The sequence below is a fragment of the Carcharodon carcharias genome, chromosome 16 (assembly GCF_017639515.1).
Source record: "Carcharodon carcharias isolate sCarCar2 chromosome 16, sCarCar2.pri, whole genome shotgun sequence".
In the NCBI taxonomy this organism is placed as follows: Eukaryota; Metazoa; Chordata; class Chondrichthyes; order Lamniformes; family Lamnidae; genus Carcharodon; species Carcharodon carcharias.
In genome coordinates, this window is record NC_054482.1 from 118576115 (window position 1) to 118864472 (window position 288358).

Here is a 288358-nt window from a genome sequence, read left to right on the forward strand (position 1 = left end):
TATCTCCATCTCTCTCTGTATCTCGATCTCTCTCTGTATCTCCATCTCTCTCTGTATCTCCATCATTCTCTATCTGTATCTCCATCTCTCTCTGTATCTCCATCTCTCTCTTTATCTCCATCTCTCTCTTTATCTCCATCTCTCTCTCTCTCTGTATCTCCATCTCTCTCTCTCTGTATCTCCATCTCTCTCTGTATCTCCATCTCTCTCTGTATCTCCATCTTTCTCTATCTGTATCTCCATCTCTCTCTATCTCCATCTCTCTCTGTATCTCCATCTCTCTCTCTGTATCTCAATCTATCTCTGTATCTCCATCTCTCTCTCTCTGTATCTCCATCATTCTCTATCTGTATCTCCATCTCTCTCTGTATCTCCATCTCTCTCTTTATCTCCATCTCTCTCTTTATCTCCATCTCTCTCTCTCTCTGTATCTCCATCTCTCTCTCTCTGTATCTCCATCTCTCTCTGTATCTCCATCTCTCTCTGTATCTCCATCTTTCTCTATCTGTATCTCCATCTCTCTCTATCTCCATCTCTCTCTGTATCTCCATCTCTCTCTCTGTATCTCAATCTATCTCTGTATCTCCATCTCTCTCTCTCTGTATCTCCATCTCTCTCTCTCTGTATCTCCATCTCTCTCTCTCAGTATCTCCATCTTTCTCTATCTGTATCTCCATCTCTCTCTGTATCTCCATCTCTCTCTGTATCTCCATCTCTCTCTCTGTATCTCAATCTATCTCTGTATCTCCATCTCTCTCTCTGTATCTCCAACTCTCTCTGTATCGCCATCTCTCTCTATCTGTATCTCCATCTCTCTCTCTCTGTATCTCCATCTCTCTCTGTATCTCCATCTCGCTCTCTCTGTATCTCCATCTCTCTCTGTTTCTCCATCTCTCTATCTGTATTTCCATCTCTCTCTGTATCTCCATATCTCTCTGTCTCTATCTCCATCTCTCTGTATCTCCATCTCTCTCTGTATCTCCATCTCTCTATCTCTCTGTATCTCCATCTCTCTCTCTGTATCTCCATATCTCTCTGTATCTCCATCTCTCTCTCTCTCTCTGTATCTCCATCTCTCTCTCTCTCTGTATCTCCATGTCTCTCTCTGTATCTCCATCTCTCTCTGTATCTCTATCTCTCTCTCTCTTTGTATCTCCATCTCTCTCTCTCTCTGTATCTCCATCTCTCTCTCTCTCTCTGTATCTCCATCTCTCTCTCTCTCTGTATCTCCATCTCTCTCTCTATATTTCCATCTCTCTCTCTCTTTATCTCCATCTGTCTCTGTATCTCCTTCTCTCTCTCTCTTTGTATCTCCATCTCCCTCTCTCTGTATCTCCATCTCTCTCTCTCTATATCTCCATCTCTCTCTCTCTATATCTCCATCTCTCTCTGTATCTCCATCTCTCTCTATCTGTATCTCCATCTCGCTCTCTCTGTATCTCCATCTCTCTGTATCTCCATCTCTCTCTGTATCTCCATCTCTTTCTCTCTGTATCTCAATCTCTCTCTCTATCTCTGTATCTCCATCTCTCTCTCTCTCTGTATCTCCAACTCTCTCTGTATCGCCATCTCTCTCTATCTGTATCTCCATCTCTCTCTCTCTGTATCTCCATCTCTCTCTCTCTGTATCTCCATCTCTCTCTGTATCTCCATATCTCACTCTCTCTGTATCTCAATCACTCCCTCTGTATCTCCATCTCTCTCTATCTGTATCTCCATCTCTCTCTCTCTGTATTTCCATCTATCTCTGTATCTCCATCTCTCTCTATCTGTATCTCCATCTCTCTCTGTATCTCCATCTCTCTCTATCTGTATCTCCATCTCTCTCTCTCTGTATCTCCATCTCTCTCTGTATATTGATCTCTCTCTTTCTGTATCTCCATCTCTCTCTGTATCTCCATCTCTCTCTATCTGTATCTCCATCTCTGTCCCTATATATATCTCCATCTCTCTCCCTGTATCTCCATCTCTCTCTCTCTCTGTATCTCCATCTCTCTCTCTTTGTATCTCCATCTCTCTCTCTTTCTACCTCCATCTCTCTCTCTCTGTATCTCCATCTCTCTCTCTGTATCTCCATCTCTCTCTGTATCTCCATATCTCTCTCTTTCTGTATCTCCATCACTCTCTCTGTATCTCCATCACTCTCTCTGTATCTCCATCCCTCTGTATCTCCATCTCTCTCTCTCTGTATCTCAATCTCTCTCTCTCTCTCTCTGTATCTCCATCTCTCTCTCTCTCTCTCTCTGTATCTCCGTCTCTCTCTGTATCTCCATCTCTCTCTATCTGTATCTACATCTCTCTCTCTCTGTATCTCCATCTCTCTCTGTATCTCCATCTCTCTCTATCTGTATCTCCATCTCTCTTTCTCTGTATCTCCATCTCTCTCTGTATCTTGATCTCTCGCTTTCTGTATCTCCATCTCTCTCTGTATCTCCATCTCTTTCTACCTGTATTTCCATCTCTCTCCCTATATATATCTCCATCTCTCTCTGTATCTCCATCTCTCTCTCTCTGTATCTCCATCGATCGCTCTCTGTATCTCCATCTCTCTCTGTATATCCATCTTTCTATATCTGTATCTCCATCTCTCTCTCTCTATATATCTCCATCTCTCTCTGTATCTCCATCTCTCTCAGTATCTCCATCTCTCTCTCTCTGTATCTCCATCTCTCTATCTGTATTTACATCTCTCTCTGTATCTCCATCACTCTCTCTCTCTGTATCTCCATCTCTCTCTGTATTTCCATCTCTCTCTCTCTGTATCTCCATCTCTCTCTCTCTTTATCTCTTTCTCTCTCCCTCTAACTCCGTCTCTCTCTCTGTATCACCCTTCTCTGTCTCTCTCTGTATCTCCCTGTCTCTCTCTCTGTATCTCCATCTCTCTCTCTCTGTATCTCCATCTCTCTCGGTATCTCCATCTCTCTCTATCTGTATCTCCATTTCTCTCTCTCTGTATCTCCATCTTTCTCTATCTGTATCTCCATCTCTCTACCTATATATATCTCCATCTCTCTCTGTATCTCCATCTCTCTATCTGTATTTCCATCTCTCTCTGTATCTCCATCTCTCTCTCTCTCTATCTCCATCTCTCTCTCTGTATCTCCATCTCTCTCTGTATCTCCATCTCTCTCTCTCTCTGTATCTCCATCTCTCTCTCTGTATCTCCATCTCTCTCTCTGTATCTCCATATCTCTCTGTATCTCGATCTCTGTCTTTATCTCCATCTCACTCTTTATCTCCATCTCTCTCTCTCTCTGTATCTCCATCTCTCTCTCTCTCTGTATCTCCATGTCTCTCTCTGTATCTCCATCTCTCTCTGTATCTCTATCTCTCTCTCTCTTTGTATCTGCATCTCTCTCTCTCTGTATCTCCATCTCTCTCTCTCTATATCTCCATCTCTCTCTCTCTGTATCTCCATCTGTCTCTGTATCTCCATCTCTCTCTCTCTTTGTATCTCCAACTCCCTCTCTCTGTATCTCCATCTCTCTCTCTCTATATCTCCATCTCTCTCTCTATATATATCTCCATCTCTCTCTGTATCTCCATCTTTCTCTCTCTGTATCTCTATCTCTCTCTGTATCTCCATCGCTCTCTATCTGTATCTCCATCTCTCTCTCTCTCTGTATCTCCATCTCTCTCTGTATCTCCATCTCTCTCTGTATCTCCATCTCTCTCTCTCTGTATCTCAAACTCTCTCTCTCTCTCTGTATCTCCATCTCTCTCTCTGTATCTCCAACTCTCTCTGTATCGCCATCTCTCTCTATCTGTATCTCCATCTCTCTCTCTCTGTATCTCCATCTCTCTCTCTCTGTATCTCCATCTCTCTCTGTATCTCCATCTCGCTCTCTCTGTATCTCCATCTCTCTCTGTTTCTCCATCTCTCTATCTGCATTTCCATCTCTCTCTGTATCTCCATATCTCTCTGTCTCTATCTCCATCTCTCTATCTCTCTGTATCTCCATCTCTCTCTCTGTATCTCCATATCTCTCTGTATCTCCATCTCTCTCTCTCTCTCTGTATCTCCATCTCTCTCGCTCTCTGTATCTCCATGTCTCTCTCTGTATCTCCATCTCTCTCTGTATCTCTATCTCTCTCTCTCTTTGTATCTCCATCTCTCTCTCTCTCTGTATCTCCATCTCTCTCTCTCTCTGTAACTCCATCTCTCTCTCTCTGTATCTCCATCTCTCTCTCTATATCTCCATCTCTCTCTCTCTTTATCTCCATCTGTCTCTGTATCTCCTTCTCTCTCTCTCTTTGTATCTCCATCTCCCTCTCTCTGTATCTCCATCTCTCTCTCTATATATCTCCATCTCTCTCTCTCTATATCTCCATCTCTCTCTGTATCTCCATCTCTCTCTATCTGTATCTCCATCTCTCTCTCTCTGTATCTCCATCTCTCTCTCTCTCTCTCTCTGTATCTCCGTCTCTCTCTGTATCTCCATCTCTCTCTATCTGTATCTACATCTCTCTCTCTCTGTATCTCCATCTCTCTCTGTATCTCCATCTCTCTCTATCTGTATCTCCATCTCTCTTTCTCTGTATCTCCATCTCTCTCTGTATCTTGATCTCTCGCTTTCTGTATCTCCATCTCTCTCTGTATCTCCATCTCTTTCTACCTGTATTTCCATCTCTCTCCCTATATATATCTCCATCTCTCTCTGTATCTCCATCTCTCTCTCTCTGTATCTCCATCGATCGCTCTCTGTATCTCCATCTCTCTCTGTATATCCATCTTTCTATATCTGTATCTCCATCTCTCTCTCTCTCTATATCTCCATCTCTCTCTGTATCTCCATCTCTCTCAGTATCTCCATCTCTCTCTCTCTGTATCTCCATCTCTCTATCTGTATTTACATCTCTCTCTGTATCTCCATCACTCTCTCTCTCTGTATCTCCATCTCTCTCTGTATTTCCATCTCTCTCTCTCTGTATCTCCATCTCTCTCTCTCTTTATCTCTTTCTCTCTCCCTCTAACTCCGTCTCTCTCTCTGTATCACCCTTCTCTGTCTCTCTCTGTATCTCCCTGTCTCTCTCTCTGTATCTCCATCTCTCTCTCTCTGTATCTCCATCTCTCTCGGTATCTCCATCTCTCTCTATCTGTATCTCCATTTCTCTCTCTCTGTATCTCCATCTTTCTCTATCTGTATCTCCATCTCTCTACCTATATATATCTCCATCTCTCTCTGTATCTCCATCTCTCTATCTGTATTTCCATCTCTCTCTGTATCTCCATCTCTCTCTCTCTCTATCTCCATCTCTCTCTCTGTATCTCCATCTCTCTCTGTATCTCCATCTCTCTCTCTCTCTGTATCTCCATCTCTCTCTCTGTATCTCCATCTCTCTCTCTGTATCTCCATATCTCTCTGTATCTCGATCTCTGTCTTTATCTCCATCTCACTCTTTATCTCCATCTCTCTCTCTCTCTGTATCTCCATCTCTCTCTCTCTCTGTATCTCCATGTCTCTCTCTGTATCTCCATCTCTCTCTGTATCTCTATCTCTCTCTCTCTTTGTATCTGCATCTCTCTCTCTCTGTATCTCCATCTCTCTCTCTCTATATCTCCATCTCTCTCTCTCTGTATCTCCATCTGTCTCTGTATCTCCATCTCTCTCTCTCTTTGTATCTCCAACTCCCTCTCTCTGTATCTCCATCTCTCTCTCTCTATATCTCCATCTCTCTCTCTCTATATATCTCCATCTCTCTCTGTATCTCCATCTTTCTCTCTCTGTATCTCTATCTCTCTCTGTATCTCCATCGCTCTCTATCTGTATCTCCATCTCTCTCTCTCTCTGTATCTCCATCTCTCTCTGTATCTCCATCTCTCTCTGTATCTCCATCTCTCTCTCTCTGTATCTCAAACTCTCTCTCTCTCTCTGTATCTCCATCTCTCTCTCTGTATCTCCAACTCTCTCTGTATCGCCATCTCTCTCTATCTGTATCTCCATCTCTCTCTCTCTGTATCTCCATCTCTCTCTCTCTGTATCTCCATCTCTCTCTGTATCTCCATCTCGCTCTCTCTGTATCTCCATCTCTCTCTGTTTCTCCATCTCTCTATCTGCATTTCCATCTCTCTCTGTATCTCCATATCTCTCTGTCTCTATCTCCATCTCTCTATCTCTCTGTATCTCCATCTCTCTCTCTGTATCTCCATATCTCTCTGTATCTCCATCTCTCTCTCTCTCTCTGTATCTCCATCTCTCTCTCTCTGTATCTCCATCTCTCTCTGTATCTCCATCTCGCTCTCTCTGTATCTCCATCTCTCTCTGTTTCTCCATCTCTCTATCTGCATTTCCATCTCTCTCTGTATCTCCATATCTCTCTGTCTCTATCTCCATCTCTCTATCTCTCTGTATCTCCATCTCTCTCTCTGTATCTCCATATCTCTCTGTATCTCCATCTCTCTCTCTCTCTCTGTATCTCCATCTCTCTCGCTCTCTGTATCTCCATGTCTCTCTCTGTATCTCCATCCCTCTCTGTATCTCTATCTCTCTCTCTCTTTGTATCTCCATCTCTCTCTCTCTCTGTATCTCCATCTCTCTCTCTCTCTGTAACTCCATCTCTCTCTCTCTCTGTATCTCCATCTCTCTCTCTATATCTCCATCTCTCTCTCTCTTTATCTCCATCTGTCTCTGTATCTCCTTCTCTCTCTCTCTTTGTATCTCCATCTCCCTCTCTCTGTATCTCCATCTCTCTCTCTATATATCTCCATCTCTCTCTCTCTATATCTCCATCTCTCTCTGTATCTCCATCTCTCTCTATCTGTATCTCCATCTCTCTCTCTCTGTATCTCCATCTCTCTGTATCTCCATCTCTCTCTGTATCTCCATATCTGTCTGTATCTCCATCTCTCTCTCTGTATCTCCATCTCTCTCTGTATCTCCATCTCTCTCTGTATCTCCATCTCTCTCTCTCTGTATCTCCATCTCTCTCTCTCTTTATCTCTTTCTCTCTCTCTCTAACTCCGTCTCTCTCTCTCTCTGTATCTCCCTATCTCTGTCTCTCTCTGTATCTCCCTGTCTCTCTCTCTGTATCTCCACCTCTCTCTCTCTGTATCTCCATCTCTCTCTCTCTGTATCTCAATCTCTCTCACTGTATCTCCCTCTCTCTCTCTCTGTATCTCCATCTCTCTCTCTTTGTATCTCCACCTCTCTCTCTGTATCGCCAGCTCACAGTCTCTCTGTATCTCCATCTCTCTCTCTGTATCTCCATCTCTCTCTGTATCTCCATCTCTCTCTATCTGTATCTCCATCACTCTCTCTGTATCTCCATCACTCTCTCTGTATCTCCATCACTCTCTGTATCTCCATCTCTCTCTGTATCTCCATCTCTCTCTCTCTCTCTCTGTATCTCCATCTCTCTCTATCTGTATCTCCATCTCTCTCTCTCTGTATCTCCATCTCTCTGTATCTCCATCTCTCTCTGTATCTCCATCTCTCTCTCTCTGTATCTCAATCTCTCTCTCTATCTCTGTATCTCCATCTCTCTCTCTCTCTCTGTATCTCCAAATCTCTCTGTATCGCCATCTCTCTCTATCTGTATCTCCATCTCTCTCTCTCTGTATCTCCATCTGTCTCTGTATCTCCATCTCTCTCTATATGTATCTCCATCTATCTCTCTCTGTATCTCCATCTTTCTCTTTATCTCCATCTCTCTCTTTCTGTATCTCCATCTCATTCTGTATCTCCATCTCTCTCTATCTGTATGTCCATCTCTATCTCTATATATATCTCCCTCTCTCTCTGTATCTCCATATCTGTCTGTATCTCCATCTCTCTCTCTGTATCTCCATCTCTCTGTATCTGTATCTCCATCTCTCCCTGTATCTCCATCTCTCTCTCTCTCTCTCTCTGTATCTCCGTCTCTCTCTGTATCTCCATCTCTCTCTATCTGTATCTCCATCTCTCTCTCTCTGTATCTCCATCTCTCTCTGTATCTCCATCTCTCTCTATCTGTATCTCCATCTCTCTTTCTCTGTATCTCCATCTCTCTCTGTATCTTGATCTCTCGCTTTCTGTATCTCCATCTCTCTCTGTATCTCCATCTCTTTCTACCTGTATTTCCATCTCTCTCCCTATATATATCTCCATCTCTCTCTGTATCTCCATCTCTCTCTCTCTGTATCTCCATTGATCGCTCTCTGTATCTCCATCTCTCTCTGTATATCCATCTTTCTATATCTGTATCTCCATCTCTCTCTCTCTCTATATCTCCATCTCTCTCTGTATCTCCATCTCTCTCGGTATCTCCATCTCTCTCTCTCTCTGTATCTCCATCTCTCTATCTGTATTTCCATCTCTCTATCTGTATTTCCATCTCTCTCTGTATCTCCATCCCTCTCTCTCTCTGTATCTCCATCTCCCTCTGTATGTCCATCTCTCTCTGTATCTCCATCTCTCTCTCTCTGTATCTCCATCTCTCTCTCTCTTTATCTCTTTCTCTCTCTCTCTAACTCCGTCTCTCTCTCTCTCTGTATCTCCCTATCTCTGTCTCTCTCTGTATCTCCCTGTCTCTCTCTCTGTATCTCCACCTCTCTCTCTCTGTATCTCCATCTCTCTCTCTCTGTATCTCCATCTCTCTCCCTGTATCTCCATCTCTCTCCCTGTATCTCCATCTCTCTCTCTCTGTATCTCCATCTCTCTCTCTTTGTATCTCCACCTCTCTCTCTCTGTATCTCCAGCTCACAGTCTCTCTGTATCTCCATCTCTCTCTCTGTATCTCCATCTCTCTCTGTATCTCCATCTCTCTCTATCTGTATCTCCATCACTCTCTCTGTATCTCCATCACTCTCTCTGTATCTCCATCACTCTCTGTATCTCCATCTCTCTCTGTATCTCCATCTCTCTCTCTCTGTTTCTCAATCTCTCTCACTCTCTCTGTATCTCCATCTCTCTCTCTCTCTCTCTCTCTGTATCTCCGTCTCTCTCTGTATCTCCATCTCTCTCTATCTGTATCTCCATCTCTCTCTCTCTGTATCTCCATCTCTCTCTGTATCTCCATCTCTCTCTATCTGTATCTCCATCTCTCTCTCTGTATCTCCATCTCTCTCTGTATCTTGATCTCTCTCTTTCTGTATCTCCATCTCTCTCTGTATCTCCATTTTCTCTCTATCTGGATCTCCATCTCTCTCTATATATATATCTCCATCTCTCTCTGTATCTCCATCTCTCTCTCTCTGTATCTCCAACCCTCTCTGTATCGCCATCTCGCTATATCTGTATCTCCATCTCTCTCTATCTCTATATCTCCATCTCTCTCTGTATCCACATCTCTCTCTGTATCTCCATCTCTCTCTGTATCTCCATCTCTCTATCTGTATTTCCATCTCTCTCTGTATCTCCATCTCTCTCTCTCTCTATCTCCATCTCTCTCTCTGTATCTCCATCTCTCTCTGTATCTCCATCTCTCTCTCTCTCTGTATCTCCATCTCTCTCTCTGTATCTCCATATCTCTCTGTATCTCGATATCTCTCTTTATCTCCATCTCTCTCTTTATCTCCATCTCTCTCTCTCTCTTTATCTCCATCTCTCTCTCTCTCTGTTTCTCCATGTCTCTCTCTGTACCTCCATCTCTCTCTGTATCTCTATCTCTCTCTCTCTTTGTATCTGCATCTCTCTCTCTCTCTTTATCTCCATCTCTCTCTCTCTATATCTCCATCTCTCTCTCTCTGTATCTCCATCTGTCTCTGTATCTCCTTCTCTCTCTCTCTTTGTATCTCCATCTCCCTCTCTCTGTATCTCCATCTCTCTCTCTATATATCTCCATCTCTCTCTCTCTATATATCTCCATCTCTCTCTGTATCTCCATCTTTCTCTATCTGTATCTCCATCTCTCTCTCTCTCTGTATCTCCATCTCTCTCTGTATCTCCATCTCTCTCTGTATCTCCATCTCTCTCTCTCTGTATCTCAAACTCTCTCTCTCTCTCTGTATCGCCATCTCTCTCTCTCTCTCTGTATCTCCAACTCTCTCTGTATTGCCATCTCTCTCTATCTGTATCTCCATCTCTCTCTGTCTGTATCTCCATCTCTCTCTGTATCTCCATCTCACTCTCTCTGTATCTCCATCTCTCTCTGTATCTCCATCTCTCTGTCTGTATTTCCATCTCTCTCTGTATCTCCATATCTCTCTGTCTCTATCTCCATCTCTCTGTATCTCCATCTCTCTCTGTATCTCCATCTCTCTATCTCTCTGTATCTACATCTCTCTCTCTGTATCTCCATCTCTCTCTCTGTATCTCCATATCTCTCTGTATCTCCATCTCTCTCTTTATCTCCATCTCTCTCTTTATCTCCATCTCTCTCTTTATCTCCATCTCTCTCTCTCTCTCTCTGTATCTCCATCTCTCTCTCTCTGTATCTCCATGTCTCTCTCTGTATCTCCATCTCTCTCTGTATCTCTATCTCTCTCTCTCTTTGTATCTCCATCTCTCTCTCTCTGTATCTCCATCTCTCTCTCTCTGTATCTCCATCTCTCTCTCTCTGTATCTCCATCTCTCTCTCTATATCTCCATCTCTCTCTCTCTGTATCTCCATCTGTCTCTGTATCTCCTTCTCTCTCTCTCTTTGTATCTCCATCTCCCTCTCTCTGTATCTCCATCTCTCTCTCTCTATATCTCCATCTCTCTCTCTCTATATCTCCATCTCTCTCTGTATCTCCATCTTTCTCTCTCTGTATTTCTATCTCTCTCTGTATCTCCATCTCTCTCTATCTGTATCTCCATCTCTCTCTCTCTGTATCTCCATCTCTCTGTATCTCCATCTCTCTCTGTATCTCCATCTCTCTCTCTCTGTATCTCAATCTCTCTCTCTATCTCTGTATCTCCATCTCTCTCTCTCTCTCTGTATCTCCAACTCTCTCTGTATCGCCATCTCTCTCTATCTGTATCTCCATCTCTCTCTCTCTGTATCTCCATCTCTCTCTGTATCTCCATCTCTCTCTATATGTATCTCCATCTCTCTCTCTCTGTATCTCCATCTTTCTCTTTATCTCCATCTCTCTCTTTCTGTATCTCCATCTCTCTCTGCATCTCCATCTCTCTCTATCTGTATCTCCATCTCTATCTCTATATATATCTCCATCTCTCTCTGTATCTCCATATCTCTCTGTATCTCTATCTCTCTCTCTCTGTATCTCCATCTCTCTCTCTGTATCTCCATCTCTATCTCTATATATATCTCCATCTCTCTCTCTATCTCCATCTCTCTCTGTATCTCCATCTCTCTCTCTCTGTATCTCCATCTCTCTCTGTAACTCCATCTCTCTCTATCTGTATCTCCATCTCTCTCTCTCTATATCTCCATCTCTCTCTCTCTGTATCTCCAGCTCTCTCTGTATCTCCATCTCTCTCTGTATCTCCATCTCTCTCTCTCTGTATCTCCATCTCTCTCTCTCTGTATCTCCATCTCTCTCTATCTGTAGCTCCATCTCTCTCTTTATCTCGATCTCTCTCTCTCTGTATGTCCATCTCTCTCTGTATCTCCATCTCTCTCTCTCTGTATCTCCATCTCACTCTCTGTATCTCCATCTCTCTCTCTGTATCTCCATCTCTCTCTGTATCTCCATCTTTCTCTATCTGTATCTCCATCTCTCTCTGTGTCTCCATCTCTCTCTTTATCTCCATCTCTCTCTCTGTATCTCCATCTCTCTCTCTCTGTATCTCCATCTCTCTCTGTATCTCCATCTTTCTCTATCTGTATCGCCATCTCTCTCTGTATCTCCATCTCTCTTTATCTCCATCTCTCTCTCTCTGTATCTCCATCTCTCTCTGTATCTCCATCTCTCTCTCTCTCTGTATCTCCATCTCTCTCTCTGTATCTCCATCTCTCTCTGTATCTCCATCTCTCTCTTTATCTCCATCTCTCTCTCTCTCTGTATCTCCATCTCTCTCTCACTGTATCTCCATCTCTCTCTGTATCTCCATCTCTCTCTGTATCTCCATCTTTCTCTATCTGTATCTCCATCTCTCTCTGTATCTCCATCTCTCTCTGTATCTCCATCTCTCTCTGTATCTCCATCATTCTCTATCTGTATCTCCATCTCTCTCTGTATCTCCATCTCTCTCTTTATCTCCATCTCTCTCTTTATCTCCATCTCTCTCTCTCTCTGTATCTCCATCTCTCTCTCTCTGTATCTCCATCTCTCTCTGTATCTCCATCTCTCTCTGTATCTCCATCTTTCTCTATCTGTATCTCCATCTCTCTCTATCTCCATCTCTCTCTGTATCTCCATCTCTCTCTCTGTATCTCAATCTATCTCTGTATCTCCATCTCTCTCTCTCTGTATCTCCATCTCTCTCTCTCTGTATCTCCATCTCTCTCTCTCAGTATCTCCATCTTTCTCTATCTGTATCTCCATCTCTCTCTGTATCTCCATCTCTCTCTGTATCTCCATCTCTCTCTCTGTATCTCAATCTATCTCTGTATCTCCATCTCTCTCTCTCTGTATCTCCATCTCTCTCTCTCTGTATCTCCATCTCTCTCTCTCTGTATCTCCATCTTTCTCTCTCTGTATCTCCATCTCTCTCTGTATCTCCATCTCTCTCTGTATCTCCATCTTTCTCTCTCTGTATCTCCATCTCTCTCTGTATCTCCATCTTTCTCTCTCTGTATCTCCACCTCTCTCTGTATCTCCATCTCTCTCTGTATCTCCCTCTCTCTCTTTATCTCCATCTCTCTTTCTGTATCTCCATCTCTCTCTGTATCTCCATCTCTCTCTGTATCTCCACTTTCTCTCTCTGTATCTCCATCTCTCTCTGTATCTCCATCTTTCTCTCTCTGTATCTCCATCTCTCTCTTTATCTCCATCTGTCTCTTTATCTCCATCTCTCTCTCTCTCTGTATCTCCATCTCTCTCTCTCTGTATCTCCATCTCTCTCTGTATCTCCATCTCTCTCTGTATCTCCATCTTTCTCTATCTGTATCTCCATCTTTCTCTGTATCTCCATCTCTCTCTGTATCTCCATCTCTCTCTCTGTATCTCAATCTATCTCTGTATCTCCATCTCTCTCTCTCTGTATCTCCATCTCTCTCTCTGTATCTCCATCTCTCTCTCTCTGTATCTCCATCTTTCTCTATCTGTATCTCCATCTCTCTCTCTATCTCCATCTCTCTCTGTATCTCCATCTCTCTCTCTGTATCTCAATCTATCTCTGTATCTCCATCTCTCTCTGTATCTCCCTCTCTCTCTCTCTTTATCTCCATCTCTCTCTGTATCTCCATCTCTCTCTCTCTTTATCTCCATCTCTCTCTGTATCTCCATCTCTCTCTGTATCTCCATCTCTCTCTGTATCTCCATCTCTTTCTCTGTATCTCCATCTCTCTCTCTCTGTATCTCCATCTCTCTCTGTATCTCCATCTTTCTCTGTATCTCCCTCTCTCTCTCTCTGTATCTCCATCTCTCTCTGTATCTCCATCTCTCTCTGTATCTCCATCTCTCTCTCTCTTTATCTCCATCTCTCTCTGTATCTCCATCTCTCTCTGTATCTCCATCTCTCTCTGTATCTCCATCTCTTTCTCTGTATCTCCATCTCTCTCTCTCTGTATCTCCATCTCTCTCTGTATCTCCATCTCTTTCTCTGTATCTCCCTCTCTCTCTCTCTTTATCTCCATCTCTCTCTGTATCTCCCTCTCTCTCTCTCTGTATATCCATCTCTCTCTCTGTATCTCCCTCTCTCTCTCTCTGTATATCCATCTCTCTCTGTAACTCCATCTCTCTCTCTCTGTATCTCCATCTCTCTCTGTATCTCCCTCTCTCTCTCTCTGTATCTCCATCTCTCTCTGTATCTCCACTTTCTCTCTCTGTATCTCCATCTCTCTCTGTATCTCCATCTGTCTCTTTATCTCCATCTCTCTCTCTCTCTGTATCTCCATCTCTCTCTCTCTGTATCTCCATCTCTCTCTGTATCACCATCTCTCTCTGTATCTCCATCTTTCTCTATCTGTATCTCCATCTTTCTCTGTATCTCCATCTCTCTCTGTATCTCCATCTCTCTCTCTGTATCTCAATCTATCTCTGTATCTCCATCTCTCTCTCTCTGTATCTCCATCTCTCTCTCTGTATCTCCATCTCTCTCTCTCTGTATCTCCATCTTTCTCTATCTGTATCTCCATCTCTCTCTCTATCTCCATCTCTCTCTGTATCTCCATCTCTCTCTTGGTATCTCAATCTATCTCTGTATCTCCATCTCTCTCTGTATCTCCCTCTCTCTCTCTCTTTATCTCCATCTCTCTCTGTATCTCCATCTCTCTCTCTCTTTATCTCCATCTCTCTCTGTATCTCCATCTCTCTCTGTATCTCCATCTCTCTCTGTATCTCCATCTGTTTCTCTGTATCTCCATCTCTCTCTCTCTGTATCTCCATCTCTCTCTGTATCTCCATCTTTCTCTGTATCTCCCTCTCTCTCTCTCTGTATCTCCATCTCTCTCTGTATCTCCATCTCTCTCTCTGTATCTCAATCTATCTCTGTATCTCCATCTCTCTCTCTCTGTATCTCCATCTCTCTCTCTCTGTATCTCCATCTCTCTCTCTCTGTATCTCCATCTTTCTCTCTCTGTATCTCCATCTCTCTCTGTATCTCCATCTCTCTCTGTATCTCCATCTTTCTCTCTCTGTATCTCCATCTCTCTCTGTATCTCCATCTTTCTCTCTCTGTATCTCCACCTCTCTCTGTATCTCCATCTCTCTCTGTATCTCCCTCTCTCTCTTTATCTCCATCTCTCTCTCTGTATCTCCATCTCTCTCTGTATCTCCATCTCTCTCTGTATCTCCACTTTCTCTCTCTGTATCTCCATCTCTCTCTGTATCTCCATCTTTCTCTCTCTGTATCTCCATCTCTCTCTGTATCTCCATCTGTCTCTTTATCTCCATCTCTCTCTCTCTCTGTATCTCCATCTCTCTCTCTCTGTATCTCCATCTCTCTCTGTATCTCCATCTCTCTCTGTATCTCCATCTTTCTCTATCTGTATCTCCATCTTTCTCTGTATCTCCATCTCTCTCTGTATCTCCATCTCTCTCTCTGTATCTCAATCTATCTCTGTATCTCCATCTCTCTCTCTCTGTATCTCCATCTCTCTCTCTGTATCTCCATCTCTCTCTCTCTGTATCTCCATCTTTCTCTATCTGTATCTCCATCTCTCTCTCTATCTCCATCTCTCTCTGTATCTCCATCTCTCTCTCTGTATCTCAATCTATCTCTGTATCTCCATCTCTCTCTGTATCTCCCTCTCTCTCTCTCTTTATCTCCATCTCTCTCTGTATCTCCATCTCTCTCTCTCTTTATCTCCATCTCTCTCTGTATCTCCATCTCTCTCTGTATCTCCATCTCTCTCTGTATCTCCATCTCTTTCTCTGTATCTCCATCTCTCTCTCTCTGTATCTCCATCTCTCTCTGTATCTCCATCTTTCTCTGTATCTCCCTGTCTCTCTCTCTGTATCTCCATCTCTCTCTGTATCTCCATCTCTCTCTGTATCTCCATCTCTCTCTCTCTTTATCTCCATCTCTCTCTGTATCTCCATCTCTCTCTCTCTGTATGTCCATCTCTCTCTGTATCTCCATCTCTCTCTTTATCTCCATCTCTCTCTGTATCTCCATCTCTCTCTCTCTTTATCTCCATCTCTCTCTGTATCTCCATCTCTCTCTCTCTGTATGTCCATCTCTCTCTGTATCTCCATCTCTCCCTGTATCTCCATCTCTCTCTGTATCTCCATCTCTCTCTGTATCTCCATCTCTCTCTGTATCTCCATCTCTCTCTGTATCTCCATCTCTCTCTGTATCTCCATCTCTCTCCCTCTGTATGTCCATCTCTCTCTGTATCTCCATCTCTCTCTGTATCTCCATCTCTCTCTGTATCTCCATCTCTCTCTGTATCTCCATCTCTCTCTCTGTATCTCAATCTATCTCTGTATCTCCATCTCTCTCTCTCTGTATCTCCATCTCTCTCTCTGTATCTCCATCTCTCTCTCTCTGTATCTCCATCTTTCTCTATCTGTATCTCCATCTCTCTCTCTATCTCCATCTCTCTCTGTATCTCCATCTCTCTCTCTGTATCTCAATCTATCTCTGTATCTCCATCTCTCTCTGTATCTCCCTCTCTCTCTCTCTTTATCTCCATCTCTCTCTGTATCTCCATCTCTCTCTCTCTTTATCTCCATCTCTCTCTGTATCTCCATCTCTCTCTGTATCTCCATCTCTCTCTGTATCTCCATCTCTTTCTCTGTATCTCCATCTCTCTCTCTCTGTATCTCCATCTCTCTCTGTATCTCCATCTTTCTCTGTATCTCCCTCTCTCTCTCTCTGTATCTCCATCTCTCTCTGTATCTCCATCTCTCTCTCTGTATCTCAATCTATCTCTGTATCTCCATCTCTCTCTCTCTGTATCTCCATCTCTCTCTCTCTGTATCTCCATCTCTCTCTCTCTGTATCTCCATCTTTCTCTCTCTGTATCTCCATCTCTCTCTGTATCTCCATCTCTCTCTGTATCTCCATCTTTCTCTCTCTGTATCTCCATCTCTCTCTGTATCTCCAACTTTCTCTCTCTGTATCTCCACCTCTCTCTGTATCTCCATCTCTCTCTGTATCTCCCTCTCTCTCTTTATCTCCATCTCTCTCTCTGTATCTCCATCTCTCTCTGTATCTCCATCTCTCTCTGTATCTCCACTTTCTCTCTCTGTATCTCCATCTCTCTCTGTATCTCCATCTTTCTCTCTCTGTATCTCCATCTCTCTCTGTATCTCCATCTGTCTCTTTATCTCCATCTCTCTCTCTCTCTGTATCTCCATCTCTCTCTCTCTGTATCTCCATCTCTCTCTGTATCTCCATCTCTCTCTGTATCTCCATCTTTCTCTATCTGTATCTCCATCTTTCTCTGTATCTCCATCTCTCTCTGTATCTCCATCTCTCTCTCTGTATCTCAATCTATCTCTGTATCTCCATCTCTCTCTCTCTGTATCTCCATCTCTCTCTCTGTATCTCCATCTCTCTCTCTCTGTATCTCCATCTTTCTCTATCTGTATCTCCATCTCTCTCTCTATCTCCATCTCTCTCTGTATCTCCATCTCTCTCTCTGTATCTCAATCTATCTCTGTATCTCCATCTCTCTCTGTATCTCCCTCTCTCTCTCTCTTTATCTCCATCTCTCTCTGTATCTCCATCTCTCTCTCTCTTTATCTCCATCTCTCTCTGTATCTCCATCTCTCTCTGTATCTCCATCTCTCTCTGTATCTCCATCTCTTTCTCTGTATCTCCATCTCTCTCTCTCTGTATCTCCATCTCTCTCTGTATCTCCATCTTTCTCTGTATCTCCCTCTCTCTCTCTCTGTATCTCCATCTCTCTCTGTATCTCCATCTCTCTCTGTATCTCAATCTATCTCTGTATCTCCATCTCTCTCTCTCTGTATCTCCATCTCTCTCTCTCTGTATCTCCATCTCTCTCTCTCTGTATCTCCATCTTTCTCTCTCTGTATCTCCATCTCTCTCTGTATCTCCATCTCTCTCTGTATCTCCATCTTTCTCTCTCTGTATCTCCATCTCTCTCTGTATCTCCATCTTTCTCTCTCTGTATCTCCACCTCTCTCTGTATCTCCATCTCTCTCTGTATCTCCCTCTCTCTCTTTATCTCCATCTCTCTCTCTGTATCTCCATCTCTCTCTGTATCTCCATCTCTCTCTGTATCTCCACTTTCTCTCTCTGTATCTCCATCTCTCTCTGTATCTCCATCTTTCTCTCTCTGTATCTCCATCTCTCTCTGTATCTCCATCTGTCTCTTTATCTCCATCTCTCTCTCTCTCTGTATCTCCATCTCTCTCTCTCTGTATCTCCATCTCTCTCTGTATCTCCATCTCTCTCTGTATCTCCATCTTTCTCTATCTGTATCTCCATCTTTCTCTGTATCTCCATCTCTCTCTGTATCTCCATCTCTCTCTCTGTATCTCAATCTATCTCTGTATCTCCATCTCTCTCTCTCTGTATCTCCATCTCTCTCTCTGTATCTCCATCTCTCTCTCTCTGTATCTCCATCTTTCTCTATCTGTATCTCCATCTCTCTCTCTATCTCCATCTCTCTCTGTATCTCCATCTCTCTCTCTGTATCTCAATCTATCTCTGTATCTCCATCTCTCTCTGTATCTCCCTCTCTCTCTCTCTTTATCTCCATCTCTCTCTGTATCTCCATCTCTCTCTCTCTTTATCTCCATCTCTCTCTGTATCTCCATCTCTCTCTGTATCTCCATCTCTCTCTGTATCTCCATCTCTTTCTCTGTATCTCCATCTCTCTCTCTCTGTATCTCCATCTCTCTCTGTATCTCCATCTTTCTCTGTATCTCCCTCTCTCTCTCTCTGTATCTCCATCTCTCTCTGTATCTCCATCTCTCTCTGTATCTCCATCTCTCTCTCTCTTTATCTCCATCTCTCTCTGTATCTCCATCTCTCTCTCTCTGTATGTCCATCTCTCTCTGTATCTCCATCTCTCTCTTTATCTCCATCTCTCTCTGTATCTCCATCTCTCTCTCTCTTTATCTCCATCTCTCTCTGTATCTCCATCTCTCTCTCTCTGTATGTCCATCTCTCTCTGTATCTCCATCTCTCTCTGTATCTCCATCTCTCTCTGTATCTCCATCTCTCTCTGTATCTCCATCTCTCTCTGTATCTCCATCTCTCTCTGTATCTCCATCTCTCTCTCTCTGTATGTCCATCTCTCTCTGTATCTCCATCTCTCTCTGTATCTCCATCTCTCTCTGTATCTCCATCTCTCTCTCTGTATCTCAATCTATCTCTGTATCTCCATCTCTCTCTCTCTGTATCTCCATCTCTCTCTCTGTATCTCCATCTCTCTCTCTCTGTATCTCCATCTTTCTCTATCTGTATCTCCATCTCTCTCTCTATCTCCATCTCTCTCTGTATCTCCATCTCTCTCTCTGTATCTCAATCTATCTCTGTATCTCCATCTCTCTCTGTATCTCCCTCTCTCTCTCTCTTTATCTCCATCTCTCTCTGTATCTCCATCTCTCTCTCTCTTTATCTCCATCTCTCTCTGTATCTCCATCTCTCTCTGTATCTCCATCTCTCTCTGTATCTCCATCTCTTTCTCTGTATCTCCATCTCTCTCTCTCTGTATCTCCATCTCTCTCTGTATCTCCATCTTTCTCTGTATCTCCCTCTCTCTCTCTCTGTATCTCCATCTCTCTCTGTATCTCCATCTCTCTCTCTGTATCTCAATCTATCTCTGTATCTCCATCTCTCTCTCTCTGTATCTCCATCTCTCTCTCTCTGTATCTCCATCTCTCTCTCTCTGTATCTCCATCTTTCTCTCTCTGTATCTCCATCTCTCTCTGTATCTCCATCTCTCTCTGTATCTCCATCTTTCTCTCTCTGTATCTCCATCTCTCTCTGTATCTCCATCTTTCTCTCTCTGTATCTCCACCTCTCTCTGTATCTCCATCTCTCTCTGTATCTCCCTCTCTCTCTTTATCTCCATCTCTCTCTCTGTATCTCCATCTCTCTCTGTATCTCCATCTCTCTCTGTATCTCCACTTTCTCTCTCTGTATCTCCATCTCTCTCTGTATCTCCATCTTTCTCTCTCTGTATCTCCATCTCTCTCTGTATCTCCATCTGTCTCTTTATCTCCATCTCTCTCTCTCTGTATCTCCATCTCTCTCTCTCTGTATCTCCATCTCTCTCTGTATCTCCATCTCTCTCTGTATCTCCATCTTTCTCTATCTGTATCTCCATCTTTCTCTGTATCTCCATCTCTCTCTGTATCTCCATCTCTCTCTCTGTATCTCAATCTATCTCTGTATCTCCATCTCTCTCTCTCTGTATCTCCATCTCTCTCTCTGTATCTCCATCTCTCTCTCTCTGTATCTCCAACTTTCTCTATCTGTATCTCCATCTCTCTCTCTATCTCCATCTCTCTCTGTATCTCCATCTCTCTCTCTGTATCTCAATCTATCTCTGTATCTCCATCTCTCTCTGTATCTCCCTCTCTCTCTCTTTATCTCCATCTCTCTCTGTATCTCCATCTCTCTCTCTCTTTATCTCCATCTCTCTCTGTATCTCCATCTCTCTCTGTATCTCCATCTCTCTCTGTATCTCCATCTCTTTCTCTGTATCTCCATCTCTCTCTCTCTGTATCTCCATCTCTCTCTGTATCTCCATCTTTCTCTGTATCTCCCTCTCTCTCTCTCTGTATCTCCATCTCTCTCTGTATCTCCATCTCTCTCTGTATCTCCATCTCTCTCTCTCTGTATCTCCATCTCTCTCTTTATCTCCATCTCTCTCTGTATCTCCATCTCTCTCTCTCTTTATCTCCATCTCTCTCTGTATCTCCATCTCTCTCTGTATCTCCATCTCTCTCTGTATCTCCATCTCTCTCTGTATCTCCATCTCTCTCTCTCTGTATCTCCATCTCTCTCTGTATCTCCATCTCTCTCTGTATCTCCATCTCTCTCTGTATCTCCATCTCTCTCTGTATCTCCATCTCTCTCTGTATCTCCATCTCTCTCTTTATCTCCATCTCTCTCTGTATCTCCATCTCTCTCTCTCTTTATCTCCATCTCTCTCTGTATCTCCATCTCTCTCTGTATCTCCATCTCTCTCTGTATCTCCATCTCTCTCTGTATCTCCATCTCTCTCTCTCTGTATCTCCATCTCTCTCTGTATCTCCATCTCTCTCTGTATCTCCATCTCTCTCTCTCTGTATGTCCATCTCTCTCTGTATCTCCATCTCTCTCTGTATGTCCATCTCTCTCTGTATCTCCATCTCTCTCTGTATCTCCATCTCTCTCTCTCTGTATCTCCATCTCTCTCTGTATCTCCATCTCTCTCTCTCTGTATCTCCATCTCTCTCTGTATCTCCATCTTTCTCTGTATGTCCATCTCTCTCTCTGTATCTCCATCTCTCTCTATCTGAATGTCCATCTGTCTCTCTCTTACCCGGGGTGTCTCTGGCTCATTCTCTGATCCTCCGCGGCGGCCGCGCTGCAGACTCCGCTCTGGCTTCACTTCCCCCGATCCGCTTCGGGAGTCTTTGGGACTCGGAGTCCGAGCTCCGGCTTCCGGGACTGAGCGACGCGTTGCTAAGGGAAGGGCGGAGCTAATATCGGTTGCTAGGGGGCGTTTTTAATGGCGATTACTGGGGCGTTGCGCAAGAGGGTAACTCGGGGCGGAGCTAATGGTGGTTACTAAGGGCGGGGGTAGTTCTGGTGTCTAGGGGCGGAGCTAATCGTGGTGACTAGGGGCGGAGCTAATCGTGGTGACTAGGGGCGGAGCTAATCGTGGTGACTAGGGGCGGAGCTAATTGTGGTGACTAGGGGCGGAGCTAATCGTGGTGACTAGGGGCGGAGCTAATTGTGGTGACTAGGGGCGGAGCTAATCGTGGTGACTAGGGGCGGAGCTAATTGTGGTGACTAGGGGCGGAGCTAATTGTGGTGACTAGGGGCGGAGCTAATCGTAAACAAAAACAGAATTACCTGGAAAAACTCAGCAGGTCTGGCAGTATCGGCGGAGAAGAAAAGACTAGGGCGGAGCTAATTGTGGTGACTAGGGGCGGAGCTAATTGTGGTGACTAGGGGCGGAGCTAATCGTGGTGACTAGGGGCGGAGCTAATTGTGGTGACTAGGGGCGGAGCTAATCGTGGTGACTAGGGGCGGAGCTAATTGTGGTGACTAGGGGCGGAGCTAATCGTGGTGACTAGGGGCGGAGCTAATTGTGGTGACTAGGGGCGGAGCTAATTGTGGTGACTAGGGGCGGAGCTCATTGTGGTGACTAGGGGCGGAGCTCATTGTGGTGAGTAGAGGCGGAGCTCATTGTGGTGACTAGGGGCGGAGCTCATTGTGGTGACTAGGGGCGGAGCTCATTGTGGTGACTAGGGGCGGTGTTTTCGGTAGCTGCTAAGGGGCGGGGCTGATGGCGGTTACGAGGGGAGGGGCTTTGCCTAAATGACGGGGCTAGGCCCGTGCCTTTCGGTTCCAGCCAATCACAATGAAGCTGACGTCCCGCCTTTCTGCAAGAAGAGGGGAAAATTCTGGCAGTTTGTGGCGGGCGGGCGGGCGGACGGACGGACGGCGCGTGGGTGTGGGTGTGGGTGTGGGTGTGGAGGCAAGAGCTGAGGTAATGTTCCCCGTCTCCCGCTCCTGGAGCAGGGTCAGATTGAACTCTGACCTGATGAGCGCTTCCAGAATGTTCTCTATGTTATTTCAGACGGTTAGTCCCCAATATAAACACCCCATCGAATCATCGTCAACCCTGAGAATCTGGATAAATCCGAATAAATTCCCCCCCCAATCTTAATAAATTCCCCCAAAACCCCATAAACCCCCCCCCCCTCACCTCACCCACCCCCACAAAACTAAACTCCATTAAATACACGACAACTCCCCAGTGAGCCCAGCCCACCAGCCCCCCCACCCCGGGGGTAATTAGGGATGGGCAATAAGTGCTGTCCGAGCCGGCGATGCCCACGCCGCTCAAAATAATTTTTTTTTAAAAAAAAAAACCCCCTCAAAAACCCCATCAACCCCACACTGGGGCCCCACAAGACACCAGCTTCAAAACGCGCCTCCCCCCGCCACCGCCCCCCCCCCCACCCTCAACCCAGCCACCCCACCGTTAGCTGCTCTGTTATTATTTGGAGGAGGGGGCAAGGGGGTTTGGTTGTCCGCATCACACACCACCGAGTCCCACCAACTCACTGTAAAAACGTCCTGGGTCACCCCCGCCCCCCCCCCCCCCCCCCCCCCCCCGCCCCCGCCCCCCAGCTCCCAACATCACATAAAGGGCTTAGGGGCAGGATTAGGCCGTTCAGCCCCCTCGAGACGGCCCCGCCATTCAGCACATGATCGATACCGATCACGGCTGTCCGCTCGGTTACACTTTCCCGCCTCTCCCCGGTGATGCTTGACATCTTGTCCGTCAGAAGTCTACTGTCGTGAAGCCATTAACGTAGGTGAGATTTTGGAAAGTAGTTTTCTTTTCAAAACAGGTTTACTTAGTGGGTTTGTCCTAACTGGATGAAAGCCAGCTAGCCTGGGTGCTTTGGCGGGCACTGGTTTTGATACGGAAGAGAGATAGCTGCGTTTGCATTTCTTGAATGGGGCATTCAACAACGCGGGGTGAAAACTGACGCCTTTCTCACAGATACTAAGCCATACATTCATATTACAAATGAAACTGGCACTATGAAAGAGGCCTCATTGTTAAAAGGTCAAGTTCAAAGAGGTTGTTGATACAGTGAGAATTAACGTTCAATGGGGCTGGTAGGTATAGCTTCAGTAGTGTGCGGGTGTGCAGGCCAGAGGCAATGTGAGTTCAAAAGGCAGCTGCAAGCCTCCAACTGGCTTCACAGTGAAAAGAACCTCATTGTGAATTTGTAAGGTGAAAATGCTTTGCCGGGTGTCTGGTTCAGTCTATGGGTTGCTGTTGCCGTAATGGAGATTATTTTGGGAATTTGTTAAAAGGTATGAGAGTAGTAATTTGTAGCCATGTGTATATATTTAACTTGTGTAAATTAAATAAAATGTTTCATTTAGCTCAGTGTAAAACCTTGAGAACTAGTGGTCTGATTCCTGAGTTTAGAGTGGCATCTCAAACATAACACTGAAAATTATTGGTTAGGACAGATGTTTAGAGTTTCCCTCTGGGATTTTAAAAAATAATTCCACTTTACCAACTGCATTGGTCATAACATCCATCTAACTCAGCCTGAAAAATTCAAGGATGTGACCCAGCCTTCACTGCTTTTTCCTGAAGAGAATTCCACAGACTAACGACCTGCTAAGAGAAAAAAAACCCCTCATCTTTGTCATAAAAGGAAGACTTCTTATTTTTAACCTGTGTCCCCTAGTTCTAGTCTTCCCCTAAGAGGAAACATCTGTCCATTACCCACCCTTTCAAGTGCCCTTAAGATCTTACGTTTCAATAAGATCGCCTCTCGTTCTTTTAAACTCCAATGAGTTTCAGCCCAACCTGCTCAACCTTTCTTCAAAAGATAAGCTCTTCACCCCAGGAATGAGTTGGGTGAACCTTCCCTGAACTGCTTCTAAAGCAATAATATTGCTTTTCAAATAAGGAGACCAAAACTGTACACAGTACTCAGCAGGTCTGATAGCATCTGTGGAGGGAGAAACAAAGTTAATATTTCGAGTCCGTATGACCCTTCTTTAGAGCTAAAGAGAAGTAGAAATGTGATGAAATTTATACTGTTTACAGGGGGTGGAGCAGGTGAAGCTGAATAGAAGGTCAGCAATAGGTGGGGTCTAAGGAAAGATTGACAGATATCACGGACACAAGACAAAGGGAGTGTTAATGGTAGTGATAAAGACTAAAGAAGGTGCTGATAGTGGCATAAAGGTAAGAAAGCAGAATGTAAGTGGCAGAACAAGGGTCAGCACTCTGTGAAAGAACAACATAGAACAAGTGACAGATGGCCCTTTTGGGGGTGGGGCAGGTTCAGGGGGCGCTGGTTGGGGGAAAAGGTTAGAAAAAGGGATAAAAAATGGGTTGTGGGATCGCTCAGCTCTGTTATGCTGTTTAGCATGCAAGTAGTCTTGTGCTATAGCTTCACCAGGTTGACACCTCATTTTTAGGTATGTCTGGTGCTGCTCCTGGCATGTCCTTCTGCATTCTTCATTGAAATAGGTTGATCCCTGGCTTGATGGTAATGGTAGAGTGGGGGATATGCTGGGCCATGAGGTTACACATTCTGTTTGAGTACAATTCTGCTGCTGCTGATGGCCCACAGCACCTCATGGTTGCCCAGTCTTGAGTTGCTAGATCTATCCCATATAGCACGGTGGTAGTGCCACACAACACGATGGAGGGTATCCTCAATGTGAAGGTGGGACTTCGTCTCCACAACGACTGTATGGTGGCCACTGCTACCGACACTGTCATGGGCAGATACATCTGTGGCAGGCAGGTTGTTGAGGAAGAGGCCAAGTATGTTTTTCCCTCTTGTTGGTTCCCTCACCACCTCCCACAGACCCAGTCTAGCAACTGTGTCCTTTAGGACTCGGCCAGCAGTGATGCTACTGAGCCATTCTTGGTGATGGACATTGAAGTCCCCCACCCAGAGTACATCCTGTGCCCTTGCCACCTTCAGTGCTTCCTCCAAGTGGTGATCAACATGGAGGAACACTGATTCATCAGCTGAGGGAGGGTGGTGCTTGGTAATCAGGACACTTCACGGTGTCTGGAGTTGATGTTGAGGACTCCCAGGGCAATTCCTTCCTGACTGTTTACCATTGTGATGGTGGTGCCTGGGACATTATCAAAATATATTCAATGAGGATGACCATGTCAGGCTGTTGCTTGACTAGTCTGTGAGACAGCTGTCCCAATTTTGGTACTAGCCCCCAGATGTTAGTAAGGAGGACTTTACAGGGTTGACAGGGCTGAGTCTGCCAATGTCATTTCTGGTGCCTAGGCCGATGCTGGTTGGCCTGTCTGGTTTCATTCCTTTTTCAAGGCTTTCTCGTGGCTTCGTACATCTGAGTGGCTTACTAGGCCATTTCAGAGGGGCAGTTAAGAGTTAACCACATTGGTGTGTGCAATAGCAATTGGGTCTGGAGTCACATGTAGGCCAGACCATTAATGAACCAGAGGGTTTTTACAAAAATAATTTCTTGATCACCATTAGACTTTTAATTCCACCATCTGCTGTGGCAGGTTTTGAACCCAGGTCCCAAGAGCATTATGCTGGGTTTTCAGCAACAATACCACCAAGCCATTGCCTCCCCTTCTAGTCTTCTACTTCTCTTTAGCTCTGAAGAAGAGTCATACGGATTTGAAATGTTAACTCTGTTTCTCTCTCTACTGATGCTGTCAGACCTGCTGAGTTTTTGCAGCACTTTATGTTTCTATTTCAGATTTCCAGCATCCGCAGTATTTTGCTTTTATTATAAAAGTAAGAATGTTATGCTTCCATTATACAGGGCATTGGTGAGACTGCATTTTGAATACTCTGCAGTTTTGGTCTCCTTAATGTAAATGCGTTGGAGGCAGTTCAGAGGAGGTTTACTAGATTGATACCTGGAATGAGCAAGCTGTCTTATGAAGATTGGTTGGACAGGCTGGGTTTGTTTCCACTGGAGTTTAGATGAGTAAGTGAGGGTGATTTTATTGAAGTATATAAGATCCTGAACGGCCTTAACAAGATGGTTGTGGAAAGGATGTTTCCTCTTGTGGGTGAATCCAGGACTAGGGAGCACTGTTTTAAAATTAGGGGTCGCCCTTTTAGGACAGAGATGAGGAGAAATTTTTTCTCTCAGAGGGTTGTGCGACTTTGGAACTCTCTGCCTCAGAAGGTGGTGGAGGCGAGGTCATTGAACATTTTAAAGGCTGAAGTACATAGATTCTTGTTAGGCAAGGGAATCAGGTTATCAGGGTAGATGGGAATGTGGAATTTGAAACGCAAACAAATCAGCCACTATGTTATTGAATGGGGGAGCAGGCTTGAGGGGCCAAATGGCATACTTCTGCTCCTACTTCATATGGTTGTATGTATTTTCCCACTTTATACTGCATCTTCCAAAATTTTGGCTGTTCACTTAACCTATCTATATTCCTTTGCAGACTCCTTATGTCCTCTTCACAACTGACCCTCCTACCTATCTTTTTGTCATCAGCAAATTTAGCAAGCACACTTTCAATCCCTCCGTCCAAGTCATTGATATAGATTGTAAATAGTTGAGGCTCCAGCACTGATCCTTGTGGCACTCCACTAGTTACAGCTTGCGAACATGGAAAGGACACATTTAACCCTACTCCCTGCTTCCTGTTAGCTAACCAATCCTTTATTCATGCTAATATGTTACCCCTACACCAGGAGCTATTATTTTGTGTAGTAACCTTTGATGTGGCGCCTTATCAAAAGCCTTTTGGAGATCCAAGTACACCACATCTACAGGTCTCCCTATATCCATCTTGCTTGTTACTTCCTCAAGGGACTCTAATAAATTAGTTAAACAGGATTTCCCTGTCACAAAGTGCTGGAAAATGGGATTAGAATAGTTAGGTACTTGTTTGACCGACGCAGGCTCAATGGGCCTTTTTCTGTGCTGTAGACCTCTATGACTCTATCCCATTATGATTTTCTAAGTATCCTGCTATAACTTCCTTAATAATGGATTATAGCAATTTCCCTATGACAGATGGTAGACTAATTGGCCTATAGTGTCCTGCTTTCTGCCTCTCTGCTTTCTTGAATACAGGTGTTACTTTTGCCATTTTCCAATCCACTGGGACCCTTCTATAGACTAAGGAATTTTGGAAGATTATAACCAATGCAGCCACTTCTTTTAACACCCTAGGATCCAGGCCATCTAGTCCTGGAGACTTGTCAGTTGTTAGGTCTGATAGTTTTCCCAGCACCTTCTCCCTGCTGATGGTGATTGTTTTAAGTTCATCTCTCCCTATCACCTCTTGATTTTCAAGTATCTTTGGGAAGTTTTCTAAGTCTTCTACAGTGAAGACAGGTACAAAATGCTTATTCAATTTTTCTGCCATTTCCTTGTTTTCTATTATTAACTCCTCAGACTCTCTCTCTAGAGGACCAACAAGAGCTTTAGTTACTCTTTTCCTATTTAAATCCTTGTAGGAACTCTTACTATCTGTTTTTATATTACTAGCCAGCTTTCTCTCATTAGCGAATTTCTCTCTTTTTTGTCATTCTTTGCTGGTTCTTAAAATCTGTGCAATCTTCTGACCAGCCTAATCTTTGCAGATTTGCACAGTGTTTCTTTCAATCTGATACAATCCTTAACTTCCTTATTTAGCCATAAATGGTGTATCCTTTCCCATTGAATGTTTTTAAGGCAGAAGCCACAGATTCTTGGTAAGGAAGGGAGTGATAGGTTATTGGGGGTAGGTGAGATGTAAATTTCAGGTTACTTTCGGAGGAGGTGATGGCATAGTGAAATTGTCAGTGGACTGTTAATCCAGAGACCCAGGGCAATGCTCTGGGGACCCGAGGTTGGAATCCCACTGCAGCAAATTCAGTAAAATTCCGGAATTAAGTAAATTAAACTTAACTAAACTTAAATTAACATGGTCTTATGATGACCATGAAACCATTGTCAATTGTTGTAAAAACCCATCTGGTTTATTAAAGGGAAGGAAATCTGCTGTCCTTACCTGGTCTGGCCTACATGTGACTCCAGACCCACAGCAATGTGGTTGACTCTTAAATACTCTGAACAAGGGCAATAATGTTGGCCCAGCCAGTGACACCCATATCCCATAAATGAATTTTAAAAAAGCAGTTCAGCCATGATCTTATTAAATGGCGGAGCAGGCTTGAAGAGTTGAATGGCCTACACCTGCTCCTTGTTAGTATGTTCTGGGATAAATATTTGCTGAGAATTATTTAATATCAATGACCTTCCTTCCATCATAAGGTCAGAAGTGGGGATGTTCATTGATGATTGCACAATGTTCAGCACCATTTGCGACTCCTCAGATACTGAAGCAGTCCATGTTGTCATGAAGGTATAATAATTTTCATAATATTATTGTGATTTATTGTAAAGTAGGTTTATGGGGGTTGGGTTTTTCTGTGCGTGTGAGATTTGCTTACATTTTATAGTCAAGCAGATTGCAAGTTGAAGTTATCAAAAGAAGTAAGGTGTAGAAGTGTCTTTGAAATGCCAAGCAGGTAAAAAGGTTGGGGTCTTAACATATAAGGTGTGGAGGGAATTTGTATTTTTAGATAGATGAAGGGGGATTTGAATTTTAAAGAAGTTAATGAGAATATTGGCAACTTGAAATGATTTAAGTTATAAAAAGGGTAAAGTTCCAAAGACATATGGAAACAATGGAATTTACATATTAAAAAGGGAGAACCATATATAAAGGAGAATGATACTATGTGTCAGGGAAGGCATTGGAAGATCTAACAGAAGCATGTGAAGTAGCCTTCATGAAGGCAACAGCATTTGTGCATAGACCTGCTGTGTACAGAAATCGAAGCTGGAGAGAATCGTTTTGAATTCGACTGTCCAGGGTATTGTGTTAATTTGCTGGATCTGTTTAAAATCTAAAAGATCTATTTTTGGACCGTTGTCTTGAAGAGGGTGTAACTGGGAATCAGGTTTATTAGGGATTTCAGGAGTTATTATAACGATTATATTATAGTTATTATATCTCTAAAGTCTTGGTGGACTTATTATTTCTGTATTCAGTGCATGCATCTCAAAATAAATACAAATTGCAAAACAGTTGTGATAGCGTGATCAGGTTTCCCGCGTGGATTTGATCTGTCTGGCACACATCACCTGCCACATCATAACAATATCCAGATGCAGCAAGAACTGGACAATATCCAGGTTTGGGCTGACAAGTAATATATGCACCACACAAGGCAATGACCATCTTCAACAAGAGAGAATCTAACCATTGTCCCTTGACATTCACTGGCATTACCATTGCTGAATCCCCCAAAATCAACATCCTAGGGTTACCATTGACCAGAAACTGAACTGGGCTAGCCATATGAATACTGTGGCTACAAGAGCAGGTCAGAGGCTAGGGATCCTGTGGCAAGTAACTCACCTCTTGATTTCCAAAGCCTGTCCACCACCTACAAGGCACAAGGCAGGATTGTGATGGAATAATCTCCACTTGCCTGGATGAGTGCAGTTTCCGACAACACTCAAGAAGCTCGACACTATGCAGGACAAAGCCTGCTTGATTGGCACTCCATCCACAAACATTCACTGCCTCCACCACCAATGCACAGTGGCAGCGGTGTGTACCATCTACAGCAGCAAATCACCAAGCCTCCTTAGACAGCAGCTTTCAAACCCTCGACCATTGCCATCTAGAAGGACATGGGCAGCAGATAGATGGGAACACCACCACCTGCAAGTTCCCCTCCAAGCCACTCACCATCCTGACTTGGAAATATATTGCTGTTCCTCACTGTCACTGGGTCAAAATCCTGGAACTCCCCCCCCCCCCCCCCCCCCCCCCCCACCGCCACCCCCACCACCCCCGACAGCACTGTGGGTGTACCTATCTACTCCACGTTTCTGTTCAGGGGCCTATAAATGACTCCTATAAGTGACTTCTTACCTTTACTATTTCTTTTCACTATACAAGCAGTCACAATCCCAGCTGCTGTTAACATTGGACAAGTCAGACCCCAGAGTAAAACCTGGCTTGATTGATCCTAACTTTTTTTAGAAACCATGGAGAAAAGTTACTGAGCATATTCACAGGGGTCTGCTGATGAACTTTTAACACAAAGAATCAATTATTTATTAAACAAGAAAATGAACAAAATAACACCCGGCAGAAAGTTTGTAAGATCTCAACACAAACACAAGAAGACGCTTCATCTTACCACTATTCCTTTAACCCAGCAATATCATTACAGACACACACACCATCCTGACTTGGAAATATATCGTCATACCTTCATTGTTGCTGGGTCAAAATCCTGGAACTCCCTCCCTAACAGCACTGTGGGTCTACCTACACCACAGGGACTGCAGTGATTCAAGAAGGCAGCTCACAACCACCTTCTCAAGGGCAATTAGGGATGGACAATAAATCCTGGCCTAGCCAGCAAAGCCCACACTCCTGAATGAATAAAAAGGTTTCCACTAGCTCGATACACAAAAGGCTTGGGACTGGCACAGTTGCAAATGGTTTTCTTCTGGTGACTTCCTGGCATTCACTCGACGCTTTTCACCCAACTCCTCTCTCTCTCCCTGAAACCCACCCAAAATCTGCATTCTCAACTTGGTCTTCCAGTAGCATCTCTGCTAAACTTATCACATTACTGAGTTCTATAACTGACTATTCAGTCAATTACTGTCCCAATAGCCTTGTAATGTTTTCTTCTCAGAGAACTGAAAATCCCTGTCTTCACTCTCTGACACACACTGGACTCTCTTTTCTCTGTGGATGTGTCCCTGGACCACTGTCATTCGGCAACAGTAAAGTTTTTTATACTTTCTCACAATCCTCCCCACAACCACTAGACTTTTAACCCATCTCTTTACCTTCAGGAATTATAAAATCTCATTAAAATGTATATATACAAACAAACCCAAATGAACTGACTTTCCATCCAGACCTCCCAGCACCAAGGTTCACAAACAAAACCTAAATGAAACTGGAACCCTTTTTACCACACTTAAACACAAATACATATATTCAACTTAAAAATTATATATTGTTCACAATGAAACTGATTCTACATCTTGCTCTTTCGAGCTAAGGTCATCTCTCATGACTGTACCAATGTCATCCTTAAGCAACTGAGCTACTACATATCCTTTCCCCAGCTTCTTGTCTATCTAAAATGTCAAATTCCTTTCAATATTCAGGTCCCAGTCTTGGCCACCTTGCAACCAAGTCTCTGTAATGGCTATCAGATCATACATATTTATTTCTATCTGTGCCATCAACATAAAAGCAAAATACTACGGATGCTATCAATGTGCTAGCAACTCATCTATTTTGTTACAAATCCTGCACGCATTCAGATACAGAGATTTTAACTCTGTCTTTATACCACTTTTGCAACCTCTGGCCTTATCTGCTAGTGCACTGTGAAGTTTGTTGTCTGTCCCTTCCTGTCATTCTCTGGCTATTGTTACCTAAATTGCTACTCTGCTCTATTACCTTGTTGTTTCCCTTTTATTTATCACATCTCCTCTCTTGTGATCCTTTGCTCCCACTATTTAGTTTAAAGTTCTCTCTAACTCTATACAACTCACCAGAACACTGGCCCCAGCACAATTCAGGTGAAGACCATCCCAATGGTACAGCTCCCACTTTCCCCAGTATTGGTACCAGTGCCCCATGAATCAAAACCCATTTCTCCCACAACAATCTTTCAGCCACACATTCAACTCCTTTGTGTTATTTACACTACGCCAATGTGCTCGTGGCTCAGGTAAAAATTCAGTGATTATTAACTTTGAGGTTCTACTTATTAATTTAGCTCCTAGTTGCTCATACTCTCTATGGAGAACCTCTTGCTTAATCCTATCTATGTTGTTACCTACATGGATCACAACCACTGCAAGTTCTGCTCCAGCCCAGAACAGATATCCAAACCACTGGAAGCAGGCAGGGCAACCCCTCTCCTTCATGACCCCCTCTGTAACGCCCATCCATAACCCCGTCCCCATAATGTCACTTATCAGCCCAAGCCTCGATATTGTCCAGGTCTTGTTGCATTTGGACATGGACTGCTTCAGTATCTGAGGAGTATCGAGTGGTGCTGAACATTGTGCAATCATCAGCGAGCATCCCCTTATGATTGAAGGAAGATCATTGATGAAGTGGCTGAAGAGGGTTGGGTCAAGGACACTACACTGAGGAACTCCTGCAGTGTTATCCCGGGACTGAGATTGTTTACTTCTAACAACCACAGCCATCTTCCTTTGTGCTGGGTATGACTCCGACCAGTGGAGTTTTCCCCATGATTCCCATTGACTCCAGTTTTGCTAGGGCTCCTTGATGCCACACTTGGTTAAATGCTGGCTTGATGTCAAGGGGAGTCACACTCACCTCACCTCTGGAGTTCAGCTCTTTTGTCCATATTTTGACAAAAGCTGTAATGGAGCTGAGTAACCCTGGCAGAACCCAGACTAAGCATCAGTGAGGATCTTAATGCTGAGTAAGTGCCGCTTCATAGCACTGTCGCTGGCCCCTTCCATCACTTTGCTGATGATCGAGAATAGACTGATTGGGTGGTAATTGGCCTGGTTGGATTTGTTCTGCTTTGAGTGGTTAAACTGAAGGAGGAGATGATGGCATAATGATAATGTCACTGGACTAGTGATCTGGAGGGCCAGGCTAATTCTCTGGGGACACTGGTTCAAATCGCACCACGGCAGCTGGCGGAATTTATATTCAATGAATTAGTAAAAATCTGGAATTGAAAGCTAGTGACAAACTCTCATTGATTGTCATAAAAATCCATTTGGTTCAGGAATGTCCTTTAGGGAAGGAAATCTGCCATCTTTACCTGGCCTACATGTGACTCCAGACCCACAGCAATGTTGTCGACTATCAACTGCCCTCTGAAATGGCTCAGGAAGCCATTCAGTTCACCGGCATTTCAGGATGGACAACAAATGCTGTCCTTGCCTGTGATGCCCACATCCCATGAAAAGAATAATTAAATAAAAATGTCTTGGTGGGCAATTTCACACATTGTCAGGTAGATGCCAGTGTTGTAGCTGTACTGGAACAAGTTGGCTACGGGTGCAAATTTGCAGTATCCTGTTCCTTCAGCCATATCTTGATATAATGTGCAGTGAACTGAATTGGCTGAAGACTGGCACCTGTGATGCTGGGGATCTCAGGAGGAGGCAGAGTTGGATCATTCAACTGACACTTCTGGCTGAAAATGGTTGTAAATGCTTCAGCCTTCTCTTTTGCACTGATGTACTGGGCTCCCCAATCATTGGGGATATTTGTGGAACCTGCTCCTCCAGTGAGTTGTTTAATTGTCCACCACCGTTCACGACTGGGTGTGGCAGGACTGCAGGGCTTAGATCTGTTCCGTTGGCTGTGGGATCGCTTACTGATGTCTATTGCTTGCTGCTTATGCTGTTTGGCATGCAATAGTCCTGTGTTGAAACTTCACCAGGTTGATGTCTCATTTTTAGATACGCCTGGTGCTGCTCTTGGCATGTCCTGCAATCTTCATTGAATCAGGGTTGATCCCTGGCCTTGATGATAATGGTAGAGTGGGGAATATGCTGGACCATAAGTATACAGATTGCATTCAAATACAATTCTGCTGCTGCTGATGGCCCACAGCTCTTCATGGATGCCCAGTCTTGAGTTGCTAAATTTGTTCGAAATCTATCCCATTTAGCACAGTGGTAGTTCCACACAACACGATGGAGGGTATCCTCAATGTGAAGATGGGACTTAGTCTCCACAGTGACTGTGCGGTGGTCACTCCTACTGATACTGTCATGGACAGATGCATCTGTGACAGGTAGATTGGTAAGGGTGTGTCAAGTCAATTTTTCCCTCTCGTTGGTTCCCTCACCACCTGTAGCTAAGTCATTTGGGACTCGGCCAGCTTGGTCAGTAGTGGTGCTACCAAGCCACTCTTGGTGATGGACAATGAAGTCCCCACCCAGAGTACATTCTGCGCCCTTGCCACCCTCTGTGCTTCCTCCAAGTGCAGTTCAACGTAGAGGAGCACTGATTCATCAGCTGAGGAGGAGTGGGGTACGTGGTAATCAGCAGGAGGTATCCTTGCCCATGTTTGACCTGATGCTGAGAGATTTCATGGGGTCCGGAGTCAATTTTGAGGACTCCCAGGGCAACTCCCACCCAACTGTATACCATTGTGCCGCCACCTCTGCTGGATCTGTCCTGCTGGTGGGACAGGTCATACCCAGGGATGGTGATGGAGGAGGCTGTGGCATTGGCTGTAAGGTATGACTTAGTGAGTATGACTGTGTCAGGTTGTTGCTTGACTAATCTGTGGGACAAATCTCCCAAGTTTGGCGCAAATTTTCAGATGTTAATGAAGAGGATTTTGCTGGGTAGACAGGGCTGAGTTTGCCATTGTCGCTTCTAGTGTCCATATGGTTTTATTCCTCATTGATTTTTCTGTAGCAGTCTAATGCATTTGAGTGGCTTGCTAGGCCATTTCACAGGGCAGTTAGGAGTCAACCACATTGCTGTGGATCTGGAGTCACATGTAGGCCAGACCAGGCAGGAATGGCAGATTTCCTTCCCTAAAGGACATTAGTGAACCAGAAGGGTTTTTACAATAGTCAACAATGGCAATCTTTCCTGAGACCAGCTTTATATTCCAAATTTATTAATTGAATTTAAATTCCACCAGCTGCCATGGTGGGATTAAATCCATGCATGATTGTCAATGTCACTAGATTAGCAATCTAATAATATAATCACCAGGCTACCATTCCCCTTGGGCCTAATAACTCCTTTAGTGGCTTGGGGGGGTCACAATTTTCTGATTAATGCTTCTGTAGGCAGAGTTTTACTGGTTGGGTGGACTGCCCTCCTGTGTGGTGGAAATGTGAGTTGCCGACATGCAAATGGGTGAATGCTGGACCTCCCATCTGAATTTTACAAATGGCAGCTAATTAAATGTCGTCTTATCCAGGATGGCTGCCAGCCAATCAGAGGGCTGTCAGCTCAGCCACCGCATCAACATCACCAGGAGGCATGGTCACTCTGAGGCAGGCAGGGGCCCTGCAGCCTATAGCAGGTAGGATGAAATATATTTTAAAAACTTGATTTACTCGGTGTGAAGCCCCCTCTGAGGATATCTCTGGGGTTGTGAGTTCTGCTTTCCCTGCCCACAGCCTCTTTTTTGACTTAAAAATTCTGCCTTCCAGGCTGATTCTGGGAAGCTGCCTTCCCGTGCAGGGCGGCGTTGGTGGGGGGTTTAATTCACCACCAGCAAAGTCAAAGGCCTGATAAGATGGCGATTAATGAGGCCTTTACATATTTAAATTGGAAGCTAGTCTCCTTGGGGCAGGCTGCCTGATCCTGTTCACGCCATTAATAAAATTCCCCAATGGCGAGACGTGGTCAGTGAGATAAGCCGGCACAACCTCTTGCAGTTTAGTGGCCCCAACCCCACCTCCATTCCCGCCTTTCGGGGTTGGTAAAATTCTGCCAGCAAGCAGCTTGTTTTATTACGCTGAAGGTGCTATATAAATGCAAGTTGGTGCTGCAGCAATTATTCAGTTAAAAGCAAAATACAGTGGATGCTGGAAAGCTGAAACAAAAACAAAAATAGCTGGAAAAACTCAGCAAGTCTGACAGCATCTGCAGAGAGGAATACAATTAATGTTTCAAGTCCGTATCTTCATCAGAACAGTTATGATGAAGAGTCGTTCGGACTCGAAACATTAACTGTGTTCCTCTCCGCAGATGCTGTCAGAGCTGCTGAGTTTTTCCAGCTATTTTTGCAATTATTCAGCTGTGCACTGACCCTCATTGGGAGCATGGATCAGCAAAGAGATGACACAGATTTTCTACCACCGTCCTTTTAATCGGAGCTGGCAATTACAGTTTAGCGTCAACATGAATAGCCAGCATGGGATCCTCAGCAGTATTACTGATCTGGAGCGACACTCTGCCGTCTGGACCAACATTGACTTGCGAACCCGTGCAGTGATCACCCTCCTTCTGTCCTGAGATCACGTCACAGTATGTCCCAGCAGGGAGACCCGTCTGTAAAGTAACACCCATATTCCTGGATTGGAAGAGAAACAAGATGATAGACCACTTGCAGAGTCTCCACATCCATGGACTACAAAATAGAGAAGAGATAGGAAGATGGGACTGAGGAGCAGGAGGTCAGACCCTCGAACCTGCTCCACCATTCAATAAGATCATGGTTGATCTGGTTGTGTCTCAACTCCACTTTCTTGTAATTCCCACCACCCACCACCCCCCCCCCCCATAACCTTTGACTCCCTTGTTTATCAAAAATCTGTCTAACTCAGCTTTGAACAAATTCAATGACCCAGCCTCCACTGCTTTCTGGAGAAGAGAATTCCACCGACGACCCTCTGAGAAAAAAATTCTTCTCATCTTTGTCTTAAAAGGGAAACCTCTTATTCTTAAACTGTGTCCCCTGGTTCTAGTCTCTCCCACAAGGAGAAACATCTGCCCAGTATCCACCCTATCAAGTCTCCTCAGGATCTTAAATGTTTCAATAAGATCATTTTTCATTCTTCTAAACTCCATTGATATAGGTCCAACCTTTTCAATCTTTCCTCATAAGATAACCCCTTCATCCCAGAAATGATTTGAGTGAACCTTCTTTGAACTGCATGCAATAAAGGAGCATCTGTAATTATGGGTGACATTAATCTGCATACGATTGGGCAAATCAAATTAGTAACAATACTATAGAGCAGGAATTCCTGGAGTGTATACAGGATGGTTTTCTGGACCAATACGTTGAGGAACCGACTAGAGAACAGGCCATCCTAGACTGGGTATTGTGTAATGAGAAAGGAATAATTGGCAATCTAGTTGTGCAAGGCCCCTTGGGGGTGAGTGACCATACAATGTTAGAAAATTCTTCATCAAGATGGAGAATGACATAGTTGATTCTGAGACTAGGGTCCTGGATCTTGATAAAGGAAACTATGATGGTATGGGGCGCGAGTTGGCTATGATGGATTGGAAAACGTTACTGAAAGGGATGATGGTGGATAGGCAATGGCAAACATTCAAAGAGCACGTGGGTGAATTGCAACAATTGTTTATTCCTGTCTGACGCAAAAGTAAAACAGGAAAGGTGGCCAAACCATGGCTTCCAAGGGAAATTAGAGATAGTGTTAGATCCAAGGAAGAAGCATAAAAATTGGCCAGAAAAAACAACATCTGAGGATTGGGAGCAGTTTAGAATTCAGCAAAGGAGGACCAAGAGATTGATTAAGAAGGGGAAAATAGAGTACAAGAGTAAGCTTGCGAGGAATATAAAAACTGACTGTAAAAGTTTCTATAGGTATGTGAAGAGAAAAAGATTGGTAAAGACAAATATAGGTCCCTTACAGTCAGAAACAGGGGAATTTATAATGGGGAACAAAGAAATGGCTATCCAACTAAATACATACTTTGGTTCTGTCTTCACAAAGGAGGACACAAATAACATATCAGAAATGTTGGGGAACACAGGGTTTAGTGAGATGGAGGAACTGAAAGAAATCTTATTAGTAGGGAAATGGTGTGGGGAAATTGATGGGATTGAAGGCCAATAAATCCCCAGGGCCTGATAATCTACATCCCAGAGTACTTAAGGAAGTGGCCCTAGAAATAGTGGATGCATTGGTGGTCATCTTCCGAGATTCTATAGACTCTGGAACAGTTCCTACAGATTGGAGGGCAGCTAATGTAACCCCACTATTTAAAAAGGGAGGTAGAGAGAAAACAGGGAATTATAGACCAGTCAGCCTGACGTCGGTAGTGGGGAAAATTCTAGAGTCCATTATAAAAGATTTAATAGCTGAGCATGTGGAAAACAGTGGCAGAATCGGACAGAGTCAGCATGGATCTATGAAAGAGAAATCATGCTTAACAAATCTACTGGAATCTTTCGAGGATGTAACTAGTAGAGTTGATGAGGAGGAGCCAGTGGATGTGGTTTATTTCGACTTTCAGAAGGCTTTCGACCAATTCCCACATAAGAGATTAGCGTGTCAAATTAAAGCGCGTGGGATTGGGGGTAGTGTATTGAGATGGATAGAAAACTGGTTGGTAGACAGGAATCGAAGAGTAGGAATAAATGGGTCTTTTTCCGAATGGCAGGTAGTGACTAGTGGGGTACTGCAGGGATGGGTGCTGGGACCCCAGCTATTCACAATATATATTAATGATTTAGATGAGGGAACTAAATGTAAGATCTCCAAATTTGCAGATGATACAAAGCTGGGTGGGAGGGTGAGCTGTGAGGAGGATGCAGAGATGCTTCAGTGTGATTTGGACAAGCTGAGTGAGTGGGTAAATGCATGGCAGATGCAGTATAATGTGGATAAATGTGAGGTTATCCACTTTGGTAGCAAAAACAGGAAGGCAGATTATTATCTGAATGGCTATAAATTGAGAGAGGGGAATGTGCAACGAGACCTGGGTGTCCTTGTAAACCAGTCGCTGAAGGTAACCATGCAGGAGCAGCAGGCGGTAAAGAAGGCAAATGGTATGTTGGCCTTCACAGCCAAAGGATTTGAGTACTGGAGCAGGGATGTCTTGCTGCAATTATACAGGGCCTTGGTGAGACCACACGTGGAATATTGTGTGCAGTTTTGGTCTCCTTATCTGAGGAAGGATGTGCTTGCTATAGAGGGAGTGCATCGAAAATTTACCAGACTGATTTCTGGGATGGTGGGCTGACATTTGAGGAGAGATTGAGTTGGTTAGGATTATATTCGCTGGAGTTCAGAAGAGGGGGGATCTCATAGAAACCTATAAAATTCAAACAGGATAGACAGGGTACATGCAGGAAGGATGTTCCCGATGGTGGGGGAGTCCAGAACCAGGGGTCACAGTCTGAGGATATGGGGTGGACCACTTAGGATTGAGATGAGGAGAAATTTCTTCACTCAGAGTGTGGTGAGCCTGTGGAATTTGCTACCACAGAAAGTAGTTGAGACCAAAACATTGTATGTTTTCAAGAAGGAGTTAGCTATAGCTCTTGGAGCGAAAGGGATCAAAGGGTACGGGGAGAAAGCGGGAGCAGGCTATTGAGTTAGATGATCAGCCATGATCATAATGAATGGCGGAGCAGTCTCAAAGGACTGAGTGGCTGACTCCTGCTCCTAGTTTCTATGTCTCTATCCAGAAATGAGTCAAGTGAACTTTCTTCGAACAACTTCTAATGCAATTATATAGTTTTTCAAATAAAAGACCAAAACTACACAGGAGTCCAGAGGAAAAGATTCCCCACTGTCGGGGGGAAAGTGCAGGCGTGGGCGAGTGCACTGCCATTTTCATGGGGGGCCAATTAAGGCCCGTCCAGTGTGTGTCTGTCAGAAAGTGCCACGCGCGCCCTGTGCGGCGGGGTGTGGATTCCCTCAGCTGGGAATGTGATCTTCCGTGCATGTGCGTGAAAGAGCACACTGATCTCCCCGAGGCTAAGTGCTGCCTCAGGGAGATCGGCTCAGAATTAAAACTTTTAACATAAATGTTTAAAAAATTTCCGACATGTCCCCTCATGTGACACTGTCACGTGAGTTGGGACATGTCCATCACTTAAACTCAAACCTTTACTAAAAATTTTAAAACCCTCATGAAACCTCGTTTCGCCCATGGATGAGGTTTCATATTTTTTCTGAAGCCTGCCAAGGCTCCCGGCCTGCCCGCCAATCGTAATGCTGGACGGGAAGGTCCATTAATTAGGTTAATGACTTTTTAAATGGTCTCAATAGGCCATTGACAGGTCGGTGAGCACAATGCTAATTTGGCTGCGCCCCCTGTCCACCTGAAAATGGAAATAACGCAGGGTGACATTGGGAGTTCCGCCCGATGTCATTTTACGTGTCAGTGAGCGGACCCCGCTCCCCGCCCTAAAGATCCTGCCCCAGATGCGGTCTCACCAAGACCCCATACAGCTGCAGTAAAATTTGCAATACTGCAATTCCCCTCGTAATAAACAGCAACATTCCATTTGCCTTCCTAATCACTGGCTGTACCTGCATGCTAACTTTTTGAGATTCATGTACCAGACACTCTGTAGCACTGAGTTCTGCAATCTCTCTCCATTTTTAAAGTTTATTCTTTCATGGGACCTAGGTGCCACTGCCAAGGCCAGCATTTGCTACCTAATTGCCCTTGAACTGAGTGGCTTGCTAGGTCATTTCAGAGGGCACTTAATCAACCACATTGGGTGTGGAATCACATGTAGGCCAGACCATTTAAGGACAGCAGATTTCCTTCCCTAAAGGACATTAGTGAACCAGATGGGGTTTTACGGCAATTGATGATAGTTTTTTGGTCACCTTTACTGGGACTAGCTTTCAATTCCAGATTTATTAATTGAATTTGAATTCCACCAGCTGCCCGTGTCCCCAGAGCATTAGCCTGGGCCTCTGGATTACTAGTTCAGTGATATTACCACTATGCCACCATCTCACACTAGGTGCACTGGCGAGGAACATTAAATAGTGTACTGCTTTTAAATTCTTCCTGCCAAAATGGACAAGTTCACATTTTCCTACATTATACTCCATCTGCCAAATTTTTGCCACTCACTTAACCTGTCTCTAACCTTGTGCAAACTCTTTACCGCCTCTTGATAGCTTACTTTCCTGCCTATCTTGGTGTCATTGGCAAATTTAGCTACCATACATTCAGTCCCTTATTTCAAGTCATTGATACAGATTGTAAATAGTTGAGGTCCCAGCTCTTTGTTGAGAGTTGTTAAATAACACCTTAAAAATCTGCCACTGCATCTCTACTCTCCTACCTTTTAACCTTGTTTCCCAGTTCACTTTAGCCAGTTCTGCCTTCATAACCTCATAGTTACTCTATCCAGGGTTAAAACACTAGTCTTAGATCCACACTTCTCCCCTTCAAACTGAATGTGAAATTCTATCCTGTTATGATTGCTGTCACCTAGAGGCTCCTTTACTATGAGTTAATCCTGTCTCATTGCACATTACCAGGTCCAGAATAGCCTGCTCCCTGGTTGTCCCTAATGCACTCTATAAACTAATTTTCCAGGCTACCTTTGCTAATCTGATTCCCCCAATCTACATGTAGATTGGGATGGGCAATAAATGCTGGCCCAGCCAGCGAAGCGCACATCCCATGAATGAATAAAAAAAATGTCACCCATGATTATTGCAGTACCTTATTTCTTCCTGTGAACTCTGTCTGTACTCATGAACTGTATCTGTCTATACTCTCTGGAGTTTAGAAGAATGAGAAGTGATCTCATTGAAACAAATAAGATTCTGAAGAGATTTCACAGGGTAGACACTGAGAAGTTGTTTCCACTGGTTGGGGAATCTAAAACACCAGGGCACAGTCTCAGGATAAGGGGACAATCATTTAGGACTGAGATGAGGGGAAATTACTTCACTTAAAGGGTTGTGAATTTTTGGAATTATCTGCCCAGAGGGTTATGGATGGATGCTCCATTGTTGAAGACATTTAAGGCTCGGATAGACAGATTTTTGGTCTCTCAGGGAATCGAGGGATATGGGGAGCGGGCGGGAAAGTGATGTTGAAGCCCAAGATCAACCATGATCATACTGAATGATGGAGCAGGCTCGATGGGTTGTGTGGTCTACTCCTGCTCCCATTTCTTGTGTTCTTAAGCATCTCCAATTTACCAGTGGGCTAGTGTTTGCTACTGTTGCATTACTGAATCGCTGCCGCATCGCTGTGTTGCTGCTGCATTACTGTGTCACTGCATTGCTGCTGCAACACTGTGTCATAGTATATTTCTGCTACACATACTATTACTGTTCTGTGACTGAGTACTAAGTCCCTATTATGTTGCTGTGCTCCCTGTACAACATTGCTCACCAGTTGTCATTGTTGATTGCAATGAAGCCTCTATTTCCACGTCCGAATGCAATCTGATTGCTTCCATTGTCCCACCAATTTGCAAAAGGCTGCCCATCCACCACATTGCGAAAGATGACCATGTTCCTGCAAATATGGCACAATTACCAGGTTTTTTAAAATCACACTGCTTTAGAAGGGATCTTAGCTTGTTAGAGTGGACTGGCGAATGGACTAACCTGATCTGACGCCACCGATGCTCACAGACCCAGCCATTCCCACATGTGGTGTCAGCATTGAAGGTCACATGCTTGGTGGATCCGTTTCTATTGCTCGGCGGTCCCATCCAATCGTTCACATCCTTTGGGAAAGAGAAAGTGTGACAATCTTTTCATTTTTCCCCCCCCAACCCACTGTTCTTTCCCTATAGTCCTGCAACTGTTTCCTTTTCAAGTATTTATCAAATTCCCTTTTCAAAGTTATTATTGAATATGCTTCTGCCATCCTTTCAGGCAGGGCCTTCCAGGTCACAACAACTTGCTGTGTAAAAGAGATTCTCTTCATCTTCTCCTCTGGTTCCTTTACCTGTTCTCTTTAATCTGTGTCCCTCTGGTTACCAACCCTCCCGTACTGGAAACAGTTTCTTCTGATTTACTCTAACAAATTCTTCATGAAATAAAATTCTCCTTATCTCTCCTCTAAATATAAACCTTTTGAAGACATCGTGGAATCAAAAAGTCATATTCTATGATGAAACATAAAATCTATCAGGCATTGAATTCAAAAACAAGAAGTTGCTTTCAATTTAAAGAAAGGCTGTGCATTTCTATAGCACCTTTCACAACCTCAGGGTATTCCAAAATGCTTTGCAGTTAATGAAGTACTTTCTGAAGTTTAGTTACCATCGTGACGTCAGAAATGTGGTAAAATTGCACACAGCAAGATCCCACACGTCTGAAATAAATGACGAGATCAGGTGTTTTATTTTACAATGTTGATTGTGCATGAACGTTGGCCAGGACACTGCGGAGGGAAGGGAACCCCTGCCATTCTTGTAAAGAGTTGCCATGGGATCTTATACACTTACTTGTGAGGACAGACTTTTTTTTGTTCACTCATTGTATGCGGCCATCGCTGCCTAGGTCAGCATTTATTGCCCATCCCTAATTGCCCTTGAGAAAGTGGTGGTGAGTTGCCTTCTTGAACCGCTGCAGTCCATGTGGTGTAGGTATACCCACAGTGCTTTTAGGGAGGGAGTTCCAGGATTTTGACCCAGCGACTGTGAAGGAACGGCAATATATTTCCAAGTCAGGATGGTGTGGCTTGGAGGGGAACTTCCAGGTGGTGGTGTTTGCATGCATGTGCTGCCTTCGTCCTTCTAGGTGGTAGATGTCGGGGGTTTGGAAGGTGCTGTCGAAGGACCTTGGTGAGTTGCTTCAGTGCACCTTGTCGATGGTACACACCATTGCCACTGTGCAGCGGTGGTGGAGGAAGTGAATGTTTAAGGTGGTGGATGGGGTGTCAGTCAAACTGCATGTAAGTGAGGAGTATTCCATCACACTCCTGACTTGTGCCTTATAGATGGTGGACAGTCTTTGGGGAGTCAGGAGGTGAGCTACTCGCTGCAGGATTCCTAACCTCTGACCTGGTCTTGTAGCCACAGTATTTATATGGCTAGTCCAGTTCCGTTTCTGGTCAATGGATAACTCCCAGGACGTTGATGGTTGGGAATTCAGTGATGGTAATGCCATTTAATGTCAAGGGGTAATGGTTGGATTCTGTCTTGTTGGAGATCATCATTGCCTGGCACTTATGTGGTGCGAATGTTACTTACTACTTGTCAGCCAAGCTTTGATATGCTTGCTGCATTTGGACATGGACTGCTTCAGTGTCTGAGGAATCACGAATGGTGCTGAACATTGTGCAATCATCAGCGAACATCCCCACTTCTGACCTTATGATGGAAGGAAGGAAACAGCAAAGATGTTTCGGCCTAGGACACTACCCTGAGGAACTCCTGCAGTGATGGAGCTGAGATGTTTGACCTCCAACAACCACAGCCATCTTCTTTCGAGCTAGGTATGACTCCAACCAGTGGAGAATCTTCCCCCTGATTCCAATGACTCCAGTTTTTCTAGGGTTCTTTGATGGCACACTTCGTCAAATGCAGCCTTGATGTAAAAGTCAGTCATTATCACTGGACCTCGGGAGTTCAGTTCTTTTGTACATGTTTGAACCAAGGCTGTAATGAGGTCATGAGCTGAGTGGCCCTGGTGGAACCCAAACTGAGCATCAGTGAGCAGGTTATTATGAAGCAAGTGCCACTTGATCGCATTGTTGATGACCCCTTCCATCACCTTATTGATGATCAAGGTAATTGGCTGCGTTGGATTTGTCCTACATTTTGTGTACAGGACACACCTGGGCAGTTTTCTACATAGCCGGGTAGATGCCAGTGTTGTAGCTGTACTGGAACAGCTTGGCTAGGGGCACGGCAAGTTCTGGAGCACAAGTCGTCAGTACTGTTGCCAGGATATTGTCAGGGCTCATAGCCTTTGCAGTATTCAGTGCCTTCAGCCGTTTCTTAATATCACGTGGAGAGAATCGGATTGGCTGAAGACTGGCATTTGTGATGCTGGAGACCTCCGGAGGAGGCCAAGATGGATCATCCATTCGGCTTTTCTGGCTGAAGATTGCTTGCTTCAGCCTTATCTTTTCCATTAATGTGCTGGCCTCCATTCCAGAGAGCCATGAAACATAGAAACATAAGTATAGAAAACAGGAGCAGGAATAGGCCATTCGGCCCTTTGAGCCTGCTCCACCATTCATTATGATCATGGCTGCTCATCCAACTCAATAGCCTGCTCCTGCTTTCTCCCCATACCCTTTGATCCCTTTCGCCCCAAGAGCTGTATCTAACTCCTTCTTGAAAACATACAATGTTTTGGCCTCAACTACTTTCTGTGGTAGCGAATTCCACAGGCTCACCACTCTCTGGGTGAAGAAATTTCTCCTCATTTCAGTCCTAAATGGTCTACCCCATATCCTCAGACTGTGATCCCTGGTTCTGGACTCCCCCACCATCAGGAACATCCTTCCTGCATCTACCCTGTCTAGTCCAGTTAGAATTTTATAGGTTTCTATGAGATCCCCCCTCATTCTTCTGAACTCCAGCGAATATAACCCTAACCGACTCAACCTCTCCTCATATGTCAGTCTCGCCATCCCAGGAATCAGTCAGGTAAACCTTCGCTGCACTCCCTCTATAGCAAGAAGATCCTTGCTCAGATAAGGAGACCAAAACTGCACACAATATTCCACGTGTGGTCTCATCAAGGCCCTGTATAACTGCAGCAAGACATCTGTGCTCCTGTACTCAAATCCTCTTGCTGTGAAGGCCAACATACCATTTGCCTTCTTTACCGCCTGCTGCTCCTGCATGCTTACCTTCAGTGACTGGTGTATGAGGACACCCAGGTCTTGTTGCACATTCCCCTCTCTCAATTTATAGCCATTCAGATAATAATCTGCATTCCTGTTTTTGCTACCAAAGTGGATAACCTCACATTTATCCACATCATACTGCATCTGCCATGCATCTGCCCACTCACTCAGCTTGTCCAAATCACACTGAAGCATCTCTGCATCCTCCTCACAGCTCACCCTCCCACCCAGCTTTGTGTCATCTAGAAGGAAGCCAAATCTTTACAGATTTATAAACTTTAATTTATAGGGATATACATTAAACTATGCTTCCCTGCAGCTGCACTTTCAGTCTTTTCCTATACAGGAACACACAATGAATCCTCTGTTAATGCCCAGCACATCAACAGAAGGCACCCCTTCAGTACTGACCCTCAGACAGTGCAGCACTCCCCCCGTACTGACCCTCTGACAGTGCAGCACTCCCGCCGTACTGACCCTCTGACAGTGCAGCACTCCCTCAGTACTGACCCTCTGACAGTGCAGCACTCCCTCAGTACTGACTATCTGCTAGTGCAGTATATTATTTTCTGAGCGACCGCCCTAATTTCCATCTGAATGAATCAATACTAACAGCTTCCACTCTCTCCATAGGGAGCCTGTTTGATAGATCAATCACTCACTCACTGAAGTATGGCTTGCCTGGATTGGGTTTAAATTCTCCTCCCCTGTCAAGCTCAGGCCGTCTCTCTGGATCGACTGTTCAGGACACAGTGAGACAGCTGCTCATGGCCGACATTGTCCAATCCCTTTAGAATCTAACAACAGCAATCACGATGAGAAATGGAATGGGAGGAGGCTCATGTGTGAAAAAACACCAGCACTAACCAGTTGAGCTGTTTTTGTACTGTAAAACAATGTAATTTTATGCTGAACATGTTGATTTTAATTAAGCGTTGTTTATTGATTCCGTGCTGCTAAACATTAGCTCATTTTTGAGAGTGTGGTGTAAAATCATTGGAAAGTCAGATTTACCTTTCCATTAACGAAATAGCGATCCCAGCGGTAGCTAGACATCACGCGTGTCTGGCCATAAGGGTGAGCAAGCATGAATGCGACAGCCACTTTGTAGAGCCTGCAGAGTTGCAATGAGACCACAGCTGAGAGATTAAATTAATCAGAAAAGGCTGAACAGGGCTGTGGCTTTATTCTCTAGAACACAAGAAATAGGAGCTGGAGTAGGTCATCTGGCCCTTTGAACACACTCCGCCATTCAGTAAGATTATGGTCAATCTTCTATCTCAACTCCACCTTCTAATGCTGTCCCCTATATCCCTTAATTCCCTTAGTACCCAACAATCTATCATCCTCTGCCTGGAATCCTGAAAACCGAAGATCTTTCAACCTTCACTTTTCCGGTGAGAAGTCTTGTTCCCAGGTCTCACCTTTTAAAAATATCCGCTTTTCTATTTTTCTTACCAAAGTGGATAACTTCACACTTTCTACATTATACTCCATCTGCCATGTTTCTACCGAATTGCTCACAGGCAGCCAACCTGAAAATGTCCTATTTATTCCTTCTCCGTGTTTTATGGCCATGAACCAATCCGCAATCCATGCTAATATGTTACCCCCAATCCCAGGAGTCCTAATTTTGTGAAATAATTTACTGTGTGGAACCTTATCAAATGCTTCTTGAAAATCCAAATATACCATTGGTTCCTCTTTATTTAACTGCTGGTTACAAACTCAAGAAACTAATAGATTTCTCGAACACAATTTCCCTTTCATATTTTTCTTACCAAAGTGGATAACTTCACACTTTCCACATTATACTCCAGTTCTGATGAAGAGTCATATGGACTCAAAATGTTAACTGTATTTCTCTCCATAGATGCTGTCAGACCTGCTGAGTTTTTCCAGCTACTTTTGTTTTTGTTCCCTTTCATCCATCTGTGTTGACTCTGCTTAATTATATGAGTTTCTAAGTGTCCTGTTAACACATTACTAATAATGGATTCTAGCATTTCATCTGCTACTGATGTCAGGCTAACTAGTTTATAGTCCCCTATTTTCTTTCTCCCTCCTTTCTTAAATAGCAACATCATGTTTGTTCCATTCCAATTCAAGAGAATGTTCTAGAGTCTAAAGAATTGCTGAAGATCAAAACCATTGCATCCATCAACTATGCAACTACTCCTTTTAAAAGGCTGGAACATAGGCCATCAGGTCCAGGGGATTTGTTACCTCTTAATCTCGTTTATTTCTCCAGTACTATTATTATTAATTTGTCACTTGTTAGTACGGAACTTGAATTTTGCTGAAAAGAGAGTCAGGTTGCAGAAGTTTTTCGTCTTGCACTCATCAGGACAAATGCAAGAATGCCAAATTTCAAACAATCACAGCAATTTACACTACAGCAGAAAAGGGTGCTGATTGGCTGGCAAGTCAACGCTGATTGGCCATGGCATTGCCATGGAGAAAGCAATGGGAACCATAGGCTCCCCAAGCTTCTGAGTAATTCAAAAAAGGCTCAAAAATTGAACATATTTACAGGGAATGGGTCCCTGCTTGTGAATGTATGTCACTTCGAGCAAGTGTAAATGAGTTAAATTACAAGCTCAACTGATTATCTTAAATTGGTTATGAGTCTAGCTATTAGCGCACTCAGGATCGTTCGGCATATGCTTCCCAATTGCGGAATCACATCTAACAGTAGACATTTTGTTTTGAGTTTTACAAGCACAATATTAATTTCTTTAAAAGGGTTCACTGCAGGGTAATCCGATTGAGCTCTTCATGAAGGAGTTCTCTCTGGTCAGTTAGTCAGGCTGAATGGCCTGTTTCTGTACAGTAAATGTTATGTAGTTTGGATTGTAAGTAAAATGGGTTCAAACACACTAGTGTCCTTCCCTCTGAACCTCACGGGGGCAGAACGTTGGCACGTGACCCATACCTGGGGTCCCAGAAGGTGAGAATGGAAGCGCCACCAGGTCCATGCCCTCGCTGGTTATCATGGTTATCGACAAAGACCAATGCCCGGTCAGTGGGCATGAAGGCCCATCCTTCTCCCCAATTCCTGCACACAGAAAGTTTACAATGGTTAGCAGACAAGTAGAGACAGGAATAGCTCCTTGAATTGGTAGGAAAAAGAAGATTGTGCATTTATACTGACTCTTTCATGATTTCAGGCTGTGCCAAAGAGTTTCATAGTCAATCACATACTTTTTAAAGCATAGTCCCTGTCATAATTTGGGAAATGTGGCAGCCAATTTATGCACAACAAGATCCCAAACAAAAACATGATGATGACCAGATAATCTGTTTTTCAGAGATGTTGGTTGAGGGATGAATGTTGGCCAGAACCCCACAGAGAACTCTCCCTCTCTTTTCTTCAAACAGTGCCCTTGGGATCATTTACTTTCAAGTGAGAGGGTAAAAGGTGCCTGGATTCAACTGGTACACTTGAAGAATTTACAATTGACAAGGAGGAGGTGTTAGAAGGGCTATTTTTACTTAAAATAGATAAAGTACCAGGACTGGATGAGATGCATCCAAGGATACTGAGGGAAGTGAGAGTGGAAATTGCAGAGGTACTAGTAATAATCTTTCAGTCTTTCTTAGACACAGGGGTGGTGTCAGAGGACTGGAGAACTGTGAATGTTACACCCTTGTTCAAAAAGGGGTGCAAGGATAAAGCCGGCAACTACAGACCAGTCAGTTTGACTTCAGCGGTAGGGAGACTTCTGGAAATGACAGTCGGGGCAAAATAAATAGTCACTTAGACAAGTGCAGGATAATTAAGGAAAGCCAGCTTGGATTCATTAAGAGAAAATCATGTTTAACTCACTTGCTGGAGTTTTTTGAGGAGGTAACAGAGAAGGTTGATGTGGCATATATGAATTTTCAAAAGGCATTTGATACAGTGCCACACAATAGATTTATAAGCAAAATTCTAGCTCATGGAATAAAAGGAAAAGGAGGCAAGTGGATAAGAAATTGGCTGAGTGACAGGAAACAGTAGTGATAAATGGTTGTTTTTCAGATTGGTGGAAGGTTTGTAGTGGAGTTCCTCAGGGGTCAGTATTGGGACCCTTGCTCTTCCTGATATATATTAATGACCTAGACTGTGGTGTTCAGGGTATGATTTCAAAATTTGCAGATGATATGAAGATTGGAAATGTTGTTAACTGTGATGGGGATAGTCTTGAACTTCAAAAGGACATAGACATGTTGGTGAATTGGGCAAACATGTGGCAGATGAAGTTCAATGCAGAGAAGTGTGAGGTGATTCATTTTGTCAGGAAGAATATGGAGAGACAGTATAAAATAAAGGGAGAAACTCTAAAGAAGGTGCGGGATCAGAGGGACCTCGATGTATATGTACATAATTCATTGAAGATGGCAGGGAATGTATAAGAAAGCACTTAATAAAGCATATAATATCTTAGGCTTTATTAATAGGGGCATTGAGTACAAAAGTAAGGAGGTCATGTTGAACTTGTATAAGACACTAGTTAAGCCTGATCTGGAGGACTGCGACCTGTTCTGGGCGCCATACTTGCGGAAGGATGTGAAGGCATTGGAGAAAGTACAGAGGAGATTCACAAGAACATATGAACAAGGAATAGGAGTAGGCAATTCGGCCTCCCAAGCCTGCTCTGCCATTTAATAAGATCATGGCTGATCTGGTAGTAACCTCAAATCTGCACTCCGCCTATCCCCAATAACCTATCACCCCTTGCTTACCAAGAATCTATCCACTTCTGCCTTACAAATATTCAAAGACTGCATCCACCGACATTTCAGGAAGAGTTCTAAAGACTCACAGCCCTCTGAGAGAAAAGATTTCGCCTTAACTCCGTTTTAAATAGGCGACCCCTTATTTTTAAACAGTGATCCCTAGTTCTAGATTCTCCCTCAAGAGGAAACATCCTCTCCACATCCACCCCTTCAAGTACCCAAAGATTCTTATGTTTCAATCAAGTCGCCTTTTACTCTTCTAAACTCCAGTAGATATAAGCCTAGCCTGTCCAACCTTTCCTCATAAGACAACCCACCCATTAGTCTGGTAAATCTTCTCTGAACTGGTTCCAAAGCATTTACATCCTTCTTTAAATAAGGTGACCAATACTGTACACAGTACTCCAGATGTGGTCTCACTAGTGCTCTGTATAACTGAAGCATAACCTCCCTAATTTTATATTCAATTTCCCTCGCAATAAATGATAACATTCTATTAGCTTTCATAATTACTTGATGTACCTGCATACTAGCCTTTTGTGATTCATGCACAAAGACAACCAGATCCTTCTGAATCTCAGATTCTGCAATCTCTCACCATTTAGATAATATGCTTCTCTTTTATCCTACCTGCCAAATTGGACAATTTCACATTTTCCCATATTATACTCCATTTGCCAGATCTTTGTTCACTCACTTAACCTAGCTATATCTTTTTGTAGCCTCCTTATGTCCTCTTCACATTTTACTTTCCTACCTATCTTTGTGTCATCAGCAAATTTGGAAACCATCCCATCCATCCCTTCATCCAAGTCATTTACACAAATTGTAAACAGTTGAGGTCCCAACACTGATCCCTGTGTCACACCACTCATTACATCTTGCCAGCCTGAAAAAGACCCATTTATGCCTATTCTCTGCTTCCTGTTAGCTAGCCAATCTTCTATCAATGCCAATATGTTACCCCCTATGCCATGAGCTTTTATTTTCCGCAATAACCTTTGATGTGACACTTTTTCCAAATGCCTTCTGGAAATCTCAGTACATCCACTAGTTCCCCTTTAGCCACAGCACATGTTACTTCCTCAAAGAACTCCAATAAGTTGGTTAAACATGATTTCCCTTTCACAAAACCATGTTGATTCTGCCTGGTTACCTTGAACTTAGCCAAATGCCCTGCTTTAGTTTCTTTAATCATGGTTTCTTACATATTCCATATGAGAGATGTTAAGCTAACTGGCCATGGTTTCCTGCTTTTTGTCTCCCTCCCTTTTTGAATAATGGAGTTACATTTGCTATCTTCTAATCTAATGGGACCTTCTGCGAATCTAGGGAGTTTCAGAAAATTAAAACCAATGCATCAACTATCTCCCTAGACACTTCTTTTAAGACCCTAGGGTGAAGTCCAACAGGACTCGGGCACTTGTCAGCCTGCAGCTCCAACAATTTACTCAGTACCACTTTCTCTGGTGACTGTAATTTTCCTGAGTTCCTCCATCTCTTCCATTTCCTGATTTATAGCTGCTTCAGGGATGTTACTTGTATCATCTATAGTGAATATACTGTTGCAAAATACCTGTTCAATTCATCTGCCAGCTCCTTATGTACCTACACCATGTCGATTGCAGCAGTTGAAGAGGGCAGCTCACTACCGCCTTAAGGGCAATAAATGCTGACCTAGCCAGCGATGCCCACATCCCATAAATGACTTTTTAAAAACCCTCAGTACTGATCCTCCGACAATGCAGCACTCCTTCACTACAGTGATCTCTCCCTAGGAATGCCAGCCTAGGTTTTTTTCGTTCAGGTATGTAGATGGGACTTGAACCCAAAACCTTCTGATCATGGGATGACCAACTCAGCAGAAAGGCCATCACAGATTAAATAAAAAGATAACAGGAACACCCAGAAATATAGAGCAGGCTCTGAGTGAAGACAGATTCAAGCTTCAAATTGAGTCAGAAGATTATGGGTTTTGGCTCACTCCAAAGACTTGAACATAAATATCAGGCTGACACTCCCAGTGCAGTACTGAAGGAGTGCTGCAGTGTCAGAGGGTCAGTATTGAGGGAGTGCTGCACTGTCGGAGGGTCAGTACTGTGAGAGTGCTGTACTCTGAGGTCCTTGTTTTTGGATGAGATGCCAAACTGAGGCCCTGTCTCCCCATCAGCTGGATATTAAATTCCCATGGGACCACTTCAAAGAAGTGCAGGTGAGATTTTCCCAGGGTCCTCGGGCTGTTATTTATCCCTCAAACGACATCACTGAAAACAGGTTATCTGATTGTTATCATATTGCTGTGTATGGGAGCTTGCTGTGCACAAATTGGCTGCTGTGTTTTCTCCATTACAACAGTGAGTACCCTTCAAACAATTGAATTTCATTGACTGTAAAGTGCCTTGCGATGTCCTCAGGTTGTGAAAGGTGCAACACATGCCTTTTAATTTACATTTGTTTTCATGAACAAACTTTCCAGGGTTTTGACTAAGCAGCAACAAAAATTAAAGGTAAGATTCAGCACCTACCTTAAATAAGCCATCTTCTCACCATTCCACCTGCGAACCACTGTACCTAGCTTGGCGCTGTACTTGAATTCAGTCACTCGCCCCAGCCCAAAATACTGGGAGGATTTGACAGGCTCACCTCCCAAATCAATCACCTGGTGGATAAGAGATGAATACAAAAGTCCTGAGTGATGAGGATATTTAGGGAAGAATATGAGCAGAAACAGACTGACTCACCTCTTGATAGATGAAAGGCTTGGAGCCACTGCTGAACCAGCGAGTGTTGAGGTTGTTTAACTGGCTGAAGATAGCTTCCATGTCGCCAGGCCACATGTGTTTGGATGCATCCACTCGGAAGCCAGCCACCCCCAGGTCAATAAGATGGTTCAGGTACTCCGCAACCTTGTCCCTCACATAATTCATCTGCAATGCGAGGTCCAGAAGGCTCACAAGCCTGCAGTCCCTGACCTGTCAGAGCACATGCTCAGTTCAGTTTGCAAAGCCATTCAAAGAAAACAACTTGCATTTCTGTAATGCCTTTAAGAAAGGAAGAGCTCCCAAGGTGCTTCACAGGAATGTTTGCAGACAATATATAACACAAGTCAAAGAAGGACAGATATTAGACAGTTGACCAAAAGGTTCTAGGGAGTGTTTTCAAGAAGAGAGAGATGGAAAGGTTTAGGGAGGGATTCCAGAGCTTAGCTCCCAGGCAGCTGATGACATGGCAGCCAATGGTGGAGTGATGGAAATTTGGGAGGATCAAGCGGCTGGGATTAAAGGAGCACAGAGATCACAAAGGGTTGTGGGGCTGGAGTAGATTACAGAGATAGGGAGGGGCGAGGACATGGAGGGATTTGAAAACAAAGATGAGAATTTTATAATTGAGGTCTAGCTGGACTGTAATCCAATGTAGGTCAGCTAGCTCCAAGGGCAATCAGTGAATGGGACTTGGTGTGAATTAGGTAATGGACAGTAGAGTTTTGCATGAGCTGACATTTGTAACTCTTTCGAGTACAAACACGTTTCCATCTGTTCCTAGTCAGATGAAGTTACGTTGTTTCATAGTTTGCCATTGTGAGATTTGAACTCTTGATCTTGGGGTTACAAGCCCAGTACCATAACCACTTGGCTATTTAGGCCAAGCAGCTGACATTTGTAGGTGGTGGAAGGGGAACAGTGGATTAATTGACTGTAGAGGCTGATGGTGTCACTGCCCAAGTATGCCTGACATATTCCAGTGAATGTCCTGCACTCTTGTATCACCTCCACTATCCCACTGCTCGCTCCCTCTCTTCACCATTGACCATAAGGTTTCCAACCATCTGGAACTTGACAAACCCCTCAGTACTGACCCTCTGACAGTGCAGCACTCCCTCAGTACTGACCCTCTGACAGTGCAGCACTCCCTCAGCGCTGACCCTCTGACAGTGCAGCACTCGCTCAGTACTGACCCCCTGACAGTGCAGCACTCCCTCAGTACTGACTCTCTCTCAGTACTGATCTCTCTACATTGCTCCTTCCCTCCCTTTCTTCAGAAACTTCCTCATAAGCCTTACCATGCCCTTTTATCTTGCCTTCACATTGCTAACCCCTGATCACACTTCCGCCACCCAGCACTAGATATATATATATATTTTTTGCAATGCTGTAATATTTTGGGGTGTTAGGTAATGTTTATGGTGCTCGAGCAGAGCAAGCTACTGTTCTGAATATTTTTTCTCCATCACCCCAGTTGAAGGGTTGCAGTGAAGTGAAGGATACAGGTGAGAATGCAACTGCACTGGGCGATGCAACTTGAAAGTGGATGTGCCTAACAGTGAAACAAACCAAGAGATGGGGTTAACTGTAGAGATGCTCCTTACTTGGTGGATGTCATTATAATTTTCGATGTTGCCACTCAGAGTTCTGCATTTGCCATCGTTAAAATCCGTGGAAGAGTACGGAACAGCTGGAAAGCTTTCAGATCTGGCATCAAAGTACGAACCACAGGATGAATGATTCCCAGACCCACCTGATGTTCCACACATGTGATTAATCACAGCGTCTGCATAGATACGCACCTGAAAGGGTTAAAAAAGGTGAAAGAAAGGCCTTGCATTTCTATAGCACTGTTCACAACCTCAGGATGTGCCAAAGTGCTTCACAGTTAATGAATTACACTTTTTAAAATGTACTCACTGTTGGAATGTAGGAAACGCAGTATCAACTTTGCACACAGCAAGCTCCCACCAACAACGTGATAATGTCCAAATCGTCTATTTTAGTGATGTTGGTGGGGGAAATAAATATTAGCCAGGACATGGGGGAGAACTGCTCCTGCTCTTAATGATATCCCATATATCAATTTCAAATGACAGATGAGGCCTCAATTTAATGTCTCACCTCAAAGATGCATCATCAACAGTGCAGTTTCCTTCAGTACTGACCCTCTGACAGTGCTGCACTCCCTCAGCACTGACCCTTTGACAGTGCAGTGCTTTCTTAGTACTGACCCACCGACAGTGTAGGACTCCCTCAGTATTGACCCTCTCACAGTGCAGCACTCCCTCAGTACTGACTCAATAACATTGCAGAACTCCTTCAGTACTGACCCTCTGACAGTGCAGCACTCCCTCAGTACTGACCTTCTGACAGTGCTGCGCTCCCTCAGCACTGACCCTTGACAGTGCAGTACTCTCTCAGTACTGACTCTCTGACAGTGCAGCACTCCCTCAGTACTGACTCCCTGACAGTGCAGCAATCTCTTAGTACTGACCATCTGATATGCAACTCCCTATATGGAGTTAAATTACAGATCAGCCTTGATCTCTTTGAATGATAGAATAGTCCTGAGAGGGTAAAATGGCTCCTCCTGTTCCTATTTGCCAATATAGACAAATATGACATTTTATACTTTAATAAGAAAAAAAAGGAGGTCACTTATTACCTACAATATGAGAATCTATATGGGATGGAGGAGGAGGGGGATCTGGGAGTAAAAATCTGCTAAAAATAGCAAGGCAGGCTAATGAGACTCCACAAAAATGCAGAAAAAAACTGGTGGGTTCATTTCCAGAGGCATGGAGTTGAAAAACGGAGAAGTTCATCTAAATCCGTTTTGAACCTTGGTTGGCCACACTTGGAGCAATATGTACAGCTCATTTTGCATTTCACAAAAAGGGGAGACTGAGGGGTGACCAGATAGAAGTCTTTCAAACATAAAAGGCTTTGAAAGTGCGAACAAGGAACAGATGTTTCCACTCATGGGCCACACCAAAACTAGTGGGCATAGATATAAGGTCGTCACCATTAAATCCACCAAGGAATTAAGGAGAAACTCCTTTACCCAGAGAGCGGCGAGAATGTCGAACTTGTTTCCACAGGGAGTGGTTGAGATGAATAGTATAGATATGTTTAAAGGGAAGCTGGATAAACACGAGGGAGAAAGGATTAGAAAGATATGGTGATCGGGTGAGATAAAGGGAGGGTGGGGGGAAGCTCATATATGCTGGAGTATAAAAACCAGCGTGCATCAGTTGGGTCGAATGGACTGTTTCTGTGCTGTAGATTCTAATTAAAACAGGTGGGTGGCTAGAACACTGGCAATAGTCTCCTTCCTAAATGGAATTGCTGTAAAAGAGCTGTAAACGAGGCAGTAAGGCCCATTCTGAGGCTACCAATTCTGTTAACCCAAGTTAATGACAATGGAAGTCAATCTCCTTCTCCAAAAGTTTGAGATCCTGGGGTAGAGTCATAGTTTACAGTGACTGGAAAAAGAAGGGTTCATTGACCAACTTACACCAACATTGTTGCATCTTGTCACCATGTCCCTGAATTCCACTTCGTTGCCTGATCTAGAACAAAGCCTGTAACTGATTGGCTGGTACCTCTCCCACCAAGGTCTCCAAGGATCATTGAGGACAATGTGTTCATTGGGTGGAGAGATCTGTCACAGAAACACATGCAGAGCCAGTTGTAATGGAACCAATCATTACTGTAGTTTTAATTATCATCACCACAGAGCCCGTCCTGACTGAACATCAAGAAGTTGCTGCACATTAATGAAGATTGTTTTCATATTCCTCCATGGCCTCATCCTGATATGTGTAACCACGTCCAGCCCTACAAACCTCCAAATCCCTGTAATAGCCTAAAATCCTACACTTTCACTATCTCTGTAACCTCCTTCAGCCTCTACACCCCTCCCTATCTCTGTAACCTCCTCCAGCCCCTACACCCCTCCCTATCTCTGTAAGCTTCTCTAGCCCCTACACCCCTCTGTATCTCTGTAACCTCCTCCAGCTCCTACACCCCTCCCTATCTCTGTAAGCTTCTCTAGCCCTGCACTCTTTTGAAATCTCTGCACTCCTCTAATTCTGACCTCTTATGCACCCCTTATCATTTCAGCACTGGTGGCTGTGCCTTGAGCTGTCTGTGTGCCAAGCTCTGTAATTCCCTCCTTAAACATCTCCATCTCTTTACCTCTTTCTCCTCCTTTATGATGCACCTTAAAACCTACCTCTTTGACCAAGCTTTTGCTCACCTGTCCTGACATTTCCTCACATTATTCAGTCTCAATTTTTGTTTCATAATGCTTCTGTGAAAACCTTTTACTATGTTGTGAGGTGCTATATCAAAACATATGTCCAGGGTGAATTTTCATGTCCAGGGGTGGTTCAATTTGGTTAAAGACTAATATAAGTCTAGTTCTGAATTTGACCCCTGGATTTTCTGGTCAGGTAAATCTATCCATTTCTGTCTTGAACATGCTCAATGATTGAGTTTCCACAACCCTCTGGGGCAGAGAATTCGAAAGATTCAGCACCCTCTGAGTGAAGAAATTCCTCCTTATCTCTGACAAGAGAGAATCCAACCATCACCCCTTGATACTCAATGGTATTACCATCATTGAATGTCCCACTATCAACATCCTGGGGGTTACCATTGACCAGAAACTGAACTGGACTTGTGATATAAATACTGTGGCTACAAGAGCAGGTCAGAGGCTAGGAATCCTGCGATGAGTAATTCACCTCCTAACTCCCCAAAGCCTGAGCACCATCTTGAAGGCACAAGTCAGAAATGTGATGGATGAGTGCAGCTCCCACAACATTCAAGAAGCTTGACACCATCCAGGGCAAAGCATCCCGCTTGATTGGCATCATATCCACAAACATTTACACCCTCCACCATCAACGCACAGTAACAGCAGTGTGTACCATATACAAGATGCACTGCAGGAATTCACCAAGGCTCCTTCAACTGCACCTTCCAAACCCATGACCATTACCATCTAGAAGGACAACGGCAGCTGATGGATGGGAACACCATCACCTGAAAGTTCCCTTCCAAGTCACTCACCATCCTGACTTGGAAATATATCGCCGTTCCTTCACTGTCACTGGGTCAAAATCCTGGAACTTCCTCCCTAACAGCACTGTGGGTGTACCTACACCTCATGGACGGTTCAAGAAGACAGCTTACCACCACCTTCTCAAGGGCAATTAGGGATGGGCAATAAATGCTGGACCAGCTAGCGAAGCCCACATCCCGTGAATGAATAAAAAAATTCCGAAATGCCTGTCCCTTATTCTGAGACTGTGTCCCCTGGTTCTAGGTTCACCAGCCAAGGGAAACATCCTATCCGCATCTACCCTCTACACCCTGTAAGAATTCTGTAAATTTCGAAAGATCACCTCTCATTCTTCGAAACTGTAGAAAATACAAGCCCAGTTTCCACAATCTCTCCTTATAGTACAATCCCACCATCCCAGCGATTAGTCTGGTGAACCTCCGTTACACTTCCTCTACATCCTTTCCTAATTAGGAGACCAAAACTGTACACAATACTCCAGGTGAGGTCTTACCAAGGCTCTATACAGCTGCAGCAAGACATCTTTACTCCTGTACTCAAATCCTCTTGCAATGAATTTGCCTTCCTAATGATTTGCTGCACCTGCATGCTGGCTTTTAGTGACTAATGAACAAGGAAACCCAGGTGCCTTTGGGCGTCAACATTTCCTAACTCTCACCATTTAAGAAATACTCTGCCTTTCTGTTTTTTCTACCAAAGTGGATAACTTCATGCTTATTCGCATTACATTCCATCTACCATGTTCCTGCCCACTCACTTAGCCTGTCGAAGTCCCCTTGGAGCCTCCTTGCATCTTCCTCACAACTCACATTCCCACCTAACTTTGTGTCACTAAGTATGTTACTCCCAATCCCACGTGCTTTAGTTTTGTTTACTAACCTGTGTGGGACCTTATCGAAAGCCTTCTGAAAATCCAAATTCACCACATCCACTGGTTCTCCTTTATCAATGCTACAAGTAACGTCCTCAAGGAACTCCAACAGCTTTGTCAAACATGATTTCCCTTTCATAAATCCATGTTGACTCTGCCCAATCATATCATGATTTTCTAACTGCCCAGTTATCACATCCTTTACAACAGATTCTAACATTTTCTGTAATACTGACGTCAAACTAACAGGGCTGTAGTTCTCCATTTTCTCCCTCCCTCCCTCCTTAAATAACAGTGTTACATTTGCTATTTTCCAGACTGCAGGAACCTTTCCAGAATCTATAGAATTTTGAAAGATAACCAGCAATGCATCCACTGTCTCTATAGCCACCTCCTTCAACACTCTGGGATGTAGCTCATATGCTCCAGGGGATTTATCAACCTTCAATCCAATTAATTTTTTGAGTGCTACCTCTTTATTAACACTAATTTTTTTCAGTTTCTCATTTTCACAAGCCCCTTGGTTCCCTCGTATAACTGGGAGATTTTCTGTATCTTCCTCCATGAAGACAGACACAAAGTAATTGTTTCATTTCTCCTCCATTTCCCTATTCTCCATTATAAACTCTCCTAGCTCTGCTTGTAATGGACTCACATTTGTACTTGCTAATCTTTTCTTTTTCACATACCTCAAGAAACTTTTACAGTCCACCTTAATGTTACTCATTAGCTTGCATTCATATTCTCTTTTCCCTTTATCAGTTTCTTGGTCCTCCTTTTCTGGATTGTAAATTGCTCCCAATCCTCGGCTTACCACTTTTTCTGGCAACCTTATAAACCACTTCCTTTGATCTAATATAATCTTTAACTTCTTTTGTTAGCCACAATTGATTCACCTTTCCTGTTGGATTTTTGTGTCTCAGAGAAATGTATTTTGTTGTAGACCATGTAATACTTCTTTAATACTAGCCATTGCCTGTCTACTGTCAAATTCTTCTTAGTAAATTTTCCCAACCCACCATAGTCAACTTGCCCCTCATACCTTCATAGTTTCCTTTGTTCAGATTTAAGACCCTAGTTTCAGAATGAGCTGGAGCACTTTTAAACATAATGTGAAATTCTATCATATTATGACCACTATTTCCTAAAGGTTCCTTTACAGCAAGGTTATTAACTAGCGCTTTCCGATTACATAATATTAAATCTAAAATTGCCCGATTCCTAGTTGGTTCTTCAATTTACTGCTCCAGAAACTCATCCTCCACAGCATTAGTGGTGATTTGGTTTTATCAGTCTGTGTAAATTGAATATTACTCATGTTACATGCAGCTCTAATTTTGTGATTGATACCGTGCCCAACATTATCACATTTTGGTGGCTTACAAACAACTTCCACCAATGTTTGCTGTCCCTTGCTATTTCCTAGCTCCACCCAAACTGATTCTACATCTTCACCCTTCGATCTAAGATCCTCACTCACAAATGTACTGATCTTGTCCCTTATTAACAGTGCTATCCCACCTCCTCTTCCTTTTTGCCTATCCTTCCTAAGTGATAAATATCCTTGAATATTCAGTTCCCAGTCTTGATCACTCTATAGCCTTGTCTCCATAATGGCAATTAGAACAGACACATTTACCTCAATTTGTGCCTTCAAAATCATCTACTTTGTTGCGAATGCTGCAGGCATTCAGATAGAGCGCTCCTAATTCTGTCGTTTTAACATTATTCTACATTCTGATCCTATTTGATACTTGCCTACACTTCATCTGCCTTCTAATTTTGCTATTTTTCTACTTGCTGTTACCAGTTTTGCTTCCCTCCAATCTGAGTTCCCATTCTCCTGACAAACTAGTTTAAACATTCCCTAATAGCACTAGTAAATCTCCTTGTGAGGATGTTAGTCCCAGTCCTGTTAAGGTGTAACCTGTCCATCGTGTACAGGTCCCACCTGACCCAGAACCAGTCCCAATGCCTCAGAAATCTGATGCCTTCCCCCCAAACTAATTCTCCAGCCACATGTTCAATCGCTCAATCCTCCCTTTCTTATGTTCACCAGCATGTAACACTGGGCGTAATCCTGAGATTACTGCTCTTGATTTTTAATCATGCTTTTTAATTTCCTTCCTAACTCCCTAAAATTTGCTTTCAGGACCTTATCTCTCTTCCTTCCTATGTCATTGGTACAAAGATGGACATGACCTCTGGCTGTTCACTCTCTCCCAGAAGGATGTTCTGCCGCTGCTCTGTGACATCTTTGACCCTGGCACCAGGGAGGCAACACAGCATCCTGGAATCATGTCTAGGGCTGGAGAAACACTTGTCTGCTCCCCTAACTTACAAACCCCCTATCACTATTGTCCTTCCACTTTTCTTTCTCCCTCTTGTCCAGCCGAGTCACCCGTGGTACAATGTGGGTCTTACTGCACTCCTGCGAGGAACCATTGCCCTCACCACTACCCAAAATGGAAAACTGGTTAGCAAGCGAGATCAACACAGTGGCTCCTGTACTACCTGCAAAGTTCCATTAGACACCCATTCCCTCTCTGCCCGATTGAACAAAGAAAAGTACAGAGATAAAAACAAAAAACTGCAGATGCTGGAAATCCAAAACAAAAACAGAAACAGAAATATCTGGAAAAACTCAGCAGGTATGGCAGCATCGGCAGAGAAGAGTACAGTTGACATTTCAAGTCCTCATGACCCTTCAACAGAACTAAGTCAAATTAGGAAAGGGGTGAAATATAAGCTGGTTTAAGGGGGGAGGGAGTTTGTTGGGACAAACAGCCAGTGATAGGAGGAGATAACCAAAAGCTGTCACAGACAAAAGAACAAAGAGGTGTTGAAGGTGGTGATATTATCTAAAGGAATGTGCTAATTAAGTGTCTAAGATAGGACAGATAAGGTACAGATAGCTCCCCCACAAGAGCTATCTGTTTTTGTTTTTGTGTGGGGGGTAGGATTAGTAAGTTAGTGGATGACACAAAGATTGGCCGGGTGGTTAACAGTGAGGTTGAGTGTCTTGGGCTACAAGAAGATATAGACGGGATGGTCAAATGGGTAGATAAGTGGCAGATGGAATTTAACCCTGAAAAGTGTGAGGTGATACACTTTGACAAGGAAGTATTCAATGAACGGCATGACCCTAGGAAGTTCTGAGGAACAAAGGGACCTTGGCGTGTGTGTCCATAGATCTCTGAAGGCAGAGGGGCATGTAGTGGGGTGGTGAAAAAGACATATGGGACACTTGCCTTTATCAATCGAGGCATAGAGTACAAAAGTAGGGAGGTCATGTTGGAGTTGTATAGAATCTTGGTGAGGCCACAGCTGGAGTACTGTATACAGTTCTGGTCACTACAATATAGGAAGGATGTGATTGCACTGGAGGGGGTGCAGAGGAGATTCACCAGGATGTTGCCTGGGATGAAACATTTAAGTTGTGAAGAGAGGTTGGATAAACTTGGGTTGTTTTCTTGGCAGAGAAGACTGAGGGGCGACCTGATCTAACAGGTATACTGTTTTGGATACTATTGGGGGGGATGGCCTATCAGGGGAACCCAACAGCAGTAGCACCACGGCTGGCTCTGTTGTTCAGCAGGGGGCGGTCAAAGCACAGAAGAAAAATTGTCATTGGGGACTCTATAGTCAGGGGCTTAGATAGGCACTTCTGTGGTCATGAAAGAGACACCAGGATGGTATGTTGCCTTCCTGGTGCCAGGATGTCTCTGATCGGGTACAGGACATTCTGAAGGGAGGGAGAACAGCCAGAGGTCGTGGTACACATTGGTACTAACGACATAGGCAGGAAGAGTGACGAGGTCCTGCAGCGGGAGTTCAGGGAGTTAGGTAGAAAGTTACAAAATAGGATCTCTAGGGTTGTAATCTCAGGATTATTCCCTGTGCCACGTGCCAGTGAGGCTAGAAATAGAAAGATAGTGCAGCTAAACACGTGGCTGAACAGATGGTGTAGGAGGGAGGGTTTCCGATATCTGGATCAGTGGGATCTCTTCTGGGGCAGGTGGGACCTGTACAAGAAGGACGGGTTGCATCTAAACTGGAGGGGCACCAATATCCTGAGCTCCTATCTGAGCCCCTGACTATAGAGTCCCCTATGACAATTGCTCTTCTGTGCTTTGACCCCCCCCTGCTGAACAAACAGAGACAGCCATGGTGCCACTGCTCTGGCTATTGCTGTTGTTTTCCCCTGATAGGCCATCCCCCCCAACAGTATCCAAAATGATATACCTGTTAGAGAGGGGGACAGCCACAGGGGATTTCTGCACTGACTGCCTGCCCTTTCTAGCGGTCACCTAGCTATCTGCCTGTACCTGGGTGTGACCACATCTTCAAAACTCCTGTCAATGATGCTTTCCGCGACCTGAATGCTCCTAAGTGCATCCAACTGCTGCTCCAACCGATCCATGCGGTCTGTGAGGAGCTGCAATTGGGTACACTTCCTGCAGATGTAGTTGTCCGGGACACTTGAAGCATCACAGATTTCCCACATCCCACAGGTGAAGCACTTCACCCCCGCAACTGCCATTTCTAGAACTATTTAATAAATTAATTTAAATCTAATAACTGCTTTTTGACTCTTTATTAACTATACGTTCCCTAGGGCTAGATTTCTACTACAGATGCTAAATTCTAATAACAGTAATCCCCTGATTCTGCTCTAGATACCCTCTACTTATTAATTAAGTGATTGATTTATTTGGTTTAATTAGCTTAATAATGTTTTAGTTTCAAATTCAGTGTAGATTCTCTACAAGCCAATCAGGTCACAGATTTACCGTGACACACTTTAAAATTTTGTTTTAAAGACCCGAGGTCCACGAATCCCCGAGGTAAGGTTTTTATTCTCACCTCTCTGGAACTCCACCCTCCAACTCTGCTCCCTGGAACTCTCCTCGCGCTCTTTTATCCTGTGTCTCCGCCGCTCTCCTTGCGCTCTTTTATCTTGAGTCTCCGCCGCTCTCCTCGCGCTTTTATCCTGTCCCTCACGCTCTTTTATCCTAACCTGCAGTGTGACCTCCTCCCTAAACGTGATATCCGCAAAGCCCTCAACCACAGTGGCTCCATCCCTTGCTTGAGTTCCGAAACTCAGAGCTCAAGCTTCTTCAGCTGGTGACATGTCCTGCAAATGTGTTTGTCTAGGACACATGGTGTGTTTGTGACTTCCCACATGCAACATGATGCACATTCCACTGAGCCAAGCTACCCTACCATACCTTAACTTCACAAACTCTTCATCATAGGTAGAATAAGGAGGATAACTTACCAGTTACTCACTAATCAACTTCTTCCCTTATACCGAAATGAGAACCAAATACTGGAGGCTGAAAGGGGTAGAAAAAGGAGAACCCACTCACCAAACTCCCAGCAGTTCACTCTGTGAGGTTACACTTGGCCCTGGAGTAACCAACTCCCACTGTCTAAGTGCTCCACATTGCTGCATTGCTCCTAACCCTTGAGAATGTTCTGTCTAAGAGGCAACCTGGTTTTATTCTTATACCATAAAACAACTTTGGCCCATGCCTCAGTAACACATAGGTACATAAATACATAGATTGCACATTTAGCTGAGGCCACATTTTTAGGTGTTTAACCAGCTCATAAGGTTTTCAGCCTTTGTCTCCATGCCACAAGGGTAAATGCTTGAGCAAACTGTTCACCTTGTTTCCTAGACATGGATGTCTTTGTTCTAAATCCATACATTTCTAAACTGTCTCTTGTTTATAATGTGAGGCAGGGTTAAGGATTCCATTTCTCTCACATTTGCTCTACCAGTAAAACTGCTTAAAAGAAAGGAATGCTGGAATAGCTTGACTTTTTAAATCTCCTGAAAACATTTGAACACCCTCTAATCCCTTCTAAAAACTTTCTTTGCTCACCTTATTTTCTTTTTCATTTCTCTATTTCCTTTACCGATTCTCTTCAATCTGTTTCCCTCTGGTTACCGACCCTCCTGCCACTAGAAACAGTTTTTCCTTATTTACTCTATCAAAACTGTTCATGACTTTGAAAGCTTCTATTAAATCTCCCCTTAACCTTCTCTGCTCTAAGGAGAACAATCCCAGCCTCTCCAGTCTCTCTATGTAATTAAAGTCCCTCATCCCCCGCAGCATCCTGGTTAATCTCCCCTTTAACCTTCTCTGTTTTATGGGGAATGACCCCCAGGTTCCTTGGTCACTCTGATTAACAATGAGAAGGGTGATGGGAAGAATTGAAACAATAGATACTAATGGCTACCTGAACACCCCCAAATCCACTGGGGGCCAAGTAACGCTCACACTCATCTGCGATATCCGTCCAGCGCCACTCAAATAAATGGACAATGGATGTTCGGCCGGGCACCATGTGTGGGTTGTACTGTGCGAAACACCCTCCAAGAAATGCCAGCAGAACCAGAACCTTCATCTTCATTGCAGAGTTGGCTGGATGAGCTCAGAAGCTCATAATTTATACTTCTTGTGATATTTGAACAAATAATTAATAATGGTAATCAGAATTTTCCATGTAACAGAAAAACGAACACTTATAAACAAAATGGCATTGATAAAGGGTGAGTACAGCTGGACAATGACAAAGACTGTCCCACTCTGGTTTACCTTGAATCCCAGCCCAATCGCTGAGCATTAATGATTAATCAACAAAGTAGAATTTTAGATCAACAAATCGCACTTAACTAAGCTGCACTTTGGTTTGCAAAGAAATACACAGAATGTAAGGCACAGAAACAAGCCATTCAACCCAAATGATCCATGCTGGTATTTATGGTCCACACGAGCCCCTTCCCAGTCCTCCTTCATCTTATCCCATCAGCATATATTTCTGTTCCTTTCTTCCTCATGTGTTTATCCAGTTTCCCATTCTATATTATTCACCTCAATCATTTGTGAGTTCCACATTCTCACCATTGTCTGAATAAAGAAGTTTCTCCTGAATTCCCTTTTGGATTTATTAGTGACTATCTTGTATTCATGAACCCTAGTTCTGGTCCTGCCCACAGGTGGAAACAACACCCTTATTTGTTTTTTTATATTCATTTACAGGATATGGGCATTGCTGGCTGGGGTTAGCATTTAATGCCCAAACAATTCCCCTTGAGAAGGTGGTGGTGAGCTGCCTCCCTAAACCACTGTAGTCCACGTGGTGTAGGTACACCCACAGTGCTGTTCGGGAGGGAGTTCCAGGATTTTGGCACAGCGACAGTGAAGGAACAGAGATATATTTCCAAGTCAGGATGGTGAGTGACTTGGAGGGGAACTTCCAGGTGGTGGTATTCCCATTTATCTGCTGCCCTTGTCCTTCTAAATGGTAGCAGTCGTGGGATTGGAAGGTGCTGCCAAAGGAGCCTTGGTGAGTTCTTGCAGTGCATCTTGTAGATGGTACACACTGCTGCCATTATTTGTTTGTGGTGGAGGGAGTGAATGTATGTTTGTGGATGGGGTACCAATCAAGTAGGCTGCTTTCCCCTGGATGTTGCCCAGCTTCTTGAGTGTTGTTGGAGCTGCACTCATTCCATCACACTCCTGACTTGTGCCTTATAGATAGTGGACAGGTTTTGGGGAGTTAGGAGATGAGTTACTCACCTCAGGATTCCTAGACTCTGACCTCTTGTAGCCACATTATTTATATGGCTAGTCCAGTTCAGTTTTTGGTCAATGGTACCCCCAGGGTGTTGATAGTGGGGGATTCAATGATGGTAATGCCATTGAATGTCAAGGGTGATGGGTAGATTCTCTCTTCTTGGAGATGGTCATTGCCTGGCACTTGTGTTGCGCAAATGTTATTTGCCATTTGTCAGCCCAAGCCTGGATATTGTCCAGGTCTTGCTGCATTTGGACATGGACTGCTTCAGTATCTGAGGAGTCGCGAATGGTGTTGAATATTGTGCAATCAGCAGTGAACATGCCCACTTCTGACCTTATAATGGAAGGAAGGAAGGTCATTGCTAAAGCAGCTGAAGATGGTTGGGCCTTGGACACTACCCTGAGGAACTCCTGCATTGATGTCCTGGAACTGAGATGATTGACCTCCAACAACCACAACCATCTTCCTTTGTGCTAGGTATGACTCCAACCAACAGAGTTTCCCCTCTGATTCCCATTGACTCTAGTTTTGCTAGGGCTCCTTGGTGCCACATTTGGTCAAATACTGCCTTGATGTCAAGGGCAGTCACTCTCACCTCACCTCTGGAGTTCAGCTCTTTTGTCCATGTTGACCAAGGCAGTCATCAGGTCAAGAGTTGACTGACCCTAGTCGAACTCAAACTGAGCAACAATGAGCAGGTTATTGCTAAGCAAGTGCCGCTTGATAGCGCTGTTGATGACCCCTTCCATCACTTTACTGATGATCAAAGGTAGACTGATGGGGCGGTAGTTGGCCAGGTTGGATCTGTTATGCTTTTTGTGTACAGGACATACCTGGGCAATTTTCCACATTGCTGGGTTGATGCCAGTGTTGTATCTGTACTGGAAGTTTGGCTTGAGGGGCAGCAAATTCTGGAGCACAAGTCTTCAGTGGTATTGCTGGAATATTATCAGGGTCCATAGTCCTTGCAGTATCCAGTGCCTTCAGCTGTTTCTTGATATCATGTGGAGTAAATCGAATTGGCTGAAGACTGGCATCTTGTGATGCTGAGGACCTCTGGAGGAGGCCGAGGTGGATCATCCACTCGGCACTTCTGGCTGTAGATTGTTGCGAGTGCTTCAGCCTTATCTTTTGCATGATGTGCTGGGTTCCCCCATCATTGAGGGTGCAGATATTTGTGGAGCCTCCTCCTCAGTGAGTTGTTTAATTGTCCATCACCATTCACGACTGGACGTGACAGGACCGCAGAGCTTAGATCTGATCCATTGGCTGTGGAATCGCTTAGCTCTGTATCAATTGCTGTTTATGTTATTTGGCATGCAAGTAGTCCTTTGTTGTACCTTCACCAGGCTGACACCTCATTTTTAGGTATGCCTGGTGCTGCTCTTGGCATGTCCTCCTGTACTCTTCATTGAACCAGGGTTGATTCCCCAACTTGCTGGTAATGGTAGAGTGGGGGATATGCTGGGCCATGAGGTTACAGATTGCGGTTGAGTACAATTCTGCTGCTGCTGATGGCGCACAGCTCCTCATGGATGCCCAGTCTTGAGTTGCTAGATCTGTTCAAAATCTATCCCATTTAGCAAGGTGGTAGTGCCACACAACACGATGGAGGGTATCCTCAATGTGAAGACTGGATTTTGGCTCCACAATGACTGTGCGGTGGTCATTCTTACCGATACTGTCATGGATAGATACATATGCGGCAGGCAGGTTGGTGAGAATGAGGTCAAGTGTTTTTCCCTCTTGTTGGTTCCCTCGCCACCTGCCATAGAGCCAGTCTAGCAGCTGTGCCCATTAGGACTCAGCCAGCTTGGTCTGTGGTGGTGCTACTGAGCCACTCTTGGTGATGGACATTGAAGACCCCACCCAGAGTACATTCTGCGTCCTTGCCACCTCCAAATGGTGGTCAACATGGAGGAGCACTGATTCATCAGCTGAGGAGGAGTGGATGGTGCAGTAAGTGGTAATCAGTTTTGACTCGATACCATGAGACTTCAAGGGGGCCAGAGTCGATGTTGAGCACTCCCAGGGCAACTCTTTCCCGACTCTGTCGCCACCTCTGCTGGGTCTGTCATGCCCATGGGACAGGACATACCCGGAGATGGGGGTGTCTGGGACATTATCAAGATAGGATTCCATGAGTATGAGTACGTCAGCCTTTTGATTGACTATTCTATGAGACAGCTCTCCAGATTTTGACACAAGCCCCCAGATGTTAGTAAGGAGGATTTAACCTTTCATAATTTTAAAGATCTTTCATTGGTTATCCCTCAGCCTTCTCTTTCCCAAAGAATCTCACAGCCCATTCATCTTCTCTCAAAACTTATAACCGCTCAGTACTGGTATCTTTGGACATCATATTCGCACCTTCTCTAGGACCTCTTTACCCTCTGTCTGGTCCAACCAAAGTCTGATACAAGTTTAACATAATTTTTCTTTTTAAATTCTATCCTTCTAGAAATTAACCCCATTAAAAAAATGATTTTATTAACTTGTGTTGCTAATTTTAGTGAATTGTATCTCTGGGTCCCTTTTTAGCTGACAGAATAAAACCACCATGCAAATAACTTGGTCAGTATGACCTGTGACATTTCACCTCTCAGACGGAATCAAAAATTATTTTCATTGGAACAATGGATCATCCACCTCACTGGAACTCGCCTCCACCATGGGAGTGCAGCAGTGTCTGGGCCATTTAAAAAATTTCAATCGAGTTTCCTGTTCGACTCTCTCCTGTTAAGACTCTTTCCCAGATACATAACTGTATTGACTCCAATCCAGGATTTATGGAAAGACGAATATGGGACAGAGAACTGGAGAGCAGCTAATGTTAAAACACCAAACCCATGACCACTACCACCTATAATGATAAGGGCAGCAGATAAATGGGAACACCGCCACCTGGAAGTTCCCCTCCAAGTCACTCACCATCCTGACTTGGAAATATATCGCCGTTCCTTCACTGTTGCTAGGTCAAAATCCTGGAACTCCCTCCCTAACAGCACGGTGGGTGTACCTACACCACATGGACTGCAGTGGTTCAAGAAGGCAGCTCACCACCACCTTCTCAAGGGCAGTTAGGGATGGGCAATAAATGCTGGCCTAGTCAGCGAAGCCCACATCCTGTGAATGAGTAAAAAGAAACATTTTTATGAATTGAAGCAGAGTTAGTGACATAACAAGGAGTAGGCCATTGGGCCCCTTGAGCCGTCTCTGCCATTTAATAAGATGTCTGATCTGATCATGGCATCAACTCCACTTTCCTGTCTGTTCCTTATAATGCTTGACTCCCCTATGCAGTTATCTTAACATCTAAGCTGGGGAAAACATTAGTCATCAAGTAAGACTGAAATAGCCCTGTATCTGGATAAAGAAAAGTGTTAACCGGCAGAGATTTCAAAAGCTATAAATGTGTTTGATAAACATATGGAATTCTTTGAAGAGGTAACAGAGATGTTGGATGGAAGAAGTCTGTACATGGACTTTAGCAAAGTATTTGACAAAGTACCACACGGCAGATTACTGGAGAATATTAAAGAATGTAGTGTTAGATAAGATAGAACACTTGCTTAAACGTTAGTTAGATTGGAAGAGAGAGATTAGCAGTTAAGGGTAGATGTTCAGACTGATTAAAATTTGGTAGTGATGTGTCAATGATTTGAGTTATAGATCCTGAGGGAGCAGTGTCAAAGTTTAGAAGGCCAAAGGAAGAGGCGAAGGGAATAAATGAGCAAATGGGGGAAATGGGTGTTGTGCGTTGATATTTATGCTTCACATGAGCAGTGGTGTTAATCCTATGTGCCTGCTGGAGCTGAACTGGGCTCGTTCAGAAAGGAGCGCTGTGAGGACAGGGATGGGCCACAGAGAGATGAGGAGGAGCAAAGAACAGTTGACCATTATAAAAGGCTGAGAGTGGACAAGAAGGGATAGCTTGCTATAGCACCATTTTGGAATAGGAGGCGGCCATTCAATCCCATTTTGCTATTCAATTAGATCATGGCTGATCTGCATTTTAAATCCATCTACCTTAGCCTGGTTATAACAGTCAAAAAGAAAATTCACTGGTTGTAGAGCACTTTGATACATCCTCAGTTGTGAAAGGTGTTATTAAAATGCAAATTCTTTCTTTCATAAGAGAGACTGTCTTGAGGGACAGATGTTTATAGAACCAGAAACTTCCTGATAAAGACTGATACATCCGAGATCAGGTGGAAATAGTGTAGGTAGAAAGGTATCGGAATGGTGAAACCGTAATCAAAGGTGGGAGAGAGATCTGCGATGTTTTGAGCTGAATGGACTGTAAACTTGCTGTGAATGAATCCAGGTGTTAGCTGTAATTTGGCTTCAAATGTTTTAAACTCATTATCAATAAAAGCATACGGCAGTAGTCATTGTCTCAATAAGATTACAAAATGCTCATTCCCAGCAGCACACAGAGCTCTAAACAAGATCAGAGAACATTCTGTCTTTCTGTTCATGCTAACGAGGATGATTCTAGGACTGAGATAGTTAAAGAAAGAAACCAGTTTATAAGCTAGGCTTGTATGCCCTCGTTTATAGATGACCAAGGAATTATATAATTGAGGAGTTTACGATGATTAAAGGATGTAATACAGTCAATGTAGAAAAACTATTTCCTTGGGGCTAGGTGGGAGGCGGAGTCCAGGTCACTGGGGCAGAATCAGGCCTTTCAGGGGTGATGTCAAGAAGCACCTAGAACACTGTCCCCAAAACGCTGTTGAGACTGAGGTCAAGTGAAGATTTCAAAATTGAGCTGAGTGGAATTTGGCTGGGTAAGAGTATCAATGGTTCTAGAACCAAGACAAGCAGATGGACTTACAGATCAGCCATGATCCAACTGAGTGGCAGAGTGGAAGGGTTCAATGACCTCCTCTTGATCTGAGGGAACCACAAAGTTTTCTCCTACTGGGTTAAGAGGTTGGCACAGTGGGACTGGAAGCAGGTGGGCAAATGAGGATAGTGAGGCCAAGTGATAGAACTGTGAGGAGGCAGACGCCTCATGTCATGCTGAGTCTAGGAAATAACTATAGGTGGTGTGGAACAATGTGTGTACAGGTTGAGCTGAGAAATCAGGTGTAATCGATTAGGATGGACTGCTGCTTGGCTGAGAGATTGAACAGGGAGAGCAGGCAGAAGACTTTGCTGAAGACATTACCTTGGGAATTAGGAGGATGGTAGGTGGAAGACTTCAGGAGAATGGGAGCAGAGGAGAAGTGAGGGTTATCTAAATGAGAAGCAGGGAAGATAGGCTGAGTCTAGGCCAGGAGATGGGGAGCCATGGTTTGGGAGGTACTGGGAGACAGGTGACTCTGGAAATCGAATTCTCTAATCAAAAAGATCAGATAAGACATGGATGCAAAGCAAAAACAAAATCAAGGTGAATAAAAATAACCCAACTCTGTAACAGCAACTTTTATTTTTATTGTACACATTCATTGAGGGCAAGCAGTGAGAAATCAGTGATTGACTGTAGTCATTGACATTTCAAAAGTACAAAACAAAACAGTATCCCAAATACAATGCCCTTTAAAAACAGAACGAGGATTTCCATGCAGCGCCTGTAGTCGTCTCATGGCTGAGACTGTTCCAAGTTAACCATAATCAGACACTCCACCAGAGCTCAAACTGCACCACTGGAGGCACCGACAAACACCATACACATCATTCACCCTCATTGTGGATCTCATTCAGCCCTCAAGCTTGAACATCCCTGAACAGGATGGCGGTGGACGCCAGAAACACAAGTCAAATACTGAGACATTCTTGGGAGAAGAGAGTTTTCCATTCAGCCTGTACACAAATTCACAAGGATAGTGCCAGAACAGAAAATTTATCAGGAAAGGCTGGACAACTGTTCTCTAGGAAACAGAAGGCTCGGTGGGACCTGTTAGATGACTTTAAGATTCTGAAAGAGCATGATACAGGAGTTGTGGAGAAGATATTTTCACTTGTGGGGGAGGCCAGAACACAGGGCCAAAAATATAAGATAGTCATTAATAAATCCAATGGGGAATTCAGAATATGGTGATAGATTGAGATGAAGAGGGGTGGGAGGAGGCTTATGTGGAGCAGAAACACCGGCGAGGTCAGGCACGAATAAGTGAGGGAGAGCTCAATGTCCCACCCCCGTTCTGCTGTTACAGCAAATTGAGATTTTAATGCCTGTACCTGATATTTGCTGGCAGGTGGATTCTCCAAGCCCAAGCTGATTGGCTGGCGCATGGTTATGTTTGTCCTTAATTCTGGGGAAGTAGGACAGAGTAAAGGAAGGATAGTCACGGTACGATCGCTGGTCTCTTGTCCCCTCAGTGCGGCCTCCTGGCGTAGTCTCATTAGTTCAAAGGGGTTGGAGAGAAACTCCAACCAAACCCCACCCCGCCAACCCCTGCATGATTAGTTGGGATTTAACCTGGTTTTCTACCTCTCCCAGGAGAGGATATGGTGGGTGGGGAGTATCTGAAATGTGAGGCATTGGACATTAGGACTGGACGACCAGGGTCAATTCTTGATTGACATTTCTGCAAGATCTGATTGCGCCAGTCAACACTTATGTTCCTCTGAATTGTAAAAAGAAAATTCCAAAGGCAATTGGACTTGCCACTGTGTTTTTGATCCAAAAGGAATTTAATTATCTTTGAAAATTATTTCCTATTTTTTCTTGAATTATCACTGGGAGAAACGATTTGCTGTTTGATCTGTACGATTTTTGGCATCATTGCAGCTTTCACGGGTTCCTGATGCAAAAGGTTGCACATCATGCTCCAAGCAGGAAGAATTGAGGCTACGTATTTTTAGTGCATGTGCGATGTCTTGATGCGGTGAATTGCTTACAAGGCACAGCAGCAAAATAATTTTTAAAAAGCTATCATTACTCAGCTGAAGATCAGAACTGAGTTATTATTCTTTCACTAAAAAAAAATCGAAAACCCCAATTGCACCTCATTTCCCAACCCATTCTGTGACTGAACGCAGGAACACCAATGCTGCCTTTTACATTGCATAACAGTACTTTGTTTATATATAAAGGATACATTATAAAGGATACACTGAATTATCATTCCCCCAAACTGATGAGCTGGGCTTTTACTGTGCACAGTGTGAACTGTAACCAAGAGAAAAACACATAAACTAGCCTCAGAAGCTTGCTCTATGAGTCACACCAGCGTGAAACGCTACGTTAATGAGCACAGCAAGAAACCCACCATATGACCCTCCGGTCCTCATTTTCCTCGGCCTCTCTTGTTCTCTGCTGAATCTTGCTTCGGCCGTGCAGAGCGGGCAAATTGCTGTAAAGTCGCTAAGGACCAACATTAGGTAAAATTGGAGAGATATCAATGATAACAACTTGTATTTAAGAACATAAGAAATGGGAGTAAGAGTAGACCATTCAGCCCATCGAGTCTGCTCTGCCATTCAATGCGATCATGACTGGTCTTCTACCTCAACTCCACTTTCTTGCCTGCTCCCTATATCCCTTGACCCCCCAATAGACAAAAAAATCTCTCTATCCCAGCCTTAAAAATATTCAATGATGGCGCAGAGAGTTCGAAAGATTCATAACCCTTTGAGTGAAGAAATTTCTCATCTCAATCCTAAACGATCAGCCCCTTATCCTGAGACTGAGCCCCCATGTTCTAGATTCCCCAGCTAGAGGAAAAATTCCTCCCGGTGTCTACCTTGTCAAGTCCCTTCAGAATCTCATTTGTTTCAATGAGATCGCCTTCTGAACTCCAGAAAATATAGACCTGATTTACTCAGCCCCACGTCCCAGGAACCAATCTAGTGAACTTTCGCTGTACTGCCTCCAATGCAAATATATCCTTCCTTAAATATGGAGACCAAAACTGCACATATTATTTCAGGTGTTATCGCACCAAAGTCCTGTCCAATTATTGCAAGACTTCCTTATCTTTGTACTCCAATCCACTTTGCAATGAAGTCCAACATGCCATTTGCCTTCCTCATTGCTTGTTGTACTTGCATGCTAACGTCCTGTGTTCCTTGTACAAATACACATAAATTCATCTGAATAAGTTTCACGCCTTTTAAAAAATATTCTGCTTTTCTATTCTTGCTACCTTTAACATAGGCACTATACAGGAGCATAAGTCAGACAAAAATCTGACACTGAGCTACATGAGGCGATATTAGAACAGGTGGCCAAAAGATTGGTTAAAGAAGGAGGTTTTAAGGAGCATCTTAAAGGAGGAGAGAGACGTACAGAGAGGGAGAGGTTTAGGGAAGGAGTTCAAGAACTTAGGGCCTAGGCAGCTGAAGACATGATCACCAATGGTGGAGTGATTAAAATGTGTGAATGCACATGAGACCAGATTCAGAGGAGCGCAGTTATCTTAGAGAGTTGTGGAGCTGAAGGAAATTAGAGATAGGGAGGGGAGAGGTTATGGAAGGATCTGAAAACAAGGATGAGAACTTTGAAAGTATAGAGAAAGCCTCTACATAGAATCTAAAGCAATTTACTCAAAGAAAGGTACTTGTTAAACATGCTGCTCTTAAAGTTTAAACCGGATATGAGCCATGCACAAGTTATTCTTTGGAAAGATTACTTTTGACCACCAGATATATATCCCAGAATATCTTGCTTCCAGGCTGCTGCTGGTATTTACAAGGTGTTAGCTAGCAGTAATGGAAACAGCTATAAAAATTTCACCCTGGAAGAGGAATGTGTGTGAATAGGCCAAAATGCCCAAGTTCAGAGATCCAATTCAGCAGCTGAAATGACCAGTTATTCAACTGAGATCGCCAATAGCTAAATTTCCCTAGGTCATAGAAGTCTGCAGAAATAACTAACATTTGGTTAATATCAGAAATATGGAATCCCACTTTAGACAGCACGATGAAAAATAGATTGAGTGATTGCACAGGTGAAGATCTTCATACAGTCTAGAAGCATCGCTCTGTGCTATCAGTCACTTGCCATTTTAATTCTCAGTCTCACTCCTGCTCTGTCCTCAGTCTCCTACACTGTTGCAATGAAGCTCAACACAAGCTCGAAGAGCAGCACCTCATCTTTTAATTAGACACTTTAAACAATTAGAATCCCCCACTATCAGCATCCTAGGTGGGGGGTTAGCATTGACCAGAAACTGAACTGGACTATCCATATAAATACTGTGGCTACAAGAGCAGGTCAGAGCTCGGAATCCTGCGCCAGGTAACTCACCTTCTGACTCTCCAAAGCCTGTCTGCTATCTACAAGGCAGAAGTCAGGAGTGTGATGGAATACTCCGCACTTGCCTGAATGAGTGCAGCTCCAACAACACTCAAGAAGCTTGACACCATCCAAGACAAAGCAGTCCCGCTTCATTGGCACCCCATCCACAAGCATTCACTCCCTCTACCACCGACGCATAGTAGCAGCAGTGTGTACCATCTGCAAGATGCACTGCAGGAACTCACCAAGGCACCTTCCAAACCCATGACTACTACCATCTAGAGGACAAGGGCAGCAGATACATGGGAACACCACCACCTGGAAGTTCCCCTCTAAGTCACTCACCATTCTGACTTGGAAATATATCACTGTTCCTTCACTGTCACTGGATCAAAATCCTGGAACTCCCTCCCGAACAGCACTGTGTGTGTACCTACACCACATGGACTGCAGTGGTTCAAGAAGGAAGCTCATCAAGGGCATCCAGGGATGGGCAGTAAATGCTGGCCCAGCCAATGAAGCCTACATCCCGTGAATGAATTTGAAAAAAGCCATCCGCTCTCAACAATTTGAGATCATAATCCTCTGCCCTCATTTCTTCAGGTAGGAGCTGTTTCCATTTACACCTCCTCTAGACCCATCTTTTGTTTCTCTGCTTGCCCCATTACTATCTCCTTTTGCCTTGCACCATCATCCCTTTTGTCAATTAATCTCTTCAGCCCTCCAACCTATCACAGACCTCCACTTTTTTGATCCCACTCCCTTTTTCTTTTACTTTCTTAAAACCTATTAAATCTGTAACTTTTCCCAGCTCTGATAAAACGCCATTGAGCTGAAACTCTAACTCTGTTTCTTTCTCCAGATACAGTCAGATCTGCTGAGAATTACCAGCATTTTCAGTTTTAATTTCAGATTTTCAGCATCTGCAAGTATTCTGATTATGCAGAAGAAAAATATTTGCTATACTTGTCAGCATGATTACATCACCAAATCTACACTGGTAAAATATTAACTCAGGAATTGAAAATATTTACATGAATTAAAACCCACAGGGAAATTAAACCATCAAAAACTCCCCACAATGTATTATGTGGAGACACTGGGGAAACTGAGATTGTTCTCCTGTGAGCAGAGAAGGTGAAAGGGAGATTTAGTACAGGTGTTTGAAATTATGAAGGGCTTTGAAAGAATAAATAAGGAAAAACTGTTTCCATTGACAGGAGGGCCAGCAACCAGAGATTGAAGACAAATGAAGAGGATACTCAGTGGAGTGCATACCGCCACCACACTATATTAACTCAATCTTATTACACTTACATAGCTCTTCCTTGAGGCTTTTCCCTGACTTGTGGCTCTATAGCTACAAAGCTGAAAAATTAAATCTTTTAAGAGATTCCATCTCACTGAGAAGGCTTTAGGCCAATCCACGTTCAACAACCTGCTCAGAAAACCTTGCTCACATTTTGACAACTCTGACAAGTTGCACTACAGCAGCTGAGACAATCCACAGCATTCCAAAACAATCAACAACATTCTAAATAAAAGATTAAAAAATGTCAATTTGCCCTATCTTCCAACGTTAACAGATCTTTGAAAAAAATTTTAGGATCCGCATCGATATCTTTGCCAAAACCTTATCAGTTCTTTCTTGGACAATAACCTATCTATGGCCCAAGTTTTATTGAAATCCGTCAATTAGTTTTTGAGATATATTGTTTACAGATGTTCTCAGGATAGTGTCCTAAGCCTAACCACCTTCAGCTGCTTCATCAATGACCTGAAAAGAAGAAATTTTGCAGAGCTATGGGGAAATAGCAGGGGAACGGGACTAATTAGATAGCTCTTACAAAGTGCCGGCACAGACATGATGGGCCGAACAGCCTCCTTCAGTGCTGCATCATTCTATAATCTGCAATTGTCCTGCAATCTTCTCCTCCTCAACTATTTATTCAAGTCCTTTTGAAAGTTATTATTGAATCTGCTTCCACTGCCCTTTCAGGCAGTGCGTTCCAGATCACAACTCATTGTGTGTAAAAAAAAATTCTCATCTCCCCCTTCTGGTTCTTTTACCAATTATCTTAAATCTGTGTCCCGCTGATTACTGACCCTCTTGCCCCTGGAAACTGTTGTTATTTTTACTTTACTCAAACAGGAAAATAATTGTGATCTTGATTAATTACTGATAAGAAGTCCCATTTCCTAATGGTGCTTCTAATTCCTGTTGTTCTATGAAAGGATACCACCACCATTGGTTTCTCTTTGAGCTCAAACCCATTTACTTCCTTCAACGCTTTGGCTGCTGCCTTCTCATTGGGAAGCCCAACGAAAGCTTGTCCCTTCATCCGTCCTTCTTTCATCAATCGGATATCAAACCTGTAAAGGCAAAACAACAGCTTTTAAAATAACCCATCGTTCAAATTCAAAACTAACAGAAAAAGACAGGCAGGATTTTCTAGCACTGCCTGCTGCCGGGATCATCCGGTCCCACCAAAAGTCAATGGATTTTTGGCTGGGCCGCCTGATCTCCTGTAGCGGGTCCCACCACAACAGGGCTGGAAAATCCCTGCTGAAATCTCTTTTTTGATCAGACAGCCACTCAACATCCCTCTCTAAAGCGCTGAACTATATACGAGCTCGCTGATCTATACTGGCTGTCATAAAACCATAGACAAGTTATGCTGCAGAGAGAGGCCATTCAGCCCATTGTGTCTGTACCAGACTGCCAGTCCAGTAACACCTTGATTTGAAAGTTCTCCTTCTCACATTCAAATCCCTCAATGGCTTTGAACTCTCCCCCTCTCTGTAACCTCCTTCAGCCTCTACACCATCCTCTACCTCCCCCCTTCACCAATTTTGGCTACTTGAGCATCCCCAATTTCAATTGCTCTGTGGTATTTTGCTTTTATTTAATTGTTCCACCACTGGCTTCTTTAAGCTGCCTAGGATCTAAGCTGTGGAATTCTCTCCCCAAACCTCTTCTCCTTTTTACCTCTCTTTCCGTCTTTAAGGAACTCCTTAACACCTACCTCTTTGATCAAGCTTTTGGTCATCTGTTCTAACATTTCCTTACATGGATTGTGTTCTTCCTAGTCAATTATTTTGCCTGATTATGCTACTGTGAAGCATCTCAGGACATTTCTTACTTTAAAAGGTGTCAGATAAAGTTGTAAACAGGAAAATAAATACAATCTGACATAGAGGTTCTATAACATAATTGTAAATGAAGTACTTCTGAAGCATAGTCGTGTAGTAATCTAGGAAACATGGCAGCCAATGTGCATGCAGCAAAATTCCAGAATAAGCAATGTGAAAATGACCAGATAATCTGTTTTTGTGAACTGCTTTTCTTTGAAATAAGCACCGTGGCATCTTTTACATCCACTCGAGAAGGCAGATGGGCCCCTCTATTTAATTTCTCATCCAAAGGTGACACCTCCAACACAGCAGCACTCCCCTCAGTACTGCACTGGGAGTGACAACCTACTCTAGGTGCTTAAGTGCATGGAGTGGAAATTGAACCCAAGACTTTCAGTATTTCAACTGATATTGAAATATCAACAAAGAACAAAGAAAGAGAAAGTACAGCAAAGGAACAGGCCCTTTGGCCCTCCAAACCTGTGCCAATCATATTGCCTGTCAAACTAAAACTTTGCACTTCTGGGGTCCGTATCCCTCTATTCCCATCCTAATCATGTATTTGTCAAGCTGCCTCTTAAACAGCACTATCGTACCTGCTTCCATCACCTCCTCTGGCAGCGAATTCCAGACACTCACTACCCTCTGCGTAAAAAACTTGCCCCGCACATCTCCTCTAAAGTTTTCTCCTCTCACCTTAAATCTACGTCCCCTAGTAATTGACTCTTCCACCCTGGGAAAAAGCTTCTGACTATCTACTCTGTCCATGCCACTCATAATTTTGTACACTCTAAAGTCTCTCAATACTGCATCAGTGAAACAGAACTCAGATCTCTTACATGTTCCTTTCGGCTTGCGATGAAAAATCAACATATCTGCCAAAGATGAACTTCAAGTCCTGGAATGAGATCAAAGGGTGAAAACAACAAATGCACCAACTTCACAACTGAGTATCTTACTAAAGCTCCACTGAAAAGAGAAAGCAGCTAGCAACGAAAGGAGCTGAGAGAGAGAGGAGATTACCTTCTCTTCGACTTGCTTGGACAGATTCTTTACATACAGTCGACAGGTCGGTTCACCTGGACTGTAATTCTTAAACATCGACATGCTCTCCATTTCTGTTAGAAATCAAACACAAACTGCGTATCAATAGCAACACAGGAACAGGAAGCCACTATTCAGCCCCTCGATGCTGTAACACCATTCAATTAAATCATGCTAATCTGTTTCTTAACTCCAATAAAAATATATCAATGCCAGTTTTTACATCTCAGCATCCACAGCCTTTTGAGGAAGAGAGTTCCAGATTTCCACGACACTTTGTTTCAAGAAGTGCTTTCTGACATCACCCTTGAAAAGCCTGGCTCCCCATGTTCTGGACTCTCCCGCAAGAGAAGCTACTTCAAGCTTTAAGGTTTTATTCTCAATACTGGCTAATGAAGTTAAAAAAGACAGTTCTATTCTAGCAAACACATATTTATTAAACAGTTTCAAAGATCAACGTTTTGGAATTCTACTATTGTTATAAAATGGCAATAAGGTATTTTTGGATTTCAAAACAAGACTGCTTCAAGTAAACTAAACACAACTTAGCACCAGACCATCCACTTCCAGCCCTGGCAAACACACCCTTGCACCACAGCATCCCGCCAGCAAGCCCACAATAACCACCACCACCCCACCCAGAAACTCCACATCCCCTTCCTCGCCTCATCCCTCCAACCCCACAGCAAACCCCAACTGACCACCACTCCCCCTGGCAACCCTCAACAAACATGAAAACACACCCCACTGCCCCCTCCCCGCACCCAGGCAATCCGAACCCTCCAGTCCATCGGGCACCACACAAACCCCCTCTTCCACAACCCTGACAAACACGCATGCCAAACCCCTCCTGCCCGACACCGGGCAATCCCAATCTCTCAACCCGCCCCATCAACCCCACACCCACCCACCTCCACTCCCAAAATCCTGGCGCTCTCACACTGCAGCTGCAACATTTCACCACACCTGGCACTCTGTCTCTTGCACTGGCACTCTCTCTGCCCATCACCACGAGATCCTGGCACTTACTACACCTTAACACTGCAGCCCGAGGCCTCATTCCCCTCACACACAGAGGCCGTGACATTTCACCACCCTGACACACATACTCTGGCATTCATTCTGCCCTCACGCAGATACCCTGACACACACACACACACACACACACACACACACACTGCTCCTCACACTTACCGTCTCTGGTGATTCTACCCTTTGCCAACTGTTTCCTGGAAATGAACTCAGAGGGAATCTCTTCCTCTTCCTCTTCCTCACTTTCACTTTTAGAACAGACAGGAACAGGCTGGATTTTTCCAAATCCGGAGTTTTGAGGTTCAGAATTCTCCTGTGGCTCTGTAGATGTGATATCAGGTGAACAATGTTCAACAACCATACACAAATCACTGTCAATGGCGTCATGTTGAAGCCACTACTTTGTTTACAGTATCTTCCATCTAGAATATGACTGGACTCGTAGCTAACAGCGTAACAACTTGCATTTCCTTAAAAGTAGTAAAACACTCCAAGATGCTTCACAAGACTGTAAATCAGACACAGCCACACAAGGAGGTAATAGGACAGTTGACCAAAATCTTGGTTAACAAATGGCATTTTAAGGAGCATCTTAAAAGAGTAGAGAGCTAGAGAGATTTAGGGAGAGAGTTCCAGAACTTAGGGCCCAGGCAACTGAAGGCACAGCCACCAATGGTGAACGATTAAAATCGAGGATGAGCAAGAGGCCAGAATTGGAGGAATGCAAAGATCTGGAAGGGTTGCAGTGCTGGAGTGGATTACAGAGATAGGGAGGGGTTGAGATCATGGAAGAATGTAAAAGTGAAGATAAAAAATTTTAAATAGAGATGTTGCTGGATTGGGAGCCAATGTATCATTCCTGTTATCATTCACATATTAAAGGAGCAATTATATTTAATCAACTCTATTAATTGCATAACAAATAGGTGATAATTGGTGGTGGGTACTAATTGTATTCAAATGGTGGGCATTATTTGGAGATTCACTTGTGCTGATATATACATATGTAAGCAATACATGTGTACACATATGAAAGAGGGGTTGTTGGTTCAAGATGTATGACATGCAATCTGTGTCTCTGAAAATAAAAGTTTATTACAGTATGTAGTCTAGACTCTAGTGTTCTATTCTTCACTGCCTGACTCTGAGTTGTAACACACAACACTCCACAAATCTTTTGATGAGAATTTATGCTTCCAGTCAGTCGTTTCACCGAAGGAATTATTAGATGTGACAAAGTTATGAATGAGGGATTCACCTGCAGATGGTCTATGGCAGGGACACCTGATGCTGTGGAGATAGAAGGTGATCTTCTTTGTTGGGAGAATCTTTCTTTACACTTATATCATGTCTCAAAAGGCGGTACACGCCAGCTACACATCAGCAGTTAATTAATTTGCTGCAAAGGGCTTTCACAAAAGCATAATAAAAATCATTTTTTTGTTTTTATAACTGGGAAAGGACTTAAACAGCTGACACAGGAATGCACACTGAAACCACAACAACCTACCTGGTCGACGCTCCCCTCCCTCCAACAAACTGCTAACGTCGGCAGAGATGTGGAACTCGATTTTCTTTTGACCGTGAGGCTGTGGCTGGTCAAAGACTTCGGATGGTGGCACCGCGGGATGTGAGCTGAGAAGGCACAGGAAGATGCAAATTAGCCCTAAACAGAAACCACTGACTGCGAGTCTCTGTACACCAAAAGACCATGAGGTTGTTTACACTCAGTGGTTGGTACAGTCTCATTTTCTCAGTTTAGAGGAATGAGAAGTGACCTGATTGAAACATGTAAGATTCTGAGGCGGCATGACTGCATTATTTGTAACTGCTGAGAGAATGTTTTCCCTCATAGGAGAATCTATAACTAGGGAGCACAGTTTCAAAATAAGGGGTTGCCCATTTAAGATGGAGATGAGGAATTTCTTCTCTCAGAGGGTCGTTTTGGAATTCTTTTCCACAGAGAGCTGCATAGGCTGGGTCATTAAATATATTCAAAGCTGAGTCAAAGGTTGCATGAAGCGGGCAGGAAAATAGAGTTAAGGCCACAATCAGATCAGCCATAATCATATTGAATGGCAGAGCAGACTCAAAGGACTGAATGGCCTACTCCTGCTCCTATTTCTTATAATGTTATGGTCCTCACTGGTTACAACAGGTACATTGGTGTCAACTCCATTAACCTGGCATAGACAGGATGAGCACTGCAGCCAAGAAATGAAAAGATTTCCTGATTAAGCTGCACAGTATGCACAGAGTGCAAGAAAGGGTTAAAACACACTGTTCACTGACATTCTATTGTGCCTTTTGTTCCAACAACCAGTTCCAAATGATCTGAGCACACTGTGTTCATAGAGTATGGTTGCTTCTTCCCAACCAACATAAAGAGGCATTGAGTACAAAGGCAGGGAAATTATGCTGAACCATTATTAAGGTCTTGTTAGGTCACAACTAGAACATTATCTCCATTTCTGGTCACCATACTTTGGGAAGGATGTGAGTGCCCTTGAGAGGATGCAGAGAAGATTTAGCAGAATGTAGAGTGGGGCGGACTGGACTGCTCTAGAGAGAGCTGGCATGGACTCAATGGACCAAATGAGCTCCTTTTGTGCAGTCAATGAGTCTCAGACATAACAACCGCGCTGCCCCCCCCCCAACCCCTTCCACGTTTTGCTCCAGAGTCAGGGTTGGGTCATATGTTGGATCAATCTCCTTCCTTCTAAAGCATACCAACACACTTCAAGAAGGATGAGACACCTGGTGGAAAGAGCATACATAACAGAATTTATTCATATTCAGCTGATTCATAATCAAGGGTAGATGGTGTCGTAGGTGTAATGTCACTTGACGAGTAATCCAGAGAACCAGATTAATGCTCTGGGGACATGGGTTCAAATCCCACCACGGCAGCTGATGGAATGTGAAGTCAGTTAATAAATCTGGAATATAAAGCTAGTCTCGGTTATGGTAACCAAGGAACTATCGATTGTTGTAAAAACCCATCTGGCTCACTGATGCCCTTTAGGGAAGGAAATCTGCCGTTCTTATCTGGTCTGGCCTACATGTGCCTCCACACTCAAGCAATGTGGTTGACTCTTAACTGCCCTCTGAAATGACCTAGCAAGCCACTCAGTTCAAGGGCAATTAGAGATGGGCAATATATGCTGGCATTGACAGTGGCGACCACATCCCATGAAAGAATAAAACATAAAAAAAACATATGATTGGTCTATGCCACATAGAATGCATCTTTATAGTTTCACTGTCTTTGGAGTTCTCCGGCTCCAGACCACATGAAGTCTCATGGCATCAGGTCAAACATGGGCAAGGAAACTTCCTACTGATTACCACCTACTGCCCCCCTCCTCAGCACTGAGGGTGGCAAGGGCGCAGAATGCATCCTGTGTGGGAGACTTCAATGTCCATCAACAAGAGTGGCTCAGTAGCACCACTACAGACTGAACTCGCCGAGTCCTAAAGGACATAGCTGCTAGACTGGGTCTGCGGCAGGTGGTGAGGGAACCAACAAGAGGGAAAAACTGACTTGAACACATCCTCACAACCTGCCTGCCACAGATGCATTTGTTGATGACAGTGGTGGTAGGAGTGCTTGTGGAGATGAAGTCCCGTCTTCATGTTGAGGATACCCTCCATCGTGCTGTGTGGCACTACCACCATGCTAAGTGGGATTGATTTTGAACAGATCTAGCAACTCAAGACTGGGCATCCACAAGGCGCTGTGGGCCCATCAGCAGCAGAAGAATTGTAATCAACCATAATCTATAACCGCATGGCCCCGCATATCCCGCAATCCATCAAGCCAGGGGATCAACCCCGGTTCAATGAAGAGTGCAGGAGGACATGCCAGGAGCAGCACCAGACATACCTAAAAATGAGGTGTCAACCTGGTGAAGCTATAACACGGGACTACTTGTGTGTCAATCGGCATAAGCAACATGCAATAGACAGGGCTAAGTGACCCCGCAACCAACGGATCAGGTCAAAGTTCGGCAGTCCTGCCACATGCGGTCATGAATGGTGGTGGACAATTAAACAACTCACTGGAGGAGGCGGCTCCACAAATATCCACATCCTCAATGATGGGGGAACCAACACATCAGTGAATAAGATAATGCCCAAGCATTCGTAACAACCTTCAGCCAAAAGTGTCAAGTGGATGATCCATCTCGGCCTCCTCCAAAGGTCCCCAGCAGGTGCCAGTCTTCAGCTAATTTGATTCATTCCAAGTGATATCAAGAAATGGCTGAAGGCACTGGATACTGCAAAGGCTATGGGCCCTGACAACATTCTGGCAACAGTACTGAAGACTTATGCTCCAGAACTTGCTGCACACCTGGCCAAGCTGTTCCAGTACAGCTACAACACTGGCATCTACCCAGCTATGTGGAAAATTGCCCACGTTATGCCCTGTACACAAAAAGCAGGACAAATCCAACCCAGCCAATTACAGCCCCATCAGCCTAGTCTCAATCGTCAGTAAAGTGATGTAGGGAATAATCAACAGTGCTGTCAAGCACTTAGAAATAACCTGCTCATTGACGCTCAGTTTGGTTTCCGCTAGGATCACTCAGCTCCTGGCCTCATTACAGCCTTGGTTTAAACATAGACATAAAAGCTGAACCCCAGAGCCGAGGTGAGAGTGACTGCCCTTCACATCAAGACAGTATTTGACTAAGTGTGGCATCAAGGAGCCCTAGCTCATAGCAATGGAGTCAATGGGAATCGAGGGGGGAAAACCTCTCCACTGGTTGGAATCTTACCTAGCACAAAGGAAGATGGTTGTGGTTGTTGGAGGTCAGTCACCTCAGTGCGAGGATCTCATTGCAGGAGTTCCTCAGGGTAGTACCTCGGCTTAACCATCTTCAGCTGCTTCATCAATGACCTTCCTTCCATCATAAGGGCAGAAGTGGGGATGTTCGCTGATGATTGTACAATGTTCAGCACCATTCGCCACTCCTCAGATACTGAAGCAGACCATGTTCAAATGCAGCAAAACCTGGACAGTATCCAGGCTTGGGCTGACAAGTGGCAAGTAACATGTGCACTACACAAGTGCCAGGCAACGACCATTCCAACAAGAGAGCATCTAACCATTGCCCCCCGACATTTAACGCATTACCATCACTGAATCCTCCACTATCAACATCCTGGGGATTACCATTGACCAGAAACTGAACTGGACAAGCCATATAAATACTGTGGCTACAAGAGCAGGGTAGAAGCTAGGAATCCTGCAGCAAATAACTCACCTCAGGATTCCCCAAAGCCAGTCCACAATCTACAAGGCACAAGAGTGTGATGAAATACTCTCTATTACCTGGATCAGTGCAGCTCCCACAACACTCAAGAAGCTTGACACCATCCAGGACAAAGCAGCCTGCTTGATTGGCACCCCAGCCACAAACATTCACTCCCTCCATTACCAACGCACAGTAGCAGCAGTATGTACCATCTACAAGATGCACTGCAGGAACTCACCAAGGCTCCTTAGACAGCATCTTCCAAACCCAGGACCACTACCACCTAGAAGGGCAAGGGTAGCAGATAAATGCAAACACGGCCACCTGGAAATTCCCCTCCAAGCCACTCGCCATCCTGACTTGAAAATACATCGCTGTTCCTTCACTGTCACTGGGTCAAAATCCTGGAACTCCCTCCCTAACAGCACTGAGGGTGTACCTACGCTGGACTGCAGCGGTTCAAGAAGGCAGCTCACCACCACCTTCTCAAGGATAATTAAGGATGGGCAATAAATGCTGGCCTAGCCAGTGACTCCCACATCCAGTGAATAAAAAAACTAACTCTTGAAGACCATTCTCCTTTAAAACTGCTTAGCACAGGTATGTATTCCTGAATCCTGAGAACCTTCTATTTACATAAGTCTTAATTGTTTACTTCAAAGATACTTCCCTTAACCAAGATTTCCTGACACGTTTGATCATGAATCATTTGAAAAGTTGCTTTATTAATAGCTCATCTTTTTAAATAACCCATCTGTACCACAGTTCATGACCCCTCCCCCCTCTGCCTTTGTGATAGTTACACTAGCCATTAAAGCTATACTGTAATCATTCATGGTAATGTCCTGTGTTATTTTCCTCCTCGGGCACATGGCTGTTTTCCTATTCTAGGAAGTTTTTTTGGCAAATACCAGACAGCTCGTTCATTAATTCATCAGATTAAACAGCCAAGATTCTGGAGCTCGGCTTCATGAGGATAGTACAGGTTGTCCTGATTACAGTCAATGGGTTAGTCCAACATAAAACTGAGATGTTTAAACCTCATTATGAAACAGAGCCTGGTGCTTGTGAGCAGGGATACACACAAACATACAAATCGGGAGCAGGAGTTCTAAAAGGCCCCTCGAGACTGCTCTGCCATTCAGTAACATCATGGCTGATCAGAATACAACCTCAACCCCACATTCGTGCCTACCCTCGATAACATTTTCACCCCCTTGTTAATCAAGAATCCATCCAGCTCTGCCTTAAAAATATTCAAAGATTCTGCTTCCACTGCCTTTTCAGGAAGAGTTCCAAAGACTCACTACCCTCTGGGAGAAAAAAATTCTCATCTCTGCCTTAAATGAGCGACCCCTTATTTTTAAACAGTGACCCCAGGTTCCAGGTTTTGCCACAAGTGACCCCAGGTCTAGTATAGCCTGCTCTCTGGTTCGCTGCGGAATGAGTTCGAAGATAATATCCTGAAAACATTCTATGAGCTCCTCATCCATGTCATGTGGATGGCAGCACAGCTTCTGCAATCAGCTGCTCCAAGAAACCGATATAGTCAGCCCACTTCACATGGATTAAGTGTTTCATGGGGTCATCGTAAATGGCATTTTTCACGATTTGGGCAGCTGTGTGGCATCAGTAGAAATGATGTGAGTAGTGCTGACTGTACATCCAGTTTACTGCTCCTTGTCGGATCTAACTGTGCTGAATGGTCACTGAGCTTCACTACATAACTGAAGAATCGTGAGACCAAGAACACCCATGACCAACCCAGTTCACATTCTGCCATCTGGAAATCCTAAGAACCAGGATAATGGAGTTGTTGACTAAATATAACAATCAGGAATGGGGAGGGGGTATAAAAATCAATTAACTGAGCATTCTGACTGCTCCTGCGCTGCACGCGTTCCGGCCGCTCCTGACTGCTCCTGCACTGCGCGCGTTCTGACTGCTCCTGCGCTGCGCGCGTTCTGACTGCTCCTGCGCTGCGCGCGTTCTGACTGCTCCTGCGCTGCGCGCGTTCTGACTGCTCCTGCGCCGCGCGCGTTCTGGCCGCTCCTGCGCTGCGCGCGTTCTGGCCGCTCCTGACTGCTCCTGCGCTGCACACGTTCTGACTGCTCCTGTGTCGCGCACGTTCTGACTGCTCCTGCGCTGCACATGTTCTGTAAACGCAATGATGTATCTGAGCTTCACAATCTATAATATGGAATTTGTTCACTGGGAAGATTAAATCAAAATTACAGGTTAAAATGTGTTTCAAGGTGAGCTAATGTTAGGGATGTGGCAATTTTCAAACACCACCATTTTATAATTTGCAAGATTGTATTCACCTGCTTTCTAATTTTACAATTTAATTCAATTGGCGAGGGTGGTAGGGGGTGGTTAGAAATGGATTCTGTGCTGCATGATGTCTTTTTCAGATCATACATTTTAACTTCATGCAGCTTACAAGGTCATGCTGATAGGGTGAGATGAAGAGTGGTGGGAGGAGGTTCATGTAGAGAATGAACACCTGCATGGACCAGTTGGGGCAAGTGGCCTGTTTCTGCTCTGCACATCCTGTGTAATCTATCAATTAATCTACAACAGAAAAGAGGCAAGGAAAACACTCGTTTATTTTAGAAAACAATTTTATATCTTCTGTCAAAAGATTGAGATGACAACTCTCTATGTTTACATTTCTATTCACTTTCTTCTGATGTGGGGGCTGCTGACAAGACCAGAATTTACTGCCCATCCTTGTTATGCCTAAAATGGTCTTGACACACCGAGCGGCTTGTGAAGACACCTCAGAGGAGCGTCAGGAGTTAATCACAGCCAGACCCGGTGAGGGGTGCACTGATAAGGGTTATCACAGTGTGCACTTGGACAACGTTGGGGTGTGCTGGTAAAAGATGCCCTAGTGTGTGCACTGGAGAACTGTGAATAGATGGCCCACTGTAAGCCAACAAGTGCAGACTGGGGCTCAGGTGTGAGACTCTGCTGGAAATAGGAGCCTGTTAGCTAAAATGCTCTTGAATCTGTGACAGGCTTGGTATTACATTTGTTAAAGACACCACATAGGAGCCAAACACTAAATTCTGTATTCATTACACAAGTTGGGGAGATGACAATTTTTTTATACAGCGAGTTGTTGTGATCTGGAATGTGCTGCCTGAAACGGTAGAAGCAGATTCAATAATACATTTCAAAAGGGAATTGGAGAAATACTTAAAAGGAAGAAATTTTGTAGGGCTATGGGGAAAGAGCAGAGGGAGTGGGACTAATTGGAAAGCTCTTTCAAAGAGTCAGAACAGACATGATGGGTCAAATGGCCTCCTTCTATGCTCTATCATTGTGTGATTGCAAGTTCCAAGCCGAGACTTATTTTCTTCTTACCTTTGGGTAGGTGCTTTTGGCACATTAATCAGGTCCTTCAATCTGGGTCGTTTTCGGACTGAAACTCGTTTTCTCTTTTGTGTCTGTTTTGGTGGAAGTGAGGTTAATCCCATTAATCGTGTCATTCTGCAGAGAGAAAGGAAATGATTTAGGTATTAAACAGATTCCCAGGAACGAAGCATTACAGTTACTTGGAGAGAATGGAGAAGCTGGGACTGTTCTCCTTAGAGCTGAGAAGATTAAGGAGCGATTTCACAGAGGTATTCAAAATCACAAGGGGTTATTATAGAGTAAATAAGGAGAAACTGTTTCCACTGACAGGAGGGACCTCGGTGTATATGTACATAAGTCACTGAAGATGGCAGGGCATGTTGAGAGAGCAGTTAATGAAGCAAATAGTATCTTAAGCTTTATTAATAGGAGCGCTGAGTACAAGAGTAAGGAGGTCATGTTGAACTTGTATAAGACACGAGTTGGGCCTCATTGGGAAAACTGTGTCCAGTTCTGGGCACCATACTTGAGGGAGAATGTGAAGGCATTGGCGAGAGTACAGAGGAGATTCACAAGGGTGATTCCCGGGATGAAGAACTGTAGCTATGAGAATACATTTGAGGGGTTAGGACTGTTTCCCTTGGAGAAAAGAAGGTTAAGAGAAGACTTGACAGAGGTATTCAAGATCCTGAGAGGTATGGACAGGGTAAATAGTGAGAAACTCTTCCCACTCAAGAGAACATCAAGAACTAGAGAGCACAGACTCAAAAGGAGTAAACGTGATGTGAGGAAAAATTTTTTCACCTAGGAGGTGGCTGGAGCCTGGAATGAACTTCCTGAAAGGGTGGTGGAGGCAGGTTCGATCAAGCTATTCAAAAGAGAATTGGATTGCTACCTGAAAAGAGAGAATGTGCAAGTTTATGGGGATAAGGCAGGGGGAGTGGGATTAGGCAGGATGTTCTTGCAGTGCAGATTCAATGGACTGAATGGCCTCCTTCTGCACTGTAAAGATTCTGAGATTCTGTGAGGGTCAATAAACAGAAAACACAGATCGGAGGTAATTGACAAAAGAACCAGAGAGGGAGATGGAGAATTTTATTTCAATTTTCAGAAGGAAACTGGATAAATATTTGAAGTAAAAAATTTGCAGGGATATGGGGAAAGAGCAGGGGAGCGGAATTGTTCTTTGAAAGAGCCAGTACAGACTTGTTGGGCTGAATGGCCTCACTCACTCTGTGTTGCTTGACTCAATAAATTAGCTTCCTATCCCGTCGGGTGTCAGCAGTGGTTCAGTGGGCAGCATTCTCCTCCAAGTCAGAAGGATTTGGGCCCAAGTCTCGAGACCTTGAGCACATAATTCAGGCTGACCCTCGGATGCGGTACTGAGGGCGTCTCTTCCTTGGGATCGAGGATGACTTGCTTCCACTCCAATTCAATGGGTTCTGAAATGGCTGATAAGTCACATGTGGGGCAGATGGTGCTTGAAGGGTTGGGTGGATGAGTTGTTGGGAAATTTTGTGAACTCCCTCTGACATCTCGACTTGGCCTCTGCATGTTCCGATGAAGTCTCTCGATGTGTTCGGTGCCTTCTCCATTTTGGTCGGTCACAAGCCAGGGACACCCAGGAGTCTGTGGGGATGTTTGATCTCTTTAGGGATGTTTTGAGGGTATCCCTAAAGCATTTCCACTGTCCGCCTGGGAGTTTCCTGCTGTGAGTGAGTTCCAAGTAGAGTAGTTGCTTCGGGAGTCTGGTGTCAAGCACATGAACAGCATGAGGGAGAGTTGCACTGTCAGGAGGTGCCATCTTTCAGAGGAGAAATTAAACTGAGGCCCCCTCTCCCCTCTCAGATAGATGCAAAAGATCCTAGTTTCCTACATTGCGACAGTACTTCAGAAGTATTTCATTGGCTGTAATGCGCTTTGGGACATCCTGAGGTCACAAAGGCACTATATTAATGAAGTAACTTTCGCTCCTGTACCATTTGAAGCAACTGTGTGGTTCTACAAACACATGTTGAACACTAATCAAAGGGTTCTTGAACCTTCAAAGTGAGAAATTGCTGAGGTGATCATGTTGAGAAAAGGGACAAATGGCGGATGCACAATCAGAATGTTCCAGCACTGAAACCAGGCCCTGGGGCGCACGAGTGCTTCCCCATCCCGCCATGCGGCACCTACCCAAATCCCACTCCTGCTTCGAAGCAGACCACACAGGAGGCTAGTGTCCACTGCGCCTCTTTGAAACAGCTGGCTCATTAGTTACACTTGTTCGAGCTCAGATAGCCAGTCAGTGAAGGATAGAACACCGAGGGCAAGTTTTGATACGCTTACGAATTTGAATTGTAGAGATATACATTAAATATCGTGCATCTCCACAGCATCATTAAATGTTTCAGCTGTCCCTATATATGAACACAAGGTGAGTCCCCACCACCTGAATACTATTAATGCCCAATTAATTATACAATTAAAACCACTTCCCCTATTCTTTTCCCCATTGCCCTGCAATTACTTTCCCCCTCAGATATTTATCCAAATCTCTTAAAATTATTATTGAATCTACTTCCACCACGCAGGTCACAATAACTTGGTGTAAAAACAATCTCATCTCCCCTTCTGGTTCGTTTCTCTTCAATCTGTGTCCCTCTGGTTACCGACCCTCCTGCCACTGCAAACAGTTTCTCCTTATTTACTTTATCCAAACTCTTCACGATTGTGAACACCTCGATTAAATCCCCTCTTAACCTTCTCTGCTCGAAGGAGAACAATCCCAGCTTCTCCAGTCTCCCCACATTAACTGAAGTCCCACATCCCTGGTCCCACTGGAGTAAATCTCCTCCGCACCCTCTCCAAGGCCTCAACATCCTTCCTAAAGTGTGGAGCCCAGGATTAACTCAATACTCCACCTGAGGCCTAACCAGTGATTTATAATGGTTTCACATAACTTACTTACAGTAAGTCCTCGCATAGTGTTGTGGTTGCATTCCTGAAAACTTGTAGGTTCCCATAGGGATCAATGGTAAAGCCAGAAGAGTCTGGGTCTTTGAATTTCTCTCCCAGAAAAACCATAGTACAAATTGGAATACCATACCATGCATTGCAGCACTGTGCATCCTTGCTGAGGTAACTTGCAAAATAAAGTACATCACTAAACATACAAATTCAATATACGACACACCAATTAAATTCTTTTTAAAAAATTACCGTACCCACCTTAGAATAGTTACTTTTCAATTGACCAGTTTCCATCTAGTAGCAGAAGTTGGCTGGTGCAACTGAAGTCCCAGGACTACCTGCACAAGCCAACTTCTGTCACAAGCAGCAGCCAAGGACTTCAACGCACGTTTAGAACGGGAGCCAGAAGTTGGGAGCCGCTGAAGAACAGACCCCAAGGACTGAGACAAGGGCAAGGGCCGGAGACAGCAAGGGTGGGAGGAGGAGGGACTGACAGCGAGGGTGGAAGCACTGTCTGAAAAGTCATGTAAACACACAGGCGACAGAAGTTTCCTGTGATAAACGACGTTAAAGCAAAACTGGCAATGTTAAATGGATATATCAACAGTGCTTTATTTGTGATGTTAAAGTGAAACAATGTTAAATGGATATATTGACAGTGCTTTATTCGTTAAAGTGAAACGATGTTAAATGAGTCGGCGCTAAGCGGGAACTAACTGTACATTGTTTAATCCCCATATCCTTGAATATTCATCCTTTTTAAGAAACTATCCAATTCTCTCAAAACAATTCAATAATTCTTTATCAACAACTAATTGTGCCATGAAAGCTCTACATTCTCGCTGCAATGCATAAAGAATTTTGCTCCAATCAACTCATTGTGATTATCTTAAATTTGTACTCTATTATTCCAGCTTACTAGCAATGGAAGCAATCCATTGTCATTCACATCGCCATATCCTAATGTATAACAAGTTCTGTTCACTCACCACCCCTATGCTCACTGACCCACACTGACAGGAAATATCTCAATTTTAAAATTCTTGTTTTCAAATCCCAACATGACCTTCCCCCCTCCCTATCTCTGTAACCTCCTCCAGCCCCCATACCCCTCCCTATCTCTGTAAACTCCTCCAGCCTCTACACCCCTCCCTATCTCCGTAACCTCCTCCAGCCTCCATACCCCTTCCTATCTCTGTAACCTCCTCCAGCCCACACACCCCTCCCTATCACTGTAACCTCCACCAGCCCCCATACCGCTATCACTGTAACCTCCTCCAACCCCCATACCGCTCCCTATCTCTGTAACCTCCTCCAGCCCGTACACCACTCCCTATCTCTGTAACCTTCTCCAACCCCTACACCCTTCCCTATCTCTGTAAGCTCCTCCAGCCCCCACACCCCTCCCTATTTCTGTAACCTCCTCCAGCCCCTATACCCCTCTCTATCTCCGTAACCTCCTCCAGCCCCCATACCCTTCCATATTTCTGTAACCTTCTCCAACCCCTACACTCTTCCCTATCTCTGTAACCTCCTCCAGCCCCTACACCCCTCCCTATCTCTGTAACCTCCTCCAGCCCCTACACCCTTCCCTATCTCTGTAACCTCCTCCAGCCCCTACAACCCTCCCTATCTCTGTAACCTCCTCCAGCCCCTACACCCCTCCCTATCTCTGTAACCTCCTCCAGCCCCCACATCACTCCCTATCTCTGTAACCTCCTCCAGCCCCCACGCCCTTCTATCTCTGTAACCTCTCCCAGCCCCTACACCTCACTCTATATCTGTAACCTCTCCAAACCTCTACAAGATCTCTACTCTCTTGCAATTCTAGCCTCTTGTAAACTCTTGATTTCCATCATTCCACCATTGGTGGCTGTGCCTTGAGCTGCGTGGGCCCCAATCTCTAGAATTCCTTCCCTGAACTTTTCCTCCCCTCTCTCCTTCTTTAAGAGGCTCCATAAAACATAATTGAGCAAGCTTTTGGTTGCCTGTCCTAATATCTCCTTTTGTGGCTCAATGTTAAATTCAGGTCATTAGGGCTCCTGTGAAAAACCTGGGGGTGGAGAGAATCTCTTTCCCCTAGTGCAGAGTCCAGAACAAGGGGTTGTAACCTTAAAACCAGGGATGATGTCAGGAAGCATTTCTTCACACAGGGTAGTGGAAATCTGGAATTCACTCCCCCAAAAAACTTTTGGGGCTGGCAGGGGGTGGCAGAGGCGCGGTGGGGGGGGTGTAATTGGAAATTTCAAAATTGGGAACAATGCAACAATGTTTTTTTGTTTGTTGTGGTTTGCAGAACCCATGGGTGGAGTTAAGACACAGATCAGCCATGATCTGATTGAATGGCAGAACAGTTGAGTGGCTGAATGGTCTCCTTCTGCTCCTTTGCATTGCTATATTAAAAATGCGGGATACGTCTGAGTTACTATTGTTGTTTTACTCACCTTTCTTTATCCTCTTCACTCCCACTTTCATACTCTGATTCTTCCTCACTGGAAACATCCATCTCTTCCTCTGGCAGAGGTGGTTCCTCAGGGGGTAGTGGAGGCATCGGAGGAGGAGCAGGAAAGTATTCATCATACTAGCAGAAATAGTTTTAAAAAAAAACTCAATTACCCAGGGAACGGAGATAGCTCAAATTATTAATAATAACAACTTTGTGACCTTAAACACAGCTCCAAATCCTTCCATAAGAACATAAGAGATAGGAGGAGTAGGCCATTCGGCCCCTCAAGCCTGCCCTGCCATTCAATAAGATCATGGCTGATCTGCCCCAGGCCTCAACTCCTCTTTTGTACCAGCTCCTCATAGCCTCAGCTCCAAGATCTTTCAAAGTCTATCTACCTCCTCTTTAAATAAGTGATCTAGCCTCCACAACTCACTGAGGTAGAGAATTCCAAACATTCACGACCCTTAGAGAAGAAATTCCTTCGCATCTCAGTTTTAAATGACTGTCCCCTTATTCTGTAACTATATCCCCTAGTTTGAAATTCCCACAATAGTGGAAACATCTTCTCAACATCTACCTTGTCAAGCCCCCTTAGAATCTTGTATGTTTCACAGCATCACACAGTGCAGAAGAGGCATTTTGGCCCATCGAGTCTGCACTAACACATGAGAAACACCTGACCTACCTACCTAATCCCATTACCAGCACTTGGCCCATAGCCTTGAATGTTATGAAGTGCCAAGTGCTCATCCAGGTGCTTTTTAAAGGATGTGAGGCAACCTGCCTCCACCACCCTCCCAAGCAGCGCATTCCAGACTGTCATCACCTTCTGGGTAAAAAGGTTTTTCCTCACATCCCCCCTAAACCTCCTGCCCCTCACCTTGAACTTATGTCCCCTTGTGACTGACCCTTCAACTAAGGGGAACTGCTGCTCCCTATCCACCCTATCTATGCCCCATATAATTTTGTACACCTTAATCAGGTCGCCCTTCAGTCTTCTCTGCTCCAATTAAAACAATCCAGTCTATCCAACCTCTCTTCATAACTTAAATGTTTCATCCCAGGCAACAACCTGGTGAATCTCCTCTGCACCCACTCCAGTGCAATCACATCATTTCTATAATGTTACATCCAGAACTGCACACAGTACTCCAGCTGTGGCCTCACCAAGGTTTTATACAACTCCAACATGACCTCCCTACTTTTGTAATCTATGTCTCGATTGATAAAGGCAAGTGTTCCATATGCCTTTTTCACCACCCCACTAACATGCCCCTCCGCCTTCAGAGATCTATGGACACACAAGCCAAGGTCCCTTTGTTCCTCAGAACTTCCTCGTGTCATTCCATTCATTGAATACTTACTTGTCAAATTACTCCTTCCAAAGTGTATCACCTCACACTTTTCAGGGTTAAATTCCATCTGCCATTTATCTGCCCATTTGACCATCCCGTCTATATCTTCCTGTAGCCCAAGACACTCAACCTCATTGTTAACCACCCGGCCAATCTTTGTGTCGTCCGCAAACTTACTAATCCTATCCCCTACATAGTCATCTATGTCGTTTATATAAATGATGAAGAATAGGGGACCCAGCACAGATCCCTGTGGTACGCCACTGGACACTGACTTCCAGTCACTAAAGCAGCCTTCTGTCATCACCCTCTGTCTCCTACAACTAAGTCAATTTTGAACCCAACTTATCAAATTACCCTGTATCCCATGTGCCTTTGCCTTCTTTATAAGTCTCCCATGTAGGACCTTGCCAAAGGCTTTGCTGAAATCCATATAAACTACGTCAACTGCACTACCCTCATCTACACACCTGGTCATCTCCTCAAAAAATTCAATCAAATTTGTTAGGCATGACATCCCTCTGACAAAGCCATGCTGACTATCCCTGATCAAACCTTGCCTCTCCAAGTGGAGATAGATTCTATCCTTCAGAATTTTCTCCAATAGTTTCCCTACCACTGACGTGAGACTCACTGGCCTGTAGTTCCCTGGCTTATCTCTACAACCCTTCTTAAATAGCGGAACCGCATTAGCTGTTCTCCAGCCCTCTGGCACTTCACCCGTGGCCAGGGGGATTAAAAATTTGGGTCAGAGCCCCTGCGATCTCCTCCTTTGCCTCCCTCAGCAGTCTGGGGCACAAATCATCTAGACCTGGAGATATGTCCACTTTTAAACCTGCCAACGCCTCCAATACCATGTCACTCCCTATATCAATTTGCTCAAGAACCTCGCAGGCTCTCTCCCCAAGTTCGATACCTTCATCCTCATTCTCTTGAATGAAGACAGATGTGAAGTATTCATTCAACACTCTACTGATGTCCTCTGGCTCCACCCGTAGATTGCCCCATTGGTCCTTTATGGGCCCTACTCTTTCCCTGGTTATCCTCTTCCCATTGATATACTTATGGAACATCTTGGGATTTTCCCTACTTTTACCAGCCAGAGCTTTCTCATATCCCCTCTTTGCTCTCCTAATTGCTTTCTTAAGCTGCACCTTGCACTGTCTGTACTCCACTAATGCCTCTGCTGATTTGCTTCCCTTGTACCTGCTAAAAGCCTCTCTTTTCCTTTTCATTGTAACATGAATATCTCTGGTCATCCATGGTTCTCTGGGCTTGTTACTCCTTCCTATCACCCTAGAGGGAACATGTTGAGCCTATTGGGCCCCTCATTCTTCTAAACTCTAATGAATAAAGGCCTAACCTGTTTAGCCATTCGTGATAAGTCAACGCCTTCATCCCAGGAATCAGCCCAGTGAATCTCTTATGAACTGCCTCCAATGCCAGTATATCCTTTCTTAAATACAGGGACCTAAACTGTACACAGTACTTCAGATGCGGCCTCACCAACACCCTGAACAGGAACAGGAGGAAGCCATTCATCCATCCCAACATTCAACAAGCTAGTAGCTGATCTGCATTCAAACTCCATTTACCAATCTTAATTCCTTCATTAGCTAAAATCCATCAATTCAGATTTAAAACGGTTATCTGAATTAGCATATAGCGCTATTTGTGGAAGAGAGTCCAATACTTGCATTTCTTTAGCACCTTCCACCATCTCAGGAGCTCCCAAAACACTTTAGTCAATGTGAAGTGAAGTCACTGGTGCAATGTAGGAAAGATGGCAGCAAATTTACACACAGCAAGATCCCACAAACAACAATTTGATAAATGACCAGATAATCAGTTATGGTGATGTTGAGTGAGGCTTACATATTAGCCAGGACACTAGAAATAACTTTCCTGTTCTTCATTCAAATAGCGCCATGGAATCTTTTACTTACACCTTCGGGGGCAGACGAGGCCTTGGTTTAATGTCTCATCTGAATGTCAGCAGCAAAACAGTCAACACTCCCTCAGTACTGACCCTCCAATAGTGCAGCACTTCCTCAGTACTGACCCTCTGACAGTGCAGCACTTCCCCGGTACTGACTCTCTGACAGTGCAGCACTCCCTCAGTACTGACCCTCTGACAGTGCAGCACTTCCCCGGTACTGACTCTCTGACAGTGCAGCACTCCCTCAGTACTGACCCTCTGACAGTGCAGCACTTCCCCGGTACTGACTCTCTGACAGTGCAGCACTCCCTCAGTACTGACCCTCTGACAGTACAGCACTCCCTCAGTACTGACCCTCCAATAGTGCAGCACTCCCTCAGTACTGACCCTCCAATAGTGCAGCACTTCCTCAGTACTGACCCTCTGACAGTGCAGCACTCCCTCAGTACTGTCCCTCTGACAGTGCAGCACTCCCTCAGTACTGTCCCTCTGACAGTGCAGCACTTCCTCAGTACTGTCCCTCTGACAGTGCAGCACTCCCTCAATACTGACCCTCCAATAGTGCAGCACTCCCTCAGTACTGACTCTCTGACAGTGCAGCGCTCCCTCAGTACTGAGCTTCTGACAGTGCACCACTCCCTCAACACTAACCCTCTGACAGTGCAGCACTACCTCAGTACAGCCTCTCTGACAGTGCGGCACTCCCTCAGTACTGACCCTCTGACAGTGCAGCACTCCCTCAGTACTGACCCTCTGACAGTGCGACACTCCCTCAGTACTGACCCTCTGACAGTGCAGCACTCCCTCAGTACTGACCCTCTGACAGTGCGACACTCCCTCAGTACTGACCCTCTGACAGTGCAGCACTCCCTCAGTACTGACCCTCTGACAGTGCGACACTCCCTCAGTACTGACCCTCTGACAGTGCAGCACTCCCTCAGTACTGACCCTCTGACAGTGCGACACTCCCTCAGTACTGACCCTCTGACAGTGCGGCACTCCCTCAGTACTGACCCTCCAACAGTGTGGCACTCCCTCAGTACTGACCCTTTGACAGTGAAGCATTCTCTCAGTGGATTTTATGCTCAAATCACTGGAGAGGAACTCAAGCTCAACCTTCTGACTCTCAGAGGTGAGAGAACTACATCTGACCACCCTTTAAAGAGGCAGCCCTGGCAAAGCAATGGCCAATTATTTTTGTGGTTCCCGGAGAAGCTGGAGTGACCCACTAATCTAATCAGGGTACCACGGGGTCCCCCTCCCTTTGCAATCTCAACAGTCCTTCCTCTCTTAATTTCGATAATCCTGGGGTGGGTTTGAAGTGGAGTGTCTTCCCCCAGGAACGTCCAAGTCCCCAGATCAGCCCTGAAAACCAAACCCGACAATCATTTTACACCTCATTCTTTATCTTTTCCTGTGACCATTTGGGCCCCTTGCTCCCACCAAACCAAGCATCCTCCCCACTCTTTATCCCTCCTCTCCATTCTAACACCATGTAACATCTCCAATTTCTGAGGAAGTAGTATCAAGTAGAAACATTCACCAACCTCTGACCGCCTCTGTCTCCCTGATGGATGTTGCCTGACCTGCTGAGTGTTTCCAATATACTCTGCTTTTATTTCTAAAATATTTTCTATCGCTTTTGCATCAAAAATGAAATTAAATTACCCTCAACCCAAATGTGGGGCTGAGCTCCCCAGTCTTGCTGTAATCAACACAGGAGGCCATTCTGCCGATCAGGTCTGTGCTGACTCTTTGAAAGAGCTATCCAATTAATTAGCTCCCTAAACCCCTGTTTTTTCCCCCAGAATTCTGAAAAAAATTCCCCTTCAAGTATTTCTCCAATTCCCTTTTGTAAGTTATTATTGAATCTGCTTTCACCGCCCTTTCAGGCAGCACATTCCAGATCACAACAACTCACTGTGTAAAAATAATTGGCTTCATCTACCCCTCTGGTTCTTTTGTCAATTGCCTTAAATCTGTGCCCCTCTGGTCAACAACCCTCCTGTCAGTGGAAGCAGTTTCTCTTTACTCTGTCAAAACTCATGATTTTGAACATCTCTGTTAAATCTTCCCTTAATCTTCTGTGCTCTAAGGAGAATAATCCCAGCTTCTCCAGTCTCTTCACATTAACTGAAGTCCCTCATCCCTGCTCACATTCTAGTAAATCTCCTCTACATTGTCTCCAAGGCCTTCCTCAAAGCCTCTCACAATTGGGATAGGTTTAGATACTCCTTGTATTACTTTTACAGTTTTCAGCTCTCAGATTACCATTGGAGGGCGAGTCGTGATGGGTCCGAAGGGAGCAGGCAAATTCATTTTGTTCATCAGATGCAGAACCTGCAAGCACAAGTGCAAGATATTCATTACCTGTGTGAACGCGAGATATTCAGTACCTGTGTGAACGCGAGATATTCAGTACCTGTGTGAACGCGAGATATTCAGTACCTGTGTGAACGCGAGATATTCAGTACCTGTGTGAACGCGAGATATTCAGTACCTGTGTGAACGCGAGATATTCAGTACCTGTGTGAACGCGAGATATTCAGTACCTGTGTGTGAACACAACCTGCTGTCTCTACAGCAGGGTGGGGAACCTATGGCCCGTGGGCCGGATCTGACCTGTTGCTCAATTACATCCGGCCTACAGCAAGATTTCTAAAAATATAGACGTATGACAGTGGGGCCTTCAAAATAGCATTTATCATCATTGTTACGAATGTGCTTTGGATAACAGCATCAGCTAAATCAGTATAATAATATTTAACAATACAATATTCAAATTCAGCCATCGCAATAAAACAGCGGGTGAGTTGAATGTTTCTGTATTCTCTCTAAAAAAGGAAACCTAAATGAAGTTGATTTTTATGTGTGTGTGTGGCTCGCAGCTGATTTTGTCTATGTGTGAATGGACTGTGTTAAGAAAAAGGTTCCTTACCCCTGCTCTACAGAACGGCTTGCATTCCATCATCTCAAATGTCCCAAAGAATTTTACAACAAATGAGGTACTTTTTAAATGTAGTACCTATTGTAAAATAAGAAAGGCAGCATTCTGTTGTGCACATTGTGAAGATTGGACAGAATATAAAGAACAGCAACGAGTGACTAAAAGATTAATAAGGAGGGAGAAATTACAGTATGACAAAGCTAGTTAGAAATGTAAAGAGTTTCTTCAGATATTTAAAAAGGCGAAGAGTAAAGTGAGCATTGGTCCTCTGGAGAGTGAGAATGGGAAATTAATAATGGAAAATAAGGAAATGGCGGATTAATTGAACAGATGTTTTGCATTTGTCTTCCCTGTAGAGGATAGAAACAACATCCCAAAAATAATTATGAATCAGGAGGTGAAAGGGAGGGAGAAACTTAAAACAATTACATTCACCAGGGAAAGGGGACTGAGAAAATTAATAGAACTAAAAGATGACAAGTCCCCAGGTCCTGTTGGACTTCATCCAGGGTCTTAAAAGAAGTGGATGCCGAGATAGTAGATGCACTGGTTTTAATTTTCCAAAATTCCCTAGATTCTGGAAAAGTTTCATCAGATTGCTCCTCTATTCAAGGAAGGAGACAGAAAGCAGGAAGCTACAGGCCAGTTAGCTTAACATCTGTCATAGGGATGTTGCTGGAATCTATTATTAAGGAGATTATAGCAGGGCACTTAGAAAATCTCAATGCAATCAAGCAGAGTCAACATGGTTTTGGCTAAGGGAAATCATGTTTGACTAATTTAGGTTCTATGAGGACACAACATGGATAAAGGGGAACATGTGGGTGAGCTGTACTTTTCCAGAAGGCATTCGACAAGGTGCCACATTAAAGGTTGCTATGCAAAATAAGAGCTCATAGTGTACGGGTTAACATATTAGCATGGATAGAGGTAAAAACAAAAAACTGCAGATGCTGGAAATCCAAAACAAAAACAGAATTACCTGGAAAAACTCAGCAGATCTGGCAGCATCGGCGGAGAAGAAAAGAGTTGACGTTTCGAGTCCTCATGACCCTTCAGCAGAACTACGTGAATCCAAGGAAGGGGTGAAATATACGCTGGTTTAAGGTGTGTGGGGGGGTGTGTGTGTGTGTGTGTGTGGGGGGGGGGTGGGTGGGGGGAGAGAACTGGAGGGGGGGTGTGGTTGTAGGGACAAGCAAGCAGTAATAGAAGCAGTTAATCAAAAGATGTCACAGACAACAGAACAAAAGAACACATAGGTGTTGAAGTCGGTGATATATATCTAAACGAATGTGCTAATTAAGAATGGATGGTTGGGGAATTAAGGTATAGCTCTAGTGGGGGTGGGGAGAGCATAAAAGATTTAAAAATATTTAAAAATAACGGAAATAGGTGGGAAAAGAAAAATCTATATAATTTAATGGAAAAAAACAAAAGGAAGGGGGAAGAAACAGAAAGTGGGTGGGGATGGAAGAGGGAGTTCAGGACCTAAAGTTGTTGAATTCAGTATTCAGTCCGGAAGGCTGTAAAGTGCCTAGTCGGAAGATGAAGTGCTGTTCCTCCAGTTTGCGTTGGGCTTCACTGGAACAATGCAGCAAGCCAAGGACAGACATGTGGGTAAGAGAGCAGGGTGGAGTGTTAAAATGGCAAGCGACAGGGAGGTTTGGGTCATTCTTGCAGACAGACCCCAGGTGTTCTGCAAAGCGGTCGCCCAGTTTACGTTTGGTCTCTCCAATGTAGAGGAGATCACATTGGGAGCAACGAATACAGTAGACTAAGTTGGGGGAAATGCAAGTGAAATGCTGCTTCACTTGAAAGGAGTGTTTGGGCCCTTGGATGGTGAGAAGAAAGGAAGTGAAGGGACAGGTGTTACATCTTTTGTGTGGGCCTGGGGTGGTGCCATAGGTGAGGGTTGAGGAGTAGGGGGTGATGGAGGAGTGGACCAGGGTGTCCCGGAGGGAACGATCCCTACGGAATGCCAATGGGAGGGTGAAGGGAAGATGTGTTTGGTGGTGGCATCATGCTGAAGTTGGCGGAAATGGCAGAGGATGATCCTTTGAATGCGGAGGCTGGTGGGGTGATAAGTGAGGACAAGGGGGACCCTATCATGTTTCTGGGAGGGAGGAGAAGGCGTGAGGGCGGATGCGCGGGAGATGGGCCAGACACGGTTGAGGGCCCTGTCAACGACCATGGGTGGAAAACCTCGGTTAAGGAAGGAGGACATGTCAGAGGAACTGTTTTTGAAGGTAGCATCATCGGAACAGACGCGACGGAGGCGAAGGAACTGAGAGAATGGGATGGAGTCCTTACAGGAAGCGGGGTGTGAGGAGCTGTAGTTAAGGTAGCTATGGGAGTCAGTAGGCTTGTAATGGATATTGGTGGACAGTCTATCACCAGAGATTGAGACAGAGAGGTCAAGGAAGGGAAGGGATGTGTCAGAGATGGACCACGTGAAAATGATGGAGGGGTGGAGATTGGAAGCAAAATTAATAAATTTTTCCAAGTCCCAACTAGAGCATGAAGCAGCACCGAAGTAATCATTGATGTACCGGAGAAAGAGTTGTGGAAGGGGGCCGGAGTAGGACTGGAACAAGGAATGTTCCACATACCCCATAAAGAGACAGGCATAGCTGGGGCCCATGCAGGTACCCATAGCCACACCTTTTATTTGGAGGAAGTGAGAGGAGTTGAAGGAGAAATTGTTCAGTGTGAGAACAAGATCAGCCAGACGGAGGAGAGTAGTGGTGGATGGGGATTGTTCGGGCCTCTGTTCGAGGAAGAAGCTAAGGGCCCTCAGACCATCCTGGTGGGGGATGGAGGTGTAGAGGGATTGGACGTCCATGGTGTAGAGGCAGTGGTTGGGGCCAGGGAACTGGAAATTGTTGATGTGACGTAAGGTGTCAGAGGAATCACAGATGTAAGTGGGAAGGGACTGGACATGGGGAGAGAGAAGGGAGTCAAGATAATGAGAAATGAGTTCTGTGGGGCAGGAGCAAGCTGACACGATCAGTCTACCGGGACAGTTCTGTTTGTGGATTTTGGGTAGGAGGTAGAAGCGGGCCGTCCGAGGTTGGGCGACTATCAGGTTGGAAGCTGTGGGAGGAAGATCCCCAGAGGAGATAAGGTCAGTGACAGTCCTGGAAACAATGGCTTGATGTTCAGTGGTGGGGTCATGGTCCAGGGAGAGGTAGGAGGAAGGGTCTGCGAGTTGATGCTCAGCCTCTGCGAGGTAGAGGTCAGTGCGCCAGACAATAACAGCACCACCCTTGTCAGCGGGTTTGATGACAATATCAGGGTTGGACCTGAGAGAATGCAGTAAGTTCAGAGAGAGACAGGTTAGAATGGGTGAGAGGAGCAGAGAAATTGAGACGATTAATGTCGCGCCGACAGTTCTCAATGAAAAGATCAAGAGAAGATAAGAATCCAGAGGGAGGGGTCCAGTTGGAGGGAGAATATTGAAGGTGGGTGAAAGGATCTGTTGAACGGGGAGAGGACTCCTGCCCAAAGAAGTGAGCCCGAAGACAAAGACAGCGGAAGAAGAGTTCAACATCGTGCCGAGCCCGAAATTCATTGAGGTGAGGGCCTAGGGGTATGAAACTAAGTCCTTTGCTGAGCACTGAACATTCAGCCTCGGAGAGGGGAAGGTCAGGGGGTATAGTGAATACACGGCTGGGGCTGGGATTGGAAGATGGGGTGGGGACGGAGGGACAGGCAGGGGTGGAGGGTCCTAGATGGGTGTTGGTGTCGATGAGTTGTTGGAGCTTGCGTTCCTTAGCACTTGAGAGAAAGAGAAAAAGTTTCTTGTTGAGGCGTCGGATGAGCCGAAGAATAAAATGAAACTGGGGGCACGCGCAGCTTTGAAAAAGGGTACGGCGGTGCTGCTGGAGGGAGAGGTCGAGTGTGTTCATATGGCGGCGCTTGGCACTGAGTGTGGATCTCAGAATGTGACGGGAACAGCAGTCCGAGAAACATTTTATGTCCCGGAGATACCTGTAATCCTGGGTGGGCTCGAAACATGAGGGGTGGAATTTCAGTTGAAATCCACGTGGGGTAAGTCGGAGACGGAGACAGTCACTGAGAAAGGAGATATGGCTGTGAAAGCGGGTTTCAGTAAACACCTTGTCAAACACCAGGAGAGAAATGGAAAGCAATGAAGGTGAGCAAGGCAAAAGAGAGATACGGAAATCTTGTCGCAGAGGATAGAGGATTGGTTAGCCAACAGGAATAGGGATAAATGGGTATTTTTCGGGTTGGCAAGATGTGTCAAGTGAAGTGTGTCACTTACCTGGGGATAGTGCGCTGTAATATCAGCCTCACTGGGGATAGTGCACTGTAATATCAGCCTCACTGGGGACAGTGCGCTGTAATATCAGCCTCACTGGGGACAGTGCGCTGTAATATCAGCCTCACTGGGGATAGTGCGCTGTAATATCAGCCTCATTGGGGATAGTGCGCTGTAATATCAGCCTCACTGGGGATAGTGCGCTGTAATATCAGCCTCACTGGGGATAGTGCGCTGTAATATCAGCCTCACTGGGGACAGTGCGCTGTAATATCAGCCTCACTGGGGATAGTGCGCTGTAATATCAGCCTCACTGGGGATAGTGCGCTGTAATATCAGCCTCACTGGGGATAGTGCGCTGTAATATTAGCCTCACTGGGGATAGTGCGCTGTAATATCACCACTCACTGGGGACAGTGCGCTGTAATATCAGCCTCACTGGGGATAGTGCGCTGTAATATCAGCCTCACTGGGGATAGTGCGTTGTAATATCAGCCCCACTGGGGATAGTGCGCTGTAATATCAGACTCACTGGGGATAGTGCGCTGTAATATCAGCCTCACTGGGGATAGTGCGCTGTAATATCAGCCTCACTGGGGATAGTGCGCTGTAATATCAGCCTCACTGGGGATAGGGCACTGTAATATCAGCCTCACTGGGGATAGTGCGCTGTAATATCAGCCTCACTGGGGATAGTGCGCTGTAATATCAGCCTCACTGGGGATAGGGCGCTGTAATATCAGCCTCACTGGGGATACTGCGCTGTAATATCAGCCTCACTGGGGACAGTGCGCTGTAATATCAGCCTCACTGGGGATAGTGCGCTGTAATATCAGCCTCACTGGGGATAGTGCGCTGTAATATCAGCCTCACTGGGGACAGTGTGCTGTAATATCAGCCTCACTGGGGATAGTGCGCTGTAATATCAGCCTCACTGGGGATAGTGCGCTGTAATATCAGCCTCACTGGGATAGTGCGCTGTAATATCAGCCTCACTGGGGATAGTGCGCTGTAATATCAGCCTCACTGGGGATAGTGCGCTGTAATATCAGCCTCACTGGGGATAGTGCGCTGTAATATCAGCCTCACTGGGGATAGTGCGCTGTAATATCAGCCTCACTGGGGATAGTGCGCTGTAATATCAGCCTCACTGGGGATAGTGCGCTGTAATATCAGCCTCACTGGGGATAGTGCGCTGTAATATCAGCCTCACTGGGGATAGTGCGCTGTAATATCAGCCTCACTGGGGATAGTGCGCTGTAATATCAGCCTCACTGGGGATAGTGCGCTGTAATATCAGCCTCACCGGGGATAGTGCGCTGTAATATCAGCCTCACTGGGGCTAGTGCGCTGTAATATCAGCCTCACTGGGGATAGTGCGCTGCAATATCAGCCTCACTGGGGACAGTGCGCTGTAATATCAGCCTCACTGGGGATAGTGCGCTGTAATATCAGCCTCACTGGGGATAGTATGCTGTAATATCAGCCTCACTGGGGACAGTGCGCTGTAATATCAGCCTCACTGGGGATAGTGCGCTGTAATATCAGCCTCACTGGGGATAGTGCGCTGTAATATCAGCCTCACTGGGGATAGTGTGCTGTAATATCAGCCTCACTGGGGACAGTGCGCTGTAATATCAGCCTCACTGGGGATAGTGCGCTGTAATATCAGCCTCACTGGGGATAGTGTGCTGTAATATCAGCCTCACTGGGGACAGTGCGCTGTAATATCAGCCTCACTGGGGACAGTGCGCTGTAATATCAGCCTCACTGGGGATAGTGCGCTGTAATATCAGCCTCACTGGGGATAGTGCGCTGTAGTATCAGCCTCACTGGGGATAGTGCGCTGTAATATCAGCCTCACTGGGGACAGTGCGCTGTAATATCAGCCTCGCTGGGGATAGTGCGCTGTAATATCAGCCCCACTGGAGACAGTGCGCTGTAATATCAGCCTCACTGGGGATAGTGCGCTGTAATATCAGCCTCACTGGGGATAGTGCGCTGTAATATCAGCCTCACTGGGGATAGTGCACTGTAATATCAGCCTCCCTTGGGATAGTGCGCTGTAATATCAGCCTCACTGGGGACAGTGCACTGTAATATCAGCCTCACTGGGGACGGTGCGCTGTAATATCAACCTCACTGGGGACAGTGCGCTGTAATATCAGCCTTACTGGGGATTGTGCGCTGTAATATCATCCACACTGGGGATAGAGCGATGTAATATCAGCCTCACTGGGGATAGTGCGCTGTAATATCAGCCTCACTGGGGATAGTGCGCTGTAATATCAGCCTCACTGGGGATAGTACGCTGTAATATCAGCCTCACTGGGGATAGTGCGCTGTAATATCATCCTCACTGGGGACAGTGCGCTGTAATATCAGCCTCACTGGGGACAGTGCGCTGTAATATCAGCCTCACTGGGGACAGTGCGCTGTAATATCAGCCTCACTGGGGATAGTGCGCTGTAATATCAGCCTCACTGGGGATAGTGCGCTGTAATATCAGCCTCACTGGGGATAGTGCGCTGTAATATCAGCCTCACTGGGGATAGTGCGCTGTAATATCAGCCTCACTGGGGATAGTGCGCTGTAATATCAGCCTCGCTGGGGACAGTGCGCTGTAATATCAGCCTCACTGGGGATAGTGCCCTGTAATATCAGCCTCACTGGGTATCGTGCGCTGTAATATCAACCTAACTGGGGACAGTGCGCTGTAATATCAGCCTCACTGGGGATAGTGCGCTGTAATATCAGCCTCACTGGGGATAGTGCGCTGTAATATCAGCCTCACTGGGGACAGTGCGCTGTAATATCAGCCTCACTGGGGATAGTGCGCTGTAATATCAGCCTCACTGGGGATAGTGCGCTGTAATATCAGCCTCACTGGGGACAGTGTGCTGTAATATCAGCCTCACTGGGGATAGTGCGCTGTAATATCAGCCTCACTGGGGATAGTGCGCTGTAATATCAGCCTCACTGGGATAGTGTGCTGTAATATCAGCCTCACTGGGGATAGTGCGCTGTAATATCAGCCTCACTGGGGATAGTGCGCTGTAATATCAGCCTCACTGGGGATAGTGCGCTGTAATATCAGCCTCGCTGGGGACAGTGCGCTGTAATATCAGCCTCACTGGGGATGGTGCAATGTAATATCAGCCTCACTGGGTATGGTGCGCTGTAATATCAGCCTCACTGGGGACAGTGCGTTGTAATATCAGCCTCACTGGGGATAGTGCGCTGTAATATCAGCCTCACTGGGGATAGTGCGCTGTAATATCAGCCTCACTGGGGACAGTGCGCTGTAATATCAGCCTCACTGGGGATAGTGCGCTGTAATATCAGCCTCACTGGGGATAGTGCGCTGTAATATCAGCCTCACTGGGGACAGTGTGCTGTAATATCAGCCTCACTGGGGATAGTGCGCTGTAATATCAGCCTCACTGGGGATAGTGCGCTGTAATATCAGCCTCACTGGGATAGTGTGCTGTAATATCAGCCTCACTGGGGATAGTGCGCTGTAATATCAGCCTCACTGGGGATAGTGCGCTGTAATATCAGCCTCACTGGGGATAGTGTGCTGTAATATCAGCCTCACTGGGGATAGTGCGCTGTAATATCAGCCTCACTGGGGATAGTGCGCTGTAATATCAGCCTCACTGGGGATAGTGCGCTGTAATATCAGCCTCACTGGGGATAGTGCGCTGTAATATCAGCCTCACTGGGGATAGTGCGCTGTAATAACAGCCTCACCGGGGATAGTGCGCTGTAATATCAGCCTCACTGGGGATAGTGCGCTGTAATATCAGCCTCACTGGGGATAGTGCGCTGTAATATCAGCCTCACTGGGGACAGTGCGCTGTAATATCAGCCTCACTGGGGATAGTGCGCTGTAATATCAGCCTCACTGGGGATAGTGTGCTGTAATATCAGCCTCACTGGGGACAGTGCGCTGTAATATCAGCCTCACTGGGGATAGTGCGCTGTAATATCAGCCTCACTGGGGATAGTGCGCTGTAATATCAGCCTCACTGGGGATAGTGTGCTGTAATATCAGCCTCACTGGGGACAGTGCGCTGTAATATCAGCCTCACTGGGGATAGTGCGCTGTAATATCAGCCTCACTGGGGATAGTGTGCTGTAATATCAGCCTCACTGGGGACAGTGCGCTGTAATATCAGCCTCACTGGGGACAGTGCGCTGTAATATCAGCCTCACTGGGGATAGTGCGCTGTAATATCAGCCTCACTGGGGATAGTGCGCTGTAATATCAGCCTCACTGGGGATAGTGCGCTGTAATGTCAGCCTCACTGGGGACAGTGCGCTGTAATATCAGCCTCACTGGGGATAGTGCGCTGTAATATCAGCCTCACTGGAGACAGTGCGCTGTAATATCAGCCTCCCTTGGGATAGTGCGCTGTAATATCAGCCTCACTGGGGACAGTGCACTGTAATATCAGCCTCACTGGGGACAGTGCGCTGTAATATCAGCCTCACTGGGGACAGTGCGCTGTAATATCAGCCTCACTGGGGATAGTGCGCTGTAATATCAGCCCCACTGGGGATAGTGCGCTGTAATATCAGCCTCACTGGGGACAGTGCGCTGTAATATCAGCCCCACTGGGGATAGTGCGCTGTAATATCAGCCTCACTGGGGACAGTGCGCTGTAATATCAGCCTCACTGGGGATAGTGCGCTGTAATATCATCCTCACTGGGGACAGTGCGCTGTAATATCAGCCTCACTGGGGACAGTGCGCTGTAATATCAGCCTCACTGGGGACAGTGCGCTGTAATATCAGCCTCACTGGGGATAGTGCGCTGTAATATCAGCCTCACTGGGGATAGTGCGCTGTAATATCAGCCTCACTGGGGATAGTGCGCTGTAATATCAGCCTCGCTGGGGATAGTGCGCTGTAATATCAGCCTCGCTGGGGACAGTGCGCTGTAATATCAGCCTCACTGGGGATAGTGCCCTGTGATATCAGCCTCACTGGGTATCGTGCGCTGTAATATCAACCTCACTGGGGACAGTGCGCTGTAATATCAGCCTCACTGGGGATAGTGCGCTGTAATATCAGCTTCACTGGGGATAGTGCACTGTAATATCAGCCTCACTGGGGACAGTGCGCTGTAATATCAGCCTCACTGGGGATAGTGCGCTGTAATATCAGCCTCACTGGGGATAGTGCACTGTAATATCAGCCTCACTGGGGACAGTGCGCTGTAATATCAGCCTCACTGGGGATAGTGCACTGTAATATCAGCCTCACCGGGGATAGTGCGCTGTAATATCAGCCTCACCGGGGATAGTGCACTGTAATATCAGCCTCACCGGGGATAGTGCGCTGTAATATCAGCCTCACTGGGGATAGTGCGCTGTAATATCAGCCTCACTGGGGATAGTGCACTGTAATATCAGCCTCACTGGGGACAGTGCGCTGTAATATCAGCCTCACTGGGGACAGTGCGCTGTAATATCAGCCTCACTGGGGATAGTGCACTGTAATATCAGCCTCACTGGGGACAGTGCGCTGTAATATCAGCCTCACTGGGGACAGTGTGCTGTAATATCAGCCTCACTGGGGATAGTGCACTGTAATATCAGCCTCACTGGGGACAGTGCGCTGTAATATCAGCCTCACTGGGGATAGTGCACTGTAATATCAGCCTCACTGGGGACAGTGCGCTGTAATATCAGCCTCACTGGGGATAGTGCACTGTAATATCAGCCTCACTGGGGACAGTGCGCTGTAATATCAGCCTCACTGGGGATAGTGCGCTGTAATATCAGCCTCACTGGGGATAGTGCGCTGTAATATCAGCCTCACTGGGGATAGTGCACTGTAATATCAGCCTCACTGGGGACAGTGCGCTGTAATATCAGCCTCACTGGGGACAGTGCGCTGTAATATCAGCCTCACTGGGGATAGTGCACTGTAATATCAGCCTCACTGGGGACAGTGCGCTGTAATATCAGCCTCACTGGGGACAGTGTGCTGTAATATCAGCCTCACTGGGGATAGTGCACTGTAATATCAGCCTCACTGGGGACAGTGCGCTGTAATATCAGCCTCACTGGGGATAGTGCACTGTAATATCAGCCTCACTGGGGACAGTGCGCTGTAATATCAGCCTCACTGGGGATAGTGCGCTGTAATATCAGCCTCACTGGGGACAGTGCGCTGTAATATCAGCCTCACTGGGGATAGTGCGCTGTAATATCAGACTCACTGGGGACAGTGCGCTGTAATATCAGCCTCACTGGGGATAGTGCGCTGTAATATCAGCCTCACTGGGGACAGTGCGCTGTAATATCAGCCTCACTGCTCCCTGAACCACGACAAATGTCAAAAGTTTGATCAAACCACCAGATTGCCTCAATTCTACCAAACTGTTTAATTTAGGTTAACAGAATATGAGGACCAGGTTTGTAAACTTAATAAGTAAAAAACTGTTTATTGAACAAACTGTTGTTAACCAGTGGCAAAAGAAAGAAATATGAACTACTAATTTCTAAATCTATAACTTAAACTCTCCCCCTTCTGAAATCTCTATACACACACATAAGACTTAAAAACATGGATTTTAAGGGTGGGATAAAACAGTTCAATTGCACCAATCCCAGAGTACAGGATTCGATGGGTTGATTTTGATCAATGTCTTCCAAATTCCTTTCAGTTCTTGATGACAACATGAAGTGGTCTTCCAGCACTTTCAATCTTTAGTTCACTGGCTGAGCACTTGCCTTTTAAAGTCTCTAACAGTAATTTTCCCCTTTTCCTCTTGACATGGGTTTTGATAGAGACAGAGCAGATTATAGAGATACGAGGAGAAAAAGCCAGCTAGCTATTATTGTGGAATTACTGGAATCTTTCACAGCCAGGAGAAAGCAGTTTTTAGTCTCATTCCTTTCAGGCTAGGAGCTATTCTGTTGCACTGCCCTCGCTCAAAACCTGGTCAAGAGCCAATTAAAATATTGTTGCCAGGTAGCTCCCTTGGTCCAGGACTCCTTTCTGGCACCATCCTCTCTTTCATGGCACACTCTGTTCCAGGACTGCAACATGTCTTTCAAACTGCAGCCACTGTAATTTTAACCCATAGCCCAACAGAAAATAAAAAGATGTGCTCGTTACAAGTGCCACAGGGATCAGTGCTGGAACCTCAACTATTTATTATTTATGTCAATGACTTGGATAAAGGGACCGAATGTATAGTTACCAAATTTGCTGATAACACAAAGATAGGTAGGAAAGTAAAAAGTGAAGAGCACATAATGAGTCTGCAAAGGGACATAGATAGGTTAAGTGAGTGGGCAAAATTTGGCAGATGGAGTATAATGTGGGAAAATGTGAACCTGTCCACTTTGGCAGGAAGAACAGAAAAGCAGCAAATTATATAAATAGGGAGAGATTGCAGAGCTCTGAGGTACAGAGGGACCTGGGTGTCCTGGTATATGAATCAGAAAAAGTTAGTATGCAGGTATAGCAAGTGATTAGGAAGGCAAATGAAACTGCAGTTTACTATAAGGGGAATGGAATATAAAAGTAGGAATGTTTTGCTACAGTTCCACAGGACATTGATGAGACCACATCTGGGCTACTGTGTACAGTTTTGGTCTCCTTATTTAAAAAAGGATATAACTGCATTAGAAGCATTTTAGAGAAGACTCATTTGACTGATACTTTGGATGGGGGAAATTATTGCTTATGAGGAAAGGTTGGGCAAGCTAGGCCTCCCTCAGCGTAGCACTCCCTCAGTACTGACCCTCTGACAGTGCAGCACTCCCTCAGTACTGACCCTCTGACAGTGCAGCACTCCCTCAGTACTGACCCTCCGACAGTGCAGCACTCCCTCAGTACTGACCCTCTGACAGTGCAGCACTCCCTCAGTATTGACCCTCTGACAGTGCAGCACTCCCTCAGTACTGACCCTCTGACAGTGCAGCACTCCCTCAGTACTGACCCTCTGACAGTGCAGCACTCCCTCAGTACTGACCCTCTGACAGTGCAGCACTCCCTCAGTACTGACCCTCTGACAGTACAGCACTCCCTCAGTATTGACCCTCTACAGTGCAGCACCCCCTCAGCACTGATTCTCTGACAGTATAGCACTCCCTCAGTACTGACCCTCTGACAGTAATCACTGAAGTTTAGCAGATTGAGAGGCGATCTTATTGAAACATATAAGATCCTGAGGGGGTTTGATAAGGACATGCTGAAAGGATATTTCCCCTTGTGGGAGAGACTAGAACTAGGGGGACACAGTTTAAAAATAAGGGGTTTCCCATTTAAGACTGAGATGAGTGGAAGATTTTTCTCTCAGGAAGTTGAGAGTCTTTTGTACACTCTTCTCCAGACAGCAGTGGAGGCAGGGCTAATGAATCTTTTTAAGGCAGAGGTAGATAGATTCTTGACTAACAAAGGAGTCAAAGATTATCAGGAGTAAGTGGAATGTGGAGTTGAGGCCACAATCAGATCAGCCATGACCTCATTGAATGGCAGAGCAGGCTGGGGGGCTGAATGGCTGACTCCTGATCCTAATTAGTATGTTTGTATGTACATTCACAGCAAACATCAAGAAACAGCAATGTGACAATGACCAGATTATCCTCACTGAGCCTCATAAAGAGATATTATGCCAGATGATCAATAACAACAGGAAGAACTACCCTGTTCTTCTTCAGAATAGTGACTGCGGCACCTTTTACAAGCACCTGAAAGAGATAATTAACTGTTCATTGGCAGTACACTTAAGGGAGAAATGATGACCAAGAACCTAGAGTTCACTGTTGGTTAAATCTTGCTGTGGGATATTACAATGATCCCAAGTGGCAAACAGTGGCCTCAGTTTAGTATCATTGGTGAGGGAATGAATACACTGCAGCAGATTCAATTCACGTTAAAGCAGTGAAATTCAATTTGTAAAGAATTATGGTTTGACCACACTTGGGAGATTTTGTGCATGGTTCTTGTCTCCACATTATGAAAAGGGTATTGAGGCAGTGGAGAGGCTGCAAAAGAGGTTCACAAGGATGGTACAGAGAACTGAGAGATTCTACCTATCAGGAAGATTAAGGAGGCTGGGGTCTTTTCACAAGAAAAGAGAAGACTGATTGAGGCTTTTAAAATTAGAAAAGGGTTTGATAGGATAGACAGAGAGAAGCTTCCACTTGTGGGAGAGACCAGAACTAGGGGCCATAAATAATAAGATAGTCACTAATAAATCCCAATCAGGAATTCAGGAGAAACTCCTTTACCCAGAGAGTGGTGAGAATGTGGAACTCGCTACCACAGGGAGTGTTTGAGGTGAATAGTATTTGTACATTTAAGGGGAAGCTGGATAAATACATGAGGGAGAAAGGAATAGAAGGATATGCTCATAGGATGAGAAGAGGAGGGATGGGAGGAGACTTGAATACATTGTTATCAGCTGAATGGCTTAGTTCTGTGCTGTATATTGTATATAATTTGACTCAAAAATTCAGTAAAAGCAAAATGCTAAGATTTTCTTGTAGCAAAATATTAAAAATATAGGAGCTGATTCTTTTACCTGCACATAGAACTTGGGTACACTTGCCATGGCGTTGGCAATATTGGCCAGAATGACACTGGTTGGCGGTGGGTAGAGGTATTTCAGGCATGGGTTCATGGGATAGGTCAACCTGTAACACAAGGATGACAAAGCCTGAGACAAGCCTGAGGATCACACAGCTCAGTAACTGGAGACATGACGACAACCACACGCAGAAGCTAAAATCCTCATGATAACAAACTGGAACCCTGCTGTGGTGACAAGCCTGGTGGTAAATCTGCTGCCATTTTTATGGATTCTTGTCACTTGTTTTTTTTTAAGTGATGTTGGTTGAGAAATCAATATTGGTCCCTGGACACTGCGGAGAACTCCCCTGCACTTCTTCAAAATACTGCCATTGGTGTCATTTGCACACGGCCATGGGATCTTTTACATACACCAGAAAGAGCAGGCAAGGCTTTGCTTTAATGCCTCATCTGAAAGCTGGAATCTTGGACAGTGCAGCACTCCCTCAGTACTGACCCCAACGATAATTCAGCACTCCCTCAGTATTGTTCCCCCCAACAGTGCAGAACTCCTTCAGCACTGATCCTCTGACAGTGCAGCACTCCCTCAGTACTGTCCCCCCCAACAACATTGCAGCACTCGCTCAGTACTGTCCCCCACCACGACATTGCAGCACTCCCTCAGTACTGTCCCCCTCACGACATTGCAGCACTCCCTCAGTACTGACCCTCTGACCCTTTTGTGCTCAAGTCTCTGGAGTGAGATCTAACCAATGACCTTCCAAGGAGAGAACAGTACCAAGTCACAGCTGAAGACGACACTTTGATCTTGCCACCAGCACTGGATTGAGTGAGGATCCTGAAAAGCTGATTACAGGTGACTTGCAATTTGAAGTCATGTTACTAACCCCAAGCTCACTGCGATCCCATCCTCGATAACAGGAACTCTTGGTTTCAGAACCTGTTTCTCAACTTTGTTGTTCGAAGCTTTATCTGCACTACAACCATAAGCAGAATAAAAAAAAAATTAGGAGAAATCCCCACAGTTTAAAAAGCATCATGACAATAATGAGCAGTTACATAGTGTCTTTAACGTAGTAAAAGCTGGTGCTTCACAGAGGTGTTCTCAAGCAAATTCTGAGACAAGTACAGGTAGGAATTCCAGAGTTTAGAACCAAGGCAGACCAAGGCACAGTCACCAATACTGGAGGAGCTCAGAGATCTCTGAGGGTTGTAAGGGGAGGTTACAAAGATAGGGAGGGGCGAGACCATGGTGGGATTTGAACACAAGGGTGAGAGTTTTCAAATTGAGGCTTTGCCAGACTGGAGTTCAATGTAGATCGAAGAGTATGGGGGTGACGGGTGGACTGGATTTGGCTTCATCAAGGTGAGGGCCCAGGGCAAAACCATTCCAGTCTCACTGGTCAGGGATAGATCACACAGCAAACAAACACAGTGAAGCTCTCCTCAGTGAAACACCGATCTCTCTGCTGCCCTCCCACGGATATGAACAGGCGCTGCCAACTTGTATGGACGAGGGAGTTTTCATGCTATAATCCCATTTGGAATGAGATTAAACATCCAGCACAGAAGCGGGTAATTTGGCCCGACTGACCATTTCATGTTATCTTGAATCTTTCATGACCTCAGGATGACTCAAAGCACTTTACAGCCAGGAAGTATTTTGGAAGCGCAGTCACTGTTATTGTGCTAAAGGACGCACTGCTATTTGTGGGAGCTTGCTCTGTGTAAATTGATTGCTAGGATTCCTATGTTGCCAGTGACTGTGCTTCCAAAATACTTCCTGGGAATCTGCTTTTTAGTAAGGGGTTCAGGCATAAATATTGGCCAGGACACCATGGAGAATGAATGGAAAACTCCCCTACACTTATTCACAATAGTGTTATGGAATCTTTTAACCTTTACTTGAGGGGCCAATTCTCCTTCAGCGCTACCCGTCAAATAGTGCAGCATTCCCTCAGCCCTGACCCTCTGACAGTGTAGCGCTCCCTCAGCCCTGACCCTCTGACAGTGTAGCGCTCCCTCAGCTCTGACCAAAGAGTTTAATGTGTGGCCCAAAAATTGGTGCGGAAGCAATGAGTTTCAATTCATTGGGCACTGGCACCATAGCACCAGGAAAGTGGGAGCTGTACTGTTAGGACGGTCTTCACCTTGGCCAGGCTGGAACGAATGTTCTGGTGAGTTGTATAACTACGGTGGGTGAGAGAGCTTTCAACTAAGTAGTTAGTGTGAGGAATAACATGAAGGAAAATGTGATCAAGTAAAGAGAGAGGACAAAACAAGAGAGCAAGGTAGCAATAAGGGCAATGATAATGAGAGCGTGTCAGCAAGGGACAGAGTGCACAAACATAACTTGTGTGCCAGCAGATAAGGCTAGAGATTGCAAAATTAGTAAAAAAAAACCAGAACTAAAGGCTCTTCATCTGAACGAGCATAGCATTCTTAACAAAACATATGAACGGTCAGCTCAAATTGAAATAAATGTGTATGAGCTGATAGCCATTACAGAGATGTGGCTGCAAAGTGACCAATGCTAGGACCTGAATATAGAAGGAATTTGACATTTCAGAAGGACAAGAAGCTAGGAAAAGGTGATGGCGTAGCTCTCGTAATTAGGGATGACATGAATAATGAGAGATGACCTTAGTTTTAATGATCAGGATGTAGAATCTATTTGGGTAAATATAAGAAATAGTAAAGGTAAGAATTCACTTGTGGGAGTAATTTATATGCCCCCTAAAAGTAACCACACGGTAGGATGGGGTGTACAGGAAGAAATATTGAGGACTTGTGACAAAGGTACTGTGATAACATTCGGCAATTTTAATCTACATATGGCTTGGACGAGTCAGATTAGCAAGTTAGCCTGGAAATGGAGTTCAGAGTGTGTTTTCTGGAGTTTCTTAGACCAGTATGTTCTAGAGCCAACCAGAGAGCAGGCTATTCTGTACCTGGTAATGGGCAACAAGACAGGATCAATTATTGACCTTATAGTCAAGGCCCCCCTAGGTAGCAGTGATCACAATATGATTGAATTTCCTGCTCAATTTCAAGGAGAGAAAAGTGGGTCTAACATTGTGTTTTAAATTTAATAAAGGCAATTATAAGTGCACAAAGACAGAGGTGGCTAAAGTGAACTGAGAAATTAGGTTAAGGGATAAGTCAACAGAGATGCAGTGGCAGACAGTTGAGCAGATATTTCATAACACTAAGCAAAGATACATTCCAGTGAGAAAGAAAGACTCTAGGGGAAGGACACACCATCTGTGGCTAAGTTAGGAAGTTAAAGATAGTGTCAAATTGAAAGAAAAAGTATACAATTCAACGAGGTCAGAAGATTGGACAGAATATAAAAAACAGCAAAGAATGACTAAAAATAAATCTAGTGCAAAATTAGAAGAGAGAAAGTTAGCTAGAAATGTAAAACAGATAAGAGTTTCTACAGGTATTTAAAAAGGAAGAGAGTAACCAAAGTGAGCGTTGGTCCTCTAGAGAGAGAGAGAGGTTGGAGAATTAATAATGGTAAATAAGGAAATGGCGGATGCATTGAACAAATATTTTGCATCTGCCTTCACTGCAAGGGATTACAAATAACATCCCAAAAATAACTGTGAATCAAGAGGTGAAAGGTAGTGTGGAACAAAAAATGCTGGAAAAACTTAGGAGGTCTTGCAACACCAGTGGCGAGAGAAACAGAGTTAACATTTCGGGTCCGTATGACTCTTCTTCAGAGCTGAAGAGAAGTAGAAACGTGATGGATTTTATACTGTTTAAGGAGGGTGGAGCAGTTGAAACTGGATAGAAGGTTAGCGATAGGCAGGTGCTAAGGAGAGATTGACAAAGATGTCATGGACACAAGACAAAGAGAGTGTTAATGGTAGTGGTAAAGGCTAAAGAAGGTGCTGATAATGGCGTAAAGGTAAGAGCAAAACGTATTGATAGCAGAACAGGGTCAGTGCTCTGAGAAAGCATAACATAGAAACCAGTGACGGATGGCCCTGTGGGGACTGGGGAAAAAGGATTTAAAAAAGTATAAATAAATAAAACATAAAAATTAAAATTAAAAAAAACAATCGGATTTAAAAAAAAGGGGTAAAGATAGAGAGTTCATGGTCTAAAGTTGTTGAACTCAATATTCAGTCCGGAAGGCTGTAAAGTGTCTAGTCGGAAGATGAGGTGCTGGTCCTCCAGTTTGCGTTGAGCTTCACTGGAACATTGCAGCAGGCCAAGGACAGACATGTGGGCATGAGAGCAGGGTGGTGTGTTGAAATGGCAAACGACAGGGAGGTCTGGGTCATGATTGCAGATCGATCCAATTGTTTTTTTTTTAATTTTAATTCTTTTAAATTTATTTTTATTTATTTATGCTTTTTTTTAAAAATCCTTTCCCCCCCCCCAACATCTCCCCCACACTGCCCATAGGGCCATCTGTCACTGGTTTCTATGTTTTGCTTTCAGAGTGCTGAACCTTGTTCTGCTATCAGCACATTCTGCTCTTACCTTTATGCCATTATCAGCACCTTCTTTAGTCTTTACCACTACCGCTAACACTCCCTTTGTCTAGCTCCCACCTATCTATAACCTTCTATCTTGGTCCACCTGCTCCACCCCCTCTAAAACAGTATAAAATCTATCACATTTCTACTTCTCTTCAGCTCTGAAGATGTCATACAGACTCAAAACGTTAACTCTTTCTCTCTTCACAGATGCTGCCTGACCTGCTGAGTTTTTCCAACATTTTCTGTTTTTATTACAAAAGTGAGGATGTTATGCTTCAGTTATACAGGGCATTGGTGAGACCACATCTTGGATATCGTGTGCTGTTTTGGTCCCCTTATTTAAGGAAGGATGTAAATGCGTTGGAGGCAGTTCAGAGGAGGTTTAGCGGATTGATACCTGGAATGAGTAGGTGTCTTATGAGGAAAGGTTAGACAGATGGGGTTTGTTTCCACTGGAGTTTAGAAGGGTGAGGGATGACTTGATTGGAGTATATAAGATCCTGAAAGGTCTTGACAAGGTTTTTTTTATATTCGTTCATAGGATATAGGCATCACCGGCTAGGCCAGCATTTCTTGCCCATCTCTAATTTCCATTGTTCAGAGGGCTTTTTTTTTTTTTAAAAGAGTCAACCACATTGCTGTGGGTCTGGAGTCACATGTAGGCCAGATCAGGTAAGGGTGGCAGATTTCCTTCCCTAAAGGGCATTAGTGAACCAGATGGGCTTTTACAGCACTCGGCAATGGCTTCATGGTCATCATTAGACTTTTAATTCCAGATTTTTTAATGAATTCAAATTTCACCATTTGTCGTAGCGGGATTCGAACCCGGGTCCCCAGAGCATTACCCTGGAACACTAGTCCAGTGACAATACCATTATGGCATTGCCTACCCACAAGGTGGACGTGGAAAGCATGTTCCCTCTTGCGGATGAGTCCAGAACTAGGGGACATTGTTTCAAAATTAGGAGTTTCCCATTTGGACAGAGATGAGAATTTTTTTCTCTCAGAGGGTTGTGCGACTTTGGACTCTCTGCCTCAGAAGGTGGTGGAGACAGGGTCAAGGAATATTTTTAACGTAGAGGTAGATAGATTCTTGTTAGGCAAGGGAATCAAAGGTTATCATGGGAATGTGGAATTCGATACACAAGAAGATCAGCCATGATGTTATTGAATGGCAGGGCAGGCTCGAGGGGCTGAATGGCCTGCTCTTGCTTCTACTTTGGATGTTCACAACCCGCAAAGCCTTCAGTTGCAGCTCCAAAACATTACTGAATTCAAAATACATACGGTTTGCTTTCATTGGAGATTAGCTTCTGTTCCAGTAGGTCGATGTGCTCTTGCTCTTTCGCATACTCCACCACCAAAGTGTGCCCCAAGAATCTTAACTGGTGCAGCCTGGTCAGAGCCTGAAAACAGCACATTGGAGGATAACTCAACACTAGCTTCATTCCCACATATCAGACGGCAGATACGAACAGCAAAGTCTTATCCTTTCTCAATAACCCAGAGGACTGAAAGGTTCAAGTCGATTATGTCAACTTGCATTTGTATAGCACCTTGAACACAGTAAACACCCAAGGTGTTCCACAGGAGCGTCAGGCAAAATCTGACTCTCAGCCACATAAGGAAAGATGAGGACAGGTGAGAAAAAGCTCGATCCAGGAGGTAGGCTTTAAGGAACGTTTGAAAGGAGCAGAAAGGGAGAAGGAGAGGAAATTCGGGAGCTTAGGGCCCAGGCAGCTGAAGGTACAGACGTCAAAGTCAAAGACAGTGGAAATGGTAATCTCCAGAAATCCTTTCAAGAGATCACTCTGATTTAGTACTTTGCAATATACAACGTTCGTCAGCTGTAGGGAATTAACCTCTAAACAAACTCCAGCCGTGAACTATAAGATCACCAAAATGACAAACGCATCTAATTCCTGATTGTTGCTAAACAGAAACAGGCCATTAGACCATTGAGTCAGTTGCTAGTGCTATACCTTCAGGAGTCACTGAATCGAATTACATTTTAATTTTCAACGTTTTATTCAAGTATTTGGAATCATGAATCTCAGATCACAGAGGGAGGTCATTAGGGCAATGTGCGTGTGCTGTCTTTATAAAACACTGATCCAATTAATCCCACTCCTCTCCTCTTTGCACATAGCCCTGCGAATGATAACATTTCTTTTGAAAGTTATTATTGAATCTGCTTCCACTGCCTTTTCAGGCAGCGCGTTCCAGATCACAACAACTCACTGTTTAAAAAAAATTCTCATCTTCCCCCTGTGGTTCCTATCTTATTGTCTGATTATGCCGATTCTCTTCAATCTGTGTCCTTCTGGTTACTGACCCTGCTGTTACTAGAAACAGTTTCTCTTTGTTTACTCTATCAAAATCCTTCATGACTGGGAAATCAGTCAATAAATCTCCCTGTAACCTCTCTGCTCTAAGGGCAGCAATCAGTGTATCTAGTCTCTCTTCTTATGGTATTACTTCCTGACCAGGCTTGGCTTCACAAATGGCCACTGGTGCCACTGCCAAGCAGTTGCCCTCTCTGTCTGTGCGCAGATACTGAGTGACATGGCATCTGTGTTCACAAATGCAGGGTTCCTTTCAATTATCCTTTTAGAGGATGAGCATGCCCAGGCAAGGCCAAGATGTTGTTCATCTCTAACTGCTCTTAAAAGTAGCAAGCTGCATTCTTTTTCATCTGCCTGAAAGAGCAGAAGGGGCCACAGTTTAGAGTCTCATCTAAAAGACTATCCCTCCAACAATGCAGCAGTCCAATAGTACTGATCCTCCCACAGTGCAGCACACCCTCAGCACTGACCATGCGACACTGCAGCACGACCTCAGTACTGGCCCTCCGACTCTGCAGTGTTCCCTCAGTCCTGCTCCCCACAACAGTGCAGCGCTCCCTCAGTACTAAACCTCCAACAGTGCAGCGCTCCATCAGCACTGAACCTCCAACAGTGCAGCGCTCCCTCAGTACTGAACCTCCGGCAGTGCAGAACTCTCATCATTTTGATCTATGGGCAATTACTTGTTTCTTTTCATGTATAACCAACTTACCTTAGCTGCTGCATGGGCAGATGAAAAAGTAGCAAAAGCTGTATGTTTCTGTAAAGGAAGAACATTGTAGTGTTAATAGAGTTCTGAGAATAGAATGCTTTATTGCTGATTAAAATCAGGAAAATTAGTGCCTCATCCCCCAGGAAGGATTTTCCTGGACACCACCCCTGAGCAGGGTGAAGTTTCCTAAAACCAGTGTCATAGGAACATAGGAAGAACATAGCAGCAGGAGTAGGCCATTTGGCCTGTTGAGCCTGCTCCACCATTCAACTAGATCATGGCTGATCATCGACCTCAATGCTACTTTCCCGCACTTTCTCCATATCCTTTGATATCACTGATTTCTATTTTGAACATGCTCAATGATTGAACTTCCACAGCCCTCTTGGGTAGAGAATTCCAAAGATTTACCACCCTCTAAGTGAAGAAATTCCTCCTCATCTCAGTCTTACATAGTCTACCCCTTATCGCGGGATTATGTCCCCTGGTTTTAGATTCACCAGCCAGGGGAAATGTCTTTCCTATTTCCATTCTGTCAGGCTCTGTAAGAATTTTTAAAGTTTCAATGAGGTCACCCCTCATTCTTCAAAAAGCTAGAGAATACATATCCAGTTTCCTCAATCTCTCCTCATAAAACCAAGCCCGCCATCCCAGGGATTAATATGGTGAACCTTCGTTACACTCCCTTAATAGCAAGTATATCCTTTCTTAGATAAGGGGACCAAAACTGTACACAATACTCCAGGTGTGGTCTCACCAAGGCTCTATACAGCTGCAGCAAGACATCTTTACTCCTGTACTCAAATCCCCTCGTGTTGAAGACACCATTTGCCTTCCTAATTGTTTGCTGCATCTGCATGCTAGCTTTTAGTGACTCATGCACAAGGACACCCAGATCCCTTTGGACACCCGCACTTCCCAACCTCTCACCATTTAAGAAATACTCTGCCTTTCTGCTTTTCGACCAAAGTGGGTAACTGCACAATTATTCAAATTATATTCCATCTGCCATGTTCCAGCCCATTCACTCAGCCTGTCCAAGTCCTCTTGAAGCCTCCTCGCATCCTCCTCGCAACTTACATTCCCACGCAGTTTGGTGTCATCGGCAAATTTGAAAATATTACAATTGGTCCCCACTTCCAGATCATTTATGTAGATTGTGAACAACTGTGGACCTAGCATGGATCCTTGCAGTACCCCATTAGTAACAGCCTGCCATCCTGAGAATGATCCATTTATTCCTTCTCTCTGCTTTCTGTCTGTTGGTCTCTTGATCATCAGTAAAGTAATGGAGGGGGTCATCAACAGCGCTATCAATTGGCACTTGCTTAGCAATAACCTGCTCACTAACGCCCAGTTTGGGACACTCAGCTCCTGACCTCATTACAGCCTTGGTTCAAACATGGACAAAAGAGCTGAACTCCTGAGCTGAGGCTAGAGTGACTGCTGTTGACATCAAAGCAGCATTTGACCTAGTGTGGCATCTCGGAGCCCGGGAAAAACTGGAGTCAATGGGATCAAGGGGAAAACTCTCCGCTGGTTGGAGTCAAACCTAGCACAAAGGAAGACAGTTGTGGTTATTGGAGGTTAATCATCTCTGTTCCAGGACATCACTGCAGTAGTTCCTCAGTATAGTGTCCTTGGCCCAACCATCTTCAGCTGCTTCATCAATGACCTACCTTCCAACGTAATGCCAGAAGTGGGGATGTTCGCTGATGATTGCACAATATTCAGCACCATTCACGACTCCTCAGATACTGAGGTAGTCCATTTCCAAATGCAGCAAGACCTGGACAATATCCAATAGGGCAAGTAACATTTGCACCACACATGTGTCAGGCAGTGACAATCTCCAACAAGAGAGAATCCAACCATCACCCATTGATGATCAATGGCATTACCATCACTGAATCCCTCACTATCAACATGCTGGGGGGTTACCATTGACCAGAAACAGAACTGGACGAGCCATATAAATACTGTGGCTACAAGAGCAGGTCAGAGAATAGGAGTAGCACGACGAGTAACTCATCCCCTTACTCCCCAAAGTATGTACACCATCCACAAGGCACAAATCAGGAGTGTGATTGAATGCTCCCCACTTAGCTCCTACTACACTCAAGAAGCTCGACACCATCCAGGACAAAGTAGCCCACTTGATTGGCACCACACCCACAAATATTCACTCCTTCTACCACCAACGCACAGTAGCAGCAGTGTGTACCATCTACAAGATGCACTGCAGGAATTCACCTAGGCTCCTTCGATAGCACCTTCCAAACCCAAGACCACTACCATCTAGAAGGAAAAGGGCAGCAGAGAGATGGGAACACCACCACCTGGAAGTTCCCCTCCAAGTCATTCACTATCCTGACTTGGAAATATATTGGCGTTCCTTCACTGTCACTGGATCAAAATCCTGGAACTCCCTTCCTAACAGCACTCTGGGTGTACCCGCACTGTGTGTACCCGCACTGTGTGCAGCTCACCACCACCTTCTCAAGGGCAACTAGGCAATAAATGCTGGCCCAGCCAGCAACGCCCACATCCTATGAATGAATTAAAAAAAAAATTCTCAATACATACTAGTACATTACCCCCAATCCCATGTGCTCTAATTTGAGTTACTAACCTGTGTGGGACCTTATCAAAAGCCTTCTGAAAAACCAAAAACACCACATCCACTGGTTCTCTTTTATCTATGCTACAAGTAAATCCTCAAAAAACATGTTTTCCTTTTCATAAATCCATGTCCTTCAACACTCTGGGATGAAGCTCATCTGTTCCAGGGGATTTATCAACCTTCAATCTAGTTAACCAATTAAGTACAACCTCTACTAATTTCTTTCAGTTCCTCAGTTTGACAAGTCCCTTGGTTGCTGAGCATTTACGGGAGATTTTATGTATATTCTTCTGTGAAGGCAGGTGCAGAGTAACAATTTTGTTTCTCCACCATTTCCCTGTTCTTCATTATAACTTCCCTGGTGCCCACCTGTAAAGGGCCCACATTTGACCTTGCTAATCATTTCCTTTTCACATACCTAAAGAAGCTTTTACAGGCCACCTTAATGTTCCTCGCTCATTTGAATTCATATTTGGTCTCCATCTCACTCAGGCGTAGTCTCCTGTCTCTTCATGTGCCCCTTAGGGGTCAGTACGCAGACAAAGTGGTCATAGCCACCTTGAGCCACTGGTAACGCAGTGACTTGCTGGCCCACTTCAGACAGCAGTTAAGAGAGAACCATGTTTGTATGGGACTAGAGTACCACACCAAGAAAGGTCAAACTATCAAAATATTGTGCATTTTACAGTTCGGGACATTGCAAAGTGCGATGCAGCAAATGAAATATAAGTATGGTTACTGGTGTAATGCAGGAAATACCACAGCCAATGAGCAGTGCTCCCTCAGCACTGACCCTCCAAACTTTAGGACTTCATTAGTACTGACCCTCTGATGGTGCAGCACTCCGTCAGTACAGGCCCTCCGCAAGTGCAGCACTCCATTAGTACTAAAATGGGAGTGTCAGTCTAGATTTTTGCTCCAGTCCCTGGAATGGCTATTGACCCCATAGCCTTCTGATACCAAGAGGAGGGAGTGTCTCACTGTCTCAGAGCTGATCTGAATGGCCCAGGTAGAGTAAGGATGGGGCAGGTTTCATTCTTTCCAGGACAATGGGTTTTAATGACAATCTGACAGCTTCATGGTCACTTTCCTGAGATCAGCTTTATTTTCGGGCTGATTTATTTTCCTTAAAATCTGAATTTAAATTCATGATGGGAGTTGAACTCGTTCTCTGAACTTTTAGTTCAGGCTTCTGAATTACGAATTTAGTAACATGACCCCTACAATACGCTGCTATACCTGAAGATCCATGAGGGATTAACTGTTAAGGAAGTGTTTGAGGATGTGAACACAATACCATTACAGCAGTAACACAGCTTTTACTGTGCCCTTACCAGCCTTCCTTTGTCTGATAATACTCGCACGGACAGCGCTCCAAAATATTTCAGCAGTTCCACCTTCTCATTTCGTGTTAGTTCAGATGGAAGATGGCGAACCAGAATTGTCTTGCTGCTTTTGGTTGGAAGGGCAACATTCTCTGCGGAGACTGCAGCAGCCATAGTTCTGGAAAGATGAAGAAACACATGGCATTAGACAATAAGCCAACATAACTGAAGGATACCAGGTCCTGTATTTAAACCAGTCAGTGGACACCGGGAACTGGAATTAACCCGGGCCCTGATATTAAGCCAGACTCTGGTCACCAGGTCCTGTATGCAAACTGGGCCTTGGACACCGGGTCCTGTATTTAAACCAGACGCTGGACCCTATATTTAAACGGGACACCAGGCCCCGGAATTAAACCAGACACTGGGACACCAGAATTAAATCGCGAACTGAGCCCTGGAACTAAACTGGAACTGGGACCTGGAATTAAGCCAGATCCTGGACATCAGGGCTTAGAATTAAACCGGGCACTGATCCTGAGATTAAAGTGGATTGGACGGCACAGGCAGGGAGATTGTAGCAGGCATGGGTTGGGGGCCCGGCCTCTGTCCTCCGCAGTACCAGATGGGGGATGGGAATGTGGGTTAGGGATAGGGTGGGCGTAGGGTCTCTGTTCTCCCCTCTCTCCTTCAAGGCAAATAGGCACTGGGGAGAGGATAGTGAGGTAGCAGGGGACTGGGGTTGGTGCAGAGCCTCAGTCTCATCCTGAGCTGGAACAGGGACGGGAAAAGGGGTTTAGGATAAAGTGGTTTCAGGGGTTTAGTAGGTACTGGGGGGGGGGAGGGGGGAGGGGGGGGGGCGGGGTTCAGCAGGTTTACAGATTTAGGTGGCTTAAGGATTTAGAGGTTTGAGCATTTGTTGGGGTTTAGGGTGTTGAAGGGTTTAGGGTCCAGGATATAGAATATAGGTTTCAGGGGTTAAAGTTTGATTACTGGGGATTTCAGGGGTTCCGCGGTCCCTCCGTCCCGTTTTCAGCCACTCACCGGAAGTTGCTCCGCGAAGCTCTGCAGCCTCCACACATGCGCACTGCATTTCCGGTGACGCGTAGAGCTGCACGGCCAATGGGAGCGAGGGGGGCGCTGGCCCCGCCCCCTGTCCCTGCGATTCCCCCAGAGCGCCTGCGCAATGTTTCCAGCGGCACCCCCCCCCACCACCCCCCCATGGGGCAGTGCCAGCAGGTTGCGGAAGGCGCTATGGCAATGCAACTTTCCCCTTCTCATTCCATATTGGACATGTTGTCACTTTGAAAGCCATGAGGTCGATTTGCATTGTTAACATTGCTTGAAATAATTGTTCTTTCCCTGTAGAGTGTAAATATTTGACAGTTTTACATTTCTTTGCAGAGTTTAGAGTTTGAATTAGCTCAGTACAAAACCCATTCTCCATTTAATCATTTACTCCCCCCACCTCCTAAACTTTGTCACTGCTCCCTCTGGACCCATAACTCAAATCATCACCAGCCAATTTCAATCACACTGAAAATCTGCCCTTAACTCCCAACCTCCCTTTCTTCCCCTCTAACCAATGTTTAACCATGTCTACCCTCTCTCTAATTCCACGCTCATCAGTGTTCTCCAGTTATCTGCCGTGTGGCACTTTGTCAAATGCCTTGCTAAAGTCCATGCACTTTGCCAAAGTCCATCACACAAGTGCCACCCGCTTCCTGCATCCGCCATCTCTGTTATCCCTTCAAAGAATTCTGAGCTTCGTCAAACACAATAATCCTTTGTGAAATTCATGCTAATTAACTATTTTTCTTTTCCCAGATACACGGCCATTTCTGTATTCATTCACTACTTATTTTTCCCTAGCTCAGATGTTAAGCAAACTGCCCTGTAATTAGCTCTGTCCCCATTCTGTTATGATCCTAGACCAGAGCCCCAGGTGTTTGGTCAGATCAGGTTAGGGACCAATAACGTTTTGCTTAAAGTAGACAAAGTTTGAGATTCAAGACACTTGCTCAGAAAATAAAGCCATAAGATTCCACAGGTTTTGAAAAAAACAAAAATAAACTTTACTGTACAAGTTCAGAAAGATAAAACAATTTACAATATTTACCTTATACTCTTAACATTCAGGGTTAATATTGAGGTATATGTGAATTAACAGGCAAACTGTGGTTGAACACACCACTGCACAATAAATAGCAAATGCGACCAAGAAAGATCCAATAAATTTCTCAGCAACCCACCCAGACATCAGTAAACACTGTAAATCAGCCATTCCCATTGAAACTCTGATTCCCACATGAGGGATTAACTTTTTACTTTTGAAGATCAAGCCTCTGAATTCCCTCAAAACCACTTAAGCTTGGACTGCACACCTCTCGGGGTTTCAATCTCGTCTCCTGAGACTCCGTCCCCTGGATTTCTGAGCCTGCACTCCAGCCTCTACGTATTGGTGCAATTTCCGCCCTCTAATAGCTGGCTAGTGTCACTGGGCTGGCACTGCCCCTGGATTTCACCAAATTCCATTCTCCCCAGCTACACCAAGCTATAAATGGCTCCCAGTGCTTCTCCTGAGCCCTAACCCTTTCCAGCATGCAGCTGGTGACCTTCTGCCACCTTCTCAGCTCCCCAGAACTTCTCTTAAGCCCTAACTGCACAGAGCCAGTTAATAGCAACACTTTTTTTGTCTGGAGCCTCCTAACAGCAGCACCTTTTCGATATAGCCTTTTCCCGTGCTGCAGAAAACCCCTCCCCCAGCAAATACACAGATAAATTGAAACCCTAGAACTTCCTTAAGCTCCACCCATCTCCATGATGACATAGCCTTCCAGGGCTCACTGAATGATTTTAAGTTAATTGTAGCTTTAACTTACCATCCCGACTTGGAAATATATTGCCGTTCCTTCACTGTCGCTGAGTCAAAATCCTGGAACTCCCTCCCTAACAGCACTGTGGATGTACCTACACCACATGGACTGCAGCGGTTCAAGAAGGCACCACGTTCACCACCACATTCTCAAGGGCAACTAGAGACGGGCAATAAATGCTGGCCCAGCCAGCGAAGGCCATATAGAAAAGTAGAAACTAGGAGCAGGAGCAGGCCATTCAGCCCTTCAAGCCTGCTCCGCTATTCAATATGATCATGGCTGATCCTCTATCTCAATGCCATATTCCTGCTTTCTCTCTATATCCCTTGATGCCCCTAATATCCAAAAAATTATCAATTTCTTTCTTGAATATACTCAGTAACGCGGCCTCCACAGCCTCTGTGGTAGAGAATTCCACAGGTTGACCACCGTCTGAGTGAAGAAATTTTTCCTCATCTCAGACCTAAATGACCTGCCCCATATCCTGTGACTGTGACCCCTGGTTCTGGACTCCCCAACCAGGGGAAACACTCTCCCTGCACCCAGTCTGTCTGGCCCTGTTAGAATTTTAAACGTTTCAATCAGACCACCTCTCATTCTTCTGAACTCTAGTGAACACAGGCCCAGTCGAACCAATCTCTCCTCATATGATAGTCCTGACATCCCCGGTATCAGCCTAGTGAACCTTGGTGCACTCCCTCTATGGCAAGTATATCCTTTCTTAGGTAGGGAGACCAAAACTTTACACAATACTCCAGGTGTGATCTCACCAAGGCCCTTGTATAACTGAAGTCAGACATCCCTACTTCTGAACTCAAATCCTCTTGCAATAAAGATCCACAACCCGTGAATGAATTTAAAAAAAACTCCGAAAACAAAACAACTCTTTGGGCTGCAATTCTTGCTAAACAGTGTAGACTCCCCTTCAATTCTCCAGCCAAGCCCACTTGCTGTTTTATGACCTTACCTTTCTTGCTGTTAACACCTTAATTCGACATGGCCCCAGCCTTTAAGTGTAATAGACTCCAAGCTGCTTTATTTCCATTTATCCCATTTTCTACAGTCAAACTTTAATCTTCCCAAAACTAACAATTATCTCTAAAATATTACTGTGAACCATGAACTTGGTATTTATAGCGATTCATAAAAATCAAAAAATCATAGAATCATGGAATGATTACAGCAGAGGAGGCCAATCAGCCCATCATGTCGATGCCAGCACTCTGCAAGAGCAACTTAGCTCATCCCATCCCCCTGCCCTTCCCTGTAACCCTTCAATTATTTTCTTCTTAGATAATGATCCAATTCTCTTTCAAAGCCACAACTGAATCTGCCTCTGCCAGACTCTCGGGCAGTGCAGTCCAGATTTTAACCACTTTGTAAAAAGAAGGTTTCTCCTCACATGGCCATTGCTTCTTTTGCCAATAAGTTTAAATCTGCGTCCCTCTGGTTCTCGACCCTTCCACCAATAGGAACAGTTTCTCCCTATCTACTCTGTCCAGACCCCTCATGATTTTGAACACCTCCATCAAATCTCCTCTCAACCTTCTCTAAGGAAAACGGTCCCAACTTCTCCAATCCTTCCAGGCAACTGAAGTCTCTCATCCCCATAACCCACTCGTTTCTGCACTCTCTCTGATGCCTTCACATCCTTCCTAACGTGTGGTGCCCAGAGCTGGAGGCAATACCCCAGCTGAGGCTGAACCAGTGGTTTATACACGTCTAACATCACGTCCTTGCTTTGCACCATCCTTTCGTGGGATGTGGGCGTCACTGGCAAGGGCAGCATTTGGTGCCCATCCCTCATTGCCCTCAAGCTGGGTGCCCTTGCTGGACCATTTCAGAGGGTGTTAAGGGTCAGCCACATGGGTGTGGGTCTGGAGTCACGTGCAGGCCAGACCAGGTTAGGGCAGCAGATTTCCCTCCCTGAAGTGAACCAGGTGGGTGTTTACCACAGTCGACACCGTTACTGAGACTAGATATTTCTTATTAATTGAATGTAAGTTACACCAGTATCTCTCCATGTGGAAAGCTGGTCTCAGTGAGGGTGACCGTGACGTCCCATCATCGGCTGGGGTCAAAACCCATCTGGGGACTGTGGAGGGGAGGGGTGAGAGGAGGGGGCGGGTTCTGGGGAGGGGGCGGGGTCTGGGGAGGGGCGGGGACGGTGGAGGGGGCGGGGTCTGGGGAGGGGCGGGGACTGGGAAGGAGCCTGTACTTTGGAGGGGGCGGAGTCTAGGAAGGGGCGGGGACTGGGAAGGGATGAGGTCTGTGGGGCGGGGGGGGGGGGGGGGGGGGGCGGTGTCTGGGGAGGGGCGGGGACTGTGGAGGGAGCGTGTTCTGGGAAGGGGCGGGAACTGGGAAGGGACGGGGTCCGTGGAAGGGGCGGGGTCTTGGGAGGGGCGGGGTTGCTCTGATTGGTTTCCAGCAGAATCGTTGTACATGCGCAGTGACCTTAGAGCGTCAGTGCCGCTATCTCCATAGCAACCGGAAGCTCCGCGATATCGGGAGTCCCTGGAACAACACCAGGACATGGCGCACGCCGGGAACAAGAAGCCGCAGAGCTGCCATTTGGTGAGTGAATGTTAGCAGCAATGGCTGGGAAGGGGCCTTAGTATGGGAGGAGTCTCAGTGTGGGAGGCAACAGCGGGGGCGGGGCCTGAGTGCGGCGAGAGTCTGTGTGGGAGGAGCCTCTGAGTGGGCGGAGTCTCTGTGTAGGAGGAGTCTCTGAGAGGAGTCACTGTTTGTGAAGTCTGGGTGAGGAGTCTCAGTGTGGGGGCCTCAATATGGGAGGTGTCTCTATGTGGGGAGTCTCTGTGTGGGAGGAGTCTCTGTGGGAGGAGTCTCACTTTGTGGAGTCTGGGTGAGGAGTCTCAGTGTGGGGGCCTCAATGTGGGAGGAGTCTCAGTGTGGTGGTATCTGTGTGGGAGGAGTCTCAGTGTGGGAGGAGTCTCAGTGTGGGGGTGTCTGTGTGGGAGGAGTCTCAGTGTGGGAGGAGTCTCAGTGTGGGAGGAGTCTCAGTGTGGGAGGAGTCTCAGTGTGGGGGTGTCTGTGTGGGAGGAGTCTCTGTGTGGGAGGAGTCTCACTATTTGTGGAGTCTGGGTGAGGAGTCTCAGTGTGAGGGCCTCAATGTGGGAGGAGTCTCAGTGTGGGAGGAGTCTCAGTGTGGGAGGAGTCTCTGTGTGGGAGGAGTCTCACTATTTGTGGAGTCTGGGTGAGGAGTCTCAGTGTGAGGGCCTCAATGTGGGAGGAGTCTCAGTGTGGGAGGAGTCTCAGTGTGGGAGGAGTCTCTGTGTGGGAGGAGTCTCACTATTTGTGGAGTCTGGGTGAGGAGTCTCAGTGTGAGGGCCTCAATGTGGGAGGAGTCTCAGTGTGGGAGGAGTCCAATAGAAACAAAGAAAATGGGAACAGGAGAAGGCCATTCGGCCCTTCGAGCCTGCTCTGCCATTCATTATGATCATGGCTGATCATCCCATTCAGTAGCCTGCTCCCACTTTCTTCCCATATCCTTTGATCCCTTTCGCTCCAAGAGCTGTATCTAACTCCTTCTTGAAAACATACAATGTTTTGGTTTCAATTAATTTTTAGTGAATTCAACAGGCTCACCACTCTCTGGGTGAAGAAATTTCTCCTCAACTCAGTCCTAAATGGTCTACCCCATATTCTCAGACTGGGATCCCTGATCTGGACCCCCCCCACCATTGGGAATATCCTTCCTGCATCTACCCTGTCTACTCCTGTTAGAATTTTATAAGTTTCTATGAGATCCTCCCTCATTCTTCTGAACTCCAGCGAATATAATCCTAACCGACTCAATCTCTTCTCATATGTCAGTCCCGTCATCCCAGGAATCAGTCGGGTAAACCTTCGCTGCACTCTCTCTATAGCAAGTACATCCTTCCTCAGATAAGGAGACCAAAACTGCACACAATATTCCAGGTGTGGTCTCACCAAGGCCCTGTACAATTGCAGCAAGGCATCCCTGCTCCTGTACTCGAATCCTCTCACTATGAAGGCCAACATACCATTTGCCTTCTTTACCGCCTGCTACATCTGCATGCTTACCTTCAGCGACTGGTACACGAGGACATCCAGGTCTCGTTGCACATTCCCCTCTCTCAATTTATAGCCATTCAGATAATAACCTGCCTTCCTGTTTTTGCTATCAAAATGGATAACCTCACATTTATCCACACTATACTGCATCTGCCATGCATCTGCCCACTCACTCAGCTTGTCCAAATCATACTGAAGCATCTCTGCATCCTCCTCACAGCTCACCCTCCCACCCAGCTTTGTGTCATCTGCAAATTTGGAGATATTACATTTATTTCCCTCATCTAAATCATTAATATATATTGTGAATAGCTGGGGTCCCAGCACCAATCCCTGCGGTACCCCCACTAGTCACTGAGATAAAAACAAAAAACTGAAGATGCTGGAAATCCAAAACAAAAACAGAATTACCTGGAAAAACTCAGTAGGTCTGGCAGCATCGGCGGAGAAGAAAAGTGTTGACGTTTCGAGTCCTCATGACCCTTCAACAGAACTGATCTTTCTTTACAAGGAGCGGGAAATATAAGCTGGTTTAAGATGGGGGGGGGAAGTGGAGGGGGGGTGTTTAGGATAGGAGCAGATCATCAAAAGATGTCACAGACTAAAGAACAGAGGTGTTGAAGTTGGTGATATTATCTAAACGAATGTGCTAATTAAGAATGGATGGTAGGGCACTCAAGGTATAGCTCTAGTGGGGGTGAGGGAGCATAAAAGATTTAAAAATAATGGAAATAGGTGGGAAAAGAAAAATCTAGATAAATTATTGGAAAAAAAATGAAGGGGGAAGAAACAGAAAGGGGGTGGGGATGGAGGAGGGAGCTCAAGACCTAAAGTTGTTGAATTCAATATTCAGTCCAGAAGGCTGTAAAGTGCCTAGTTGGAAGATGAGGTGTTGTTCCTCCAGTTTCACTGGAACAATGCAGCAGGCCAAGGACAGACATGTGGGCAAGAGAGCAGGGTGGAGTGTTAAAATGGCAAGCAACAGGGAGGTTTGGGTCATTCTTGCGGACAGACCGCAGGTGTTCTGCAAAGTGGTCGCCTAGTTTACGTTTGGTTTCTCCAATGTAGAGGAGACCGCATTGGGAGCAACAAATACAGTAGACTAAGTTGGGGGAAATGCAAGTGAAATGCTGCTTCACTTGAAAGGAGTGTTTGGGCCCTTGGACGGTGAGGAGAGAGGAAGTGAAGGGGCAGGTGTTACATCTTTTGCGTGGGCATAGGGAGGTGGTGGAGGGGTGGAGATTGGAAGCAAAATTAATAATTCACCTTCATTGCTTTCCATTTCTCTCCTGGTGTTTGACAAGGTGTTTACTAAAACCCGCTTTCACAGCCATATCTCCTTTCTCAGTGACTGTCTCCGTCTCCGACTTACCCCACGTGGATTTAAACTGAAAATCCACCCTTCATGTTTCGAACCCACCCAGGATTACATGTATCTCCGAGACATAAAACGTTTCTCGGACTGCTGTTCCCGTCACATTCTGAGATCCACGTTCAGTGCCATGCGCCGCCATATGAACACACTCGACCGCTCCCTCCAGCAGCACCTTTTTCAAAGCTGCACGTGTCCCCAGTTTCATTTTATTCTTCGTCTCATCCGACTCCTCAACAAGAAATTTTTTCTCTTTCTCTCAAGTGCTAAGGAGCGCAAGCTCCAGCAACTCCTCGACACCAACACCCATCTAGGACCCTCCACCCCTGCCTGTCCCTCCGTCCCCACCCCATCTTCCAATCCCAGCCCCAGCCGTGTATTCACTATACCCCCTGACCTTCCCCTCTCCGACGCTGAACGTTCAGTACTTAGCAAAGGACTTAGTTTCATACCCTTACGCCCTCATCTCAATGAATTTCGGGCTCGGCACGATGCTGAAATCTTCTTCCGCCATCTTCGTCTCCGCGCTCACTTCTTTGGGCAGGAGTCATCTCCCCGTGCAACGGATCCAATATTCTCCCTCCACCTGGACCCCTCCCTCTGGATTCTTACCTTGTCTTGATCTTTTCATTGAGAACTGTCGGCGTGACATTAGTCGTCTCAATTTCTCTGCTCCTCTCACCCATTCTAATCTCTCTCTTTCTGAACTTACTGCACTCCATTCTCTCAGGTCCAACCAAGACATTGTCATCAAACCCGCTGACAAGGGTGGTGCTGTTGTTGTCTGGCGCACTGACCTCTACCTCGCGGAGGTTGAGCGTCAACTCGCAGACACTTCCTCTTACCTCTCCCTGGACCATGACCCCACCACTGAACATCAAGCCATTGTTTCCAGGACTGTCACTGACCTCATCTCCTCTGGGGATCTTCCTCCCACAGCTTCCAACCTGATAGTCGCCCAACCTCAGACGGCCCGCTTCTATCTCCTACCCAAAATCCACAAACAGAACAGTCCTGGTAGACTGATCGTGTCAGCTTGCTCCTGCCCCACGGAACTCATTTCTCGTTATCTTGGCTCCCTTCTCTCTCCCCTTGTCCAGTCCCTTCCCATCTACATCCGTGATTCCTCTGACACCTTACGTCACATCAACAATTTCCAGTTCCCTGGCCCCAACTGCTTCCTCTTCACCATGGACATCCAATCCCTCTACACCTCCATCCCCCACCAGGATGGTCTGAGGGCCCTTAGCTTCTTCCTCGAACAGAGGCCCGAACAATCCCCATCCACCACTACTCTCCTCCGTCTGGCTGAACTTGTTCTCACACTGAACTATTTCTCCTTCAACTCCTCTCACTTCCTCCAAATAAAAGATGTGGCTATGGGTACCCGCATGAGCCCCAGCTATGCTTGTCTCTTTATGGGGTATGTGGCACATTCCTTGTTCCAGTCCTACTCCGGCCCCCTTCCACAACTCTTTCTCCGGTACATCAATGATTACTTCGGTGCTGCTTCATGCTCTCGTCGGGACTTGGAAAAATTTATTAATTTTGCTTCCAATCTCCACCCCTCCATCATTTTCACGTGGTCCATCTCTGACATTTCCCTTCCCTTTCTTGACCTCTATTTCTCAATCTCTGGTGATAGACTGTCCACCAATATCCATTACAAGCCTACTGACTCCCACAGCTACCTCGACTACAGCTCCTCACACCCTGCTTCCTGTAAGGACTCCATCCCATTCTCTCAGTTCCTTCGCCTCCGTCGCATCTGTTCCGATGATGCTACCTTCAAAAACAGTTTCTCTGACATGTCCTCCTTCTTCCTTAACCGAGGTTTTCCACCCACGGTCGTTGACAGGGCCCTCAACCGTGTCCAGCCCATCTCCCGCGCATCCGCCCTCACGCCTTCTCCTCCCTCCCAGAAACATGATCGGGTCCCCCTTGTCCTCACTTATCACCCCACCAGCCTCTGCATTCAAAGGATCATCCTCCGCCATTTCCGCCAATTCCAGCATGTTGCCACCACCAAACACATCTTCCCTTCAACCCCCTATCGGCATTCCGTAGGGATCGTTCCCTGCGGGTCACCCTGGTCCACTCCTCCATCACCCCCTACTCCTCAACCCCCAGCTATGGCACCTCCCTATGCCCACGCAAAAGATGTAACACCTGCCCCTTCACTTCCTCTCTCCTCACCGTCCAAAGGCCCAAACACTCCTTTCAAGTGAAGCAGCATTTCACTTGCATTTCCCCCAACTTAGTCTACTGTATTCGTTGCTCCCAATGTGATCTCCTCTACATTGGAGAGACCAAACGTAAACTGGGCGACCGCTTTGCAGAACACCTGCGGTCTGTCCGCAAGAATGACCCAGACCTCCCTGTCGCTTGCCATTTTAACACTCCACCCTGCTCTCTTGCCCACATGTCTGTCCTTGGCCTGCTGCATTGTTCCAGTGAAGCCCAACGCAAACTGGCGGAACAGCACCTCATCTTCCGACTAGGCACTTTCCAGCCTTCCGGACTGAATATTGAATTCAACAACTTTAGGTTTTGAGCTCCCTCCTCCATCCCCACCCCCTTTCTGTTTCCCCCTTCCCTTTTTTTTCCAATAATTTATATAGATTTTTCTTTTCCCACCTATTTCCATTATTTTTAAATCTTTTATGCTTCCTCACCCCCACTAGAGCTATACCTTGAGTGCCCTACCATCCATGCTTAATTAGCACATTCATTTAGATAATATCACCAACTTCAACACCTCTGTGTTCTTTTGTTCTTTTGTCTGTGACTTCTTTTGATGATCTGCTCCTAAACTAAACCCCCGCTCCACTTCTCCACCCCCCCGCCCCCCCCCCCACCTTAAACCAACTTATATTTCCCTCTCCTTGTAAAGAAAGATCAGTTCTGTTGAAGGGTCATGAGGACTCAAACGTCAACTCTTTTCTTCTCTGCCGATGCTGCCAGACCTACTGAGTTTTTCCAGGTAATTCTGTTTTTGTTTTAGCCCACTAGTCACTGCCTGCCATTCGGAAAAAGACCCGTTTATTCCTACTTTTTGTTTCCCGTCTGCCAACCAGGTTTCTATCCATCTCAATACACTACTCCCAATTCCAAGTGCTTTAATTTTACACACTAATCGCTTATGTGGGACTTTGTCAAAAGCCTTTTGAGTCTGTGTGGGAGGAGTCTCAGTTTGGGAGGAGTCTCAGTGTCAGGGGCTTCAGCAGGGGCGGGGCCTGAGTGCGGCGAGTCTCTGTGTGGGCGGGGCTTCTGTGTGGGGACTTCAGTGTGGGTGGAGTCAATGTAGGTTCTCCAGTGTGGGAGGAGTCTGAGTGTGGGAGGAGTCTGAGTGTGGGAGGAGTCTGAGTGTGGGAGGAGTCTGAGTGTGGGAGGAGTCTGAGTGTGGGAGGAGTCTGAGTATGAGAGAATTCTGAGTGTGGGAGGCGTCTGAATGTGGGAGGAGTCTCTGTGCAGCAGAAGTCCCAGTGTGGGAATCGAACGATGGAATGGTTAAAGCAGAGAATGAGGTCATTCGGCCCATTGTGCCCATGTCAGCTCTCTGTGAGAGCAACCCAGCTAGTCCCCCTTTCCCCAAAACTCTGCAAATCCTTTTACTTCAGATAATTATCCAACTCCCTTTTGAAAGCTATGATTGAATCTGCCTCCTCCAGACTCTCATGCAGTGCATTCCAGATCCTAACCACTTGCTGCGTGAAAGAGTTTTCCCTCATGTTGCCTCTGGCTCTTTTGCCAATTATCTTAAATCGGTGTTCTCTGGCTCTCGATCCTTCCCTCAAGGGGAACAGTTTCTTCCTATCTACTCTGCCCAGGCCACTCATGATTTTGAACACCTCGATGAAATCTCCTCTTAACCTACTCCTCCAAGGAAAACAGTCCCAGCTTCTGCAATCTATCCACATAACTGAAGTTTCTCATCCCTGGAGCCATTCCTAAGTGTGATGCCCAGAACTGAGCACAATACTCCAGATGAAGCCAGTTTTTTTTTACAAAGATAAAAGCAAAATACTGCGGATGTTGGAAATCTAAAACAAAAACAAAACTTGCTGGGAAAACTCAGCAGGTCTGACAGCATCTGTGGAAAGGAACACGGTTAACGTATTCGAAACATTAACTCAGTCTTCCTTTCCACAGATGCTGTCAGACCTGCTGAGTTTTTCCAGCAATTTTTGTTTCTGTTTTTTTTAACAAAGGCTCACTATAACTTCCTTTTTTTGCACTCTATGCTTCATTTCTAAAGCCCAGGATCCTGAATGCCTTTTTAACCACTCTGTAACTTTCAATGACTTATGCACAAAAACTCCCAGGTCCCTCTGCCCCTGTATATTTTATATTGTTTCTCCTTGTTCTTCCTTTCAAATGTATCAGTTTGCACTTCTCGGCATTAAATCCATTCAATAGTCTTGCCCTCTGTCCTGATCATAATAATATCCTTTCTGCTTTCTCTCTGACTGTTTGATGATTTTGTATATTCCACAGATCTCCACAGGTGTGAGACGTCTGGTACACAGAAGTCACCTTGTGTCTCCTTCAAAATCATTAATCCTGTCGTGCGGAGAGATGGACAGTGTGTTCAAAGAGAAGAAACTGGAGAAGATTGTGGTGGTAAACTTGCCTGGATTTTATCTGAAAAACCTGGGCAATTTGTCTAATTGTTCTGCTCTGAAGATTTGCATCCTGCCCAGGAATTACATCACTAAAATCGATGCTCTCGCAAACTGTCCCAATTTAATCAAGCTGGATCTCCATGGAAACCATGTAAGTGATATAGGATGCGTGTTCAATAAAACAAATGTCACACAATTGGAAATTTCAGAACCTGACAGATCTGTGTACCGAATCTTAAACGTTTGTAGAAACAATACAGCTACAAATCAGTGCATAGTAAGAGCTACTGAGTCAGACTCATTGCATTCCTTGGGAACATGAGTTGTCAAAGGGACTTGTTCCTCATCATGACCCCTGTACATCCCAAAGTGCTTGAATGACAATACGGTACATTTTACAGGCAGTCGCTATAAAGAGTTCCTTGGAGGGAGAAAGTGCTTCAGGACATCCAGGACCCCACAGGATAGAAGGGTCTGATGTGGACCAAAGCTTTCAACTTGGTGAATTTTGCTCCCGGCAGTGCCAGTAGGATACGTTGAGTGGAGACCATATGCTTAGAGCATTACTGAGCAACACAGCTCTTGTCAACTCAGTGGATGGCCCTCTTTTTGTCCTTTATTCTTTCATGGAATGTGGGCGTCACTTGCAAGGCCAACATTTGTTGCCCATCCCTAATTGCCCTGCTAGGCCATTTCAGAGGGCAGTTAAGAGTCAACCACATTGCTGTGGGTCTGGAGCCACATGTAGGCCAGACCAGGTAAGGATGACAGATTGTCTTCCTTAAAGGGACATTAGTGAACCAGATGGGTTTTTACAACAATTGACAATGGCTTCATGGTCACCATTACTGAGGCTAGCTTTTCAATCCCAGGTTATTACTTTAATTCAAATTCCACCAGCTGCTGTGGTGGGATTTGAACCCCTGTACCCAGGACATTAGCCTGGGCTTTGGATTATTAGCCTGGTGACATTACCACTATGCCACCATTTCCTCCCTCTTGCCTCTGTCAGAAGTTTGTGGGCTCGCGTCCCACTCCAGAAACTGGAGCACAGAAGCTAGGTCAATGCCTCTAGCCCCCTCCAAGGAACCACATTGGTGAGTCAGCCTGGATTCCATGCTCAGCGTCTGGTGTGGAGCTCAAACCCCACAACATGATTCGGGGCTCTTTCAGCTTGTGTAGGGAATTTGGTAAGTGAGAAAATTGTAAGGATTGATCTCTTTCTAAAATCTAGCCAAGTTTGCCTTTAGCATTTAACTTAATTGTAATGTAACTTGCTGTTTCTTTCAGCCTTAGTCAGGGAAAAAGAAGCTTCTGCTGAAAGGCAGCTGCAGTTATTAATTAGGTCGCTAGTTAGAACTGGTTCCCTAGCCAGCAGTAGCTGATCCAGGCCACTGAAATCACATCTAATATAAATACAGGAGGTTTAGCAGAGTCACAAAGTAAGTAACTCAAAGGCGCAGTTTTGTCTGAGTACAGCAAGGATGAGTACTTAACAATGGGAATTTGGTAAGTGAGGGAATTTTGTGCAGTGAGGGAGGAGGTGCAATTGGACTTATGCTAAAAAAGAGTGGTCTGATAGAAGGAGCTGAAGACAGCAAGACCCGAGGGCTGATACCCAGAGGCATTAATTAGGTGAGCATGTAGGTGATTGGTGAGGTTTAAGTTTTTATTCTTTCTCTACTGGGACAGTAGTTTAAACTGGCACTGGGGAGATATAAATAGTTTATTTAAATTGATAGCATAACTGGTTAAAATCCATAACATAACTACAGAAAATTAGGTAATATTTCTATTTCCCATTCCATCTCCAGAGCCCTGTAAATGGCTGCAATACACTAATATAATTGTTTTGTTTATTTTTTCCCCCATTATCAGATTTCCAATCTCCCAGATGAAGACTTTTGGTCTAATATGAAGTCTCTACAGATCCTCTATCTACATGACAACATCATTGGGACCATGAACAGCGTTAAACCCTTGTTTTCCTGCCCAAACCTCATTGTTCTGACCCTGTTTGACACCCCAGTCAGCCTTGCCCCAAAATATAGGCATAATATTGTCAACTACATCTGGTCCCTCAAAGCCTTGGATAACTTTGTCATTGCAGATGAGGAAGTCATTGAGGATTGGCCGAAAAGCGACGAATTCAAAGCTTTAGGTCTACCTTTCTTCCTTGATATTCCCGTATGTTCACAGGTTGGTGCCCATATCTATCGTAGAGCGACTGAAACATTTTGGTTTCCGCACGGAAACAGGCTGAAAATCAGAAGTAATAAATGCTGGAAACGTTCAACAAATCTGTCAAGATTGAAAGGAGTGAAAGCAAAGTTATTTTTCTCATTCATCTAATGTGGCCTTCGCTGGCTGGGCCAGCATTTATTGCCCATTCCCTAATTGCCCTTGAGAAGGTGGTGGTGAGCTGCCTTCTTGAGCCGCTGCAGTCCATGTGGTGTAGGTACACCCACAGTGCTGTTAGGGAGGGAGTTCCAGGATTTTGGGCAAAGTTTTAAAATGCAAGGAGAATGGGCAGGTTCCTGTTGGGGGCAGAGTATGGGAATAGGGTGTAATTGTTAGCAAATTGGAAACCAATCTGCTCACTTTAACTGGTCCACATTTGAACTCTTGATAATCTTGTAAATGAAAACCAAATCAACAAAATTGGGAGAAATCAGGCACAGCCCCTAATTCAGGTCAGCTGTAAAACCAAGGACAAAGTTTAAAGAAACCTTACAAACTTTAAATCAAAATGTGATTAAAGGGGTCAACAAAACACCCCAGTCCCCGCGGTGCCCACCGAGCACGGAAGGCCTCGAGAGTGTCAGCAGACACCGCGTGCTCCCTCTCCAGGGACATCCGGCGGCGAACGTAGCCGCGGAAGAGGGACAAACAATCGGGCGGGACTCCCCCGTCAATCGCCCGCTGCCTGGACCTGTTAATGGCCAACTTGGCCAGGCCCAGGAGCAGGTTCACGAGGAGGTCCTCCTCCTTCCCGACCCCCTTCCGCACCGGGTGCCCATAGATCAGGAGCGTGGGGCTGAAGTGCAAACAAAACATCAATAAAAGGTTTTTCAAGTAACTAAAAAGGGAGTGTAGCCTACAACACCCTATGTATACATGGTCCACGGACTCCACAAGACCGCAAAAAGGGCACGTGTCCTGAGAGTCCATGAACCTATGCATCCTCTTATTATAGGGGACTGCTGCATGCAACACCCTCCAACCCAGGTCCCCGATAGAAAGGGGGAGGACACCTCCGTAGAGGGCCTCACATCGGGGGCCTCCGCCGCCGGACGGCAACAAGGCACGCCAGGGCGTGTCCGGGCGGCGGACAAGGGCGATAAAATGGAAGGTGTGCAGCAGCAGTCCGTACAAAAAGCCCCTCTTTGCCGTGCCAAAAGGCACGGAGGGCATGTCCCCGAGGCGGCTCATATTGCGGGGCACCAGCACCCGAGGGAGGGTTCGGGGCTTGGGGCCAATGTGGAGTTCTGTCCGAACAGGGGAACGTTCAGACGGAAGACCACCGCGCACCTGGGCCACCTCAAGACCCAAAATAACGTCGGGTCCGAGCACGACCGTTCTCAGGTCTTGGATGGCATCGGCCGCGACCCGGACACTCACAGACGCGCGTCGCGCCAACTCCTGCGGGAGCATCCAGTCCAGTCCTCCGCCACCCAGCACGTCCCCGATCCTGGTCACCCCTGCGGCCACAGCCCTCCTCTCCGCCAACCACTGAAAAGGACGGAGGGGCGGATTCCTGAGCAGCGGCTCTCTGACGATAGCCGCTACTCCTGACGGGGGAGAGCTGCGTCGCGAGGCGACCACTTTCCAGACTTTGATCAGGTCCTGGTAAAAGACGGGCAACAACTACAAGGAGCCACCGAGGCCCAGCTGTTCTATAAACAGGAGCTGCACGTCATAATTCAGGCCGTACAAACACGTTCAGATGAAGTTACGTTGTTTCATAGTTTGCCATGGTGGGATTTGAACTTGTGATCTTGGGGTTACAAACCCAGTACCATAACCACTTGGCTATTTAGGCCAAGCTGGTCCACATTTGAAGGTGCATGGGAAACCTTTGTTGGTCATTTGAATATGTTACGAGGCAATTATTTGTAAATTTGACTCAGCATTCTACCTTTAACAGATTGCATTTGGGTTTCCTGAGCTGTGTGAAATTTCCCAGGGTCAAGCATGGTGGAGATTGGCTCTGTGAAATCGACAGGCTAGAAAGCCTTTAAGGCTTGAGACAGCCTAGGTGAAAGGCTTTTATTCACAGGAATTGTTCTGAATGCGCTTTCACTGCTTTATAACATTGGTGATTTGGTGATGCTGATTTCCATCACTGCGGAAGGTCATTTCTACTATTTTGGACTTTAATCACCTTGAGCTTCACTTCCCAGCTGTCTGCCTTCACTGCAGCATGGGATTAGCTTATACAGCAATACCTTGGACCTGTGACGTGGAATAGGAGTAACAGTCCCAGCAACACCAGCAGCAGCAACCTTCTCCTCAGCCACACGTTTCTTCACAGGACATAGAGAATCAGCTTCATCAACATGTCAACATGTCCCAGGAGGCTCAGGCTTTCAGGCCTGTTCCAATCTGCAGCCTCCTGCAACAAGACCTCCTTCCGAGTGGTCCAGGTGGGCATTGCCTGTAGTCATCAAGACCACCATAGCACTAAATTCCTTTGCCTCCAGCCCCTTCCAGGGATCGACTGGTGACATCTGTAGGATTTTACGATCTGCAACCCACAGGTGACTGTTTGCCAAGGTTCCATTACATCCACTTTGCTACTGGTGAGGCCAGTCAGAATGAGTGGCTCCTCTGATTTGCTGCACTAACTAGATTCCCACAGATCCAGGGATCCATAACCTGCACGCATGTGGTTACCAAGCTGTCCTCAGATCACCCAAAAGGGATTCTATTCATTAACCAAAAGGGATTCTACTCCATCAAAGTTCAGCTGGTTTGTGACTAGCAGAAGGTTTTCTCCTATGTCTGTATGAGACATCCTGGAAAGTGCAATGATGTCTTCATTCTGCACCAGTTGCCCACAGGTATTCACAGCTCCAAGTAGAGTCATCAAGTGGCTCCTTAGAGACAGGACCTACTCTCTAAGGATGTGGCGGATGATTCCAGTGAGGAGCGATTCCACTGATACAGAGTGGAGCTAAAACCAGAGCCACGTGAGCACCAGAGCAGTCATTCAGCAAATCATTGGGCTGCTGAAGTTGTGATTCAGGCTCCTGGACAGAGCTGGGGCCACCCTCCAGCAAGAGTATCCAAAATGGTTGTGTCTCACACAACATGGCACTGCAGAGAGGAGTGGGACTGAAGGAAGAGGGAGGCAAGGACTGCACCACATCTTTGGAAGAGGAAGATGAGGAGGAAGCCAATGTGACCAGGGTACCTGAAGCGCATGACAGACCCTTTTGGGCATGGTTCAGCTAACCTGAGTGTGAACCTTTATGACACACCAGTGCTGAACCCACTGTTGCCCCCTCAACAACCTGCAACACAAATAACTCCCACAGTCAAAAATCCCTCCAGTGCATTAACACTCATGGCCCATTGGCCATTCTGATTATAACATTCTCCTCAAAGCTATGGCCATTTTGAAGATGGAACAGTTACGATTCATTAACATTTTCAGATACATTACGATGGTGACATTGAAGACCTAAGTGTATCCCATGTGCAACTTAAAATGCTCTCTCTTCCTTTTCCTATTACTTGTACATGATTTCCTAATATTCACTCAGTTCTGTTGAAGGGTCATGAGGACTTGAAACGTCAACTCTTTTTTTCTCCGCCGATGCTGCCAGACCTGCTGAGTTTTTCCAGGTAATTCTGTTTTTGTTTTGGATTTCCAGCATCCGCAGTTTTTTGTTTTATATTTAAATAAAAGTTAGGATCTATCCAACTGGGTTCCATCCAGGGATCAGGCTTGTTCAGCATCAGCTGGGATCATAGCAATTAACCTTTTAAATGTCTCAGTCATTAACTTGAATGGTTTCCATTCCCCCAGGTTTGAGGGATAGGAAAGAACTATTCACATCTCCAGGGAGGCCAAAATGAATTTCTGTTTAGCCTTGGGAAAATGCAAATTGAATTTCAAATGTCTTCACCTGTTTGGATATGTCTATCTGCAGCCACTTGAAATTTTCTGGAAGCTTGACCACATGACAGTTGAAAAGGTCAGGTGACTTTTGGAGGCCACCTTTAAGGCTTCTTATGTCCATTTAAAAAGGAAAATTGGCTTTTTTTCACAAATTCTACAATATCACAACTACATGTTTGTGACACTACCCTTAATCCTGCTTCTTAACAGATATCATTGCAACTTTTCTCCAACATTTCCACTATCCTTAGTGAAAGTAAGTTTTATCTAATCTCGATCTTTGCTAGAGGCTTGTAAATGTGTGAAGGGGAGTATAGTAGCACCGTTGTTGATTAGTGGGCAAGTAATACAGGGGCCTGGATAACAATTTGGAGACAAGAGTTCAAATTTCACTAATGTCCTTCAGGGAAGGAAATCCGCCGTCCTTACCTGGTCTGACCTTTATGTGACTCCAGATCCACAGCAATGTGGTTGACTCTTAACTGCCCTCTGAAATGGTGTGGCAAGCCACTCTGTCATATTCAAGAAGATGGCTCAAAGGCACCTTCTCAAGGGCAATTAGAGATGGGTAATAAATGCTGGTCAGCAAACATACATTCCATGAATGAAGTAACAAAAAAAACAGTAGTTGGTGTATACTCCTGCGCTCATTGATAACATAAATAGCTTGATTACTTCTACCCCATCTGCATCTTTCACTATTTACCATTTTGAGTGTTGATGCTCAGCAGCTAATAAGTAGTTTAGATGCTTAACTCTGCTGCCTGTATCCTAATTTGCGTCAAGTCCAGTTGACCCATCACCCACTTGTGCTCTCTGACCCACTGGTTAGCTCCCGGCACAGCAACACATTGATTTAAAAATTCTCATCTTTGTTTTCAAATCTTCATGGCATTGCACCCTCCCTAGCTCTGTAACCTCCTTTGCCCTAATCCTTCTGAGATGTCTGCACTCTTCCAATTCTGACCTCTTGCACATTCCCCAATTTTCGTCGCCTCACCATTGGTTGTCAATGGTGCCTGTGGCTGCCTAAGCCCTAAACTCTGAAATTCCTGCCCTAGATATTTCTATTTCTCTTCTTCCTCCTTAATGATACTCTTTCATACCTCCCTCTTTGACCAAACATTTACTCATCTGTCCTACTATCTCCTGACGTGGCTTAGAGTCAAAATTTGTGAAATAAATTGGATGATTTACAACGTTAAAGGTGCTACATATTTGACAGTTATCATAAATTCTAGCAGGAGTATTTGACATCGATTGGCCATTCCATGTTAAATGAGATAATCAATAAACATCCTGGGGATTACCATTGAGTAGAAATTGAACTGGACTAGCCATATAAACACTGGCTATAAGAGCAGATCAGAGGCTGGGAGTTCTGCAGAGAATAACTCCACTCCTGATTCCCCAAAGCCTATGCACCATCTACAAGGCACAAGTCAGAAGTGTGATGGAAAACTCTACACTGGATGAGTGCAGCACCCACAACACTCAAGAAGCTTGATACTGTTCAGGACAAAGCTGCCCACTTAATTGGCAACCCATCCACCACCTTAAACATTCAACCCCTCCACCACCGACACATGATAACAGCAGTGCATGCAATCTACAAGATGCACTGCTAGAGTTCACCAAGGCTCCTTCAACAGCACCTTCCAAACCCATGACCACTACCATGTAGAAGGACAAGGGCAGCAGATGGATGAGAACACCGCCACCTGGAAATTCCCCTCCAAATCCCTTGCCTTCCTGACATGGAAATATATCACCGTTCCTTCACTGTCACTGGTCAAAATCCTGGAACTCCCTCCCTAACAGCACTGTGGATTACACCAACACCACATGGACTGCAGCAGTTCACCACCTTCTCAATGGCAATTCGGGATGGGCAATAAATGCTGGCCTAGCTAGCAATGCCCACATCTCGTGAAAACAAATTGAAAAACTTATTTCTCAAACTCACATGGATCAATGAAAATGAATAGTGTTAGCTGATGAACCCTTGGTGTTGTTGCTGTATAAAGAAGCGCTTTGATCTCTCATTGAAATCGTCATAAACGCTTTAATCACGGAAAACGGTTCATCTTCAAGGACTAAGAATATTCTGGAAGAATTTGTGTTTTTTAGCAGACCCTGTCCCTAAAAGGGTTGCTGCAAGGACTCTGGTTGCTGCTGTTCCTGGAAAAGACAGCATTTTGCAAGAAAAGGTAATTAAGCAGTTTTAAAGAAGCTGGAAACCTCTTGACCCTGGTGGACTGTTTACAAAAGGGTCACATGATGGTTTATGGCTTTGGAAAAACACAGGCCTTGAAATCTGTTTAAAATCCGGTCGGCTGGTTTTGCTTTGGGGAGAAAACGAGAAGGATCAGCTGCTTGGGTGAAGAAGACAACAGGTCCTGAAGCTCCAGACCTAGTCCGAAGCAGAGAGTGAATGGGAGATGCTCTGAAGTCACTCTGCATTCTGAAATTAACTGACTGCAGATTTTCCTCGTAGTCTGCCTGGAAAGTGGTGCAAGAGTCATCAATTGTTCCCCAGGCTGTGACAAGTGGCAAAAAGAAAAGAGAGAAGAAAGCTTACTTTTTAAAAATGGAGATTGGGCCTCTGAGTTTGAGAACTACAGTTCCAGACAGGCCTCAGCAGCCTCTGCGCATGCGCTGATCCTGGAAAGGATGCAGTGCGTTCCTTTTTCCAATCTTTGGCGTCTGCGCTGTGCCGGCGGGAGCCTAGCCACACATGACAGTGGGTGCATTTTCTTGGTTACAGGTCAGTAAACGACTCTGCGCAGATGCAGGCTTCGTTTTTCTTTTATACTTTTAGATGGAAACTGTCCCTGAGATCCTGCGCAGAAGAGAAAGAAGAGGAAGAACATGAAACAGCAGGAAAAGAGGGTCAGGTGACCTAGAAGGGAATACCAGAAAGTTCCAGAAGAGGCAGAATGGGAGCAGACTTGGAACAAAGTGGGCTTGCAAGAAGCTAGAAGATCTGAGGAGACAGCCGAAGGTCTGTGACTCCTTAATGTGGGCCTTTGGAGCAGTGGTGTCCTAGTTGACACAGCTGAATACCTGAGAGTATGTGTTTTAGTTAGGGTTAGAAAGAGTAAATATTATACTTTCATATTTCATACTGTATGTTAATAAGCTTTGCCTTTCTATTTGATAAGTCTAGTTTTATAATCTAATAATTTTGTTGTTTATTGTATAAACCTGGGAATTGACTGGTCATTCTGAGATTCGTACGTAAAGCACATATTTGGCCGTATAGCTAGCTGGAAAAATCATTTAAATATATGTTGTGACCATGGAGTAGCGGAACTAGCGACAGACAGTACACTCCTCCCATCCCAGTCGTAATGTATAGTCGGAGGCTCATGGGATATAACCTAAAATGAAAGCATGTAATTGTAAACGGATTAATAATTGGGAATGGATAAAAGAGTATAAGGGAAAAAAAACAGGTTTCTTCTGTGTTAAAGTTCACATCAGCGGAATGGCTACTTTTGATGCAAGTTGAGTTTTTTGGAGCAGCCTGGGTTAAATTATGATTCTTTATTGATATAAACTGTTGCACAATTGATGAGTGTGGTGGAAAAGTTACAGATAGAAGTTACAGCAAGAACTAAGAAAACAAACCTCTGAAAAACAGTGGCCAAAAAGCCAAAAATGGAAGCGAAAGAAACAGAGGAAGCTGTAGAATCTGAAGGAGTAAAGTTTACATGGGCGCAGTTTCAGTTAGAACAAGAAGTTAGAAATAGAATTTTGGGCAAAGGAAAAGGAAAAAGAGAAAGCATTTCACAGTACAGAGAGTAAAAGTGATTTGAGGAAAACTTTTTTCATCCAGAGGGTGATTGGAATCTGGAACGAACTTCCTGAGAGGGTGGTGGAGGCAGGTTCGCTCAAGGTATCCAAAAGGGAATTGGACTGCTATCTAAAAAGAGAGAATGTGTAAGGTTACGAGGATAAGGCAGGGGAGTGGGACTAGGTAGAATGCTCTTTCAGAGAGCCAGTGCAGACTTGATGGGCCTAATGGTTTCCTTCTGCACTGTAAAGATTTTGTGAATGGGAGAAAGCAGAAAGGCAGGAGGGAGAAAAAGTGCGAGATCAGGGCCATTTTTTTTAATTTAAAATGACAGCGCTTCTGTTTCTTCTGTCTGAACTCAGCAGCATACCTGGTGAGTACATTTTCTTTTTTCCTCTGCTGAAACAAGACACTCACAGTCTCTGGGCAAGGGACGACACCAGACTCGATCCCATCCTCATTGCTAGTTTGTTATGGACTTGATTTTCCGGACAGGTTTCTCATTAGAAACTTTGAACTTTAGTTACATACTTTCATCAAGCTCCACAACTAGACGAAGGACTCCCACCTTAAGGTTCCCCACACTCAGAGATGATTCGTTCACACTGTCACATGATACTATACAGCACAATAAGTCTTAAAGTTACAGTCGCTACATTCCTTAAAACTACAGTTACTACAAAGAAGATAGAATTCGAATTTAAAAGGGCTGAAGCAGAAAGGCAGGAGAAAGAAAAAGTGAGAGAAAAAGAATGTGAAGAAAGGGGCAAAGAAAGAGAATACCAGCTTAGACTGCTGGCACTAAAACAGGCTGGCCTTGATTCTAGAAAATACTGATGGGGTAGGATACCTTTGAAAATGAAAATGACTCTAACCTAAGACCCAATGGTGAGCTGTTTGAGTTTGTGCAAGCCCTCCCGAGGATTGAGGAAAGGATGTAGAGGCATTTTTCATTTCTATTGCATAGATGGCTAAGTAGATAGGGTGGCAAAAAGAAAACTGGACATTGCTCATGCAAAGCAGATTGACTGACAGAGCTCACGAAGTTTATGTCTTGCTTTCTGACGCATCTTCCACAGATTATGAGATGGCAAAAATAGTTATTTTCACTGCTTATGAGTTGGTCCCTGAAGCTCACGGGTGGAAATTTCAGAATCTCTGGAAACAGCCTGGACAGACTTACATTGAATTTGAGAGGGGAAAGCAAACTGACTTGGATCGTTGAGTACAGATGCTAAAGGTAGAGGCCACACATGAGACATTTAGGGAAATGATTCTGGAGGAATTTAAAAATCCACTCCCTCCAGTAGTAAGATCCCATGTAAGAACCAGAAGTTTTCAACAGCGAGACAGGCAGCTGAGATGGCAGATGTTCACAAGCTTGTGCATAAGCCCAAACCATTTTTTCTTCATCCCCACAAACCCGAGAAGGATAGAAGGTGGGAGAGCGACAGGAAGGCAAATGCCAAGGACGAGAAGGGACAGCTGGAAATGTACTGGAATGTCCTCCTCAGACCAGAAAGGAAGTTCTGAGGGTGGGAATGACACCTGAAGGACTAAGTATCCCCATTTCCACTAGGTAGGATACCTTGCAAATTGCTGAAAGTTACGGGGTAAATCTATGGGACCGATTAGGGTACACAAGATTGATGCAGAGGAAGGGGCCCAAACCAAAGTACTACAGACCAAGCCGCAGCTCTGACTGCAGCTGTAAAGTCAAGTACAAACATAGCTGAGTGTGGGGGAGGTGAACAAGATACCTGAAAGCTACAGAGAATTCTTGTGAAAAGGAAATGCAACCCCTTATCCCTCAAGTGAAGCAGGTAAACCTATAGATAAAAGCAAAAAACTGCAGATGCTGGAAATCCAAAACAAAAACAAAAACACCTGGAAAAACTCAGCAGGTCTGACAGCATCTGCGGAGAGGGACACAGTTAACGTTTCGAGTCCGAATGACTCTTCATCAGAACTAAGGAAAAATAGAAAAGAGTTAAAACATAAGCTGGTTTAAAGGGGGGAGGGGGAACAGGTAGAGCTGGATAGAGGGCCAGTGATAGGTGGAGATAACCAAAAGATGTCATAGACAAAAGGTCAAAGAGGTGTTGACGGTGGTGATATTAGCTAAGGAATGTGCTAATAGGTGACATTAAGGGTAGAAAGCAGGACGAGCAAGGTACAGATAGCCCTAGTGGGGGTGGGGTGGGGGGAAGGGATCGAAATAGGCTAAAAGGTAGAGATAAAACAATAGATGGAAATACATTTAAAAATAATGGAAATAGGTGGGAAAAGAAAAATATATTTAAATTATTGGAAAATGGGGGGAGCGGAAAGGGGGTGGGGATGGAGGAGAGAGTTCATGATCTAAAATTGTTGAACTCAATATTCAGTCCGGAAGGCTGTAAAGTGCCTAGTCGGAAGATGAGGTGCTGTTCCTCCAGTTTGCGTTGGACTTCACTGGAACATTGCAGCAAGCCAAGGACGGACATGTGGGCATGAGAGCAGGGTGGTGTGTTGAAATGACAAGCGACAGGGAGGTCCGGGTCATGCTTGCGGACAGACCGAAGATGTTCTGCAAAGCGGTCACCCAGTCTGCGTTTTGTCTCTCCAATGTAGAGGAGACCACATTGGGAGCAGCGAATGCAATAGACTAAATTGAGGGAAATGCAAGTGAAATGCTGCTTCACTTGAAAGGAGTGTTTGGGCCCTTGGACAGTGAGGAGGGGGGAAGTCCCTTTATTTCCATTCTGAGATTCGGTAAAGCACGTATTTGGCCGTATAGCTAGCTGGTAAAATCATTTATGTACATGTTGTGACCTGTGGAGAAGTGGAACTAGAGACAGACAGTGCACTCCTCCCATCTCGGTCATAGCAAAATGGAATCATTGCTAATCCGTTTACTTCTGACATAGGTCTCGTCCTGGCGGAGTGAGTTGACGCGTATAAGGAAGCTCATCTCCACCATCAACAACATTCTTGCCCATTACTCTCCAGTGCTGATAATTCAACGATGGTTTCGTGGATTCTTGGTCAGAAAGAAGCTGAGGTATTGATTCACTTACATGTTTTCTTATTTCAACAGCTCTAGTCTATAAATTCGATTGACAAATGCTCCCTCTTTGGTTTGATAACACTAACTGTTAAAATATTTTCTCTGTTAAATCCCCCACTGCTATACTCTGACACAAGAATACAAAATCTGTTCCTTATTTCGATTGTTTCATTTTTTCTATTTATAACCCATCCCCTAAACTACATTTTCACTTTTTATGTTTCATTTGTTGTTGCTCAATTTGATTTTATATTGTTGCAGCCACTTTTTCTGCCTTTCAATCTTATTTCAGTATTGGTGCTATTTTAATGCTTTTGGTTTTTAATATTTTGTTTCTGGTATTTATTTTCCCTTCTCTCCTGAGGCATTGACCCTGTGCTGGTGTGTGTTTCATGGGGACAATTACCCCCTTGTGTGGATATTGTTCTGTGCTGAGGTGTGTTTCACAGGCACTGGTCCCTCTTGACTTCACTGCCCTAATTGGCACTCCTCTCTGATGCCATTGGGTAGTGATCTGGCTGTTACCAAACCTCCTGTTGCAGTTTGTCCCTATTTGATTTATCACAATCAGCATGATTTTGCACACCTCTATCAAAACCTCCCAATGTAGGTTTGTCAGTAGTGTGAGTCAGAGACTCAGGGTTGATGATGGATCTCCAGATGCACCAGGGCAACCAGCTAACCAAAAGCTACCTGTGGCTCAGATTGATAACCAGCAGGCAACATTGCTGTCGGCTTGATTTCCAACATCACCAGTAACATTTCAATAAGATTTTGTTTCATCCATGTTGCCATCACCCTATTAAAAACTAGACATTGTAGTAACCAGTACTGAAATACTAATGTTAACAGTATTTTCTATTTTATTGTACTAAACCAGAGCTGTATTAACTCCATGTAAACAACAAGCTTTGCCGGAAAGGTGGGTGAACGGAGAATTATGCAGCCGGGGTATCCATGTACTGGAAGATGGCAGCATGTGGGTGAGTCAGCACCATATTGGGAATATACTTCAGGGATTATTAGAAATTAAAATGTATGTTTTTACCCCCAACAAAATAACATTAGGATTCTGTTTCATCACTGGTGATGCTATGTATCAGGCCACTGGGTGGACTGTCTATAAGAACAATGTGAGGCTCTGTGGATCAGAGCACTGTGGATCAGAGCACTAGGTGGGACTGGATCAAAGCACTGTGGGTCTGTGTATCAGAACACTGGGTGGGATGATGGGCAATAAACCCTGGCCCAGCCAGTGAAGCCTACATCCTGTGACTGAATAGAAAAAACTGTGTATCAGAGCACTTGGGGGTGTGTATCAGAGCGCTGATGAGTGTGCTGGTTCCTCCAGGGAGTGCGGACAGAGCCAAGCTTCTGGCACCATAAGCAGCCAGTCTGTACAGGAGGGGAGAAAGGGAGGAAGAGCAATAGTAATAGGCGATTCTATGGTCAGGGGAACAGATAGGCGCTACTATGGCCATCAACGTGACTTCAGGATGGTGTGTTGCCTCCCTGGTGCCAGGGTCTGGGATGTCACTGAACTGCTGCAGGGCATCCTGAAGGGGGTGGGCGATAAGGCAGAAGTCATGGTACATGTTGAACCAATGACATAGGTAGAAATAGGGGTGAGGTCTTGCATCAAGAATTCAGGGAGTTAGGCAGTGGACTAAAAAGCAAGACCTTTCGGGTTGTAATCTCTGGGTTAGTCCCAGTGCCACATGCTAGTGAGCTCAGAAATAAGAGAATAGCGCAGATGAATACGTGGTTTAAGAGTTGGTGCAGGAGGGAGGGTTTTAGATTCCTGGATCACTGGAACCATTTCTGGGGAAGGTGGGATCTGTACAAGTGGGACGGTCTACATCTGAACCAGAGCAGGACTAACATCCTTGTGGGTGGGTTTGCTAGTGCTGTTGGGAGGAGTTTAAACTAATTTGACAGGGGCAAGGGGACACAGAATGTTAGCAGAATAGGGACACATCATAATACAGTAAAACAATCAAGTCAGAGGGAGTACAGCTGCATTAAGTTTCAAGGGAATAAGGCAAGGCTGGATGGCCTCTACATTAATGCCAGGAGTATTACAGGTAAAACGGATGAGCTAAGGGTGAGGATTGACATGTGGAATTGTGATATAGTAGCCATCACTGAGACGTGATTGAGGGAGGGTCAGGATTGGCAGCTCAACATTCCAGGATATAGAATCTTCAGGTGAGACAGGGGAGGAGGTAAAAGAGGAGGAGGTGTTGCATTATTAGTTAAGGAGTCAGTTACTGCAGTAAGGAGAGATGATATCTTGGAGGGGACATCGAATGAAGCTTTGTGGGTAGAGCTTAGGAATAAAAAAGGGGCAGCCACATTGTTAGGTGTTTATTATAGACCCCCAGATAGTCAGCAGGAAATTGAGGAGCAAATGTGTGCACAATTTGTGGAGGTGTGTAAAAACAGTAACAATAGGGTAATTATATCAGGTGATTTCAACTTTCCCAACATTAATTGGGATAGACATTGTTTAAGGGCTTGAATGGAGTGGATGTCTTGAAATGTGTACAGGAAAACTTTTTAGGTCAATATGTAGAGGGTCCAACAAGGGACAGTGCACTGCTGGACCCAATTCTGAGGAATGAAGCCAGACAGGTGGCTGAGGTGGTGGTGGGGGAGCATTTTAGTGATAGCGACCACAACATGGTACAATTTAAGCTTGTTATGGACAAAGAAATTGACAAGTTGCAAAAAAATGTTTTGGATTGGAGGAGAGCGGATTTTAGTAAAATAAGGCAGGATCTAGCCAAGGTAGACTAGGAACAGCTACTTGTGGGGAAATCTACAGAAGAGCAATGGGGGGCATTCAAAAAGGAAATGGGGAGGGTACAGGCTCAACATGTTCCCTCTAAGGTGTTAGGAAGGAGTAACAAGCCCAGAGAACCATGGATGATCAGAGATATTCAGGATACGATGAGAAGGAAAAGAGGCTTTTAGCAGGTACAAGGGAAGCAAATCAGCAGAGGCATTAGTGGAGGACAGACAGTGCAGGGTGGAGCTTAAGAAAGCAATTAGGAGAGCAAAGAGGGGATATGAGAAAGCTCTGGCTGGTAAAAGTAGGGAAAATCCCAACATATTCTATAAGTATATCAATGGGAAGAGGATAACCAGGCAAAGAGTAGGGCCCATAAGGGACCAAGGGGGCAATCTTTGGGTGGAGCCAGAGGACATCAGTAGAGTGTTGAATGAATACTTCACATCTGTCTTCACCCAAGAGAATGAGGATGATGATATGGAACTCGGGGAGAGAGACTGCGAGGTTCTTGAGCAAATTGATATAGGGAATGACAAGGTATTGGAGGCGTTGGCAGGCTGAAAAAGCAGACAAATCTCCAGGTCTGGATGATTTGTGTCCCAGACTGCTGAGGGAGGCAAAGGAGGAGATCGCAGGGGCTCTGACCCAAACTTTTAATTCCTCTCTGGCCACGGGGGAGGTGCCAGAGGACTGGAGAACAGCTAATGTGGTTCCACTATTTAAGAAGGGTTGTAGAGATAAGCCAGGGAACTACAGGCCAGTGAGTCTCACGTCATTGGTAGGGAAACTTAGAGAAAATTCTGAAGGAGAGAATCTATCTCCACTTGGAGAGGCAAGGTTTGATCAGGGATCGTCAGCATGGCTTTGTCAGAGGGAGGTCATGCCTAACAAATGTGATTGAATGTTTTGAGGGGGTGACCAGGTGTGTAGATGAGGGTGGTGCAGTGGATGTGGTTTATCTGGATTTCAGCAAAGCCTTTGACAAGGTCCCACATGGGAGACTTATAAAGAAGGCAAATGCACATGGGATACAGGGTAATTTGATAAGGTGGATTCAAAATTGGCTTAGTTGTAGGAGACAGTGGGTGATGACAGAAGGATGCTTTAGTGACTGGAAGCCAGTGTCCAGTGGCATACCACAGGGATCTATGCTGGGTCCCCTATTATTTGTCATTTTTATAAACGACATAGATGACAATGTGGGGGGTAGGATTAGTAAGTTTGTGGATGACACAAAGATTGGCCGGGTAGTTAACAGTGAGGTTGACTGTCTTGGACTACAGGAAGATATAGACAGGATGGTCAAATGGGCAGATAAGTGGCAGGTGCTATTTAACCCTGAAAAGTATGAGGTGATACACTTTGAAAGGAGTAATTTGACAAGGAAGTATTCAATGAACGGCATGACACTAGGAAGTTCTGAGGAACAAAGGGACCTTGGCATGTGTGTCCAAAGAACTCTGAAGGTGGAGGGGCATGTTAGTGGGGTGGTAAAAAAGTCATATGGGAGACTTGCCTTTATCAATCGAGGCATAGATTATAAAAGTAGGGAGGTCATGTTGGAGTTCTGTAGAACCTTGGTGAGGCCACAGCTGGAATTCTGTGTGCAGTTCTGGTCGTCACATTATAGGAAGGATGTGATTGCATTGGAGGGGGTGCAGGGGAGATTCACCAGGATGTTGCCTGGGATGAAACATTTAAGTTATGAAGAGAGGTTGGATAGACTTGGATTGTTTTCGTTGGAGCAGAGAAGACTGAGGGGCGACCTGATCGAGGTGTACAAGATTATGAGGGGCATGGACAGGGTGGATAGGGAGCAGCTGTTCCCCTTAGTTGGAGGGTCAGTCACAAGGGGGCATAAGTTCAAGGTGAGGGGCAGGAGATTTAGGGGGAATGTGAGGAAGAACATTTTTACCTAGAGGGTGGTGACGATCTGGAATGTGCTGCCTGGGAGGGTGGTGGAGGCGGATTGCCTCACATCCTTTAAAAAGTACCTGGATGAGCACTTGGCACGTCATAACATTCAAGGTTAAGGGCCAAGGGCTGGTAAATGGGATTAGGTAGGCAGATCAGGTGTAAATCACATGTCAGTGCAGTCTCGATGGGCCGAAGGGCCTCTTCTGCACTGTGTGATTCTCTGATTTTGTCATAATTCTAAAAGATGGCTTCATTTTAATAATCCACCTTACACTATCTTCTAAGACAAAGGCAAAATATTGCGAATGCTGGAAATCTGAAACAAAAACAGAAGCTTTGAAGAAGAGTCATACAGACTCGAAACATTAACTCTGTCTTTCTCTCCACAGATGCTTTTTGATCTGCTGAGCTTTTCCAGCATTTTCTGTTTTTGTTTCACACCATGTCCTATACTTATTACACTATTACATTACCAGCTGCATGCATTAACATAACAATATATATACGCAAGTCCTTGATATCAACAGAAATCACTCCAGTTCAGTGTCTAGAAAAATGTCCTATTTTTCTTTAAGCTTCAAACTCTTAATAAAGCATCTGTAAAAAAATTTTTCTTCCAGCAAGATGTATAATGCGTAGATTAAATGGTAATAATTAACTCCGTCTGAAAAGTCTTGCACTTCTGTCTCGAAATTTGTCCAAAATCTTCAAAGGATTATGGTCTGTTTCAACAGTTGTTTCTGATGAATTGTTTGCGACATAAGTTTCAAAATACTGCAATGCCAGCACCAAACCCGGAGCCTCTTTTTTGATTGTTGAATATCTTCTCTGTTGTACTTTCAGCTTCTGTGAAAAATACCCTATCGGTTTTTCAATTCCAGTGTCATCTTGTAACAGTACAGCCTCAGTGCCTATATCACTTGTGTCAATTGCCAACTTAAATTGCTTGGCATAATTGGGTACTGCCAAAACTGGTGTCATAGTTAATACAGTTTTCAAACTATCGAATGATTTCTGACACTCCAGTGTCCATTGAAACTTTTTGTTCTTTTTTAATAGTTCAGTCAGTGGAGCAACCACTCGGCTAAAATTTAGTACAAGTTTCCGGTAAAACCCACTCATGCCCAGAAATCGCAAAACTTCTCGTTTTGTTGTAGACACTGGGAAATCCACGATAGCCCTGACTTTCATATCTCTTGGAGCCACCTTACCATATCCAATGGTGTGGCCTAGATATGTAACTTGCGCTTCTGCAAATTCACTTTCAGCCAAGTTCATCACTAAATTAGCTTCTTGTAGTTGAGTAAATAATTCTTCCAGATGCTGTAAATGCTCCTCCCACGTCTAATTGAAAACGATTAGATCATCAATATAAACAGCACAATTGCTCAGACCCACAATTACTTTGTTTGTCAGTCTTTGAAATGTCGCAGGTGCATTCTTCATACCAAATGGCATGAGTTTAAACTAATAAAGTCCAGTTGGTATTACAAAAGCTGATATCTCCTTTGCTCTCTCCAACAATGGTACCTGTCAATATCCTTTTATCAAGTCAATCTTTATGATAAATTTCGATTGTCCCACTTTCTCAATGCAATCTTCCAACCATGGTAAAGGATATGAATCCACTTTTGTCACTACATTCACCTTTCGATAGTCCATACACAGGCTTTGTGTTCCATCCGGTTTCAGTACCAATACAATAGGCAAACTCCAGTTACTGCAACTAGACTCAATGATATCATTTTGAAGCATGAAATCAATTTTGTTTTGTACTTGTGATAAATTTGCTGGATTTAATCTATAAGGCTGTTGTCTTATTGAAGATGATATTTCCATACATACATCATGTATTGCTAAATTTGTCCAGCTTATTTTCACAAATATGTTTGCATGACTGCAATAGCTTTTCCAAATCACTTTGACACTTGCTTGGAAGATATCTCAATATATGATTTAAATTTTCAAGCACCCCCTCATTATCCAGTTTTATGAGAGGAAAATCAATTTCAGAGTCCTGCACTTCTATCTCTTTCTCATTACCCACCATCACTAACACCTCTTTTTATTCTTCTTGCCTATGAAAGTACTTTTTAAGCATATTTACATGCCACATCCTGTGCTTCTTTCTTCTATCTGGAGTATTTATTAAATAATTTGCTTCACTCAACTTCTTTTCAATCCTGTAAGGCCCACTAAATCTTGCATTTAATGAATCACCTAATACTGATAACAAAACTAATACTTCCCCTCCAGAAACAAATACTTCCCCTCCAAACAAAAACTGCGAGTTTTAGCTTTCTTATCTGCTTTCACTTTCATCATTTGCTGTGATGTCTTCAAATGTTCCCTAGCCAACTCACATGCTCTGTTCAATCTTTCCCTGAAATTTGATGCATAATCCAGGAGAATAGTTTCTGAATTTTGACCCACCAATTTCACATGAATCAATTTTAGTGGTCCCCTTACCCCATGACCACAAACTAGTTCAAAAGGGCTAAAACCAGTTGATGCATTAGGAACATCTCGAATCGCAAATTAAAAAAATGGAATTCCTGTATCCCAATCCTGTGCATAATCCTGACAGTACGCTCTCATCACAGCTTTTAAAGGTTGATACCATCTTTCCAAAGCTCCTTGTGACTCCAGATGATAAGCTGTTGACTTAAGTTGTTTTATCCCCAAACTGTTCATTACTTCCTTAAACAGCTGTGACATGAAATTTGACCCCTGACCTGATTGTATTTCCTTAGGTAAACCATATCTTGTAAAACATTTAATTAACTCCTCCACAATCTTCTTAGTTATAATATTTCTTAAAGGTATCACTTCAGGAAACCCAATAGACACATCCATTATTGTCAATAAATACTGATTTCCACTTTTAGTCTTAGTGAGTGGTTCTACACAATCAATCATGACCCTGGTAAAAGGTTCTTCAAATCCTGGTATTAAAGGTGCCAGCTTAATCACTGCCTGTGGTTTCCCTGTTATTTGACATGTATAACAGGTTCTACAGAATTTGACTACATCTTTCTGCAATCCTAACCAAAAAAAACCCTCTGTATCTTTTCCTGTGTTTTCCTAATTCCTAAATGCCCCCACTTTGGAATTTCATGAGCAATCTTCAGAATCTCATTTCTATACCCTAATGGGGTAACAATCTGATGCACCTCCCTCCAGCTTTCATTTGCTGAGACATGATCCAACCTCCACTTTCTCATTAAAATATCTCCTCGAAGATATATACTGGAATACATTTTGCTTCTGTTTCTGAATAAGCTTTCTGATATAACTGTTTTAATTACAAATCATTTTTCTGTAACTCCACTAACCTCTTTGAGTTAAACACTTCAGCTGAACTGTCCTGTATTCCTTCCTCTTGAACAATGTTATCAAGCACAACGCCAGCTAATTGGATTTCGACACCTTCTTCTTGCCTTTGAACTGCCTGTTGATCTAATTTTTCTTGTTCGTCCTTATGAGTCTTTGATCTCATTACAACACAATCAGGAAACAATCCAGGATGTTCCTCCTGTAACACTTCTGTTGAAAACACTTCTTCAGGCTGCTCAACTACAATAGGCATCACCTATATTTGCTATCCAGCTATATCATTACCCAGAATAAATTGATCCCCTGCAATGGGCAATTTTTCCACCACTCCAACTATAACTTCACCTGTCCTCCATTTGCTCTTTAAATTTACCTTCCACAATGGAATAGATTTAGCATATCCATGAACCCCACTTATTATTACCTGTTCCTGCAATACTACATTTGAACAACAAATATCACTATCCCACAACATTAAGGATTGACTAGCCCCGTGACTCTTAAAATTTTAACATCTTTATCTACTCTACCCTGTACACACGGAAAAACTTTCCCTTCACACACAAAATCTTTAAACATTTCTGCAACCTGCTCCTCAGAATTCTCTTGAGTGAACTGTGAACACATTCCCACTTCTTCACCTTTCACTGATTCTCCCTGTTTCACCTGTACACAAACCACTGGTTTCTCCTGTGCCTGAACCTCAGAACCCACAGCACTTTTACTTCCAGAGCTTTTCTGTACCCCAACAATTCCTACAGATTTTTCCTGCAATCTCCAACTCACTGACTTTGTGTGCCCCACTTTATTACAGTGAAAACACCTCAATTGTCGAATGTCACTTCTACCTTCAGCACCTTCCTTTTTATTCTGAGAAAAAAACTTCCTGGGAACTTCCAGCTACTCCTTCTCTTCCCTGACTACCTGCCTTCCTTTCACCTTCCCACTTTTTATCATTTTCCAATTTGAAAGGGTGATGCAAAAAGGTTTAGCTCTATGAACTAACTCATAATCATCAGCTATACCTGCTGCTTGTCTTACAGAATCGATCCTCTGTTCCTCCACATGAGTTCTCACGACCAAAAGGATTGAATCTTTAAATTCTTACAAAAGAGTTACTTCCCTAAGTGCTGCATAGGTTGTTGCTATTTTTAACTCCCGGGACTATGTATCAGAGGACTGGGCGGGACTGTGTATCTGGGCACTGGGCGGGACTGTGTATCTGGGCACTGGGCAGGGCTGTGTATCTGGGCACTGGGCAGGGCTGTGTATCTGGGCACTGAGCGGGACTGTGTATCTGGGCACTGGGCGGGACTGTGTATCTGGGCACGAGGTGGGACTGTGTATCTGGGCACTGGGCAGGGCTGTGTATCTGGGCACTGAGCGGGACTGTGTATCTGGGCACTGGGCGGGACTGTGTATCTGGACACTGGGCGGGACTGTGTATCTGGACACTGGGCAGGGCTGTGTATCTGGGCACTGGGCAGGACTGTGTATCTGGGCACTGGGCAGGGCTGTGTATCCGGGCACTGGGCAGGACTGTGTATCTGGGCACTGGGCAGGACTGTGTATCTGGGCACTGGGCAGGGCTGTGTATCTGGGCACTGGGCAGGACTGTGTATCTGGGCACTGGGCAGGGCTGTGTATCTGGGCACTGGGCAGGACTGTGTATCTGGGCACTGGGCGGGACTGTGTTTCTGGACACTGGGCGGGGTTGTGTATCTGGGCACTGGGTGGGATTGTGTATCTGGGCACTGGGCAGGGCTGTGTACCTGGGCACGAGGTGGGACTGTGTATCTGGGCACTGGGCAGGGCTGTGTATCTGGGCACTGAGCAGGACTGTGTATCTGGGCACTGGGCGGGACTGTGTATCTGGACACTGGGCAGGACTGTGTATCTGGGCACTGAGCGGGACTGTGTATCTGGGCACTGGGCGGGACTGTGTATCTGGACACTGGGCAGGACTGTGTTTCTGGACACTGGGCGGGACTGTGTATCTGGGCACTGGGCAGGGCTGTGTATCTGGGCACTGGGCGGGACTGTGTATCTGGGCACTGGGCGGGACTGTGTATCTGGGCACTGGGCAGGGCTGTGTATCTGGGCACTGAGCGGGACTGTGTATCTGGGCACTGGGCGGGACTGTGTATCTGGGCACTGGGCGGGACTGTGTATCTGGGCACTGGGTGGGATTGTGTATCTGGGCACTGGGCAGGGCTGTGTATCTGGGCACTGGGTGGGATTGTGTATCTGGGCACTGGGCAGGGCTGTGTATCCGGGCTCTGGGTGGGACTGTGTATCTGGGCACTGAGCGGGACTGTGTATCTGGGCTCTGGGTGGGACTGTGTATCTGGGCACTGAGCAGGACTGTGTATCTGGACACTGAGTGGGACTGTGTATCTGGGCACTTGGTGGGACTGTGTATCTGGACACTGGGCGGGACTGTGTATCTGGACACTGGGCAGGACTGTGTATCTGGGCACTGGGCAGGGCTGTGTATCTGGGCACTGGGCAGGGCTGTGTATCTGGGCACTGGGCAGGGCTGTGTATCTGGGCACTGGGTGGGATTGTGTATCTGGGCACTGGGCAGGGCTGTGTATCTGGACACTGGGTGGAACAGTGTATCTGGGCACTGGGCGGGACTGTGTATCTGGGCTCTGGGTGGGACTGTGTATCTGGGCACTGAGCGGGACTGTGTATCTGGGCTCTGGGTGGGACTGTGTATCTGGGCACTGAGCGGGACTGTGTATCTGGACACTGAGTGGGACTGTGTATCTGGGCACTTGGTGGGACTGTGTATCTGGGCACTGGGCAGGACTGTGTATCTGGGCACTGGGCAGGGCTGTGTATCTGGGCACTGGGCAGGGCTGTGTATCTGGGCACTGGGTGGGACTGTGTATCTGGGCACTGGGTTGAATTGAAGTTTCAATCCCATGGGTTTAATTGTGTTATTTGAATCTGTGTGCGTCTCTCTGCCTTTACATTTCACAGCACAATAAGCAGAGCTGGTGGAGATGGGAAGCAGCCCGAGATCTTTTCATCTGCAGCAGGTTTTACTTGGAGAGTTGCTGGCGATGTAAAGTTTGAATTTATTTCCCATTGGTATTGTTTAATTTACCTGGTTTGGTTACAGAATTGAGATTGAGGAATTTCAAAATCAAATCCAGTCTTTATCTCCAGATGTTTTTTTCAAAATGCCTGAAATGATTTATTATTAATGTTTGTTTAATTATAGATTTTTTTCAGTAATAAAATTTTCTTATTGATTATCTAGGCAGCAGGAAGCAGCAACAAGCAGGATGATCAATGCAGTGCCGTCCATTTAGAGATAGATAAAAACAAACTGAACATTAAGTTGCTGGAGGTACATCTGATTTCATGAGCTATTTATCTGTCTGTGCTGTTTGATGCAAGAGGCAAGATTTTGAGTTTTGGTTCGGGACGCCATTGTTGGGTTAGATAGGAGTCACGACTCATTACTGTGTGGGAAACAGACACCAGGCAGTGATTTTCCCTGAATTGGTCAATTACTGTCCAGAGGTTAGGCTTTGTTAGGCTTTAAGGATGGTGTAGACTCTCGAAGGTGCAAGGCCACTATGAGGCTCTCCAGTTCAGCAGTACATGAGGGCCGCAGTTCAGGTAAGGGACATAGAGGGAGGCGCTCCCTCTACAGCATTTGAAAGTTTTCAATGGAAAAATAGGCTCCGCAATCGGGGGCTGCCACCATGGCAGGGTAATCCCGCCCAACATACCGCCACAGCTGTGACCAGGCAGGAGGCATGGGGCCTCAAAACCTGCCTGGAATGCTGGCCCCTTGGTCTACCACCAGGAGGCTGTCCCCAGGCAGCTGGCCTAGTCCCCGATGCCTTGGGCATAGTGGAAAATTCCAGGTGAGTAGCCCATCTGACCTCATCCCACCTCCAGGAAAATGGTCTGGGAAGGGGCTGGTGCCCGCAAACTGACACGCCAGACAGCAGCGCAAATTCCCCCCTCCTGTCTGCATCCATATTCACCACCATATGGGGGATAATTCAGCCCAAGATGCTCGTGCAGTTGGATCCCGCTGAGAAAGCAGATTATTAATTACACTGCCAGTAACAATTCTCAATTTTAAGGAGAAATTGAAGATAGTTCAAGGCCTCAATTTCACCAAGGAAACAGATTATCTCAGATTTTGCAATTTTATATTTACAGAATTCAAAGAATTAATTGAAGTAAGAATGTTCTATGGTTCAATTTCTCAGCATAATTCCAATTTAAAAACTCTTGCTGAGTTATCTGGTGATGGTATTACAGGCCGTCCCATTGGGGTCCAGCAGTGAAATGCTCCATGTGATGTGATGCTGACTGGCAGGGCCCCATGTCTGTTACCTGGAGAAAGCTGTTAGCTATAGCAATGTCAGGCGTTATGTTTGGCTTGAAGAGTAGAAAACTGGCCAGAATTCCAGCTCCTGACCTGCACACCTGTGTTTCTGTGTGTGCGTCACTGTGTGTGTGTGTATGTGTGTGTGTGTGTGCGCGTCACTGCATGTGTGCATCACTGTGTGTATGTATCAGTGTGTCTGTGCTTCCGTGTATGTGCATCTGTGCGTGTGTGTGTATATCTGTATCACTGCGTGAGTGTGTATTAATGTGTGTGTGTGTGTGTGTGTGTGTGTGCACGCGCGCATGTGTGTGCTTCCGTATGTGTGCATGTGTGTGTCTGTGTGTGTGTATCCATATCACTGTGTGTACATGTGTGCATGTCTGTTTATCTGTGTGTGTGTGTATCACTATGTCTGTGTGCATCACTGTGTGCATGTATCAGTGTGTCTGTGCGCACATGTGTGTGCCTCACTGTGGGTGTGTATCAGTGTGTCTGTGCGCACATGTGTGTGCATCACTGTGTGTATGTGTGTGTGTATGTATATCTGTATCATTTTGTGTGCGCTGTGTATATGTGTCACTGTTTGTGTATGCACACAAATGCACTTGTGTGTGCTTCCTTATTTGTCTATTAGTGTGTGTCTGTGTGTGTATCTGTATCATTGTGTGTGTGTGTGTGTGTGTGTGTGTGTGTGTGTTTCTCTGTGTGTATATCTGTATTTGTGTCTGTGCATCACTGTGTGTGCCTGTGTATATTACTGTGTGTCTGTGTGTATCACTGTATGTGTGCATGCGTGGGTGTGCACTGTGTGTATCATTGTGTGCTTGTGCGTACATGTGTGTGTGTATATCTGTATCACTGTGTATGTATATATGTGTATCACTATGTATGTGTGTATGTGTGTGTGTCACTGTTTGTGTGAGTGTACATGTGTGCATGCGCACGTGTGTTTCCGTATGTGTGCATCTGTGTGCGTGTGTATGTGTGTGCACGCATGCATGTGTGTGCTTCCATGTGTGCATCTGTGTGTGTATATCTGTATTGCTGTGTGTGTGTATCACTGTGTGTGTATGTGTGTGTCACTGTGTGTGTGTGCATACACGCATGTGTGTGCTTCCATATGTGTGCATCTGCGCGTGTGTGTGTGTATCTTTATCTGTGGTCACTGTGCATGTGCGTCAGTGTGTCTGCACACATATGTGTGCATCACTGTGTGTGTGTGTGTGTGTGTGTGTGTGTGTGTGTGTATGTGTATATATATATATTTATATTTGTACCACTGTGTGTGTGTGTATGTCTCTGTGTGTGCTCTCACGCACGCATGTGGGTGCTTCTGTGTGTGCATGTGTGTGTGTATCTGTATCACTGTGTATGTGTGTGTGTGTTTATCTGTGTTTGCTGTGTGTGTGTCACTGTGTGCACGCGCACATGTGTGTGCTTCTATGTGTGTGCATCTGTGTGTGTGTATCTGTATCACCGTATGTGTGTGTGTACCACTGTGTGTGTGTGTGTACATCTGCGTGTGTGTGTGTGTGTGTGTATCAGTGTGTGCCATGTGTGCGTGTGTGCATCACTGTGTGTGTGTCCGCATTAGTGTGTGTGTGTGTGTGTGTGTGTGTGTTTGTGTTTGTGTGCGTATATGTTTGTGTGTGTATCTGTGTGTGTGTATATGCATCTGTGTGTGCATGCGTGCACGTGTGTGCGTGCAGTATACCAGTATATTGGTAGTGCCAAACTGGACCGTTACAGGGTTACAGCATTTTTTGTTCCTATTTCAGATTGCCAGCATTTGTATTTTTCTTTTTATGTCTTTAATTAACTCTTTATATAATTTGGCAAGGTATTCACTGTGGACAATTATATACTTAAACAGCTTATTGTCGTTGTATTGTGTTTGCCTAGGATCGGTGTGAACTCAATGAAATAACCTCTGGCATTTATCCATGCATTTTACAATGGAACAGGTGGAAATCTCCAAATTTTAAGCCAAAGCAAAACATTTTTAGGCACAGAGCGTTCAGAGAGCCAAACATTGTTCCATTCCCAGGTAAGCTGGACCTGTCTATGAACGTACCAAAATGACGGACAGGAAAGGAGGAATGCATTTTCGGGTCGTCCCTAAGGTGGGGGCGGGGGTGGGGTGGGGCAGAAAATACTGACACCGAATGGGCGTGTCAGTTTAAAGGCTCTGATCTCAGCACAGGCATTAATCACCAGGTGGGAGGGAGGGCAGGATAGGAATCCCACTCTCCTCCCCCTTGAGGCTAGTACACTAAGCTGTAGAAGACTTAGAAAACTTCCCAAAGGCACTTGAAAACCAAGAGATGAACGGGAGGGAGAAACTTAAAACAATCATCATCACCATGGAGAAGGTGCTGTGAAAACTATTAGACCTAAAGGCTGACAAGTCCCCAGGACCGGATGGCCTGGCCTAGAGTCTTAAAAGAAGTGGCTAAAGAGATAGTAGAGGCATTGGTTATAACCTTCCAAATCCTTAGATGGTAGAAGGATCCCAGCGAATTGGAACACCTTTATCAAAGAAGGGTGGTAGACAGAAAATAGGAAACCATAGGCCAGTTAGCCTAACATCTGACATAGGGAAATTGCTAGAATCCATTATTAAGGAGGTTATAGCAGGATGCTTAGAAAATCATAATTTGATCAAGAAGAGTCAACATGGCTTGGTGACAGGGAAAGGATGTTTATCTAATTTAACTAAAGGGGAACCTGTAGACGTGGAATGCTTGAGTTTCCAGAAATCATTTGATAAGGTGCCACATCAAGGGTTACTTCACAAGATAAGAGTACATGATGTAGGGTTTAACATAGCAGTGTGGATAAAGGATTGGTTAGCTAGCAGGAAGCAGAGAGTAGGGTTAAATGAGTCATTATCTAGCTGGCAAACTGTAACAAGTGGAGTGCCACAAGGGCCTCAATTATTTGCAATCAGGGGAGGCGATGATGTTGTGGTATTGTTGCTGGCTTAGTAAATCCAGAGACCCAGGGTAACGCTCTGGGGACCTGAGTTCGAATCCCACCATGACAGATGGTGAAATTTGAATTCAATAAGGATCTGGAATTAGAAGTCTAATGATGACCGTGAAACCATTGTCGATTGTTGTAAAAACCCACCTGGTTCACTAATGTCCTTTAGTTAAGGACACTAAAGGCAGTTAACATAAAAGAGAATCCCAAAGTCTTCTATCAGCATATGGGTGGTAAAAGGAGGATTGGGCTGCTTAGGAGCCAAAAGATTTACACATGGAGGTGGGGCATAGCTGAGGTATTAAATGAATGCTTTGTATCTGTCTTTACCAAAGAAGGAGATGCTACCCAGGCTGTGGTAAAAGAGGATGTAATTCAGACACTAGAAGGATTTAAAATTGTTAAGGAGGAGGTATTGGCCAGGTTGTCTGTACTTAAAGTTGATAATGCACTGGGATCAGATGAGATGCAACCAAGGATACTGAGGGAAGTGAGAGAGGAAAGGCCACAATTTTTGAATCTTAGAGGACTAGAAAATTGCAAAAGTTACAACCTTGTTCAAAAAAGGGTGTAAAAAGTTTAACTTCGGTAGTGGGGAAACTTCTAGAAACAATAATTCGGGACAACGTCAAATAGTCACATGGACAAATGCAAGTTAATTAAGAAAAGTCAGCATGGGTATCTTAAAAGAAAATCATGTTTAACTAACTTGCTAGAGGTTTTTGAAGAGGTAACAGAGAGGATCGATGAGGGTAATGCTGTTGATATGGTGTACACGGACTTCTAAAAGGCATTTGATACAGTGCCACACAACAGCCTTGTGAGCAAAGTTATAGCTCGTGGAATAAAAGGGATAATAGCCACATGGAGCAGGATCTTCCGGTCGATGAATGGGGGCAGGGCCCACTCACTGATGCGTAAAATGATGCGGGATGATGTCGTGTGGACCTCCCAACGTCACCCAGCGTCATTTCCATTTTCAGGTTGGCGGAGTTGCAGCCGAGTCAGCTGCATGCCCGCCGACCAGTCAACAGCCTATTGAGGCCATTGAGAAATTAATTACAATCATTAATGGACCTGCCCGTCCAACCTTAAGGTTAGCAGGCAGGCTGGGAGCCCTGGCGGGCTTTAGAAAAAGCAGCAAACCTCATCCACAGGCGGGATGAGGTTTCATGAGGCTATTTAAATTTTTAATAAAGATTTCAGTTAAAGTTAGGGACATATCCCAACTCATATCACATATCACATGAGGGGACATGTCAGGGAAATTTTTCTATCATTTTTATTGCAAATTTTAATTTGGAGCCGATCTCCCTGAGGCGGCACTTAGCCACAGGGAGATCATTGCGCCCTTTCACACACATGCATGAAAGAGCACACTCCCGGCTGAGGGAATGCCCCCTTGTTCGCACAGGGATGCTTCCTGGCAGATGGCACACAGGGCGAACCTTAATTGGCCCGCCCACGTAAAATGGTGGCGTGCCCCCCCGATTGGGGGCGCTGATCGGAGGCGCGCCCACTCCACCCTTAGCCCTCCAACGGGGGAAAATTTTTCCCATAGCTAGGAAATTGGCTGAGTGACAGGATTCAGAGTAGTGGTTAATGGATGTTTTTTGGGCTGGAGGAAGATTTGTAGAGGAGTTCCTCAGGGGTCAGTGTTGGGACCTTCGCTTTTCCTGATATATATTAATGACCTAGACCTTGGTGCACAGGGCACAATTTCAAAGCTTGCGGGTGATACAAAGCTTGGAAGCGCTGTGGACTGTCAGGAGGACAGTGTAGAACTTCAAATGGACATCACGGAATCACGGATGTTACAGCACTGAAGGAGACCAATCGGCCCATTGTGTTTCCACCGGCTCTTGGAATGAGCAATTCACCTAGTGCCATTCCTTTCTTTTATTTGTTCATGGGATGTGAGTGTCACTGGCTAGGCTGGCATTTATCGCCCATTCCTAACTGCCCTTGAGGAGGTGGTGGTGAACCAATTTCTTGAACTACTGCAGTCCATGTGGTGCAGGTGCGCCCACAGTGCTATTAGGGAGGAAGTTCCAGGATTTTGACCCAGTGACAGTGAAGGAACGGCGATATATTTCCAAGTCAGGATGGTGAGTGGCTTGGAGGGGAACTTCCAGGTGGTGGTGTTCCCATGTGTCTGCTGCCCTTGTCCTTCTAGATGGTAATGGCCCTGGGTTTGGAAGGTGCTGTCTAAGGGAGCTTGGTAAGTTCCTCCAATGCATCTTGTACTGCCACTGTGCGTTGGTGGTGGAGGGAGTGAATGTTTGTGGATTGGGTGCCAATCAAGCGGGCTGCATTGACCTGAATGGTGTCAATTTCTTGAGTGTTGTGGGAGCTGCACTCATCCAGGCAAATGGAGAATATTCCATCACACTCCTGATTTCTGCCTTGTAGATGGTGGACAGGCTTTGGGGAGTCAGGAGGTGAGTTACTCACCACAGGATTCTGCTCTTGTAGTCACAGTATTTAAATGGCTAGTCCAGTTCAGTTTCTGGTCAATGGTAACCCCCAGGATGTTGATAGTAGGGGATTCAGTGATGTTAATGTCATTGAATGTCAAGGGGCGATGGGTAGATTCTCTCTTGTTGGAGATGGTCATTGCCTGACACTTGTGTGGTGCAAATGTTACTTGCCACTTGTCAGCCCAAGATATTGTCCAGGTCTTGCTGCATTTGAAATGGACTGCACATGTAACCCTGCACATTCTTCCTTTTCAGATAATAGTCTAATTTCCTTTTGAATGCTTCTGTTCAGCACATTTTGCACCTCCTCAAATACTGAAGCAGTCCATGTCCAAATGCAGCAAGAACTGAACAATATTCAGGCTTGGGCTGACAAGTGGCAAGGGAAAGGGAGGGAGTTGGAAGTTGGGAGTTGGGGGGAATCGGAGGTCGGGGATGGGGGTGGTTAGAGGTTAGGGTTAGAGGTCGAGGGGTGGGGGTGTTAGAGGTTGGGGGTATGGGGGTTGGGGCAGTCAGGTGCTTTGGGGTTGGCAGGATCGGAAATCGGGAGGTCAGAGGTCAGGTGTGGTCGGGGGTGTGGGGAGTATTCTATGGTGGGGTCAGGCATGTTGGGTGGCATGGGCGTTTGGGGGATCAGAGGCCGGGGGTGTGGGGAGCATCTCATGGGATCGATCTGGGCCTTTACAATAGTTACCCAGAAGTTAGAAGAGGTTTAATTCTTCTAACTTTTTCTGAGTAACTATTGGTGTAACCCTGGTGGAACCATCCGACATTTGCGATTCAAACTGTATTTTCGGAAGGTTCCCAGCTCAGGGCAATTGACCAGAGGAAGTGTGTGCTTCTGGGCAATTACTGTGCAAACCCTTTTCAAGTAACTTCCAAGAGGGATTCCCCAGGGCACCTTTGGGGTATCCCACAAATCCGATGCTGGGGAGGTCGGAGATTACAGCCCATTATTATGTTGTGATCACTATTGCTTAGGTGTTTCCCTAAACATAATTGTCTTATCTGTTTTGGTACATTTCCCATTATTAGTCCAGTACTGCTTCCTCTCTTGTTGGACTTCTTACATTGTGGGTAAGAAAGAAATCCTGCACGTATTGTCAAAAAATCATTCCCTCTACACCTTTCACTTCCTCTTCCTGCCAGTTTATTTAGGAATCATTAAATCTCCAATGATTATTATTCTATGTCTTTTATTAATTTCACACATTTGCTTACATGTTTCTTCCTTCACCTCCTTCCTACTGTTAGCTGGTCTGTTGTATACCACTTAGCAGTGTGATCACTCCCTTCTTAACTTTTATTTCCATCCATCTAGAAGGACAAGGGCAGCAGGTACATGAGAACAGCACCAGCTCCAAGTTCCCTTCCAAGATACTCTCCATCCTGACTTGGAACTATATCGCCGTTCCTTCACTGTCGCGGGGTCAAAATCCTGGAACTCCCTCCCTAACAGCACTGTGGGTGTACCTACACCACATGGACCGCAGCGGTTCAAGAAGGCAGCTCACCACCACCTTCTCACAGGCAACTAGGGATGGGCAATAAACGCTAGCCTTGCTAGTGATGTCCACATCCGTGAAAAATTTTTAAAAATTGGTTTCCATTTCTAACTTTCTGTTAGTTACTAACCTTAGTTTCTAACCTTCTGTTAGTTCGTATGTAGATGGTCACTATCTGTATATGAGCATACAACTTAGGAGCAGGAGTAGGCCCCTCGAGCCTGCTCTGCCATTCAATAGGACCATTGCTGATCTGAATGTAACCTCAACCCCCCCATTCCTGCCTACCCCCAATATTCTTTCACCCCCTTGTTAATCAAGAATCTATCTGGCTCTGCCTTAAAAATATCCAAAGAGTCTGCTTCCACCGCCTTTTGAGGGAGGGTTCCAAAGACTCACGACCCTCAGAGAATAAATTTCTCCTCATCTCTGTCTTAAATGAATGACCCCTTATTTTTAAACAGTGACCATTAGTTCTAGATTCTCGCACAAGAGGAAACATCCTCTCCACATCCACCCTGTCAAGACCCCTCAGGATTTTAAAGGTTTCAATTAAGTCGCCGCTTATTCTGCAATTAGTACAACTACCCTGCTCCATCCCCCTTGTCCTCATCCTTTCAGATTATGTTGTCACCTGTAAAATTTAGTTGCCAGCCCTGTTCTTGAAGTCACCTAGCCTTTCTTTCTCTCTTGTCTTTACCCCACTACATGAGGTTGCAGTGATGCTGGTTGCTGATCCTTCATATCAACCATCTTTTTTTTTTGGATTTGGTGGGTGGTTTTACAGACAGCTGCCATTCCTGTTGCGAGTTCTTCCCATTTCTCTGTGCTGGGGACCGGCAGAAATGCACCGCTGGCTTGCCTGCACCAGCGGCTGGGTTCTTTTGCAGCCAACAAGTGCTGGAGTGAAGCCAGGAGCCTGCAGCTCAGAAGAAGGAGAGCTACCCGCTGAGCCAGTATCATGAAAATATAATAATTTTCATAATATTGTTGTGATTTATTGTAAAAGTGGGTTAATAGTGGGGTATGGATTAGTTTCTGAGTGTGTGGAATTGAATGGGAGTTGAATGGGAGACAGCTGGTCTGGAGGTTTTGAGTTATCAACAAGAAGCTAGGTTTGAAATGCTAAATACGTAAACATGGCTGAAGTTTTAGAATGTGAGGTGTAAGGAGCATTTGCATTGTTAGATAAATTGGGTTAGTTTGAATTTCAAAGAGATGGTAAGATGTTATACTTAGCCAGAAGAAGATAAACCAAACAGTGTGTTTATTTTTACCAAGGTAGCTGATAAAATTAGTACTATGAAAGATTTCTATTATGAGGAAAGTAAAGTTGCAAAAACATATGGGAACAATGGAATTTGCATTAAAAAGGGAGAAACATGTATAAAGGAGAGGAGGCTGTGCATCAGAGGGGAAGGAATTCTAAAATCTAACAAGTGTGAAAAGCCTCCAGCATCTGAGCATCAAGTTGCTGTCTACAGGAACCGAAGCTGAGAAAATTCACTTTGAATATCACTGTCCAGGGTATCATGTTGCTTTGCCTGAATCTGTTTAAATTTATTTGTTTTTCTACTGTTGTCTTAATGGAGGTGTAACTGGGATCCAGATTAATTAGAGGTTTCAGTAGTTATTATAATAGTAATTTGTAGACCTATGTATGTGCTTGAAATCTTTTCCTTTGTTAATAAATGTTTAATTTAGTTTTCTAAAAACTCTCAAGTCATGGGGGTCTTATTCCTCCTGAATTCAGGGCGAGCATCTCGAAATAAAATACAAATTGCAAAACAGTTGTGACCGTGTGGTCAAGTATCCCTCGTGGATTTGATTTGCCTGGCACACATCATCTGCCACATCATAACAGCCAGTCCCATTCCTCTGTTCTTCATGTTAGCTATATTTCAGTTATTTCTACTATCTCATAATTATTAACATCCATCAGTATCCAGTTCGTAGTTTGAGAAAGGGCATACTTTATTTCTAGTGTTTTCTCTTTTGCATAAAGATAAATTTGAACTGGAACCATTAGCCGGTGAGGAGGAAGAAGAGGAGGAGGAGGAAGAGGATGAGGAAGAAGGCAAAGAAGATGCTGACAAAGATATCCATGAGATCTTGAAGCTGTATCAAATTATCCGCCGACCAACTCTTGCACATGAAATGCTGCTTTCTCGCTTGGCGTCTGGGGAGGATATTCGCCAAGGCATTCAGCAGATCCATGAGATGCTCCGGAACAAACCACAGCCCAAGTTTACCTACAAGCCGCCAGTAAGCTTGGATATGAGGCTTTACACCAAATCCCACGGCAGTGTGAGCCTGGCACCATTCCTGGCGATTCAGAAAGCCTATGGAGACAGGGAGATAGTAGCGAAGCAGCAGCTGCTCACAGACCAGACCCGCAAGCAGAAAGCAGCTGAAGACCAATCGAGGAGCAACCTCCACAGCCAGGCCCGCCAGAAATGTGACGCTTCTTTACGAAAGTATAAAGAGGACAAGCTCCATGGGGAGCAGGTCCTGCTGCAACGTAAACGAGATGAAGCCAAGTCGCTAATGCTCATTCGCCACAACAACTATCTGTTCCTCGCAGAGAAGAGTTGCCAAGAATTGGACCACCAGTTAGTCAAGAAATTTAGCTGCAGCTACACCATGTTGTCAGAGGCCTCGCTAAAGCGTCAGATCAGGGAACAGAATGAAAATATCCGACAACAGAAACTTGACTTAGCGCAGAGCATCAAAAGAAAAGCAAAGCTCCTGAAGAAAGAAATAAGAGACTTCATGATGCATAAGTGAGTTCACAGCTATCCTCTTTCAAACTCAGTCAAGCTTAGACTCATAGACATTTACAGCACAGAAGGAGGCCATTCATCCCATCGTGTTTGCGCCGGTCAACAAAGATCTGACCTTACTGGGGACAGTGATCACAATTCAGTTAGATTTAACATTATCATGGAAAAGGACAGAGATAAGGCAGGAGTAAAAGTCTTGAAATGGGGGAAGGCAAATTTTCCAGAAATGAGAAGGGACTTGGCTGAGGTGGACTGGACAGCACGGCTGGAGGATAAAACAGTAGAAAACCAGTGGGAAGCACTAAAAAGCAAGATCCTAATTGTACAGAGTAGACATTTCCCCTACAAAAATAAGAGTGGCTCTACCAAATCTAGACCCCCCTGGTTGTCTAGAGGAATACAGGGGAAGATCAAACAGAAAAAGAAAGCGTACGATAGGCACAAAGAACTAAGCACTGCAGATAGCCTAGACAAATATAGGAAGTGCAGAGACAAAGTTAAAAAGGAAATAAGGAAATCAAAAAGAGGGCATGAAAAAATATTAGCAAGTAACGTTAAAGATAACCCAAAGATGTTTTACCAATACATTAATGCTGAATGGTTAGTTAAGGAAAAAGTGGGACCTATCAGAGATGAAGATGGAAACTTGTGTGTAGATGCAGAGGCTGTGGGAAGGGTTTTGAATGAATATTTTGTCTCCGTGTTTACAAAGGAAAGGGAGGATGTAGATATAGTAGTCCAGGAGGAACACTGCGAGATATTGGACAGGATAGTCATAAAGAGAGAGGAAATACTCGAAGGGTTGAAATCCTTGAAGGTTGATAAGTCACTAGGGCCAGATGGATTGTTTCCGAGGCTGCTGAAGGAAGTCAGGGAGGAGATAGCAGATGCTCTGAGGATGATTTTCGAATCTTCGAATTGGGTGCAATTCAATTAAAACCTGATGATGACCATGAAACCATTGTCAATTGTTGTAAAAACCCATCTGGCTCACACATGTCCTTTAGGGAAGGAAATCTGCCAGCCTTACCTGGTCTGGCCTTCATGTGACAGGAACGAATAAAAAAAACTTTGGAGGTACTGGAGGACTGGAGAAATGTAAACCTAGTTCCATTGTTTAAAAAGGGATCAAAGGAAATGCCAAACAATTATAGGCCAGTTAGTCTTACATCAGTGGTGAGCAAATTAGTAGAATCAATCCTGAGAGATAGGATTAACTGTCATGTGGAAAGGCATCGACTAGTCAGGGATGGTCAGCATGGATTTATTAAAGGAAGGTCTTGCCTCACAAATTTGATTGAATTCTTTGAGGAAGTGACAAGAAGGGTTGATGAAGGTAGTGCAGTGGATGTTGTGTACATGGATTTTAGCAAGGCATTTGACAAGGTCCCACATGGCAAATTGGTCAGGAAAGTAAAAGCCCATGGGATTCAGGGTAATGTGGCAAACTGGATAAAAGGTTGGCTTTGTAACAGGACACAAAGGGTAATGGCCAATGGATGCCTTTGTGAATGGAAGGTTGTCTCAAGTGGTGTTCCACAGGGCTCAGTGTTGGGACCCTTGCTGTTTGTGTTATATATTAACGATTTGGACGTGAACATGGGGGGCATGATTGGGAAATTTGCAGATGACACAAAGATTGGTCGAGTAGTGGATAGTGTAGAGGATAGCCATAATCTCCAAAATGATATAGATGGGTTGGTGGAGTGGGCGGTAAAGTGGCAGATGGATTTTAACATAGAGAAGTGTGAGGTCACATATTTAGGGAGGTCAGTCACAGGGATTACAAAATAAATGGGAATATACTAAGATGGGGTAGATGAAATGAGAGATCTTGACGTACAGGTACAGAGGTCCCTGGAGGCAGCCGTTCAAGTAGATAAGGTTGTAAAGAAGGCATATGGAATGCTCTCCTTCATTGGCAGAGGTATAGAAAAGTAAGGACATAATGTTGGAATTGTATAAAACACTGGTGAGGCCACAACTGGAGTATTGTGTGCAGTTCTGGTCACCACATTACAGGAAGGACGTAATAGCTCTGGAGAGAGTGCAGAGGGGGTTTACAAGAATGTTGCCAGGGTTAGAAAAGTGTAGCTACGAGGAGAGATTGGATAGGTTGGGGTTATTTTCCTTAGAACATAGAAGGCTGAGAGGTGACTTGATTGAGGTGTACAAAATTATAGATAGAGTGGACAGGATAAAATTGTTTCCCTTGATGGAGAATTCTAGAACCAGGGCACATAGATTCAAGATAAGTGGCAGAAGGTGTAGTGGGGGCATGAGGAAGAACTTTTTTACACAGAGGGTAGTGGGTGTCTGGAATTCACTGCCCAAGTTGGTGGTAGAGGCAGAAACTTTAAACTCTTTTGAAAAGTACCTGGATCTGCACCTTAAGTGCTGTAAGCTGCAGGGCTATGGGCTGGGTGCAGGAAGGTAGGATTAGAAAGGGCACCTGGGTGTCCTCAGGCTGGCATGGACAAGATGGGCCGAATGACCTTCTTCTGTGCTGTAACTTTTCTATGGTTCCATGGTTCTATGACTACACTAATCCCATTTTCCAGCACTTGGCCCATAGCCCTGGATGCTATGGCTATTTCCCTACTCTTTACCACCCTACCAATTTTCTTGTCATCCGCAAACTTCTTGATCATACTCCCTACATTTAAATCCAAATCATTTATCTACACCATAAACAGCAAGGGCCCCAGCACCGAGCCCTGCGGAACCCCACTGAAAATAGACTTCCAGTCACAGAAACATCCCTCTACCATCACCCTCTGCTTCCTGCCTCTCAGCCAATTTTGAATCCAACCTGCTACTTTGCCTTCGATCCCTTGAGCTCTTACTTTCTTGACCAGTTTGCCATGGGGGACCTTATCAAAAGGCTTACTAAAGCCCATGTAGACCATGGAAAAGTGGTCTAGTTGCCACACATTGTCAAATGTTTGCAGCTTGTTTTGGAAGGCACAAAAACCAAATATATGCTGAGTGTCGAAACTAATGATTCAGATGATGAGAAATGATCAGAATGCCACAAAAAACCACAAAAGGGCACTGTTCCCTTCCCCATACAGCTTCACTGCATACTGTTCCTTTCTCCATATAGGTTACTCTGCACTGTTCCCTTCTCCATATAGGTTATTCTGCACTGTTCCCTTCTCCATATAGGTTACTCTGCACTGTTCCTTTCCCCATATAGGTTTATTGCACACTATCTCTTTCTCCATAAAGACTGCTACGGACTGTTCCTTTCTCCCTATAGATGAACTGCACACTGTTCCTTTCTCCATATAGATTTACTGCACACTGTTCCTTTCTCCATATAGTTTTACTGCACACTCTTCCTTTCTCCATATAGATTTACTGCACACTCTTCCTTTCTCCATATAGATTTATTGCACACTCTTCCTTTTTCCATATAGATTAACTGCACACTGGTCCTTTCTCCATATAGATTTACTGCACACTATTCCTTTCTCCATATAGATTTACTGCACACTCTTCCTTTCTCCATATAGATTAACTGCACACTGTTCGTTTCTCCATATAGATTAACTGCACACTGTTCCTTTCTCCATATAGATTTAATGCACACTGTTCCTTTCTCCATATAGATTTACTGCACACTGTTCCTTTCTCCATATAGATTTACTATGCACTGTTTATTTCTCCATATAAATTACTTTGCACTGTTCTTTTCACCAGACAGATTTACTGTACATTGTTCCTTCTCCATCTGGATTACTGCACGTGGTGCCTTTCTCCATATAGATTTACTGCGCACTCTTCCTTTCTCCATATAGATTTACTGCACTCTGTTCCTTTCTCCATATAGATTTACTGCACTCTGTTCCTTTCTCCATATAGATTTACTGCACTCTGTTCCTTTCTCCATATGGATTTACTGCACACTGTTCCTTTCTCCATATAGATTTACTGCACTCTGTTCCTTTCTCCATATAGATTTACTGCACACTGTTCCTTTCTCCATATAGATTTACTGCACTCTGTTCCTTTCTCCATATAGATTTACTGCACTCTGTTCCTTTCTCCATATGGATTTACTGCACACTGTTCCTTTCTCCATATAGATTTACTGCACTCTGTTCCTTTCTCCATATAGATTTACTGCACTCTGTTCCTTTCTCCATATGGATTTACTGCACACTGTTCCTTTCTCCATATAGATTTACTGCACTCTGTTCCTTTCTCCATATAGATTTACTGCACACTGTTCCTTTCTCCATATAGATCTACTGCACACTGCCCCTTTCTCCATATAGATTTACTGCACACTGTTCCTTTCTCCATATAGATTTACTGCACTCTGTTCCTTTCTCCATATAGATTTACTGCACACTGTTCCTTTCTCCATATAGATTTACTGCACTCTGTTCCTTTCTCCATATAGATTTACTGCACACTGTTCCTTTCTCCATATAGATCTACTGCACACTGTTCCTTTCTCCATATAGATTTACTGCACTCTGTTCCTTTCTCCATATGGATTTACTGCACACTGTTCCTTTCTCCATATAGATTTACTGCACTCTGTTCCTTTCTCCATATAGATCTACTGCACACTGTTCCTTTCTCCATATAGATTTACTGCACTCTGTTCCTTTCTCCATATGGATTTACTGCACACTGTTCCTTTCTCCATATAGATCTACTGCACACTGTTCCTTTCTACATATAAATTTACTGCACTCTGTTCCTTTCTCCATATAGATGAACTGCACACTGTTCCTTTCTCCATATAGATTTACTGCACACTCTTCCTTTCTCCATATAGATTAAGTGCACACTGCCCCTTTCTCCATATAGATTTACTGCACACTGCCCCTTTCTCCATATAGATTTACTGTGCACTTTTCCTTTCTCCATATAGATTTACTGCACACTTTTCCTTTCTCCATATAGATTAACTGCACACTGTTCCTTTCTCCACATGGATTCACTGCACACTTTTCCTTTCTCCATATAGATTTACTGCACACTGTTCCTTTCTCCATATAGATTAACTGCACACTGTTCCTTTCTCCATATAGATTTACTGCACACTGTCCTTTCTCCATATAGATTTACTGCACACTGTTCCTTTCTCCATATAGAATAACTGCGCACTGTTCCTTTCTCCATATAGATTTACTGCACACTGTTCCTTTCTCCATATAGATTTACTATGCACTGTTTATTTCTCCATATAAATTACTTTGCACTGTTCTTTTCACCAGAGAGATTTACTGTACATTGTTCCTTCTCCATCTGGATTAATGCACATGGTGCCTTTCTCCATATAGATTTACTGCGCACACTTCCTTTCTCCATATAGATTTACTGCACACTGTTCCTTTCTCCATATAGATTTCCTGCACTCTGTTCCTTTCTCCATATAGATTTTCTGCACACGGTTCCTTTCTACATATAGATTTCCTGCACTCTATTCCTTTCTCCAGATAGATTTACTGCATATTGTTCCTTTCTCCATATAGGTTTACTGCACACTGTTCTTTTCTCCATATAGCTTTACAGCACACTGTTCCTTTCTCTATATAGATTTGCTGCACTCTGTTCCTTTCTCCTATTAGCTTTACAGCACACTGTTCCTTTCTCCATATAGATTTACTGCACACTGTTCCTTTCTCCATATAGATTTACTGCACACTGTTCCTTTCTCCTATTAGCTTTACAGCACACTGTTCCTTTCTCCATATAGATTTACTGCACACTGTTCCTTTCTCCATATAGATTTACTGCACACTGTTCCTTTCTCCATATAGATTTACTGCACACTGTTCCTTTCTCCATATGGATTTACTGCACACTCTTCCTTTCTCCACATAGATTAACTGAACACTGTTCCTTTCTCCATATGGATTTACTGCACATTGTTCCTTTCTCCATATGGATTTACTGCACACTCTTCCTTTCTCCACATAGATTAACTGAACACTGTTCCTTTCTCCATATAGATTTACTGCACACTGTTCCTTTCTCCATATAGATTAACTGCACACTGTTCCTTTCTCCATATAGATTTACTGCACACTGTCCTTTCTCCATATAGATTTACTGCACACTGTTCCTTTCTCCATATAGATTTACTGCACACTCTTCCTTTCTCCATATAGAATAACTGCGCACTGTTCGTTTCTCCATATAGATTAACTGCACACTGTTCCTTTCTCCATATAGATTTACTGCACACTGTTCCTTTCTCCATATAGATTTACTATGCACTGTTTATTTCTCCATATAAATTACTTTGCACTGTTCTTTTCACCAGAGAGATTTACTGTACATTGTTCCTTCTCCATCTGGATTAATGCACATGGTGCCTTTCTCCATATAGATTTACTGCGCACACTTCTTTTCTCCATATAGATTTACTGCACACGGTTCCTTTCTACATATAGATTTCCTGCACTCTATTCCTTTCTCCAGATAGATTTACTGCATATTGTTCCTTTCTCCATATAGGTTTACTGCACACTGTTCTTTTCTCCATATAGCTTTACAGCACACTGTTCCTTTCTCTATATAGATTTGCTGCACACTATTCCTTTCTACATATAGATTTACTGCACTCTGTTCCTTTTTCCTATTAGCTTTACAGCACACTGTTCCTTTCTCCATATAGATTTACTGCACACTGTTCCTTTCTCCATATAGATTTACTGCACACTGTTCCTTTCTCCATATAGATTTACTGCACACTGTTCCTTTCTCCATATAGATTTACTGCACACTGTTCCTTTCTCCATATGGATTTACTGCACACTCTTCCTTTCTCCACATAGATTAACTGAACACTGTTCCTTTCTCCATATGGATTTACTGCACATTGTTCCTTTCTCCATATGGATTTACTGCACACTGTTCCTTTCTCCATATAGATTTACTGCACACTGTTCCTTTCTCCATATAGATTTACTGCACACTGTTCCTTTCTCCATATAGATTTACTGCACACTGTTCCTTTCTCCATATAGATTTACTGCACACTGTTCCTTTCTCCATATAGATTTACTGTACACTGTTCCTTTCTCCATATAGATTTACTGCACACTGTTCCTTTCTCCATATGGATTTACTGCACACTGTTCCTTTCTCCATATGGATTTACTGCACACTGTTCCTTTCTCCATATAGATTTACTGCACACTGTTCCTTTCTCCATATAGATTTACTGCACACTGTTCCTTTCTCCATATGGATTTACTGTACACTGTTCCTTTCTCCATATAGATTTACTATGACATGGTTATTTCTCTATATAAATTACTTTGCACTGTTCTTTTCACCAGATAGATTTACTGTAAATTGTTCCTTCTCCATCTAGATTACTGCACCTGGTGCCTTTCTCCATATAGATTTACTGCACACTGTTCTTTTCTCCATATAGATTTGCTGCACACCGTTCCTTTCTACATATAGATTTGCTGCACACTGTTCCTTTCTCCACATAGATTAACTGAACACTGTTCCTTTCTCCATATGGATTTACTGCACATTGTTCCTTTCTCCATATGGATTTACTGCACACTGTTCCTTTCTCCATATAGATTTACTGCACACTGTTCCTTTCTCCATATAGATTTACTGCACACTGTTCCTTTCTCCATATAGATTTACTGCACACTGTTCCTTTCTCCATATAGATTTACGGCACACTGTTCCTTTCTCCATATGGATTTACTGCACACTGTTCCTTTCTCCATATAGATTTACTGCACACTGTTCCTTTCTCCATATAGATTTACTGCACACTGTTCCTTTCTCCATATAGATTTACTGCACACTGTTCCTTTCTCCATATGGATTTACTGCACATTGTTCCTTTCTGCATATAGATTTACTGCACACTGTTCCTTTCTCCATATAGATTTACTATGACCTGGTTATTTCTCTATATAAATTACTTTGCACTGTTCTTTTCACCAGATAGATTTACTGTACATTGTTCCTTCTCCATCTAGATTACTGCACCTGGTGCCTTTCTCCATATAGATTTACTGCACACTGTTCTTTTCTCCATATAGCTTTACAGCACACTGTTCCTTTCTCTATATAGATTTGCTGCACACTGTTCCTTTCTACATATAGATTTACTGCACTCTCTTCCTTTTTCCGTATCGATTTACTGCATATTGTTCCTTTCTCCATATAGCTTTACAGCACACTGTTCCTTTCTCCATATAGATTTACTGCACTCTGTTCCTTCTTCCGTATCGATTTACTGCATATTGTTCCTTTCTCCATATAGCTTTACAGCACACTGTTCCTTTCTCCATATAGATTTACTGCACTCTGTTCCTTTTTCCGTATCGATTTACTGCATATTGTTCCTTTCTCCATATAGCTTTACAGCACACTGTTCCTTTCTCCATATAGATTTACTGCACACTGTTCCTTTCTCCTATTAGCTTTACAGCACACTGTTCCTTTCTCCATATAGATTTACTGCACACTGTTCCTTTCTCCATATAGATTTACTGCACACTGTTCCTTTCTCCATGTAGATGAACTGCACACTGTTCCTTTCTCCATATAGATTTACTGCACACTGTTCCTTTCTCCATATAGATTTACTGCACACTGTTCCTTTCTCCATATGGATTTACTGCACACTCTTGCTTTCTCCACATAGATTAACTGAACACTGTTCCTTTCTCCATATAGATTAACTGCACAGTGTTCCTTTCTCCATATGGATTTACTGCACACTGTTCCTTTCTCCATATGAATTTACTGCACACTGTTCCTTTCTGCATATAGATTTACTGCACACTGTTCCTTTCTCCGTATAGATTTACTATGACCTGGTTATTTCTCTATATAAATTACTTTGCACTGTTCTTTTCACCAGATAGATTTACTGTACATTGTTCCTTCTCCATCTAGATTACTGCACCTGGTGCCTTTCTCCATATAGATTTACTGCGCACTCTTCCTTTCTCCATATAGATTTACTGCACACTGTTCTTTTCTCCATATAGCTTTACAGCACACTCTTCCTTTCTCCATATAGCTTTACAGCACACTGTTCCTTTCTCCATATAGATTTACTGCACTCTGTTCCTTTCTCCATATAGATTTACTGCATATTGTTCCTTTCTCCATATAGCTTTACAGCACACTGTTCCTTTCTCCATATAGATTTACTGTACACTGTTCTTTTCTCCATATAGATTTGCTGCACACTCTTCCTTTCTCCATATAGATTTACTGCACTCTGTTCCTTTCTCCATATAGATTTACTGCACTCTGTTCCTTTCTCCATATAGATTTACACCACACTGTTCCTTTCTCCATATAGATTTATTTAACACTCTTCCTTTCTCCATATAGATTTACTGCACACTCTTCCTTTCTCCGTATAGATTTACTCCACACTGTTCCTTTCTCCATATAGATTTATTTAACACTCTTCCTTTCTCCATATAGATTTACTGCACACTCTTCCTTTCTCCGTATAGATTTACTGCACACTGTTCCTTTCTCTGTATAGATTTACTATGCACTATTTATTTCTCCATATAAATTACTTTGCACTGTTCTTTTCACCAGATAGAGTTACTGTACATTGTTCCTTCTCCATCTAGATTACTGCACGTGGTGCCTTTCTCCATATAGAGTTACTGCGCACACTTTCTTTCTCCATATAGATTTACTGCACACTGTTCCTTTCTCCATATAGATTTACCGCATATTGTTCCTTTTTCCATATATCTTTACTGCACACTCTTCCTTTCTCCATATAGATTTACTGCACACTGTTCTTTTCTCCATATAGATTTACTGCATATTTTTCCTTTCTCCATATATCTTTACTGCACATTGTTCCTTTCTTCATATAGATTTACTGCACACTGTTCTTTTCTCCATATAGATTTACTGCATATTTTTCCTTTCTCCATATATCTTTACTGCACATTGTTCCTTTCTCCATATAGATTTACTGCACACTGTTCCTTCTCCATATAGATTTACTGTGCACTGTTCCTTTCTCCATATAGATTTACTGCACACCTTTCCTTTCTACATATAGATTTACTGCACTCTGTTCCTTTCTCCGTATAGATTTACTGCATATTGTTCTTTTCTCCATATAGCTTTACAGCACACTGTTCCTTTCTCCATATAACTTTACAGGACACTGTTCCTTTCTCCGTATAGATTTACTGCACCCTGTTCCTTTCTCCATATAGATGAACTGCACACTGTTCCTTTCTCCATTTAGATTAACTGCACACTGTTCCTTTCTCCATATAGATTCACTCCACACTGTTCCTTTCTCCATATAGATTTATTGCACACTCTTCCTTTCTCCATATAGATTTACTGCACACTGTTCTTTCCATAATATAGATTTACTGCACACTGCCCCTTTCTCCGTATAGACTTACTGTGCACTGTTCCTTTATCCGTATAGATTTACTGCACACTGTCCCTTTCTCCATATAGATTTATTACACACTGTTCTTTTCTTCATATAGATTTACTGCACACTGTTCCTTTCTCCATATAGATTTACTGCACAATGTTCTTTTCTCCATACAGATTTACTGCACGCTGTTCATTTTGCCATATAGATTAACTGCACACTGTTCCTTTCTCCATATAGATTAACTGCACAGTGTTCCTTTCTCCATATGGATTTACTGCACACTGTTCCTTTCTCCATATGAATTTACTGCACACTGTTCCTTTCTGCATATAGATTTACTGCACACTGTTCCTTTCTCCGTATAGATTTACTATGACCTGGTTATTTCTCTATATAAATTACTTTGCACTGTTCTTTTCACCAGATAGATTTACTGTACATTGTTCCTTCTCCATCTAGATTACTGCACCTGGTGCCTTTCTCCATATAGATTTACTGCGCACTCTTCCTTTCTCCATATAGATTTACTGCACACTGTTCTTTTCTCCATATAGCTTTACAGCACACTCTTCCTTTCTCCATATAGCTTTACAGCACACTGTTCCTTTCTCCATATAGATTTACTGCACTCTGTTCCTTTCTCCATATAGATTTACTGCATATTGTTCCTTTCTCCATATAGCTTTACAGCACACTGTTCCTTTCTCCATATAGATTTACTGTACACTGTTCTTTTCTCCATATAGATTTGCTGCACACTCTTCCTTTCTCCATATAGATTTACTGCACTCTGTTCCTTTCTCCATATAGATTTACTGCACTCTGTTCCTTTCTCCATATAGATTTACACCACACTGTTCCTTTCTCCATATAGATTTATTTAACACTCTTCCTTTCTCCATATAGATTTACTGCACACTCTTCCTTTCTCCGTATAGATTTACTCCACACTGTTCCTTTCTCCATATAGATTTATTTAACACTCTTCCTTTCTCCATATAGATTTACTGCACACTCTTCCTTTCTCCGTATAGATTTACTGCACACTGTTCCTTTCTCTGTATAGATTTACTATGCACTATTTATTTCTCCATATAAATTACTTTGCACTGTTCTTTTCACCAGATAGAGTTACTGTACATTGTTCCTTCTCCATCTAGATTACTGCACGTGGTGCCTTTCTCCATATAGAGTTACTGCGCACACTTTCTTTCTCCATATAGATTTACTGCACACTGTTCCTTTCTCCATATAGATTTACCGCATATTGTTCCTTTTTCCATATATCTTTACTGCACACTCTTCCTTTCTCCATATAGATTTACTGCACACTGTTCTTTTCTCCATATAGATTTACTGCATATTTTTCCTTTCTCCATATATCTTTACTGCACATTGTTCCTTTCTTCATATAGATTTACTGCACACTGTTCTTTTCTCCATATAGATTTACTGCATATTTTTCCTTTCTCCATATATCTTTACTGCACATTGTTCCTTTCTCCATATAGATTTACTGCACACTGTTCCTTCTCCATATAGATTTACTGTGCACTGTTCCTTTCTCCATATAGATTTACTGCACACCTTTCCTTTCTACATATAGATTTACTGCACTCTGTTCCTTTCTCCGTATAGATTTACTGCATATTGTTCTTTTCTCCATATAGCTTTACAGCACACTGTTCCTTTCTCCATATAACTTTACAGGACACTGTTCCTTTCTCCGTATAGATTTACTGCACCCTGTTCCTTTCTCCATATAGATGAACTGCACACTGTTCCTTTCTCCATTTAGATTAACTGCACACTGTTCCTTTCTCCATATAGATTCACTCCACACTGTTCCTTTCTCCATATAGATTTATTGCACACTCTTCCTTTCTCCATATAGATTTACTGCACACTGTTCTTTCCATAATATAGATTTACTGCACACTGCCCCTTTCTCCGTATAGACTTACTGTGCACTGTTCCTTTATCCGTATAGATTTACTGCACACTGTCCCTTTCTCCATATAGATTTATTACACACTGTTCTTTTCTTCATATAGATTTACTGCACACTGTTCCTTTCTCCATATAGATTTACTGCACAATGTTCTTTTCTCCATACAGATTTACTGCACGCTGTTCATTTTGCCATATAGATTAACTGCACACTGTTCCTTTCTCCATATAGATTAACTGTACACTGTTCCTTTCGCCATATGGATTTACTGCACACTATTCCTTTGTCCTTATGGATTTACTCCACACTGTTCCTTTCTCCGTATAGATTTACTGCACACTGTTCCTTTCTCTATATAGATTTACTATGCACTATTTATTTCTCCATATAAATTACTTTGCACTGTTCTTTTCACCAGATAGAGTTACTGTACATTGTTCCTTCTCCATCTAGATTACTTCACGTGGTGCCTTTCTCCATATAGATTTACTGCGCACACTTCCTTTCTCCGTATAGATTTACTGCATATTGTTCATTTCTCCATATAGCTTTACAGCACACTGTTCCTTTCTCCATATAGATTTACTGCACACCGCTCCTTTCTACATATAGATTTCCTGCACCCTGTTCCGTTCTCCGTATAGATTTACTGCACCCTGTTCCTTTCTCCATATAGATGAACTGCACACTGTTCCTTTCTCCATTTAGATTAACTGCACACTGTTCCTTTCTCCATATAGATTCACTCCACACTGTTCCTTTCTCCATATAGATTTATTGCACACTCTTCCTTTCTCCATATAGATTTACTGCACACTGTTCTTTCCATAATATAGATTTACTGCACACTGCCCCTTTCTCCATATAGACTTACTGTGCACTGTTCCTTTCTCCATTTAGATTAACTGCACACCGTTCCTTTCTCCATTTAGATTAACTGCACACTGTTCCTTTCTCCGTATAGATTAACTGCACACTGTTACTTTCTCTGTATTGATTTACTGTGCACTGTTTATTTCTCCATTTAAATTACTTTGCACTGTTCTTTTCACCAGATAGATTTACTGTACATTGCTCCTTCTCCATCTAGATTACTCCACGTGGTCCCTTTCTCCATATAGATTTACTGCGCACTCTTCCTTTCTCCATATAGATTTACTGCACACTGTTCCTTTCTCCATATAGATTTGCTGCACTCTGTTCCTTTCTCCATATAGATTTACTGCATATTGTTCCTTTCTCCATATAGATTTACAGCACACTGTCCTTTCTCCATATATATTTACTGCACATTCTTCCTTTCTCCATAAAGATTGACTGCACATTGTTCCTTTCTCCATATAGATTAACTGCACACTGTTCCTTTCTCCATATGGATTTACTGCACACTGTTTCTTTGTCCATATGGATTTACTCCACACTGTTCGTTTCTCTGTATAGATTTACTATGCACTGTTTATTTCTCCATATAAATTACTTTGCACTGTTCTTTTCATCAGATAGAGTTACCTTACATTGTTCCTTCTCCATCTAGATTACTGCACGTGGTGCCTTTCTCCATATAGATTTCCTGCACTCTGTTCCTTTCTCCATATAGATTTACTGCATATTGTTTCTTTCTCCATATAGATTTACTGCACACTGTTCCTTTCTCCATATAGATTTACTGCATATTGTTTCTTTCTCCATATAGATTTACTGCACACTGTTCCTTTCTCCATATAGATTTACTGCACACTGTTCCTTTCTCCATATAGATTTACTGCACACTGTTCCTTTCTCCATATAGATTTACTGCATATTGTTTCTTTCTCCATATAGATTTACTGCACACTGTTCTTTTCTCCATATAGATTTACTGCACACTGTTCCTTTCTCCATATAGATTTACTGCACCCTGTTCCTTTCTCCGTATAGATTTACTATAACCTGTTTATTTCTCCATATAAATTACTTTGCACTGTTCTTTTCACCAGATAGATTTACTGTACATTGTTCCTTCTCCATCTAGATTACTGCACCTGGTGCCTCTCTCCATATAGCTTTACAGCACACTGTTCCTTTCTCCATATAGATTTACTGCACACTGTTCCTTTCTCCATATAGATTTACTGTACACTGTTCTTTTCTCCATATAGATTTGCTGCACATTGTTCCTTTCTCCATATAGATTTACTGCACACTGTTCCTTTCTCCATATAGATTTGCTGCACATTGTTCCTTTCTCCATATAGATTTACTGCACACTGTTCCTTTCTACATATAGATTTACTGCACTCTGTTCCTTTCTCCATATAGATTTACTGCACACTGTTCCTTTCTACATATAGATTTACTGCACACTGTTCCTTTCTACATATAGATTTACTGCACACTGTTCCTTTCTCCATATAGATTTATTGAACACTCTTCCTTTCTCCATATAGATTTACTGCACACTCTTCCTTTCTCCGTATAGATTTACTGCACACTGTTCTTTTCTCCATATAGATTAAGTGCACACTGTTCCTTTCTCCATATAGATTAACTGCAACTGATCATTTCTCCATATAGATTAACTGCACACTGTTCATTTCTCCATGTAGATTAACTGCACACTGTTCCTTTCTCCATATAGATTTACTCCACACTGTTTATTTCTCCATATAAATTACTTTGCACTGTTCTTTTCACCAGACAGATTTACTGTACATTGTTCCTTCTCCATCTGGATTACTGCACGTGGTGTCTTTCTCCATATAGATTTACTGCGCACTCTTCCTTTCTCCATATAGATTTACTGCACACTGTTCCTTTCTCCATATAGATTAACTGCACACTGTTCCTTGCTCCATAAAGATTTACTCCACACTGTTCCTTTCTCCATATAGATTTATTGCACACTCTTCCTTTCTCCATATAGATTCACTGCACACTGTTCCTTTCTCCATATAGATTTACTGCACAATGTTCTTTTCTCCATATAGATTTACTGCATGCTGTTCATTTCTCCATATAGATTTACTGCACACTGTTCCTTTCTCAATATAGATTAACTACACACTGTTCCTTTCTCCATATAGATTTACTGCACACTCTTCTCCACATAGATTAACTGCACACTGTTCCTTTCTCCATATAGATTAACTGTACACTGTTCCTTTCTCCATATGGATTTACTGCACACTGTTCCTTTGTCCTTATGGATTTACTCCACACTGTTCCTTTCTCCGTATAGATTTACTGCACACTGTTCCTTTCTCTGTATAGATTTACTATGCACTATTTATTTCTCCATATAAATTACTTTGCACTGTTCTTTTCACCAGATAGAGTTACTGTACATTGTTCCTTCTCCATCTAGATTACTTCACGTGGTGCCTTTCTCCATATAGATTTACTGCGCACACTTCCTTTCTCTGTATAGATTTACTGCATATTGTTCATTTCTCCATATAGCTTTACAGCACACTGTTCCTTTCTCCATACAGATTTACTGCACACCGCTCCTTTCTACATATAGATTTGCTGCACCCTGTTCCGTTCTCCGTATAGATTTACTGCACACTGTTACTTTCTCCATATAGATTTGCTGCACCCTGTTCCTTTCTCCATATAGATGAACTGCACACTGTTCCTTTCTCCATTTAGATTAACTGCACATTGTTCCTTTCTCCATATGGATTTACTGCACACTGTTTCTTTGTCCATATGGATTTACTCCACACTGTTCCTTTCTCCGTATAGATTTACTGCACACTGTTCCTTTCTCTGTATAGATTTACTACGCGCTGTTTATTTCTCCATATAAATTACTTTGCACTGTTCTTTTCACCAGATAGATTTACTGTACATTGTTCCTTCTCCATCTAGATTACTGCACGTGGTGCCTTTCTCCATATAGATTTACTGCGCACTCTTCCTTTCTCCATATAGATTTACTGCACACTGTTCCTTTCTCCATATAGATTTGCTGCACACCGTTCCTTTCTACATATAGATTTCCTGCACTCTGTTCCTTTCTCCATATAGATTTACTGCATATTGTTCCTTTCTCCATATAGATTTACTGCACACTGTTCTTTTCTCCATATAGATTTACTGCACTCTGTTCCTTTTTCCGTATAGATTTACTGCATATTGTTCCTTTCTCCATATAGCTTTACAACACACTGTTCCTTTCTCCATGTGGATTTAATGCACACTGTTCCTTTCTCCATATAGCTTTACAGCACACTGTTCCTTTCTCCATATAGATTTACTGCACACTGTTCCTTTCTCCATATAGATTTACTGCACACTGTTCCTTTCTACATATAGATTTACTGCACATTGTTCCTTTCTCCATGTAGATGAACTGCACACTGTTCCTTTCTCCATATAGATGTACTGCACACTGTTCCTTTCTCAATATGGATTTACTGCACACTCTTCCTTTCTCCACATAGATTAACTGCACACTGTTCCTTTCTCCATATAGATTTATTGCACACTCTTCCTTTCTCCATATAGATTTACTGCACACTGTTCCTTTCTCCATATAGATTTACTGCACACTGCCCCTTTCTCCATATAGATTTACTGCACACTGCCCCTTTCTCCATATAGATTTACTGTGCACTTTTCCTTTCTCCATACAGATTTACTGCACACTGTTCCTTTCTCCATATAGATTAACAGCACACTGTTCCTTTCTCCATATAGATTAACTGCACACTGTTCCTTTCTCTATATAGATTTACTGCACACTCTTCCTTTCTCCATAAAGATTAACTGCACACTGTTCCTTTCTCCATATAGATTAACTGTACACTGTTCCTTTCTCCATATGGATTTACTGCACACTGTTTCTTTCTCTGTATAGATTTACTATGCACTGTTTATTTCTCCATATAAATTACTTTGCACTGTTCTTTTCACCAGATAGATTTACTGTACATTGTTCCTTCTCCATCTAGATTACTGCACGTGGTGCCTTTCTCCATATAGATTTACTGCGCACTCTTCCTTTCTCCATATAGGTTTACTGCACACTGTTCTTTTCTCCATATAGATTTACTGCACACTGCCCCTTTCTCCGTATAGATTTCCTGTGCACTGTTCCTTTCTCCATATAGATTAACTACACACTGTTCCTTTCTCCATATAGATTTACTGCACACTGTTCCTTTCTCTATGTAGATTTACTGCACACTGTTCCTTTCTCCATATGGATTTACTGCACACTGTACCTTTCTCCACATGGATTCACTGCACACTGTTCCTTTCTCCATATAGATTTACTGCGCACTGTACCTTTCTCCATATGGATTTACTACACACTGTACCTTTCTCCATATAGATTTACTACACACTGTACCTTTCTGCATATGAATTTACTGCACAATGTACCTTTCTCCGTATGGATTTACTGTGCACTGTACCTTTCTGCATATGGATTTACTGCTCACTGTACCTTTCTCCATATGGATTTACTGTGCATTGTACCTTTCTCCATATAGATTTACTGGGCACTGTACCTTTCTTCATATGGATTTACTGCACACTGTACCTTTCTCCATATGGATTTACTGTGCATTGTACCTTTCTCCATATAGATTTACTGGGCACTGTACCTTTCTCCATATGGATTTACTACACACTGTACCTTTCTCCATATGGATTTACTGCACACTGTACCTTTCTCCATATGGATTTACTGCTCAGTGTACCTTTCTCCATATGGATTCACTGTACACTGTACCTTTCTCCATATGGATTTACTGCACACTGTACCTTTCTCCATATGGATTCACTGTACACTGTACCTTTCTCCATATGGATTTACTGCACACTGTACCTTTCTCCATATGGATTTACTGCTCAGTGTACCTTTCTCCATATAGATTTACTGCACACTGTACCTTTCTCCATATGGATTTACTGCACACGGTACCTTTCTCCATATGGATTTACTGCACACTGTACCTTTCTCCATATGGATTTACTGCTCAGTGTACCTTTCTCCATATAGATTTACTGCGCACTGTACCTTTCTCCATATGGATTCACTGTACACTGTACCTTTCTCCATATGGATTTACTGGACACTGTACCTTTCTCCATGTCGATTTACTGCACACTGTACCTTTCTCCACATGGATTCACTGTACACTGTACCTTTCTCCATATGGATTTACTGCACACTGTACCTTTCTCCATATGGATTTACTGCTCAGTGTCCCTTTCTCCATATAGATTTACTGCGCACTGTACCTTTCTCCATATGGATTCACTGTACACTGTACCTTTCTACATATGGATTTACTGCGCATTGTACCTTTTTCCATACGGATTTACTGGCCACTGTACCTTCCTCCATGTAGATTTACTGCACACTGTACCCTTCTCCATATGGATTTACTGCTCAGTGTACCTTTCTCCATATAGATTTACTGCGCACTGTACCTTTCTCCATATGGATTCACTGTACACTGTACCTTTCTCCATATGGATTTACTGTGCACTGTACCTTTCTCCATATGGATTTACCTCGCACTGTACCTTTCTCCATATGGATTTACTACACACTTTACCTTTCTCCATATGGATTTACTGCGCACTGTACCTTTCTCCACATGGATTTACTGGGCACTGTACCTTTTTCCATATGGATTTACTGCGCACTGTACCTTTCTCCATGTAGATTTACTGCACACTGTACATTTCTCCATATGGATTCACTGCACACTGTACCTTTCTCCATATAGATTTACTGCACACTGTACCTTTCTCGATATAGATTTACTGCACACTCTACCTTTCTCCATGTGGATTTACTACACACTGTACCTTTCTCCATATGGATTTACTGCACACTCTACCTTTCTCCATATGGATTTACTACACACTGTACCTTTCTCCATATAGATTTACTGCACACTGTACCTTTCTCCATATGGATTTACTACACACTGTACCTTTCTCCATATGGATTTACTGTGCATTGTACCTTTTTCCATATGGATTTACTGGCCACTGTACCTTTCTCCATATAGATTTACTGCTCACTGTACCTTTCTCCATATGGATTTACTGCACACTGTACCTTTCTCCATATGGATTTACTGCTCAGTGTACCTTTCTCCATATGGATTCACTGTACACTGTACCTTTCTCCATATGGATTTACTGCACACTGTACCTTTCTCCATATGGATTCACTGTACACTGTACCTTTCTCCATATGGATTTACTGCGCATTGTACCTTTCTCCATATGGATTTACTGCTCAGTGTACCTTTCTCCATATAGATTTACTGCACACTGTACCTTTCTCCGTATGGATTTACTGCACACGGTACCTTTCTCCATATGGATTTACTGTGCATTGTACCTTTCTCCATATAGATTTACTGGGCACTGTACCTTTCTCCATATGGATTTACTACACACTGTACCTTTCTCCATATGGATTTACTGCACACTGTACCTTTCTCCATATGGATTTACTGCTCAGTGTACCTTTCTCCATATGGATTCACTGTACACTGTACCTTTCTCCATATGGATTTACTGCACACTGTACCTTTCTCCATATGGATTCACTGTACACTGTACCTTTCTCCATATGGATTTACTGCACACTGTACCTTTCTCCATATGGATTTACTGCTCAGTGTACCTTTCTCCATATAGATTTACTGCACACTGTACCTTTCTCCATATGGATTCACTGCACACGGTACCTTTCTCCATATGGATTTACTGCACACTGTACCTTTCTCCATATGGATTTACTGCTCAGTGTACCTTTCTCCATATAGATTTACTGCGCACTGTACCTTTCTCCATATGGATTCACTGTACACTGTACCTTTCTCCATATGGATTTACTGGACACTGTACCTTTCTCCATGTCGATTTACTGCACACTGTACCTTTCTCCATATGGATTCACTGTACACTGTACCTTTCTCCATATGGATTTACTGCACACTGTACCTTTCTCCATATGGATTTACTGCTCAGTGTACCTTTCTCCATATATATTTACTGCGCACTGTACCTTTCTCCATATGGATTCACTGTACACTGTACCTTTCTCCATATGGATTTACTGCGCATTGTACCTTTTTCCATATGGATTTACTGGCCACTGTACCTTCCTCCATGTAGATTTACTGCACACTGTACCCTTCTCCATATGGATTTACTGTACACTGTACCTTTCTCCATATGGATTTACTGTGCACTGTACCTTTCTCCATATGGATTTACCTCGCACTGTACCTTTCTCCATATGGATTCACTGTACACTGTACCTTTCTCCATATGGATTTACTGTGCACTGTACCTTTCTCCATATGGATTTACCTCGCACTGTACCTTTCTCCATATGGATTTACTACACACTGTACCTTTCTCCATATGGATTTACTGCACATTGTACCTTTTTCCATATGGATTTACTGGCCACTGTACCTTTCTCCATATAGATTTACTGCGCACTGTACCTTTCTCCATATGGATTTACTGCACACTGTACCTTTCTCCATATGGATTTACTACACACTGTACCTTTCTGCATATGGATTTACTGCACAATGTACCTTTCTCCGTATGGATTTACTGTGCACTGTACCTTTCTCCATATGGATTTACTGCTCACTGTACCTTTCTCCATATGGATTTACTGTGCATTGTACCTTTCTCCATATAGATTTACTGCGCATTGTACCTTTTTCCATATGGATTTACTGGCCACTGTACCTTCCTCCATGTAGATTTACTGCACACTGTACCCTTCTCCATATGGATTTACTGCTCAGTGTACCTTTCTCCATATAGATTTACTGCGCACTGTACCTTTCTCCATATGGATTCACTGTACACTGTACCTTTCTCCATATGGATTTACTGTGCACTGTACCTTTCTCCATATGGATTTACCTCGCACTGTACCTTTCTCCATATGGATTTACTACACACTTTACCTTTCTCCATATGGATTTACTGCGCACTGTACCTTTCTCCACATGGATTTACTGGGCACTGTACCTTTTTCCATATGGATTTACTGCGCACTGTACCTTTCTCCATGTAGATTTACTGCACACTGTACATTTCTTCATATGGATTCACTACACACTGTACCTTTCTCCATATAGATTTACTGCACACTGTACCTTTCTCGATATATATTTACTGCACACTCTACCTTTCTCCATGTGGATTTACTACACACTGTACCTTTCTCCATATGGATTTACTGCACACTCTACCTTTCTCCATATGGATTTACTACACACTGTACCTTTCTCCATATAGATTTACTGCACACTGTACCTTTCTCCATATGGATTTACTACACACTGTACCTTTCTCCATATGGATTTACTGTGCATTGTACCTTTTTCCATATGGATTTACTGGCCACTGTACCTTTCTCCATATAGATTTACTGCACACTGTACCTTTCTCCATATGGATTTACTGCACACTGTACCTTTCTCCATATGGATTTACTGCTCAGTGTACCTTTCTCCATATGGATTCACTGTACACTGTACCTTTCTCCATATGGATTTACTGCACACTGTACCTTTCTCCATATGGATTCACTGTACACTGTACCTTTCTCCATATGGATTTACTGCGCATTGTACCTTTCTCCATATGGATTTACTGCTCAGTGTACCTTTCTCCATATAGATTTACTGCACACTGTACCTTTCTCCGTATGGATTTACTGCACACGGTACCTTTCTCCATATGGATTTACTGTGCATTGTACCTTTCTCCATATAGATTTACTGGGCACTGTACCTTTCTCCATATGGATTTACTACACACTGTACCTTTCTCCATATGGATTTACTGCACACTGTACCTTTCTCCATATGGATTTACTGCTCAGTGTACCTTTCTCCATATGGATTCACTGTACACTGTACCTTTCTCCATATGGATTTACTGCACACTGTACCTTTCTCCATATGGATTCACTGTACACTGTACCTTTCTCCATATGGATTTACTGCACACTGTACCTTTCTCCATATGGATTTACTGCTCAGTGTACCTTTCTCCATATAGATTTACTGCACACTGTACCTTTCTCCATATGGATTTACTGCTCAGTGTACCTTTCTCCATATGGATTCACTGTACACTGTACCTTTCTCCATATGGATTTACTGCACACTGTACCTTTCTCCATATGGATTTACTGCTCAGTGTCCCTTTCTCCATATAGATTTACTGCGCACTGTACCTTTCTCCATATGGATTCACTGTACACTGTACCTTTCTACATATGGATTTACTGCGCATTGTACCTTTTTCCATACGGATTTACTGGCCACTGTACCTTCCTCCATGTAGATTTACTGCACACTGTACCCTTCTCCATATGGATTTACTGCTCAGTGTACCTTTCTCCATATAGATTTACTGCGCACTGTACCTTTCTCCATATGGATTCACTGTACACTGTACCTTTCTCCATATGGATTTACTGTGCACTGTACCTTTCTCCATATGGATTTACCTCGCACTGTACCTTTCTCCATATGGATTTACTACACACTTTACCTTTCTCCATATGGATTTACTGCGCACTGTACCTTTCTCCACATGGATTTACTGGGCACTGTACCTTTTTCCATATGGATTTACTGCGCACTGTACCTTTCTCCATGTAGATTTACTGCACACTGTACATTTCTCCATATGGATTCACTGCACACTGTACCTTTCTCCATATAGATTTACTGCACACTGTACCTTTCTCGATATAGATTTACTGCACACTCTACCTTTCTCCATGTGGATTTACTACACACTGTACCTTTCTCCATATGGATTTACTGCACACTCTACCTTTCTCCATATGGATTTACTACACACTGTACCTTTCTCCATATAGATTTACTGCACACTGTACCTTTCTCCATATGGATTTACTACACACTGTACCTTTCTCCATATGTATTTACTGTGCATTGTACCTTTTTCCATATGGATTTACTGGCCACTGTACCTTTCTCCATATAGATTTACTGCACACTGTACCTTTCTCCATATGGATTTACTGCACACTGTACCTTTCTCCATATGGATTTACTGCTCAGTGTACCTTTCTCCATATGGATTCATTGTACACTGTACCTTTCTCCATATGGATTTACTGCACACTGTACCTTTCTCCATATGGATTCACTGTACACTGTACCTTTCTCCATATGGATTTACTGCTCAGTGTACCTTTCTCCATATGGATTCACTGTACACTGTACCTTTCTCCATATGGATTTACTGCACACTGTACCTTTCTCCATATGGATTCACTGTACACTGTACCTTTCTCCATATGGATTTACTGCGCATTGTACCTTTCTCCATATGGATTTACTGCTCAGTGTACCTTTCTCCATATAGATTTACTGCACACTGTACCTTTCTCCGTATGGATTTACTGCACACGGTACCTTTCTCCATATGGATTTACTGTGCATTGTACCTTTCTCCATATAGATTTACTGGGCACTGTACCTTTCTCCATATGGATTTACTACACACTGTACCTTTCTCCATATGGATTTACTGCACACTGTACCTTTCTCCATATGGATTTACTGCTCAGTGTACCTTTCTCCATATGGATTCACTGTACACTGTACCTTTCTCCATATGGATTTACTGCACACGGTACCTTTCTCCATATGGATTTACTGTGCATTGTACCTTTCTCCATATAGATTTACTGGGCACTGTACCTTTCTCCATATGGATTTACTACACACTGTACCTTTCTCCATATGGATTTACTGCACACTGTACCTTTCTCCATATGGATTTACTGCTCAGTGTACCTTTCTCCATATAGATTTACTGCACACTGTACCTTTCTCCATATGGATTCACTGCACACGGTACCTTTCTCCATATGGATTTACTGCACACTGTACCTTTCTCCATATGGATTTACTGCTCAGTGTACCTTTCTCCATATAGATTTACTGCGCACTGTACCTTTCTCCATATGGATTCACTGTACACTGTACCTTTCTCCATATGGATTTACTGGACACTGTACCTTTCTCCATGTCGATTTACTGCACACTGTACCTTTCTCCATATGGATTCACTGTACACTGTACCTTTCTCCATATGGATTTACTGCACACTGTACCTTTCTCCATATGGATTTACTGCTCAGTGTACCTTTCTCCATATATATTTACTGCGCACTGTACCTTTCTCCATATGGATTCACTGTACACTGTACCTTTCTCCATATGGATTTACTGCGCATTGTACCTTTTTCCATATGGATTTACTGGCCACTGTACCTTCCTCCATGTAGATTTACTGCACACTGTACCCTTCTCCATATGGATTTACTGTACACTGTACCTTTCTCCATATGGATTTACTGTGCACTGTACCTTTCTCCATATGGATTTACCTCGCACTGTACCTTTCTCCATATGGATTCACTGTACACTGTACCTTTCTCCATATGGATTTACTGTGCACTGTACCTTTCTCCATATGGATTTACCTCGCACTGTACCTTTCTCCATATGGATTTACTACACACTGTACCTTTCTCCATATGGATTTACTGCACATTGTACCTTTTTCCATATGGATTTACTGGCCACTGTACCTTTCTCCATATAGATTTACTGCGCACTGTACCTTTCTCCATATGGATTTACTGCACACTGTACCTTTCTCCATATGGATTTACTACACACTGTACCTTTCTGCATATGGATTTACTGCACAATGTACCTTTCTCCGTATGGATTTACTGTGCACTGTACCTTTCTCCATATGGATTTACTGCTCACTGTACCTTTCTCCATATGGATTTACTGTGCATTGTACCTTTCTCCATATAGATTTACTGCGCATTGTACCTTTTTCCATATGGATTTACTGGCCACTGTACCTTCCTCCATGTAGATTTACTGCACACTGTACCCTTCTCCATATGGATTTACTGTACACTGTACCTTTCTCCATATGGATTTACTGTGCACTGTACCTTTCTCCATATGGATTTACCTCGCACTGTACCTTTCTCCATATGGATTCACTGTACACTGTACCTTTCTCCATATGGATTCACTGTACACTGTACCTTTCTCCGTATGGATTTACTGCTCACTGTACCTTTCTCCATATGGATTTACTGTGCATTGTACCTTTCTCCATATAGATTTACTGCGCATTGTACCTTTTTCCATATGGATTTACTGGCCACTGTACCTTCCTCCATGTAGATTTACTGCACACTGTACCCTTCTCCATATGGATTTACTGCTCAGTGTACCTTTCTCCATATAGATTTACTGCGCACTGTACCTTTCTCCATATGGATTCACTGTACACTGTACCTTTCTCCATATGGATTTACTGTGCACTGTACCTTTCTCCATATGGATTTACCTCGCACTGTACCTTTCTCCATATGGATTTACTACACACTTTACCTTTCTCCATATGGATTTACTGCGCACTGTACCTTTCTCCACATGGATTTACTGGGCACTGTACCTTTTTCCATATGGATTTACTGCGCACTGTACCTTTCTCCATGTAGATTTACTGCACACTGTACATTTCTCCATATGGATTCACTGCACACTGTACCTTTCTCCATATAGATTTACTGCACACTGTACCTTTCTCGATATATATTTACTGCACACTCTACCTTTCTCCATGTGGATTTACTACACACTGTACCTTTCTCCATATGGATTTACTGCACACTCTACCTTTCTCCATATGGATTTACTACACACTGTACCTTTCTCCATATAGATTTACTGCACACTGTACCTTTCTCCATATGGATTTACTACACACTGTACCTTTCTCCATATGGATTTACTGTGCATTGTACCTTTTTCCATATGGATTTACTGGCCACTGTACCTTTCTCCATATAGATTTACTGCACACTGTACCTTTCTCCATATGGATTTACTGCACACTGTACCTTTCTCCATATGGATTTACTGCTCAGTGTACCTTTCTCCATATGGATTCACTGTACACTGTACCTTTCTCCATATGGATTTACTGTGCACTGTACCTTTCTCCATATGGATTTACCTCGCACTGTACCTTTCTCCATATGGATTTACTACACACTGTACCTTTCTCCATATGGATTTACTGCGCACTGTACCTTTCTCCACATGGATTTACTGGGCACTGTACCTTTTTCCATATGGATTTACTGCGCACTGTACCTTTCTCCATGTAGATTTACTGCACACTGTACATTTCTCCATATGGATTCACTGCACACTGTACCTTTCTCCATATAGATTTACTGCACACTGTACCTTTCTCCATATAGATTTACTGCACACTCTACCTTTCTCCATGTGGATTTACTACACACTGTACCTTTCTCCATATGGATTTACTGCACACTCTACCTTTCTCCATATGGATTTACTACACACTGTACCTTTCTCCATATGGATTTACTGTGCATTGTACCTTTTTCCATATGGATTTACTGGCCACTGTACCTTTCTCCATATAGATTTACTGCACACTGTACCTTTCTCCATATGAATTTACCGCGCACTGTTCCTTTCTCCATATGGATTTACTGCACACTGTTCCTTTCTCCATATAGATTTACCGCGCACTGTACCTTTCTCCATATGGATTTACTGCGCACTGTACCTTTCTCCATATGGATTTACTGGGCACTGTACCTTTTTCCATATGGATTCACTGCACACTGTTCCTTTCTCCATATAGATTTACTGCGCACTGTACCTTTCTCCATATGGATTTACTGTGTACTGTACATTTCTCCATATGGATTTACTGTGCACTGTACCTTTCTCCATATGGATTTACTGTACACTGTACTTTTCTCCATATGGATTTACCGTGCACTGTTCGTTTGACCATTTAGTTTACATGTGCTAATTTCAAAAAACTGTGGATGCTGGAAATCCAAAACAAAAACAGAATTACCTGGAAAAACGCAGCAGGTCTGACAGCATAGGCGGAGAAGAAAAGAGTTGACGTTTTGAGTCCTCATGACCCTTCAACAGAACAGAGTAAAATTAGGAGAGGGATGAAATATAACCTGGTCTAACGTGTGGGGGCGGTGGGGGGTGGGGGGGGGGTGGCGGTGGTGGGCGTTGGTGAGGCGGAGGGGGTGGAGAGAGAAGTGGAGGGGGTGGTATTGTTGTAGGGACAAGCAAGCGGTGATAGGAGTAGATGATCAAATGATGTCACAGACAAAAGAACACAGAGGTGTTGAAGTTGGTGATATTATCGAAATGAATGTGCTAATTAAGAATGGATGGCAGGGCACTCAAGGTATAGCTCTAGTGGGGGTGGAATAAGATAAACAGGAGATAAAAGGTTTAGATTTAAAAATAATGGAAATAGGTGGGAAAGGAAAAATCTATATAAATTATTGGAGAAAACAAAAACAAAAGGGAGGGGGAAGAAACGGAAAGGGGGTGGGAATGAAGGAGGGAGTTCAAGATCTAAAATTGTTGAATTCAGTATTCAGTCTGGAAGGCTGTAAAGTGCCTCTTCAGAAGATGAGGTGCTGTTCCTCCAGTTTGCGTTGAGCTTCACTGGAACAGTGCAGCAAGCCAAGGACAGACATGTGGGCAAGAGAGCAGGGTGGAGTGTTAAAATGGCAAGTGACAGGGAGGTTTGGGTCATTTTTGCGGACAGACCGCAGGTGTTCTGCAAAGTGGTCGCCCAGTTTGCGTTTGGTCTCTCGAATGTAGAGGAGACCACATTGGGAGCAAGGAATGCAGTAGACTAAGTTGGGGGAAATGCAAGTGAAATGCTGCTTCACTTGAAAGGAGTGTTTGGGCCCTTGGACGGTGAGGAGAGAGGAAGTGAAGGGGCAGGTGTTGCATCTTTTGCGTGGGCATGGGAAGGTGCCGTGGGAGGGGGTTGAGGAGTAGGGGGTGATGGAGGAGTGGACCAGGGTGTCCAAGAGGGAACAATCCCTATGGAATGCCGCCGGGGGGGTGAAGGGAAGATGTGTTTGGTGGTGGCATCATGCTGGAGTTGGCGGAAATGGTGGAGGATTTTCCTTTGAATGCGGTGGCTGGTGGGGTGATAAGTGAGGACAAGGGGGACCCCTATCATGTTTCTGGGAGGGAGGAGAAGGTGTGAGGGCGACCAGCTTATATTTCACCCCTCTCCTAATTTTACTCTGTTCTGTTGAAGAGTCATGAGGACTCGAAATGTCAACTTTTTTCTTCTCCGCCGATGCTGCTTTCCAGGTAATTCTGTTTTAGATTACATGTGCTGTTCCTTTCTCCATGTAGATTTACTGCACACGGGCGGAATGAGGTTTCCTAAAGCAAATACAAAAAAAATTTAAAAATTTAAAATTTAATTCATAACATGTGACAGAGTCATGTGAGGGGACATGTTTATAACATTTTTAATTTCTTTATTTTTTTTTTAAACCCTTCATGTCTGTGAAGCAGCTCTGTGCCTCAGGGAAATTTTCAAACACTCACTCGCACGCGTGTGCGAAGTTTGCGCTTACCCCCCCCCCCCACCAGCACAGGCAGTGCTGAGCGCTGCTGCTCACGGCTCACACCAGGCTGGCCTTAATTGGCACGCCAACGCAAAATCGCGGTCCAGCCCCGATCGCGGGCGACAGTCGGTTTCCTGACCTCCCCTGCCTGTCCCCGCTGAGCCCACTGGACAAAGGCGAAACTCTTTCTCTAGCGGTCACAAATATGATAGTCACTAATAAATCCAAAAGGGTGTCAGTTATAAAGGGTGGGATAATTCTAACCAGGCAGCCGTGATTATTTTAATGCGCAGGTGTTGATGTGCAGAGTAAATGTTATTAGGATGTTGACCTCTGTTAATCCCAGTGCTGCATTTGACTCCAGTGCAATTTCATTTCTCTCCCTCCTGAAGGCAATTGACCATGCAAGCAGAGAACGCTGCTGCGAGGAAAGCTGCAAACACCATTCTCTCACAGGCATCGAGAGACAGATTGCTGCAGGCCAGAGCCAGTGTGGCAGCGCAGAAGGCACGGCAGCGTACTGCAGAAACCACTGGCCCAGCGACAACTGAACAGGACGCCACTCACCCAGAGAAGCTGCCAGGAATTTCTCCCCAGCTCACATTGACCCAGTCTGAAGCACATGCTCCAGAAATCTGACAGCCAAAAGAGATCTTGAGAAGTCAGCCACAAACCAGGACTGGTAATTGGCCTCACCTGTCACTATGTTGTATAAGTCAGTAATTATTTTAATCATCAATGAATACAGACTGTATTTCAAAGCTGAAGGTTTTGTAAAATTTGAAAGTATATAAACAAAGTGGTGGATTCTAACAGTTATTCACAAGTCGCACCCTGAGACTGTTTGGACTGTGACAGTATTAGCTCCTGTACTATACACAATGGGTAAATGGGAATGATGCGCTCCTATTTGGGACTCTCCTCCTTAAGTGTCAGAGTCAGTTCCTTACAGTACACAGTGGGTGAACACAGTGGAAAGTACACACTTTTCGCCTTGTGTACAGCTCATGTGTGCATCAGCTCCTATACATATACAGTACACACAGGATATTATTAACAATAGATTCTTGCATTATATTAAACAGAAGCTCTGAACCCTAGGTGGTGTTAACTAGGTGCTTGGATTGAAGGAGTTTAACCTCCTCTATTGATTCCACGCAAGAGCCAAAGTGCGCTGCGTTAACCTGACCCTCTCAGTCACGACCCCTTATCCAGGCTCACCCATCCATGTGTTTTTCCCCGGGAGTGGCAGTCCATCAGCTGCTTCCCCGCTCCCATTGCCAGCAGCAGATCCACTCTCACTGGCTCATGACGCCATGTGATGACCTCACAGCAAAATGTTTTGTCTTGGGTTCAGGGTCCAGGTGGGGTTTCTTTAAAAAACCATTCATGCTTATTTACAGACCTATACACATCTCAAGACTCGACACAAGGTTGTATTTCTGTTTCACACCAGACCTCAGTCTCTTAAATCATGTGACAGTGCATCATAGCTATGTTATTAGTTACATCAGTATCAGGTGCTCCTGGTGTTAACCCTTTACGCTACATCTCCCTCCAAGTCTTTATCCCATCTATATACATCTTCCTACATCTGCCTGAAAGTCCCAGAACTAACAAGGTTGGTCTTTGAGGTTCCTTGACCAATCTCCTTGATCTGGTCCTGATTTCATTTCGAGGTTGAGGATGAACTGCAACTCTCTCGTCATTTGTTAGAAGTGTCTTCCACCTGGGTGGTCGTAGAGTTTCTACTTGTTTCTGGTTCCTTGTCTCCATCCAGATCTAAGTAGTCTGTTCTAGGTTCCACTGGTTTCCTTCCCAATAATATCTAGGATCTTCAGTTCCTTCTGATATTTCCCTGCTCCATCTCAATTCTATAAGATCTCGGCTGTGAAGCTCTTTCTATTCCAATGACTTCTCTCTGTTGATCTCGTATCCACACTCTCCCCGAGCTGTAACACTTTCAAGTCTCATGCTCTGTGCCTGAAGTTGAGCTTGGCTGTCTCTGTTGCTCCTCATGAGTCCTAACTTTCTCACGATCATCTGAGGTAATGTTAGGTTGTAGTGTTTGTTCTGGAGCTGGAAGTTGTGTTCAAGCCGCCTTCCCATCAATAGTTCAGATGGTGAGAATCTGCTTTAACGCAGTGAGATTCTGTAGTTTAGAGGGGCTAAGTTAATACCTTAGTTCTTTTTCAATACCTTGATTGTTCAAACTCTTCTTTCTGCTGCTCTGTTTGACTGAGAATACCTAGGCAAACTAATCACATGCATGAAACCTATTCCCACATAAAGTTATGGAACAGCTCATTAACAAATTGAGGACTGTTTTCTGGCACCATAATGCACATGTCATAAAGATTAGTCTTAGTGATATAATGACTTTTTTCATTCATTCTTGGGACGTGGGCATCATTGGCTAGGCCAGCATTCATTGCCAATTCCTAATTGCCCTCGTTTAGAGGGCATTTAAGAGTCAACCACCTTGCTGTGAACGTCTGGAGGTAAGCCATACCAGATTTCCTTTCCTAAAGGGGAGATAGGTTTTTACAACAAGTGACAATGGTTTCATGGCCATCATTAAACTTTTAATTCCAGATTTTTTTTTATTGAATTCAAATTCCATCTTCTGCCATGGTGGGATTTGACCCTGGATCCCCGGGGCAATACCCTGAGTATCTGGATTACCCATCCAGCAACAGTACCACTACATCATCATCTCCCCTACACTGAGCTACTGCCTCTGCTGTGATGCTGTGCAGTCTACTCACTTCAAATCATCTGAAGTAGTAATCAATGATAATGATGAAAAGTGCCTTTGAACTCAAATAAATCCATTCCCAGGCACTGCCATGGCTTCGAAGGAAAAATGGAGCATGCCAGTGATTTGCTCTGGTGTTGGCTATTATTATGACCACAACCAATGTTAATTGCTGTGCAAACCAAATCCCAGAGAGACACTTGGCTTATGGGCCATGCCCTTTTGCTTTTTATTCTGAAAATGGGAAGAAGATGTACTGATCTCAGCAGCAAGGAGTCCAGTAACACTTTTGTGATTTTATCCCATAAGACATAGGAGCAGAAATTAGGCCATTCAGCCCATCGGGTCTGCTCCGCCATTCAATCACGGCTGATAAGTTTCTCAACCCCATTCTCCTGCCTTCTCCCCGTAACCTTTGATCCCCTTACCAATCAAGATCCTATCTATCTCGGTCTTAAATACACTCAATGACCTGGCCTCCACAGCCTTCTGTGGCAATGAATTCCATAGATTCACCACTCTCTGGCTAAAGAAGCTTCTCCTCATCTCTGAAGGTCGTCCCTTTACTCTGAGGCTGTGCCCTCGGTCCTGGTCTCTCCTACTAATGGAAACATCTTCCCCACGTCCACTCTATCCAGGCCTTTCAGTATTCTGTAAGTTTCAATCAGATCCCCCCTTATCCTTCTAAACTCCATTGAGTATAGACCCAGAATCCTCAAACGTTCCTCATATGTTAGGTCTTTCATTCCTGGGATCGTTCTCGTGAACCTCCTCTGGACCCTCTCCAGGGCCAGCACATCCTTCCTGAGATACGGGGCCCAAAATTGCTCACAATATTCTAAATGAGGCCTTATAAAGCCTCAGCAGCACGTCCCTGCTTTTATATTCTAGTCCTCTTGAAATAAATGCCAACATTGCATTTACCTTCCTAACTACCGACTCAACCTGCAAGTTAACATTAAGAGAATCCTGGACTAGGACTTCCAAGTCCCTTTGCACTCCAGATTTCAGAATTCTCTCCCCATTTAGAAAATAGTCTATGCCTCTATTCTTCCTACCAAAGTGCATGACCTCACACTTCCCCACGTTGTATTCCATCTGTGTTAAAATTAAAATACATTAAAAGTAAAAGTTTTATTTACAAGAATAAAAGAAAACCTAAACACACAAGACTACAGTTGCACAATTAAGGTTAATCTTACAACGTATTCCCCAAAAAAGATTATCTACTTGGTCAGAGCCACAAGTAAATACCTTCCAGGCAACTCTCCCAATGCAAACTGCTGCAGTTCAATAGAGGCATATCACATGACCTTTAACTCTCTTCCACTCTGCTATGGAAAACCAAGACTTCAAAACAAAACTGCTCATTGCAGCCCAAGACTTCTCTGGCTTGACTGGGTGACTGATTCAAACCTGCATCTTCTCCTATCAGTTCCAGCAGTTCTAGCTCAAGAGCTCCAGCTCAACAACAGCTCTCGCTGCCAGTGACAGTAAAGTCTAAAACACTGTTTTTCCCCTTTCATCTCAGATTCCATTGTCCTCACACCTCTTTGAAACTCAAATCCTTCCAAATGTAAAATCTTTCATGTCTCTAATCTGTCTTTGCTTTCGGGTCAGTAAAATATAATATCCCCAGCTGTATTTACTTTTGGAACAACTGCAAGATGCAGATATGTTTTGTGCACCTTTGACTTCCCTTTGATATTCAAACAAATTCTCAACTTACCTAAAAATGCAGATATTAGATCCAACCTATTTACTTGCACCTCAAACCTAATGCCTCTATCCTTTTCATGTTTTAAATCCCTCCGGACAACCTATTAATCTCTGGCCAGCTTAATTAAATCACACACACAAACACACAGCCTTCTTCACAGGATAACACAACATATCCCAAAAATATTTTTGAATGAAAAAAATCATCCATTTCTCACACTATTCACTGTACATGGCACTTCGTGATCCACTGTTAGCGGAGCGACTGATACCTGGCATCCAGACTGACGGTTGGACTCTTGCTCGGCATTTCACTATTCCCAAGTGGATTTCCTGGACAGTTTTGAGGCAAAGTGTTTTTGGGAAAATTAGTATGTTGTTAAACACTAAGAAATCATCAATGATTATGAGATTCGAAGTATTGGTGAAGTACTGGATTGTTAGGAGTATAATCCGGCCATGCAATCTTGCAATACTCTTTAATTTTGATGCACTCGCATCCTGCTGTTGTGTTAGCTTAATTTCTTGTAATCTCTTCTCAGTGGCTGGTGAGTATTTAGTAATGAGCAAAGTGTATGCTTCCACTTCCTTAATACAATTTAAATCTTCCATCTTAACTCCTTTCCCTGGTCTTCTTGGCAATATATTCACAGTCACCTGGTACTTCTCTTAAATGCACTCAGTAACTGAATCATATCTCATGAGTCTCATTCTAAAACATTGAATTCTAGAAAGCACTTTTGCAATTTTCTCTGGGTTAAGAAGAATAACCACAGGTTTGTGATCAGTTTCAGTGTTAAACCTTAATCCCATGACATAATCAGAGAACTTTCCTCACAGCCATGTGACTGCTAATGCTTCTTTCTCAATGGCTGTATACCTCACCTCTGAATCCATGAGAGATCTTGAGGCATAATAAACTGGTCTTCTTTGCCCATCTTTTTGAACCTGAAACAGCACTGCTCCCAAGCCTATGGGTGATGCATCTGCTGTTACAATTGTTGGCACTTCTGGATCATTGCACACGAGAATTCCTGGTGAAATTGGAGATGTTTGATCCTGTTAGCAGCATTTTGCTGGTCCAAGTTCCAGCACTGCCGTTTACCCTGCCTCGACGGCTGTTGTAACGGCTCATTGATTTTTGCCAAATTTGTTAGGAACTTGCCTACATAGTTGACCTTCCCGAGGAACCTTTGTAACTCTGTGATGTTTTCAGGCTGTGGGAACCCTATAATGACCTTGGCTTTCTGTGGGCGGGCCATAATTCCCAAAGTTTGCACAATGTGCCCTAAGAATTTTATCATATGGTTTGCAAATTCACAGTTGTCATTTAATGTCAAACTGGCTTCTTGTAGGACTTTGCAGACTGCTCTCAATCGATGGTTATGTTCTTCCCTCAATGAACCTTGTATGTCAGTGTTGTCGATGTGGCATATTACTCCTTCTGTGCCTTCCATGGTCTGAGATGTCATTCTTTGGAATATTTCAGGTGCAGAAGCAATTCCAAGTGGTGAACTGCTAAAACAGTAATGACCAAATGGGGTGATAAGAGTAGTTAGTAATCTGGATTCTTTGTCCAGAGGCAAAAGCCAGAAGCTGCTGTTTGCAAACAATTTTGTGAAATGGGTGCTTTTTGCTAGTTTGGGGAGACTTTCATCCACTGATGGTTTGGGTGGATCTCGTGCTCTACTGACTTGTCTAATTGAGTCAAGCCCAAAAATTGAATCATTAGACTTTGGTACTGTGACCATTCCAGACACCATTTTGTCAGTACGGTAACTGGAGAGATGACCCCTTGTTGTAACATGCGTTCAATCTCACTCTTGACTTTGTCTAAAAGTTCCTCAATGTGAAGAGACATATCGGTCGAGATCTGCCCTTAAGGTTATGTGATATTCTGTTTTCAGCTTCCCTAAGCCTGAAAATAGGGATAGAAATTCATTCCCAAATACCCCACAGACTGCAACAATTTCATAAACTTTGTGAATCAGCCTCAGCTGCAAGCATGCTTTCCTGCTCGGTAGTGAGGATTCCTGGTTCTGTATAACATACAGAGGGGTTTCAAAACGTCTTTATCCTTGTATCTTAATCTTGCCAAGTGTTGGTCTATTACTTTCAGTGTTGTCCCTCCTAGACCTTGCAACTGGATGGAGGATGGCTGTAACATGATATTTTTAAGCCATTTTGCTTCATCAGTTAATACTGAAACACCTGCACCAGAATCTAGCTCGAATTCTGCGGGTGACCATCAACTTCTAATTTAATGCTCCAATGATTATTTTCTGTTTCGTTAACTTCTAAGAAGGCCACTTGATTTTTCTGTGGCTTTTTCACTTCTTGGTTTTTACTTGGCTTCGTTGTTATCTCTTTCTTCCTATGAGCTACAGGAACTTTGGATCTACAGACTATTTTAAAATGTCTTAACTTTCTAGTGTTGTGACACTCAGCTCCCCCTGCTGAATGTTCTTCCCGCTTGTGCAGGGTTTCCCCACCACGCCTCAAGAAGGCAGTCGGCACACCTTTTCCTGGTTTTCTGAGCTTTTCATTGTGTGATTTCTCTTTTACAGTATCATAGTATCTTTACAGTGCAGAAGGAGGCTATTCGGCTCATTGAGTCTGCAATTGCACTCTGAAAGAGCTTTCCACCTAGTCCCATTCCCCTGCCTTATCCCTGTAACCTTACACATTCTCTCTTTTCAGGAAACAATCCAATTCCCTTTTGAATACCTTGATCGAACCTGCCTCCACCACCCTTTCAGGAAGTTTGTTCCAGGCTCCAGCTACACTTTGGGTGAAAAAAAAATTCCTCACATCACATTTACTCTTTTTATCAATTATTTTGAATCTGTGCCCTCTAGTTCTTGATGCTCCCTTGAATGGGAAGTGTTTCTCACTATTTACCCTGTCCATACCCCTCAGGACCTTGAACACCTCTTTCAAGTCTCCTCTCAGTCTTTTCTCCAAGGAAGCAGTCCCAACCTCTCCAGTTTATCTTCATAGATACAGTTCTTCACCCCAGGAATCATTCTTGTGAATTTCCTCTGTACACTCTCCAATGCCTTCACATCCTTCCTCAAGTATGATGCCCAGAACTGGATGCAGTACTCCAGATGAGATCTAACTAATGTCTTATACAAGTTCAACATGACCTCCTTTCTCTTTCACTCAATGCCCATATTAATAAATCCTAGGATACTATATGCTTTATTGATTGCTCTTTCAACATGCCCTGCCATCTTTAATGACTTATGTGACCTATGTACGTACACACCTAGGTCCCACTGTTCCTGCGCCTACTTTAGAGACTCTCCTTTCATTTTATACTGTCTCTCCATATCTTTCCTGCCAAAATGAATCACCTCACACTTCTCTGCATTGAACTTTGTTTGCCATTGTCTGCCCAATTCACCAACCTGTCTGTCCTTTTGAAGTTCAAGACTATCCCCATCATAGTTGACAACATTTCCAATCTTCATATCATCTGCAAATTTTGAAATCATGCCCTACACACCACTGTCTAGGTCATTAATATATATCAGGAAGAGCAAGGGTCCAACACTGACCCCTGGGGAACTCCACCACAAACCTCCATCCAATATGAAGATACAACCATTTATCACTACTCTGTTTTCTGTCACTCAGCCAATTTCTTATCCAAGTGCCTACTTTCCCTTTTACTCCATGACCTACAATTTTGCTCACAAGTCTGTTGTGTGACTCTGTATCAAATGCCTTTTGAAAATCCATATACACCACATCAACAGTGTTTCCTTTATCAATCTTCTCTGTTATCTCTTCAAAAAAACTCCAGCAAGTTAGTTAAACATGAAGTTTCCTTGATGAATCCATGCTGGCTTTCTTTAATTATTCTGCACATGTCAAAGTGACTATTGATTGATTTATCCCGTATTAGAGTTTCCAGAAGTTTCCGTACCACTGAGATCAAACTGACTGGTCTGTAGTTGCCGGCTTTATCCTTGCACCCCCTTTTGCAAAAGGGTGTAACATCCACAATTCTCTAGTTCTCTGGCACATCCCCTGTGTCTAAGGAAGGCTGAAAGGTTATCACTAGTGCTTCTGTAATTTCCACTCTCATTTCCCTCACTACCCTTGGATGCATCTCATCTGGTCCTGGCACCGTATCAATTTTAAGTAAAGAAACCCTTTTCAACACCTCCTTCCTCTCGATTGTAAGTTCTACTACTGTACCAGTTACCTCCTCTCTCACCTCAGCCTGGGTAGCAAGTTCTTCTCTTGTAAAGACAGATGCAAAGTACTCGTTCAACACCTCTGCAATTTCTCCGGCCCCCACATGCAAGTGCCTTTTTTACCCTTAATTGGCCCTACTCTTTCTTTTACCATCCTTTTATTATTTACATGCTTATGGAAGACCTTGGGATACCCTTTTATGTTTGCTGCCAGCCTCTTTTTCATGTTCTCTCCTTGCCTTTCTTATTAGTTTCTTCACTTCCCCTCTGATCCTTCTATATTCAGCCCGATTCTCCATTGTATTTTCCACCTGACATCTGTCGTAAGCGCACTTCTTCCTTTTCATCTTTACCTCTATCTCTTCTGTCATCCAGGGCACTCTGGATTTATTTGTCCTACTTTTTCCCTTCAAGGGAATATACCTTGACATTGCCTGCAATACTTTTTCAACGGTGGTCCATTGTTCAGCTACTGTTTTTTCTCCCAAAATTTGATCCCAACTCACTTGACTCAGATGCATTCTCATCCCATCGAAGTTGGCTTTCCCCCAATTAATTATCCCCACTCTGGATTGTTCTCTGTCATTTTCCACGATTAACCTAAACCAATGGTCACTGTCCCACAGAGGCTCTCCCACTGATATTTGATCCACTTGGGCCAACTCATTCCCCAGAACCAGGTCCATCAGTGCCTGCCCTCTTGTTGAGCTGGAAACATACTGCTGCAGAAAATTATCTGGAACATATTCCAGGAACTCTCACCCCTCTTGCCCCTTTGTACTATTCCTATCCCAGTCTATATTTGGATAATTGAAGTCCCCCATTATAATTTCTCTATAACTCTTGCAACTTTCTGTAATTTCTTTACAAATTTGTTTCTCCATATCCCTTCCACTGGTTGGTGGCCTATATTCTGCACCAATCAATGTTATTGCACTTTTTTCATTCCTTACCTCTAGCCAGAGAGATTCTGTTCTTAACCCGCCTGGAACATCCTCTCTCTCCAGTACTGTAATGCCATCTTTAACCAAAATTGACACTATGCCCCTGCCCCACCCCCTCCCCCTTTTTCTTCCTTTCCTGTCTCTCCTAAACACTTTGTACCCAGGAATATTTAACGCCCTTCTTTTAGCCAGGTCTCTGTTTGAGGGAGTTTCATGCGTGCAAATTGGCTACCATATTACACTACATTACATTTCCTACAATACAACAGTAATTACTGTTTCAATTTCTGTAGAGACTGATAACTTTTTAAAAAGAGAGCAATCCCCACAGCGCCAACAGAAAGAAAACAGCTGGATGAGATTTCACCTTTGCAAACCTTTACTGTAACAAACCATAAGATGTAGGAGCAGAAGTAGGCCATTTGGTCCATCGAGTCTGCTCCACCATTCAATCAGATCATGGCTGATCTGATAATCCTCAACTCCACTTTCCTGCCTTCTCCCCATAACCCTTGACTTCCTTACTGATTAAAAATCTGTCTATCTCAGCCTTGAATATACTTAATGACCCAGCTTCTACAGCCCTACGCAGTAAATAATCCTCAGATTCACTACCCTCTGAGAGAAGAAATTCCTCCTCATCTCTGTTTTAAATGTGCGCCCCCTCATTCTGAGATTATGCCCTTTGATCCTAGACTCACCCACAAGGGGAAAACAACCTCTCAGCATCCACCCTGTCAAACCCCCGAAGAATCGTATATGTTTCAATAAAGTTGCATCTCATTCTTCTAAACTCCAATGAGTACAGGCCCAACCTACTCAACGTCTCCTCATAAGAAAATCCCTCCATACCCAGGATCAATCCGGGACTTCCTCCAATGCGAGTCTACCTTTCCTTAGATAAGGGGTCCAAAACTGTTCACAGTATTCTGGGTGTGGTCCAACCAGTGCCTTTTATGATTTTAGCAAGACGTCCCTATTTTTATACTCCATTCCTTTTGAAATAAAGGCCAACATTCCCTTTGCCTTCCCTATTACCTGCTGAACTTCTATGCTGGCTATTGTGATTCATACACGAGGACCTCCAAATCCCTCTGTGCTTTAGCTTTCTGCAGTCTTTCTCCAATTAAATAATATTCAGCTCTTCTATTCTTCCTGCCAAAGTGCATAACCTCTCATTTTCCCACATTATATTCCATCTGCCACATTTTTGCCCACTCACTTAACCTGTCTATATCCCTCTCCATGCTCTTTGTGTCATCCTCACCACTTGCTTTCCCAACTATTTTTGTGTCATCGCAAACTTGGAAATAGTATATTCACTTCTTTCACCCAAGTCATTAATATATATTGTAAATAATTGTGACCCCAGCACTGATCCCTGTGGCACTCCACTAGTTACAGGTTGCCATCCTGAAAATGTCCCTCTTTGCCCAACTCTCTATCTTCTATTAGTTAGCCAATCCTCTATCCATGCTAATATACTGCCCCCAACACCATGGGCTCTTATCTTATTAAGTAACCTTATGTGTGGTAACTTATTGAACACTTTTTGGAAATCCAAATATATCACATGTACTGGTTCTCCTTTAATATCTTGCTTTTTACCTCCTCAAAAAATTCTAATAAGTTTGTCAGACAAGATTTCCCCTTCATGAAGCCATGCTGACTCTGCTTGATTATGTTATGTATTTCTAAATGTTCTGCCATTACACCCTTGAAAACAAACTCTAACATTTCCCCAATGACAGATGTTAAGCTAACTGGCCTATTGTTGACTGTTTTTTGTCTCCCTCCCTTTTTGAATAAGGGTGTTACACTGGCAGTTTTCCAGTCCTCTGGGATTTTTCCAGAATCTAAGGATTCTTGGAAGATTACTATCAGTGCATTCACTATCTCTGTGGCTACTTCCTTTAATATCCTAGAATGCAGCCTATTAGATCCAGGGGCCTTTACATCCATTATTTTCTCTAGTACATTTTCTCCAGTGATAGTTATTGTATTTATTTCCTCCCTCCTTTTTGCCCCTTGATTATTTAGTATTTTTGGAATGCTATGAGTTTCTTCCCCCATGAAGACTAATGCAAAGTATTTATTCAACTCCTCTGCCATTACCTGGTTCCCCATTATTATTCCCCCAGCCTCATTCTCTAAGAGTCATATGTTCACTTTGGACTCTCTCTTCCTTTTTATATATTTAACGAAGTGCTTACTGTCCTTTTTATGTTACTTGCTAGTTTACCCACCAAGTTTATTTTCTCTCCCTTTATTTTTTTTGGTCATCTTTTGTTGGTTTTTAAAACTTTCCCAATCCTCTGGCTTACCACGAATCTTTGCCACATTGTATGTTTTTTCTTTCAATTTAATACTATCATTAATGTCCTTGGCTAACCATGGTTGGTTTATCCTCTTCCTAGAATCCTTCTTACTCACCAGGATATATCTTTGTTGTTATTCATAAACTATTTTCTTAAACATCTGCCATCGTTCATCAACCGTCTTTTCTGCTAAACTCCTTTCCCAGTCCCCTCCAGCCAACTCTGCCCTCGTTCCTTTGTAATTACCCTTATCTAAGTTTAGCACAGTTGCTTCCAACTCAAGTTTCTCACTCTCAAACTGAATGCTAAATTCTACCATATTATGGCTACTGTTTCCTAGGGGATGTTTTACTCTGAGATCATTTATTAAACCTGCCTTATTACACATTACCATATCCAAAATAACGGAATCCCTGGTTAGATCCACAACAGATTGTTCTAGGAAACTCTCCCAAACACACTCTATGAATTCTTGCTCATGGCTACCTCTGCCAATTTGATTTTCCCAATCTACATGAAGATTAAAGTCACCCATGATTAATGTACTGCCTTTTTTACATGCCCTCATTATCTCCAGTTAGGACAGAATAGATTACTCCCACCAGTATCTTCTTCCACTTGTTATTTCTTACCTCCGTTCATATGGATTCTATGTCTTCCGATCCAAGGTCATTTCTTGCTATTGTACTTATTCCATCTTATACTAACAAAGCTACCCCACCACCCTTTCCTTCCTGCCTGTCCTTTCGAAAAGTCTTAATATTTAGTTCCCAGCTTTGATCTCCTTGGAACGGCTATAAGATCACACCCATTAACCTTTATTTGTTAGCTCAGGTAGTAATCCCGAGATTATTACCTTGGAGGTCCTGCTTTTTAATTTAGCTCCTAACTTCAAATTCTTACAGCAGAACATCCTCTCTAGTCCTATCAATGTCATTGGTACCAACATGGACGATGACAACTGGATCCCTCCCTTCCTATTCCAAGTTCCTCTCTAGCCCTGAGGAGATGTCCTTAACCCTGGCACTGGGCAGGCAACATAGTCTTTGGGACTCACATTCACAGCTGCAGGGAATAGTGTATCCCCTAATTATACTGTCCCCTACCACGACTATGTTCCTATTCCCCCTCCCAACTTGAATGACTCCCTGTACCATGGTGTCATGGTCAGTTCGCTCATCCTCTCTGCAGTCCCCGCTCTCGTCCACACAGCTTGCAAGAACCTTGTAACTGTTGGACAGATGCAGGGGGCAAGGCTCCTTGAATACTACCTCCTTGGTCCCCATACCTGCCTTACCTGCAGTCACACCCTCCTGTCCCGATCACAGATCATATTTGAAATACCTAATCCAAGGGGTGTGTCCGCCTCCTGGAGCAAAGTGTCCAGATAACCTTCCCCCTCCCTGATGTGGCGCAATGTCCACAGCTCAGATACCAGCTCCTCAACTCAGATCCGAAGTTCCTCGAGCTGCAAACGCCTACTACAGATGTGTTCGCTTAGGATTACCTTGGTGCCCAGCTGCTTCCACATGCTGCAGCAGCAACCCATCACCTATCCTGCCATCACTATCATTTTTAATTTAATTTATTAATTAATTACTTTAGTATCCCTGCTCTTTACACTTGAAGAATCCCCCGCTCTTTAGACATAATTGTAGTTGTTTTTAACACGAGTCGATCTTATACTTAACAAACTATTCTTAAGATACAGAGAGAAGCAAAAGACTAGAAACCTAAATACAAACCAATGACCTTACTTTTACTTTATCAACTAGAAATACGCACCAATCCTACTCACCAATCAGCTGCTTTCCCTGCACTTGCGTCATGTCGTGGTTTGTGACATCACTCCACCGCTGATCTCACTGCAGGTAGGCCTCTCGATCCATGACTTTTATCATCTCCCACTCACCTCTTGCTCAAAATATATTATTTTCAGCCCAACAACTGCATGCACTCAGTCCACCCAACTAAAATCAGCATAATTCGAACATGAATTAACAGATGAAGGATATTTAAATCAAAGAGGCAAATTTCACTTGAAATAGTCAATACAAAAAGACACAAAATGTGGGACCACGAGCAATCACACAGTCTTTCCAACTCGACCTCTGCCATGTTGGACCTCTAACTTTCCACTCAGCTACTTTGGCCCTTGAGTTGCAATTACCAGCAACTATATTCCATTTGATGTCCCTGGACATGATTAAAACCAACAAGGCACACATCTAACAATGCTCTCTCATTTGGGTCAGAGCAGTGACTCCATTCTGTGAACTCTTTAAACAGTCTGGTGGGCTCTGGCAACATTGAAACAACAGCAATAGGTTTTGTCCTATCCTCTAGCCTTTGACTTTACTGTCTTCAGCTCTCTTCTTCTCTTTTCAACTGTATAACACACACACAGTAACACAATCTCTGCTGTATTCTCAGATACCTGCTTCAACACCAGGATCTGTTCAAAAACTGCCAAACAGAAAGCTGTTCCATTCAGAGAGAACATTGCTTGTTTTCTCTCAAATGAATTCTCAGAACGTTTGAACTGCCGAACAGAAACCACAGCCTGACCCCAATGCAATTAGCTCTCTGTTTAGCCTTTGCTTGCTGTTCATGCTAATAACAACCTCAGATCACATGGGAATCTTTTGGAACCTAATGATGTAATAATCAGGAAACCACTCAGCCCTCTGTCAGAATAACCCCCAGCCCACTTTAGTCTTAAAGGTATAATCGCACAAAAGAAAATACAGGCTTTTCACGTACATGGGTCATCACACTGCATTTTTAAGGTACTGCATTGATTGTGAAGAACTTTGGGGTGTCCTGAGTGTCATAACATTGTAGAAATGTAAGTCTTTCTTTCTTGCCTTCTATTGGTCTACAAAGAGGCCAGTTGTTCTAGCCTCATACACTCAGAAATTGCCTCCTACTGAGGTCTACAATGAATTGTTGGCCTGATGTAATCCCTTCCTATTGGGCAGTGCAGACTTTTTAAAAATTCTTTCATGAGATGTGGACTTCGTTGGCTGGGCAAGCATTTATTGCCCATCCCTAGATAATCTTGAGAAGGTGATGGTGAGCTACCTTCTTGAACCGTTGCAGCCCATGTGGTATAGGCATACCCACAGTGCTGTTAGGAACAGGGACTGCAGCGGTTCAAGAAGGCAGCTCACATCTGCCTTCTCAAGGGCAGTTAGGGATGGACAATTACTGAGGCACAGGCAGCGAAGCCCATACCCTGTGAATGAATAAAAAAAGGAACAGAGATCCAGGATTTTGACCCAGCAACAGTGAAGGAACGGCGATATATTTCCAAGTCAACATGGTGAGTGAATTGGATGGGAACTTCCAGGTGGTGATGTTCCTATCTTCCTGCTGTCCTTGTCCTTTTAAATAGTAGTAGTTGTGGGTTTTGAAGGTCCTGTTGAAGAAGCCTTGGTGAATTCCTGCAGTTCATCTAGTAGATGGGACACACTGCGGCTACTGTGCGTTGGTGGTGGAGGGAGTGAATGTTTTTGGATGTGGAGCCAATCAAGTGGGCTGCTTTGTCTTGGATGATGTCAAACTTCTTGAAGGTTGTTGGTGCTGAACTCATCCAGGCAAGTGGAGAGTATTCCATCACACTCCTGACTTGTACCTTGTAGATGGTAGACAGGCTCTGGGGAGTCAGGAGGTGAGTTACTGAGCGCAGGGTTCCTAGACTCTGACCCGCTCTTGTAGCCACAGTATTTATATGGCTAGTCCAGTTCAGTTTTGGGTCAATGGATAACCCCCAGGATGTTGATAGTGGAGTGCTGATAGTAATCAATGTTGTCACACAATCTCTCCCAAACAAAAGAGCTGGGTAAGGTTGATGCTGTTTGACACTCCCTTTGGCCAACAACATCGCAAAAACATTATCTGGTCATTACCACATTGACTTTTGTGGGCGTTTGCTGTGAGCAAACATTACAATAGTGACTATACTTCTTAGGTACTTAATTGACTGTAAAGTGCTTTGAGGTGCCTGGGGCTTGTGAAAGGCGCTACAGAAATGCAAGTCTTTCTTCTCTATTTCATGTTGGCCTGTCAGTTTCAGCTTCTTCCAGGTTTGTTGGTGGCCTCCGGCAACCAATGTTAATTTGTACGTGGTAATTAACATGATCTTATTGGGTAGGAGCAGGGCCTAGTAGCCTGTGAAAGGCATGTTCACATAAATGCCTGTAAACAATCCTGAGGTTTCAGAGTGAAAAATGAGACAGGCTTAATTATGTTGAGAAATTGCACCTCTTGTGATAAATTCATGGGAGTTGGCATATCTGAATTATCCTCATTATAAGATCAGTGCAGAATTAACTGGGATCCTCCCTAAATGATTACAGCACAGAATTAACAGAGGCCTGTCCCTAAATGATACTCACCATTTTGGAGTTAAAATATGAGGATAAGTTACATAGAGTGGCTTGGTACTCCCTGGATTTAGAAAGATGAGAGCTAATCTGATTGCAATGTTTAAAATGTGAAAAACTCGAAAGGATGACTAGCAAGAAACTATTTTTGATTGCTGAATCAAATAGAGGGAACATAACCTTAAAATTAGCAGTAAAGTCAGGAAGTACTCTGTCCCCCCAAGATACTGTTGATGCCGGGAGTCAACTGGAATCTTTCAAGACTGTTACGGGCAGGGATCAAAGAGAACTGAATCTTCCCTTACTGCCCGTAGTAAGTGTATTTTTGATAAGGAAGATGTGCGTGTTTCTTAACCTCTGATGGTGTGGTCAATTTGAATAACCAGCAGCAAGCTTTTTTGGGTTTAAATAAAGAGGATTATTTATTCTTGCAGCCACCCTGAAATTCCAATGCTATGTCACTTACTTGGCACAAACACACACACACACACACACAGACACACTGCAGAAAAATATACAGTTAAAATGAACAGTGCACTTTTGCAGGTCGTAAACAAAGGAATATTTCATAATTCATGTGCTTCGATTCACTTAGGAAGAAGCATTTGTTGCATGTCTGGTGGGGAAGACATTTTATCTCCTGAAGGGTAGTCTAGGTGGGTTCAATTGCCAGAATCATGTATCAGTATTATTGTAAGATTGCCTTGAAGTGATGGATATTCAGCAGGTCGCAAAGTTCTTTATTTGAGGTCCGCTGACCAGGAGGTCAAGTTTCTGTACTGGTGGACTTGAAAAGGCACAGGTTTGGAGACCTTACAATGTTGCAGTCTCCAAATTTAAGGGATAGATATTGTTGCCTTTGTTGCTGCTGCTGTTTGCTGGGTGGTTTGCAAACTGGTTTCTTCCTGGTTCTTGGGATAATGTGATTTGCTATCTGAAAACTGTTTCAATCAGGTGACCACATGATCAATACTTCTATTGTCCACCCAGAATAATTTGAATTTCGGAGCCACTGCTACACAGTGGGAGATGGATGTTGGCCATTTTCACCTACTTATGATTAATGGTTTCTGCAGCTCTCCTTTGTTAAATATCGAGCTTGGAGACAGTAGGTCTCAGAGTCCATAGATTTTGAGTTTTGTGTATTGGTTTCTTCTTGGTATGGCCATTCCAGGGAGGCACTCCACCCATGGTCATTTAATTAATGGTAAGACTTCATTGATTCACAGAGCTGTTACGATGCAGAAGAAGGTCATTCAGCCTATTGTGTCTGCTCTGGCTCTCCGAATGAACAATTCCCTTAGTGCCATTCTCCCGCCTTCTCCCCATAACCCTGTACTCCCTTCCTTTTCAGAAAACAGTCTAAATCCCTTTGAAAGCTTTGATTAAACCTGCACCAAACATACTCTCAGGCCATGCGTTCCAGAATTTAACCACTCACTGTGTGATTTTTTTTCTCATATCGCGTTTGCTTCTTTTGATATTTACTTTAAATATGTACCCACTCATTCACAATTCTTTCATGAGTGTGAACAGTTTCTCCCTATCTACTCTGTCCAGACCTTCATGATTTTGAATACCTCTATTTAATCTCCTCTCAACCTTCTTTTCTCCATGGAAATCAGTCCCAAATTCTCCAATCTATCTTCATAACTGAAATTCCTCATCCCTGGAACCATTCTTTTCTGCACTCTCTCCAATGCCCTTGCATTCTTTCTACAGAACTGGCCACAATCTACAATAGAGCCTAGGATACTGTATGCTTTGTTAGCTACTCTCTCATCCTGTCCCGTCACCTTCAATGACTTATGCTTATATACAGTTTCATCAAGTTACAGCTCTTTATTATTTTTTGAAAAATGATTTTTAAAAACTGTCATGCCAAGAAGGCATGAAGAATAAAAGGCTAAAATAAATTTGTTTCTCTTCCATATTCTCTTGTTTAAATTCTTTTTTTTAAAACAGACAGTTGCTGGGCTGATAAAATGGCCACAGCTAGTCACACTCTGGTAGCTCTGTAAAATTCTGAACAGTTCCAACAGACAAGGGCGAACTCATCAACCTCCTGGAGTGTGACTTGTATTGTATGACCATTCCAACCCAGCCAACACAAAGGACTAGTACATGAGACATCTGCTCCAGCCAGCACTGGACAAAGGCAGAGCTATTTGTGACTCCTCATCTCCAATGTTGCGCTAATGGCTCGAGAGTTACCTGCACAAAATACATTGGGCTTTAACAAGCTCGCCATAGAGTACATCATTAGCTGAATGGCTTGACTCGAAACCACCCTATCATCTGACCAAGAGCGGTTTAAAATGCTTTAATGATACAGCTTTCAGATTCCATCCTCAGTTGCAGTTTAAACTCAGAAGAGAAAACTGGACAGTCTGTCTCTGTCTGCCTTATTCCATCAACAGAACATCAGCAGAACCAGAGCTCTGTCCTGGTTTAAATTGCCTAGGCCTCTTCTACATTGTTTCTACTGGAATGTGGAAATTGAACTAGTAAAGCGTTTTCAAGTTCAATTTTAGAGTAAGAGTCAGATTCTGACCTAGAACTTGTAGTATTTAAGTAAGTTAAATAGCCTAGTTAAACAGGCAATTGCCTTTGTGGCAGTTAACTGTCAATCGCCTAAAAGCCTGTGGCCTGGGTCGGTGCCTGAATAGATGTTGATTACTATAGGAGAAAGCTAAGCTAGAGAGTGATTCACCACAGGTCTATAGAAGAAAGGGACTTTTACAGTGCATGGTCAGTGAGTGTAGACTTCGGCCTGAGCGAGAGAGAGACTGAGTGAGTATGTTTGAGAATTTGATATGAATTGGGAATTTGGTGCATTGGGGGAAAGAGGTGTTTAAAGTAAGGTTTACTGCAAGAAGTAAAGTGTACTGAGTGGGGAATTTGGCGAAGGACGGGGAGGAGGTGCTTTATCTCTTCTACTATTTTTCAGTCTCCAGTATTTGATTTCCATTTTGGTACAGCAGAAGGAGCTGGTAAACCAGTAACAGGGATTATTAGTTTTATCAGTGTTGTAAAGTTTACTGGCAATGCTGAAACCGTTTGGGAGGTGTAAGCTTTATTAACTATAATGAATTAGTTAGCAATGATTAATTAATTAATTAACACATACTGGAGATGGTAGGGCAGGGGATGATTGTGCTATGATTGCAGGATCTGAGAGTTTCTGTATACTGGTATGATCCAGGGCAAATGCACCTGCAGTAAAGGTTTGCAGCTGCAGGAAGTTTGGCTTTGAGATATTGAGCTGGAGGCCGAGCTGCAGACACTATGACTTATCAGGGAGGGGGAAAGTTACCTGGACACTTTATTCCGGGAGGCGTTCACACCCCTTATGATAGCGTCTACTGATTTGGTAAGTGGCCAGTGACAGGAGGGTGTGAATAAAAGTGATGCGGGCAAGGGGACCCAAGGGGCAAAAGTGCAGGAGCCTTGGCCCTTGCAATTACCCAACAGGTTTGAGGTTTTTTCCGCTTGTTTAATGGATGAGCAAACTGACCATGGCACCGTGATACAGGAAGCCATTCAAGTGAGGTGAGTTACAAGGAATGTAGTAGTGGTGGAGGGTAGTATAGCCAGAGCGATTGACACCATTCTCTGCAGCAAAAAGCTTGAGTCCAGATGGCTGTGTTGCCTGCCCGGTGTCAGGGTTTGTGACATCTGTTCGGAGCTGGAGGGGAACTTGCAGTGGGAGGGGAAGACTCTCCCCTGGATCTCCACATGCATTCAAGCTTTGCATTCCATGCACTCTCTCTCTCTCTTTCTGACTCAACCGTGCCAACAGAACACCACTGCTTAACATGCCCACAATAAAGACTTAGAGATCTTTGGCTGTCTCCTTGGATCTTCTGGCTTCTAGCAAGCCTATTTTGCTTCAAGCCTGCATCCTGCAACTTTCTCCCTTTAAGCCTGGAGCCTTTGCTCCTCACTCTTAACCTCACTTAACAGGACCTTTTCCAGATGCCTATCCTTGTCCTTTGACTTAATTTAAAGGGCTTCTTGGGCCTTTCTCTTTTTCCTTTAGGATCTGCTCCCTGTAGTTCCCCCTCCATGTAGACTGCTGACAAATTGGTATCTCCCTTGAGATCCAGAATTAATTTGACATTCACTGTTACTTTAACTTTAGAGCAACTCATCTAAGATTCTTAGACTTATTCTCCTCAGCAATCTGCTAGTGTGTCAGCTAGAGAGAGACTTAAACTGCTCACTTCACCTTAGAGCAGAATGACCAACTGAACTCAAACTGCTTTTGGTTTCTTTGTGTCTATGTGGGGCCTCTCTCTCTGGAACGCTGTTGCCAGGCAACAGCACAGTTTTTTTTCTACCTTGTTTGTTTTAATTCCCCCTCAAGAGTTGTAAACCTCACTAAAATGCAGGCATCTTTTAAAGTGAAACTAAAACTCAAGTTTTCCCTTTCTTAACACACCAATACAGAAATACAAATTAAACTTCATTTCTTCCCCCAACGATGTCATGCCAAGAAGGTATGAAGAAAAAAAATCTAAAAGAAATTTGTTTCTCTTCCATAGTCTCTTGTTTAATTTTTTTTTTTAATGGACAATGGCTAGGCTGATAACATGGCCACAGCTAGTCACCTGTTGGCAGTTCTGTAAAATACTGAACAGCTCCAATGGACGAAGGTGAACTTATCCACCTTCTGGAATGTGACATATATTCCAGCCAAACCAACACAAAGGACTAGTGGATGAGACGCCTGCTCCAGCCAGCACTGGACAAAGGCAGTTATCTGTGACTCCTCATCTCCGATGTTGTGCTAATGGTTCTACAGTTACCTGCTCAAAATACAATGGGTTTTAACGCACATCATTAGCTGAATGGCTTGTCCCGAAACCACGAGACTTGAGCTGTTTTAAATGTTTTAATTACGAAGCTTTCAGATTTCATCTCCAGTTGCAGTTTAAACTCAGAATAGAAAACTGGACTCCAGGCTAGCAGCCTGCACCTGTCTGTCATCTTCCATCAACAGAACAGCAGAACCAGAGCTCTGAACAGGTTTAAATTGCCTGGCCCTCATTTACATGGTTTCTACTGGAATGTCTGAACTCCTACACCATGCCTACTACAAGGCTAATTCATCTCTACTTGCTTCTCCCATTGTGGAAGACAGCACTCCCATAAAAATGGATTACCCCACATCAGCTTCAGCTTCAGCCTGCTACCCTCTCTGAGGGAATACACCGTTGGACTTTGGATTCTAGACTGGACCCGCGTGAAGCAATCATTCCTATTTTGTCTGTGGTCTTTGCCCTCTACCTCTTTCTTTCACTTATCCCTCCTTTATTGTGTGAGTGTACCAGGGTTACGTAGCGAGTTCTGTTGAAGGGTCATTCGGACTCGAAACGTTAACTGTGTTCCTCTCCGCAGATGCTGCCAGACCTGCTGAGTTTTTCCAGGTATTTTTGTTTTTGTTTTACATAGCGATACTCACTCCACGAGTTTTGAGTATGTGTAAAATAAACGAACCCTCTTATTTTACCCTACCTTGAGTTTGCCGTGGTTATTAATCGAGGATTGGATCACTCCAAAACTGAGGGGTTGGGGAACATATGCCACCACTTATAAAGGGGGAAATCAAAATCAAAAACACCGTTCTCTTTACAGACGGGTGGTGAAGGAAGAAATCAGAGCTGTTTAAATTAAAACCCCTCCTTGTCTGTAACAGAACCTTCAACTAAAATTGTGGAATTTAAAATGAGGCAGGACAAACTGTTTTAAAATGTGACGCCACCTTCCAAGGTGATGGTGAGAAAAGCAAACGAGACCCCCCACACACCGTCCCCCCCCATCAAGAAAGTGTGAAGAGAGAGAGACATCAAAACACAACACTAAGGAAAATATTAAAAATGCAAAGTGCTGGATTTTAATCGACTGTAATCCCCCTATAAAGACAATGAGAAACCGCTAGCCAGCCAGGATTTACAACCAACAGACACTCAAACTCCTGTTGGTTTCTACTATCTTGAAATGTGTCAAAGATTTCTGAGATGAAACATCAAAATGTAATTACTTGTTCCACAACAGTGACTACAGCAGACATGGTAATCGAATTCCTCTGCAATATACAGCGAGCAGGACTTTAAGAACTGGGTTTGCCAAGCCTGAAGCAGAGGGGCCTGGAGAAGCTGCTAATGGACCAATAAGGAATCTCTCTCTCTCTCTCTCTCTATAGATAACAGCAAAATACTGTGAATGTTGGAAATCTGAAATCAAAACAGAAAATGCTGCAGAAACTCAGCAGGTCTGACAGCATCTGTGGAGAGAGAAACAGAATTAATGTTTCGAATCCATATGACTCTTCTTCAGAGCCAAAGAGAAGTAGAAATGTGATGGAATTTATACTGTTTAAAGGGGGGGGTGAAGCAGGTGAAGCTGGATAGAAGGCCAGCAATAAGTGGGGGTAAAGGAGAGATTGACAAAGATGTCATAGACAAAAAGACAAAGGGAATGTTAATGTTAGTGTTAAGGGCTAAAAATAAGGTGCTGATAGTGGCATAAAGGTAAGAATGCAGAATGTGTGAATAGCAGAACAAGGGTCAGCGCTCTGTGAAAGAACAACATGGAACAAGTAACAGATGGCTCCTTGGAGTGGTGGGAGGGGGAGTGGTTGGGGGAAAAAGGATAGAAAAAGGGAGGATAAAAAGGGGATAATACAATGAATAAAAATAAGTAGATAAGAAATAAAAATATTTTTAAAAAGGGATTAAAAAATGGTGAGGGTGGAGGAGAGAGTTCATGGTCTGATGTTGTTGAACTCAATATTCAGTCTGGAAGGCTGTAAAGTGCCTAGTCGGAAGATGAGGTGCTGTTCCTCCAGTTTGCGTTGAGCTTCACTGGAACATTGCAGCAGGCCAAGGACGGACATGTGGGCAAGAGAGCAGGGTGGCGTGTTGAAATGGCAAACGACAGGGAGGTCTGGGTCATGCTTGCGGACAGACCGAAGGTGTCCGCAAAGCGGTCACCCAGTCTGCGTTTGGTCTCTCCAATGTAGAGGAGACCACATTGGGAGCAGCGAATGCAGTACTCCACCCCTTGTATTTACATATTTAAATCTGCAACTACATGTGACAATTTCCTTACATGTCTTAACGGGCTCCATCCTGTGCTCAAATTCACCTTTGAAATGGAGCAGTCAAATGAAATCCCTTTCCTTGCCATACTAGTTGAGAAATCTGCCAGTGGGTTCTCTACCACGGCCCATCACAAGCCGACCTTCACTGGTCAATATGCACATTGGAATTCCTCAAGTTCCACATGTAATGAGAGTGGCCTTATCAGCAACCTTGTAAATAGGGCCCGAGCCATTTGGTCACCTTGCAAGCTTGATGCTAAAATAGGCACATCAAAGACATCCTGTAGGATAATGACTGCCCTGATCATATAATTTTGTGTTGTATAACACGCAAATTCATAAACGGGCCCAAGGCTGTCATTTGTGGCCCTGAAAAGTGCCCAGCCTACATCAGATTACCCTGGAAGGGCAAGGTTTCTCAGAAATTTGAGTAACAGGTGATTCTAGCTGTTTCATGCTGCTACTATGCATTTTTCTTTTTCTTCTTTACCGTAATGTCTATCTCTTGAGATACCGGGAATACTTCTGAGTCTATGCAGAAACTGCAAAAGTCACCTAACCTTTGGCATCCATCTTAGCAGCCTCTTCTCATCCGTTTTTAAAGGAAAAGACAGTTCCAGAAAATTCTATGCTGAATACTTCCATTTTTAAAGTTGTGAATAGTGTATGCTTTTACTGGGCATGTCACAGACAGATGGACAGATTTTTGTTGTGTGAGGTTATCAAGGCATAAGGGGAAGTCTGAGTAAATTGCAGAACTGATTCAATGGGATGCAAAACCCTCGTCCTAATATTCATGCGATTGTGTGAGACAGTCTTTAAGAGCCAGGAGGGGCAGGACTTTTACCCATACTGATTAAAATGGCACTTCATCACTGTCCAGCTCCTGACATCAGAGCCTCTGTCTGATATCTGTGGATGGGATTTAGTTCCTTCCGCAGAGGTAAGTTTAGAAATGGTGCTGGTGGTGGTGGCGGGGGGAGGGGGGAATAATTGGGCATGAGGTGATTAACCCGGCCACTTCCTGCCTCTGCCCTGAATAGGAAGGCTCAGGGTCAGTTTCGCTGCCTTGATGCCAATTGAGGCCCTTGAGTGGGCAATTAATGCTCAGCTCAGGGCTTCACTCCCCCTGACAATGCACACTCACTGGCATTTCTGCTCCGGCTGCAGTCCGTGCTTGTTTGATTCATTTGCTGGTGTGGAGGGGGAGGTAAATGGTGAGAAACTGCTCACCACCTCACAGGGAAGTAAGTACAGGTACTCCTGAAGTGGATGTAACCAGAAACAGCAAAGAGCCGGTTCGAACCAGTCAGGTGGCTGCTGTCACTCGGCAGATCTTCAGCTCAAAGTGAGATGACATGCTGCGCTGTGTACACCAACTTTTTTCCAGTTCCAGCACGGAGCTTGTGAGCTCTGTTTCGTAATTGATGTTTATCGCGATGAGAAGGTGTCTGTGATCGGGAGCCGAGGAGGGGAATCATAGAGTCCGGAAGAATCTGCACTTGTTCAGCACGGTCCTGCTCTGAAACCCACAGATTGTCGCAGGGAACTGTTCAGCTTAAAAACAAAAAAAACTGCAGACGCTGGAAATCCAAAACAAAAACAGAATTACTTGGAAAAACTCAGCAGGTCTGGCAGCATCGGCAGAGAAGAAAAGAGTTGACGTTTCGAGTCCTCATGGCCCTTCAACAGAACTTTGAACTGTTCAGCTTAGTGGCCCCCAGAGATTTCAAATTTGTCACGTTGGCGGAAAGGGAAACAATTGCATCGTGATGTGATGAGGGAGAGCGAAAGTTTTGCCTGGGCAGATTTATGAAGAGGTGGAGCAGCTTCAAGGGCAGATTCGCAGTTGAATAAACAGTTTCAGCAAGCATGCACCAGGGGGCAGCCTTGGCTCAGGAACAGTCCCCTCTTGGACGGTGGTGAGAAAGGCCCTCCTCGTCAGATCCTTCCAAAACGCCCAGAGTCTTACCCATTCGGCAAATTGCCCACAAGAAATCTTCATTAACCACCCACTGGAATATGCTTTGCTAAGAAGGTCTGCAGAGAGACGCAGTGGTACTAATTGTCGGGCTTCACCCTGGGCAGCTCCGTGACGCAGGACCCAGGAATCCACACCGAGACATAGAAACATAGAAATTAAGAGCAAGAGAAGGCCATTCAGCCCTTCGGTGCTGCTCCGCCATATGATCATGGCTGATGCTCTATCTCAACACCATGGTCCCGCTCTCTCCCCATGTCCCTTGACACCTTTAGAGTCCAGAAATCTATCTATTTCCTTCTTAAATATACTCAGTGACCCGGCCTCCACAGCCTCTGTGGTAGAGAATTCCACAGGTTCACCACCCTCTGAGTGAAGAAATTTCTCCTCAACTCAGTCCTAAATGGTCTACCCCGTATCCTGACAATGTGACCCCCTCGTTCTACGCCCCACAGCCGGAGATAAGTATCAACAGCTGCTGGAGGTTCAAACATTTGGTGAGCAAGGGTGGTTGGTGCTGCAGTACAAAGAGTTATCCTTGGCTGACTTACAGGCTGGCACATTCCAAAGTCCAGGACTATATACTGAGGGATGCACAAACGCTAGTGTTCAGAATTAGAGGTAGTTAATGTAAGTTATACATGTATTTGTGTGTGTTAGGAATAAGGTATATATTTAAGTTTAAGTTCAATTTAGTTTTTTTTTCTATTTGGGGGTTAAGTGGTGAAGCCTGGAATATAGATTTATTTTTGAGTGGAGACAGCAGGTCTAAAGCTCTGTTTGTGTATTTGCATTTCTAATGACATTTTTTATGAGTCTTGAAGAGGAATTAAAGCAAACAAGAGTAGGAAAAAAAACTGTGCTGTTGCCTAGTAACTGGGGTCCAGAGAGAGAGAGAGGCACACCCACCCACACACACACTCGCACATACACACATACACCCACACATACACCCACACACACGACCCCCACCCCCCCCAACACACACACACACACACAAAAAACTAAGAAAAGTGCTTTTTGAGGTCAGTTGGAAGCTGCCAGAGAGACTGGACAGCAGAGGGTCAGATAGCAAGTCCCAATCCAAAGTGGAAGCCAAGGTTCCAGAGACACTGGATACCGGGAGAGGGAACTGCAGAGGCAGCAGATTCCCAAAGGAACTGAAAGGTCCCAAAGCCAAAGAGTGAGACAGAAAGGAGGGATCCCAAGAGGATATTCTAATCAAAGTAAGAACAGGTGCCTGGAAAGATCCTGTTCTGTGAAGTGACAGTAAGGAGCAGAGAGGAAGGCTCCAAGTGTCAAACTAAAAGGGAGAAAGCTGCAGGAAGCAGATTTAAAGTAACGTAGGCATGTGAGAAGCCAGAAGGTCAAAGGAGACAGCTGAAGGTCTGTAACTCTGCTATAGGCATGTGAAGCAGTGGTGTATTGTTGACGGACAAGTTGGTGAGAGATAGTGCGTGGAAGGAAGTTTGAATACACGTGGTGATCCAGGGGAGAGTAACGTTGGAAGGAGAATTCAAAACCCTGGAGGTGGACCCTTGTGGAAGGTGTCTGAGAGAAAGCATTGACTTTGGAGAAGATTCCAGAGTGAGTTCTTGGAGATTGGAATTTGGAAACGCTCACGTGAAAGATGGAGCTCAGTGAGGCTGGTTGGCTCACAGTGTGACAAACATCTGGCGGGGAGTTGATGAGGGATCCATAGCATCTGGTTGGGGTGGCATCTGTCACTTGGTTTCAGAGTGTGGTGTGTCTGACCACAGGTCACCTATTGATTTACATGGACTGTGTACTACTGTGAGCATTAGAGTACAAGATAGATTTTGTAACTTGTGCTATCCTTACAAATCTGTATGTATCTGTAAAGGTTTAGTTGTGGGTGAAGGAGAATTGTAATATAGTTCAACTTTTTTCATTTAATGTTTTATTATTTTGTTAAAATTTCAGCAGCTGACTCCTGTGACTCTGTTCAGTAGCTACTCTCCATGTATCTAATCAAACAAATAAAAGTTAGGATCTACCAAGCCAGGTTCCATCCTGGGATCAGGTTTGTCTAGTGGTAACATCAGCGGGGATCATAACACTTGGGACAGTTGTGGGAAAGGCTCAAGGGGGAAAGGCCACTGTCTTTGATTCCCTTGCCATACTATACTGAGGGGCTGGAAACTATGGCCAGAATTTTCCCCTTGGCGATTTGGGGGCGGGGCCCGCTCGCCGATGGGAAAATGACACAGGATGATGTCAGGGGGAACCCCCGATGTCATCCTGGTCCCTTTAAGTTTTCAGGAAGGCAGGTGGACAGCGAAATCAGATGTGGGCCCACCGACCTGTCAATGGTCAATTGAGGCCATTGACAGGCTCATCAAGACAATTAAAGACTTGCCCATCCAAGCTTAAGGCTGGTGAGCAGACCAGGAGCCCCAGCAGCTTCTGATAAAGCATGAAAACCTCATCCAAAGGTGGGATGGGGTTTCATGTCCGTTTTTAAAAAGTTTCATAAAGTTTATGTGTTTATTATTAACATGTCCCATCTCGTGTAACATTGTCTATTTTCTATTTTGACACTTTGAAGCACTGTCACTAATCTCGCTGAGACAGCACTTAGTCTCAGGGAGCAGTGCGCACTCTGACAGATGGGGATTCCCTCCCCCCAGCCCCCTCCCCCCCGCACAGGAAGTGCTCCCCGTCAGTCAGGTCGCTGAGTTGGCCTTACTTGGCCCGTCCACTCACAATGGCGGCCCGGTTTGGCTGACCACTGCCCACCAAGGGCAAAATTCTGCCCTGTGTAGAAGCCCTCAGGCTGAATACTTGTATGTCTGAAATGTAAACTTTTCAGGTGTAATTACAATTGTGTTGAGGTCCCGCAGAGTACAACATGCTGCTTGGAGAGAATGTGAAGCATATTGCACATTATGCAAAGTCCGGTTGGAAAAGTTATGAAATGAACTTCTGGCAAATTTAATGAATAAAGTATATTTTTGGAAAAAAAATCTCTCACTCCCTCCAGAGATTTGAATGGCTGATGCAGGCCAACACTGTCGGAGAGTACTGAGGGAGTGCTACATTGACAGAGGGTCAGTACTGAGGGAGTGTGCATTGACAGAGGGTCAGTACTGAGGGAATGCTGCATTGACAAAGGGTCAGTACTGAGGGAGTGCTGCACTGTCAGAGGGTCAGTACTGAGGGAGTGCTGCACTGTCAGAGGGTCAGTACTGAGGGAGTGCTGCACTGTCAGAGGGTCAGTACTGAGGGAGTGCTGCACTGTCAGAGGGTTAGTGCTGAGGGAGCGTTGCATTGACAGAGGATCAGTACTGAAGGAGTGCTGCACTGACAAAGGGTCAGTGCTGAGGGTGTGCTGCATTGACAGAGGGTCAGTGCTGAGGGAGTGCTGCATTGACAGAGGGTCAGTACTGAGGGAGTGCTGCATTGTCAAAGGGTCAGGGCTGAGGGAGTGCTGCATTGTCAAAGGGTCAGTACTGAGGGAGTGCTGCACTGTCAGAGGGTCAGTACTGAGGGAGTACTGCACTGTCAGAGGGTTAGTACTGAGGGAGTGTTGCATTGACAGAGGGTCAGTACTGAAGGAGTGCTGCACTGTCAGAGGGTCAGTACTGAGGGTGTGCTGCATTGACAGAGGGTCAGTGCTGAGGGTGTGCTGCATTGACAGAGGGTCAGTACTGAGGGAGTGCTGCACTGTCAGACGGTCAGTGCTGAGGGAGTGCTGCACTGTCAGAGGGTCAGTGCTGAGGGAGTGCTGCACTGTCAGACGGTCAGTGCTGAGGGAGTGCTGCACTGTCAGAGGGTCAGGGCTGAGGGAGTGCTGCACTGTCAGAGAATCAGTACAGAGGGAGTGCTGCACTGTCAGAGGGTCAGTACTGAGGGAGTGCTGCACTGTCAGAGGGTCAGTACTGAGGGTGTGCTGCATTGACAGAGGGTCAGTACTGAGGGAGTGCTGCATTGACAGAGGGTCAGTGCTGAGGGAGTGCTGCATTGACAGAGGGTCACTGCTGAGGGGGTGCTGCACTGTCAGAGGGTCAGTCCTGAGGGGGTGCTGCATTGACAGAGGGTCAGTACTGAGTGAGTGCTGCACTGTCAGAGGTTTAGTGCTGAGGGGTGCTGCATTGACAGAGGGTCAGTATTGAGGGAATGCTGCACTGTCAGACGGTCAGTGCTGAGGGAGTGCTGCACTGTTAGAGGGTCAGTACAGAGGGAGTGCTGCACTGTCAGAGGGTCAGTACTGAGTGGTTGCTGCACTGTCAGAGGGTCCGTACTGAGGGAGTGCTGCACTGTCAGACGGTCAGTATGGATAGAATGCTGCGTTGTTGGAGGGGCTGTATTTCAGATGAAGTGTTAAACCAAGATCCCTTTTTTCTCTCCATTTGAACTCCTTGGCCCCTGGGCTTTATTCAGAGCGTTGCAGATCTTGCTGGTATTGTGGCCACTTTATAAAATACCAATACCTGGAAACAGCTAATTTGCTCATTTGGTTCATCGTTGTTTTTGGGAGTTTGCTATGTGCAAATTAGCAGCTGGATTTCCTACATTGCATCACTCCAGCAACACTTCAGTGAACGGGAAATGCTTTGGAACATCCTGTGGTTGTGGAAGCTGCTGTATTCTCCTTGTTAACTTGGAAGGGTTTGAGCTCGAGCAGGACATTGGAGTTTATTTTGTTTCTGTGATTTTGTCCTCAGTACATTGAAGATGGCAGATAAAGTTCTGCAGCCTCACTATGGTCAATTAGACATATTTTAGCATGGCTCTTAGAAACTGTAACATTTAATTTGTACATTTGTGTTGTTTCTTCATCGTTTGAGCTGCTAACATTTACACTGAATGATGGCTGCTATCTGACAGAGTGATTCAGTGCAATAACTTACATTCACATACCATCCATAACGAGTAAAACATCCCAAGGTTGCTTAACAACAGCGTAAATCAGACAAAATTAGACACAAGCCATTTTAGGAAATATTAGGTCAGGTGACCAAAAGCTTGGAATAAGAGGCAAATTTTAAGGAGTGCTCCTCGGCCTTCACAGCCAGAGAATTCGAGTACAGGAGCAGGGATGTCTTGCTGTAATTGTACAGGGCCTTGGTGAGACCACACCTGGCACACACTTTAAACCAGCTTATATTTCAGCTCTTTCCTGGACTCGAACTCAAGTTCTGTCGAAGGGTCATGAGGACTCGAAACGTCAACTCTTTTCTTCTCCGCCGATGCTGCCAGACCTGCTGAGTTTTTCCAGGTAATTCTGTTTTTGTCCTGGAATATTGTGTGCAGTTTTGGTCTCCTTATCTGAGGAAGGATGTACTTGCTATAGAGGGAGTGCAGCGAAGGATTACCAGACTGATTCCTGGGACGGGACTGACATATGAGGAGAGATTGAGTCGGTTAGGATTATATTCGCTGGAGTTCAGAAGAATGAGGGGGGATCTCATAGAAACCTATAAAACTCTTAACAGGACTAGACAGGGTAGATGCAGGAAGGATGTTCCTGATGGTGGGGGAGTCCAGAACCAGGGGTCACAGTCTGAGGATATGGGGTAGACCATTTAGGACTGAGATGAGGAGAAATTTCTTCACCCAGAGAGTGATGAGCCTGTGGAATTCACTACCACAGAAAGTAGTTGAGGCCAAAACATTGTATGTTTTCAAGAAGGAGTTAGATATAGCTCTTGGGGCGAAAGGGATCAAAGGATATGGGGAGAAAGCAGGAGCAGGTTATTGAGTTGGATGATCAGCCATGATCATTATGAATGGTGGAGCAGGCTCGAAGGGCCGAATGGCCTACTCCTGCTCCTAGTTTCTATGTTTCTATGAGTGCGTTAAATGAGGTTAGAGATCTAGCAAGATAGAGGTTCAGGGAGGGAATTCCACATAGTAGGGTCCAGGCAGCTAAAGGAAGTGCCGCCAATGGTGGAGTGATTAACATCAGGGATGCACAAGAGGCCAGAATTTGAGGAGCACAGAGATATTGGAGGGCTGTATGGCTGGAGGAGATTACAGGGGATGGGAGGAGCGGTCTTGTGGTGCAGGGCAGTGTCTCTGCCTCTGAACCAGAAGCTCTGGGTTTGAGTCCCACTGCAGGGCTGGATGGCCAGAGGACAGTGGGTTCATAACGCAGCCAAACAGGCTGAGTATCAACCTCCAAATCCTTCCAACACATGCCAATGGCAGGCGATAAGAACGGGAGAGGTTCCTGGTCAGCCATGTGACGGAGAGAAGGTTGGAGCCTCAGCTGTCGCTATCCACAGCTCCAGACCACAACATGCATGTTGCCACAGCAACTCGGGACTCCCTGAGTAAACTGTAACCCACCAGAACAGGGGCTAGGGAGACACCAGGCCAGTGAGGAAGGTGAATGCAAAGATAAGATTTGAGGTTGAATGCGTTACCAGACTGGACTTTAGTAGGTTGGTGAGCACAGTGGACGGTGAACGATAGGGACTTCGTTCCCAGTAAAGGACAGATAAACCTGTTGATGTGAGGCCACCCGCGAGCCAACAGAATTTCAAAATCATAAACTAAAGGGAAATAATATCCCCAAAGAACTGCGCCTCAGTTCCAATTCCAGGGAGGAGAGATAACTCAAATCTAAAGTGCAAAACATTTATCGCTAACAGTAACAAGCAAGTATTAAATCTTGCTATAAATCTTTAAACAATCCGTTGAGAAAGTGAGGAGTTTTAAATTGTGATAAAAGTGCCCAGTGGAGACATTCTGAACCGTCGAGTGATTTTTCAAAATTTAATCATCTGAAATGTCAGATAAAAGGGCTTTGCTGATAATTCCTTGAAACCAGGAAATATTTTACAAGAGTTCCCGAGACAGGATAGGTTGAGATTCTGCTGAACAAGAAATAAACTATGATTAATGTCCTTGTCTAGCACAGAATCGAATGGAATATATTCAGGTCCCAACATCTATTCAATTTTATTGTTCTAAAAGCTGCAAATCCTCCATGTAAAATAAACTCAAAACCAATTGGATTATTTTTCAGTGAAGGGCAGTCGAGGGTAAAAGGTCAGAGTTCACGTGCACTTTAACCTACTTTTATGCTTCGGGTAGAACAACAGTACATCCTCCTCCTGCTCCTCTGATCAGGTGTGACTCTGGCTCAGTGCTGCTATACATACCTCCCAGCCACAAAGTTATGTGTTCAAGCCCCACTCCACAAACAAGAGCATTAGCCCCAGGGTTAGAGGGTCAGTACTGAGGGAGTGTTGCATTGTCAGAGGATCAGTTTTAAGGGAGTGCTGCACAATTGGAGGGTAAATACTGAGGGAGTGCTGCACTGTCAGAGAGTCAGTACTGAGGGAGTGCTGCACAGCTATAGGGTCAGTGCTGAGGGAATGCTTCACTATCAGAGGGTCAGTACTGAGGGAGTGCTGCACTGTCAGATGGTCAGTACTGAGGGAGTGCTGTACTGCTGGAGAGTCAGTACTGAGGGAGTGCTGCAATGTTGGAGGATCGGTACTGAGGGAGTGCTGCACTGTCAGAGGGTCAGTACTGAGGGAGTGCTGCACTGTCAGAGGGTCAGTACTGAGGGAGCGCTGCACCGTCAGAGGGTCAGTACTGAGGGAGTGCTGCACTGTCAGAGGGTCAGTACTGAGGGAGTGCTGCACTGTCAGAGGGTCAGTACTGAGGGAGCGCTGCACCGTCAGAGGGTCAGTACTGAGGGAGTGCTGCACTGTCAGAGGGGCTGTAAAAGACCCGTAATCTATCTGCCCTCTTAGTTGAATGTAAAATTTCTTCATGACCTATGAAGTATTTCAGAGTTTTTCTCTGCTGCAAAGTCCTCCTCCCTTCGACTGGCTACCAGACCCTGTTAACCAGTCATGTTCCCTGGGAAATCCTTCAACTCCTGGGGAACTCCTTCCCCCTCCTTGGAACCTCTCCCCCTCCCCAGCCCCCATGCACAGAGCAGGACCCCGATCCTGAGCTGAGGGCACTCGGTGACCAGCTTTTATTGTTCTCAGGGTAAAGTGACGGGGCCTTTGCTGGATCTGAGGACACTTTTCCTGAGCTGGAGTCTCTGATTCTTTGATGCAGCAAATTCCAGTCACAGGGAAGTCGGATAAAGAAAAGAGGCTCATTGCTAGCATCACTGGGAGCTCCACAGTGACAGATATATTCACAAAGACAAACAGCGATTCACACACAAACCACATCGCACCTCGTGGGATTGCAAGAAAATAACTTCATCTTAATACAAAATAATCAATATCCACACTAACACCGTGATTGCTGCTCACCGATATTCCCACATGGGACTGATACAGCCACCCCCGCCCTGGATAGACTAGGATAGGAACTGGGTTTCAGAGGGAGGGGGGTCATGGGGAGAGTTCTCGTGAGCTGGAATATTGAATCCAGTTCCGGTCACGAGAATGTGAGCGTCCTTGAGGGTGCAGAGAAGATTCACCAGAATGTTCCCAGATGTTGGGGGGTGGGGGGGGGGGGGGATTTTTTAACTACAAGTTTAGTGTTGGAGAAGCTGAGGTTGTTCTCCTTGGAGCAAAGGAGATGGGGAGGGAGATTTGGGGGAGGTGTACAAGAATACGGCGGGTTTAGATAAGGTGAAGAAGGAAAAGCAATTCCTATTTGTTGATGGCACAAGGACTTGGGGGACTGAGATTTCAGTTTTGGATACAGAGGAAATCTGAGGAAGACTATTTTTTTGCACAGCGAGTGGGAATGACCTGGAGCTCACTGCCTATGAGGCTGGGAGAAGTGGAGACGATGAGTGATTTGAAAAGGAAACTGAATGGGCACTGGGGGGAAAGAAACTTGCAGGGATACAGGGATCGAATGAGGGAAGCGGGCTGACTGGATTGCTCTAGAGAGCTGTCATGAACTGGAGGGACGAATGGCCCTACTTCTGTGGCATAATGACTCTCTGACTTCACACAAAAACCCCCATGAACAGGAATACACAGCGATGCTCACTGAAACTCAGGATGCTGGAAACTCGAAAGGCAACACTTCAAACCTTCTTCAAAGTTAGGAGGCATTGACAGAGGCGAATTCACCACATAGTAACCTGTAAGAGGGAGGGTGAAAAAGGCAGAGTGACAGAGGACTGGAGCTGAATGTGTGTGGAGTTTTTTTTTGTTCGTTCATGGGACGTGTGCATTGCTGGCTAGGACATCATTTATTGCCCAGCCATAATTGCCCCTGAGAAGGTGACGTTGAGCCACCTACTGTGAGTGAGAGTTTAAATTGTGTGATGGAAGGAGCAAGACAGAGGGTCAGTACTGAGGGAGTGCTGCACTGTCAGAGTGTCAGTACTGAGAGAGTGCTGCACTGTCAGAGGGTCAATGCTGAGGGAGTGCTGCACTGTCGGAGGGTCAGTACTGAGGGAGTGCTGCACTGTCGGAGGGTCAGTACTGAGGGAGTGTTGCACTGTCGGAGGGTAAGTACTGAGGGACTGCTGCACTGTCGGAGGGTCAGTACTGAGGGAGTGCTGCACTGTCGGAGGGTCAGTACTGAGGGAGTGCTGCACTGTCAGAGGGTCAGTACTGAGGGAGTGCTGCACTGTTGGAGGGTCAATACTGAGGGAGTGCTGCACTGTCAGAGGGTCAGTACTGAGGGAGTGCTGCACTGTCGGAGTGTCAGTACTGAGGGAGTGCTGCACTGTCAGAGGGTCAGTACTGAGGCAGTGCTGCACTGTCAGAGTGCCAGCACTGAGGGAGGGCTGCACTGTCAGAGGGTTAGTACCGAAGGAGTGCTGCACTGTCAGAGGGTCAGTACTGAGGAAATGCTCACATTCAGAGGGTTAGTACTGAGGGGACCCTGCACTCTCGGAGGGACAATACAGAGGAAATGCTGCTTTATCACAAGTGCCAGGAATGCTCAGCAATGCCCAGGATGTGGGGAACACGAAACTGCCCCTCATATTCCTCCGGTTTTGATGCATTGACAGAGAGGCCGGGTCCCCACTCAGTGACCCCTCACTCGGAGAGAGCAGCAGAAAGACTGAGCGAGTATAAACTGTAAGCGGGAGGGAGTGAGAAATTCACTATTGGAGTTTCCATCTTTCAGATGAGACGTTAAACCGAGGCCTCCTGTCCTATCAGATCGGTCACATCACTGTTTCCAAGAAAAGCAGGACAGTTCTCCCTGGTGTCCTGGTCAATATTTATCCCTTACACAACGTCACAAACAGGTTATCTGGTCATTAACACATTGTTATTTGCTAAAATGTCCTTCAATGGCTGTAAAGTGCTTTGGGACGTCCTGAGCTGGTGAAAGCCGCTAGAGAAATGCAAGTCCCTCCTTTGTTCCTTTGTCTCGAAGCTGAACACGGGATGAGTGGCAGGTGGTTATAGAATGAATATTAGCTGCTGCCTCAGATCCGCAGGGAGTCAGAGAGTCCAGTCCCCACTAACCGCTGATTCCGTCCACGATCTGAGTTCCAGTCGGGCTGGGTCTCTGGGTTCAGGTTTCCGATCCAGCTTGTCTTTCCTAGGGTGGGGATATGTGGGGGAAGGGAGCGTGTTTTAACAGCGAGGCAGTAAACCCTGGATTCTCCGGTGCTCTCCGCACCTTCCTGTGAGCGTCCTTGGCACTGGAAGCTGGTCAGAGCGGTACACGGTCATTAGCGGCGATTAGCAGCACAGTCAGCAAGAGCAGCATCCGGTGTAAGGTGGGGTCTCGGGGGGATTGGGAGACACATCCCCCCACTCCCTTCCTGCATTGGACTTTCTCACACAGGAGGCCGGTGTAGGGAGTGGGACAGAGACACCTCCCATTGTCCTCACACACTCCTCCATTCTCACATCGCGTCAGCAAGTTATCACACACCCTCGCTGTGAGAGGACAGAAAAAAGAAAGGTCAGTTCATTGAAAATCTCCCCACATTACAGATTGTTTCAATGTCGCCACTCCCAGGATTTCACTTTTACAACAACATTTTATTAGTAAAACATCTGACAGTGAGAATATGATAAAGGTTAATCATACAGATTCCAAAAGGAATATGATAAAGGTTTGGAAAGATGTGAAAAGACAATGAGGAAAATGAAGAGAAACAATGAAGTTAAATTATGATGGAATAGAAACTGAAATAGTAAAATATCCCAGAGCCACAAGAATAACAAATGGACAATCAGGAATGTGATGGAGTCACTAAGGAATAAACACAATAAACTCAAAGGTCATAACAGCAAAATGGAAAAAATATTCAACAATTACTTTGTCTCCGTGTTCACCGAGAGACTAACAAGGTGGACGTGAGATTTAAAAAAATCAAAAAACGTAGAAAGACATTTCAGATGGAAACGGGGAAGATAATTAATAAATGCATCAAGAACCTAGAGAATAAAATTCCTCGTCAGGATCGATTCCATTTGTGCTTTTGAACAGAAGTTTGGGAAGAGACAGCAGAGGCACTGTTACATAGATATAAACATTCATTAGAAAAGGGAAGAGGATTGGCAGGGACCTAATATGATTCTTCTATTTGAAAAGGGAGATGGAACAAGTCCTGGAAACTGTCAACCAATTAGCTTAACGTCAGTGGCAGGAAAGAAGAGGGAATCTTTACTCAAAGATGTAACAGAAAAACTTCTAGAAAGTGGAAATATGACAAAGAGCAGACAGCACAGGTTTCAAGAGGGAAAGCTATGCTGACTAACCTTATTAAAGTATTTAAAGTAATGAAAGAAAGGGTAGATAAGGGTAACATAGTTGATGTAATATATTGGGATTTTTAAAAGGCCTTCGATAAGGTGAAGCAGAGTGAATTCATGGCTAAGGTCAGAATGTGAAGGGTCTGGGGACAAGTGGCAGAATGGATGATAAGCTGAGAGTAGGTAAAGTAACAAAACACTCAAGTTTTAAGGAACCAATGAAGGGGATGGGTCAACAGAACAAAATTGATGATTAAATGCTGAAGGAGAGACTGTAGATGAAATTATGTCCAGTTATAGTCACCACACTTTAGGGAGGGTATCGAGGCTTTGGAGAAGGTTCACTCACTAAAAGTGTCTGTGTTTCCTCCTCAGTAGCTCGACTATCAGATACTCTGCTGACCCTGACATACAGGAGCCAGAGTGGAGTGGGGGCAGGAGCTGGTGTGAACAGTTCCTTACCTTGACAGCCCCTGTGCCAGTAATATCCAGGCAGGCACTTGTCACACTTGGGCCCTGTTGCACCATCCTTACAGTCACAATGTCCCGTGTCATTACAGTGATGGTGGAGTGAGCCATCAGGGTTACACTTACAGTCTGTAGAAACAAGACAACACACACACAGACTGCACACAGCGATTCCCAATAAAACACATCAACACAGGCTTAGCAACAGGAATGACTGTGACCCAGGACAGGACGGTCAGACTGTGAGAGTAAAACAAGTCTTCAACACTATAAACAACTTCAATGCTGCACACACTGACTGCACATGGCCTATGTCCCACTCTCTGGGAAACTGACAGAATTAACATGGGTTAACAAGGCCAGAAAAAGCAAACCAAACACTGGCTTCATCACCACAGGACAGAATTCACCAGTACAGAAGTTATGTTAAACTCGTAACAGACGTAAAGATCACAATTGGAAAACTGCAAACAGTCTGTCTCCACATTATAAAAAAGGAGAGACAGAGACTGGAGAAGGTGTAAAGTAAAATTTACAACGATGATACCAGAACTGAAATATCAGGAAAGACTAAACAGGTTCGAGATCATTTCTCTAGAAAAGAGAAGGATGAGGGGTGGCCTGATAGAGAAATTTAAAATGATGAAAGGGTCTTATTGAGTAGACGTAGAGAAGATGTTTTGTGAGGGAGACCACAATGACCGGCCAGGAGAAACTTCTTCACCCAGAGAGTGGGGAGAATGTGGGACTCACCCCCACAGGGAGTGGTTCAGGTGAATAGTATCGGTACGTTTAAGGGGAAGCTGGATAAACACATGAGGGTGAAAGGAATAGGAGGACATGGTGATGGGGGGAGATGAAGAGGGGGGTGGGAGGAGAATCGTATGGAGCAGAAATACCAGCACAGGCAGGTCGACCTAAAAGCAAGTGAACAGGTACAAAAAATAATTTAAAAGGCAAATGGAATGTTGTCCTTTATCTCGAGGGGTCTGGAGTACAAAGGGTGGAAGTTACAGTTTACATAAAGCTCTGCTCATACCCAATCTGGAGTAACTGGGTTCAGTTCTGGGTCCCGCACCCCAGGGAGGAGACACTGGCCTCGGAGAGGGGGCAGAGCAGATTCACCAGAATCAGACTGGGGACGAGAGGGTTAAATTACAAGGACAGGCGACATGGATGAGACTTGTAATCCCTCAGTATCGAAGACTAAGGGGTGGTCTATTTGAGGTGTTTAAGGTGATTAAAGGACTTGACAATGCTGACCACGCAGACACCGTGCCCCCCTGCGGTGGGGGCACAGAAGAGGGGTGCCCAGCCCACTGCAGGGGGATGTAGTGTCTGCTTGCTCACCCCCGAGCTGACCCCAGAACAGGGTAAGTGGGCAGGTGCCAAAATCAGAAGCCCACCTACCACATTTAAATAAAGAATTTAGGTTCAATTGGACCTGTTACCAACTCAGGTGTCTGGGATTTAAACTGCCCAAACCAGAACAAGGCTGGTGGAGGGGGTAAGTGGGCAGGAGGGGGCAGGCGGACAGGAGGGGGTAGGTGGTTGTGGAGGTAGGTTTGAGGGGCGGTAGGTGGGCGGGGTAGGTGGTGGGGTAAGTGGGCAGGGTGGGGGGTAGGTGGGCGGGATGGGGATTAGGTGGGTGGGGGGGGTTAGGTGGGGGTAGGTGGGCGGGGTGGGAGTAGGTGGGTGTAAGTGGACAGGGGGTTAGGTGGGCGGGGTGAGGGGGTGGGGGTAGGTGGGTGAGGGGTGGGTGGATTGGGGTAGGTGGGTAGGGGGTGGGGGTAGGTGGGTAGGGGGTGGGGGTAGGTGGGTGGGGGTGGGTAGGGGGTGGGGGTAGGTGGGTAGGGGGTGGGGGTAGGTGGGTGGGGGTGGGGGTAGGTGGGGGTGGGGGTAGGTGGGGGTAGGTGGGTAGGGGGTGGGGGTAGGTGGGTGGGGGTGGGGGTAGGTGGGGGTGGGTAGGGGGTGGGGGTAGGTGGGTAGGGGGTGGGGGTAGGTGGGTGGGGGTGGGGGTAGGTGGGGGTGGGTAGGGGGTGGGGGTAGGTGGGTAGGGGGTGGGGGTAGGTGGGTGAGGGGTGGGTGGATTTGGGTAGGGGGTGGGGGTAGGTGGGGGTGGGTAGGGGGTGGGGGTAGGTGGGTAGGGGGTGGGGGTAGGTGGGTGGGGGTGGGGGTAGGTGGGTAGGGGGTGGGGGTAGGTGGGTGGGGGTGGGGGTAGGTGGGGGTGGGTGGGGGTAGGTGGGTAGGGGGTGGGGGTAGGTGGGTGGGGGTGGGGGTAGGTGGGCGGGGTGGGAGTAGGTGGGTGTAAGTGGACAGGGGGTTAGGTGGGCAGGGTGAGGGGGTGGGTGGGTGAGGGGTGGGTGGATTGGGGTAGGTGGGTAGGGGGTGGGGGTAGGTGGGTAGAGGGTGGGGGTAGGTGGGTCGGGGTGGGTGGGGGTGGGGGTAGGTGGGTGGGGGTGGGGGTAGGTGGGGGTGGGGGTAGGTGGGTGGGGGTGGGGGTAGGTGGGGGTGGGGGTAGGTGGGTGGGGGTGGGGGTAGGTGGGGGTGGGTGGGGGTGGGGGTAGGTGGGTAGGGGGTGGGGGTAGGTGGGTGGGGGTGGGGGTAGGTGGGGGTGGGGGTGGGGGTAGGTGGGGGTGGGTGGGGGTAGGTGGGTGGGGGTGGGGGTGGGGGTGGGTGGGGGTAGGTAGGTGGGGGTGGGGGTGGGGGTGGGTGGGGGTAGGTAGGTGGGGGTGGGGGTGGGGGTGGGTGGGGGTAGGTAGGTGGGGGTGGGGGTAGGTGGGTAGGGGGTGGGGGTAGGTGGGGGTGGGGGTGGGGGTGGGTGGGGGTAGGTAGGTGGGGGTGGGGGTAGGTGGGTAGGGGGTGGGGGTAGGTGGGGGTGGGGGTGGGTGGGGGTGGGGGTAGGTGGGTGGGGGTGGGGGTAGGTGGGGGTGGGTGTAGGTGGGGGTGGGTGGGGGTAGGTGGGTGGGGGTGGGGGTGGGTGGGGGTAGGTGGGTGGGGGTAGGTAGGTGGGGGTGGGGGTGGGGGTGGGTGGGTAGGGGGTGGGGGTAGGTGGGGGTGGGGGTGGGTGGGGGTGGGGGTAGGTGGGTGGGGGTAGGTGGGTGGGGGTGGGGGTGGGTGGGGGTAGGTAGGTGGGGGTGGGGGTGGGTGGGTAGGGGGTGGGGGTAGGTGGGGGTGGGGGTGGGGGTGGGGGTAGGTGGGTGGGGGTGGGGGTAGGTGGGGGTGGGGGTGGGTGGGGGTGGGGGTAGGTGGGTGGGGGTGGGGGTAGGTGGGGGTGGGTGGGTGGGGGTGGGGGTAGGTGGGGGTGGGGGTGGGTGGGGGTGGGGGTAGGTGGGTGGGGGTGGGGGTAGGTGGGGGTGGGGGTAGGTGGGTGGGGGTGGGGGTAGGTAGGTGGGGGTGGGGGTAGGTGGGTGGGGGTGGGGGTGGGGGTGGGGGTGGGTGGGGGTGGGGGTGGGGGTGGGGGTGGGGGTGGGGGTAGGTGGGTGGGGGTGGGGGTGGGGGTGGGGGTAGGTGGGTGGGGGTGGGGGTGGGGGTGGGGGTAGGTGGGTGGGGGTGGGGGTGGGGGTGGGGGTAGGTGGGTGGGGGTGGGGGTGGGTGGGGGTGGGGGTGGGGGTGGGGGTGGGGGTAGGTGGGTGGGGGTGTGGGTGGGGGTGGGTGGGGGTGGGGGTGGGGGTGGGGGTGGGGGTGGGTGGGTGGGGGTGGGGGTGGGTGGGGGTGGGGGTGGGGGTGGGGGTAGGTGGGTGGGGGTGGGGGTAGGTGGGTGTGGGGGTGGGTGTAGGTGGGGGTGGGGGTGGGTGGGGGTGGGGGTAGGTGGGTGGGGGTGGGGGTGGGTGGGGGTGGGGGTGGGGGTGGGTGGGGGTGGGGGTAGGTGGGGGTGGGGGTGGGGGTGGGGGTGGGTGGGGGTAGGTGGGGGTGTGGGTGGGGGTAGGTGGGTGGGGGTGGGGTAGGTGGGTGGGGGTGGGGGTGGGTGGGGGTGGGTGGGGGTGGGGGTGGGGGTGGGTGGGTGGGGGTGGGGGTGGGTGGGGGTGGGGGTGGGTGGTTGGGGGTGGGGGTGGGTGGGGGTGGGGGTGGGGGTGGGGGTGTGTGGGGGTGGGGGTAGGTGGGTGGGGGTGGGGGTAGGTGGGTGGGTGTGGGTGGGGGTAGGTGGGTGGGGGTGGGGGTGGGTGGGGGTGGGGGTGGGTGGGTGGGGGTGGGGGTGGGTGGGTGGGGGTGGGGGTGGGGGTGGGGGTGGGTGGGGGTGGGGGGGGGTGGGGTGGGGTGGGGGTGGGGGTGGGGGTGGGGGTGGGGGTGGGGGTGGGTGGGGGTAGGTGGGTGGGGGTGGGGGTGGGTGGGTGGGGGTGGGGGTGGGTGGGGGTGGGTGGGGGTGGGGGTGGGGGTGGGTGGGTGTGGGGGTGGGTGGGGGTGGGTGGGGGTGGGGGTGGGGGTGGGGGTGGGGGTGGGTGGGTGGGGGGTGGGGGTGGGTGGGTGGGGGTGGGGGTGGGGGTGGGTGGGGGTAGGTGGGTGTGGGTGGGGGTGGGGGTAGGTGGGTGTGGGTGGGGGTGGGGGTGGGTGGGGGTGGGGGTGGGTGGGGGTAGGTGGGTGTGGGTGGGGGTGGGGGTAGGTGGGTGGGGGTGGGGGTGGGGGTGGGTGGGGGTAGGTGGGTGGGGGTGGGGGTGGGTGGGGGTGGGGGTGGGTGGGTGTGGGTGGGGGTAGGTGGGGGTGGGGGTGGGGGTGGGTGGGGGTAGGTGGGTGGGGGTGGGGGTGGGTGGGGGTGGGTGTGGGTGGGTGGGGGTGGGGGTAGGTGGGGGTGGGGGTGGGGGTGGGTGGGGGTAGGTGGGTGGGGGTGGGGGTGGGTGGGGGTGGGGGTGGGTGGGTGGGGGTGGGGGTAGGTGGGGGTGGGGGTAGGTGGGTGGGGGTGGGGGTAGGTGGGTGGGGGTGGGGGTAGGTGGGTGGGGGTGGGGGTAGGTGGGTGGGGGTGGGGGTGGGTGGGGGTGGGGGTGGGTGGGTGGGGGTGGGGGTAGGGTGGTGGGTGGGGGGTGGGGGTGGGTGGGGGTGGGGGTAGGTGGGTGGGGGTGGGGGTAGGTGGGTGGGGGTGGGGGTGGGTGGGGTGGGGGTAGGTGGGTGGGGTGGGTAGGTGGGGGTGGGGGTAGGTGGGGGTTGAAGGCTGCTTTTGAATTCTTGAAAAAAGGTGGGAAAGAAGGACCTGTTCATTCTGGGGAGGCTCTGTGTGCATCAGAGCCCCCCTCCCCCCCAAGACATTGCCCCACTCCCCCGAGATGTTGCCCCCCCCCAAGATGTTGCCCCCCCAAGATGTCACCCCCTCAAGATGTCACCCCCCCTCCCCCAAGATGTCGCCCCCCCCTCCCCCAAGATGTCACCCCCCCTCCCCCCCAAGATGTCGCCCCCCCCCCCCCCCCCCCCTCCCCCCCTCCCCCACCCCCCCCCCCCTCCCCCCCAAGATGTTACCCCCCCTCCCCCAAGATGTCGCCCCCCCCCAAGATGTCACCCCCCCTCCCCCAAGATGTCGCCCCCCCCCCAAGATGTTACCCCCCCCTCCCCCAAGATGTTGCACTGCCCCGCCCACCCCTGACACTTGGTTCCTCACCACCTGCGCTCCAAAGCCTAGCTCCCACAGCCCCACCCCCCCCGCCTCTAACCCCTCCCTGGGACTAACCTGTCTCCGGCCGCCATCGCTCTTCTTCCTGCTCCTCCTGGCAGTCCCGGCAGTGCCCACGGCTGAGCCCTGGCCCGGCCGGCACAGGTTGGCTGGCAGCTCTCGAGGGCTGAACGTCCTCCCACTGAGGGGCAGAAGTCCCTCTCTCTGCTGGTTCAGCCGTTGGCGCTGTGGTACGGCCCTGGGGCAGGTTTCTTCCAGACTCGCCGGCTGCAGGCTGACCTTCCCTCTGGGGGTCAGGGTGCCCCCCTGTAAAATCAGGTTCTCTTTTATTCTTTCATAGGGTGTGGGCGTCGCTGGCTAGGCCGGAATTTACTGCCCTGGTCAGGGGGCTTTTAACAGTCAACTACATATTACTGTAGATCTGGAGTCACATGTAGGCCAGACCAGGTAAGGAGGGCAGATTTCCTTCACTAGAAGGGTGTTAGTGAACCAGATGGGTTTTTACAACAATCATTTCAAGGTCATCGTTAGACTTTTAATTCCATGTTTTTATTGGATTCAAATGTCACCATCTGCTCTGGCGGGATTCGAACCCAGGTCCCCAGAGTTTTACCCCCAGGCTTCGGGATTACCAGCCCGGCAACAATACCACTACGCCATCCAGAGCAAGGGGCAGAACGTTTAAATGAGAGCCAGGCCGTTTGGGGTGATGTCAGGAAGCAATTCCTCACACAAAGGGAAGTGGAAATCTGGAACTCTCTCTCTCTCTCTCTCTCTCTCTCCGTCAAAAAGCTGCGAGGCTGGGGGTCCATCAAACATTTAAAACTGAGATTGATAGATTTCTGCTGGATCAGAGTATTGAGGGTGACAGAAGCAAGGCACTTAGATGGAATTAAGAAAACAATCGGTCATGATCTATTCAGTGGAAGAGGGGCTGAATGGCCTCCTCCTGTCCCTATGTTCTGATGAACAGTCTGTTCCTGTGCGGTACACACTGCGCCATTCACTGTATGGACAATGGGAGGAGATGGTCAAATGAGGAGACAAGACAGTTGTTGGACGCTGGGGCAACACTGAGTGGATACAAGTGACACGGCAACGATGCAGGATGGTCATGTCCAGAGAGAACAAAACATTCAAATTCCTGAACTAAAAATGGAGACGGGGGGACAATGGTTGTATCATCATAACTGAGGTTTATCGGGTTACCTCAATAATACAACGGCCAGACTTCATCACCAGGGGAAGGTCAGACAGGCCCCATCGCTGGGGGAGGGTCAGACAGGCCCCATCACTGGGGGAAGGTCAGACAGGCCCCATCACTGGGGGAAGGTCGGACAGGTCCCATCACTGGGGGAAGGTCAGACAGGCCCATCACTGGGGGAAGGTTGGACAGGTCCCATCACTGGGGGAAGGTTGGACAGGTCCCATCACTGGGGGAAGGTTGGACAGGTCCCATCGCTGGGGGAAGGTCAGACAGGCCCCATCACTGGGGGAAGGTTGGACAGGTCCCATCACTGGGGGAAGGTTAGACAGGTCCCATCACTGGGAGAAGGTCAGACAGGCCCCATCACTGGGGGAAGGTCGGACAGGCCCCATCACTGGGGGAAGGTTGGACATGTCCCATCACTGGGGGAAGGTCGGACAGGCCCCATCGCTGGGGGAAGGTCAGACAGGCCCCATCACTGGGGGAAGGTCGGACAGGTCCCATCGCTGGGGGAAGGTCAGACAGGCCCCATCGCTGGGGGAAGGTTGGACAAGCCCCATCGCTGGGGGAAGGTTAGACAGGCCCCATCACTGGGGGAAGGTTAGACAGGCCCCATCACTGGGGGAAGGTTAGACAGGTCCCATCACTGGGGGAAGGTCGGACAGGCCCCATCACTGGGGGAAGGTCAGACAGGCCCCATCGCTGGGGGAAGGTCAGACAGGCCCCATCACTGGGGGAAGGTCAGACAGGTCCGATCACTGGGGGAAGGTTGGACAGGTCCCATCACTGGGGGAAGGTCAGACAGGCCCCATCGCTGGGGGAAGGTTAGACAGGTCCCATCACTGGGGGAAGGTTGGACAGGTCCCATCGCTGGGGGAAGGTCAGACAGGCCCCATCGCTGGGGGAAGGTTGGACAGGCCCATCACTGGGGGAAGGGGAACTGATTTGCGTCAAAGGTGTTTTCTTTGCTTCTCTTGTTTTGCTTTGCAAGCAGACGGGTGAAGGAAGGTGAAAGCAGAGATTATATCAGGAACTGACCTAAGCAAACGTTGTGATGGTCCAGTTGTGCTGAAGCGTTTCGATGGTAGCCCAGCCGACATAAGTGGCAGTGCCGGCCTCGAGTGTTGTGTTTACAGTTCACACACACGGCAGTGCTGAGCAGCTCGAGGTAACTGCACCGGTTCGAGTGGCCGAAACATTGACAGTCTTGCAAGGAAAAGACAGAAAGTGTAGACGGGATGTTGACAGGATGAAGATGGGAAGCAGACAGGGACTGGGTCACATGCTGCAGGAATGAGACGTGAGGGGGAAATGGCTCAATGGAAGGGAGGCAATATGGAGGCTTTTAGCGTTGAAAGGGGAACATCGGATCCCTGTCTCACTAACTTTTGCATTCAATTGGTCGTTAGCAATGGATGATCCTAATACTGGGTTAAAGACTCCGGTGCCGGGTTTTATAGAGTACGGCCAAATTACACACCTTTCACCGCTGGCGCAGTGGGTAACAACCTCACCTCTGAATCAGAAAGTCGAGAATTCTGGTCCCACTTCAGAGAACAGAGACCATATTTGAATCTGACACGACCGGCAGACTGGAGAGAGACACTGCACTGCCAGAGGGTCAGTGCTGAGGGAGTGCTGCACTGTCAGAGGGTCAGTACTGAGGGAGTGCTGCACTGTCAGAGGGTCAGTACTGAGGGAGTGCTGCACTGTCAGAGGGTCAGTACTGAGGGAGTGCTGCACTGTCAGAGGGGCAGTACTGAGGGAGTCCTGCACTGTCAGAGGGTCAGTACTGAGGGAGTGCTACACTGTCAGAGGGTCAGTACTGAGGGAGTGCCGCACTGTCAGAGGGGCAGTATTGATGGAATGCTGCAAAGTCAGAGGGGTAGTATTGAGGCAGTGCTGCACTGCCAGAGGCTCAGTATTGAGGGAGCGCTGAACTGTCAGAGGGGCAGTATTGGAGGAGTGCTGCACTGTCAGAGGCTCAGTACTGAGGGAGGGCTGCACTGTCAGAGGGGCAGTACTGAGGGAGTGTTGCACTGTCAGAGGGTCAGTACTGAGGGAGTGCTGCACTGTCAGAGAGTCAGTACTGAGGGATTGCTGCACTGTCAGAGGGTCAGTACTGAGGGAGTGCTGCACTGTCAGAGGGGCAGTATTGAGGGAGTGCTGCACTGTCAGAGGGGCAGTATTGAGGGTGTGCTGCACTGTCAGAGGGTCAGTATTGAGGCAGTGCTGCACCGTCAGAGGGTCAGTACTGAGGGAGTGCTGCACTGTCAGAGGGTGAGTACTGAGGGAGTGCTGCACTGTCAGAGGGTCAGTACTGAGGGAGTGCTGCACTGTCAGTGGGTCAGTATTGAGGGTGTGCTGCACTGTCAGAGGGTCAGTACTGAGGGAGTGCTACACTGTCAGAGGGTCAGTACTGAGGGAGTGCTACACTGTCAGAGGCTCAGTATTGAGGGAGTGCTGCACTGTCAGAGGGTCAGTACTGAGGGAGTGCTACACTGTCAGAGGGTCAGTACTGAGGGAGTGCTGCACTGTCAGTGGGTCAGTATTGAGGGTGTGCTGCACTGTCAGAGGGTCAGTATTGAAGGTGTGCTGCACTGTCAGAGGGTCAGTACTGAGGGAGTGCTGCACTATCAGAGGGTCAGTGCTGAGAGTGTGCTGCACTGTCAGAGGGTCAGTATTGAGTGAGTGCAGTACAAATGCAATGTGCTGCTTTTTTTACCAGTCACTTTGTTTGATCTCCTACCTTGCTTTGTCTTCTCGCCCCCTCGTGCTGAGATACTTTGCTGTGTTTGACCCCGGTTTGAGTCAGCTGCAACGTGTCAGGAAGAATCAGCAATTATTAACCACAGCTGGAGAATGAAACTTGTTCTGAACACAACATCTGTACTGTGTTCACACACACACATCGAGTGCAGACTGACAACTACAACACCAGCGTCTGAGGGTAAGCTGAGATATTTCCATCTCCACTTCACCATCAATTAGACAAACACTAACACTGAGACATGGGAGCTGATATTCAGACAGGAGATCAAACCCTCATTCTGCCAGGGAGATTTTAAGGTGAATTTTAAAGGACGGGGGAGTTAAAGGAGATTAGGGGGAGAATTCCAGCGCTTAGGGTCCAGGCACCTGATGTCCCAGATCCCCCAAATATTCCTGTTCCAAAATCACAAAACCTGTCAGTCTGAAGAGGTATGGTCACTCTCGGTCAGTTTGGGAGTTATGGTTACTTTGGTCAGTGTGGGAGTTATGGTCACTCTTTGTTGGTGTGGGGACTTTCGGTCAAACTTGGTCAGTCTGGGGAGTTCTGGTCACTTTTGGTCAGTTTGGTAGTTATGGTCATTCATTCTATGTGGGGATTTACAGTTATTTGGTCAGTGTGGGGAGTTATGGTCATTCTTGGTTAGTGTGGGAGTTATGGTCACTCTCAGTAAGTTTGGGAGTTATGGTCACTCTCGTTCAGCTTGGTAGTTATGGTCACTCAGTCTATGTGGGGAACTATGGCCTCTCTCAGACAGTGTGGGAGCTATGGTCACTCACGGTCTGTGTGTAGAGTTATGCTCACTCTTGGTCAGTCTGGGATTTATGGCCACTCTTGGTCAGAGTGGGAAATTATGGTCACTCTCAGTCAGTGTGTGGAATTATGTTCACTCTGGGTCAGTACTGAAGTTATAGTCACTCTGGGTTACTCCACACACTGACCAAGAGTAACCATTACTCTCCCATTCTGACCAACATTGACCATAACGCCCCATAATGACTGAGGGTGACCATAATTCCCCATAGTGATTGAGAGTGAATATACTTCCCACACGGACCAAAAGTGATCAAAACTCCCACAGTGGGGACCAAATGTAATATTTCCAAGTTCATGGATGGTACAAAGCTCGGTGGGAATGTGTGTTGTGAGGAAAGTGGAAAGCGGCTTCAAGGGGATTTGGACAGACTTAGTGAGTGGGCAAGAACATGGCAGACGGAATATAATGTGCAAAAATGTGAGGTTATCCACTTTGGTAGGAGGAACAGGTGTGCAGAGTATTTCTTAAATTGTGAATCATAGAACCAGAGAAAAGTTATGGTGCAGAAAGAGGCCATTCAGCCCATCGTGTCTGCACGGGCCAAAAGAAAGAAGAGAAAGACTGCTCATTTTTAATCCCACCTTCCAGCACCTGGTCCGGAGCCCCACAGGTTAAAGCACTTCAGACGCAGATCCAGGTACCTTTTTAATCAGTTGAACATTTCAGCCTCAACCACCAACTGACGCAGTGAATTCCAGACACCCACCACCCTCTGGGTGAAAAGGTTTTTCCCCATGTCCCCTTTAATCCTTCTACCAATCACCTTAAATCTATGCCCCCTGGTAATTGACCCCTCAGCTAGGGGGAAACAAGCCTTTCCTGTCTACACTATCTCGGTCCCTCATAATTTTCTACACCTCAGTTAGGTCACCCCTCAGCCTTCTCTGTTCTAACAAAAACAACCTGAGACTATTCAATCTCTCCTCATTGCTGCCATTTTTGAAGTCCTGGCAGCATATTTGTAAATCTCCTCTGTTCTCTCTCCAGAGCAATTAAGTCCTTCCTGTAATGTGGTGACCAGAACTGTACACAAAATTCCAGCTGTGGCCTAACCAGGGTTTTGTACAGTTCCAGCATTACATCCCTGCTTTTATATTCAGTACCTCACCTAATAAAGGAAAGCATTCCCTCAGTTAAGTTAGTGAGACACAATCTTCCCCTAACAAAGCCATGCTGACTATCCCTGATTAATCCGTGCCTTTCTAAGTGACAGTTTATCCTGTCTCTCAGAATTGATTCCAATAATTTGCACACCAATGAAGTCAGACTGACCGGTCTATAATTTTCTGGCCCATCCCATGCACCTTTTTTAAATAATGATACAACATCTGCAGATCTCCAATCCCCTTGATACCTCGCCTGTATCTAGTGAGGATTGGAAAATGATCCTCAGAGCATCCGCTTTTTCCTCCCTGGCTTCCTTCAACAGCCTGGGATACAATCCATCCAATCCTGGTGATTTATCCGCCTTCAAGGATGTCAGTCCCTCCAGTACTTCCTCTCTCAATTTGCTTATTGTATCTTATGTTTCACACTCCTCCTCTTTAACTAGAATGTCTGCACCATCCCTCTCCTTAGCGAAGACAGAGACAAAGTGCTCATTGAAAACCCTCCCCACATCTTCAGCAACAACCCTCAAGATACCATGTACATCTCTGATAGGCCTGACCCTTTCCTTAGTTTTTCTCTGGATCTTCATGTACTGGTAAAACATCTTTGGGTTTTCTTTGATTTTACCTGCCAATATTTTTCATATCCTCTTTGCTTTCCTAATTTCCATTTTCATTTCACCCCTGCACTTTCTATACTCCTCTAGGCTTTCTCCAGTATTAAGCTTTTTGTGATTGTTATAAGCTTTCTTTTTCTGCTTTATCTTGGCCTGTATGCTTCTGGATAACTAGCGGGCTTTAGATTTGGCAGTACCACCCTTTTTCTTTATGCAGACATGTCTACACTGTGCCCGTAGAATGTCACCTTTGAATACCTCCCACTGATTTGACACAGTTTTTCCTTCTAGTAGCTGTATCCAGTCCACTCTTGCCAGCTCACCTCTCAGCTTTGTAAAATTTGTCCTCCCCCAATTTAGAACTTTCACTCCTGCTCTGAATTTGTCCTTTTTCACAATGGAGCTAAATCTATCTATATCCTGGTCACTATCTCCAGAATGGTCCCCCACTGCTACTTCACCATGCTCAGCTTCATTTTTTGTTATTCATTCATGGGATGTGGGTGTCACTGGCTAGGCCAGCATTTATTGCCCATCCCTAATTTCCCTTGCATTTTTTAAAGAGTTAACCATATTGCTGTGGGTCTGGAGTCACATGTAGGCCAGACCAGGTAAGGACAGCAGATTTCCTTCATTGAAGGACATTAGTGAATCAGACGGGTTTTTATAACAATCGACATGGTTTCGGGGTTATTAGTAGACTTTTAATTCCAGGTTTTTATTGAATTCAAATTCCACTATCTGCTATAGCAGGATTCAAACCCAGGTCCCTAGGGCATTACCCTAGGTCTCTGGGTTACTAGTCCAGCAACAGTACCTCTATTCTATTGCCTCCCCTAGAATTGCCTCAGACTAAATCTAGAATTGTGCCCCCTCTCGCTGAGCTTGTTACAGCGCATGATTAACCAGCACAGCTAAAAAAGTTTACTTGGATGCAGTTCAAGAATTTTGCACCCTCTGTGCCCTTCACACTGTTCATATCCCTGTTGATATTAGGGTAGCTGAAGTTTCCAACTATTACTGCCCTATTGGTTTTGCACTCAGTAATCTGCCTACATATTTGCTCTACATATTGTTGAGAGATTAGAAAGTGTAGATGTGCAAAGGGACCTGGGTGTCCTTGTCCATAAGTCACTGAAAGCTAACAGACAGGTGCAGCAGGCAATCAGGAAGGCTAATGGAATGTTAGCAGTTATCACAAGAGGATTTGAGTACAGGAGTAGTGAAGTCTTGCTTCAATTGTATAGAACTTTGGTTGGACAGCACCTGGGGTACTGTGTGCAGTTTTGGACCCTTAACTTAGGAAGGATATTATTGCCAGAGAGAGTGCAACAAAGGTTCACCAGACTTGTTTCTGGGATGGCGGGACTGTCTTATGAAGAGAGATTGGGGAAACTGGGCCTGTATTCTTTAGAGTTTCGAAGAATGAGAGGTGATCTCATTGAAACCTACAAAATACTTAAAGGAATAGACAGGGCAGATGCAGGTAAGATGTTTCCCCTGGTGGGGAGTCTAGAACCAGGGGACACAATTTCAAAATAATGGGGAAGTCACTTAGCACCAAGATGAGGAGAATTATTTTTACTCAGAGGGTTGTGAATGTTTAGAATTCTCTACCTCAGAGGGCCATGAAGCTCAGTCATTGAGTGTGCTTAAAGCAGAGATTGACAGGCTTCTAAATCCCAATGATATAAAGGGATATGGGGATAGTATGGGGAAAAGGTATTGATGTGGACGATCAGCCATGATTGTACTGAATGGTGGAGCAGGCTTAATGGGCTGAATGGCCTACTCCTGCTCCTATGTTCCTATATGTAGGGAGTTATGGTCACTCTTGGTCACCATGGGGAGCTATGGCCACCCTCAGTCAGAGTGGCAAATTATGGTCATTCTTAGTCAGTGTGGGGAGTAATGGTCACTCTCGGTTAGTGTGGGAATTATGGTCACATGGTCAGTGTGGGGAGTAATGGTCATTCTCAGTGAGTGTGGGAGTTATGGTCACTCTCAGTCTATGTTGGGAGTTATGGTCACTTTCATTCAATGTGGGAAGTAATGGTCACTATTTGTCAGCGTGTGAATTTATTGTCACCCTTGGTCTGTGTGGGATTTATAGTCACTCTCGGTCAGTGTGTAGGGTTATGGTCATTCCCGATCATGTGGGAGTTATGGTCATTCTTGATCAGCGTGGGGAGTTATGGTCACTCTAGGTCAGTATGGGAGTTATAGTCACTCTCGGTCAGTGTGCGGAGTTATGGCCACTCTTGGTCAGTGTGGGAGCCATGGTCATTCCTGGTCAGCATGGGGCAATGGCCAGTCTTGGTCAGTGTGGGAATTATGATCACTCTCGGTATGTGTGGGGAGTAATTGTTACTCACTCAGTATGGAAGTTATGGTCACTCTTCACGTGAAGAGTTATGGTGACTCTCAGACAGTGTGTTCAGTAATGGTCACTCTCCGTCAGCTTGGGGAGTTTACGGTCATTCTCAGTCAGTGTTTGGAGTGATAATCACTCTCGGCCAGTGCGTGGGGTTATGGTAAGTTTTTTATTTATTCTTTCATGGGATGTGGGCCAGCATTTATTGTCCATATCTGATGGTGAGAAGGTGGAGGTGAGCTGCCTTCTTGAACCGCTGCAGTCCATGTGGTGTAGGTACACCCACAGTGTTATTAGGGAGGGGGTTCCAGGATTTTGACCCAGCGACAGTGAAGGAACAGCGATATATTTCCAAGTCAGAATGGTGAGTGACTTGGATGGGAACTTCCAGGTGGTGGTGTTCCCACGTACCTAATGCCCTTGTCCTTCTAGATGGTAGAGGTCGTGGGTTTGGAAGGTGCTTTCAAAGAAGCCATGGTGAGTTCCTGCAGTGCATCTAGCAGATGGTACACACTGCTGCTACTGTGCGTCGGTGGTGGAGGGCGTGAATGTTTTTGGAAGGGGTGCCAATCAAATGGGCTGCTTTATCCTGGATTGTGTCAATTTTCTTGAGTGTTGTTGGAGCTGCACTCATCCAGGCAAGTGGGGAGTATTCCATCACACTCCTGACTTGTGTCTTGTAGATGGTGGACAGGCTTTGGGGAGTCAGGAGGTGTGTTATGCACCACAGGATTCCTAGCCTCTGACCTGCTCTTGTAGTCACAGTATTTATATGGCTAGTCCAGTTCAGTTTCTGGTCAATGGTAACCCCCAGGATGTTGACATTGGGGGATTCAGTGATGGTAATGACATTAAATGTCAATGGGTGATGGTTGGATTCTCTCTTGTTTGAGATGGTCATTGCCTGACACTTGTGTGGCGTGAATGTTACTTGCCACTTGTCAGCCCAAGCCTGGATATTGTCCAGGTCTTGCTGCATTTGGACATGGACTGCTTAAGTATTTGAGGAGTCGAAAATGGTGCTGAACATTGTGCAATCATCAGTGAACATCCCCACTTCTGACCATATGATAGAAGAAAGGTCATTGATGAAGCAGTTGAAGATGGTTGGGTTGAGGACACTATCCTGAGGAACTCCTGCAGTGATGTCCTGGAGCTGAGATGACTGACCCCCAACAACCACAACCATCTTCCTTTGTACTAGGTGTGTTCCAACCAGTGGAGAGTTTTCCCCCTGATTCCCACTGACTCCAGTTTTGCTTGGTCTCCTTGATGCCACACTCGGTCAAATGTGGCCTTGATGTCAAGGGCAGACACTCTCCCCTCACCTTGGGAGCTCAGCTCTTTTGTCCATGTTTGAACCAAGGCTGTAATGAGGTCAGGAGCTGAGTGGCCCTGGCGGAACCCAAACTGGGCGTCAGTGAGCAGGTTATTGCTAAGCAAGTGCAGTTTCATAGCACTGTTGATGACTCCGTCACTTCATTGATGGTCGAGAGGAGACTGTTGGGGCGGTAACTGGCTGAGTTGGATTTGTCCTGCTTTTTGTGTAAAGGACATACCTGGGCAATTTTCCACATAACCGGGTAGATGCCAGTGTTGTAGCTGTACTGGAACAGCTTGGCTAGGGGTGCAGCAAGTTCTGGAGCACAAGGCTTCAGTACTATTGCCGAAATATTGTCCGAGCCCATAGCCTTTGCAGTATTCAGTACCTTCAGCTGTTTCTTGATATCACATGGAGTGAATCGAATTGGCTGAAGACTGGCATCTATGATGCTGGGGAACATCGGAGGAGGCCGAGATGGATCATCCACTCAGCGCTTCTGGCTGAAGATTGTTGCAAATGCTTCAGCCTTATCTTCTGCACTGATGCACTGGGCTCCCCCATCATTGAGGATGGGGATATTTGTGGAGCCTCCTCCTCCAGTTGTTTAATTGTCTACCACCGTTCACAACTGGATATGGCAGGACTGCAGAGCTTAGATCTGATCCGTTGGTTGTTGAATCAATTACCTCTGTTTATCACTTGCTGCTTATGCTGTTTGGCACACAAGTAACCCTGTGTTATAGCTTCACCAGGTTGACACCTCATTTTTAGGTATGCCTGGTGCTGCTCCTGGCATGCTCTCCTGCACTCTTCATTGAACCAGGGTTGATCCCCTGGCTTGATGGTAATGGTAGAGTGGGGGATATGCTGGGCCATGAGGTTACAGATTGTGTTCGAGTACAATTCTGCTGCTGCTGATGGCCCACAGTGCCTCATGGAATCCCAGTCTTGAGTTTCTGGAGTTGTTTGATGAAGTCTATACCACTTAGTACAGTGCTGGTGCCACACAACACGATGGAGGGTATCCTCAATGCTAAGACGGGACTTAGGCAGCACAAGGACTGTGCGATTGTCACTCATACCGATACTGTCATGGACAGATACATCTGCATCACTGGGGATGAGGTCAAGTATGTTTTCTCTCTTTGACAGTACTTTTTGTTTTTATTTATGTTTTTCCCTCTTGTTGGTTCCCTCACCACCTGCTGCAGACCCAGTCCAGCAGCTATGTCATTTAGGACTCAGTCAGCTCGGTCAGTAGTGGTGCTACCGAGTCACTCTTGGTGTTGAACATTGAAGTCCCCCACCCAGAGCACATTCTGTGCCCTTTGCCACCCTCAGTGCTTCCTCCAAGTGGTGTTCAACATGGAGGAGCACTGACTCATCAGCTGAGGGAGGGCAGTATGTGATAATCAGCAGGAGGTTTCTTTGCCCATGTTTGACCTGATGCTGTGAGATTTCATGGGATCCGGAGTCGATGTTGAGGACTACCAGGGAAACTCCCTCCCGACTGTATACCACTATGCCCCCACCTCTGCTGGGTCTGTCCTGCTGGTGGGACAGGACATACCCAGGGATGGTGATGGTGGTGTCTGGGATATTATCTGTAAGGTATGATTTCGTGAGAATGACTATGTCAGGCTGTTGCTTGACTAGTCTGTGAGACAGCTTTCCCAATTTTGGTACAAGCCCCCAGATGTTTGTAAGGAGGACGCTGTAGGATTGACAGGGCTGAGATTGCCTTTGTTGTTTTCAGTGCCTAAGTCGATGCTGGTTTCATTCCTTTTTTGAGACTTTGTGGTGGCTTGATACAACTGAGGGGCTTGCTGGGCCATTTCAGAGGGCATTTAAGAGTCAACCACGTTGCTGTGAGTCTGGAGTCACATGTAGACCAGACCAGGTAAGGACAGCAGATTTCCTTCCCTAAAGGACATTAGTGAACCAGATGATTTTTTCGACAATTGGCAATGGTTTCATGGTCGTCATTAAACTTTTATTTCCAGACTTTTATTGAATTGATTTGAATCAGTTCAAATCTCGAGTACCCAAGTCATTATCTTGATTACTAGTCCAGCAACAATGTCACTGCACCACCACCTCCCTGTGTGGGAGTTTGAGAGTTACGGTCACCCTCAGTTAGTTTTGGAGTTATTCTCATTTTCAATCAGTTTCGGAGTTACAGTCACTCTTGGTCAGTTTCGGAGTTACAGTCGCTCCCAGTCAGTTATGGAGTTACAGGCGCTCCCGGTCAGTTTCAGAATTACAGTCTCTCTCGGTCAGTTTCGGAGTTACAGTCGCTCTTGGTCAGTTTCGGAGTTACAGTCGCTCTCGGTCAGTTTCAGAGTTACAGTCACTCTCAGTCAGTTTCGGAGTTACGGTCGCTCTCGGTCAGTTTCGGAGTTACCGTCTCTCTCGGTCAGTTTCGGAGTTACAGTCTCTCTCGGTCAGTTTCGGAGTCACCGTCTCTCTCGGTCAGTTTCGGAGTTACAGTCTCTCTCGGTCAGTTTCGGAGTTACGGTCACTCTCGGTCAGTTTCGGAGTTACCGTCTCTCTCGGTCAGTTTAGGAGTTACAGTCGCTCTCGGTCAGTTTCGGAGTTACAGTCGCTCTCGGTCAGTTTCGGAGTTACGGTCGATCTCGGTCAGTTTCTGAGTTACGGTCGGTCTCGGTCAGTTTCGGAGTTACAGTCGCTCTCGGTCAGTTTCGGAGTTACAGTTGCTCTCGGTCAGTTGGAGGAATAATGTGTGGATGGTTTGGAATGACATGGACAGCATGCGAAGGGTTAATAAACAGGGATGAATTGATGTAAAACCTGGGATCAAAGGTGAACAGATTGAGACCCGACAAACTCACCCAGTTCCCATTCCCGTATCTGGGATATCAGGATTACAACAGGATCCCACTGAGCCTGGTCCAGGTTTTCCATAAATATTCCCCCCCACTTCCCACTGAATGTTCTCACTAAGGCAGGGTTAAGGAGTGAGTCATACATATTATAAATTCCCTGCTTTGTAACTGTTGCTCTGTTCGAGAAGTTACTCCAGGGAAAAAGAGACAGCCTCCTGATCCCAGTCGCTGTTCACACTTACACCTGTTTGCACTCACTCCCTGTTCACACCGACAACTGTGCATACTCGCTCCCAGTTCATTCCTATACTTATATAAAAACAAAAAATTGTGAATGCTGGAAGTCTAAAACAAAAACAGAATTACTTGGAAAAACTCAGCAGGTCTGGCAGCATTGGTGGAGAAGAAAAGAGTTGACGTTTCGAGTCCTCATGACCCTTCAACAGAACTGATCTTTCTTTACAAGGAGAGGGAAATATAAGCTAGTTTAAGGTGGGGGGGGCGGTGTTGGGTGGGGGGGAGAGAAGTGGAGTGGGGGGGTGTGGTTGTAGGGACAGACAAGCAGTGATTGAAGCAGATCATCAAACGATGTCACAGACAAAAGAACAAAAGAACACAGAGGTGTTGAAGTTGGTGATATTATCTAAACGAATGTGCTAATTAAGAATGGATGGTAGGGCACTCCAGGTATAGCTCTAGTGGGGGTGGGGGAGCATAAAAGATTTAAAAATAATGGAAATATGTGGGAAAAGAAAAATCTATATAAATTATTGGGAAAAAAAAACAAAAGGAAGGGGGAAGAAACAGAAAGGGGGTGGGGATGGAGGAGGGAGCTCAAGACCTAAAGTTGTTGAACTCAATATTCAGTCTGGTAGGCTGTAAAGTGCCTAGTTGGAAGATGAGGTGCTGTTCCTCCAGTTTGTGTTGGGCTTTACTGGAACAATGCAGCAGGCCAAGGACAGACATGTGGGCAAGAGAGCAGGGTGGAGTGTTAAAATGATAAGTGACAGGGAGGTCTGGGTCATTCTTGCGGACAGACCACAGGTGTTCTGCAAAGCGGTCACCCAGTTTACGTTTGGTCTCTCCAATGCAGAGGAGACCGCATCGGGAGCAACGAATACAGTAGACTAAGTTGGGGGAAATACAAGCGAAATGCTGCTTCACTTGAAAGGAGTGTTTGGGCCCTTGGACAGTGAGGAGAGAGGAAGTGAAGGGGCAGGTGTTGCACCTTTTGCGTGGACATGGGGAGGTGCCATACGTGAGGGTTGAGGAGCAGGGGATGATGGAGGAGTGGACCAGGGTGTCCCGGAGGGAACAATCCCTACGGAATGCCACCGGGGGGGGGTGAAGGGAAGATGTGTTTGGTGGTGGCATCATGCTGGAGTTGGCGGAAATGGCGGAGGATGATCCTTTGAATGCGGAGGCTGATGGGGTGATAAGTGAGGATAAGGTAGACCCTATCATGTTTCTGGGAGGGAGGAGAAGGCGTGAGGGTGGATACGCGGGAGATGGGCCTGACACGGTTGATTTTTTTTTTCCAATAATTTATATAGATTTTTCTTTTCCCACCTATTTCCATTACCGAAAAATCGGTACATCGATGACTACTTCGGTACTGCTTCATGCTCTCGTCGGGACTTGGAAAAATTTATTAATTTTGCTTCCAATCTCCACCCCTCCATCATTTTTATGTGGTCCATCTCTGACACTTCCCTTCCCTTCCTTGACCTCTATTTCTCAATCTCTGGTGATAGACTGTCCACCAATATCCATTACAAGCCTACCGACTCCAACAGCTACCTCGACTACAGCTCCTCACACCCCGCTTCCTGTAAGGACTCCATCCCATTCTCTCAGTTCCTTCGCCTCCGTCGCATCTGTTCCGATGATGCTACCTTCAAAAACAGTTCCTCTGACATGTCCTCCTTCTTCCTTAACCGAGGTTTTCCACCCACAGTCGTTGACATGGCCCTCAACCGTGTCCGGCCCATCTCCCGCGCATCTGCCCTCACGCCTTCTTCTTCCTCCCAGAAACATGATAGGGTCCCCTTTGTCCTCACTTATCACCCCACCAGCCTCCGCATTCAAAGGATCATCCTTCGCCATTTCCGCCAACTCCAGCATGATGCCACCACCAAACACATCTTCCCTTCACCCCCCCCCGGCGGCATTCCGCAGGGATCGTTCCCTCCAGGACACCCTGGTCCACTCCTCCATCACCCCTTACTCTTCAACCTCCACCTATGGCACCTCCCCATGCCCACGCAAAAGATGCAACACCTGCCCCTTCAATTCCTCTCTCCTCACCGTCCAAGGGCCCAAACACTCCTTTCAAGTGAAGTAGCATTTCACTTGCATTTCCCCCAACTTAGTCTACTGCATTCCTTGCTCCCAATGTGGTCTCCTCTACATTGGAGAGACCAAACGTAAACTGGGCGACCGCTTTGCAGAACACCTGCGGTCTGTCCGCAAGAATGACCCAAACCTCCCTGTCGCTTGCCATTTTAACACTCCACCCTGCTCTCTTGCCCACATGTCCGTCCTTGGCCTGCTGCATTGTTCCAGTGAAGCCCAATGCAAACTGGAGGAACAGCACCTCATCTTCCGACTAGGCAGTTTACAGCCTTCCAGACTGAATATTGAATTCAACAACTTTAGGTCTTGAGCTCCCTCCTCCATCCCCACCCCCTTTCTGTTTCTTCCCCCTTCCTTTTGTTTTTTCCAATAATTTATTTAGATATTTCTTTTCCCACCTATTTCCATTTTTTAAAAAATCTTTTATGCCCTGCTAGTCTTTCCACCCCACCCCCACTAGAGCTATACCTTGAGTACCCTACCATCCATTCTTAATTAGCACATTTGTTTAGATAATATCACCAACTTCAACACCTCTGTGTTCTTTTGTCTGTGACATCTTTTGATGATCTGCTCCTATCCTAACACTCTCCCCCCTCCACTTCTCACCCCCCCCATCCACTCCCCCACCCCCGTGTGCACCCCCCACCACTTTAAACCAGCATATATTTCTCTCTCCTTGTAAAGAAAGATCAGTTCTGTTGAAGGGTCATGAGGACTCGAAACGTCAACTCTTTTCTTCTCCGCCAATGCTGCCAGACCTGCTGAGTTTTTCCAGGTAATTCTGTTTTTGTTTTTTATTCCTATACCTGTTCCACACTCACTCTCTGCTCACTCCTAAATCTGTCCCACACTCACTCCCTGTTCATTCCTACACCTGTTCCACACTTACACTTGTTCACTCCTGCACCTGTTCACATTCACTCCCTGTTCAGACCTACAGCTGTTCCACATTCACTCCCTATTCACACTCACTCCTTGTTCACACTTACATCTGTTCTACGCTCACTTGTTCACACCTACACCTGTTCACTCCTACACTTATTCCTCAGTCAATGAGGGATGAGGGAGGTCTGAGGTGAGCATTTTGTGCCTGTCTCGAACATGTAATTGTGATATTGTAGATATTGTAAAAAAAAAAAATTATTCTTCCTTTTTAAATGGACACAAGAATCCCTAAAGATGACTGCCAGAAGTCATCTGATCTCTTTTCGACTGCAGTTTTGTCAAGCTTCTGGAAAGCTCCGAGCTTTTTTAATTCAATCATGGGACATGGGCGTCGCTGGCTAGATCAGCATTTTTATTGCCCATCTCTAATTGCCCTTGAGAAGGTGGTGGTGAGCTGCCTCCTTGAAGCGCTATAGTCCCTGTGGTGTAGGTACACCCACAGTGCTATTAGGGAGGGAATTCCAGGATTTTGACCCAGCGACAGTGAAGGAACGGCGATATATTTCCAAGTCAGGATGCTAAGTGGCTTGGAGGGGAACTTCCAAAGGTGGTGTTCCCATCTATCTGCTGCCCTTGTCCTTCTAGATGGTAGTGGTTTTGGGTTTGGAAGGTGCTGTCTAAGGAGCATTGGTGAATTCCTGCAGTGCACCTTGTAGATGGTACACACTGCTGCTACTGTGCGTGGGCGGTGGAGGGAGTGAATGTTTGTGAATGTGGTGCCAATCAAGCAGCTGCTTTGTCCTGGACAGTGTCAAGCTTCTTGAGTCTTGTGGGAGCTGCACTCACCCAGGCAAGTAGAGAATATTCCATCACACTCCTGACTTGTGCCTTGTAGATGGTAGACAGGCTTTGGAGAGTCAGGAGGTGAGTCACTCGCCACAGGATTCCCAGCCTCTGACCTGCTCTTGTAGCCAGAGTATTTATACAGCTAGTCCAGTTCAGTTTCTGGTCAATGGTAATGGCCAGGATATTGATAGTGGGGGATTCAGTGATGATAATGCCAGTGAATGTCATGGGGCAATGGCTAGATTCTCTCTTGTTGGAGATGGTCGTTGCCTGGCACTTGTGTGGCGTGAATGTTAATTGCCATTTGTCAGCCCAAGCCTGGATATTGTTCGGGTCTTGCTGCACATGAACACAGACTGCTTCAGTATCTGAGGAGTTACGAATGGTGCTGAACATTGTGCAATCATCAGCGAACATCCCCACTTCTGACCTTATGATGGAAGGAAGGTCATTGATGAAGCAGCTGAAGATGGTTGGGCCGAGGACACTACCCTGAGGAACTCCTGTAGTGATGTCCTGGAGCTGAGATGACTGACCTCCAACAACCACAATCGTCTTCCTTTGTGCTGGGTATGACTCCAACCAGCAGAAAACAGGAGCTTTCACTCACTCCCAGGACCTGTTCTGCTTGTTGACTCCAATTGCAAAGGCTAAATTCCAATTCTTCAACCACAGAAGCCACTACAGCTGCTAAACAAAATCTCAATTTCCACCACTTCAGTTTGTAAAGAAGGAGTTCAAGCCAAGGTCTGGCAATGATCTCTCACAGAGACTGATGCAAAATCTCATCTTTCATTATGTTTATTCCTTTACCTATAATAAACTATCCTTTATCTTGTTTAACACTAAAGCTTTCCTGCTGGGTTAGTTTCAAAATGAATCACTCCTACATTAAAAGGAGGCTACAAACACACACACACACACACTCACACACACACACACACACACACACACACACACTCTCTCACACACACACACACACACACACACACTCACACACACACACACACACTCACACACACACACACACACACACACTCACACAAACACACACACATCACACACACACACAAACACACATTCACACACACATACACACACAAACACACACACACAAACACACACACACCCACACCCACACACACACACACACTCACACATACACACACAGCCACACCCACACACACACACCCTCACTCACACACACACACACCACATACACACACCCACACACACCCCCACGCACACACACACACACCCACACACACACACACACACACAAACATACACACACATACACAAATACACACACACACACAAATACACACACACACACTCTCACACACACACACACACCACACGCACACACACACATTCACACACACATACACACACACACACACCCACGCACACACACACGCACACCCACACACAGACACCACACACACACACTCACACACGCACACAAACACACCCAAACATACAAATACACACACACACACAAACACACACACACACAAACACACCACACAAACAAAAAAACACACACAAACAGACACACAGACACACACAAACACACATACATAGAAACAGACACACAGACACATACAGACTCATACAGAAACACACACACATACAAACACACACACACAGAAACAGACGCACAGACACACAAACACACACACACAAACAAGCACGTGCAAACACACACGCAAGCACACACGGACTCACACACACAAGCACACTCGGACTTACACACATACACACGCATGCACAGACTCACACACGCAAACACACACACAAACACACATACACACACAAACACAAACACACATACACAAATACACACACACACACACAAATACACACACACACACACACCCACCCACACACACACACACCACACACACACATTCACACACACATACACACACACACACGCACACCCACACACACACACACACACACACACAAACACACACAAACACACACACACACAAACACACCACACAAACAAAAAAGCACACACAAACAGACACACACAAACACACATACATAGAAACAGACACACAGACACACATACGGACTCATACAGAAACACATACATACAAACACACACACACAGAAACAGACACACACACACACAGACACACACACACAAACAAGCACGTGCAAACACACATGCAAGCGCACACGGACTCACACACACAAGCACACTCGGACTTACACACATACGCACGCACAGATTCACACACGCAAACACACACACAAACACACATACACACACAAACACACATACACACACACACACACACACACACACAAACTGTCTACTTTCATGTGGTCGTGACTGCTCCCAATACAGGAATGGAGCCTGGGTCAGCAGGTCACAGGTCACAGGTCAGAGAGCATCGCTTTGACTTACGGCCACTTGTGTTGGGGTCAGGAAGGCCTGGAGAGAGAAACAGAAACAGAAAGAATTAGAGAAACGTCTGATTAATAATCTTAGTTGTTCAACACACCAATACAACACATCAGACGGAGGAATCAGGGGGACAACAAAATTCAAACTCACAAAGAACTCAGGATTCTCTTGTTGAACTCCGAGTGCTCACTCCAGCCCTCGGTGAGACCGGTTGGGGGTATTAAAATATTCATGTGAAGTGAACATGTAATTAGTGTGTGAGTACATTCTCACTACGTGTGATTAGTGTGTGAGTACGTTCTCACTACGTGTGATTAGTGTGTGAGTACGTTCTCACTACGTGTGATTAGTGTGTGAGTACGTTCTCACTACGTGTGATTAGTGTGTGAGTACATTCTCACTACGTGTGATTAGTGTGTGAGTACATTCTCACTACGTGTGATTAGTGTGTGAGTATATTCTCACTACGTGTGATTAGTGTGTGAGTATATTCTCACTACGTGTGCTTAGTGTGTGAGTACGTTTTCACTACGTGTGATTAGTGTGTGAGTACGTTCTCACTACATGTGATTAGTGTGTGAGTACGTTCTCACTATATGTGATTAGTGCGTGGATACGTTCCCACTACGTGTGATTAGTGTGTGAATACGTTCCCACTATGTGTGATTAGTGTGTGAGTACGTTCTCACTAAGTGTGCTTAGTGTGTGAGTACGTTCTCACTACGTGTGATTAGCGTGTGTATCGACAGGGTTAATCGATAAGGGTGTCAGTATTCACACTGACCCTCCGTCTATTCCTGTCACTCTCTCTTTTATGACCTCCGGACATTCTGCGGCACTGACCACAGTTTGTCCCTCACAACCTTCACATCCTGATCAGCTTCAGATTTTTATTACAGTGAAGCTGATTCACCTTCCACCCTCCCTAGCTGTTCCCCAGATGTTCATGCAGCTATTAACATTCCACTCACAGCCCAGTCTCCACCTCACTGCTGCCTCTCTATCTGTGTGTGTGCATAAAGAGAGAGATTCCATCATATTTAACACATGCATCGATTATAACCTCACCCTCGACACAACACCAGCTATTCCAACTTCTTCACTGACTGCAACTTTACACAGATAGAAGGGTTCAAAAGATTGAGATGTTTTGATAGAGTAAATAAGGAGAAACTGTTTCCAGTCCCAGGAGGGTGGGTAACCAGAGGGACACAGATTGAAGACAATTGGTGAAAGAACCAGAGGGGGAGATGAGGAGAATGTTTTTTACACAGCGAGTTGTTGTGATCTAGAATGTGCTGCCTGAAAGGGCGGTGGAAGCAGATTCAATAATAACTTTCAAAAGGGGAATTGGATAAATAGAGTGACAGAGTCATTCTGGCACAGGAGGAGACCATTCAACCCATTGAGGTCATGCCAGCTCTCTGTAGAGCAATCCAACTCAGTCCCATTCTCCCGCTCCATCCCTGTCACCCTGTAAGTTTATTTTCATTAAACACCCATCCAGTTTCCTTTTGAAATCATCTTCTGTCTCCACTTCCATCTCCAAATACTTAAAAAGGGGACATTTGCAGGGATATAGGGAAAGAACAGGAGGAGTGGGGCTAATTGGAGAGCTCCTTCAAAGAGCCAGCACAGACACAATGGGCCGAATGGCTGTAAGATTTGATGATTCTGTATCTGTACAAGTTCCCACTGCCGGTCTCTGCTCCCACATGAACACAATCAGAACGATTGATTGGGCTGTAATTTGGAATCAGTGCATTGCTGGGATCTCCAATGAGAGTGAAATATGAAGTGAATGTTGTGCTGACACTGGTCTGGGCCAGAGAGACACTGGTTACTCACAGACATTGGCTGTCCCTTTGGGGATTGGGAGGTACGAGCCTGCCCTCCAGGGTCGGCCTTGAAAACCTTTCTTGCACCTCTCACAGTCCAGCCCCGTTGTGTTGTGCTCACACTCACAGCTCAGCTCCCCATTCTCCAAGATACAGTTGTTGGCATGAAGGTTACACTTGCACCTGGGGAAAGACAACAGCAAAGCTGGTTTGAAATAAGCTGAGGAACGGTGTTCGAGCCCAGACTCTCCGCTCAGGGACTCTGCTCCGGCCATTACCAGCTTCACTCTGGAACAACAACATGATTCTCCCCACTTGTTGTATTTCACACCAGGCGACAGGAAGGTCCCTGTGTTTCTGCTGATTAACGATCAGATTCTCTGCAGCAAAAAGGACAAGTTAGGAGTGAGTTTATAATCAGCTCAATGCCCGATACCCACAAAGAAAGAACATGCATTTATATAGCACCTGTCACAACCTCAAGCTGTCCCAAACAAATATCATTGGGGTTTAAGCTCTTTGGGACGTGCCTAGGTAACTCAGGCGCTATAGAAATGCAAGTTTGTCCTTAACAACAGCGAATTACCACAACAATTGGCACATGGTTGTAAATTCCTCGATTCGAGGATGATGTGGACTCAGGGCCAGGGGTCTTCATGGACACGAACAGGCCGATTCTGGACCCACAGATCTGTGGACACATGGGACAGGCCGTCCCACGAGGCAGTGGGATCCGGAATGCAGGGTTTATTCCTTTTCTTTCCCTTCCTGCTGCTGCTCTGCCTCATCATTAAGACATTGGGACCCAAAGCCTGATGCAGTTTGATGGACAAGTTGTGGCCATTTTGAACGATTGGTAACAAGCTCCTCCCAGTCATTAATATTAATGCAGCTGAGCTTCGAGGAAAACATCTGAAACCCTCCTTGCATTTATATAGCGCCTTTAACACAGTGAAATATCCCAAGGTGCTTCACAGGAGTGTCACCAAACAAAATCTGACACTCGGCCAAATAAGGACAATCAGACAAGTGACCAAAAGCTCAGAAGGAGAATCTAAAAGCAGGAGAAGCAGAAAGGTTTAGGGAGGGAATTCTGGAGCTTAGGGTCCGGGCAGCTGAAAGCATGACCACCGCTGGTGGAATGACTTCAATTGCAGATACTCGAGAGGCTGGAATTGGAGGGGGGGCTGAGATCATGGAGGGTTGTAGGGCTGGAGGAGATTAGAGAGATTGGGAGAGGCGCAAATTGACATCGGTGTGTGGGAGGAACATGCCACATACCTTACCACGTGGTGGCTCCTCATCCTACAAACCACAACAGTCAGAAACTGAGCACATAAACTCTGCTGCGGAGAAGCGACGAGCAGAAGGCGAGAGAGAGAGAGCGGAACCCTAGCTCGAGAGAACCCCCCTTCCTCCTGGCAACCCTTCTCCTCCCTGTCCAAAGACCTGTGGCTCGAGGATTGACCAGCTGAGTTGCCTGAGGACACACACATCAGGAAGCCTGGCAGACATCATCCTCGTTTCGAGGGACTGACCACAACACATCCATTTTTTACCCAAAACCCAAACCAATTGGATTGTTCCCTGAGTTTGTTCAGAAAGGGTTAAACTCGGGAATTCTTCAAGGGATCAAACTGAAATCGTTCAATTTCCGCTGGGTGAGGTACAACAGGGATTGTAGGAGTTGTAAATGATGAGGAATTGATGATTGACGAATAATTAAATATTAACTCTGCTACAATAAAACACTAAACTTACACAAGCATCATCTTTTGCTGAATGTTTGTAAAATATAATTAATTAATTCATTTGAAGATTGAATTCCCTGCACTGGCTACGGTGTTGGTTTACCACAATCTCCAGCTTCAGACCAGGTGAATGAACAACATTTAGTGATAGAACGAGTGTGAATTAAAGAACAAGTGAATCCCCCTTTCAGCTGAAATGTGACAATGAAACTGACAGAAGTGAATATCAGTGATTCAGCATCAGTGAAAGAGGACCCATCGTTAGAGATTTGGAAGGAGTTGGTTCCAGTCGATGATCCTGCTTCACTCCTGGGCAAGATCATGATACAAAATGTTAACCAGTCGATTTTAACCCCATCTCCACACAGCTGGGACCCTGCCCCAGCTCATCCCTTCCCCTCCCCTCAATCAATCACCAAGGGGCAAATTCCACAGTCACCACACCCTCCAATTTCATCTGGGATTGTGGGCTCCTCACTCGAATAAAGGAAGAGCTTGCATTTCGATAGCACCTTTCCCAAGCTCAGGACAACCCACAGTGCTTAACATCAAATGGAAGTCTGTTTTGAAGTGTGGTACCCCAGGAATGGAGGAAATGTGGCAGCCAATTTGCACACAGCAAGAACTCACAAACAGCAATGTCATGATGACCAGATCATCTTTTTAATGATGTTAGTTGGAGGATGAATAATGGCCAGGACACCTGGGTTAACTGTCCTGCACTTCATTGAAATTATGGAAAATTTTACATCCACCTGAGAGGGCAAATGGGTCATCAGTTCAAACTCTCATCCAAAACACCACACCTCAGACAGTGCAACACTCCCTCAGTACTGACCCTCTGACAGTGCAGCACTCCATCAGTACTGACCCTCTGACAGTGCAGCACTCCCTCAGTACTGACTCTCTGACAGTGCAGCACTCCCTCAGCACTGACCCTCTGACAGCGCAGCACTCCCTCAGTACTGACCCTCTGACAGTGCAGCACTCCCTCAGCACTGACCCTCTGACAGTGCAGCACTCCCTCAGTACTGAACCTCTGACAGTGCAGCACTCCCTCAGTACTGACCCTCTGACAGTGCAACACTCCCTCAGCACTGAACCTCTGACAGTGCAGCACTCCCTCAGTACTGACCCTCTGACAGTGCAGCACTCCCTCAGCACTGACCCTCTGACAGTGCAGCACTCCCTCAGTACTGAACCTCTGACAGTGCAGCACTCCCTCAGTACTGACCCTCTGACAGTGCAACACTCCCTCAGCACTGAACCTCTGACAGTGCAGCACTCCCTCAGTACTGACCCTCTGACAGTGCGGCACTCCCTCAGTACTGACCCTCTGACAGTGCAGCACTCCCTCAGTACTGACCCTCTGACAGTGCAGCACTCCCTCAGTATTGCACTGGTGGGGCCAGCCTGCATTTTGTGCTCAAGTCTTTGGATCAGGACTTTCAGACTCAGAGTTGAGACTGGTCCCTGCAGAGCCATGGCTGACAGGGTGTTAAATCGAGATATAATTAAACTCTGCAGCCCAAAATTAAGAGACACAGTGACAGCGTGGGAAATGGTAAATTGAATGCTGATGTCAGGAAACAGTTCACACTGAGAGAATTCCAAATCCTGAATATGCTTTGGGTCAGGAAACGTGGGGGTTAAATCACCCCGGATTCGTTCACCAAGAACTCAGTCTCTGCGATGGGTGTTTGCAGATTCTGTGGAAGGCTGGGCTGGGCTGGACCAGTCTCCTGGTGAAATATTTCCATTTTAAGGACACGATCATGTCACTGACATTAGCACCTACTGTGAAACCATCACTCCACCATTGGCAGCTGCATCATCATCTGCCTGAACATTAATATAGTAATTGTACATTTAAGGAATGTAGTGTCTGTAGCTTTAAAGCTTATTGTGTTATATAGTATTACGTGACAGTGTGAATGAATCAGCTCTAAGCATGGGAATCCTTAGAGTGGGAGTCCTTCTCCTTGTTGTGGAGCTTGCTGGAAGCATGTAACTGCTGCTACAGCCTGTAAATAAAGTTCGGTGTTTCTAATGAGAAACCTGCCAGGAAAACCAAATCCATAACAAATTGTCGGCGAGGATAAATCGGGTCCGGGGTTGTCCCTTGCCCAGAGACTGTGAGTATCTTGTTTAAACAGAAAAAAAGGATGATATACTCACAAGATATGCCACATTTTGGCAGGATTGACACCTTCAAACCATCCACAGAGGATTGGTGTCAATATGTAGAATGCCTTGGGTTTTATTTCCAGGCAAACGAAATAACAGATGAGGAAATGAGGAGAGCAATGCTCCTGAGCATTTCTGGGGGGGGGGTGGTAAAACCTATACTTTAATCCGAAGTTCGACAGCCCTGAACGCCCCTGAATCGTGGGCCTTCAGTGAATTGGCAAAACTCTTTAAGGGACACTTTCAACCCAAACCCTCAGTCACCAGGCAGAGGTTCAGGTTGAATTCGAGGGTTAAAGCCCCGGGGAGAGACCACTGCTATATACGTGGTGAAATTGAAAGAACTGACTGAAGTCTGGGATTTCGGGGAGACCCTAAGTGATATGCTCAGGGATTGTTTGGTCTGTGGTGTGCAAGATGATGCCATTCCATGATGATTATTAGCTGAAGTAAACCTCGATTTAAAAAAAAACGATGGGAAACAGCGCTCGGGATGGAAAGTGCCGAACGGAATGGGCGGGATATACAAGGTACAAAAGAAATGGCACTGTTTTCCAGTTGGGGCAGGAACTAACAGCCGGGTATGGTGCGAAAAGCCAGGACTCCACTGCGAGGCCGGAGACAGTCTCCGCTACCGGGAAATACAAAATAAATACAGGAAACAGCTCAGCAGCAAATCCGGAAAGCAAGCGTGACCGATGTGGGGGCTATCATACTCCTGAAACTTGCCGCGTTAAAGAGGCGGAGTGCTATTTTTGCCATCAAAGAGGGCACACACTGAAGCATTGTAAAGCAAGAGTGAGACAGTTTCCCAGGCAGCGAATTAAACTGATCGAAGTACATCACGTGGAAGAACCAGAAACCACCAATTCGGACATTTACTCCCTATTTAATATAAAAGTAGGGAAGCCAGAGCCAATCACTGTTACCCTGCAGGTAAACGGAAAACCTTTAATATTGCAAGTGGACACTGGAGCTTCAACCACTGTAGTGGGAGACACACCTTCAAATATTGAAACAAGGGGACTCAACAATTGAATTTGGAGCAGACTTCAGACAAATTGAAAACTTATACAGGTGACGCTGTCCAAGAGGAAGGTATTATCACTGTAATTGTTTATTATAAGCACCAAACAGCATAACTCCCAGTGATGGTAGTAGGAGGCGAAGGAGCAAACCTTCTAGGTCATGATTGGCTGAAAGAAATTAAAGTCATTTGGTCTGAAATGTATCAGTTATGAGCAGGAGGACTGCCAGAGCTGCTGAAGAAACATGACAAGGATTTTCAAGATGAACTGGGGACAATCAAAGGCGGACAGGCTACGATCGACATGGACTCAGAAGCAACTCCTCATTTCTTTAAAGCAAAGTCGGTGCCATCTGCTCGGAGGGTTGGTGTTGACACTGAATTGAACCATTTAGAGAGGTGGGGGGTCATCCAGCAGGTTCAAATCTCAGAGTGGGCAGCACCTATAGCCTCTGTGCTAAAACCAGATCAGACCAGCCGGATCTGTGGGGACTGTAAGCTGACAGTAAACAAAGCTGCCAAGTTGGACAAGTGCACTATCCCCAAGATTACGCTAAATTAGCAGGAGGAACAACTTATACTAAACTGGATTTCAATCACACACATCAGCAGCTGGAACTGGGTGATGCCTCCAGAGAGTCTGTGACCATAACCACCCACAAAGGGTGATATCAGTACACATGTCTGCCACTCCGTGTTTCTTCAGCCTGTGCGATTTTCCAGAGGATGGTGGAGAGTTTGTACCAGGACTACCTCAAGTCGTTGTCTACCCAGACAATGCCCTAATAGTGAGGCTCACAGAAGCTGAACACTTGGCTAATTTGGAGAAAGCCTTGAAATGATTTTTGAAATCAGGGGTGTGCTCAAAAAAAGAGAAGTGTACTTTTCAGGCAAGCGAAGCTGTTTATTTGGGCCACCAGGTGGATGCTACTAAGGAGGCACCTTCATCCAAAAATGTCTCTGAACCCAAGTCATCCTTAGGTGTGGTTAATTATTATGACCGATTCCTGCCCAACTTATTAACAGTCTGAGTCCCTCTACATTCATTATGAAAGAAAAACCAGGGTTGGGTTTGGGAGTCACCCCAAGAAGAAGCCTTCACTAAAGTTAAACAACTCTTGCACTATTCAAACTTGTTAGTACACTATGATCCGACAAAAGAACTGGTGCCAACCTGCGATGCGTCCCTCTATGGTGTGGGAGCGGTACTATCACACAAGATGGACAACAGTTCAGAAAGGCTGATAGGCTACGTGTCCGGGACCCTTTCCATAGTAATTCACAAATCGAGACAGAAAGATTATTGATTATTTTTAGAGTTAAAAAATTCCATCAATACGTACATGGCTGACATGTTACAATAGTGTTTGACCACAAACCGTTCTTGGGTCTGTTCAGTGAAGAAAAAGCTATTCCTCCCATAGCTTCTGCACGGGTTCAAAGATGGGCTCGAATTTTATCCGTCTATGAATACACTTTTGTGTCCAGACCCAGGGATGCATGTAGCCAATGCTGATGCCTCAAGTCACCTTCCTTTGCAGGAGAACAATGAAGATGCCCCAGTTCCCCAAGAGTATTGACGATGAATTTTCTGGATTCCTCGCCAGTCTGCACAAGGCAGATAAGAAACTGGATGAATCATGATCCAGTCCTGTCTAGACCGAGAGGCCAAGTGTTGAAAGGATGGTCCCGGGAACCTGTCCCTGATGAAATGAAGCTTTCTTCACTGGAAGGAATGAATTGAGCAGTCAGGGTGGTATCCTGTTATAGGATGCGCGAGTAGCTATTCCTTCACAAGGAAGGGAACCACTCTTAGCGGAGCCTCACGGGGCACATTCCAGAATCTCAGGAATGAAGATGATGGTGCAAAGTCATATTCGGTGGCCGGGCCTGGACAGTGATATCACGAAGGTGGTTAAACACTGTATACAACGCCAAAAACGACAGAAGTTACCTGTTGTGGCCCCACTACACCTGTGGGAATGACCTGGTGGGCCCTGGGTGAGATATATTTCGTTGGTCCTTTTCTAGGCACCATGTTCCTGTTAATAATTGACGCACATTCCGGATGGCCAGGGGTGTGCAGGGTTAGGTCGCCAACGTGGTCAGGTGCGACTATGGAAAAGTTATTACGCCAAAGCTTTTCTATACATGGATTGCCAGAAGTAATTGTCCCAGACAATGATCCTGCGTTTACTGGTGCTGAATTTCAAAGATTTGTGAGCCTAAATGGTATCAAACACATAAGGAAGGCACCATATCATCCATCATCGAAGGGATTAGCTGAGAGAGCAGTGCAGGCTTTTAAAGCTGGGATGGAAAAATTATCAGGAGGATCGTTGGAGACTAAACTTTCACGTTTCCTGTTTCACTATCGAACAATCCCCACCCCCGCCCACACACTACTACACCTTCAACACCTTCAGAGTTACTCACAGACGACTTTGAAAGAGATGAAGCCTGGTACTCCCCTATTTGGAGGGGAAGGTGGAGAAAGGTCAAAGGAATCAAAAAGTGACTCATGATTTGCAGAGCTGTGAGCGAGAATTTACTATTGGTGAAGCAGCACACGTTACAAAACTTAGGCAGTGGATGGAGTTGCTCAGCGAGTGTAATAGCTTCTGTGACTGGACCCTTTATTGTAGAATTGGAGGGCCAGATCACCTGCAAACATGTAGTTCATTTGAGAAGAAGGGAGAAACCCCCAAAAAATGATGTTGTGGAACCAATGGTCCCTCTTGAAATTGTTCCACCAAGGATAGACATGCCCGATGTCTCTGTCAGAGTGGATAACACTGAACTGCCTGAGACACAAGAGGTACCTGATGTTGCTGTGGTTCCAGATAATGTGGACCCTGTAAGAGATTCGAAAGTCGTGGAGCCACAATGTTCCACCCAGATCAGGAAACCACCAGAGAGACTGAACTTACAATTCCATGACCCGTGTATATATTTGTAATGTCATGAAGGTGGATGTTCTTGTAAATACAAACTGCACAAAACATTTAAACGGGGAAGAATGTAATAAATGTAGCTTTAAGAATTATTGTGTTGCATAATATCACATGTGAACGAATCAGCTCTAAGTACAGGAACCTTAGTTGTGGAGCTTGATGGAAGCATGCAACTGCTGCTGCAGCCGGTAAATAAAGTTCAATGTTTCTAATGAGAAACCTGTGTAGCAAATCAAGTCCATAACAAATAACCTCTGGCGTTCCCTCCCTAAACCTCTCCCCCTCTCCACCACTCTCTCCTCCTTTAAAACACTCTTTCAGACCTGTCCCTTTGAACAAGCTTTTGTTCAAATATCTCCTTATAGGGCTCAGGGTCACAATTGTATCAGATTTAAGCTCCTGTGAAGCACCTTGAGACATTTTACTACATTAAAGGTGCTATATAAATGCAAAGTGCTGTTGTTTAATAAATGTGATTTAGTAAGACCCAAAGTGCTGAAACGTGAGAATGATGCTCTCAGTTCTTCTGTGCTGACAGCATCAAGTCAGTCAATAACTCTCTACAAAGCTGAAGATTCACTATCTGCAGATTGCACCTTGTACTTTTTGCAAATTGGCAGTTCTGGGCACATTTTACTAAACCAAGCAAAATGCAGACAGTTCCTTAGAGACAATTGAAAAGCAGCGTAAACACTTTGCTGCTCCTGTTCTCTAATTAGTGTTTGAAGATTCTCCTGCACTAAAAGCTCCAGTGAATCTCCCAGAAGCTGAGTCTAGAATAATGAGGTAATGGTTCCGAGCCCTGGCGATTGTGTGATGGGGGAATGGGAACACACTGTTCGGGACTAAATATAGATTGAACAAGAAGGAAATATTCAGTCAGAGTAATTCATAAAATCATCAGCAGCTTTGAAACTGTTTCCAGTGACAGGAGGGTTGGTAACCAGAGGGACACAGATTGAAGGGAATCGGTATAAGAACCAAAGGGGGAGATGAGGAGAATTTATTTTTACACAGCGAGTTGTTGTGATCTGGAACGTGCTGCCTGAAAGGGCGGTGGAAGCAGATTCAATAATAACTTTCAAAAGGGAATTGGAGAAATACGTGAAGGGGAAAATACAGGGAGATGGGGGAAGAGCAGAGGGAGTGGGTCTAATTGGAGAGCTCTTTCTGGGCTGAATAACCTCCTCCTGTGTTATAAGATTCTCTGATTCTGTGAATCCTGATGAGGTTGGAGATTGACAGAGATGAGAGGAAAGGGAGAGTTTGTGCTCACTCTGTGCTGCTTGATTGGTTAAACACTGAACAGGAAAGCGCTCCTTCATGCTGAGCCCGTCAGCTGGACTGAAAGCTCATTAACAAACCAATCACCAGGGGTGGGGGAGCTGTTGCAGTGTCTGCTCTGTGTACACAGTCATTCAGAGAAGGTATCACAGTGACACAGGGCAACTGACAGTGCTGAGAGACTGGGGGAGGCATCACAATCCATTGCTGTTAAATCTCACCAGTTACCGAGTGCTCATATCAGCCGCTTGGAGCAGAAGCAGCGAGGAACTCTCACCCTCCTGGAATCTGCCATAGACTGAGAGTCACTCCAGGTGTTAGCTCTGATAGCTTGACTCCAGATGTTCAATGACTGGGAACCTTCCAGATGTTTCCCCTGAGAAATTGCACCCTAGCTGTTAACTCTGATAGTTTCCCTAGTCAGGAGGGTTTAAACTAACTTGGCAGGGGGGTGGGAGCCAGGAGGTAACATTAGAGAGGGAAAAGCAAGATACATAGAGAATCAGGAGAGCCAGACAGTATTAGAGTGAAAAATAGTCAGGTATTAGGTAGAGCCAGAGTAAGAGGGAATGTAATAAAGTTTAAACTGAGTTTATGGTGCATCTATGTGAACACATCGAGTGTGGTAAGTAAGGTCAGTGAGCTGCAGGCCCAGAGAGCCAAGCAGAAATATGATGTTGTGGTGAGAAAGAAGACCTGACTCAAAAAAGGACAGGACTGGGTATTATATATTCCTGGATACAAGGATTTCAGGAAAGCTAGGAAAGGAAAGATAGGAGAGGTGGTGATATTGATTAAAGATAATATTACCGTGATGGAGGGGATGTCCTAGAGGAGTCAAGGACAGAATCTATTCAGTTCAAACTAAGAAACAATTGAGATAACATTACACAACTGACTATTCTATTGACCAGCTAGTGGGAAGGATACAGAGGAACACATTTGCAGGAAAATTGCAAAAACTAGAGAGTATACTTCAGAAATACTTTGTTTTAACACTTTTTGCTCCTCCTGTGAAGCACATGGAGTCGTTTTATTACATCAAAGGTGCTATATAAATATAAGCTGTTGTGGTAGTTCTAATGGGGGACTTTAATTATCCAAATATAGACTGGCATAGTAGTTGTGTAAAGGGCAGAGAGGGGCAAGAGTTCCTCGAGTGTGTTCAGGAGAATCTTCTACAGCAGAGTTTAATAATAATGAGGCTTCCCTTTTAGGATAGAGATGAGGCGATAATTTTTCTCCCAGCGGGTGGTTAGTGTGTGGAATTCTCTTCCCCAGAAAGCAGTGGAGTTTGGGTCACTGAATTTACTCAAGACAGATTTTTGATAAACAAGGGAGTCAAGTGTTATGGGGCGTAGACAGGGAAGTGGAGTTGAGACACAACCAAAGCAGCCATGATCTCACTGAATGGCAGGAACAGGCTCGAAGGGCTGAATGGCCTCCTCCTGCTCCTAGTCCTATGTTGGCCTGACACAGTGTCCCTGGGGGTGGACTGTGGGGTCAGGGACTCGGTCTCGAAGGGTTGAGAAGCTCTCACCGCCCCCGGATGTCCAGATTGGAGATGGCGTAGAAATATTTGGACAGGTTGAGTGGGTCAACTCTGGTGGGGCCAGTGGCCGGACGAAGCAGCCTGAGCCGTAGGTCAGTCAGGGTGAAGAAGTCCCTCAGGTCCTTGGTGGTGTCCAGTCGGCCGTAGAGCGAGGCCATGTCACGGAGACGGGGCCCCCCGAACAAGGCGAAACGTTCCTGGATCTCGAATCGGACCATGTTCTCCAACTTCCACACGTAGACCCTGGAATACTCCTCCGTGCAGATGATGTCCAGAACTGAGGCTGGGCTCAGATCCCGGGCGCTTCTCGACTCCATCCCAAAGGAGTTGAGGCAGTCGGCTGCGTAGAACTGGTAGGGCTGCCAAGTCCGCCCATGGTCCAGAGATTTCTCCAGGACCATCTGCTCCGGACGGCCCGATTCGAAGGTGATGACGATGTCCTCGGTCAGCTCGATGCTCTTGCCCCAGGACAGGGTGATGTTGACCAGGAGCGGATTGGGGAAATGTCTCCAGGACACACTCTGCCAAAAGGTGTTGGGAACTCGCCCCTCATCATCCAGCATCAGCTCGGGTGGGTGTGCGAGTTCGGGCGTGCGAGCATCACACTCATTGTTGCACATGTATGGGTTCTCCTGCAAACAGAAAGCAGAAAACACGGGGTTAGATACAGAGCAAAGCTCCCTCTACACTGTCCCCATCAAACACTCCCAGGACAGGTACAGCACGGTGTTAGATACAGAGTAAAGCTCCTTCTACACTGTCCCCATCAAACACTCCCAGGACAGGTACAGCACAGGGTTAGATACAGAGTAAATCTCCCTCTACACTGTCCCCATCAAACACTCCCAGGACAGGTACAGCACGGGGTTAGATACAGAGTAAAGCTCCCTCTACACTGTCCCCATCAAACACTCCCAGGACAGGTACAGCATGGGGTTAGATACAGAGTAAAGCTTCCCCTACATCTTTTGGAATTTGGGAATTTTCTTGCACTCTAATTATCTCAGGGAAAAATATGAATAAATCTGTGTGAGCTCCATCGCAATGTGCTCTGTCCTGGACAGTTAGACAGCTGGATAATTATATCATCGGAGTGTTGACGAATGATGTTATCTGTCTAACTAAAAATAGCTTCACATGATGAAATATTTACAGGCAGGAATTGTAAATCAGCACAGGATTCAGAAACAACTGTAAGCATCTCATGTCATCTGCACTGGAAGTGATTCCCTGTCACTGGGAACGATTCCCTGTCACTGGGAGTGATTCCCTATCGCTGGGAGCAAATCTCCGTCACTGAGAGTGACACAATTTCAAGTCAGGATGGTGTGTGACTTGGAGGGGAATTTCCAGGTGGTGGTGTTCCCATGCGTCCCCTCTCCTTGTCCTTCTTGGTGGTAGAGGTTGTGTGTTTGGGAGGTGCTGCTGAAGGAGCCTTGGCGAGTTCCCGCAGTGCGGTCATAGATTCAGTGTCGTTAAGGCACAGAAAGAGGCATTCTGAGGATTGGACACCTTACTGCTCCACCTGACATCAGCAACACAGAATCAGCCTAAACTCCTTTCCCAATTGATCAGACAGCTGGCCGGTTAGAGCAGAATCTGTACAAAGTGACTGTTACAGTGATCAATAAAACTAATGCCTGTGATAAAGGTGGAGAGGATAGCAACATACTGAGATAATAGAGATTAATGAATCTACAATTGCCACAGCATCGACTAAAGGCATTAACTAGAGCTGTATATTGGAATAGATTATTTTTAATTCTCTGTGTAAATCGAATCGAGTGAACATTAGTAACAGAATCTGAAAGCTGAGTAAAGTATGAATAATCAAACAGTACAGATGTTAAATGGTCCTGAATCACCGTGTCCTCTGTATATAATGAACAGCATCGTGTCCCAGAGCTGCACCTGATGGTTCTATGAAATGATGCTGTGTAAACGGTGTGAGATTCTGAGGGGAATCACTGGTGGGTGTTCAGTGTGAAACCACAGTGAGGGAGAGGTGAGAGGCAGACAGTGGATCTCACTGCCTCACTCCACCATTCCCTCGAGCTCTCTCTTATTCTCAATCCCTAACAGTGAGACATTTCTCCACATGATTCCTTGTTTACTGTTCCACTGTAACAATCGGTGTCTGTATCACCCCCGGACTCGACTATTCCAATATTTGCCTGACCGAGCGTCCCATCACCACCCTCCAGAAACATCAGCACATCTAAAACTCTGCTATCCGTATCCCAGACCGAGTCTCGTTCTCCCATCGCCCCCTGTGCTCGCTGACCTACACTGGCTCCTGGTCCAGCAACATCTTGATTTTATCCTTGTTTTCAAATCCCTCCATGTCCTCACCCCTCCCTATCTCCCTCATCTCCTCCAACCCTACAACCCTCCGAGATCTCTGGACTCCTCTAATCCCGGCCTCCTGAGCATCCCTGATTTGAATCACTCCACCATCACCTTCAGCTGCTTTTACATTCTGGGTTATCAGGTTCGCTGAGCCCAGTGAACATGAGCTGCACCCTTGATATTAACACATTAGTTGGTGCTTGAAACAATGTAGGAAGAGAGACTGATTAACTGAATAAACACTGATGTTTTATTGGAACTAAGAACAGGATATTAACACCATGTGTGCTTCTTCAATCACCTCCAGCTCTAGACTTAGTTACCCAAGAAGCCCGTGCTGTGTAGCAATTGGTCAAGACAGTCACATGGACAACTAACTGCATTCTATTAAAGGTACATAGCACCCGACTTTACCACATCCCTTCCCCTTTACTTGAGAGAACAACTGACAATCTTCACAACATCCCAATTATTGACATGAATGACTATTTACAAGTCAAGTCTCTCCGGAAGCTTCCTCGGATGTGTCAAGCGTCAAAGCTCAACAACCTTGGCTGGTTTTTCCAAGACTCCCTCCTCAGGGGTCAACTGTCCACCAGGCTCTTCGGTGGAGGTGGGCAAGTTTGTGTCTTCGACCCTCTCGGGTCCAACAGACCCCACTGGTACTTCCAAATCCTGTGACATTTCTTCCATGTGCGGTGCAGACTCAAACGCAAATGGTGATGGCTCCATTCCTTCTTGTGCGACTGTCTCTCTTCTCCGGACATGATCCACGTGTCATCTAATTATTCGGCCGTTTACCGATACATTATAGGAGAGAGGTCCTGCCATGGCACTCACTTCATCTAATAGCTGATCGGGCCCATCTCCAAAGTTCTTCGTGAGAACTGTGTCTCGCAACGGGAAATTTCTTTCATGATTCTGACCATCATGTCTGATTTTCTGGGCCCCTTGGCTTCTCCCCAACCTCCCCCCTAAATTTGGCCTGATAAGAGTTAGACGGGTGCAGAGACGCCTCATCCGTAGTAATTCAGCGGGGGCAATACCGGTGGTCGTGTGTGGCATTGTCCGGTATGTGAACAGGAACCGTGACAACCTGGTGCTGATGGAAACTCCGTTCAGCTTTTTCACTGCCCGCTCAGCCAAACCATTAGAGAGGGGGTGGTAAGGCGAGGTTTTGATATCTCTCTCTCTCTCTCCACCCTCCACACACACACCTTAAACCAGCTTATATTTCAACTCTTTCTTGGACTCAAACTCAAGTTCTGCCGAAGGGTCATGAGGACTCGAAACGTCAACTCTTTTCTTCTCCGCCGATGCTGCCAGACTCGCCGAGTTTTTCCAGGTAATTCTGTTTTTGTTGAGGTTTTGATATGAGTTATTCTGTTGAGGGTTGTAAACTTGTGGAACTCCCCGCTGGTAAGCGCAGTCTTGTTATCTGACACGAGCACCCCTGGTAACCCATGCATTGCAAAACTCTGTCGCAAATGGTCTATGGTAGCAGCAGATGAGGATGGCCGGACTTGGTAGACATCCATCCACTTGGAGTGCATGTCTATTAGTAAAAGGGACATTGCGTCCAAGAAGGGCCCCATGTAGCTGACGTGGAGATGCACCCATGACCGTCCGGGCCATTCCCAGGGGTGCAATAGAGCTAAGGGGGCCACCACAAGCAGCTTTGCATGAGCATCTTCATCCTACTAATGCCAGGGTGAGCGCTATGTAATTCTGCCAGTAATGACCTTCACCCTCTCAGAGGCACGATAACCCTTGCTCCCCAGAGCAATATGCTATCCTGGCAGGCGAGCTCATATCTGTGATTGAAATAGGGCTTCATGTCAACAGACTTTGGCTCTCCTGACTATCCATTCAAGACCTGCTCCCGGACGTGAGATAAAAGTGGGATCTCGGCTTGTCCACTCACGGATTTCTTTGGCCTGGGCGGGGGAGGAATCCAAAATATTTGGTACTAGGACAAGTTCGTGGGGAATTGGAACCTTCACGTTGTTATCTGGGAGGGGGAGGAGGCTCAGCCCGTCAGCATGTGTGATCTGGCTTCCCGATTGGTGAATAAAAGTGTATTTGTAAGCAGCCAATATCAGTGCCCACCTCTGGATGCTGGGAGATGTGATGGGGGGGTATTACCTTATCTTCTCCAAGTAACCCCAGCAGAGGCTTGAGGCCAGATATAATGTGAAAATGGCGGCCATGGAGATATTGATGGAATTTCCAAACACCAAACACAACAGACAAGCCCTCTTTCTCAATCTGAGAATATCGTCGCTCTGCAGCACTGAGCGTGTGAGATGTGTAACCAATGGGTAGTTCGGAGCCATCCACCATCCGATGTGAAGGTACAGCCTCTAGTCCATAAGGGGATGCGTTGCAAGTTAAAATCAATTCTTTCTTTGGGTCAAAGTGGACCAGTGGGGCCAATGATCTTAACAGTTGCTTTACCTTCAGAAACACCTCCTGGTGTGGAGCTTGCCAAATCCATTTATGGTTTTTCTTAAGCAATGCGTATAACGGAGCCAATACAGTTGACAGGTTTAGGAGAAATCACCCACAGTAGTTTATCATGCCTAGGAAAGGCCTTTAGTTCTGTAGTGTTTCTCTGCACAGGTGCCTCGCGAATAACCTTCACCTCCTCTTCCATGGGAGGCAGGCCCTGTGCATCGACCTTAGGGCCCAAGTAAACTACCTCTGTGGCTTGGAAAAGGCACTTTTCTCGCTTGAACCACACCCCCGCTTGTGAGAAGCGTTTCAGCACCTCCTCCAAATCAGCAAAGTGTTTTTCATCTGTTCATCCAGTGACTAAGACATCGTCCAGATAAACAACAACATGGGACTGTCCCTGAAGTAGATTTTCCATGGTAGGCTGGAAAATAGCACACGCCGGTGAGACCCCAAAGGGTAGCTGAGCGCATTGATACAATCCTCGATGTGTATTGATAGTCACAGATTCCCCAGACCCCCCTTCCAACTCTACCTGCTGGTAGATGTGGCTCATGTCGAGTTTTGAATATGTGATGCCTCCTGCCAATTTCAAATATAATTCATCAATCTTCGGTATCGGGTGTCTATCAAGTTTGGCCGCTCTGTTTACAGTTAACTTATAGTCACCACATTAGTGAACACTTTGGTCTTGTTTCTGTACAGGTGCTGTGTGTATCAACCACTCAGAAAATCGCACCGGTTGTAAGATACCCAACATTTCCAACCTGTTTATCTCGGTCTCGAACTTCTCCTGTAGAGCATAAAGGAACTGGTCTGGCTCTGATAAATCTGGGGGTTGCGTTAGGGTCTATGTGGATTTTGGCTGTAGCCCACAAATCCTTCCCATCTAATCACTGAAAATGGAAGTATACTTTTGTAACAATTCCTGCAAGTTCTTCATTCTGATTTGAAAAATCTCGGCCTGTTGCAATTTAATCTTTTTGAGCCAACTAAATTTGCAGAAAGATTCATATACAGCACTAGGACCTGATAGATCCCTTTCACTCTTATTTCTTCACCCCAAAGCCTGTCCACCATCTGCAAGGCACAAGTCAGGAGTGTGATTGAATATTCTTCACTTGCCTGGATGAGTGCAGTTCCCACAACACTGAAGAAGCTCGACACCATCCAGGACAAAGCAGTCCACTTCATTGGCACCACATCCACAAACATTCACTCCCTCCGCTACCGGCACACAGTGACAGCAGTGTGTACCATCTACAAGATGCACTGCAGGAATTCATCAAGGCTCCTTCGACAGCACCTTCCAAACCCATGACTACTACCATCTAGAAGGACAAGGGCAGCAGATACATGGGAACACCACCACCTGGAAGTTCCCCTCCAAGCCACTCACCATCCTGACTTGGAAATATATCAGCTGTTCCTTCACTGTCGCTGGGTCAAAATCCTGGAACTCCCTCCCTAACATCACTGTGGGTGTACCTACACCACATGGTCTGCAGCGGTTCAAGAAGGCAGCTCACCACCACCTTCTTAAGGGCAATTAGGGATGGGTAATAAATGCTGGCCCAGCCAGCGAAGCCCATATCCCATGTATGAATAAAAAAATATATAATTTAGTGTCCAATTTTTCAAAACTTAAAGGATGGATTCTTTTATTCAAGTGTCTGAATGTATGTTCTCCTATGACGGGCATTGATGCTCCAGTATCGACCTCCATCTCGATGAGTTGTTCATTGATTCTAATAACTACCTAGACTGGCTCAGTTATACCCACGTTCAGGTTGTATCATGAATAGTTGTCAGATCCTGCTTCCTCTGGTTCTTCAACGTGACAGATTTCACAATTTCAGCCATTGTTTATAAAATGCTGTCTCAGCCGATATTGAAAGCGCTGCATTATGTGACCATTATGGTGGCAGAAAAGAAACATTCGGTATTTCTGAACTGTTGATCGCCTGCAGGCTGCCTGGATGCATTTCTCTCATTAATGTGGTAGGTTTTCACTGCAGTTCTGTTGTTCTTCAATGGTCTGTACATAGTGGGAGTTTCCTGCCTTTGCGCGGAGTCCGGCGTTTTCTCACCTTTTTGTTACCAGCCCTTCCCACCCGACAAGATGGATAGCACCACTTTGTGTATCTTTTATTGCCTCCGAGTCTCTATCAGCCTCTCCATAGCTGTTGTCAATCCTAATCCCTTACTGAAGTCTAGATTCGTTTCAGGTAGCAATCGCTTTTGAATAGCATCGTCCCCGATACCGTATATCAATTGGTCTCTCACCATGTCATTAACTGAAGTTCTGAACTCACAATATTCCGTTAAGCCCTTTAAAGCAGCTACATAGCCAGCGATGGTCTCTCCTGGAAGCCTACTCCTTGAATTGAATTCAAAATGCTGCTTAATGACTGAGGGAAAACTCAGCAGGTCTGGCAGCATCGACGGAGAAGAAAAGAGTTGACGTTTCGAGTCCTCATGACCCTTCAACAGAACAACAGTTCTGTTGAAGGGTCATGAGGACTCGAAACGTCAACTCTTTTCTTCTCCGCCGATGCTGCCAGACCTGCTGAGTTTTTCCAGGTAATTCTGTTTTTATTTTGGATTTCCAGCATCCGCAGTTTTTTGTTTTTATAATAATGACTGAGGGCTTTGGCTTCAGGTGGTTTTTGACAATATTTACTAGCTCATCGAATATCTTCCTATTGAGGGTGTTTGGTGACGTGAGGCTGCAGATCAGCTCATACCTCTTGCTCCCCATGTGGACAAAAGAATCTCCCTCTTCTTGTCCTCCCTCGCGATATCGTTAGTGATAAAGAAGAACGCAGGTGTTCGACCTAATGAGACCAGTCATCGGAAACGGGGTCAAATGGTTCAAGATACCAAAACAGCGGTGTACTGGATGATTAGAGAGACTCCGCTCTCAAACCGCTTTCAACGTAGTGATGGAGTTATGCAGCTGGCTTACTGTGGTTTTCTTGATTGCTGTCAACTGATGCAACTTATCCTCATCGCCAGTTTTATGTTTTGGGATATCCGGTTCGCTTTGTCCGGTGAACATGAGCTACGCCCCTGACATTAACACATTAGTCAGTGCTTGAAATAATATAGCGCAGTCCCCTTAGTCATCGAGTATGCTGCAGTGCTGGGGTCTCCTTTGGAAGTTCAGTGTTAATTCCTTGTCTGATTTAAGCTCCTGTGAATCACTTTGGGCTGGATCACTCTGTTAAAGGTGCTATATAAATGCAAGTTGTTGAAATATGCCATGAAGAGATATTAATGTCTATAATGTTATTGGAAATTATTTTTAAATCGGAATGATAGCAGGGTCTGTGTCTATGTGCGTGTCTGTGTGTGTATTAAGTGGATTAAAGCCAGCTAGTCCGGGTGCTTTGATGTGCGGTAGTTTGAGATGTTAACTGGGTAAACAGTAAGTAAGGATAGAAGGTAAAGAGTACATTTGCCATTTGTTGAACAAAACATTCAAAAAATGGGTAAAATCTTGCACCTAGCTGGGAGATGCCAAGTAATAAAATTAGTGGGATGAAAATGTTGTTATTAGAAGATGTGACATTAAAAGCTGAGGAAACAATAGAAAATTTCCCTTCAAAGGTGAAGCTCGGTATAGACAGAAAGGAGTTTGTGTGTGAGTCAGAGACATTTAAGATCTAACCAGCTGGTAAGCCTACAACTGTGTCTGCAAGAGAACCAATTTGAAAGGAACCTCATTTTGAATTCACACGGTCAAATGTGCTTTGTCTGGTCTCTGTGTAAGTCTATGGGTTAATGTTGTCTTGGTGAAAATTTACCTGGGAGTGATTAATTTGGGGATTTATTATGGTAATAATTTGTAGATGTGTATGTGTTTAATTTGTTGTTAATTTAATGAGTGTTTAATTTAGTTTTATATTTAAAACTTCTTAAGGCTTGGCGATTTTATTCCTGAATTCAGAGCTGCATCTCAAACATACCAATTAAAATATAGGTTATGACAGTTGTTCAAGTTTCCCTCTGGGATTTAAACAACTCAGTCTTTACCAGCTGCTGTGTCATAACAAACAGTAATTAAACACCGAGGGCAAGCAGAGAGACACAACAGGTTTCTGTTGTGTGTGGCTACATCAGTGCAGGAAAGGGAGATATTTGAATGGACTAGATGGGCCAGGTGGCCTCTTTCTGTGCGGTAGACTTTCTCTGATCAGCCATGATCGCATTGCAGGATGGTGTAGGCTTGTTGGGCTGAATGGCCGGTTCTTGCTGCTACAATTCTGTATTCCACAGCCTACACAATGCTGCACTGTCAGAGGGTCAGTACTGAGGGAGTGCTGCACTGTCAGAGGGTCAGTACTGAGGGAGTGCTGCCCTGTCAGAGGGTCAGTACTGAGGGAGTGCTGCACAATCAGAGGGTTAGTACTGAGGGAGTGCTGCACTGTCAGAGGGTCAGTACTGAGGGAATGCTGCACTGTCAGAGGGTCAGTACTGAGGGAGTGCTGCCCTGTCAGCGGGTCAGTACTGAGGAAGTGCTGCACTGTCAGAGGGTCAGTACTGAGGGAGTGCTGCACTGTCAGAGGGTCAGTACTGAGGGAGTGCTGCACTGTCAGAGGGTCACTACTGAGGGAGTGCTGCACTGTCAGAGGGTCAGTACTGAGGGAGTGCTGCACTGTCAGAGGGTCAGTACTGAGGGAGTGCTGCACTGTCAGAGGGTCAGTACTGAGGAAGTGCTGCACTGTCAGAGGGTCAGTACTGAGGGAGTGCTACACTGTCAGAGGGTCAGTACTGAGGGAGTGCTGCACTGTCAGAGGGTCAGTACTGAGGGAGTGCTGCACTGTCAGAGGGTCAGTAC

General features: G+C 45.1%; 4 protein-coding genes across 10 annotated transcripts in view; 1 reads left to right on the top strand and 3 right to left on the bottom strand.

Annotated features, from left to right (window-relative positions):
• Positions 1 to 35983: 35983 nt before the first annotated feature.
• LOC121288897 (pancreatic alpha-amylase-like) lies at positions 35984 to 73531 on the bottom strand. 3 transcript variants are annotated; one of them, XM_041207732.1, is made up of 11 exons: positions 72656 to 73531; positions 65120 to 65334; positions 56422 to 56568; positions 54506 to 54703; positions 52881 to 53111; positions 52665 to 52798; positions 48353 to 48475; positions 46432 to 46531; positions 42213 to 42334; positions 41995 to 42120; positions 35984 to 36208 (listed from the first exon to the last, which is right to left on the bottom strand). In XM_041207732.1, the coding sequence occupies exons 2-11, from the start codon at positions 65291 to 65293 to the stop codon at positions 36019 to 36021; spliced, it is 1545 nt and encodes a 514-aa protein (XP_041063666.1). In that variant the 5' UTR covers positions 65294 to 65334; positions 72656 to 73531; the 3' UTR covers positions 35984 to 36018. The 3 variants fall into 3 exon arrangements, with proteins under 3 accessions (XP_041063666.1, XP_041063665.1, XP_041063667.1); XM_041207731.1 differs by having other exon boundaries at positions 65120 to 65337; XM_041207733.1 differs by lacking the exon at positions 72656 to 73531 and having other exon boundaries at positions 65161 to 65294.
• On the bottom strand, positions 71889 to 127580 carry rnpc3 (RNA-binding region (RNP1, RRM) containing 3). 2 transcript variants are annotated; one of them, XM_041207734.1, is made up of 16 exons: positions 127529 to 127580; positions 126494 to 126662; positions 122537 to 122584; positions 120767 to 120885; positions 115868 to 115957; positions 114973 to 115084; positions 100464 to 100532; positions 94894 to 95030; positions 89504 to 89629; positions 82381 to 82505; positions 81033 to 81191; positions 79818 to 79912; positions 79634 to 79692; positions 77900 to 78032; positions 73690 to 73773; positions 71889 to 73589 (listed from the first exon to the last, which is right to left on the bottom strand). In XM_041207734.1, exons 1-15 carry the CDS (start codon positions 127564 to 127566, stop codon positions 73708 to 73710), a joined length of 1545 nt encoding a protein of 514 aa, XP_041063668.1. In that variant the 5' UTR covers positions 127567 to 127580; the 3' UTR covers positions 71889 to 73589; positions 73690 to 73707. The 2 variants fall into 2 exon arrangements, with proteins under 2 accessions (XP_041063668.1, XP_041063669.1); XM_041207735.1 differs by lacking the exon at positions 127529 to 127580 and adding an exon at positions 127478 to 127502.
• Positions 127581 to 131853: 4273 nt separating this feature from the next.
• Positions 131854 to 204216, top strand: LOC121288896 (leucine-rich repeat and IQ domain-containing protein 3-like). The gene is made up of 9 exons (XM_041207730.1): positions 131854 to 131934; positions 139286 to 139564; positions 141292 to 141612; positions 152249 to 152382; positions 153269 to 153371; positions 163707 to 163796; positions 166701 to 166845; positions 173774 to 174551; positions 203816 to 204216. The coding sequence occupies exons 1-9, from the start codon at positions 131893 to 131895 to the stop codon at positions 204060 to 204062; spliced, it is 2139 nt and encodes a 712-aa protein (XP_041063664.1). The 5' UTR covers positions 131854 to 131892; the 3' UTR covers positions 204063 to 204216.
• Positions 204217 to 238577: 34361 nt separating this feature from the next.
• The window catches only part of LOC121288812 (netrin-G1-like), a 188057-nt gene continuing 138276 nt past the window's right edge, over positions 238578 to 288358 (bottom strand). For 3 of the 4 annotated variants that reach the window (XM_041207553.1, XM_041207552.1, XM_041207554.1), the window contains 7 exons: positions 278701 to 279344; positions 267968 to 268140; positions 266120 to 266146; positions 250498 to 250563; positions 246599 to 246847; positions 240940 to 241074; positions 238578 to 239655 (listed from right to left, as the gene is read on the bottom strand). In XM_041207553.1, the coding sequence (XP_041063487.1) occupies positions 239426 to 239655; positions 240940 to 241074; positions 246599 to 246847; positions 250498 to 250563; positions 266120 to 266146; positions 267968 to 268140; positions 278701 to 279344 (1524 nt within the window). In that variant the 3' untranslated portion in view covers positions 238578 to 239425. The remainder of the gene's footprint in view (positions 239656 to 240939; positions 241075 to 246598; positions 246848 to 250497; positions 250564 to 266119; positions 266147 to 267967; positions 268141 to 278700; positions 279345 to 288358) is intronic. The other variant, XM_041207555.1, reaches the window with a different exon arrangement.

What these genes read in the sequence shown, in the direction of transcription:
- LOC121288897 (XM_041207732.1), bottom strand. Translation starts at nt 65,293, where the DNA reads ATGAAGATGAAGGTTCTGGTTCTGCTGGCATTTCTTGGAGGGTGTTTC. An exon ending in ATTATAATGACATCCACCAA is followed by an intron (nt 53,112 to 54,505) that starts GTAAGGAGCATC and finishes GTGCTCTGACAG; the next exon opens with GTCAGGGACTGCAGGCTTGT. An exon ending in CATCGGTGGCGTCAGATCAG is followed by an intron (nt 42,121 to 42,212) that starts GTTAGTCCATTC and finishes CCATATTTGCAG; the next exon opens with GAACATGGTCATCTTTCGCA.
- rnpc3 (XM_041207734.1), bottom strand. Translation starts at nt 127,566, where the DNA reads ATGTGTGGAGGCTGCAGAGCTTCGCGGAGCAACTTCCG. An exon ending in GCTTCGCGGAGCAACTTCCG is followed by an intron (nt 126,663 to 127,528) that starts GTGAGTGGCTGA and finishes TCATCTTTCCAG; the next exon opens with AACTATGGCTGCTGCAGTCT. An exon ending in TCGCAAGCCGAAAGGAACAT is followed by an intron (nt 78,033 to 79,633) that starts GTAAGAGATCTG and finishes TTGCCTTTACAG; the next exon opens with GTTTGATATCCGATTGATGA.
- LOC121288896 (XM_041207730.1), top strand. Translation starts at nt 131,893, where the DNA reads ATGGCGCACGCCGGGAACAAGAAGCCGCAGAGCTGCCATTTG. An exon ending in TGGATCTCCATGGAAACCAT is followed by an intron (nt 139,565 to 141,291) that starts GTAAGTGATATA and finishes CCCCATTATCAG; the next exon opens with ATTTCCAATCTCCCAGATGA. An exon ending in TGAACATTAAGTTGCTGGAG is followed by an intron (nt 163,797 to 166,700) that starts GTACATCTGATT and finishes GTGTTTGCCTAG; the next exon opens with GATCGGTGTGAACTCAATGA.